Source organism: Lithohypha guttulata (assembly GCF_036872675.1).
Source record: "Lithohypha guttulata strain CCFEE 5908 chromosome Unknown scaffold_6, whole genome shotgun sequence".
Taxonomy (NCBI): Eukaryota; Fungi; Ascomycota; class Eurotiomycetes; order Chaetothyriales; family Trichomeriaceae; genus Lithohypha; species Lithohypha guttulata.
The window spans coordinates 511,112-754,904 of NW_027042755.1; the positions used below are offsets into that span (position 1 = coordinate 511,112).

General features: G+C 48.8%; 96 protein-coding genes across 96 annotated transcripts in view; 40 read left to right on the forward strand and 56 right to left on the reverse strand.

The window, feature by feature from the left end:
- LTR64_007614 (uncharacterized protein) overlaps positions 1 to 80 on the forward strand; it is a gene marked incomplete at both ends in the record, with an annotated part of 2,694 nt that extends 2,614 nt beyond the window's left edge. The window contains one exon of the mRNA XM_064901932.1: positions 1 to 80. This exon is cut by the window's left edge and continues 2,614 nt beyond it. Coding sequence (XP_064751611.1) covers positions 1 to 80 — 80 coding nt within the window.
- Positions 81 to 265: 185 nt separating this feature from the next.
- Positions 266 to 1,063, reverse strand: sec66 (Translocation protein S66; the record flags this gene model as incomplete). The annotated part of the gene is made up of 2 exons (XM_064901933.1): positions 266 to 928; positions 998 to 1,063. The coding sequence occupies 2 exons, from the start codon at positions 1,061 to 1,063 to the stop codon at positions 266 to 268; spliced, it is 729 nt and encodes a 242-aa protein (XP_064751612.1).
- A 309-nt stretch (positions 1,064 to 1,372) lies between these two features.
- NOP14 (nucleolar complex protein 14) lies at positions 1,373 to 4,105 on the forward strand (the record flags this gene model as incomplete). Its single annotated transcript, XM_064901934.1, has 1 exon — positions 1,373 to 4,105. One exon carries the CDS (start codon positions 1,373 to 1,375, stop codon positions 4,103 to 4,105), a length of 2,733 nt encoding a protein of 910 aa, XP_064751613.1.
- A 1,051-nt stretch (positions 4,106 to 5,156) lies between these two features.
- Positions 5,157 to 6,908, reverse strand: LTR64_007617 (uncharacterized protein; the record flags this gene model as incomplete). The annotated part of the gene is made up of 2 exons (XM_064901935.1): positions 5,157 to 6,460; positions 6,521 to 6,908. The coding sequence occupies 2 exons, from the start codon at positions 6,906 to 6,908 to the stop codon at positions 5,157 to 5,159; spliced, it is 1,692 nt and encodes a 563-aa protein (XP_064751614.1).
- A 2,413-nt stretch (positions 6,909 to 9,321) lies between these two features.
- Positions 9,322 to 10,275, forward strand: LTR64_007618 (uncharacterized protein; the record flags this gene model as incomplete). Its single annotated transcript, XM_064901936.1, has 1 exon — positions 9,322 to 10,275. One exon carries the CDS (start codon positions 9,322 to 9,324, stop codon positions 10,273 to 10,275), a length of 954 nt encoding a protein of 317 aa, XP_064751615.1.
- A 414-nt stretch (positions 10,276 to 10,689) lies between these two features.
- Positions 10,690 to 12,519, reverse strand: ARO8_2 (Aromatic/aminoadipate aminotransferase 1; the record flags this gene model as incomplete). The annotated part of the gene is made up of 2 exons (XM_064901937.1): positions 10,690 to 11,889; positions 11,935 to 12,519. The coding sequence occupies 2 exons, from the start codon at positions 12,517 to 12,519 to the stop codon at positions 10,690 to 10,692; spliced, it is 1,785 nt and encodes a 594-aa protein (XP_064751616.1).
- A 1,122-nt stretch (positions 12,520 to 13,641) lies between these two features.
- Positions 13,642 to 14,333, reverse strand: LTR64_007620 (uncharacterized protein; the record flags this gene model as incomplete). Its single annotated transcript, XM_064901938.1, has 3 exons — positions 13,642 to 13,875; positions 13,928 to 14,055; positions 14,108 to 14,333. The coding sequence occupies 3 exons, from the start codon at positions 14,331 to 14,333 to the stop codon at positions 13,642 to 13,644; spliced, it is 588 nt and encodes a 195-aa protein (XP_064751617.1).
- Positions 14,334 to 16,779: 2,446 nt separating this feature from the next.
- TUB1_2 (alpha-tubulin) lies at positions 16,780 to 18,378 on the reverse strand (the record flags this gene model as incomplete). The annotated part of the gene is made up of 3 exons (XM_064901939.1): positions 16,780 to 17,747; positions 17,794 to 18,160; positions 18,364 to 18,378. 3 exons carry the CDS (start codon positions 18,376 to 18,378, stop codon positions 16,780 to 16,782), a joined length of 1,350 nt encoding a protein of 449 aa, XP_064751618.1.
- Positions 18,379 to 20,016: 1,638 nt separating this feature from the next.
- LTR64_007622 (uncharacterized protein) lies at positions 20,017 to 22,935 on the forward strand (the record flags this gene model as incomplete). The annotated part of the gene is made up of 2 exons (XM_064901940.1): positions 20,017 to 20,505; positions 20,590 to 22,935. The coding sequence occupies 2 exons, from the start codon at positions 20,017 to 20,019 to the stop codon at positions 22,933 to 22,935; spliced, it is 2,835 nt and encodes a 944-aa protein (XP_064751619.1).
- A 712-nt stretch (positions 22,936 to 23,647) lies between these two features.
- On the reverse strand, positions 23,648 to 24,572 carry LTR64_007623 (uncharacterized protein; the record flags this gene model as incomplete). The annotated part of the gene is made up of 3 exons (XM_064901941.1): positions 23,648 to 24,145; positions 24,208 to 24,285; positions 24,339 to 24,572. The coding sequence occupies 3 exons, from the start codon at positions 24,570 to 24,572 to the stop codon at positions 23,648 to 23,650; spliced, it is 810 nt and encodes a 269-aa protein (XP_064751620.1).
- A 364-nt stretch (positions 24,573 to 24,936) lies between these two features.
- Positions 24,937 to 28,128, reverse strand: LTR64_007624 (uncharacterized protein; the record flags this gene model as incomplete). The annotated part of the gene is made up of 1 exon (XM_064901942.1): positions 24,937 to 28,128. The coding sequence occupies one exon, from the start codon at positions 28,126 to 28,128 to the stop codon at positions 24,937 to 24,939; it is 3,192 nt and encodes a 1,063-aa protein (XP_064751621.1).
- Positions 28,129 to 29,781: 1,653 nt separating this feature from the next.
- CWC22 (pre-mRNA-splicing factor cwc22) lies at positions 29,782 to 32,649 on the forward strand (the record flags this gene model as incomplete). Its single annotated transcript, XM_064901943.1, has 1 exon — positions 29,782 to 32,649. The coding sequence occupies one exon, from the start codon at positions 29,782 to 29,784 to the stop codon at positions 32,647 to 32,649; it is 2,868 nt and encodes a 955-aa protein (XP_064751622.1).
- Positions 32,650 to 34,614: 1,965 nt separating this feature from the next.
- AGC1 (mitochondrial aspartate-glutamate transporter agc1) lies at positions 34,615 to 36,789 on the reverse strand (the record flags this gene model as incomplete). The annotated part of the gene is made up of 2 exons (XM_064901944.1): positions 34,615 to 36,537; positions 36,589 to 36,789. The coding sequence occupies 2 exons, from the start codon at positions 36,787 to 36,789 to the stop codon at positions 34,615 to 34,617; spliced, it is 2,124 nt and encodes a 707-aa protein (XP_064751623.1).
- An 897-nt stretch (positions 36,790 to 37,686) lies between these two features.
- On the reverse strand, positions 37,687 to 38,515 carry LTR64_007627 (uncharacterized protein; the record flags this gene model as incomplete). Its single annotated transcript, XM_064901945.1, has 2 exons — positions 37,687 to 37,980; positions 38,033 to 38,515. The coding sequence occupies 2 exons, from the start codon at positions 38,513 to 38,515 to the stop codon at positions 37,687 to 37,689; spliced, it is 777 nt and encodes a 258-aa protein (XP_064751624.1).
- A 4,126-nt stretch (positions 38,516 to 42,641) lies between these two features.
- On the reverse strand, positions 42,642 to 43,700 carry LTR64_007628 (uncharacterized protein; the record flags this gene model as incomplete). The annotated part of the gene is made up of 3 exons (XM_064901946.1): positions 42,642 to 43,069; positions 43,119 to 43,471; positions 43,519 to 43,700. 3 exons carry the CDS (start codon positions 43,698 to 43,700, stop codon positions 42,642 to 42,644), a joined length of 963 nt encoding a protein of 320 aa, XP_064751625.1.
- A 1,334-nt stretch (positions 43,701 to 45,034) lies between these two features.
- On the reverse strand, positions 45,035 to 48,439 carry LTR64_007629 (uncharacterized protein; the record flags this gene model as incomplete). Its single annotated transcript, XM_064901947.1, has 1 exon — positions 45,035 to 48,439. One exon carries the CDS (start codon positions 48,437 to 48,439, stop codon positions 45,035 to 45,037), a length of 3,405 nt encoding a protein of 1,134 aa, XP_064751626.1.
- Positions 48,440 to 48,856: 417 nt separating this feature from the next.
- On the forward strand, positions 48,857 to 49,347 carry LTR64_007630 (uncharacterized protein; the record flags this gene model as incomplete). Its single annotated transcript, XM_064901948.1, has 2 exons — positions 48,857 to 48,867; positions 48,975 to 49,347. The coding sequence occupies 2 exons, from the start codon at positions 48,857 to 48,859 to the stop codon at positions 49,345 to 49,347; spliced, it is 384 nt and encodes a 127-aa protein (XP_064751627.1).
- Positions 49,348 to 49,702: 355 nt separating this feature from the next.
- Positions 49,703 to 51,310, reverse strand: INV1 (Invertase; the record flags this gene model as incomplete). Its single annotated transcript, XM_064901949.1, has 1 exon — positions 49,703 to 51,310. One exon carries the CDS (start codon positions 51,308 to 51,310, stop codon positions 49,703 to 49,705), a length of 1,608 nt encoding a protein of 535 aa, XP_064751628.1.
- A 948-nt stretch (positions 51,311 to 52,258) lies between these two features.
- On the reverse strand, positions 52,259 to 52,924 carry RPS13 (ribosomal 40S subunit protein S13; the record flags this gene model as incomplete). Its single annotated transcript, XM_064901950.1, has 3 exons — positions 52,259 to 52,432; positions 52,486 to 52,532; positions 52,690 to 52,924. 3 exons carry the CDS (start codon positions 52,922 to 52,924, stop codon positions 52,259 to 52,261), a joined length of 456 nt encoding a protein of 151 aa, XP_064751629.1.
- A 4,871-nt stretch (positions 52,925 to 57,795) lies between these two features.
- Positions 57,796 to 58,382, forward strand: LTR64_007633 (uncharacterized protein; the record flags this gene model as incomplete). Its single annotated transcript, XM_064901951.1, has 2 exons — positions 57,796 to 57,935; positions 57,992 to 58,382. The coding sequence occupies 2 exons, from the start codon at positions 57,796 to 57,798 to the stop codon at positions 58,380 to 58,382; spliced, it is 531 nt and encodes a 176-aa protein (XP_064751630.1).
- Positions 58,383 to 60,995: 2,613 nt separating this feature from the next.
- Positions 60,996 to 62,630, forward strand: LTR64_007634 (uncharacterized protein; the record flags this gene model as incomplete). The annotated part of the gene is made up of 2 exons (XM_064901952.1): positions 60,996 to 61,620; positions 61,702 to 62,630. 2 exons carry the CDS (start codon positions 60,996 to 60,998, stop codon positions 62,628 to 62,630), a joined length of 1,554 nt encoding a protein of 517 aa, XP_064751631.1.
- Positions 62,631 to 62,895: 265 nt separating this feature from the next.
- On the reverse strand, positions 62,896 to 65,814 carry LTR64_007635 (uncharacterized protein; the record flags this gene model as incomplete). Its single annotated transcript, XM_064901953.1, has 1 exon — positions 62,896 to 65,814. One exon carries the CDS (start codon positions 65,812 to 65,814, stop codon positions 62,896 to 62,898), a length of 2,919 nt encoding a protein of 972 aa, XP_064751632.1.
- A 298-nt stretch (positions 65,815 to 66,112) lies between these two features.
- Positions 66,113 to 68,050, reverse strand: LTR64_007636 (uncharacterized protein; the record flags this gene model as incomplete). Its single annotated transcript, XM_064901954.1, has 1 exon — positions 66,113 to 68,050. One exon carries the CDS (start codon positions 68,048 to 68,050, stop codon positions 66,113 to 66,115), a length of 1,938 nt encoding a protein of 645 aa, XP_064751633.1.
- Positions 68,051 to 69,348: 1,298 nt separating this feature from the next.
- Positions 69,349 to 69,877, forward strand: LTR64_007637 (uncharacterized protein; the record flags this gene model as incomplete). The annotated part of the gene is made up of 2 exons (XM_064901955.1): positions 69,349 to 69,558; positions 69,608 to 69,877. The coding sequence occupies 2 exons, from the start codon at positions 69,349 to 69,351 to the stop codon at positions 69,875 to 69,877; spliced, it is 480 nt and encodes a 159-aa protein (XP_064751634.1).
- Positions 69,878 to 70,209: 332 nt separating this feature from the next.
- LTR64_007638 (uncharacterized protein) lies at positions 70,210 to 71,007 on the reverse strand (the record flags this gene model as incomplete). The annotated part of the gene is made up of 2 exons (XM_064901956.1): positions 70,210 to 70,793; positions 70,842 to 71,007. The coding sequence occupies 2 exons, from the start codon at positions 71,005 to 71,007 to the stop codon at positions 70,210 to 70,212; spliced, it is 750 nt and encodes a 249-aa protein (XP_064751635.1).
- Positions 71,008 to 71,422: 415 nt separating this feature from the next.
- Positions 71,423 to 74,351, forward strand: ALA1 (Alanine--tRNA ligase; the record flags this gene model as incomplete). Its single annotated transcript, XM_064901957.1, has 2 exons — positions 71,423 to 74,131; positions 74,178 to 74,351. The coding sequence occupies 2 exons, from the start codon at positions 71,423 to 71,425 to the stop codon at positions 74,349 to 74,351; spliced, it is 2,883 nt and encodes a 960-aa protein (XP_064751636.1).
- Positions 74,352 to 75,814: 1,463 nt separating this feature from the next.
- On the forward strand, positions 75,815 to 76,240 carry LTR64_007640 (uncharacterized protein; the record flags this gene model as incomplete). Its single annotated transcript, XM_064901958.1, has 2 exons — positions 75,815 to 75,862; positions 75,920 to 76,240. The coding sequence occupies 2 exons, from the start codon at positions 75,815 to 75,817 to the stop codon at positions 76,238 to 76,240; spliced, it is 369 nt and encodes a 122-aa protein (XP_064751637.1).
- Positions 76,241 to 77,017: 777 nt separating this feature from the next.
- LTR64_007641 (uncharacterized protein) lies at positions 77,018 to 78,178 on the reverse strand (the record flags this gene model as incomplete). Its single annotated transcript, XM_064901959.1, has 1 exon — positions 77,018 to 78,178. The coding sequence occupies one exon, from the start codon at positions 78,176 to 78,178 to the stop codon at positions 77,018 to 77,020; it is 1,161 nt and encodes a 386-aa protein (XP_064751638.1).
- Positions 78,179 to 78,648: 470 nt separating this feature from the next.
- LTR64_007642 (uncharacterized protein) lies at positions 78,649 to 79,698 on the reverse strand (the record flags this gene model as incomplete). Its single annotated transcript, XM_064901960.1, has 2 exons — positions 78,649 to 79,404; positions 79,453 to 79,698. 2 exons carry the CDS (start codon positions 79,696 to 79,698, stop codon positions 78,649 to 78,651), a joined length of 1,002 nt encoding a protein of 333 aa, XP_064751639.1.
- A 1,070-nt stretch (positions 79,699 to 80,768) lies between these two features.
- On the reverse strand, positions 80,769 to 81,166 carry RPP2B (60S acidic ribosomal protein P2; the record flags this gene model as incomplete). Its single annotated transcript, XM_064901961.1, has 2 exons — positions 80,769 to 80,954; positions 81,008 to 81,166. The coding sequence occupies 2 exons, from the start codon at positions 81,164 to 81,166 to the stop codon at positions 80,769 to 80,771; spliced, it is 345 nt and encodes a 114-aa protein (XP_064751640.1).
- Positions 81,167 to 81,496: 330 nt separating this feature from the next.
- Positions 81,497 to 82,066, forward strand: RPS15 (ribosomal protein S15; the record flags this gene model as incomplete). The annotated part of the gene is made up of 3 exons (XM_064901962.1): positions 81,497 to 81,514; positions 81,567 to 81,643; positions 81,700 to 82,066. 3 exons carry the CDS (start codon positions 81,497 to 81,499, stop codon positions 82,064 to 82,066), a joined length of 462 nt encoding a protein of 153 aa, XP_064751641.1.
- A 589-nt stretch (positions 82,067 to 82,655) lies between these two features.
- Positions 82,656 to 83,777, reverse strand: LTR64_007645 (uncharacterized protein; the record flags this gene model as incomplete). The annotated part of the gene is made up of 1 exon (XM_064901963.1): positions 82,656 to 83,777. The coding sequence occupies one exon, from the start codon at positions 83,775 to 83,777 to the stop codon at positions 82,656 to 82,658; it is 1,122 nt and encodes a 373-aa protein (XP_064751642.1).
- Positions 83,778 to 89,208: 5,431 nt separating this feature from the next.
- Positions 89,209 to 90,573, forward strand: LTR64_007646 (uncharacterized protein; the record flags this gene model as incomplete). The annotated part of the gene is made up of 1 exon (XM_064901964.1): positions 89,209 to 90,573. The coding sequence occupies one exon, from the start codon at positions 89,209 to 89,211 to the stop codon at positions 90,571 to 90,573; it is 1,365 nt and encodes a 454-aa protein (XP_064751643.1).
- A 2,089-nt stretch (positions 90,574 to 92,662) lies between these two features.
- SCP1 (calponin) lies at positions 92,663 to 94,594 on the reverse strand (the record flags this gene model as incomplete). Its single annotated transcript, XM_064901965.1, has 1 exon — positions 92,663 to 94,594. One exon carries the CDS (start codon positions 94,592 to 94,594, stop codon positions 92,663 to 92,665), a length of 1,932 nt encoding a protein of 643 aa, XP_064751644.1.
- Positions 94,595 to 95,167: 573 nt separating this feature from the next.
- On the reverse strand, positions 95,168 to 96,042 carry LTR64_007648 (uncharacterized protein; the record flags this gene model as incomplete). Its single annotated transcript, XM_064901966.1, has 2 exons — positions 95,168 to 95,364; positions 95,526 to 96,042. The coding sequence occupies 2 exons, from the start codon at positions 96,040 to 96,042 to the stop codon at positions 95,168 to 95,170; spliced, it is 714 nt and encodes a 237-aa protein (XP_064751645.1).
- A 595-nt stretch (positions 96,043 to 96,637) lies between these two features.
- LTR64_007649 (uncharacterized protein) lies at positions 96,638 to 97,645 on the reverse strand (the record flags this gene model as incomplete). The annotated part of the gene is made up of 1 exon (XM_064901967.1): positions 96,638 to 97,645. The coding sequence occupies one exon, from the start codon at positions 97,643 to 97,645 to the stop codon at positions 96,638 to 96,640; it is 1,008 nt and encodes a 335-aa protein (XP_064751646.1).
- Positions 97,646 to 98,132: 487 nt separating this feature from the next.
- Positions 98,133 to 99,342, reverse strand: LTR64_007650 (uncharacterized protein; the record flags this gene model as incomplete). The annotated part of the gene is made up of 3 exons (XM_064901968.1): positions 98,133 to 98,674; positions 98,761 to 98,845; positions 98,890 to 99,342. 3 exons carry the CDS (start codon positions 99,340 to 99,342, stop codon positions 98,133 to 98,135), a joined length of 1,080 nt encoding a protein of 359 aa, XP_064751647.1.
- A 2,611-nt stretch (positions 99,343 to 101,953) lies between these two features.
- LTR64_007651 (uncharacterized protein) lies at positions 101,954 to 103,420 on the reverse strand (the record flags this gene model as incomplete). Its single annotated transcript, XM_064901969.1, has 3 exons — positions 101,954 to 102,678; positions 103,012 to 103,276; positions 103,322 to 103,420. 3 exons carry the CDS (start codon positions 103,418 to 103,420, stop codon positions 101,954 to 101,956), a joined length of 1,089 nt encoding a protein of 362 aa, XP_064751648.1.
- A 288-nt stretch (positions 103,421 to 103,708) lies between these two features.
- Positions 103,709 to 106,301, reverse strand: TAF5 (Transcription initiation factor TFIID subunit 5; the record flags this gene model as incomplete). The annotated part of the gene is made up of 2 exons (XM_064901970.1): positions 103,709 to 105,727; positions 106,110 to 106,301. 2 exons carry the CDS (start codon positions 106,299 to 106,301, stop codon positions 103,709 to 103,711), a joined length of 2,211 nt encoding a protein of 736 aa, XP_064751649.1.
- A 317-nt stretch (positions 106,302 to 106,618) lies between these two features.
- On the forward strand, positions 106,619 to 107,140 carry LTR64_007653 (uncharacterized protein; the record flags this gene model as incomplete). The annotated part of the gene is made up of 1 exon (XM_064901971.1): positions 106,619 to 107,140. One exon carries the CDS (start codon positions 106,619 to 106,621, stop codon positions 107,138 to 107,140), a length of 522 nt encoding a protein of 173 aa, XP_064751650.1.
- An 844-nt stretch (positions 107,141 to 107,984) lies between these two features.
- LTR64_007654 (uncharacterized protein) lies at positions 107,985 to 108,965 on the forward strand (the record flags this gene model as incomplete). Its single annotated transcript, XM_064901972.1, has 2 exons — positions 107,985 to 108,268; positions 108,320 to 108,965. The coding sequence occupies 2 exons, from the start codon at positions 107,985 to 107,987 to the stop codon at positions 108,963 to 108,965; spliced, it is 930 nt and encodes a 309-aa protein (XP_064751651.1).
- Positions 108,966 to 110,336: 1,371 nt separating this feature from the next.
- On the reverse strand, positions 110,337 to 112,331 carry SSA2 (Hsp70 chaperone; the record flags this gene model as incomplete). Its single annotated transcript, XM_064901973.1, has 2 exons — positions 110,337 to 111,536; positions 111,585 to 112,331. 2 exons carry the CDS (start codon positions 112,329 to 112,331, stop codon positions 110,337 to 110,339), a joined length of 1,947 nt encoding a protein of 648 aa, XP_064751652.1.
- A 778-nt stretch (positions 112,332 to 113,109) lies between these two features.
- LTR64_007656 (uncharacterized protein) lies at positions 113,110 to 114,439 on the reverse strand (the record flags this gene model as incomplete). Its single annotated transcript, XM_064901974.1, has 3 exons — positions 113,110 to 113,148; positions 113,202 to 114,015; positions 114,060 to 114,439. The coding sequence occupies 3 exons, from the start codon at positions 114,437 to 114,439 to the stop codon at positions 113,110 to 113,112; spliced, it is 1,233 nt and encodes a 410-aa protein (XP_064751653.1).
- Positions 114,440 to 114,906: 467 nt separating this feature from the next.
- Positions 114,907 to 117,357, forward strand: LTR64_007657 (uncharacterized protein; the record flags this gene model as incomplete). Its single annotated transcript, XM_064901975.1, is given in 2 exon segments — positions 114,907 to 115,507; positions 115,523 to 117,357. 2 exon segments carry the CDS (start codon positions 114,907 to 114,909, stop codon positions 117,355 to 117,357), a joined length of 2,436 nt encoding a protein of 811 aa, XP_064751654.1.
- A 331-nt stretch (positions 117,358 to 117,688) lies between these two features.
- Positions 117,689 to 118,402, reverse strand: LTR64_007658 (uncharacterized protein; the record flags this gene model as incomplete). The annotated part of the gene is made up of 2 exons (XM_064901976.1): positions 117,689 to 117,900; positions 117,964 to 118,402. The coding sequence occupies 2 exons, from the start codon at positions 118,400 to 118,402 to the stop codon at positions 117,689 to 117,691; spliced, it is 651 nt and encodes a 216-aa protein (XP_064751655.1).
- A 1,661-nt stretch (positions 118,403 to 120,063) lies between these two features.
- LTR64_007659 (uncharacterized protein) lies at positions 120,064 to 120,678 on the forward strand (the record flags this gene model as incomplete). Its single annotated transcript, XM_064901977.1, has 1 exon — positions 120,064 to 120,678. One exon carries the CDS (start codon positions 120,064 to 120,066, stop codon positions 120,676 to 120,678), a length of 615 nt encoding a protein of 204 aa, XP_064751656.1.
- A 206-nt stretch (positions 120,679 to 120,884) lies between these two features.
- On the reverse strand, positions 120,885 to 122,861 carry LTR64_007660 (uncharacterized protein; the record flags this gene model as incomplete). The annotated part of the gene is made up of 1 exon (XM_064901978.1): positions 120,885 to 122,861. One exon carries the CDS (start codon positions 122,859 to 122,861, stop codon positions 120,885 to 120,887), a length of 1,977 nt encoding a protein of 658 aa, XP_064751657.1.
- A 1,584-nt stretch (positions 122,862 to 124,445) lies between these two features.
- LTR64_007661 (uncharacterized protein) lies at positions 124,446 to 125,445 on the forward strand (the record flags this gene model as incomplete). Its single annotated transcript, XM_064901979.1, has 3 exons — positions 124,446 to 124,557; positions 124,602 to 125,111; positions 125,165 to 125,445. The coding sequence occupies 3 exons, from the start codon at positions 124,446 to 124,448 to the stop codon at positions 125,443 to 125,445; spliced, it is 903 nt and encodes a 300-aa protein (XP_064751658.1).
- Positions 125,446 to 125,775: 330 nt separating this feature from the next.
- Positions 125,776 to 126,333, reverse strand: ndk1 (nucleoside diphosphate kinase Ndk1; the record flags this gene model as incomplete). The annotated part of the gene is made up of 3 exons (XM_064901980.1): positions 125,776 to 126,041; positions 126,090 to 126,268; positions 126,317 to 126,333. The coding sequence occupies 3 exons, from the start codon at positions 126,331 to 126,333 to the stop codon at positions 125,776 to 125,778; spliced, it is 462 nt and encodes a 153-aa protein (XP_064751659.1).
- Positions 126,334 to 126,992: 659 nt separating this feature from the next.
- Positions 126,993 to 129,725, forward strand: ROT2 (glucosidase II; the record flags this gene model as incomplete). The annotated part of the gene is made up of 2 exons (XM_064901981.1): positions 126,993 to 127,536; positions 127,564 to 129,725. The coding sequence occupies 2 exons, from the start codon at positions 126,993 to 126,995 to the stop codon at positions 129,723 to 129,725; spliced, it is 2,706 nt and encodes a 901-aa protein (XP_064751660.1).
- Positions 129,726 to 130,109: 384 nt separating this feature from the next.
- Positions 130,110 to 131,140, forward strand: LTR64_007664 (uncharacterized protein; the record flags this gene model as incomplete). Its single annotated transcript, XM_064901982.1, has 2 exons — positions 130,110 to 130,417; positions 130,465 to 131,140. 2 exons carry the CDS (start codon positions 130,110 to 130,112, stop codon positions 131,138 to 131,140), a joined length of 984 nt encoding a protein of 327 aa, XP_064751661.1.
- Positions 131,141 to 132,196: 1,056 nt separating this feature from the next.
- Positions 132,197 to 134,348, forward strand: LTR64_007665 (uncharacterized protein; the record flags this gene model as incomplete). The annotated part of the gene is made up of 8 exons (XM_064901983.1): positions 132,197 to 132,443; positions 132,496 to 132,513; positions 132,563 to 132,615; positions 132,661 to 132,699; positions 132,746 to 132,848; positions 132,909 to 133,007; positions 133,054 to 133,414; positions 133,469 to 134,348. The coding sequence occupies 8 exons, from the start codon at positions 132,197 to 132,199 to the stop codon at positions 134,346 to 134,348; spliced, it is 1,800 nt and encodes a 599-aa protein (XP_064751662.1).
- A 274-nt stretch (positions 134,349 to 134,622) lies between these two features.
- On the reverse strand, positions 134,623 to 135,771 carry LTR64_007666 (uncharacterized protein; the record flags this gene model as incomplete). Its single annotated transcript, XM_064901984.1, has 1 exon — positions 134,623 to 135,771. One exon carries the CDS (start codon positions 135,769 to 135,771, stop codon positions 134,623 to 134,625), a length of 1,149 nt encoding a protein of 382 aa, XP_064751663.1.
- A 546-nt stretch (positions 135,772 to 136,317) lies between these two features.
- LTR64_007667 (uncharacterized protein) lies at positions 136,318 to 137,082 on the forward strand (the record flags this gene model as incomplete). Its single annotated transcript, XM_064901985.1, has 1 exon — positions 136,318 to 137,082. The coding sequence occupies one exon, from the start codon at positions 136,318 to 136,320 to the stop codon at positions 137,080 to 137,082; it is 765 nt and encodes a 254-aa protein (XP_064751664.1).
- A 280-nt stretch (positions 137,083 to 137,362) lies between these two features.
- LTR64_007668 (uncharacterized protein) lies at positions 137,363 to 139,882 on the reverse strand (the record flags this gene model as incomplete). Its single annotated transcript, XM_064901986.1, has 1 exon — positions 137,363 to 139,882. The coding sequence occupies one exon, from the start codon at positions 139,880 to 139,882 to the stop codon at positions 137,363 to 137,365; it is 2,520 nt and encodes an 839-aa protein (XP_064751665.1).
- A 349-nt stretch (positions 139,883 to 140,231) lies between these two features.
- On the reverse strand, positions 140,232 to 141,686 carry LTR64_007669 (uncharacterized protein; the record flags this gene model as incomplete). Its single annotated transcript, XM_064901987.1, has 1 exon — positions 140,232 to 141,686. The coding sequence occupies one exon, from the start codon at positions 141,684 to 141,686 to the stop codon at positions 140,232 to 140,234; it is 1,455 nt and encodes a 484-aa protein (XP_064751666.1).
- Positions 141,687 to 142,417: 731 nt separating this feature from the next.
- On the reverse strand, positions 142,418 to 144,004 carry SRP54 (Signal recognition particle; the record flags this gene model as incomplete). Its single annotated transcript, XM_064901988.1, has 1 exon — positions 142,418 to 144,004. The coding sequence occupies one exon, from the start codon at positions 144,002 to 144,004 to the stop codon at positions 142,418 to 142,420; it is 1,587 nt and encodes a 528-aa protein (XP_064751667.1).
- A 271-nt stretch (positions 144,005 to 144,275) lies between these two features.
- On the forward strand, positions 144,276 to 145,229 carry RRP15 (pre-60S ribosomal particles component; the record flags this gene model as incomplete). The annotated part of the gene is made up of 1 exon (XM_064901989.1): positions 144,276 to 145,229. One exon carries the CDS (start codon positions 144,276 to 144,278, stop codon positions 145,227 to 145,229), a length of 954 nt encoding a protein of 317 aa, XP_064751668.1.
- Positions 145,230 to 145,264: 35 nt separating this feature from the next.
- Positions 145,265 to 145,762, reverse strand: YAH1 (mitochondrial matrix iron-sulfur protein; the record flags this gene model as incomplete). Its single annotated transcript, XM_064901990.1, has 3 exons — positions 145,265 to 145,521; positions 145,569 to 145,655; positions 145,729 to 145,762. 3 exons carry the CDS (start codon positions 145,760 to 145,762, stop codon positions 145,265 to 145,267), a joined length of 378 nt encoding a protein of 125 aa, XP_064751669.1.
- A 500-nt stretch (positions 145,763 to 146,262) lies between these two features.
- On the forward strand, positions 146,263 to 146,906 carry TIM22 (Mitochondrial import inner membrane translocase subunit tim22; the record flags this gene model as incomplete). The annotated part of the gene is made up of 3 exons (XM_064901991.1): positions 146,263 to 146,349; positions 146,404 to 146,499; positions 146,571 to 146,906. 3 exons carry the CDS (start codon positions 146,263 to 146,265, stop codon positions 146,904 to 146,906), a joined length of 519 nt encoding a protein of 172 aa, XP_064751670.1.
- A 983-nt stretch (positions 146,907 to 147,889) lies between these two features.
- VPS1 (vacuolar protein sorting-associated protein 1) lies at positions 147,890 to 150,100 on the reverse strand (the record flags this gene model as incomplete). The annotated part of the gene is made up of 3 exons (XM_064901992.1): positions 147,890 to 149,905; positions 149,958 to 150,027; positions 150,075 to 150,100. 3 exons carry the CDS (start codon positions 150,098 to 150,100, stop codon positions 147,890 to 147,892), a joined length of 2,112 nt encoding a protein of 703 aa, XP_064751671.1.
- A 676-nt stretch (positions 150,101 to 150,776) lies between these two features.
- Positions 150,777 to 152,727, reverse strand: LTR64_007675 (uncharacterized protein; the record flags this gene model as incomplete). The annotated part of the gene is made up of 3 exons (XM_064901993.1): positions 150,777 to 151,045; positions 151,097 to 151,369; positions 151,419 to 152,727. 3 exons carry the CDS (start codon positions 152,725 to 152,727, stop codon positions 150,777 to 150,779), a joined length of 1,851 nt encoding a protein of 616 aa, XP_064751672.1.
- A 1,795-nt stretch (positions 152,728 to 154,522) lies between these two features.
- On the forward strand, positions 154,523 to 156,478 carry VMA1 (H(+)-transporting V1 sector ATPase subunit A; the record flags this gene model as incomplete). Its single annotated transcript, XM_064901994.1, has 4 exons — positions 154,523 to 154,555; positions 154,603 to 154,765; positions 154,815 to 155,428; positions 155,474 to 156,478. The coding sequence occupies 4 exons, from the start codon at positions 154,523 to 154,525 to the stop codon at positions 156,476 to 156,478; spliced, it is 1,815 nt and encodes a 604-aa protein (XP_064751673.1).
- A 546-nt stretch (positions 156,479 to 157,024) lies between these two features.
- LTR64_007677 (uncharacterized protein) lies at positions 157,025 to 158,258 on the forward strand (the record flags this gene model as incomplete). Its single annotated transcript, XM_064901995.1, has 3 exons — positions 157,025 to 157,361; positions 157,451 to 157,517; positions 157,571 to 158,258. The coding sequence occupies 3 exons, from the start codon at positions 157,025 to 157,027 to the stop codon at positions 158,256 to 158,258; spliced, it is 1,092 nt and encodes a 363-aa protein (XP_064751674.1).
- A 179-nt stretch (positions 158,259 to 158,437) lies between these two features.
- Positions 158,438 to 160,007, reverse strand: LTR64_007678 (uncharacterized protein; the record flags this gene model as incomplete). The annotated part of the gene is made up of 3 exons (XM_064901996.1): positions 158,438 to 159,751; positions 159,801 to 159,876; positions 160,003 to 160,007. 3 exons carry the CDS (start codon positions 160,005 to 160,007, stop codon positions 158,438 to 158,440), a joined length of 1,395 nt encoding a protein of 464 aa, XP_064751675.1.
- A 972-nt stretch (positions 160,008 to 160,979) lies between these two features.
- LTR64_007679 (uncharacterized protein) lies at positions 160,980 to 162,406 on the reverse strand (the record flags this gene model as incomplete). The annotated part of the gene is made up of 2 exons (XM_064901997.1): positions 160,980 to 162,266; positions 162,350 to 162,406. 2 exons carry the CDS (start codon positions 162,404 to 162,406, stop codon positions 160,980 to 160,982), a joined length of 1,344 nt encoding a protein of 447 aa, XP_064751676.1.
- Positions 162,407 to 163,075: 669 nt separating this feature from the next.
- On the forward strand, positions 163,076 to 165,289 carry MET12 (methylenetetrahydrofolate reductase 1; the record flags this gene model as incomplete). The annotated part of the gene is made up of 1 exon (XM_064901998.1): positions 163,076 to 165,289. One exon carries the CDS (start codon positions 163,076 to 163,078, stop codon positions 165,287 to 165,289), a length of 2,214 nt encoding a protein of 737 aa, XP_064751677.1.
- A 502-nt stretch (positions 165,290 to 165,791) lies between these two features.
- LTR64_007681 (uncharacterized protein) lies at positions 165,792 to 167,139 on the forward strand (the record flags this gene model as incomplete). The annotated part of the gene is made up of 5 exons (XM_064901999.1): positions 165,792 to 166,000; positions 166,048 to 166,238; positions 166,286 to 166,504; positions 166,565 to 166,764; positions 166,831 to 167,139. 5 exons carry the CDS (start codon positions 165,792 to 165,794, stop codon positions 167,137 to 167,139), a joined length of 1,128 nt encoding a protein of 375 aa, XP_064751678.1.
- Positions 167,140 to 167,541: 402 nt separating this feature from the next.
- On the reverse strand, positions 167,542 to 168,905 carry LTR64_007682 (uncharacterized protein; the record flags this gene model as incomplete). The annotated part of the gene is made up of 2 exons (XM_064902000.1): positions 167,542 to 168,566; positions 168,854 to 168,905. 2 exons carry the CDS (start codon positions 168,903 to 168,905, stop codon positions 167,542 to 167,544), a joined length of 1,077 nt encoding a protein of 358 aa, XP_064751679.1.
- Positions 168,906 to 170,887: 1,982 nt separating this feature from the next.
- On the reverse strand, positions 170,888 to 171,264 carry ypt1 (ras GTPase; the record flags this gene model as incomplete). The annotated part of the gene is made up of 2 exons (XM_064902001.1): positions 170,888 to 171,082; positions 171,130 to 171,264. 2 exons carry the CDS (start codon positions 171,262 to 171,264, stop codon positions 170,888 to 170,890), a joined length of 330 nt encoding a protein of 109 aa, XP_064751680.1.
- A 924-nt stretch (positions 171,265 to 172,188) lies between these two features.
- Positions 172,189 to 174,863, reverse strand: LTR64_007684 (uncharacterized protein; the record flags this gene model as incomplete). The annotated part of the gene is made up of 2 exons (XM_064902002.1): positions 172,189 to 173,715; positions 173,769 to 174,863. 2 exons carry the CDS (start codon positions 174,861 to 174,863, stop codon positions 172,189 to 172,191), a joined length of 2,622 nt encoding a protein of 873 aa, XP_064751681.1.
- Positions 174,864 to 175,357: 494 nt separating this feature from the next.
- On the forward strand, positions 175,358 to 176,425 carry LTR64_007685 (uncharacterized protein; the record flags this gene model as incomplete). The annotated part of the gene is made up of 4 exons (XM_064902003.1): positions 175,358 to 175,488; positions 175,541 to 175,588; positions 175,638 to 176,139; positions 176,303 to 176,425. The coding sequence occupies 4 exons, from the start codon at positions 175,358 to 175,360 to the stop codon at positions 176,423 to 176,425; spliced, it is 804 nt and encodes a 267-aa protein (XP_064751682.1).
- A 1,866-nt stretch (positions 176,426 to 178,291) lies between these two features.
- LTR64_007686 (uncharacterized protein) lies at positions 178,292 to 179,754 on the forward strand (the record flags this gene model as incomplete). Its single annotated transcript, XM_064902004.1, has 2 exons — positions 178,292 to 178,645; positions 178,690 to 179,754. 2 exons carry the CDS (start codon positions 178,292 to 178,294, stop codon positions 179,752 to 179,754), a joined length of 1,419 nt encoding a protein of 472 aa, XP_064751683.1.
- Positions 179,755 to 180,396: 642 nt separating this feature from the next.
- LTR64_007687 (uncharacterized protein) lies at positions 180,397 to 182,775 on the forward strand (the record flags this gene model as incomplete). The annotated part of the gene is made up of 2 exons (XM_064902005.1): positions 180,397 to 182,217; positions 182,278 to 182,775. The coding sequence occupies 2 exons, from the start codon at positions 180,397 to 180,399 to the stop codon at positions 182,773 to 182,775; spliced, it is 2,319 nt and encodes a 772-aa protein (XP_064751684.1).
- A 455-nt stretch (positions 182,776 to 183,230) lies between these two features.
- LTR64_007688 (uncharacterized protein) lies at positions 183,231 to 186,500 on the reverse strand (the record flags this gene model as incomplete). The annotated part of the gene is made up of 2 exons (XM_064902006.1): positions 183,231 to 184,183; positions 184,238 to 186,500. The coding sequence occupies 2 exons, from the start codon at positions 186,498 to 186,500 to the stop codon at positions 183,231 to 183,233; spliced, it is 3,216 nt and encodes a 1,071-aa protein (XP_064751685.1).
- Positions 186,501 to 187,154: 654 nt separating this feature from the next.
- LTR64_007689 (uncharacterized protein) lies at positions 187,155 to 188,612 on the reverse strand (the record flags this gene model as incomplete). Its single annotated transcript, XM_064902007.1, has 2 exons — positions 187,155 to 188,314; positions 188,378 to 188,612. The coding sequence occupies 2 exons, from the start codon at positions 188,610 to 188,612 to the stop codon at positions 187,155 to 187,157; spliced, it is 1,395 nt and encodes a 464-aa protein (XP_064751686.1).
- A 960-nt stretch (positions 188,613 to 189,572) lies between these two features.
- On the reverse strand, positions 189,573 to 190,339 carry SLX1 (Slx4p interacting protein; the record flags this gene model as incomplete). Its single annotated transcript, XM_064902008.1, has 2 exons — positions 189,573 to 190,274; positions 190,331 to 190,339. The coding sequence occupies 2 exons, from the start codon at positions 190,337 to 190,339 to the stop codon at positions 189,573 to 189,575; spliced, it is 711 nt and encodes a 236-aa protein (XP_064751687.1).
- A 1,475-nt stretch (positions 190,340 to 191,814) lies between these two features.
- On the forward strand, positions 191,815 to 197,025 carry LTR64_007691 (uncharacterized protein; the record flags this gene model as incomplete). Its single annotated transcript, XM_064902009.1, has 1 exon — positions 191,815 to 197,025. The coding sequence occupies one exon, from the start codon at positions 191,815 to 191,817 to the stop codon at positions 197,023 to 197,025; it is 5,211 nt and encodes a 1,736-aa protein (XP_064751688.1).
- Positions 197,026 to 198,180: 1,155 nt separating this feature from the next.
- Positions 198,181 to 199,746, reverse strand: LTR64_007692 (uncharacterized protein; the record flags this gene model as incomplete). Its single annotated transcript, XM_064902010.1, has 1 exon — positions 198,181 to 199,746. One exon carries the CDS (start codon positions 199,744 to 199,746, stop codon positions 198,181 to 198,183), a length of 1,566 nt encoding a protein of 521 aa, XP_064751689.1.
- A 1,446-nt stretch (positions 199,747 to 201,192) lies between these two features.
- LTR64_007693 (uncharacterized protein) lies at positions 201,193 to 201,442 on the reverse strand (the record flags this gene model as incomplete). The annotated part of the gene is made up of 2 exons (XM_064902011.1): positions 201,193 to 201,377; positions 201,427 to 201,442. The coding sequence occupies 2 exons, from the start codon at positions 201,440 to 201,442 to the stop codon at positions 201,193 to 201,195; spliced, it is 201 nt and encodes a 66-aa protein (XP_064751690.1).
- Positions 201,443 to 201,451: 9 nt separating this feature from the next.
- Positions 201,452 to 202,687, reverse strand: LTR64_007694 (uncharacterized protein; the record flags this gene model as incomplete). The annotated part of the gene is made up of 2 exons (XM_064902012.1): positions 201,452 to 202,170; positions 202,237 to 202,687. 2 exons carry the CDS (start codon positions 202,685 to 202,687, stop codon positions 201,452 to 201,454), a joined length of 1,170 nt encoding a protein of 389 aa, XP_064751691.1.
- A 1,743-nt stretch (positions 202,688 to 204,430) lies between these two features.
- On the forward strand, positions 204,431 to 205,711 carry LTR64_007695 (uncharacterized protein; the record flags this gene model as incomplete). The annotated part of the gene is made up of 1 exon (XM_064902013.1): positions 204,431 to 205,711. The coding sequence occupies one exon, from the start codon at positions 204,431 to 204,433 to the stop codon at positions 205,709 to 205,711; it is 1,281 nt and encodes a 426-aa protein (XP_064751692.1).
- An 856-nt stretch (positions 205,712 to 206,567) lies between these two features.
- On the forward strand, positions 206,568 to 208,934 carry LTR64_007696 (uncharacterized protein; the record flags this gene model as incomplete). Its single annotated transcript, XM_064902014.1, has 3 exons — positions 206,568 to 207,270; positions 207,314 to 207,829; positions 207,877 to 208,934. 3 exons carry the CDS (start codon positions 206,568 to 206,570, stop codon positions 208,932 to 208,934), a joined length of 2,277 nt encoding a protein of 758 aa, XP_064751693.1.
- A 441-nt stretch (positions 208,935 to 209,375) lies between these two features.
- On the reverse strand, positions 209,376 to 210,133 carry LTR64_007697 (uncharacterized protein; the record flags this gene model as incomplete). The annotated part of the gene is made up of 2 exons (XM_064902015.1): positions 209,376 to 209,995; positions 210,118 to 210,133. 2 exons carry the CDS (start codon positions 210,131 to 210,133, stop codon positions 209,376 to 209,378), a joined length of 636 nt encoding a protein of 211 aa, XP_064751694.1.
- A 3,227-nt stretch (positions 210,134 to 213,360) lies between these two features.
- Positions 213,361 to 215,667, reverse strand: SEC6 (SNARE-binding exocyst subunit S6; the record flags this gene model as incomplete). Its single annotated transcript, XM_064902016.1, has 1 exon — positions 213,361 to 215,667. The coding sequence occupies one exon, from the start codon at positions 215,665 to 215,667 to the stop codon at positions 213,361 to 213,363; it is 2,307 nt and encodes a 768-aa protein (XP_064751695.1).
- Positions 215,668 to 216,157: 490 nt separating this feature from the next.
- Positions 216,158 to 219,118, reverse strand: LTR64_007699 (uncharacterized protein; the record flags this gene model as incomplete). Its single annotated transcript, XM_064902017.1, has 1 exon — positions 216,158 to 219,118. The coding sequence occupies one exon, from the start codon at positions 219,116 to 219,118 to the stop codon at positions 216,158 to 216,160; it is 2,961 nt and encodes a 986-aa protein (XP_064751696.1).
- A 709-nt stretch (positions 219,119 to 219,827) lies between these two features.
- HEM13 (Coproporphyrinogen-III oxidase) lies at positions 219,828 to 221,226 on the reverse strand (the record flags this gene model as incomplete). The annotated part of the gene is made up of 2 exons (XM_064902018.1): positions 219,828 to 220,008; positions 220,061 to 221,226. The coding sequence occupies 2 exons, from the start codon at positions 221,224 to 221,226 to the stop codon at positions 219,828 to 219,830; spliced, it is 1,347 nt and encodes a 448-aa protein (XP_064751697.1).
- Positions 221,227 to 222,105: 879 nt separating this feature from the next.
- ATG8 (ubiquitin-like protein atg8) lies at positions 222,106 to 222,570 on the forward strand (the record flags this gene model as incomplete). Its single annotated transcript, XM_064902019.1, has 3 exons — positions 222,106 to 222,195; positions 222,241 to 222,473; positions 222,531 to 222,570. 3 exons carry the CDS (start codon positions 222,106 to 222,108, stop codon positions 222,568 to 222,570), a joined length of 363 nt encoding a protein of 120 aa, XP_064751698.1.
- Positions 222,571 to 224,595: 2,025 nt separating this feature from the next.
- Positions 224,596 to 228,371, reverse strand: SNT2 (putative PHD type zinc finger protein with BAH domain-containing protein; the record flags this gene model as incomplete). Its single annotated transcript, XM_064902020.1, has 3 exons — positions 224,596 to 224,623; positions 224,671 to 224,731; positions 224,948 to 228,371. The coding sequence occupies 3 exons, from the start codon at positions 228,369 to 228,371 to the stop codon at positions 224,596 to 224,598; spliced, it is 3,513 nt and encodes a 1,170-aa protein (XP_064751699.1).
- Positions 228,372 to 230,285: 1,914 nt separating this feature from the next.
- Positions 230,286 to 233,249, forward strand: LTR64_007703 (uncharacterized protein; the record flags this gene model as incomplete). The annotated part of the gene is made up of 1 exon (XM_064902021.1): positions 230,286 to 233,249. One exon carries the CDS (start codon positions 230,286 to 230,288, stop codon positions 233,247 to 233,249), a length of 2,964 nt encoding a protein of 987 aa, XP_064751700.1.
- Positions 233,250 to 233,502: 253 nt separating this feature from the next.
- LTR64_007704 (uncharacterized protein) lies at positions 233,503 to 234,945 on the reverse strand (the record flags this gene model as incomplete). The annotated part of the gene is made up of 1 exon (XM_064902022.1): positions 233,503 to 234,945. One exon carries the CDS (start codon positions 234,943 to 234,945, stop codon positions 233,503 to 233,505), a length of 1,443 nt encoding a protein of 480 aa, XP_064751701.1.
- A 426-nt stretch (positions 234,946 to 235,371) lies between these two features.
- On the forward strand, positions 235,372 to 235,818 carry LTR64_007705 (uncharacterized protein; the record flags this gene model as incomplete). The annotated part of the gene is made up of 2 exons (XM_064902023.1): positions 235,372 to 235,394; positions 235,521 to 235,818. The coding sequence occupies 2 exons, from the start codon at positions 235,372 to 235,374 to the stop codon at positions 235,816 to 235,818; spliced, it is 321 nt and encodes a 106-aa protein (XP_064751702.1).
- A 127-nt stretch (positions 235,819 to 235,945) lies between these two features.
- On the forward strand, positions 235,946 to 236,547 carry LTR64_007706 (uncharacterized protein; the record flags this gene model as incomplete). The annotated part of the gene is made up of 2 exons (XM_064902024.1): positions 235,946 to 235,959; positions 236,007 to 236,547. 2 exons carry the CDS (start codon positions 235,946 to 235,948, stop codon positions 236,545 to 236,547), a joined length of 555 nt encoding a protein of 184 aa, XP_064751703.1.
- A 347-nt stretch (positions 236,548 to 236,894) lies between these two features.
- Positions 236,895 to 237,941, reverse strand: LTR64_007707 (uncharacterized protein; the record flags this gene model as incomplete). Its single annotated transcript, XM_064902025.1, has 1 exon — positions 236,895 to 237,941. One exon carries the CDS (start codon positions 237,939 to 237,941, stop codon positions 236,895 to 236,897), a length of 1,047 nt encoding a protein of 348 aa, XP_064751704.1.
- A 321-nt stretch (positions 237,942 to 238,262) lies between these two features.
- On the forward strand, positions 238,263 to 239,487 carry RIM2 (Pyrimidine nucleotide transporter, mitochondrial; the record flags this gene model as incomplete). The annotated part of the gene is made up of 2 exons (XM_064902026.1): positions 238,263 to 238,447; positions 238,497 to 239,487. 2 exons carry the CDS (start codon positions 238,263 to 238,265, stop codon positions 239,485 to 239,487), a joined length of 1,176 nt encoding a protein of 391 aa, XP_064751705.1.
- A 750-nt stretch (positions 239,488 to 240,237) lies between these two features.
- Positions 240,238 to 241,101, forward strand: GRE2_2 (methylglyoxal reductase (NADPH-dependent) gre2; the record flags this gene model as incomplete). The annotated part of the gene is made up of 1 exon (XM_064902027.1): positions 240,238 to 241,101. The coding sequence occupies one exon, from the start codon at positions 240,238 to 240,240 to the stop codon at positions 241,099 to 241,101; it is 864 nt and encodes a 287-aa protein (XP_064751706.1).
- Positions 241,102 to 243,793: the final 2,692 nt, after the last annotated feature.

Below are 243,793 nucleotides of genomic sequence, written 5' to 3' on the forward strand. Positions count from 1 at the left end.
TGGGCGAGTCGATGCACGTAGACGTGGACCACGTGAACGACATTCATTCGCCAAACTTGAGCCATTCACCGAAAGAGTAATGGTCAGGCGATATGGCGGCGGTGTTGGCGTTTTGCCGCTTTCCACAGAAGATGTAGAAAGTTACGAGTTTGCAGATGAAAGAATCATATGCAAGCGCTAATTCATTTCTCAATTGAATGACACATAATCATATCAAACTTCCACTCCGAAGCCAGAGTCATTCTTTAGTCCATATCGAATAACTTCATTTCTTCCCTTTCTTCTTCTTGGCCTTCCCAGTTCCACCACTTGTGCCTGCGGTAACTCCTCCGTCTGGAGGTGGTGTAGGATATGGCAAGTCTGAAGAATTGTCTTTCTCTACCATGACTGCGTCCTCATCACTTCCCTCAGTAACGGCAGCAGTCTTGGGCTGAGTCTTCTCTGATGTCGTAGTGGTAGTGGCCTTGTCGCTTTGTGATGCAGCACCTTCCAGCTCCAACCGACTCTGTTCCTTGACTTTCTCCCAAGCCTCCTTCTCCTCTGCAAGTGTACTTCGCTTCTCCTCGATCTTCTGCTTCGTCATCCGATTCACGACAATCTCATTAGCAGACTGGAAGATCGTCTGTCCCCAACCCTGAGCAAGCGCATTCGCTTCAGCCTGCACATCTTTGAGTTCCGCCTCTAATTCCTGCTCTGCTCTTAGCAGGCGCTGCCATATGTCGTCTCCCACGACGCCTCTCTGAAGTAACGTGTTCAGTGGCCCTTTGCGGGTCTGAATTTCGCGTATTCTCAAGATATCTTCGCATGCGCGTTCTTGTAGAGCGGCCATCAGTACGGAGTTTGGCACGGTCTTGAGATCAGCTTGTGTGTCGGTTTGGTGTAGTAGGGTAAGATACACATTGCGGGCGGTGTGTATTGGAAAATATGGCTGTAGATTTAGTTTTGAGCTCTGTTGACGCCGACGGTAGAGAGTACTGAATGTTGCGAGACTGCCGACTAGGATTGTGAGGTAGATGATAGGTATGAGAAGGGAGTAGAACGTTTGAAGCGTAGGACGCTGCATGTTGAGGTAGGGTCGCAAATGTGGTGATTGTGATCATGCGTTTTGTACTAGGTTTGCGTGCGCTCGAAACCTGCTGGGCATACAGTGGTATGTGGTAATCCTGCAAGGAGGAAGTTGCACTACTGGTGTTCAACGTGAAACTTGTCCTCTGCCCTTTCCCTCTCTTTCCCTTATCGATAAGCTTTCGCCAAGATTTCGGATTTGGCGCCAAAAGTTTTTGAAAGAGCCGAAGATCTGCAGGTGCGACCAGTACCAGTAGTGTTTGCCTCGAAAGCACCTTCTTTCTGCTCACCCTGGCTTGAGCACACTATGGCGCCGTCGCAGCTGAAGCAGCTAAAGGCATCATTACGCGAGGGTGGTATTCTAGGTCCTCAGAAATCAAAGAAGCAGCTTAAGAGCAACAATAAAGATGCTGCCGTCCGCCTTCGACGAAATGCTGCTCTCGAGGGAATTAGAGAGCGCTTCAATCCGTTCGAAGTCAAAGCCCCTTCCCGAACACCAAAGTTCGATATTTCGAGCAACAAGCCAGTGAAGCGAACTATTGAGCGGCCAGGTGTTACACGTGGACTAGGAGAGGAAAGAAGACGAGAAACTCTGCTGAAGGAGATGCAGAGTCGGAATAAAGTGGGTGGCATGCGCGACCGACGTTTTGGAGAGGACGATCCTACAATGACTCCAGAGCAGAAGGCTGCTGAAAGATTTGCTAGGCAGGCTTTAAGAGGTAGCAGAAAGAATGACATGTTCAACCTGGAAGAGGACGAGGACACAGAGTTGTCTTTGACCCATGGTGGCCGTGCATTGGATTTTGGTGATGATGCACCAATGTTAAAGGATGACTACGACGAGGATGAAGATGAGTCAGATGTTGAGGACTTCAATGCCGTGGACGATCGACCAAGAAAGAGACTGCGACTAGATGGGGATGAGGACATGGCCGAAGATGGAAATGACAACGATGTGCCGCAAAGGAAAAAGTCCAAGAACGAGGTCATGCAGGAGGTTATAGCCAAATCAAAGGCTTATAAGGCTGCTAGACAAGCTCAAAAGGAGGACGACGATGATTTGCGTGCTGAGCTTGATCAAGGGCTCGGTGATCTGTTTGCCGCTTTACAGGGGAAGAACTCGAATACGAAGCATCAACTACCAAGTCCTCCTACAACTGATTCCGAGCCATCAATTGATCCTGGTCGTGCAGCCATGCTAGCCGGAAAATCGAGAGAGGAGGCAGAGAAAGAGTACGAAAAGAACATCAGACAGATGAAGCTTGACGCAAGGTCGAAACCAAGTACTAGAACGAAGACTGAAGAGGAGAAGGCTGCTGAAGAGAAGGCTCGTCTAGAGGAGCTCGAGAGAAATCGTTTACGGAGAATGAGAGGTGAAGCTGAATCGACCGACGATGAAGACGACGACGATGATGAAGCTGGTGCTGACCTCACGAACGACGACCAAGACGATGCTGAGATGTTCGGCCTAGCACAGCCTCAACCGAGATATATACCACAGCTCGAGGTTGAGGACGAGGATCAGTTTGTCATGGACGACATCATCGCAAGTGATTCAGAGGCTGATCTAGCGAGTGATTTCGAAGGCAGTGAGTCTTCTGCTTTACAGGAACCAGTCGACGATGGAGACGATGATTTCATCAACGGTCTTGTTCTGCCTCCAAAGCCGACCATACAATCCAATGTACCAGCTGCAAGAACTGGTAATGATACCAAAGAATTGCCCTTCACATTCAGTTGTCCGCAAGATGTCGAGCAAATAAGATCAGAGACAAAAGGCATCTCAGCCGAGAGCTTGCCCACAGCGGTTCAGCGCATACGAGCTTTATATCACAAAGGTTTAGCAAAGGAGAACACAGAAAAGCTGGGCAAGTTTGCTCAAGCATTAGTTTCGTGGGTTGTCGATCTGGTTGATGGAAAGTGCGAACAAAGTCCTTCAATGCAAGTCATCGAACAGCTTATCCGACACGTACACTCCATGGCCAAAGCCCAGCCACTCGAGGTGGCAGCTGGCTTTCGTCAGCACTTCCGACGCTTACTAGAGGACAATCGAACCTTCACACCTGGTGATCTAGTCCTGCTGACTGCCGTTGCTACTATCTTCCCAACTTCTGACCAGTGGCACTCCGTGGTCACACCGGCTGCCCTCCTCGTGGGCAGATTCCTCGCTCAATCACCTTTGGAGACTTTGACAGACTTGGCGACTGGGACATATGTATGCTCGATCGCACTCCGTTATCAGGCAAAATCAGAGCGGTATGTCCCCGAAGCCGTTGTCTTCATGTGCAAAGCCATTTCCTTGCTTGCACCTGTTGAGGGATCTGCTGCCGTACCAAAGGAGACGCCTACTATACAGCATAGTACTGCTTGCCGCATCGCACGTCGAGAGCCAACACCACCAGCTGAAAAGTTGGATTTCAACGATCTTCGTGCTCTATCCTCTGGTAAAAAGCCTCCTAGATCCACGATCACTCCAGAGTCCCTTCTTCTCATACTACTCAAGCTCAGCATACCAGTGGTCGACTACTACACCTCCAAATCCGCATTTCCGGAACTCATCTCACCACTCAACCATCTTGTTGCTGTCAGACTCAGCCATCCTAAGAACCTCGCTCTTCTCCACAAGTCAACCCAGAGCGCCGTCGCATCGCTGTCCGCCTCATTCAACACAGCCATCGAGCTCGCCATATCTACTCGCAAGCCTCTGTACTTGCATGCTCACCGTCCCCTGGCGATCAAGTCCGCGTATCCTCTATTCAGTGACAACTACAATCCGGAACGTAGACAACGTGATCCTGACGAAGAGCGTGCCGAACTCAACAAGCTTAAGAATGAGCATAAGAAGGAACGCAAGGGCGCCATGCGTGAGCTGCGAAAGGACGCGAACTTCATGGCCAGGGAGCAGCTTAGAGAGAAGAAGGCGAAGGATGAAGCCTATGACAAGAAATTTAAGAGATTGGTTGCTGAGATTCAGGGTGAAGAAGGCCGAGAGGCCAAGGAATATGAACGTGAGAAGGCCAAGAGGAAAGGTAGATTTTGAGCTGGTGCTGGGCAGATTGTGTAGTATTCCTGGAAGCTGTGGCCGTAAGACCCTTGAATCCACACCTTGTTCTTTTCGCTGCTATCCATTTTTGGTCCTGTTGTTTCGTGCCTGCTATGATGTCTGCTACACGAGGCAATGCTCACTCAATCGGAGCAGTACGAGTGCGTAGCACTCTCTCCACACCCGCTCCTGGTTCCCCTGTTTTCCGGGAGTCTTCAGAAGAACCTACCAGGTTGTGCGTCGTAACTTCCCCAGATGAGAGCTCTCCAAATCCAAATGAAGCTGTCCGTACGGGCCCTCCCACACATCTTCAAGCCAAGGTAATAGTGTACCATTATGACCAACAAACGAAACAGTATAGTTTCCAGCTCCCGAGCATCCTGAATTGTGTGTGCACAACACCATCGTCGTTCACCGTATAACCTATTTTCTCCGAACCGCCACCAATAACCAAGCTTTCTCCATACCGTGCCAAGGACAATAGTTTCCGACCCTTGCTTTGTGCTCTATATGTATCCTTTTTCTTCTTACTTCACCTCCTCTCTTGGTTCTTGATCTCGGAGGCCGATTTCAATGTTATACGAAGCATACGTATCATCGTGACCTCGATTTCTTGACGGATAAAGTGTTCCGCGGGGTGTGTTGAGTGGGATCAGGATTTCGGAGCGGCTGAGGAGTGAATTGGATACCGTGGCAGATTTGACTTGAGTTCTGCTGCAAGTAAGTAGGCTGGTTCGCTAAAGCAACCAAACTTTGTTCCGGATGCTTGGTCTGACAGGCTCGGAATGCTTCGCTTGCTTGTAGTTTCTGTGCGCAACGTTAGCGTGGTGAATTGCTTCCGATCAGACGTGGAATCAATGCTGCACTCGACTGCTCTGCGACAAGTCATTGACACACGCAGAATCCCATGGTCTTCTTTTGGTAGGTAATTAACGAATTTATATTCGTTCTCGTTGTTATAGCAATTTCTATTGTATTCGCCGAAACCTTGTCCTGTACATAGGTACGTACCTTCCCAACCGAACGACCCAAAATTCCAGTATGCTTATCAATGTCTCCCCACCTCTGCTTCCTCTTCAGCCGCACGTCTCCTGTCCCTTATGGCTTTTTGACGCATTACCCAACAGGCCGCAGGGAAAAGTAGTGTGCTCACAAATACCCAAGCAAAGAGTACGCCGAAATTCAAGTCCAGTTCGTCCTTTGTACCAAATACTAACGCCTTACTTCCTCGTACGATGTGTCGTAGTGGCCACGCGTAACCCCACCTGTAGAAGTCGCTGGCGAGTTCCAGAGCGTAGAAGCCTGTTGATACATTCGTGATGACCCAGAATATCAAGAACAACGCCGAATAGGGTAATGGTGAGAGATAACTTAGAAGCATAGCCATGTTTTCACAAGCCAGGCCCAAAGCCGCCATGCCGACAAAATTGAGCATCCAATAGACGATCCAGGTTGCACGACCAAAAGGATTTGCGTTGAGGATAGGTTCTGTATTGCTCCATCCATGGTTGACATCCAATGCAGATCCTACTGGTGGTGTATTCGAGAACGGTATCAGGAAAGCCAGCGAGACCAAGCTATATGCAAGTGAGAGAAAGAAGTAGGCCACCATTGTTGCACACCAACGATAGATGATGAGTTGGACAAATTTTAGTGGTGGATGAGGTGCGGCTGGGTTTGGAAGGACAAATTTCATGTGAGTCGGGATGAAGAATGTGAAGCTGAAGAAAGCGATGATGATGAGGTATATCAGCCCAATAGTTATTGTCGGTATAGCAGCTGGTGGATCGAAAGGACGAAGGTTGAGCATGGTGAAGCTGATTCCGGGACTGACTGCTTGTGGTGCTCTCGAGTATGTCGCTACGTCCAAGGAACTGTTGGCAAATACAGTTCGAGCCCAATATGAGCCGAAGTTGGTGGTGATTGCAAGAGCCAAACTATCTAGCACCGGTACGATGTGAAAGTTGTAGGACTCAACGTCACGGGCTTGAATGTACACGATCGATGCAGCCCCACGAGGGTCGTAGGATGTATTTCCTGTTGCAACTGCCTCCTGCAGCAAGGCGGTGGCGTTGGAGTTGATGATGATAGCAGCCCAAATGTCTTCGTTGTGAACAGCGAGGCGTACATTTGTCGGATCGTTGTTGTACTCGGCAGGATCGCGGAACTCGAAGCCCAGGTGATCAGGACGAGAGGCCATTTCTGCTTCGCAGGCTTGGCGTATAAAAGGCCCGACGATAGGAGTATAGTCTTGGTAAGGCGCTACACCTTCAAAGCTAACCACAGCGACGGTGACATTTGGCATGTTTTTCTTGACATTGAAGATAACACCCCAGTAGATCGATAATATGCCTATTACAGCGACACACAATATCAAAAGCGTTCTGGAATATTTCAAAAACACCTTCTTACGTGTATGTGACAAGTCATGGTGCCAGAAACCGACCGGCGCTGGTGGTGTAGGCTTTGCTTTCTCTTCATCTGTACTTTGTACTTTCGCGGTATGATGATACAAGAGAGGGGAGTGTGGCCGTTGGCTCTCTTCCGTAAAGCGTCGTGCTACTTGGCGGCCATCTACTGTGTTGAGAACTTGAAAAAGATCTTTGACAGCTTGGTCGTTAAATCCCTGGCTATAGGAAACTGCTTTTGGTCGTTCAACATAGTCATCGTAACCTGGAGGTGTGGGTGTCGTTATTGAAACAGTGCCGTCTTCGTCTTCGACAGCAGTAGAGCTTGTACTCGTACTTTGAGTCGTACTGTGAGTCGTACTCTGATTGTATGTGCTGTGCCGACGGAACATGCTGTGGTTGCAGAATAATGTAAGCGATCAGCAGCAGCTTTATGAAGTCACAAGCCAATTCGATAGCAGTTTCATTCTCAAAAACTGCAGTGAGGTTGTGTTGTGACGGACAATACTGGAGAACATTCCTTGCTCCGGAGAGCGGTATTCGAACACCGACACCGACAGGGTGTAAGTGGCTGTCTGGTATATCATCAGCACCAGAGTAGTCCTCTTTGCCGCTGACCAGGTTCCATGATACAGCTGCAGTAGAAATGGATGATCCTAACCGTGCTGGGTGATGAACTAGTTCATTTCCGCTCTTGGCGCGCAATGTCATTCGTTCAAACCTTCTATAGAGGATCGTGACGCAGGAAGGCTACAAGTTCCAACTCAAACCAGCCAGGCACATCATGCCTTTATTGCATGGTTCGGACCAGGTCTCAGGCAGTCTCCTTCACGTAGGACTCCCAACCAGTATGTGGCGCGCTCCATCTGTGTGAATCATGACCACATTGCCTGGACGCCTGGCAAGGCATAAGATCGGTCTGACAAAGGGGTCGTTGATGGACGTGCAAGCGTGTACGATCAACAAGGACGTGCCCCTACGAGCGAGCAAGATCGCCAGCACAACAATCCCTATGCCGAGTTCAGCAGTAGGTCTCAGCGTTGACCTCGCACAGCACCTGTGACTCGTGTCAGACACTGGAGTGGACAAACCTTTGAGTACGATCTAGACACCGGGATATGGTTGTTACTGGCCAACTCCAGGGTATCGTCGGACTATGTGATCATCACGCATAATGAAGTCGACGGAAAGTTTAACATAAGGTTTAGCGGATATGTATCGATCATGCTGGTTCAACTGGGTCGGCGTACCGGTGAAGCTTCACCGTCCAATGCATTGTTGCTTCGATAATCAAGGTACAGGATGTTGATAACACGCGCGCATCCAGATGGAAAGACCGGAGTGTTTGTTATCGCAACCCTGATGGTGAGACTGAATTGTATGCAGAAAACTTGTAGTTGCGAAAGCGGCCACATTGCTCGAGTAACACTAGTCCAGGTTGAAGTGATGATCCTTCCAGGATGGCGGGGGATTCTCGATTACCTCCGCTTTCAGCTGAACGATCGTCCAATGTCAGAGTCGAAGAATATTACGTTGACAATTAACCTTTTCACTGACACGCATCTCCTCAAGCAGGGTTCGCACTTGACTGGATGAAAAACACACTTCCTATCGTCCTTGTCCTTTCTTCAACTTATTTCTGGCCAAAACGTCGTTGTTAGGCGATCAGTCCACTCTTTTGCATCAACCACTCAGAGAATCGGACACAGCAGGGTCCGAGATAGGCTTGTGCTGATCGGCTTTACGAATCAAAACTTTAACATAGTGTGACCATGTACTGGTTGTTGGTTTGAAGCATATATGTCGCTAAACATTGATTCGCAAGGACCTTCTCCCAGGACGAGGTAATTTCTTTATGATAGCCTTGCTTCTCTGGTAGAGCGAGTGTTTTCTGGGGTAGGACGTCCTGCAGGAACAGAGATCGACAATATGTGGTGGATAAGGCCCCAGAATAGCTTAATAAGTCTTGTAGGCTTGGTGCTTTTGCGTGTCGTTAATCGAGATATAGTCAGCTGGATTCACCTCCCAGATTCAGCAATCCAGGATGTATAGCGTGTATGTTCGGTATCGTATAGGCAACGGCGAGGCAATGCGCGGACATCTGACTCCAAATGAGCCGCAAAAATGTCATGTCGTGCAATTCTGAGAGGCTCAAGATATTTCTAATCGCTAAAAAATGATGTTCAGGAGTTCTGTTCTGTAACCAGTTAGTTTCTGGTTATGCCATGGCTTCGTGGACTAAGCACGTACCCTGGCGAGAGTCGAACTCGCGACTTTCGCATATCTCAATGAGTATACGATACTGATTGAATATAAGAACGACACGCTAACCCTATTGGAAATAGTTAATTTCCATGATTGACTGCAGTGAGAAGCATAAACACTCACACTGCGTCACAGGAACCTTTCAGGCCTATCGAGGGTTGACCACTCGACTGTGAAATTTGACAAATTTTCACATGTTTTTGAGAAGCAAATAATAAGTAGGCATTTTCAAAGTCACGTGAGTAAGTATGTAGACAATGAAGATCGCTCCGATCGTGGGGATGTCCATTAAATTTCCAGGTCTGTGGTGAAGAGCAGTCGTTCGAAGCACGGAATCTGTACTACGTGCAGGCGCAGCGGAAGAGGTCAGAAATTCGAAAGTAGTAACGAAGGGTCTCGCTCGGACGCACCTGCGAAAGTCGAAATCGAGCTCTTGCTTGGCAGAAAACTAAACACGGCAGGTGCACAGCTTGCGCCTGGCTTAATCGTGGTCCTTGCCTACGAGATTGCCCCTATAGAGATGAGGAGGAAGTGGTCACGATGGCATCCACTGCAGGAGAAGACGAAGATGACTACCTCAACATGACATTCGACGAGCACGAGAAAGCCTCGAAGAAGGAAACACTAACCCAGAGGAAGAAGCGATTGGCCCGCGAAGCAGAAGAAAGAGGAAGACCTAAATCAAAGGCACAGATCGCTGAAGAAGAACGCGCAAAACGCGAAGCAGCTTTGAACAATGCGAATGTTGATCAAAGTAGCAAGGCTTTCAAGATGATGGCAGCACTAGGATACAAACCAGGTAGCGCGCTTGGAAAAGTGGCTCCTGGTGGCAACGTTACTTCAGACAAGAGACTACTTGAGCCGATTGCCGTTGATATGAAAGAGGACAGAAGTGGTATTGGCGCAGACTCGGAAAAGAAACGAAAGTTTCGTGAAGAGGTCGAAAGACAAGCAAACTCTGAGAAACGTCAAAAAGTAGACGCAGAAGAGTTCCGTATACGCCAGCAACAAGAACGAGAAGAAAAGCACCAGGAGGGACAATTCTATGGCGCTATGAAAGTTGCCGAACGACTTGAAGATGAAGAGCTGGCCGACGAGAGGTCACTCCAGCCACGGACGAGCCGTCTTCTGGGTAGCTATAATGTCCTCTGGCGTGGCCTTATCAAGCAGCGCATGCTCGGCGAAAGAGACCGGCGTATGCGACACGATATGACCCAGTCTCTATCCAGATTACCGACCTATGACGATCCGGACGAGGAAAGAGAGGATCAGATTGCACTTAGTCGCAAAGACCTTGTTGAGGAGGCTGATATTGAGCTCGACCAGGAAGATAAAGAGCTTGAGGAATTCGAGGCTTTGCCGATTGATGAGAAACTGCAGAAGCTTGTATTATACCTTCGAGAGCACTGGCACTACTGCTTTTGGTGCAAGTACAGGTATCCCGACGATGCCATGGAAGGCTGTCCGGGTGTATCTGAGGAAGAGCATGACTGAACAGGCACAGTCTCGATGCTTCGGAAAGATGCGATGGAAACATATACGCGAAAGAAAAGCTACAATGGTTCACTACCGCCGCGCGGCCAGCCTCAATCGCCTGCCACAGAGTCCTGCACGATGTTCTTCAGGTGAGTCCAGCCTGTGAAAAAGACAACGGTGAAACCCTGCAAGTGTATCAGCTTCAAAGGATTTTGTGGCTGCTTGACCAATACTGAACTGTTGTGACTGATAATGCTAAGCCCAAAGGTAGGTCTGTCTTTCAGCTTTCGTTCGCATTCACAAGTTGAGAGGATCGATGAAATTGAATGCATCTATCATGATCTAGATTGACTACCTATGCTATGCAGCCTCCTTGCGCCGAAAATCATGCATTCGTTCCACAACTCCTGCCCAAATTCGTGGGTATATGTCTCATGCCTCTCGAAACTCCTCGTTCAATGTCTCAGCAAATCGTCTTACTGCCTCAGCAATCTTGTCATGAGGAGCTGCTGCAAACGTCATGCGGAAGTAGATAGTTGTATCAATATCTACCTCCTTTGCATTCTCTCCATTGTGCTCCTCGCCATTTGTCTGTCCATTCGTGACAGTGTTCTCGACAGCAGAAGCATCTTTCTCTGCCAAGAACCAACTACCTCTAGCAACCACCACATTGTTTCTCTTAGCTGCGTGCTCGAAGATCTCACCCTCCAGCTCGATCAGCAAAGCTCGCTTATCAGCCTCGGTTTGCAGACCACTCGATCTCTCTTTCCAGACAGGATGCTTTGACCCATCGACACGTAGCCACTGGAACATACCAGCAATAGGCGCATCGAACTGAACAATATCCTTTGGCAGGTACTCCTCGCAGGCAGAAACAATGCCATCTCTTCGAGCGCTGTACTCATGACGGAGTGTCTGCAACCACTGTAGGAAACCTTTGTGGCCCCATTCTTCCTCCAGCAATTTATACAGTGCGACCATGGAGAAACCACTGGGGTTTTGTGCCGAGTACTCTGAAGCGCGCACGAATCGCTCGAGTAAATCTGCGGGACCTGTCACCCAGCCAGTTCGGGAGCCTGGTGCGATGATCTTGGAGAACGAGTCCAGTCGCAACACGTTGCCGCTTGTGGACAGAGCAAGGTAGGACGGGACAAGAGAGTCGATGAACGCGCTCAACTCTTCTGTTGTGGATTTCTTCGTGCTGCCATTCGTACCATCATTGTGCTGTCGTGCCTTGCTTGAGTACTCCTCCATCTGCAGGAAGTAGTATGGTTCATCCTCAATAACAAAAACATCATACTTGTCACAGACTGCCAGAATATCCTTTCTCCTCTGCTCATCCTGCGTAGCACCAGTCGGATTCTGACCCGTAGGAATAGTATACATAACCTTCGGCCTCTTCGCACCACCATACTTCGTCGTACCGAAGCAAGCGCCTGAATCCCAATTGCCAAGTACATGCTCCAGATCTTTAGCACATAGACCCTTCGAGTCCATCTTAATGCCAACGGGTACCAGACCAATCGGCAACGCAGTCTCAATAGCACTGCTGAACGAATATTCCTCGAAGATCACCGCGTCACCTCTCTCGCACAACATTCGCAGCGCTATATCCAGAGCACTAGTATTGCCCTGTGTCAAGCAAATTTCCCAATTCGAGTAAGGGGGATGATGTACGATCTCGGTGTGTTCCGTCAGATATCGCAGTAGTTGAGGTGGACCCATACTTTGTCCATAGTTTAGTGCGATGTTGAGGTCGATGGACGATTTGCCCTCCGTAACATCGTGCTTTCTACTCTTTATCGTGGTTGTTTGTCGAGAGTTGAATTCAGGCGCTGTAGGGATGTCGAATGACAGTTCTTCGAAGGGGAAATACTCTGAACTTGGTAGACCACCACATAAGCTGATAGTACCCGGTGTCAGGTACTTCATTGCTCCTTTCAATGAGCTGGATTTTCGAGCTTTAGCTTCTCGTGATAAGTGCGAGTTGTAGAAACTTTTGCTGGCTTTAGGTTTGGACTTGGCGCCGGGGGATTTGAACATGTCTGCTGAGGAGAATAGAGCTACTCCTGTCACGAGTGGAGTGGAGGACTCTCTGTGAGGCAAGACATCGTCGTGGCGAAATCGAGTCACTGTCGGTTGTAGTTGGGTGATTGGATCGGGTACCGCAGTGGCGGTTGTATCGGTCGTAGCCTCTATCTGTGCTTTTGTCTTGCTGGGCGATGTTCTGAAGACTGGAGCTTCTTCTGCATGAGGCGCCATGATGAGAGCTCCTCTACGGCTCAGGTGCCTTCTCAGATACTTCTGCCCTGACTAACTCAACGTTTTGGTCGAAAGTAAGTCTGGTCGATTCTTCTGGTCGTTGAGGACAGGTAGTGGTACTGAATGCTACCTCAGACGAATTGATGTTTGCTCTTCGTGTTTGTAATCCTCGTTTATGGTTGTGTCTCAGAACGAGCGGGTGTATTGGTATATGACTGAAGGTTCACTTGGCAAGCAGGTACTGTTGGGACAACCTCACTTCTTATTCAAACTGCCAACACGTTCCGTAAGAATAAATATGACATAGGCTTGGTGGCCAGGGAAAACTTCTTGGGCAGGGATACGAAAAAATAACGAAAGGCTTGATCGTGAGTGAAGAGAACACCTGATCAGGTACAAACCCACTCGATGAGGTCGCAATCGAGCTGTTATGTAAAGATCTTGACTATCAGTGCTGGAAAATTGATAGCGCTTGTTCGGTGCGGATAGATAAGGGTTGTGTCGGAAAACCGCGTTCAGTTTGTTGTTTTCACACGATTTGGAAAATTGACTTCGCGCTAATCAGGATTAGTGCTTGAGGGAAGGAATGAGCACGTGGTTTTTGATCTTGTCATGACAAGGCGTGCATTGGTCAATGTGCAGTGTGTGCGGAACTGGAGCGTGGCCCGTCCGAGCGCATCGAGGCCAAGAAAGATTAGTTCAGTGCTGCAAACAAGTCAGAGAGAGATAGTAAAGGAACGTACTGTTGACCATTGAAGATATACTCAATATTGGTGCGGGAAACGATGTTCAAACTGTTGTCTATTCGGAGTCGCTTCCGGCACTGGACATATAGTCCACTCATGACTGTACATTTGAATGACAAGTTGGCAACTGACCATGACCTCCCACAATACTCTCACATATTCCCACTGCTCTTACCAGCGTTCGCCATCCACTATACCGGTTGTGCTGTGGGCAGCTCTGAAGCCTTTAAGTCTTTTTGAAATCCATGAAGTTATCCATCCCTTTCATACAAGATCGAATCCAGAGGTAAAAGTATATCAAGTTGAGCATCACAGCCCAATTGACTTTGTTGCAAATCGAGCCGGTCATTCTTTCGTGGCCGTCGTGATCCCCGGCCTAATATCCATCTCCACCAATGCCATTATGCCCAGGTGCCAGACCAGTATAATATGCACCAGTCGCGTCTTGATCACCAGTATCCAACCCTTGTGTGGGACTAGTCGTGTTCTGTTGGTTGCCGACGAATGTTCCAGTAGTAGTATTGCTGGAAGCACCGCCTACAGGTCCACCACTAGGAAAGCCTCCAGAGCTCGTAGGTCTATTCTGGTTGTCGGTACGGGAGGATTGAGTCTATAAGTTGTCAAATTGATGGATGGTAGATACGAAGCGAATTCGAACAAACCTCGCGATACTTGGAGAGATAGATCTTCAAGGCCTCAGCATAATTCTCAAATCCAAGAGATGTCATGGCAAAGAGAATATCTTCGCCATTAACCGTCTTTCGCTTCTCCTGCTGACATTTCTCGGACGCTGTGTGACATCAGCAAACGCTTTGGTCTCTGGAGACTTTGAGAATACTCACCTTCGCTAGTGATAAAGCTGATAAATTCGCTGACGCATTCTTGCATGCACTCTTTGGCTTCTTTGGCTATTTTCGCATTGTCTGGTAGTGCAGTTTTCATGATTCTGGCAACTGGAGCAAAGTTACGGATGTTAGCATCTGAAGCTGCATGTTGACTTTGATGACTATGGAAGTGAGTGCCGTTCTTGGATGAGGAGGACTCCGTAGGCGAGAAGTCAGAGGACATGATTTGAGCATCAGGCTTCTTGAATTTGGTTCTTAGTGGTCGAGGTACCGCAAGGACGAATCACGCGCGTGTGTATGCAAGTCGTGGCTGGAAAGAGCAGAACGGTCGACGAATAAGCGCATTTGACCTGTCGGCGTAGCTGCGTGCGTGCAGAGTCGCACGTAGACCTGTACATCTGTACGCTTCTGCTGGTGGCCGTTGTGTTTCCCACATACCACAACACGCGCGACAGTGTCACGCAAGGTACAAAAAATCAGGATTTGAGGAGGATGGGGTAACACATAGGGGGGAGAGGAAACCAACCATTTGCTATCGGAAGCCATCTGTCCTGCTCTTTCACTTCAAAGTCTCCAAGGCCTCCTCCGTGTGCTTCGTCTTGTCTGGACATATCACCTTCGTCTTCACCAGATTGATTCTGTTCGACATCAGTGTCCTTGGGTGGAGAGGTCGCCATCATGTATATCTGGGTAGCTGCAGCAGTATCCGGGACTAGGCGAAGATTTCTATCTACCACGTCACAATGGAGCGATTCGGTAGGCTGACCTCCTGACAGTGGTCCTGCGGTCCGCGTCACGTAGTCTATTACTGGGTGTCTTTGGTTCTCGAGATGAGCCCACTCGATGCCTAAAGCGACTAGCTGAGGCGAAATGGTGAGGCAGGGCAAGGATAGGGCAGATCAGTCGAGTCAGTGACCGTGTTTTGCAGGCGGTGAAGGCGTGAGCTGGATCTGTGATCAAGTTAAGACCACGCTTGCTATGCACGATAGATCAAGCGAGTCCACTGGGATATATGCAGCAGGAATTTACTGGTATGCAAGCAGATTGGTGGTTTCTTCCTTGTAAGACTGTGCTATAGGGTGATCGCGACAAGTCCAGCTTGATTTGGTATCGTCTAGCCGTGTGGCGTACACTCTAATGGTGTCTTTTAGTCGCGTGAAGCAGGTGTGATCTGGGAGGAAGTAGCTCCAGCAGGCGCATGCGCGTAGACGGCTAGGAGCTGAGCCCACGCAGTGCTTGCTTCGTTGTGAAAAGGTGATCGGACGTCTGAACAGTGGCAGGAGACACAAAGGTGGGTGCCCAAGATGAAGCGCAAGAGAAGGAAGAACGAAGGCCGCCGTGGGAGGGGAGCAAGCATGGAGGCACAAGCTGCATGTTAGTGCCCATGCTTTACTAGTTATAGCCGAGCCGATGCGTGCTCCGGTTACTAGTGAATTAGTGCCCAGGACAGCCTGAAGGACTTTGGCAGCGGTATTGTGGTAGAAAGAGACAAAGCTCTCTGTTGAGCTCGTCGTCACCGTCACGAAAGTGACTGAATTGTTTGGTCTTGCTTTAAGTAATTTCCTTCTATTGGTCTGCTTCGTGCCACTCAACAAGCTCTCATTCGGTGATCGTTGATCTTTTTGCCTATTGGCTACACTTTCTGATAGTAATAAAGTTGAGGACCACGCACAGTCTACAGGTGTCGCGACGGCTCTTCTCTCCAGCCGAATCCTTCATCACGACTATTTCAAGGCCTTCGAACAATTACAGCCTACGTATCGATTTGATTTCATTCAGTGCCAGCGTTCGACCAGGTTGTCACACACTGAAACTAACAAACTGCTTGACCTGACTAACAATCTGCCTCTTGCTTTCCCCCTACGTCTGTCTCTGAGCAGTGCATCAAATACTGGCGATTGCATGGTAAGCATTGACAAGCAGAGAAAACTTCGGAATGGTTCATCGCTCGATCACATGAGATTGGTTTCATGCGATTGAGCCTGTCGAGAACAGCCAATAGAGTCGTCCAAGGGATGTGTGCTTCACCTATTGGGCAGTACTGCACATTCGGTAAGAGGTTGCATAACAAGCGTCTTGCCATGCATTTGACGCGAACGAGCCAGCAACAGATTGTAAGTGGAACAAACGCGACAGAAACATGAAATGCTGAAAATCAGCTATTCTATACTCCTGATTGATCTGAAAGTGCCGTTGCCTGGAGACAGCCGTAAGGCGAGCGAAGAAATGACAACATATATCAGGCCTCTGTTTGAAGAAAAAAAAAAAAGACGGCGTTGTACCAGGAATGCCTCATGTTTTGGGTATCCCTGCATCAGCAAAACAGCCGTTGGGCTAAAGAACAAGCATGTACCAGATCTATCGTGTTCGTGCAATTTACACGATACTGGACAAGTCCGACGTTGTTGACAAGGGAACGACAACCGAGATGTGGATGCAGCTTGATCTAGGGACGGGTTTGCGACTATCCAGGTTGTGCTCTTGCAGGACTGTTTGACGGACAGCTTCAGTCGTGCCCCAATATGCCACAGCGACCCAACACAGGCACGCACAACAGGTCTCAATAACATCTACTGTATCAATAGAGACCATGTTGGGTGTAACACATTCAACGCTTCGCTAATGATACATCTTTCTTCCTTTCGAGCCTTGTGTGCTCGTCAGAAGGCCTAATGCTCAGTTACATCTTCAGCGTCCACTGCGTCAGCTGCAACTTCTTCGTAATCCTTTTCCAATGCTGCAAGGTCTTCTCGTGCTTCGCTAAGCTCGCCTTCTTCCATACCTTCACCCACGTACCAGTGAACAAAGGCTCGCTTGGCATACATTAGGTCGAACTTGTGACCAAGTCGAGACCACGCCTCAGCGATGGCAGTAGTATTTGATAGTACACTGACCGACCGTGATTGCTGAGCGAGCTCCGAGTTGGGCATAGTGAGAGGTGGCTGAAGGTTGATGCCAACCTTGAAGCCTGTAGGGCACCACTCAACAAAACTAACTGTGCTTTTGGCTTTCATGGCAGCTATAGCAGCATTACAATCCCGAGGGATAACGTCGCCTCTGTAGAGTAGAGCAACAGCCATGTACTTAGCTTTTCGAGGATCGCAGACGACCATTTGACTGCCTGGTTCGAAGCACTGAGCAGTAAGCTCAGCTACTCTGAAGCTTTCGTGGGAGGCTTTTCGCCTGGAAACGACAGGAGCGAAGCTAATCAGAGGATAGTGAATACGCGGAAATGGGACAAGGTTGGTCTGAAACTCGGCCAAATCAATGTTCAAGGCTCCCTGGAATCGTAGACTGGCTGTGACTGACGACACCACCTGGGAGATAAGTCGGTTGAGGTGCTCAAAATCAGGTCGGGGAACGTCGAGTTTGCGTTTGCAAATATCGTAGACAGCCTCGTTGTCGACTAGGAACGTGCAATCGGCGTGCTCGATCGTCGAATGTGTCGCGAGGACGGCATTGTACGGCTCTACCACCGAGGAAGAGACTTGAGGTGCAGGATAAACTGCGAACTCAAGTTTCGACTTCTTGCCATACTCAATCGAGAGACGCTCCAACAGTAGAGACCCAAATCCTGAGCCTGTGCCACCGCCGAATGAATGAAAGACTAGGAAGCCTTGGAGTGAGTTCGAGTTGTCTGCAAGGTCTTAGTATGTAGCAGAACCAACGATGAGATGTTTTACCTGCAACTCTTCTGACCCTTTCCAGCACATCCTCTACCAGTTCTTTACCAACAGTATAGTGACCTCTTGCATAGTTATTCGCAGCGTCTTCTTTGCCCTTTACCATCAACTCTGGGTGGAAGAGTTGGCGGTATTTCCCAGAACGTATTTCGTCTAGTGGCGCTGGGTCCAGATCGACGAAGATAGAGCGTGGGACGAATTTGTCGCCTCGTGTTTCGGTAAAGAAGGTATCTCGCGAGCCAGTATCAGTCACCTGTGAGTCGGGATCGGGCTTTCCATCATATCCAAGCCCATGCTCCAGGCAGTATAATTCCCAAGCTGCATTTCCCAGTTGGACGCCCGCCTGTCCAACGTGTATGTGCACTACCTAGAATTGCGAATTAGCCTCGACGATGGTCCCAGGGTATAGTATAGATGCATTGTGAGTTGACAGTGGCGCAATCACGGAAACATCATGCAGAGACAGAGATGATGGCAGAGTCCACAGCGGCTGTCAAGGATGATAGAGCCAGGGCTACAGGGGACTTGAGGTCTGTATTGACATTTGGGCACGGATGTGGTGTAGCATACCTCACCTCGTGCCATGTTGCAGAAGTTGAGTGCAATACTCAATACACTGACTTATGGCGACAGCTAACGTTTGAACTGATCATTGCTCATCACATGCGAGCCTTTCCAAAGGTATCAGAGCGCTGGTTCTGCACATCAGGCAGGTATCAATATTATGCCGTCGAATATTCTTGCAGCCTGGAATCCTCCAAAGTCAGCAGCCTGAGGTCGGTCGGTCCGGTAGTTGACCGTTTCGCTGTGCGGAGAGCGACTTGAAAACACTTTTGAAACTTGACAACCAACTACCTTGCAACTACACCTGTGTTTTGGCACACAATCGCGATGCGAACCAGAAGTAAGCACCAATGAACACATGAGGCTAATAGTAATGTGCATACATGTTGGCCGAAGTTCGAACAGCACCGTGTTCTGCAAGATGATTGCATTAAAATGATGGCGGGTATTCTAACTCCAATAAGTACTAGGTCACTACCATGTTCCTGGATCAAATTCTTTGACGATCTTAATAAATGTCTTCGTTCCTCAATATCCGATGGATCAGGTACCTGACTTGAGTGTTTGATCAGTGCTCCCTATAGGAAATAGAACACGTCACGGTAACTCGGAAAAAGCTGTCCTCGCCTGCGCCGCCGACTGGAAACTCTTAATTCTCAACGAGAATCCTTATCACTGATGCAGACTCCTTCAGACTATCCGGAAAATGTATAGATTGACACCTCAAGACTTTTCCATCCTCAGAGCTGCCGTTAGCAAAATGTTGTTTCGGATACCAGCTTTGCATGTGACAAATTCAAGGGACGCTCTTGAAACCGTCTGCAGAAGAGCACTTTGTCAACCTCATTGGCCGACTATAATAAAATGCTACGAAGGTCTTGGTACCTGCATAGGAGGCGTGCGTGACGGAACGCCACAAGGCCTGCTCGGCGAACATTCGTTCTCCACTCAACTCCAACAAGGATCTGCCAAGCTGACATGATCTTTCAAGATCAGCATGCTGAAACGAATGCTTCTTGGCCAGGTGAGATTAGACAGAATCACTGGCCACACAGTCAAAGCAATACGATTGTACTCTGACATTTTTACAATCCAGAAGTTTTAGGGGTGCAGATAATGGGCCGTGAGCTGCCGAAGAGACTTCACGGCTCAGTGACGTAGCATTCAAGCACCTGCCGTTGTGGTAAGGTCCATGAGTGTTGCTGGTGTAGTAAATACTACAATGCACTCCTCGGACGGCATTTAGGGGAAGAGACCTCGACGGCTTCTCTGCTACGAATGACTTTGTGCTACAAAGAAGAGGAAGAGTAAAGATAATGTTGGTCCCAACAGTGGCTGTAACGTCCAGTAGCGTCACGTCTCCACTTGAACTTGAAGTGTGATCGCCATTTTTTACCCCATCGGCGACTGCCATACAAAGTGTACCACAGTACTCTTCCACTGCACGCTTTTCAATAGCACTCTTCAAACATTTCTCTCGTTACCTATTCATGTATTCTTACGCCACTGTGTTGTGATTTTGTATTGAAACAGACCCGGCATTCAGGGAGGCATTTCCCAGACGATCGTTAGCAACGCAAATTGAAATATATGCCGCAGGCTGGCAAAGATTTCTGACTTCGTCCGACACGTCCGTACACGAAAACGCCATAACCCAACATGGCTACGCCTAACAATGAGAAAGAGCGACCTGAAGTCGGGCCAAAAAGAAGATCGAGCGACGAGGAACAGACAGTATTTGGCTCTGGCGAAGCCCTTCGCCAGGAAGGCTCGCTCCCGGCTCAAGAGCTACATGAAAGGCTCAGATTTGAAAAGCAGAAGGATGAGGGAGCTAATTACCTCGAACGCTTCGACTCCCACGACCACGATCACAATCCGAGTGCCTCGCGTGTCAGGGAAGAAATAACAAAATTGGACGACGAGATTGCTTTAGAAAAAGCAGAGAAGATCGTTTCACAGCAGATGGGTCAAGGTGAAGAGATCGAGGCTCATTTACACCGCTCCAGGCCTAGGAAGCTTGAGCCCGTGGATGATTTCGATGCTGCAACAAATCCTGTACACGAGGGCACGAAAGTATACAAACCTCCGGAAAGACCGACCACCAAAATTGCTGAATTCTTCAAATATATCCATGGTTCAAGTTTTATTGTACGGTGGTTTGTCTACATCGTTCCTGTATTCCTACTGCTAATCATTCCTGTTTTGATGGGGGCTTTTCTACCTGCTGGTCAGGCTGCTGCTGTCGGAGATGTTGAGCTTCTCTGGTTTGGTGTTTGGTTGGAAACTATCTGGCTAACGTTATGGGCTGGTCGATTGCTGGCTAAATGCATTCCTTATCCATTAGGACTCATCTCAAGTCTGTTCACCAACAATGCAAAGAAGTGGCGAGACATGGGCAAGGCTTTGGAAGTACCAGCTACTCTCTTCTTCTGGTGGCTAGGTGTTCTTGTTTCTTTCCTACCAACCATGAAGAACCACCACACCAATGGCGACAAGAGTACGAGGCCATGGGAGACGTCACTCAACAAGGTGATCGTTGCAGTATTCGTTGGCATGACCTGTAATTTCCTCGAGAAGATCATCATCCAGCTCATTGCCATTTCGTTCCATCTTCGAACCTACGCCGATCGAATTGATATCAACAAGTTTCAAATTGGGAGTTTGACAAAGCTATATGTCTACTCAAAGGCTCAGATCGCTATGGAAGACGCGGAATTTGAGGAAAAAGCACCACCCTCTGGCACAATGACTCCTGGTGTCATGGCCGGTCAAGCCAGAGATGCTATCAATAAAGCCGTGGCTAAAGTGGGCGATGTTGCTGGTACAGTTGCTGGCGATTTCACTGGTAAGAAGGTTACCAAGAGTGGCCATCCTTCGCAGGTCGTCCTGACTTTATTGAACACGACAGCTGGCTCGCAGATATTGGCCCGACGTTTGTATCGCACATTTGTGCGGGACGATTTTGAGACTGTCTTTAGTGGAGATCTCAAACCTGCCTTCGACAACGATGACGAAGCTGATGCTGCATTCAGCATGTTTGATAAGGACATGAATGGTGACATATCGATGGAAGAGTTGGAAGCGGTCTGTGTGGAGATTGGAAGAGAACGCAAAGCCATTACTGCTTCGCTCAAAGACCTCGACAGCGTTGTCAGTAAACTCGACGATGTGTTCCTCTTCATCGTGGTCGTCATCTTCATCCTGGTCCTGATCTCGCTCCTGTCAACTTCCGCTGCTGGCGCGCTCACCTCCGCAGGATCAACTGTCTTGGCCCTTTCTTGGCTGTTCGCTGCCACTGCGCAGGAATTTTTGCAATCTATCATCTTCGTCTTTGTCAAGCATCCTTTCGATGTGGGCGACAGAATCTCTATCTATGGTAATACGGGGTCTCAACTGAAAGGAGATGACTATTTCGTAAAAGAGATCGCTCTTCTGTATACCGAATTCAAGAAGATGGAAGGACAGATCGTCCAGGCGCCTAATTCCTACCTCAACACGCTCTTTATCCTGAACATGCGCAGATCTGGAGGTCTTGCCGAAGCTGTTCCTATCGTTATCCGTTTCGGTACGACGATAGAGCAGATCGATGCATTGAGACAAGCTCTTACTGAGTTCGTTCTATCTGAAAAGAGGGAATATCAGGGAAAGATTTTGACTGAGCTTCGGGAAGTCACCGAGGCCTATTCCCTGACACTCAACGTTGTCTTCTTCTACAAGTCCAATTGGCAGAACGAGTTGTTGCGTCTTCAGCGCCGAAACAAGTTTATCTGTGCTTTGATGATGGCCATGCAGAGTATCGGCATCGAAGGTCCGCGTCGCAACAACGCCGGTTGGCGTAATGATATTCCGATGTTCCTGCAAGGTTACGGTGCACCTCCGCCAAACTACACCACGACGAATACTGATGGTGGTAACCCTGCTCAAGCGACTGAAGCTCCTGGCATCTCGCAGCCTCTCTCCCACAATTCTATTCTTAAGCACTCAGCAACCACTGGTCGACCTCGTGGTTCATCCATAACTCACATGGCAAAACATGTCGATTTCTCTTTGGGCATGAAGAACATGTCAACCGCAGAGTTCATGGGCGAAGATGATGACTATAGATCCCCGTCACGCTTTCGAGAGATCATCCGCGAGGCCAATGAAGGGAACGACGAAAGGAGACGGAAGGAGCATGAAAAGGACATAGCTGTAGCACGTACTTCGTCACGTGAGCTACCAAGAGTCTCGAACGATAGCAACCCACAAATGTCTGGTGGCATATTTCGACGCAGCACAACCCTTTCGACACGGCCTCGAGGAGATAGCATTAGCAGCCAAATCACACACCGCAACCGGTTCCTCAGCCGACTAGGACATGCCGGGCGAAGTATAGAGGTGCCAAGAGACTCACTTGCTGAGGAAGGTCATGCCGGACCAGCTACACTCGATCCACGAAGTGGCAAAGTCTCAAACCAGGCAGTACGACTCGATTCCAGGACGTCCGCAGAACTGAGCCAAGCCTTCCCTCCCGCGTCTGTCGAGCCGACCATCAGTCGAGATTTTGAACTGAGACGGTTGGAGAGCAAGAAACAGTGAAGTCGGATCAATATATAAAAACTGTTTCCATACATTCGAAATGGAGTGTTAACATAAGACCATTTGCTGTCATACTTTCAAATTTGAAACAAAAAGCAGCGGGGCAGGCTTGAACTGAATATTAGCGGGCGATTTGAGATTCGAAGATAGATCTTTATAGAGCTTACGAAACCCCTACGACGTTGTCGTCACTGAAATGACTATGCAGAGCATATACTGCAACTTTATACATCTGTTTCCACCGAGGGTTACAATGGTACAATCATATATCCTTGTCAGATCTTTCGAAACTGGTTTTTCTGTCCCTTATCAGGCTGTGTCTTTCTAAATTCACGAGACATTCTAATTTCTGTTGCCCGAAGCAAGTATGAGTGCTAAAATGCAGTTCTGTATTCTCTACATGTCACTAGATCATTGCTAATCGATGCAAGCTATTCAATCTGTATACCCAGTCTCTAATATCTCTTGGTATTTCTGAGAAGAGGTTCCAACTCTGCACAAAAATACCGCGGAGATCCGTAGATGGACAACATGCTACCAGCCGAAGTACACAGTCAACAGCCCGTTGGCTCCTATAGCCAAGAACTTGTAATGTTGCAACACCTCTTGTCGTCAACAGCGAGAAAAGATATAAAGCCAAGCTGTTTTAGTCATCAGTTACCTGATTGCGAGGGACTGATACCCAGATCATACTTGTTGGATACAAGTATTCCTAAGCCTCAACAAGCAGTCTCTCCTTCTCATCAGCCGCAGCCTCAGTATCAACAACTTTTCGCACAGCCATCTTCCTCGCAGCGCGCTGCTCAGCCTTGAACTGCACGGCACTACCCATAAGAAGCCCAAAGTTGACCTGAATGGGCAGGACAAGAACAAGATACTCCACAGGCTTAACTCGAGCGAGATCGTAGCCCTCAAGGACGGTGAACATCGCTTTTCCACACACGATGCTGGTGATGACGCCGAGGAGTAGGATCGCTCGAATGGCCCAGTTCTTCTTGCTGTTTAGGGAGGCGGATCGTGGTGTCTTTGTGGTGGAATCGACGGGGCGGGCATCGACGTAGATGAAGGTGCTGATGACGTGGTAGATGTGTTGGAGGAGGCTCATGCCGACGACGGCGGGGAGGAGGACGCCATTGAGCTTGTCGAGGATAGAGATGACTTTGCTCATGGTTTCGCTTTCTTCGTCAGATGTGCTGGTTGGGACCCACCACTGGGGGAGACGTTAGTAAAGTTTCTAGGTATAAGCCGTAATGATGGGTAGGGTAGACGTACAGAGAAGAATGGTTCCCAAACCATAGCGAACAGGCACATGTACAACCAAGCCAGGAAACACCCGACATTGTAGGAGATCTGTAAAACGTAAGCATCCGGTCTTTTCGAACAGATTCAACTCGTCAACATACACCATAATCTTCAGCTCCAGCAGCCTGTGTGCCGTGCTTCCCACCATAAACCATGTTCCCAACTCCAGCTCGTAGGATCTCAATCATAGCCATGAAGAACACAATGGTTCGTGTCTGCTTTCGGAGCATTCGAAGGTGTTGACGGCGAACAGCTCGCCATGTGTACATTTTGACGCCATCCTCAGTAGTGACTGTCTCTTGCAGAGCGGCTGCGAATCGGTTCGGGCAAGGCATGGTTGCGGTCGTGGTGGCGGTTTGATAGTGAACAGGCGTTTCTGAATGAGGTTGGAACCGTAGACGATGTGAGTCAAGTCTCATAGGAGCGTCTTCAAAGAAGTCAGAGAGTGAACACTTTTGGCTGGAAAGAGTAGAAGCTGATAGTGGTAAGATAGAAGAGGTGGTTCAAGGCGCACTGCACGCCCACGTCACGAGATTCAGATTAGGTCGTGCCGCAATTACGCCTTAGGCAGCCCTCCAATGCTTGTGGCACTAAAACAATAGGACGGCACGACAACGCAAGCACAGTCTTTGAACAGCTCACAGTATTGATGAGTGTTTGAACGATATTTGCTATCTACATCAGGCGCTGGCCTGGTCACTACACACGATCCGCAGCGAAATCCAACACGTCGCAATCGTCCTCGAAGAACCCTTCTTGTGTGGGCTCACCAGGATTTGTGCTATTATCATCCTGTGCTGTGACACCACGTTTGATTTTCTTTCTGCGTGTGGTACTGACAACATGATCTTCATCACTTACGCCGATTGATATAGTAGTCTCACGATGAATGACAGAGTCTGCTACCTCGTCGTTCTGGCTGTGTGGAGGGTTGATGTTGAGCCTCAACTGTGCAATTTCGTCCCCAAACACCCATGACTCTGTAGCACTTGACTTCGTCTTCTTTGAGTTCTTCGTTGACCTCGTATCGTGCTCGCTAGGTGCGAAAATGGATATAGTAACTCTTTGATCCGAATGGAATGGTTGGAAAGGCGCATTCGTGTCGATCTCGGCGAATGAAAGAGGATGTACCGTTCCCGCATCCGTTCCTTGAACGTTCGGAAGATGAAAGTAACTTGCAACAACGTTACGAACATCATCTCTTGAAGATCGTCCACCAAGGACTGGCAATTTGATGCTCACAGCTCTTCGAGCATCAAATACTGTTGCTTCCACCTGTCGTGCATCTCGAGGCTTGCTCTTACGAACCTGATAGTACCTCACTCCATTCTCCCCTAAGAGGGCAAGACCCCAGTTAGACACTCTGCGGGTCCAGATCAGACGATTCGCAACGACATCCTTCTCTGACTTGATGTGTAGCCTGCTCTCTCCTGCGTGATGAATTCTGCTCACTGTTTCCGTGGCTGCGCCAAGTGACTTACTAAGTCCCGTGGCAACGGCTTTCGAACCTCTAGCTCCGGTAGCTGCCGCGATGCCAAAACCTGCCTGCCCTATCCCTGAAAATCCACCACTTGTACTTGGAGTTCTACCTCGAAGGTTGGCTAAGATAGGCTGTGTTCGTCCTGCGAAACTCTTGGCTGAAGCAAAGAAACCGCCTGCAGGTGCTGGGTCATGAGAGGTTTCTGGCACTGCATTCGGTGGAGCTGAAGTTGGTCGACTCTTCCTCGGTCGGCGTGGCGGTGGCCATCGTAAGGCGGAAGCTGGAATATCGAACAGGTGAATCGTCTTGTTCTTCGTTACCACAGCCAAGCGTGACAGAGTAGGTAATTCCCACACCACCTCGACGATAACGGAGCCGCTTAGTCGATCAAAACGAGCGAGTTGCCTTACATGGGGAGTCACATTCACGTTGTCTCTTTCCAGATCTGGCGTTAGTACTCGACTATGTTTCATCTCCAAAAGGTCCCACACATATTGATAGTCTCCTTTACGGCTAGCAGTCAATAACATAAGTCCATGAGGTGCAAATGACAAGAAGCTACAGCCGTTCGGCGGTCGGAATGTAGCTGTTGGCGTTGCTGCATTGGACTTTCGAGCGGAGCTTTCGCTCATAGCTTTCAGGTCGATCACGGAGACTAGGTCGGGATCTCGTGTATGCGCTTGAGCGTCAGCATGGGTAGGCGGAAAATGGCCATATGAAGTTTGAGCAGTCTGCGGCACATTGCCATAAGTGTTGTAGAAGGGAGGAGTCGTGGGAACGTCCTCCTTTTTCCAGTAGTTTTGCCATGCCTGCGCACCCTGTTCACCCAACCATTTGCCTGCCTTCATCATCTCCTGAGCTACACCACGAGCGACCCGTCCGAGTAAAGTATCCGCATCGGGTGAATCAACATCGCAGTTGACAGTTGGTCGGTTTCCAGCGCCCAGAGTCTCCAGGCCAGCCTGCCGTCCAGTAAATATACACTCGCCGAGGATGAAGCCAGCACTCGGAGGGGTGGAGGCAGGAGGACATATTGCCAACCAACGACCAGAAAGAGCTAGGATCGGTACACTCTCGTCTGGCTTGACTTGCAGTAACTTTGAGTTGGTGGCTTCGGAAATGGTAGGTCGAGTGTGGGAAGAACCCCTTGGCTGCTCGCGTGGTTGTATAGTGGTCCAGAACTTTCTTAGACATTCGAATGTAGGTTCTTCCTCATGGCTAAGTGCACTAAAGACGAAAAGCTCGCCTGATCTGCCGGAAGAAACAGCCAGGTAATTGCCGTCGGCCTTGAGGCAGATGTGATTGACAGGATGATCGTTTGCATGAAATTGACCAGGTATGCTAGGATGTATGGTGTACGATGGAGTATGCAGCAGATCCAGCACATGACGTTGGTAGCGTAGAGAGTAAACAGAAACTGTATATCTGTACTGCGGATTGCCTCCTTCAGCAGGTTCAAGGTGCATAAAAGTAACGGCAAGTAGTGGCCTCAAGGCTGCGAAAGGATCTGGTCGGGACGTCCAGGAGAGGAGCTCTGCATCAGCAGGAGTGCCCGGCAGATCTGTGAGAGTGCCGACCTCGTCAACCGTCGTGCCATCATATGAGCATATCTGGAGGGTTCGATTGTAGCCTGTTATGATGCCTTGCTTAATCGAGTTACCGAGCTTTGGCAGACTTACGAAACGTGTAAAGAGGGGATCCTGCTTGGTGATGTTCTCGTCAGGCTTTGGTAGGCCAAGATCTATGTCATATGGTCCGTAGAAATGGGGTTGCGGAAGATGAGGAGCAGGAGGAGAGCCATATGCAGCTGAGGGTGGTCTAGCGTATCTCGGCAAAGGTGTTCCACCAAAGCTGACTGGTCTAGCACTATGCTGCGGAGGTGAGACTGGTGGAGTGCGAGTCTTGAATGATTTGCGATTCGAAAAGCCAGGCTCTACTGGAGGAGTATTTCCAGCGCTCGATATGGCAACCGAGTTGGGGCTTCGACCGTATAGGTCATCTGGAATTCCAACATCGCTTGGTGGTGTATATTGATCAGACACCTTCTCTGTAGCAGCAAGGTCTTCCCTGATGTTGACTGGTTTACTCTTGGAATGGGACGGCAGACTGATTTGGTGAAGGAGAGTGTGTTGCCTGCGAGGCGAAGGTGCCGGGTTTTCAAAGGCTAGCTCTTCGGTTGGTTCTGGGAGCAACTCTTCAGCTGGCGAAGGTTGGTAGCGTGCATTCTTGTGTTGTTTCCTGCCCTGCTTCCTTGGCTTCACTTCTCGTTCTGGTTCCGGTTCCGGCTCTTGCACTGGCTCTGGTTGTAAATCGTCTCGGTGGAAGTCGAAGTTAAGATCGGCAGGATCAGGGAAGTCGGGGAGATCGTCGAAAACAGGTTGCTGATGCTGATGATTCTTCCTTCGTGGCATTCAAATCTGCTTGTCTGGAATGTGGTATGGGAAGGTGATAGCTTGTTGTGCTAGGTGTAGCTTACGTAGTTGTATACTGTTTGCCTAGGCAGGTAGGAAGGAAACAATCACCCCGCGTTGCTACGACACGTCGATGCGGCTTGTTCTTGGTTCTGATCTTCGTAGCAATCAGTGCTTGTAATGTTTGTTAGTAAAGAGTGAAGGATTAGAGCATGAGTGTATCGATTGTCACATTCACAAAGGAGTCAGCCGCTCAGGAAACGAACATGACTGTTCTAGGTCAGGCAAGTCAATCAAGGTCACCTGGTAGCGGCCTCCCACGACCCGCTACGAACCTGAAGACGATCTCCAATTTCACTAGCGCGACGTGCCTGGAACGTGCACGATTTACAGGAACCGGTGACGGCGAACATCGTTCCTGCCGCCCGTGGAGTGATCGCACCTGCTTCTGCACGTCCACCAAACTGACGACTGCCGAGCCTCAGGTTTCCTGTTTGTATAAGGCATTGTGTTTACGGTCGATCTAGTGTTACAAGAGCTGTGATTCAAGAGCCATATATTCCCTATCTTCCTCGTGGTGCAATGATCGAAGGACGTGCATACCATCTGCATTATCGGACCAAGGTTGAGCTTTTAAGAGGAACAGGGCTCATTCAATCCAGCATCTTACGTCGCGAATACCTGTCCACATGTGTTTCGAGCTAAAATTATGCTGCAACTCGTGGTTATGAAGCACCAGAGGCTACCAGGAGACATTCGAGCTTCTGACCTGCAACTCAAATAGACTGGTATGGCTGAGCAAACACCTTCTCTTTTGCTTTTCCCAACCTCTTTGCATAGGCTCCACCGCCATATTGATCTTCTTTTCGAGCGAGAACAAACGCAATAACACCAATTTTGTACAGAATTACAAGCCACTCATTTGGACTTCTTTGCAGCGGCAGCCCTTGCCTTGGCTGCCTTTTTCCTGTTGCTCTTGATCATAACCATACCCAAGAACGACCCTACCACAGCTGAACCAAGCAGGGTCAGGATAACTGGCACTCGAACGGCCCAGACTCGAGGAGGAAAGAGGCTCTGTAATGGATGGTCATCGTCCACAAACGGCTGCACGTCTAGTCAGCATCCTGCACGGTCTCTCATTCCTCTGTTATCATACCATAAATAACGTCCATAGAGTGTAGTAAGAAAAGACTGTGGTCGCTACTATGAGCATAGCCATGCCTATGATCTTGTCTAACTGAAAAGGGGCATAGATTAGCATTACCCTCTCCTTCCAATACATCTTATTCTTACCATCTTTGCTGTCGCCCGACCAGAGTGATAATATTCGTGTTCCTGCTTTTCGGCGTATTTGTGACCCTACTGTCGACGTTGGCGCAAAAACATATCCCTGGCGTGCAACTGTGTTTAGGACAGAAAAGCGCATGCGAGCGTGTTCGTGTCCATGCCAGAAATTGCCGAATTTTAGGCGGCGGGCAACCACGTTGGAACGGCAAACTTTTAGCCTACCGATGAGGCAGCCTGCTGCGCTACTGTACAATCAACTTTTCGAATCCTGACCATCACATTGACCTTAATATCTCTGGCTTGTAGGGTTTGCAGAGTTCGAAGAAGCATGCACTAGTCTTTTAATCAGGACTACCATCCAGTATGTCCACGGCTATGCTGTCTTCGGCAGTACGTCTGCCAACACCACCACCTGGCGGATCCTACTCACCTCGCCCGTCAAACCCGAGGAAAAGATCACCTCCTTCGCGTTCGCCCTCCCCTAAGCGCAGAAGATCACCACCTGCCACAGATGGCCGTAACGGAGCAAGGAATCTGGACGCGAACAGAGAGCCAGATGAGAGGGAGCGTATGCTACAAGAACGATTTCGCGCAAGAGAGAAGGAAGACGCAAGGCGGAAACCCATGACCGAAGAGGAGAAGCAAGCTGCTGCAAAGGCCGAGTACGAAAAGTTGTTAAATATGCGCTCTGGTGGTACCTATATTCCTCCTGCTCGGTTGCGCGCGCTGCAATCCCAAATCACCGACAAGACTAGTAAAGAGTACCAGCGTATGGCCTGGGAGGCTTTGAAAAAGTCTATCAATGGTCTGATCAACAAAGTCAACGTGTCGAATATCAAGCATATTGTGCCCGAACTATTTGGTGAGAATTTGGTCCGGGGTCGTGGCTTGTTTTGCAGAAGTATCATGAAAGCACAGGCAGCATCTCTGCCTTTTACGTCCATCTATGCTGCCATGGTTGCTATCGTCAATACCAAGCTACCACAAGTCGGTGAACTGCTACTCAACAGGCTAGTCATGCAGTTCCGAAAAGCGTTCCGCCGGAACGACAAGGCTGTTTGTCTATCTTCTACCACATTCTTGGCCCACCTCTGCAACCAACAGGTCGCCCATGCAAGTATCATCGCTCAAATACTCCTCCTCCTATTACACAAGCCTACTGATGACTCAGTTGAGATTTCTGTTGGTCTGACCAGAGAGGTTGGCCAATTTTTGGAGGAGATGGAGCAGCCGATCGCTTTGGCTGTTTTTGACCAATTTCGCAGCATTCTACACGAAGCCGACATTGACAAGCGAACGCAGTACATGATCGAGGTTTTGTTTCAGGTACGGAAAGACAAATACAAGGACAATCCCTCCATTCGAGAAGAACTAGATTTGGTCGAGGAAGAGGATCAGATCACACACAGACTCGACATCGATGCTGAGATCAGTGTCGAGGATGGTCTCAACATCTTCAAATTCGATCCAGAGTATGAGCAGCACGAAGACGCCTACAAGAAACTAAAAGCTGAAATACTTGGTGAGGGAAGTGACGAGGAGTATGAGAGCGGCTCTGAGGATGACAGCTCTGATGATGAGGAGGCAGAGAAGGATCGTGCTGTGGAGATCAAGGATCAGACCAATACTGACCTCGTCAATCTACGCCGAACCATCTATCTCACAATCATGTCCAGCTTAGACTTTGAAGAAGCATCTCACAAGTTAATGAAGGTTCAGCTGCCACAAGGTCTGGAGCACGAGCTGCCATCCATGATCATCGAGTGCTGCTCTCAGGAGAAGACGTACTCGAAGTTCTTTGGTCTTGTTGGTGAACGATTTGCCAAGCTCAATCGTATGTGGACCGATCTCTTCGAACAAGCTTTCGCCAAGTACTACGACACTATTCATCGGTATGAGACAAACAAATTGCGAAATATAGCACGCTTCTTTGGCCACCTTCTGGCCTCAGATGCTATCGGCTGGCACGTCTTCTCTGTTGTCCACTTGAACGAGGACGAAACAACCTCAAGCAGTCGTATCTTTATCAAGATCTTATTCCAGGATCTAGCAGAAGCTATGGGCATACCTTCACTTCACAAGCGCATGAAGGACGACATTCTGCGACCAAGCTATGCTGACCTCTTCCCTATGGATCCAACCAATCCTCGGAACACAAGATTCTCCATCAACTATTTCACCAGTATTGGTATGGGTGCATTGACAGAAGAAATGCGAGAACATCTCAAGAACTTGCCAAAACCTGCCCCACCACCTGTGTTGCCAGAGGCAAATAGATCTCGTTCGGAAAGTGTTTCCAGCTACTCTAGCTACTCCAGTTATTCGAGCTACTCGAGCAGATCTGGTTCCCGTTCGCGAAGCCCACCAAGACGGAGCATCGAAAATGGACAAGGCCGTGGCAGGAACTCGGCACGTAGTGCTTCGCGATCTCGTTCACCACCACGACGTGCAGCACGAGACAGAGGCTTCAGCACATCACTTTCGAGATCACCCTCACGAAGGAGGTCACCACCTAAACGAAGTGCTAGGCACCGATCACCAACACGTTCTGTGTCACCGCCACCAAAGCGTGGTCGTCAGCCTTTGTCTAAGCGAAGAAATCGCAGTCCGACAAGGTCAATCTCACAGTCTTCGATTTCACGTTCTCGTTCTCCACCAAAGCGCTCAGCTCCTCTACGTCGTAAAGCAGATACAGGGGCACGCGAACGATCCAGATCCCCTCCACCTAAATCTCGCTCGACCAAAGACTCTTATAGACCAACAGATGTTCAGCGGAGATCTTTATCACGATCACCCTCTCGCTCAATATCTCCTCCTGGTCGTAAGACCACAAAACGCTCACTATCTCGCTCAATTACGCCGGCTAATGGTCAAGGCCGTGTTCGACCTCGCGTAAGAGGTAGAAGTTACTCAAGCTCTCGCTCGCCTTCACGAAGCGTGACTCCTCCACGTTCTCTCCCGAAGCGAACTGCTCGTCCTGCCCGCCGTAACTCGAGCTCTGTTTCGGATCGAGCCAGAAGCCGGAGCCTTTCACCTTCACCGTCGAGATCACGCCCAGCTGAAGCGACGAAGTCGCAAAGACAGAAGACAGGGAGATATGAGCGTTCACTAAGCCACGACAGGAAGAGAACAAGAAGGAGTTCCAGCTACGAGGCTCGTGGTCTGAAGGAGCAGGGTGCAAAGTTGGAGGCCGCGAGCGGAAGGCGTGCCAAGGCTAGTGATTTTTTGTGAAGGCAAGAACAAACTCTACGTGCTGACGCAGCTAAACTGGACTCGAAACATATGTAGTCAGGAATTTGCGATTGTGCACATCAATGATGTCAGTGCTTGCTTCTCGGCAAGTGCAGGTTATGCCAGACTTCATGAATCTCCAGTCACTGCATGTCAATAGATCATTTTCCTGCAAAGTTTGACCTTGGGCGAGCACTTTTCTTCATTGACATGGTTCAGCTTCACTCTTTACTGGAGCCTACAGCTCTTCTTTCACGTGTCAAGAGTCAGCATCTTCTAGATACCTGAACACAATACAGCCACAAGCCCTTCCGTTCGATATCCAATATCCGTTCACTACCTCGACCGTCCTCACAGCTAAACAACCACTTGTTGAGCCGACCACTCCAATAGGTGGTAAACCCATCGCCAACTCATATAGTTAATCAGCTGCAGTACCAGCTTACCATGTCGCCTTCTTCGTACTTTCCGTTTCTTCAGCTCCCGAAGGAGCTTTAAGTCGAAGTCTTCAAACGATTTTTCCCTCCCAACTTCGACTGTCATGTCCTGACCCGCCACTATGAGGCTGAACCATACCGCGAGCAAGAGATTTTACAATCTGCAGGCTACAATGATGAGATATGTCTTCTCTGACATCTCCAGATCTTCGTAAACAAGCTCAATGTGCCCTGCTCGCTTGTTTTGGTGGGGAAGCTGTCTTCTTCATAGACATTGACACTTTCGTTTGCGTGCCGCTGCGGGATTGTTTCGAGAGTGAGGGCAATTCTACAATTCTAAAGTCCCTACCACCAGGGCGTGTCAGGGTTATCAATCTCGAGAATTGTGCTTGGATGGATCACGATCTCAGGGATGAGGACCTTCAGCTGTACGAATTGTTCGACGAGCACTGGTCGAGACTTGCCAAAATACTACCCACTAGCAAAAAGCTGTCAAGTTTGGAGGAGGTCAGGATTGGTATAGAGAGAAATCGAAGATATCATCGAGAGAGGAGAAGGAAGAGCTATCAGGACTTTATTGATGGCAGGAGGGAATGTTATACTGAGAGCATGGCTTGCTGATACGTTGTTAAAGAAGCAGCCTAGCGATCTTGATCGGATGAAAAGACTTGGTGGCAAAAGTATTGCTTTCGAGATTGGCGTGTTATGGATTGTGGGTTCCAGCGTGGACAATCAACAATATCTGCGTGTGGTTTTCAGGATCGAAAATTCTAGCAAGGTACATGTGGCGCGCAGGACGGTCACGCTACGTGAATATGGTAGAACGGTTGGAGAGATGACGAGCAGCGATGACTCGGTAGCTGCTTGAGACCACTACTCTCACTATGCAAGAGTCGATCGCACGGGACAAGTTGCGCAGTTTGCTGGTAATCTGTATGGGACTTCCACAAGTATGAGTGATAAGGATCATACTACTCTCGGGTGGGGTTGGTGGCACTGGACTAGAGGCAGAGGAGAGGATCCGACTCCCTCTCAGCAATCACGACGTACCTTTTAAAGTGAGGGACAATACAAGAAGGGCTTTTTGACGCTATGGCGATGCAAGTAGAGAGTGCCCACACAACGATATATACACGTACTCCAAGGACGAACCAACAGTCATTTCTTCAGCAGCACTGAATAGAAGCAGAATATACAGATCATACATACATTCACAAAAAGTTCTCATTACATGCCCACTGAATCAGTACTACCAGGTGATGCTAAAGTAGTATCAACGCCAGCGAATGCATGAATTGCAACGCTATCAACCCATCAGTACTGTACTGCACTGCATCACAACACTAACATGCTCACTCACACGAAAAGAACACACATCTAATCACCGCCTCCATTCACAGCCTGAGTTTACTAAACTCGGTATAGCCTCCCTGCAAATCTACTGTATTCGAAAAATGTCTATCTGCATCACTGCGTTCTTTCTTCTCGCTCTTCTTTTTTACAAAGCTTAGCTACACACCCACTCATCTCAAGAACTCGCTTTCGGCCGACCAAACGGCAAGCCCATAAAACTCTTCCCCTCCGGCACCCTTATCTTGCCAAAGTTGTTATCAATATCCAGAATGACCTTCAATGCATTCCGACTCCTCAAGTACGACAGTGGCGCCGTATCTTCCCTCAGTCCCACAGAAGGCTCCATTCGTCCCGCGGCTGCTTTCTGCGCCTCGCTCTTCTCGCTGCCGGGCAGAGGTAACAGACCAGAAAGGACTTCGTACGCTGCAAGAGTGAAGCCGAATTGTGGAGATGATCGGAGGATACGAGCGGGCCCACCTTTCCAGAACGCTTTGAAGCCTTCTTGAGCGTAGATTTTGCGGGCAGCGTCGACGAGACCGTTGTATGTGGCTTCGCCTTTGCGGGCTTCGACTTGGAGACGGGTCTTGATGACGTCGCAGGGGGTGGTGAGGTAGGCGGCTGGCATGCCGGCTATGGCGCCTGCTGTGAGGAGTTGGACGACACCGAGCTTTTTCTGGGGTGATTCGCCGAAGAAGTCTTTTTTGAGATGGGCGTAGGTGGGGAAGTAGATTGCTGAGAAGGGACCGTCTCGTAGGAGGCAGGCGGAGGCGCCTTTGTATAGGCCGACGACACCTAGGTTGCGGACGATCCACATGGCTGATCTTCTGGGTACGGCGTCGCTGCGCTTGGCTAGTTCGCCTTGGATTTGTAGTCTGATCTTTACGATCTCGAGAGGGTTTGTGAAGACGACTTGACAGAAACCTGCGGTACCACCGGCTATGATTTCGGATGATAGTTGTATCGAGTTGCTCTTTTTGTCTGTGAGTGCGCCTCTTACGAGATCGTTGACAGTCAGTTTGATGGCCTTTTCTGGCGCAACGCCGACAAGTTGAGGTAGGACACCCGCATAGAGACCCTTGAAACCTTCATTGCGAACAATCTTGCGGAAACAATCGATAGAGTTGTCGTACATTCGCTGGCCAGGAGCAGAACTTCTTTGATTCTGCATACGTGTTTTGACTAGATCGATAGGGTAGACCATGAAAGCTCCGAATGCGCCTGCAACAGCACCCAGTGCAAAGTGATGCGCTGATTCTAGTACACTATGCAGGAAGCCACCAGTCTTCTGGACAGCTTTTGCCGCAGCTCCTCGGGCTGATTCAAGTCTCTCACCTACGTCTTGCCAGCTCGCGTCCAAGACTTTTTCGAACGAACCGAGTTCCAGTCGGGTGGATTCATTGTCCAGACCGGCAAAGTGAAAGAGGATATCGGCTTCCATAGGTGTGTATTGAACGAATCTTGTTATCCGGGCAGCTTCAGCCAGGAAGTCTGTTCTGCTGATCTTGCCATCGGATGATTTCGAGGTCGCATTTCGTACGATGAGGTCGATCAAATCCATCTCACGCATTATATTTGTAAAAGCTCTCACATTGGCATATGAGATCTTGGAGGCTGCTCCGATATTGCAGAGGGTTGGCAAGTTGTCCAAGATGTGATCAGAGAGCTTGTGACCTGAGCTAGAACGGATGATCTTTTCGAAGGCAGCAGCATCGATATAGCCGTCGTTATCTGTGTCGTATGCCTTGAAAGCTTGCCGTATTCTCTCACCGACCAAGCCTCGCATCATCTGTGCAAATTGTGGGTAGGTCAAAACATGTCTGTTCTTCGCACTACCAATGTACAGTGTTGCCCATTCGGACTCCCAGTCGAAGGGTAGAGACTCGGAACCCTTGTGTGCTTCTACTATCTTTTTAAGCTCATCAATATCGACCATACCATTGCCATCAACGTCGAATAATCGGAAGGGGGCTTCGTAGTCAGCGTCTGGTTTCGTGATGAGGTTTTCGTAGGCGTGGAAGTCCTGCATTGAAAGCTTCCCTCGTTTGTGAACATCGGCGACACTGAAGAGGAGACCATATTGGACTCGTGCTATCTTGTGCTGCAAAGTGTTAGCAGGCTAGTGATGGCAAGGTGAATGGTTGTAACTCACGTAATCTTCCTCTGGAGGTGCTATCGCATTAACGAAATCTTCCTGGGACATCAACAGCTCTCCGTTCTCTTCTAGTGATGCATGCTGCAGGAACCTCGCTCTCGATTCCTGTGAGACTCCTTCTGGTGCTTCTGTCCCTATCAATGTCTCTTTCAACGACTCTTTGATTTGCTCTGCTTTCGCCGGCACCGCCGTCGCCATTGTGGAGGAGTTTTATCGATGTATAGTATAGACAGCAGGTAGGAGTGTCGCAGAAAACGATAGATCGATGGATCGACGGACAAAAACGCGGAAGACGCGTGGGTGAAGATCGATCAAAAAATTATTAGGCTTGAGAATGGTTGATGATTCCACCGAAATTACGTCCACCTGGGCTAGATGCAAAGCAGGGAGGAACAAGAAGACTCGAGCAGAAGTGAAAACGTGCTAACACAATTGATCGTGGTGATGACAAGGTGAATGCTGAAGCTGTCAGATCCGGGGTAAGTTTGGGGAGATTTGATTCCGGATCAAGGGACTTTCGAGCAACGTCGCCAGGCCGGCCGATGGATCTCGCTGTCGCCGCGCCTCGTGATTTTTGGTAGCCTTCTAGTAGCCAACTTTTTCGAGAAAAGCTTCGACGCTAATGTTGGCCAAGTTGAGTTTAGTCAGGTACCGCGAACTGATAGCTGGATTGGGACGCGCTTCCGACAGATCCCGCTTATCGCGAGCATATTCCCATTGGTCCGCCCACTACGAGAATAGGCCAGGGAATACAGCTCCTTTCACTTAGGCGGTCAGTGCCAGTGGTAAGGACGTGCGGAGCTGTCTCGATCTTGTGTACAGAATGGAGACTTAAGCCGAACCTGACTGTGTTTGAACTCAAAGTGAATTATATTTCGAGTGATTGTGCTTGTCTGAAAATGGTACACCACAATCATACTGAATGGCAAAACGAATTGAAAGGTACAGTAAGTGCACCAAATACTCAATAACTCCTACTCTCATCTTGCCGGTACCGCAAAAAGCATTAGATGTATGCCAAATATACACGCTGGTGTGTTGATTCGTAACGGTCGTGAAAGTGCAGCTTCAACCCCCTGATTTATCCCCAGACTCTCAGTTGTGGTAGTTTCGATAGTATGCCTCAGGACCTGGCCCATAATCTGCCATGGTAGTGTGGTAGCTCTCTCGTGTTGCATAGCTGTGTGTAGGGATATGTAGTAGGCTATGGTCTGCTTGTAGATCACCACCGAGGCCACTATCGTTGGTCGGTTCGCCTTCGTCATACGAGTTATCTTGACCATCATCGCTTATGCTTCGATTCGACCTATGAGACGCTGCCAGAGATACACGCTTCTTATGGCCATACGGTGTCTTTCCAAGCATTTGTTTGAGACCTAGTCCAAAGCACTGTTCTCCTGGTCAGCTTGATACAATGTGTTCTTGGAGCCTAGTCGCCTACCAGCTTCTCCAAGTCTTCCCATTTGCATCCAGTCCTTTCCGCCAGTAACATCCACATCTCCTTGCGAAGATTGTCCTTCTGGTATGCACTCCGGATTTGCTGGACTTGCTCTGGTGGCCAGCGTGATGGATCTTGTCTTTCCTGGATCACCCTTGAGAATCGTTTCCTGCAAGCGTTGCCAGACTTTTTCCCCTGGAAGAATTGCTCCGAGATCTGTTCCCATTTCATCCGTTTGTGGTTCTCCACCAGAATCTCATCCATCAGAGGTGTCCATGGATTGTTCCCAACTGGTGTGTCCGGACGTGAAGCCTCTATCGGCGCAATTGATATCCTTGTAGATTGAACAGGCAGTGCTCCTGATATTGGTGTCGGCATTGGATTGTACTGTGCTTGGTATACTTGTTGCTGATAATGGTTGTATTGCTGATGTTGCTGAGCATCCAAGTGATAGTAATGTGCTTGCTGGGTAGTATCCCAGCCCATGGTTGGTGCGGGCGCTGTTGATACTGCTATTGCCATATTGTGCACCTGACTAATAGAACTGACCCTCCGGTTCGGGTAAGGTACAGCGTGTTGCACAGCAGACGCAGACCTTGTTGTCGACCGTCTCGCCCTGGGCATACCAAATGTTCGTAACTTCGAAAACGAGGCCGTATAGAGGCCTCTATCGATTCAAGTTTCGTGCGATGTTGTATATATTAGAGCTCATTAGCTCCCGAGGATGTTGTTGAGAGAGTAGAGGCAGTGGATGTTAGGGCTGTTGTCCTGTGTATTGGTTCACACCTCCTACTTTTCTCAAACTCCCTTCGGAACTGGATGGAATGCGTAGAATATAACGTATCTTGATCCCGTCGTGCTAACATTGCGCTTGAACCTCAAACACGCTTGTATAGTCAACGGCGTCAACTTCATAACAGAAACAGGTCTGGGACACGCGAGAAGCACTATGAAGCACGAACTTAGTGCCAAACATCCTGCAAGGGTGTTTTCTGAAGCCGCTGTGAGGGCGTTTACACTATTACCATGTGGGTAGTGCCAGAGAAAGGTGGCTCTTCCACTCGAGCCAGTCTAGCGATTGGTTGATTGTGCCATCGGCGTTAATTTGGAACATACTTCAACAGCCGCGGTGGATTTGGCGAGCATGAGGCTCTAAACTGTAATGGAAACCCTAGAACAGGAAATAGTCGTGAGCAGTGGTGCTGTGCGGATTGATGTGACTGCCGGCGGCACATGCGTGCTAGTGGACACGGTCCGCTCCATCTGCTAAGCGTTTCGTTTCGAGAGATCATCCGAATGCTTTCTCAGGCACACACGATTCAAATTCATGATCACGAGTATTTGATCGGTCTGTTAATCAGATACCCAGGCTGTCCTTGCTTCCCACTTCAGGGAAGCACACATATCGACGCGTTCTACAGTATTGAACTTCCACTCTTACAACAGGTTGTTTTGCTCACCGAGTTAAAACCGCACATCGTATGTTGAGATTTAGCGAAACGACGTCATGCTGCTCATCGCTGGAGTGGACAGTAGCAGGGGCTTGTCGAGGTTGTCAAATCTGAAACACAGGTAGACGCCCAATAGGCGCTTTTCTGCACAAGGGGCCAAATTTAGATTGACGGCGTCAAGATGCATTTGCACGTTCCAAATACTATCTTGTAGAGAAGGGTCTACTGGACGTGGATTCTCTCACTGCTAGCTCACGGAGTCATTGAGCATCGATGGTGCATGAGAAGGTAAGTACTTGTAGGATGAAGAACATATGTTCGTAGTTGAGATCCTGATCTGGAGCAGCAGCGACCGGCACATTCCGGTTCGTCGAACTCCAAAAAATGGAGTCTATCCGCCTCGCTCCTGCCGGTAGTAGAGCTCTTGGTCACTCCTCGATGTAGAATAGTTGTACCTGTTGCCGTTCGACGGAAAGAGACTATTCACGTCGACGCAGAGCACTAATCTGTCTTTTCCCTTGGTCCGAAGTAAAGATCGCTACAAAGGTCGGCATTTCAGTCAGCAATATCCTGTGCCGGTAGTCCATGCAGACTATCACTTGTAGTGATTCCGACGCTACGACAATACATGGCAACAACTTCTTGCTGGCAGCGTAGTGGCACGATCAAAGACAACTTTTTAGTAGCATCGATATTCATTAGGATATCTACACATCTCAACTTCTCACTGGAGAAGGAGCTAGTCATCAAGTCGTCACAAGTCATCAGCATTCGTAGAGCAGTCCTTCCTAGGCACAAGAGCAACGAGCCCGTTCAGTCTCTTCGCTGCCATCTTCTTTCTTCCCTCGTCATCTTCGTGTAACCACCATAGTAATCTGGCTCCTCTATTGGAGAAACGTGGTGCACAACAGGTGTTTCCGAGAATGACAATTGTCGCTGTTGCTGTTGTCGCGCAGCTGCTGATTGAGTCTTCTTCAAAATGCTGCGCTTGGTGCCATTGTTCGAGTACATGTATGTTGGCTGTTGTGACATGCTCGCAAACCCTCTTTGGTTGAGCTTGGTGTTGCGAGATGTGGGACTTAGTGGAAGAGGTGATAGTGGTGACCTCAATGGCGATCTAAGAGGTGCTAGAGGTGTGATTGGAGACTTCAGTGATAGGACTGGTCTGGATTGTTGTGTAGCAACAGGAGCGATGCTGATGGAGAGCTTTGGCTTAACGGCTCTTGAGGCAAGCATTTTGACTGATTTGTGTGATATGTAGATGTTCAACTAAGAGATCCTGAATATGAAAATTGATGCTTTGGTGAAATGACCTTGATCAACAAGGACGTGTAGCTTTCCACGGGAAGAGACTTGCTCTTGTTGTATATGCTGGAAGAGAGCTGTTGGATACTGGTAAGTCGAATTTGATATACTGATTGGCCTGCCAAAAAGTATGCTTAATTGACCGTAAATAGAAACGAGCAAATTCGAAACAGAGGGATGCCAGATGAGAAGCAAGAGAATGGGTCAGAGAAGCGTCTATATAATTTTGGTACAGTAACGAGCAGCGAAACAATGAGGAGGGTGGATGGCATTCAGGTACAAGTGGAGCATTGTGCTTCATGGTCGCCAGAAATGGTCACCACATCAGACCCCACTATGTCGACAAGAGCCAGTCAGTAGAGCTTTGCAACCGCGACACAGAACGAATCACCTTGTATTGACCAATCAATCCACGAGACTCTTCGGAGGGAACATGCATTGCATCAAGCAGTCTGCAAGCTTTCTGTGTGATATTGACGTTCAAAACCCTATCACGGAATATGGTTCGGCAAAGTCTCGTGCCCATACTAGTATATCGCAGAAGCTTTCAATACCTACGTTTGCACGATCAGTTCAGAACGTCTGGTACATAAGTAGATATCTTGTGTCTCTCAGCTGCAGCTCAATTGATTCTTGCAATAGCGAGAGACCAAGCATCTGAAGGAGAGTAGAGTTGAGTGTAGAGCCCCGGTAGCAATCGCCAAGTATGGCCGTCGATCAACGTGACAAGCTTCATAGCGTGCAGTGGGTAGATCACATCGGGTTGCTTTCTGGTATCACAACAGCTGACATCAAGGAATTGGTTCGCTTCATTCAGTCACCTTGTGATATCAGTTCTGTATAAACTCTGCATGTGCAGAGTGACAGCTGTGCTTTTGCAGTACGGGATATTGACTTGGTAACCTGCTCGCGTATGTAATGGCAATGGTATTGCACGTTAATGCCGGAAAGTGGTGCTAAGACCGTGTTGGTCAAAAAGTAGCCACGTCGAGTGACCAACAGTATGGTGTGCTCAGCGACAAACTTGACGATCCTCAAGACCTGATGGTAAAGGTCGCTAGTACAAACCTCGGTCAAGCCCTTTCCGTGTTGTGGTGATACGTCACACAGTATCGCATTTTAACATGTCAAAGCAGTTGTATTGTAAGTAGAAGCAAGCTTAGCATTTCGTCGACGAAAGCTCTCGACCCTGTGAAGGCGAAGGATTAGCAATTCAACAGAGAAAATTCACATACCTTGACCTGTTTGCTTAGCTCCGCAACAGCAATAGATGCTCTGGTGACATAGACTGACAAATGAACTCCTGCGTTATGCGAAATGGTGTGTACTGAAACAGAGTCATGGCGAAATCGTCAATTCAAGCTGATAATCAGGTCGAGCTACTGGCGACAAGTTATTGACAAGCAGGCGATGCGTTGTGTTTATGGTATCTCTGAAGACTGAGAGCAAGTCGATATAGTGCATACGAGATCAGTCGAAGTCGGAAGCTGATAATGTGACTTTTGATGCCGGAAGGGCGTGCTACTGATTTGAAACATGGAAATGCTGAGAACAACCATGCCAGTGGTGGGCATGCTGGCCCAACCATCTTCTGAAAGCTGCACCTGAGCCGCGTGACTGGGTCGAATACACGAAGAAAGTACTGCATGTCCTGAAATACGAACCGTGCTTGCCGACCTTTCCTGCGGTCATCGTATGCGCCGAATATTATTGTTCTTTCCAGGATGTGAAAAAGCCGATACCACCGAGAACGAGATTGGGAATACAGAACCGAAGAAGACCCTTCCAACTTTGAGACCTGTGAGAGTCGACGACCATCACAGTGAGACCGAGACGGGAGAAAGTGCAATGGATGCCTACCTCCCGGCATATCGATCTTCGCGAGGAGCAGCATAGTCGCGGCCACCCCCGTAAGACTCTCGCGGAGCCTCGTCTCGTGCAGGTGGTGCGCCACCACCGTAGCTTCGATCGCGGTCCTCTCGTCGTTCGTAGTAACCGCCTCCTCGTCGATCACGTCCTGCGCCATAGTCGTCGCGTCTGCTGCTGCTTTCGTATCGGTCAATTCGGCCGCCACCACCACTGTAGTTGTCGTCTCCTCTTTCGCGTCGGCCGCCATAGCCACCACCACCGTAGCCTCGTCGATCGTAGCCGTCGTAGTCACCACCTCGAGGAGGACCGCGACCTTCATCACGTCGACCACCGTAGCCACCTCGTCGATCATCGTAACGATCTCGGTAGCCACCGCCAGGTGGGCCTCGTCTACCACCGCTGCCACCAAAGTCTCCTGCGTATGGGTTAGTAACCAGTTACCGAGGAATAAGGACTTCACTCACCTCGCTTTGGAGGACCGAAGTATTTGCCTGGAGTAGGCGATCTAGGTTTGCCACGACGCGCCTTCTCGATGCTCAGAGTTCGACCTTCGATTTGAGCGCCTTGAAGACCTTCTTTCGCGGCATCGGCTTGGTCAGGAAGAACCATCTTGACGAATCCAAAGCCACGAGACTCCTTGGTGTGTGGATCCAACATGATCGAGCAGCTCTCAACCTCACCATACTTGTCGAACAGAGCAGTTACATCCTGCTCACTGAGTCTAGGATGAATGCCAGTCACGAAAAGATTTGTGCCTGTGTTGACTGCAGCCTTTTCTTCCTCTTCTTCCATTCTAGTGTCGCTTGGGGGAGGTGGACTGCGTTTTGTTAGGTTTGACTTGAGACAGCTTGCTTGGTAACCTACGGAGCACGACCATTGGGTGATCGATCTCGGGGTCGATCATCACGCTCACCTCGAGGAGATGCCGAACGATCGCGTCGCTCGTAGCCTCGTCCCTCTGATGTGAAGTCAGCCAGGTTGAACAGCGAAACACGTGAAGTCATCGTACCATCATAACCACCGCTTGTATCCTCGAAGTCAGCCATTACGTTTGACGTGGAATTGATGTGCTAAGGGGTGAATTTTCTTTGTTGCGACCTGTCAAGTCAAAGTCTGTGACTGGAGGTATGTGTCGCAGTGAGCCGTAACTTTAGTTACCTATCGAGTAGGGAAACAAAGAAGGTGATGAAATTCGAAGTAATCGGGATGCAGCAAGTTCGAGAGTGCTGTAAAGTTAGAAGAAGGAAGTTTGTCTATCAATCAGGCTGAAGTTGCTGCATTCCGGGACACGAAACTAAGTGAACCACAAACAACCTAGCGCCCCTTCCGGCTTCCGCGTCCTCGCTAAACAGTAGGCAAGATTCAGGCAAGTTAGCCGTGCAGCAGGCAGGCATTCTCTTATCGAGCACTGCACGATTGATCTTAGTTTTGAAAACCATAGGCTCTTCGGAGAATTGTTTGCTATGCAGTGCCTGGTCACTATGGTGCAATCGAGGAGAGGGCATGTAACGAAAGGACGCTCTTGATAGGTCAAGGAAGAACCAAAACTTGAATGGACAGTCTGTTGATCGTCCATGGATAAAAACGTCTATGTGACCCGGACATGCGACTTTCACATCACTCCTCCTCCAAGAACAATATTTTGGACTAGCTGAACTGATCGCATTCTGGAAGCACGCTGGTCAGTGGTCGAATCATCTATTGTAGACTCGAAGCCATAGTTGGTCGAGCAGAATCCATTGACTCAGCATCTACATCCCACACCAAATTTTGACGACCAACGAGCTCAATATGCTTCGTGAACTGAACAACCTAGACAATCATTGTTCTGCCTAGATCCTTTACAAGCGCAGAGTGCTTCAGGCGTACCAAACACATGTGCAAGAAGACTGCGTCACTTTCGCTGGTGGGCTGTTTGATCGCAAAGCCAATGCAAAGACCGACTCTTATGCCTGCTGACCTCGACTAGGGAGACTTCTGTCACGGATAGTAAGTCATCTTTGTCAGATTCACAAGCTTGAAACTCCGCAGAATCGTGACACTAGTACCAGGAACGAAAGTGAGAACGCAAAAGACGAAGAAAGGTAGGATTGATGGTGATATTATCCCACAGTTAACGAGCTAGGCCCGCCACATGGGAAGGATGCTCGGCGGGTGCCGAGGAACGACCAATCCATAAAATCGAGCACAGAATGATACAGATCGACTTGAATAATGTGCCGATGAACGGGCCTCTATATGTATGCTTGGTCGAAGCCAGCACAGCGGTTCACAAGCATGTCAATAATACAATCCTTCACTATCGGGTTAGCCCAACAAATAATGACGTCTGGTGATATCCAGCTCGAGGAGGATCGCCAGGTATTCCTTCTGCTCGCGTCTATCGCCGCGCCCTAGTCGTTCTAGTGGTTGTGCTTTTGCGCTTCTTTCCACTTCCAGTTCTACCCTTCCTCCAGCCCTTCCCAAGTCCTGCGCTATTGCTGATTCCGTTCATGCTGTCAGCCGCGACCCCACCAGTTTTGGTAATCACCTCGTCCGTGTTCTCACGTACGAGGTCCTGCAAATCTCCTTCATCCATGTCGCTAAGCTCTTCACTGAGGTCACGAAGGACGTCCTTGCCAATCCATCGCTCTTCGTTGACTGTGGTACCCCATGGGTCAAAAGCTTCGACATACCAAGGAATACCCCCATGAACAAGGGGATTGTTTGCGCTGTTGCCTTTAGTGCTGATTGGAGGAGTGGGTGGCTGTACTGTTTCACCATCTGCTTGAATCGTGCCTGTAACAAGCGCAGTATCTTGCTTGATGTGACCATTAGTCGAAGCTGGTGGTGTGTGCACGACAATGCCGTTGGGCTTCAGTAGGCCACTATGGCCAGTAGGTTCTGCCGCTGTGGCTGCCGTATGCTCTACATGCTGTTCCACTTCCATACCCGAGTCATCGTAGTTCTCGATAGAATCCATAGGGATGTCCTGAAGCTCATTCTTACCCATTGCTGTGGCATCTGCCATGTCAATGTCCTGGTCAGGCGTGGCATCGCCAGTATCAACACGCACAGTACTGTCAAGGCCGTCCATGAGCGCTACCCTCCGCGAGAAAAGAAGATCATCCATCTCTTTCATTTGTTGCTCGAAAGGTCTTCCAAGCAGTTCTGACTCCTTTCTAAGAGCAGCTGAAAGAAGAGGATAGGCAGCCTTGATTATACGACGAGCCAAAGTTCGTCGCTCACGCTGCTCAGGATCGTCGAGTTGTGTGGTCGGCCTTTGTCGCAGTGCTTGCTCATTAGACATATCAGAAGCATCAAAACCGACATCATCCTCGAAGATCTTGGCGAAGTCCGTAAAGAAAGTACTGACAGCACTGTAGTGGCGGTTCTTGATACGCAGCCGTAATTGGGACAGCGCCTCACCATAGACACCTCTATCCAGAAATGAAGCTTTGTCGACCACAGGTACCAGAAGTGCACCGATAGGAAAGTAGATGGTATCAACAACTTGTTGTAATAGTCGAGCTTCTTCCAGCTTTTGTTCCTCTCGCTTCATGACTTGGTCACAGATAGCTCTGATACGCTCAAGATCTTTGGCAAGTAGCTCAGCAAATTCGATACGGCGTTCAAGCCTGGCACGGCCAGCAGCACCCATAGCCCTATAGTCTCGTCGTGTGACTTCGAAAGAGCTGAAAGTTTCCATCTGCAATTGCAGTCGTTTGAGCAAGGCAGCACCCCTACGTGCTTCTCGCTTCAATGTCCAATACTTGCAGATTTCGGTGACATACTGGTTCCGCTTATGGACTCCAAGTTTCTGCAAAGACTCCTCGATTGTTTTTAGTATGACCTCCGGAATCACAGGTGCACCGGAAGGTAGACGCCATATACTCTTGGCCTTCGTACCTTTCTTATTAGTCAAGGTCAATCGTGGTCCTTGTTCAGCGTTAAAGCTACTAGTGGTATCGGTCATAGCAAGAGCAGATGATTTGCTGTCGGCCCAGATCTGGCCAGCGAAATGATGCCTGAAATATCTTACCGCCTTCTCGAACGCCCTGTCGGTCCGGTGTTCGGCTTTCCAGTCGGCAGGTGAATGCTTGTGACAATATGCCCGAAGCTGTGTTGAATCCATCAAGGTGTTTTGACCACCACCAAGCTTCATCTTCAGATAGAGTCCCGCTTGTCGAGCACAAGTCAAGTGAAATGGCTCGTAGCAACGTGCGTCACTACATTGCACACTGGCACCCATATTCTGCTTGCAAATGTAACAGCTGAGCTTCCATCTACTGTTTGGCACTTTCTCCACGTCTGTGATTGGCTCCATCAATGACGGGTTGCCAATGGTGACCTCTGGAATCCATGTAGCACAAAGCAAGTGTGCCCACTTTGAGTTGTTCGTCTGCTTAAAGGCACCGCCCTCGTTCGGACAAAAGATGCAACTTGGCCGAGCATTCCCAACCAATTGGCACTTTCTACAGAGCCATTGACCTTCGGGAATGTATGGCACGCCATAACACTCTTGATGTACCGCAAGATCACAACCATCGCAAAATACTATTGCGTTAGCATTTTCACAATCGCCATCGTCGCAAATAGCACATTTACTATCTGGCTCAGCGTCAGGTCCAGGTTCGCCGTTGACTGCAGCGGCTGAGCTTGAACGTGGTCTTTGTGTCTGGGGTGCCTTTGGGTTTGGCTTCGGGATTCGCTTTTCGAGTGCGTGCCACTCTTTCTCGACCTTGGTCATAGTAATCTCAAAGACAGCGGGCTTGATAGGATGTACACCTTCCTCTACCCTCAGCTTGTTCAAGGCGTCCAGCCATCTTACATCTTGTTCATCCATATCATATTCGACTCTTCCGACACCATTTCCGCCAATAGCAGAATTGCCTTCGCTGTGAACCAGGTCTGGCATGAGGTCCAAGTCTTCATCTGCGGAACCTTCCATTTGTCTGATCATGTGTTCAGGTCTGATGAACACTTCACTCTCCTGATATCCGACATTGGCCATATGAGGCGTCACAAAGTTATCAGCTTGAAACTCCTTGCCATCGTACTGGGCAAATGGGTCAAGTATTCGATAGGAGGGTCTGGGTAAAGTCAATCTCTCTCTAGGGTTCGGTCCTGGTGGAGGTACGAATTTGGGAGCCTCTGGTGTAAGCAGGGATTGCAACATAGACGACTGAGTGCGTAAAGGACGTCCAGGTCTTTTCTTCGAAGGAGTGCTTTCTCCAGCCTGGCCATATTCACCAATACCATCATCCACCTGGCTTTTTGTGTCAGGCACTACAAAGCCATCCACTTCCTTAGAGGGGACGATCGCGAAGGTTGACTCCAGATCCAGATCAGGATGATATTCCTCCCAACCTCTTTCCTCCCTCGGCTTGTAGCCATCGCTGTGTGTTGCGGCGGCAGCAGCGGCAGCGGTTGTATAGCGGGGCCTGCCAGTCGATCTATGTGATCTTGTCGTGCGTGGAGCAGGTCGCGCACTGGCAGTCTTTCTACTGGTTGTCTCACCGCGCCTTCTTGCCGTTCTTGGTTTTCGAGACTCATTCCTCTCACGAGGAGTTACGAAGATATCCTCACCCTCAAGATCTATGCGTCTGCCTCCTCCTCCTCGTCCACCTGGTATCCATCTTGTTCTTTGAGTGTTACTCCTGGAGGTGCGCAATCGTTTAGTGGGGGGCTCATCGTCCGAATCAAGGTCTGGCTTTAAGGTCATAGGCGTTGCCGGACTGTCGAGTTTCTTGATAGGCGATCGCTGTGGTCGACTTCGTGCCTGGGCGGCTCTAAGCAATACCATGATATGCTGTAGCGCGGATTGTGTTCAGAAACGCGCGTAGTGTGTCCGTGGATTAGCGCGGCTGAGGGAGAAATGATTGTGGTTTCTGCCGTAGTCGCGCAGCATGAGTACGCATTGGTTCAGTCAATGATCGTTCGCGAGAAAGATGGTGCGTTTGCGCCTGACAAAGGATGGCGCATACAGTGATAATGTTCAAGTTGTAGTGAAGGCTCCTTGTCTGAGCCCGTTTAATTAAGGTTGATCCACCAGCCTGCGAAGGAGCCGCTTACATAAGAAGAGGATCGTGCCTGCCTACTCCACACAGGTTCGGTCGAACTGCTCCTGCGGTCGAGCCAATCTGGCTGCCCTAGATCAAACAGCGATCTGCACCAGCGGCGAAAGTAGCATCTTTAAATATTTGTTTGCATTTTTACTAGAATGAGCGTAGAGTAAGTCCTTTTCTGCACAAAGCTACCACGACACAGAGGATCTACCAGCTCCTTAAATTGCAACACCTTCTCTTTCAACCCGACACTATGATAGGTACTAACACCAGTGCCACCAGCAGTCAACATAAACGCAACTCAAACCAGTCACGCCCAAATGTAGCGCAGCCAAACCCTAGCAATAAGAAGAATAGTAGCAACAAACAAAACCAGATTCAGAATCAATCTCCACAGAATTCCAAGCAGAACCAGAACCAGAACCAGCAGCTGAGCAAGTCAGCAGCACCTGCCGCGGCGCCACCCCCCAAGACCAAGTCACCTCCACCTCCTGCAGAATTAGAACCGCATGTGTCCCTAGAAGGGTTTAATGGCGATCAGATCGATGTGCTCTTAAATGGCGGTGAAGAAAATGTAGCAGAACACTACAAGATGGAAAAGCCACCAACCAACAAACAGGCAGCATGGGCACAGAAACGTGAGTAGTTCAGCAGCGACAACACTAGCTCGGAATATACTAACACACTGCAGCTGGAAACATGGCTACAGGCAAGGACTTTTGGAATGAGCTTCGCAAGCAGGTAGCGACCTTGCAAAAAGGTGAGAGTACCAATAAGGGTGGCTGAAGGACATTTTTGTGTTTCTCACCTGTTTTACTACTGTACATTCTGGCAGCACAAAGCAAAGCATTCCAGGCGTTTTATGAGCATCAGATACCCCTTGTATTAGGCTGGTCGTTTCGTGGCTGGCAACTGGGCATGCATTTCCAGCAAGTATAGACACGATTTAAGAAATGGACATGGCCTCTTCACATTGTGATATCAGGTCGTCAAATCTGGATTCAGAACTTCCACGACTCCTCTGCTACAAGCTCTCTTCTGACCATACCTGTGCTATTCTGACCAACAGAAGTTCCATTGGCCTGTATCGCACCACTACCCCAAGTACCGTTCAGCATACGAACCTGTGCATTGATACTCACGCCAGAGTTCAGGTTGCCACTTCTCAGAACGACAGTATCAAGCAATGCTTCAGAATAATACACCGCCGTCGCACTCCTTTCTCCCTCCAGCGCAAACACTTCAATTATGCTGCGATCCACAACCACTTGGAAGTCAAGGGTATTGTTCAAAACCAACGCTGTCGAGAACCGGTTTGTGTTGTATACGTTGTCCCAGCCACTGATACCTCCGCGGTCAAGCCACATCGTCGAATCTCCAGCAACAAAGATACCGCCAGTGATAGACTCCCGCGACCCGCTTGAGGATATGGTAAAGTTTATGCTGGCCGTGTTGCTGAGACCTGTAAGGTTGAGGCCTGTGACGTTCACGTCAAGCATGAATGCGCCACTTCCACCGCTCACGTCGGCGAATAATGTGCCGTTAGCGCCAAGGTTGGTTGTTGAAGCAGTGCTTTCGCTACTCCTTAGTCGAGCAAGATCATACGGCAGACTGACAAGAGTATATCCTTGGTTTCTCGCACCCTGTCTGAGGTAATTGGTCCTCGGCAACGACATCGTACTCTGCCATCCCTCCGCCGGACCAGTAGGCACAAGATTGCAGTACTGCCAGTTACTCGCCCAAGCTATACTGATAGCTTCCGTACCAGTGCCATAAAAGAACTGACTAGCATAGTTGTCCTTGCCCCAATCCGCGATTCGTGCCGCAGCATCCACCGCCGTGAAATGAGTACCATTGAAGCTTCCAGGGAAGTACTCTCCTATCGACCCACCAAGGGGAGCTCCAGGGTTGATCGAGAGATACATAAGCCACATCGTTTCATTACTGCCATAGACCTGCATCTCGACAAGATTAGGACATTCGTATTGTGTACCTAGTAATCCGTGATAGGAGAAATTGCTTGCATGAGACCAGGAAGTGAGGTTTGGAGACGTGTAGATGGCTAGAACGAATTCTTGGGAGAAAGCAACGACCATGACCCAGTGGTCTTCGTACCAGAAGACCTTGGGGTCTCGGAATTGAGCGCTGCCGGCTGAGAGGACGGGATTGCCGGCGTATTTGGTGAAGGTGTATCCGTTATCGTATGAATAGGCAATGTCTTGGACTTGCTGTTGTGGTCCAGCCAGAGTATAGATTGCTACAACACCATTTGTCTGATTTGGGAAGAAGCCGGAGGTATTGTTTGGGTCTGTCACCGCACTTCCACTGAAGATATAGGCGGTTGAGTTGTCGGGAGCTAGGGCAATAGGTTGATTCTCCCAGGTATATAGATCGGTGGATGTGGCATGACCCCAGTGTTGGTTACCTGCTATGGTAGCTGAAGGGTTGTATTGGTAGTATAGGTGATATGTGCCTTCCGCATCCAAAAACATGCCATTCGGATCATTCATAAATCCTTGGGGTGGTGAAAAGTGAAGCTGTGGTCGATAGTGCCCGCTATAGTCGCCCGATATAGCTGTTCCTGCTGGCAGGAGACTGCTGCTAGTCATTGATGTCGATTGCGCATAGGCTCGAGCAGCGATGCTGCTGAGCAGCAGCACAAGGTTCAAGTACATACTGAGAGTGCTGACTAGAACAGTATCCTACCTGTCCACGAAGCTTTCTCTTGCCCAGCAGTTCACGAGATTATATATCCAGGATTTCGTGAGCTGGACGATGCAAAGCTGCTCGTGATGACCACTTTCATCGATCAGGATGGGACGATGTTACATTGACTGTGAGAATTACCTTTACATGCTCTCGTGGAGCTCGGATGTGCTGATGTCAAGGCACATCTGCTCAGAACTTTGCATACAGCAATCATATTGCCAAGTACACATGCTATTTCATGTAGTACTCAGCCGCTTCTTGGGGAGTCTATGCCTTGGCATGGCCGCTGATCTTCACACGAAGGTATCTTACGAAGCACTAAACATCGAGAAGGGCCGAATACTGACGAGAAGCTTGGCATTTTGCCTACGGAATCTTGCGGGGAAGCTCAACTAATCCTTGTATTGGAAGATCATTACGCGTATAGGGTGGTGGATGTGGTTGGAAGGATAATTGGATTAACGGTACCGTAAGTCCTACTCCCCGAAGTTGTCACAGCAGTCTATGTTCTACTTCGTGAAACATACCGCTCGAATGTGCTACAGAAGGAGAGTGAGTTAGGAAAGGACACGTACACAAGATCTCCTTGGAATAATGCCGAGTTTGGGAGATCGTTCTATTGTCACTGACTGCCTGTCCGACACCACGAATATTCTGAACGTATCCCTCGACCGCAAAACTACTTCCTGTCTTGCAAAGACTTCCTGATCACCGCTTCCTGAAGATGCACTATCTTGCCTATCTTGTTTGGACTGTCCCCTCGCGTCTGTATTTGTGGCGCTCGACTTCTGTCCGGAGATGTCTCATGCTTCGTGTTGATATTTCTGTATACCTGGCAATTGACTTGCTTATGCGACCATGGTGCTGGCTGTGGCGCTCTCGTACTTCCATGTTGGCTGGAGGACACCGACCGTCTTGTAATATCTGCTCAATCGGTGGATTCTTGACTCGATCAGAATAAGTCTGAACTTGGAATCCTTGTCCTTTCGGTTTCGCTCAAGGTGCTTGCGGACAGCAACAGCCTAATAGAACGATTAACAACATGCTATGTTATGTGCTCAAAACCCAATCTTACCTTCTTGATCAACATGTAGAGGTCCTCTGGAATTTCTGGTGCGAGGCCTAAATAGTCACTCTGTCAGTCACTGTGGACCAGAACAGAGGCATAGTTGTATCTCTTCTTCGCGAAGATGTAAAAGAATGCTTGGGAGCAGAAACTTAGTCTGCACTCCATCTCTTGTTTTTCATCCTGCTAGAAGTGGTTCGTGGCTGCGCATACCATTTGACTTGAGGATTCGTAGAATCTTGTTACCAGTGACGACCTTGACCTGGGCGACACCATGGCTATCACGGAGGACTACACCAATCTGAGATGGAGTAGCACCCTTTCGTGCAAGCTTGCAGATGTTGTCAACGACGGTATCGGGGGTGGATTTGAACCATGTTGGGACTTGTCGAGAGTATGGAACGGCGGAGGCGCTGATACCCTTTCCCTTGGAATGAAGACGACCCATGGCGACGGTTGTATGATAATGCTAAGTCGTCTCAAAATTCGTCCGCGATTTGCTCTTTGGAGGTTCAAAATCTTAGCGCCTTCCTCGAACTGTGTGCCAAGCTTAATTCCACGAGGCAACTACGCCGAGAAAACTTCGCGCTAAAGAAAACAAAAATCTTGTCGAATTTCATCCCTCAAGTTCATCTCTCCTGCATATCATCCACCTGATTGCATCCTCGCCAAAGCTGCGCGCTGCAGGAGAAGCTATGCGCTAAAAGCAACGACGTGGTTTCGTTTCTATTAAGAGTCCACATCAATCTTGACAATGCATGGTCAATTCCATCTTCCCAGCTACCTCTTCTGGAGCATGAGGATGTCCTGACCATCTCCTCCTGCGGTCTTCAGGTGTTCCGCAAACTTCTGGAGTGTTGCTAATGTACTGTCTCGAGTTACAGTATACCCGTTGGTAAGTCATACGGCCTGTGGTATTCCTGCAACTCTCCCATACCTTACCTTCAATGATGAACACCTACGAATTAATTTCAATACTTCTGGTACCTCTTGTTTTAGCAGGCGCTGCGGCGTCTGGATGAACTCAATGGACTTCTGATCTTCGTTACCTATCTCATATCCACAACAGCTTTTGACATTGCAGGACGCTAACGTCATGACTAGACAAACGAGTACGCTTCCGGGAATTTAAACGTTGAACGGGCTCATCCGTAGGAGCTTCCCCTGCTTGCGGCAACGGTCGTGGAGGTCCCCCTGTGGCATGTAGCTTTTCCAGTCCTAGCTGTGTGACACCGGAACATTGATGCATGTCCCGGGATCAGCTTCCATGCAACACATGGTGTTGCCTCAAATTCGACATTTAGGTAAGTCACTACGTCTTCAAGCGCAATGCAAAATGGGCGAGGGTGTCGAAGATGACATGCGCCGGCATCTTATGTGTCAATCAATACGATAGTCACGGGAGACACAACTCTAATGTCCCTGCCGTACCAATAGTCGTGCTTTTGACGGGCGTACTCAGGCCCCGACAAAGCCAGGAATTAAAACCGTGGCGTGAACATTATGGATTTGCCTCGTGCTAGTCGTAGTATCGTGATATCGCTTGCGAAAATGCAAACTTATGGCCTCCTGAAAATGTCTGTGTTCAAGATTGCCCAGACGCTCCTCTCGAGCTCAATTCTTCTGCCTCCTGTTACCCCGTGAAGCATCTCTCCATCTTCAACTTCTTTACAAGAATTAATCGCCTTGACCTGCAAGGCTGTAAGATATGCTGACATAGGAAATCTCGAAGAGTAAAGCCTTCCCCGTATATCTCAGGCGAGTCGAATGTGTATGCGTCTTCGCTTTGAACGCTAGAAATTTGTTTCAACACCTCCTACTGAGTTTAACCCTCCCAACTTTCGTGCGGTTCTATACTCGTGAATCGTGAAACGTAGATCCTCCTTACGCTGCTGCTTCATCTCATAGTCTCGTGATCGTGTAGAACATCTCTGCGTATCTCCCTCCTCTCCTCATGTTGTGAGTCCTGGCTCCGAATGGCCTGGTTCGAGTGTTTCGCTTCCAGGTTGTGTAGGCCTACTTACAGATGATCCAGCGCTTCCTCTGTCGCGATGACTCAACAGCAGTCGGTCCGAAGGGCTTTCTGCTAGATTAGATTCTGGTTCCTGTTCCACCTCCTGTTGATACGGTTCAACGCCAGCACTGAACACTGCAGATGGTGATTCTTCACGGGTCTGCCTCCTTCTGCGCCTCCCACTACTTGTCTCCTCTACTGGTTCTAGTAGCGTTGTGGTAGGTGTCTGTAGAAGCGGTGTCGTCCTTTCATCTTCCTTTGACGCCGTTGATTCTGGCGCAAGTGACGTTCTCATTCTTTTCACCGGTCTTTTCTTTGGCACGTAGACTTTGCCTTCCGCAGCAAACTTGCGATCGCGCTCCTCCACATCTTGCTTAGTTGGTCGTCCTCTCTTCCTTGGTGGATCTGATATTGGTCCTTCGCCAACTGCCACGCGGTAGAATGCAGGAGATTCCCCATTTGTTACAGGCGGGTTAGGCGATTCTGTACTTCGTAGGAGAGGCCGTGGCGCTATTGAACGAGGCTGGGCGTAATTGTGGTCGTGAGAAAATGATCTTCCTAGTGAAGTTGCTGGCGCGGGTGCTAAGGTTGGATAGGTCGTGGTATTGTATGATCGTGATGGTCCTGCTCGCTCTAGATATTGCTTCTTCATATCCTCAAAAGCGTTCTGACAAGCGCGTACGCTTCGACCTAATGCTTGAGAATTAATACTCTGCTTATGCCATCTTGCGCCGTGCTTGAGAGCTAACACGTGGGCAAGGCTTACCCTTGGGAAGAGCAATATCTAGCCATGGTGGTTCCCGTGGCAGTTCTACGAATATACATTGTAGTAAAGACATTGGCACGTCCTGAACCATTGGGTGTATGATATTTACTAGAAGCTCAATCTGCGCAATTGTCAGTGAGGTAAGAGCAAAGACGACAAGGACAAGGATTGTACCTTCTCAGCGACCGTGAACGGATCATTTGCGCCATAGGCAGACATGGACAACAGGCGCAAAGACCTGAACTGGCTTGACGGGTCGCTGTACTGAGGACTTCCAACCTCCGATGCGCTCGAGAGGGGTACACCAAAGGATTCATTAGCTGATTAAGATGATCAGTATTCAGAAAACATAGATAAAGAGTGACCGGAAACAAAACAAAAAAGTCATGCAAGGAATATAGGTAAGGCAAGTTCAGAAAAAGTCAGATGAGCTCTCTCAGCCAGCGCAGGACTTGAGGCCTGTTCTTGAGCAATGAGGCACTCAGTATTGAGCTAGTGGCATAAATTCAAGCAGCCGATAGGGGCGGAGGATATTGAAAAGAATTCAGAATTCAGTTTATCGGCTAGTGGATCAGAACTCGAAATGTTGAAGCAGAAGAACATGCCTCAAGTTCAATTTCTCGTAAACAGGATGGTTTCGTGGAAGTGACCACTTTCTGCTGGCTGAAATTGCGACTGCATCATCATACAGAGCAAGAGCGACTCAAGCCTGCAAGAGGTGCATACGCCGTCGTCGAAGGTGTATTGGAACAGCGAAACAAGCCGAGCAACGGAACATACCTTGGTCCATGCTTATCGCTTTTTGGCTTAGATCGTTATGCAAGCCATGCTGCAGCTTGAAAGACTCAGGCATGGCTTCTCCACACTCATCTTCGCATCCGGTGCACCTTGATTTGGGGCGTCTGACTTTCTGTTTGCTGTCGAAAACATTCTCGATTGACCCTGAGACGACTATACTTGGATGTATAGACAATTGATCCAATCATCGTTACGAACGACAAGGGTCTGCTCATACGCATTCGAAAATGCTGAATGGTTCGGGTTGGCGCGCCATTGGCGGGTCGGATCCATCTATGCCTCTGCCGTGGGTCGAATCAGCGATCAAGATCGACTCAAGCATATTGTGACCATGCGTGGTGCCGTCTTTGTCACTTCTGTCGGCATCCAGAAAGACCGTTGAGACTGTAGAAGATCGTCTATACGCAACATGAATCCGTCAGCCTTGTGTGTTGTGAATATCAGGTATGGGTTTTATGCAAAAGAACGTTGATATCGCACGTCGCACAGGCTGGAGGTAGCCTTCGGCGCTGAGACATGTGCTGAGACATGGCCGACTGGTGAAACTTCCCAGAGAATGATAACGACATCGAGGATCGTACGGCACATACAGAAGGACTGACTTGACCTTGCTTTTATATCCAGACTGTATACTATGCTCTTCTACTGACCGCTTCTTCAAATGATGGGTACCCAACTACTTTTTCCGCGTCATCGGGCAGTTTTGCGTCTTGCATGAAGCGAAAATAGGTGCCACGTCGCAAGCTAAGTATCTACCCGTCGCTATTATAAACTTCACCAATCTTCTGCTGCTATGGGTATAAAGAAGCCTTTACTACCACTCGAGCATGATCCATTCTTGTCATCATCCTGCAGCTCTGTACTGGAAGTGAGGCGGAGATTCAATGGCTACGACCACAATGAGACCATTTCTGCTATCAAGCATACATGGCGAATAGCAACGTTAGTGAAGTAGAACGTGGAAGGTTAAACATACTGCAACGTCTCCGACGATAAAGCCGGATAGTACCATAGTCCAGAGTATTCATCTCTAGCAATATAATCCCTGGCCAGTCAGCATCGTCTGCCACTCTCAGATCGTAAGAACAATCTTAGCTATTGATCACCCTTGCATTGAACCTCAGACAGCAACCGAACAAAGTAGCAGAAAAGTTCTCTCGGCAGGTCATCTCAACAAAGAGCAATCTTTCTACACACCTTACAGGTGGCCTGCTGTCGGATCACGACTGTACAGCAGCAGGAGCAACAGGTTCCAACTCTCTACACATGCCCAAGCAGCCCTGACCGAGAACAAGTCATTAAAACAAGATAAGTAAGTACCACGTCTTGAGAACAGCGGACCCGTTACGTGTAGCGAAAGTATCAGATATTGTCTTTTTGGCAAGTCAAGGATCAGTCTGTACTTAGAAACAGGTCACCCTTCGGGCGGATCTGGGGTTGATTCGTTCGACTGATATAGATTTCAGTCTCTGTATCGAGACAACCGTCTCAGAGCTAGACGAAAAGCTGGTATTGAGATGGTGGAAAGAGTGTTTACAGAACTTGAAATCCGACCTTATGATCAAACACTTCTTTAACAATAGGCTAACGTGAGTAGGGGTGGATGTGCTATTGCGTCGGGACCTTATTAGGTTTGATGGTGCCGGAAACACGCCCGCGTTTCTAGAAAACGTGTCGCAAATTGTCGCGATTGCAGTTCGAGTATTCGTCGCGCCTTTGTAATTGATCTCGGGTATTGAATATGGCACAAGCAGCACAAGCAACTCCAACGGTCAGAGCCAATCTAGGCGGCTCGACTAATACTGTCAACCTACGAGACTGGCTGAATACCAGACTTAGCCCGTTCCTGAAGCAGGCGATCATTAAATCATTAGAGTCCGAGTAAGCAGTTCCTTGTGTGCTGTATTTGTGCAACATTCTAACGACCTTGCTACCAGAGCTGAATATCCTCTACAATGGCTCGGCGAACAGCTGATTTTGCAGTCTATCACCTTCGAAGGTAACCCGGACTCGACAAATATCAGAGAACGATTCTTGTATAAGCACGAGCCGGACGCAAGACAATCACAAACTGCAGCATCCTCGACTTCTGACGACACCGCAAATGCAAATACTGTCACACAGCCTCCAGAGGCCTCGTCAGTCGATGTTCAACCCTCTGTCACGGAACAACCACCACCACAAGACACTCGTACAGACGCTCTAGCTGCAAGCACAGTTGCAAGTAACGTAGACCAGATTGAGCCAGAGAGTACCACAGTCAATGGTGCTGCTCAAGCAGAAGGCACAGATTACAGCAAAGACGCAGAGATGTCAAATGCGCCCTGAAAATATCGAAGTGACTATATACGCGTAAATACACTACACAACGCAAGAGTTAAACGCAAATGCAAGTCAGAGATGGGCTCTGTACAGCGTATACGCGCTACGGAGTTGCATTAACTTGTTCCCAACCTGGAACAGTTGTGATGTTGTTCTCAGCAGCTGAATCCATACTCCACTTCCTTAGAGAGCCGATGTCTAGCTTACTGCGAAAGCCTGCCTCATACATTTCCATACCACACCAGGCAATCATCGCAGCATTATCTGTACAAAGCCAGGGAGGTGGAAATAAGAGCTCAACACGACTGTATCCTCGGATGTCAAGCATACTTCTGAGGAAGTATCTCAAGAACGAATTAGCTGCAACGCCACCACTTACAACCAAGGTTGTCACATCTTGACCCGAACGTTGCAATGTCTCAAGACCCACGATGGTACGACTAGCAAGATGCTCAAAGGCAGTTCCAAGAGCAGTCCGCGCGAACTGCAGTCTCTCCTCTTCTGAAATCAAACCACCAGTTTCTTGCTGGCGCAATCTAAAGAGCTTCTCAATACCAGTAGCGATGCTAGTAAAGCTGAAAGCCAGTTCTTTTGTGTCAGCCAGAGGTGCTTGTACCTGCCAGCCGTGGACGTTGCTCGGCTTATCGATCTCTTGCGCTCTACGTCGTGGTACTGGCCAACTCGAATAGCTTCTAGGATCCGAGAACGCATAGTTCGACAGATCTCTGGCAAATGCTGTATCCGTTGCATGCATTTTCACACTATCCGGCAGAAGTATCCTCCCACATTTGTCAAGTGCATCTCCAATCGCAATATCCCTGGTAGTGGCCATGACTTCGTGGTCCGTTAGTCCTTTCGAGTGTAGAAGCATGGTGTGTCCACCACTAACCAACAGAGTTAGAAAGGGGAACTTGGGTCTGGCTTCGTTACCAGCCTTCTCACCATTCATCGCGTGGACTAAACGAGGAGTGAGCGCATGTGCTTGCATGTGATGGACACCCATCAACGGTACTCGCCAGGCAATCGCTAACCCTTTTGCTGTATCCAGCCCACAATTCAGATTCGACCTCATTCCTGGACCACGTGTAACACTGACAAAATCAGGCACTTTCTGCCCACCAGCTCCTTCCATTGCCTTGCTGCATGTTGTAGATTGCCTAGATGCAGGCAATGCTTCGACAGCTCTCGCAATGAGCTTCGCGAGATTTGTCTGATGACTTTCCAATGCCTCAAGCGGGTGAATGCCTCCTAGACCTGTGTTCGGCGCTGTGATTTTCTCGTTGAATAGAAGTCTCGCCGATGCACGGCCATAGACACCTTCTTTTGTGTCTTCACTGCCAGGGGATATGCCATTTTCAAAACGATCGAGAGGCGAATCTTTCTCTAGGATCGCTACTGCTGTATCATCACATGATGTTTCGATGGCGAGAGTCACTAGGTTGCAACATGATTGGAAACCTCGAAGCGACCAGGTATGTCTCGGATTCTGGAAAGCGCGTGTTAGGCCAAATCGAGCATGAAGCATATGTAACGAGCGTGATGACTTCTAGCCAAAAATCTAACCCTTCGATATCACAAGATTCAAGTTTGTCGTCCTCGGGACAAGAGTCTCATGGTAGCTTTTCAAATGGGGAAACTTCGGTAGAAACTTGACTTGGTGTGTCCTGCTGTATGCAATATGTAATAGCTCGATATATTTTATAGAGACAGCTACCAAATACCTTGCTAGATACAGTCAAAGCTGTGCAATATTGTTTCCTACCAGTAGATCTGATATGGCAGGCTGGAAGTGTCCGGCACCTGCTCCAGCACACTCACTACTGATGGCAGAGACTGGGTGACGGGCTGACAAGCAAAACTGCCTTCACCTTCACCTTGACCAGATCATCCAATAGCCCAACCTCGCCCTTTGTCTCTTCGATTGTGCATGAAGAAGGTGACATCGAAGTGTCTCCACTCTACCTTCGGCGTCCATGATTTTCCAGAGCAAACCTTTCACAATGCTCTCAAGAAACGACCACGTTACGACTGTCTCTCATCTCGAATGTGGATCCCCCTGCTTGGTCTTCCTCTACGAGAAAAAGGTCTCAGACCGCAATAGTAAATTCCTGTAATTTTCGCCAGATATATCGATCTGAGTCATCGCCGATCATGGCCGAGCGGTGCCCGGGATTCAATGACAAGAATTCCGCTGAACAATGTCCAACACTTTACGAGCAACCATTCATTCACCACCCTTACCCAGCCTCCTCGGCTCCACACTTCTTGAGGACCATGGAGTCCTGCTTCCCAGCCACCTATCACGATGTGTGAGAAGGGACACTCTCCAGTGCCAGTAGATGGTCAAATAGGCCCGCCTTCGCTCTTTCGAGACGGTGTTGTTCTCATATTGCTTCCTTCGTCGTTTTCGCACTTCCTAATATCACTGTTCTTTTCCGTTCTGCTGGCCAGAACCTGTCAGTTGGTCATTTTGATATTCGATTATCGAAAGCGCTTGTGTACTTCTGTAAGTTGGAAGCTGGCACGATGAAGAACACCTGCAGAGGAAGACAGCTAACTCTGAACCCAGATTCTAAGCATCTTAAAATGCAAATACAAGTTCCCGACAACTCCTTCGCCATGGCTGCTGGTCAGCCTATCTCTAACGACACAGTGACTCTCAAAGAGCTCGACCTACGATGCACAACCTTTGATTGTCCTCCTCTGAGCTTCGACCTTGAAGAGCTCATATCTGAGAACACTCCATCGACACCACCACTCACTGCTACTCAACAATTCTTCGACTTTGACAACTTCCTCAACCTTGAAGCGAAAGATCGACCTACAGTAGGTGGCAAGTCGTACTGGCCTGGTCAAAATGATCTGCCGAGTCCTATTGACCTCGAGGCATCTTCAATAGAGGAGGGTCAATTTGTGTCGCTGGAAGAAGATGATAGCATCATCGAGAGTGAATACACGCCTGAGGACGAAGTAGATGAGTCTGGATCAGACACTGGCTCGATAGACCTGCTCCAGAACACATCCACAGATCATCACATATCCAAGGGTGGAAAACGTCTATCGTCATTCACGTCAGAGGAGGAGGAAGAGGAAGAAGTCAACGAGTCAGAGGCTGAACCTGATATGATGATTGAGGAGGAAGCTGAAGATAAGAATTCTTATCACGTCCCAATCGGCGGCAAGCATCCGTCTGACAACCAGGATCAGTACAGCACGGAATACTCTAAGGATTATGTCACAGCATGTGCTCAATACGGCGATGCTATCCTTCGGATTGAGCGGCCAGCTTAGAAAGTTGGTTACAAGCGACTATCCAATAATCCAGTCAAGGCTACCAAGACCATTTCGAAAGCAGGCAAACCTCTGGGTATTCACAAGAAACCCATCCCTGCAAACATCAGCAAGTGGATTCGCAATAACGTCTCACTGGTTTTGAGCTACTTGCAAGCCCTTGACGATGGCAAAGAAGCAGACTTCGACGGGGAGAAGTACAAAGTCGATGTCAAGATTACCAAGACTCAATTCTCACCTCTAACCGAGTTCGATCCAGAGACCCTGCAACCAACTCAGAGCAACACCCTCAACGTTATCAAGGACTCCTCTTTATCACGCACAACCTGGTCCGGCCGCACCGCCACAAAAGGTCTCCTCTCCTCCTCCTCCCCCTCCAACAAAGAAAACCACCCCAACCCCCACCTCCCTACCAACCCCGACGAACTCCAAGACTTCGTCGAACCAGACTTCGACCTAGCCTACAGCATCGACCACACAACCACAAACCCTGACACCAAACATCGTCTCGCGGTCCCCTACCCAGCCCCACAATCCCTCCTCAACGCCTCCAAACGAAAATACGCCGACAACGTCCGCGAATCACACCGTCTCGCTGCCCAGGGCGTCCCAGAGAAACAGCGGCGTATCCCATGGACGATCTTCGAGGACGACCAGGTGATCAAGCATATGCTTGAGATTAAAGACGATCCGACGGTCCCCAAGACAGAAGCACGATTTGAGGAGGTTGCGAGGCGAATGGAGAATGATGGGTTGGAGCCACGGTCTAAGACTGCGGTCAAGAATATGTGGTGTCGGGTTGGGAGGGGTCGGTCCGGATACGATGAGAGGAAGGGGGTGAGACGGGATGCGCGGTTTGCGGTCAATCACTGGAAGGCTGCGGCTGATAGTCCTCGGAAGCGGACGGGTAAGGTTAAGGGTGGGAAGAAGGTTGTCAAGGTTGTTGACTCTGATGAGGAGTAAGGGGGTACGTGGTTGGGAAGTTTTTCGTGGATTGAAGGTTTGTGGTTGATGTTGTTGGCTTTGTGTTACTTTGATCTTTTGAGTTTGGTTGTTGTATGTTAGCGACCGTTGCCGCCGAGCGAAGGCGGCACGATGCTTGTGGTGAGGCATGCTCTTAATCTCTTTGCCCCTTGCCTACTTAGGCTGTCGGAGAGGGAGTTGGGCAGAAATCATCAAAGTATGAGCCATACAGAAGTCAATGAATATTACTGCTCTGTAATCTATCTCATTCAGGTCTCGTCTCCCTCGCAGCAGCATGGCACAATTCTACTTCAATACCAGCATTGAGCAATACGCTAATCCACAGCCTTTGAGTATCACTCAACCGATCATTCTCGCTCTTCACCTCCGAAAACATCACCTTTCCGCTGCCATTCTCCTCTTTCTTCCACAAGAATAGGTCTGGCACGCCTCCGCCCCTCGCTCCATATTCCTGAGCCAGCACACGCATTACAACGCCTAGCTTACCCTGCCCGTCAGCAGTGAAGCAATACACAATTTCAAGTAGATCGTCGAGCTCATACTCCTCCCAACGCACGCCAATGACACAGATTTTCTGCTCTCGATACTCGTCCCACACCCGCTGTAGGATTCGTGCTGCTCGACCAGGTTCGGCAAGCTCGTTAATGCGACTGTTGATCTCGCTAATTCGTGCAGAGTAAAATGCGTCGGTATGGAGGTCCAAAGGACATGTTTGGTAAGCTGTTTGGAAGACGTTGGGCACATAGACGTCGAACATGATGTCGTAGAATAGGAGGCCAAATAGACAGCGGAGGATACCACCTTCGCTGTGGTAGCCTTTGTAGCCTAAGACATGACGATAGTGGCTGAGGCAGAGAGCTTCAACGGAGACGTACTCGTTAGTGTCGAGCTCGTCGAGCCATGTTGTCTTGCCACCACCTCTTCTCGTGTTTGTTGGTGTAGCGGCACGCTGTTCTTGTTCCTGCCCTTTGGTTCTTTCGCGCGATTGTGAGCGACCATTACTATCTTTTCGCTGCAGGGAAGCCCTGCGAGCAGGCGTCTCTTCACGTTCTAAAGGAACTATTTGGAAGCCTTCGACAGTTCGTTCACGAGCCTTGCTGAGCCCTACATGACTGAACTCATGCTGTTCACGCTTGGGTATTTTGAGTTGTTTTTCGAGTTTCGTGATTCGTTTCTGTAGGTCGTAGTGGTAGATGATATGACATTCGTTGTCCTCCAGTCCTTGCTCACACGTCCTCAACGAAACTCGCTTCCAGAACTTCTTGTTGGCTTCTTCGCTGCGACCTTCAGCGTCACTTAAAGCGTACATATAGTGCTCTTCGAGAAGAGCTTTCCGTTGATACCATGCTCCTCTTCGTGATGCATGGAACAAATATTGTCCGAGGAGCTCAGTCAGCAGTTCGTGCTCTCTTTTGTGCTCTCTCAGGCGTGCCAACGGCCATAAGCCCTTGTGCACGATGCGTGTGTATACCCATGCTGGGCTGAATCTACGCAAGTAGGCTCCTTCTCCTGTTTCGTACACTCGGTCCTCCTTTTCCTGCTCTTTTGCTAGCAGAACTCTCCAGCGTGGATACACTGCCTCGAATATGCTACGTACAGCATCTACCTGTTTGTGCACAGGCAGATGGCTAAATTCTATCACGTTATCGACACGAAACTGTGTCCGGAGACTTGCCTCAAATTCGAGAAGAAGACTTCGGGACTCAAAGATATTGGCAGACCTGCTGACGATATAGTTCGGAAAGTTACGACGCGAAATCTTAGCAAGAAGGAGCGTGGTCAACGACTTTTCGGTCCATTCTGTGCTTCGATAGAAGACCAAGTGAACACGTTCGAACAGCTTGAGTGGTAGAAGTGATAAGCGTATACATTTGCCAGTCTGATCAAGAATCTTCTTGGTGTAATGTGCATCTCTGTTGTACTTGGATATAGGTGTATGAGTACCACTTGTTGACGTCTCGTCTTCATCTTCTGCTTGTGAATCCTTATTGAACTCGTTGCTGTTGATAGACTCTTCCGTCTCAGAACGTTTGAGAAAGCCCAGGCCTGCTTGCTTTCCACTCGTCTTGCGCAGGTTCTGCAACAATTCACGTTTGTTCTTTCCTTGGACCTTGGCTTCCTTCGCCAGGACTTTCAGCTCATCGAGCAGAAGCAAGCTACTAGCCTCGTCGAGGGTGTTGATATGTTCCTCACTACATTCAGCGAACTGGAAACTTGTCCCTAGAGGCATAGCGTCCTCTGGTAGGACAGCCTCTCCAGGAAATGGCTTGACTTCTTCCTCAACTTTGGGTAATTTGCGATTTAGCTGCAATTCTGCCACCACACTGTCCATATCGGTAATATCGTCATAGTAACCTAGTCGCCCTATACGATGCCAAGCAGCAGTCTTGCGTAAGAACAATCGTACGTACAGATATTGTGCCTCATAGCCTAGGTCTCTCCAGATAGAGAAGACCGTGTTCTCAGCTTCGTCAAATAAATGACTCTCTTCTTTGAGGACTGTTTCCAGAGCGAGATTGAAGGCATCCACATAGATAGAACTCCTGCCTCTGATCCACGATCTATTTTCGAGTCGAGTGTGTAAGTTCTCCGAGTCATCTTGAGCTTCGCCAGCCTTGTACGCTTCATAAGCTTCAATGGCCTCCTTGTCAGTCTGAACAGGAGGAAGAGCCGTCTCTAATTGAGTTTGTACGGGCAATCTTTCGTCAGATACATCTTGTTCCAGCTCATTCTCATTCTCGTGGTCTTCATAAACTCGTTTATCTCTACGAGGCGATCGTAATGGTGAGTTGCCGTAGAGACTTTTTGCGTCTTTGGAAGGAGTTTGTAATAGCGTTTCGATCTTCCTACGTTTTGCTATGGGACTAGGAAAGTCATCGTCATCGTCTCGATTGTCATTGTATCTCGTCGAAGCAGGATGCGGAATCTTCTTGGTAGTGCTTTGCATCACAACATTGTTGCTGTTAACTATCACATTGTGGGTGGATAGAGACTTCTCTTCCAACACCATGCCTGGTCGTCCACGATCCTGTCTACATCGACTTCGCGTTATGGATAGAGGAGAGCGTAGACAAAGGACTACTGGCTGCACGACTCGTGTTCGCAACGGATGGTACGCGCCGTCACGGGATGTGATATCATCTCTGAAGCCGCCAAAATTCATAGTCGACCTTCGCGAGGGACACGTATTGCCTCGACCAAACTATACGAGATCGACCGCGGTCATCCAAGCATCAACTACGACGACTTATACTCGAGTAGCTCAGGAGGACACCGATTGTCCTATCTACATCAGCGATCGAATTACATGGACAGAGCAAGTGTGGAACCTTCATCATCGTCATCTAGGCGGAGCACAATACGACTGAATGCGCGAGTTGAGCAAGGAATCTACACAGGCTGATAAAATACAGTCTACTCGTACCAGAGCAATCCACAGCTTTCCCCCTTTCATTGCAGGGTTATAACAAGTACCCTAGCCACGTACCTTCTGCTGGTTGCACCATACTGGCCTCGAAGTTATTCCAGTCAGCCAGCGAGAAGTTCCAATCCTGATTTTCGAACATTGAAGCGTCGATAGGTAAATTCGAATTTGTGAGCCACGAGCCTCCCTGTGTATCAAAGCCAGTTTGCGCATTCGAAATTGGCATGTAAGCATTGTTAACTCCCTGTTGTCGGTGTCGGAATTGGTTTGACGCGGCTCCAAGTCCTGTTGTGCCCACCCCTAATCCACGTGAAGGTATTTCAGTCTTATCTAAAGCCTGAGGATTATTTGGAAATCCTTGTTCTTCGGCGAACTTGTCCACACTATTTTTGACGGTGTACATCCCGTGTTCCACATCCATAGATCTTTCGTAGTCGGCAGGTAAGGTGCCCGATATTCGGTATTGGTGCCAAAGCTTCAGTTTCTGAAAGGCCTGATGGAACAACGTCGGTGGTGCGGAAGCAGGACTCTGACTGGCGACGATACTCAACTTGCTCACAATAGAATCAAGGTATACATCGACATTTAAGTCTGGCAGGAAGATATCAGCGTATTTCGACTCCGTTGCTCGTAACACGCCATCAAGACGTATCATGGCCACCGCACAATACGCGGTCCAGACCATAGACAAGCAAGGGAGTTGGCGGAATGCGGATGGAGAGAACATGTTTGTGAAAGTGTCAAAGATCTGCTTCATAGCAACCACACATTTCGAAATGCTTTCACAGTGGAGTGGTGTAACAAAATCATTGGTTGCTCGCTGGTCTTCAGCTTCACCAGGACGGTTTGTAGGTGGTCTGAAATCATCAATATTGTGGTCGGTGTGTAGTGCTATCTCATGGGCATAAAGTGAGATGGTGGCTCCGGTCAGGCTATGCAACCCTGGGGTCATATATGCTTTTGAAGCCTTTTCCCAGTCATCAATACGTTGTTCGAACACTTTCAAGGCGTATTGCGTTGAAGAATCCTCAACTCTTATCACAGAAGCAGGATCAGTCATGTGAAAGGAGCGAGCCACATCTTCCATGATCGCAGCTGCTTTGACGAGGCAGCAAAGCGTCTTGTCCAGTGGCTGTGCTGCTGGCGATTCCTCCAAGAATGCGAGACATTCTTGTAGGTACGGTGTACTATGAATCATGGCAGGATGTCGAAGTATGGTTGAGACGCACATTCCACACCAGTAACATGCTACCCATGTCCTTCGTAACTCTGCTTGCTCGACTGGATCCTTAGTGAGAGGTGTTTTCAATCGCTTGCTGAGACCCAGATCGTGTGCCATGACAATTGCGCTGTGAATGTACTGATTGAAGCCAATATCCTTAGCAAGTTTGTGCTTGCCTGCCCACGTTGTGGTGACGAGAAGTGCTTGAACGAGATCAACTGAGCGTGCGAACAGGAAGAAAACACGATGTGAAAACTGTCTGGCTGACTCCTCCATCAGCTCGGCATGAATTTCGGGCACAACGGTAATACACCCAGCAGTCAGAATGGCAAGGAAGAGCATAGGTCGTGATCGTCGCACAGATGCTGCTGTTGTGCCGGGCGGAAATGCTATCAGTGGGAATTGCGGATTGAGTTCGTTGTTGAATTTGTCAAAGATTCGGTCGGCAACAGCGAAGCTAACTATGCCACGGTCGATCACATCTTCATAATCTGCATCATCAGTTTTGACCTGAGGTAGCAAAGGTGCCGGAGTTGCAGATTTTGGGAAGAGCGCAAAGTTGGCTCTCTCTTCAGGACTATCCTTAAATGACTCTTTGGCGCTTTGATTTCCATCAGCCACTATAGGCGAAGGTTGAGGTGTTGGACCAGGTTGGGATTTGGCAAGTAGTGATTGGGTCAGGGCGTTGATTTTCTTCTCGAGTTCAGCGACTTTGTGAGCAGTTTTTTGTCGCTTTCGAGCTGGTCCAGGCATAATACATTCTCTATTCACCTTGGAGCAGGCTAAACAGGCGTCTTGACCTTCCACTGGGTTACAACGAATTTTCATGTTCCGACATGCCTGACATGCGCGCGAACGCTTTTTACGCCTTTCTGGTCTCTGGACGCCATCAGGAGAAGTCCCGTCGATATCGTCAGCGCTGTCTCCAGAAAAGTCCTGTTCCCCAGAAGCTTGAGCTGCAGCTTGTAATAATTCAGCCGAAATATCACGATGTTGACTCTCCAACATCGAACTCTGGTGCAAACTTGGCATCTTTTACGCAACGGAGGATTGTGATCACGAGGAAGTCGCGTCAAGTACAACGAAGATCGCGAAAATCCTCGGTTCAGCTTGACGTGAAATCGTATATCAGGTTGTGACGATAGAAACTCAACACGCTTCATGTTGGAATTGAGTGGAACGGCATTTACCGTACTACCGTGGCGAGGCATGTAGGTATGAATCATCAACCGCTTAGATAAGTATTTAAGTGGCGAAAGATCGACTCAGCCACTGGGCACTAGCCACTGGTTGTATAGAATACGAAGGGCAGGAGCTGTTCGTAGTTATCAGGCCATCTTTTAACAAACATGATGAAGGCTTTCAGGTTGTAGATTCGTCGTCAGTTAATCAGATTGCCTTACAGTTCAGTTCGAATAATCGCCAGGTACCAGCGACCATTTATGTAATACGAAGCTGAACCAACGTTGTCGGCCATCTTCATCGTACGAATATCTTATGGTGCAGTGTAACACGGCACGTTGCTGAAGCGGCCATGCACAGAACACGATCAGTGAAAGACTGCCACGTTCTGCACAATTCTGTCACGTTCTGGGTATATAAGTTCACAACTAGCAGAGACTGGTCGATTGCAGGCATGAAGTGAACCAGGTCGCAGCTGCTCGACTTGAAGCTCATTTCAAACAAGCGTTCGGTTATGAGACGTCATTTGGAAGGAGCTAGGCGTTCAACAGCCAATGATGCAGGTTCAATCGTGATAATAAGAAGCACTAACCTGCCACGCTTTCCCAGCTTGGACCAGGCCACAGATCTGGGACTCGGACAAGACTCGAGGGTTCTGCAGTTTGCGCCACCTTGATTGTCGATTGCATAGCCGCTTCATATTCAACCACACTTCTTGCCTTGTCTTTGCTACCTGATCCTACATCTCTCACTTTCGACCACACTCACCAAGTGGCTCTGACATCCTCCATCAAGCCTAATCTATCCAACCTTTTCTGGTCGGCGACGTCTACTCTCTGAACCTCCCAGGACATCAGATCAATTCTACCATGCCCCCCAGCTATTCGTTATCAAAGAGACAAACTGTCAGTCCCTATTATGGCGATGACGGCTGGTGGTACTACAGTGAGACGGCCTTCATCATCAAATGGGTCATTACTGCCCTGATTGTCGTTGGCCTTCTCGCATTCTTCGCTGGAGGATACTGGCATGTTCAGAGAAGGTTGAAGAAGAACCTGGCTCCAAAGCGATATCACAAGGTATGTATTGCAGAACCATGTTTCAATTCAGTCAACTAACATCAAACAGTGGATGGTTGGACGTCGACAACGAGCCCTCTACCCACACCTCTTTCCCACAAATCGACGAGTTTACTACCACCAAGCACCATATGGTCATTCCCCAGCCATGCCAATGCATAGCTATGGTCCAGCACCACCTGCATACGGCGAGCATGACTACGTCCCTCCATATGCCCCTCCACAGGGAGCCTCAAAGGTCAATCCGGACCAGAACTTCGAGCAGGTACCACTGTCAGGCCCTTCACAGCCGACTGCTAGTGCCGCCACGTATCGGTAGAATACGAAACTTTAATGAATTCTACGAGCGGGAGTTATCGTACAAGAGCGAAGCAAGGCGTTTTGGCAACTTTACGAATGGATGCAAGCGTATGTGGTCTTTGTGGCCTGGACATGGGAAGTGGATTACCTGCATATTTGACGATTACGCACACCGTCTGGTGGTATGGTCATGTCTGACGAAATGAACCAGCAAATGTTGAAAATCTGGTGCACGGCCACGAACCATTGTGACATCGTATGATATATGTTTGTATGGTTTGCGAGGTTCTGCAAATATCTTTCATTGCATGGTGCTTTAGAGGCACAACTTGAGCCAAGGCCTTGCTGAATCTAATCCAAGTCCATTTCATCGTCGTTGCCGTGGTTCTCTGATTCGTCGTAGTGTTCCACGTTCGGACGAGGCACAGGAGCCAAATGCTGTGCAGTAATTGTAGCAAGTTCTCTTTCTTCCGCCAGCTTCTCCCGTACTCTACGGCGTGCATCCAGGATCGTCTTTCGTACAGCATCGTCCTCTTCCGGCACACTGATACTGATTGGATCTCGGTATAGTATCATCTGCATATTCGCAGCAGGATCGTTGGCTGCTGTATTGGGCCGTAAGAGATGGTCTGGAAGTTTGATGTAGTCCTTGGTTTGCCCAGCGAAACGAATACCATTGTCGTACTTCTGCCTAGCCTCTTCAGCTTCAATCTCGGCCACTTCAGCATCAAGGTCATGCACCCAGACTCTGTCCGGAGTCTCATCGACCGGCATGAAGTCGTCCTCATTTGATCTATCGTTATGGACATAAGAGTTGTGCCGACTCTGCTGGGCGCTACGGGCACTCAACGACGCTTCGGACGGACTGGCATCACGGTAGGACAGTCCTACAGGAACGAAATCCTGAGTAAGCTGTACAGTTGCGCGCTTGGAGTCTGGACTTGTCTTCAGCACATGATCCGTCAGACTTCTAGACGACTTACTCAAGCGCAACTTCTTCAGCGAGTGCGAGATTGCACTGTTGGTCTCTAGCTCGTCATCTTCTTGAGTTGACGCCTTGCGTTTGTAGCCGTGGGGAATCGACTTGGGCGACACAGGAGGAGAGTATTGATTGTAGTAGTAGTGGTCTCCCGCAGGTACAGTGGTCATTTGCTGGTGCTAGATCTGATTCTGTACGGTAAATCACAACTTGTCTTCTTCTACTATCTTCGCTTCATCATTCTTGACCAGTTCGCGCACTTTGCGACAGGATCTTGTAAATGTGCTGCGTTGTACTCGCTAGCCGAATCACACGGAAGCAGACAGAACGACTGAGACTCGATTGATGCGTTGCGGAGGTTGGAGTTCCAGTCGTTCCTCGAGCGCGTCCAGCTTGTCCCTCGCCGCGATTGTCCCGCAGCACACGACCTGTTATTGGCGGCCCTTGAGTCACCTCAAGCACAATACAAAAAAGTTGACCACCACCTCTGCGACAATTGCCACACGCTCTTTACGATTTCAGCACCGCCTGTCTCGTCCTGACCGCGCGTATAGAGTCCCACATATTGGCCAAATCCTTACGAGGATGGCCTCTACCACCACCGAGCCTCCTCAATGGAGTGCTCAGAAGGTCAGAGATGCTTTCCTGAATTACTTTAAAGCACGAGAGCATACGTTTGTCAAGTCCTCCCCAGTCGTGCCACTGTCAGATCCAACTCTTCTCTTCACCAATGCTGGCATGAACCAGTTCAAACCTATCTTCCTAGGTACCGTCGACCCCTCTTCCAAAGAAGGTCAATACAAACGAGCCGTCAATACTCAGAAATGTATACGAGCTGGAGGCAAGCACAACGATCTGGACGATGTCGGTAAAGACAGCTATCACCATACTTTCTTTGAGATGTTGGGTAATTGGTCGTTCGGAGACTACTTCAAGAAAGAGGCTATACAATGGTCCTGGGAGCTGCTTACGAAAGAGTTCGGTCTCGATCCTGATCGCCTCTACGTAACCTACTTCGAGGGCAGCGAGGCAGGCGGGCTCGAGCCAGACCTTGAGGCGAAAGAGATATGGAAGTCTGTAGGTGTGCCGGAAGATCACATCCTACCAGGTAACATGAAGGATAACTTCTGGGAGATGGGTGATCAAGGTCCATGCGGTCCATGTTCAGAAATTCACTACGACAGAATAGGTGGTAGAAATGCTGCTCATCTAGTCAACCAGGATGATCCTATGGTCATCGAGGTATGGAACAACGTGTTTATCCAGTATAATAGAGAACCAGATAAGAGCCTGAGATCACTCCCTGCTAAGCACGTCGATACCGGTATGGGCTTCGAAAGACTCGTTTCGATATTGCAAGACAAATATTCAAACTACGACACGGACGTATTTACGCCGCTCTTCGCACGCATACAGGAAATTACTGGTACTCGACCTTACACTGGCAAATTCGGAGCTGAGGACGAAGACGGTGTTGATACTGCCTATCGTGTCATCGCCGATCATGTCAGAACCCTCACCTTTGCCATCAGCGATGGTGGTATTCCAAACAATGAGGGAAGAGGTTACGTTGTGCGCCGAGTGTTAAGAAGAGGTGCCCGATATGCCAGGAAATACATGAAGGTCGAAATAGGCGATTTCTTCTCCAAGATTGTGCCTACTTTGGTCGACCAGATGGGTGGCATGTTCCCCGAGATCGTTCGCAAGCAGGAAGAAGTCAAGGAGATTCTGAATGAGGAGGAACTTTCGTTTGCCAAGACGTTAGATCGAGGCGAGAAGCAATTCGAAGATTATGCTGGAAAAGTCAACTCCTCAGACAAGAAACTGCATGGGGCGGATGTCTGGCGGTTATACGACACCTTCGGTTTCCCTGTTGATTTGACGAGATTAATGGCTGAGGAAAGAGGTCTGACTATCGATGACAACGAATTCGAAGAAGCACGACTAAAAGCCAAAGAAGCAAGCAAAGGCGAGAAGAAGGCTGCTGCTGATCTGGTAAAGCTTGATGTACACAACCTGAGCGAGCTCGAGGTGATGCCAGGAGTGACAAAGACGGACGATCACTACAAATATGGCCGAGAGAATGTGTCGGACGCGAAGATACAAGCTATTTTTCATGCGAAGAAATTTTACGAAGACACAAAAGACATTCCAGATGGCGATCAGATAGGTATCATCGTGGACAAGACATGCTTATATGCTGAACAAGGTGGTCAAGAAAACGACACTGGTCGAATCGTTATCGACGGCGTTGCCGAGATGGCAGTTGAAAACGTTCAACTATACGCAGGATATGTCTTACATACAGGTTATATGAAGTACGGTCGCTTCACACGAGGCGACGTTGTAACGACAGAATACGAAGAGGATCGAAGAGGCCCAATACGAAGCAATCACACTGGCACTCACGTTCTCAACTTCGCGCTCAGAGAAGTATTAGGAGATGGTGTCGATCAGAAAGGATCATTAGTTGCACAAGAAAAGCTGCGATTCGATTTCAGCCACAAACAAGCAGTGACTGACACCGAACTTGCTACTATTGAAGAGCTGTCGACTGAGTACATACGGCAGAATAGCACCGTATACGCCCAAGACGTACCGCTATCTATCGCACGAGAAATTGAAGGACTACGTGCGGTGTTTGGCGAAACATACCCTGATCCTGTCCGCGTCGTATCTGTTGGTGTCGAGGTAGACGATATCTTGAAGAACGTTAAGGACCCGGCCTGGCGAAAGGTCAGCATTGAGTTCTGTGGTGGTACTCATGTCAAGACAACTGCAGACATCAAAGATCTAGTCATATTAGAAGAGAGTGGCATTGCCAAAGGTATTCGCAGAATGATCGCAGTGACTGGCAATGATGCACATGAAGTGCAAAGAGTTGCTGACGAATTCAGCGAGCGATTGGACCGTCTCGAGAAGATGCCATACAGCCCAGATAAAGAGCAGCAGTCAAAGACCATCAATGTCGAACTCAATAACCTTGTAATCTCCGCCATTCGAAAGACAAAATTACGCAAGCAGATGGAGAAGATCATAAGAGAAAATCTCGACCATCAGAAAAAGAAGCAGAACGAGGAAAAGAAGAAGGGCCTCGATGTATTGGATTCGTACTTGGCCGAACAGAAAAACGCCACGGGTGGTGTCGTCCGACTGCCTCTAGGAGGTGGTTCTAAAGCATTCAACGAAGTGTTGAAGGAGATTAGCAAAAAGCAGAAAGATAAGACTCTGTACATCTTTGCTTCTGAGGACGATGGAAGTGGTAGGGTGCAGCACGCGTGTGTCGTTGGTCCTGTAAGTCAGAAGCTATTATCAAATCAGCAGAGCTAACACTGTTTAGGATGGAGCGAAGGCCGGTATTAATGCGAAGGACTGGTCAGACTCGGTGATTGGCATCGTCGGTGGTAAGGCTGGTGTCAAAGGTACGACTGCACAAGGTAATGGGACTGAGATCACCAAGGTCGACGAGGCACTGAAAGCTGCTACCGAATATCTAGAGAAGTTCAAAATATGACACAATCGAATTACTACCTAGCCCCATTACCTGGTCGTTGCTGTTTCGAGCAACAGAGGACGGAGGAGGTAAGCAATACAAGCCCAAATTTTCTGTCGAGCCCCCAAATGCGTGAACGAAGGCGACTTTCTCTTGATACACTCGAATTGTCGACAAAGTATATACGCATGGCTGCTGTCGATCGCGGAAATGAGTTTCAACAGGCACACCAAGAGGACGGTGGGTGACAGAGTGGCGCATTTTGCGCATAGTTTCCGGTCCCAGACATCTGACTTGCAAGCACGTCAATGCAGGAGAGGCTGGAGGATATCAGTGCTTCCAGAGGCGATCTCTGGTTTTGCTCAAACGTGAGCTAGCCCTGACACGCGCAGCACAGCTTGTATAGATACAGGTATGTCGATCTAGCACTGATCGTCTTGATCATCAAGAATCCGCTGAAAGGACCTACATTACTCATCGTGGAAGGGCGGGCACCAGAAATGCATACCTGGGCATCTACTCACGATCTCTGTTTCTATACTTGTGAGATTAATACCGTAATTCTTAACCTTCAGCAGTTTCAATGTCAGCCTCCAAAGTCTGATCAATGTCAATGATCACATGAAGCTCTCAAAAAGAGGTACTAATAACGGAAGCTGAACTCGAGACAAATTCACTTCCACGTGGCTGCCACACAGGCCCCTAGCGCCACATTCCTTCTACATGTGATTCGTAGTCTGACACAAATAAGGCCACCTAGCATGGTTCGGTGCATGTTCCATCGAGCTTCGCGGAGGTCTATTTTGCTGCAGGAGAGTTATGGCTTGCTTAAATTGAGTTGTAGCTTCCCACCAGTGCTTACCAAACGGCTTGTTTGGGCTATTTTCTTAGCTAATATCCACGTTAGCAGTGCGTCGCGTGTTTTCCTCTCCATGTGCGATTGTGTTTCATCGTCACCCATTGTGCCGGGAGGCGCACTTCAACTCACGATCGAGACCTTTAGATCCCTTGTGACGAAAGACGAACGACCCACTGTCAAATTCCAGAAGCTATCTCTACTTGAAAGAAGTCCGACTTGTATTGTCTGTGCTTGATTATTCAGGACGTTATTCCAGTTCAATAAACTTCTGTAGAACACTGATTTCTCCTCCGTCGATCTGCTCTTTAGTCTCTTTTAGCTTCGACACTTCTCCTCCTTCAAACGCAGATCCTACCTCCGCTGTGTCATCAGGCGTCACTAGATTTCTCCTGTGCCACACCTGAACGTACCTAGGTCACCCGAATCATCTCATTTATCACCATCACAAACAAATACAGTTGGTTGACGTCCCTGTTTGTCGGTCAAGAAAACTGCGGAGTACATCTGGAATCAACTGCAATATCGAAATTGTAAGGTGCCTCATACACAGTGTTGACGTCGAAGCAACTTGATCGTCGCATCCTTCAATTCCAATAGATTTCGAACTCAAGCACCACCCTTCACGATGCCTCGCATCTCTCTCGACTCCGAGCGACCTATCATGGCCCCGAGTGTATGCTTTTTACCACCCTCCATTCGCCAATCCATTTGCATACTGACTCATCCATAGACAATATCCTCAAAACGCGCTTCCACACGTTTCAGCACATACAGCGCCTCCCCATCATTCAACAGCATCTCAACCGCGACGATAGAAACCGGCATGGCCGAAATCAAACAACTATCACAGGGCCTCGAAAGGCTAGCGAACAAACCTCTCAGTGAACAGAGATTCGTCCCGAGCGAACAAAAGCAAGATAACATGAGCAAAGTCAGCTTGGGTGCGAAGGTCGAACGAGCGTTGAGCAGGCGCATGACGAACCAGGACTACGTCAGGAAGGAGAAGTTGTCGGAGAAGAGTGGTTTGGTTGCTATTAGCGAGAAGGCGTGACTGGAGCAGCAGTCGCTTGCAGAACGACCTCTTCAGGATCGAGGACGAAGACGGACGATTATCATTGCGAATCATTCGAACGATTTCTCGCACTAAGTGTGTCGGCCCACGACGTATCTCTCAATTCCTCATCGACTTCCACTTTTTGAACGACGTACACTACGACAGGATACCCAAGGTGAACGAACACCAGCGTCGTGGTGGCTGTTGGAAGCAGAAGAGCTTGGTGGTGGGAAATGAACAGTACCAGAACAGCGGCAGCTGGTCTATGCATTTGATTGGAGTTCTAATTTGTGGTTTGTGGTTGATTGGTATTATTACTATGTCGAAAGAGACGACACGATACACCTTTGCAGAGGGTTTGTACTATATGATTCCCCAGTATCCTAGCTATACCTTCCACCCAATCTGTTTTCCTTTACAGCTAATCTGACATTGCATAGAGTTCTGTGCTGAACTTGTTTTGGTTGCTGTGAGGAGGCTGACCATGATATAGCGGAAGCCGATATCGACACAGTCACTTTTTGCCTTAAGAGGCTCACGTCGTACTGATGGTTCGACTTAGATGTCATTGGCCCAAGCAGCAAAATTCAGGCCAGAATCCATCCTGCGTATCTGTTTGACGCTGTGAACATAACCACCTTAAGATATTAGTGTTGCTGATTATCGACATGAAGGACCAGGTTCCGCTGTCCTTCTTGCTAGCAATACCTGCTTGGGCCTGTTCGAGCTGGTGTACAGCTGAGTTGACTGAATACTTCTCTCAGGAGTGGATATTCAACTTGTAAAGACCTCTAGAATGACCCTCCCCACTCCTGCTCCTTTGACATCGAGTACAGTCTCCAGTCTGCCATTGTGACTTCTTATAGTATCTTCGAACTCGGCGACTCCTCCACCAACGCCAAAGTATACCTTCTTTGCAGCTATCAGGGCTCGTATTCTCTGGCTGTCTCCGTCATCATGAGGGGTCAGGAGCTCGAGCACCATCTGAGAGAAGATGTCAAGCGAGGCTGGAGAATAGATTGTCTCACTCGCAAGGAGTAAGGTGTGATTGGTGGTGGTGTGCAGCTCGCCGTTCGTGTGATTCGAGTGTAGCAGGTTTGTGAACCCGTCTCCCCAGCCTCCGGAAATGAAGTCGACCTGGATGTTTGCATCGACCAATGTCTGTAAGGTCTTTCTCACGAGGTCAGGTTTAATCTCTAAATCCTCTTCCTCTGCTAATGTGCCTTGTTCTGTCTCACCTTCAGACGATAGCACAGTAGTCAAAAAGACATTGACAGCCGTACATAACCTCAGCACATCTTCATTGTAGTCACATAACGTGAACCTCACTTTGCTCCATTGACACCTGTCATCGCACCTTGACTGCCTGTATCTCAGGGCTTTCTGTAGTAACGCAAGACTTGGAATGGCACTCCCAGCCCCAAGTTCGATGATATGTCTATGCACATCGCCAACAATACCAACATCTCCGAAAGTACAGCTCACATAGCCGGCGAGATCAACAGCACACTCCCAGGTCTTGAAACCACCTTCGTAGACGCCTGTGCTCAGATCACCCGTCTGTAAACCTTCCAGGAGACTTTCTGCCGTGATCTGGTCACCCTTCCTATCATGTGCGGTAGGATCAGACTCGAACATCAATTGTTGTCGTATGTCGAATAATGCTCGTCTTGGTATCCTTGCACCATGACCTGCTGCTTGGGTTCCGCCATCGCCTGGTTGTATTTGAGAGGCAGGAACATCATGCCAGTTGTATGATATCTGATCTGGCAACGATTCTAGCAGTTCTGTAAGTGTATGGCGTTTTGGAGAGATCGAGGTCTGAGATGAATCTATGTTTGTGTTTTCAAGCTTTGCAGCAATATCTGTGGTTGTAGATTCACAACCATCCTGATCGTCTATGTCTTCGCCGGAGAAGGAAAAGGAGAACGACATCGTTACGATCTAGTCTGTGCTGGGGTCATGAGTGAAGAAGTACTCGGCACTGATTGAATGGGACAAGGAGGCGAATTTTCTGCTAGATCAAGGCTGTTGTTGGCTGGACATGTCAAAACCATGACACAGGCTGGATGAATATTTCTGTAACCTGAATTTGACGGGCCACATGTCTGTCATTCGACACGAGCTGTATCGATGGTGCAGCCCAGAGGAGATTGATACTCACCGTGATCGTTTATGTGAGAATGAAGAAAAATCACGAGGTGAGAGTCAGTAAGACACTCTCAGCAACAGCAAGTTCTGGTGTGCTATCTTATTGCCCTAAGAATAGTATATAACCGGATTCGGCCCAGACTCAAGAACTGCTAAAGTCTTGAGGATCGCAAGTGACCACCAGCGCCTTTCGCTAAAGTACAACACTTTGAAAAGGAATATATAACAATGGTGTGAGTTGTCTCGAAGCAGGCTTATTTGTGCTTCTTAGCCAAAGCCGCCAATTTCTGCTTCCTCTCCAGCTTCTCCTTCTTCAATCTCTGCTCTAGTGCCAACTCTCGAGCATCTTCATCTCTTGCAATCTTCTCTGCCATACGTTCCTCTTCCTCAAGTTCGTCAAACCCACCACCTTCCATGGCGTCTGATGCATCGGAACCATAATCGTCTTCATCCTCATCGTCATAGCCATAATCTCCTTCGTCTTCCTCATCTGTACCGAGGTAGTCATCGTTTCGACTTGGCTTCTTACGACGAATCTCGTCTACTGGCCGCTTGGCTGCCTGGCCCATCGTACCTTTGTACACCGCTGGTCCATGCAGTGGTGGCTGCGGCTTCTTCGGCTGTTTTGGAATGTCTTTCTCAACCTTCTTCACGGGACTACCAATTCGATATCGAGATTCAGACTTTCCAGTTGTACCGGCTTTTGACAGTGGTAAACCTGGCTTGCTTTTGTCCTGGTCCTCTTTCTTCCTCTCAGCCAACTTTTCGTTTAGCTTAGATGGCTTGACTTTGTCCGTTGCCTTGTGATGGATCATTCCGATCTGACTTGGCGTCTTTGTCTGTTGTGCCTCTTTCGCTCTCGCTAACAGATCAGCGTACGAACCTCTCGGGGCCGGTTTTGCTAAAGGCTTTGCGGTGGTTTGTGGTGCAATAGAGGACGGCAAGCCATTTGAAGGAGGTTTTGATGTGATGGGAGACCTAGTTTCGGATCCGTTCGGTTTAGTGGTTTTCTGGCCATTGTCAGAATTTGTCTGCAACAAAGGCTTCTGCAATTTTACAGGTCGTTCAGTAGAAATATCTTCAGCTTTCCTCTTTAAACCACCGCCCTGTTGAGACGATGTAATGCCAGCTGTTCCTTTGTAGACCGGCTTGGCATTCGGTGCTCCGGATGGTGTAGAAGGCGCACTCTTCGAAAGTAAGGACAATGGAGCATTCGTGCTCGCTGGTCTCGAAGAAGGTCTGATAGGCGGCGCAGGAGCTTTGTCGCCACCAATCGTGTTGACGAGATCGCCGAGGAAACTCATATTGGAGGCAAATGTTGGGAAGAGAAGAACGGTGAGTCCGGGTGGCTGAGATTGGAATCGATCGACCTATTTGAATCTCGTCGTTTGTTGATGCATAGTTATTAGTAAATTCAGAAGGCACAAACGCCCCCCGTGAACACTACGAGATACAGAAGAGAAGAAACATTCGCGCACGAACAGATTGCAAGCACCTACTTATAGCAGTAAGAGCCGATAGGAAAGAAAGAAAGCACTGACATGAGGTCGCTGGAAACAGCCAAAGCGGGCGCGAGCAGTTTGCTCCGATGAGTTGTTGCCGGCTTCTGTCAACGAAATATGGCGCAAGCCGGCCTGTGTGACGTGGTGGGATGGATGATTTTCAAGATTTGGCAGCGTCGAGCGGCAACTTTATTAGAGAACCGTCACCCACAGATCTTTTTCAAAAGTGCCAGACACCATCCAACAACACGGCACTGTATTTGCCATGGCGATCGTGGGGATCGTTTGTGTCGAACAAGGCTTTGCTCAGTGACAGGTTACAGCAGACAGATTCGATGTTGTTGGGAGGTTTAGGAGCATTACTCACATAGGCTGACTGATGCTTTCATATAAACATGCAGGAATAACAGGGCGTTCTCAGTACGAGAAGACACAAACATAAAGACACGAAGAGTAAGGGACATGCACATGTGCTCGAATGGCCCCGTTTTCAGGAGTACCTGTACGAGCAAGAAAACCACTTGATGATCTCCTAGATACCTTTCTCTGCTCCAGCCCACAGTCATCCCACAAGCATTTAAGGACCTGTTTGACGCGTCCTGCATGGACTGGTAGAAGGACTGCTGATAGATTGAGAAAATTGTTCGCATTGAAGTCATGAGTACCTTCGTAAAAAATCATCCTGCTCGGACTGCCATTCTGACCACTTTCGCTTCATGCAGCCAGGCCCTCTCCTTGAAGTAGACCGAAGAATGAAGCCGAGGACGCAATCTAAATGCGGATGGGAAGATAGGACCACAGTAATCTGTCGCAGATTGCACAAGACCATGATCTCAAAACCGTGCCATATTTCAGAACGTGGAGCGAACAGCTTAGTCGAAGAGACCGAAACCCATATCTTCGTCGGATTCCTCCTTCTCTTCTTCCTTTGCTTCCTCCTTAGCCTCCTCAGCTGGAGCAGCACCACCAGCGGCAGCGGCGGCGCCACCAGCAGCAGCACCACCACCCGAACCACCAGTTGGGACGGATGCGAGCTTAGTAGAGCCTTCGGCGATCAGCTATGACCGGTGTCAGTATATCTTTTTGCACATTCAAAATCCTCATTTCATACCTCGTTGATGTCCTTGCCTTCGAGCTCAGACAAAAGCTTCTCTAGTCTCTCATCATCTGCGTCAATACCGACAGAGGAGAGGACACCCTTGACATCGTCGGCGGACGGGCTGGTGTTACCAGCGAGGCCGAGAAGAAGATATGCTGCGAGGTGCTTCATTTTGAGTTTATCTGTACTTATTAGTATTCAGTGCCTGCCTCGATTTGCGCAACAACTGACAGTAATTTCGAGGTGGTCGAACAAGAGAACAATCAATTTAAGCGACGGGCGCAGACTGGTCTTCAATGTTCAGATATGCGTGTGTGTCAAAATCTTGTGGAAGTCGCAGCCCGAGCACTTCCCACGAGTGATTCGATGTGGGCAGAAATCTTGGCGCTCCGAGTCAAAAGCGGCTTAGCACGAAATTGCTTGGCGAAGCAGTTGCCGTCCACATTGCTCGATTGACGTTCTGTCCGACTTGACCAACTTCGACCACACATAGCAATCAAGATGGCCGACGAAAACTACGTGAGCACTATCGCAGTGGTTAGGAATGCGCGAATACTGATAGAATTGATAGAACGCCGAGGAGGCTGCCGAGATCAAGAAGAGAAGAGCATTCAGAAAATTCTCATACAGAGGAATCGACCTTGACCAGTACGTCGCATTACATTTCAGCACTGTCGGCAAGACGTCCAACTAAACACTCACAGGCTCCTGGATATCCCATCGAATGAACTCCTTACCATTCTCCATGCTCGTGCACGAAGGCGATTCAACCGTGGTCTCAAGCGACGTCCTATGGGTCTGATCAAGAAACTCCGAAAGGCCAAACAAGAGGCCAAGCCCAACGAGAAGCCAGACCTTGTCAAGACACATCTTCGAGACATGATCATTGTTCCAGAGATGATCGGCTCAGTTGTTGGCGTCTACTCCGGCAAAGAGTTCAACCAGGTCGAAATTAAGCCTGAAATGGTTGGGTTCTACCTTGGTGAATTCTCGATCTCATACAAGCCTGTCAAGCACGGTCGACCTGGTATTGGTGCCACTCACTCCTCTCGGTTCATTCCTCTCAAGTAAATTATGTGTTTGGAATGCGGAATCATGAAGACGACGTTACTGGCGAACACACACTCTTGACACGACGCATCAAGTTGATGTTAGGTTGAGGACTACAAGTATACCTGACTGCAAAGGATCCCGTTAGTGGGAAGTAGAAGAGATGCTACAGATAGCACGCCCCAGTATTTACACTGGTCGATGAGAGAATGACAAGAACGAGTTCAAACCTGATCAATACCCGGTGCTCATTAGAGCCAAACGGGGTGCCCAAGATCATCATACCAGCCTCTACTAGGCTGCGCAGAGATTTTTGCTGTGCACGTTTCGTCGTTGTCGTCGCTTGACCGGAGCATGTAGTTCGTCGTAGGTCTTGATATCTTCCGTGCTTATCTTGTACAGCTAGGTTGGTGGTTCAACGAGTATGCCGTAAGTTAGTCGAAGCATATCCGGTAATTCTCACCTTGGGTGTTCGCCTTGATACTCAAGTGTGCTCGAATTACATGGCAAGGGCAATGTCATGATACGAGAAAACGACTGAGAGAGACAATAGTGGCAGCAGGACGCTGATACACGTAATGTGATTGTACAACCTGGAACTTCTCGAATTCTAGCTACCAAAGCGAAACTCAGCACCAGCATAATTCCACAATGCCCTCAGGAAACCCTGATACTCAACCCTTGTCCTCGATCTTCCACTCACGTCTCCACCACTATCACCAACGCAAAAGATCTCTGTCAATCTTATCTGCCACGGAGGATATCCGTCGAGCTTGATGACTGGTGCAAAGACAATGAGTAAATCTGGCTCCGAGGGGAGGTATGTGTCGTCGTGCTTGACACCATTGGTCTTCTTGTGTCCGTGTGTGCGTTGTGGGTTGCTAGATGGAGCAGGAGCGCTGGTACTTGCACTGATTTCGGTATCGATGAGATCGACTGTGATGTCCTTCGGTCGCAACTTATGTGCTTGAGCCATCTCGGTGAGTGTGCGGGTTAAGTCAACGAGAGTTTCTCTACCGTCGGATTCTGAGAGGAGTAGAAGACTCAAATTGAGATTGGTGTTTGTGGTACCATTGATTTGTGGAGATGGTAAAGGAGACAGAGACGGGTAGTTGGGTGCGAAGACTTGTAGAACAGGTGTTGATGGGGGTGCGCCGAAGTATAGGACGAGTTTCTGCTGCACTATTTCCTGAACAGCAGACATGTATTGCTTGAGGACTCCTGTCTTTTCGTAGACGCTGAGCAGTGGTATGCCAGCAGCGGTCGACCAGGCTGCAAGCTCTGCGACATCATCCAGCAGTGTTTCTAGTCCATCATCAGATCTAGCGTCGTACCTGAGTATTACTGAGAGATGTTCTGGCAGCCGACTGAGCCCTTTGAGATCTTTTTGAATGTATGCCGGCGTCCGATGGTGGTAGTGCCGGATCGCAATAAATTTCTGGAAGAGTGCGGAAACGATCTGCCGCACACGTATGAAAATACCGAAGAGGAGCTGTATGATTAGGTATATGGCGAGGTGTAATCTTTGCTTGAGGTATGGTCGAAGTCGTCTACTGCGTCGTTGTTTGCGCTTCTGGTCACGAACCTGCTCACGGGCCGAGCTTGAACGCAGTTCTGAAGGTCTTGGAAGATATCTTTCTAGCAGCTCCCTTCGCTCGTCGACCGACATAGTCTGCCCTCTAGAGTCAACATCTTGACGGTAGAACCTTGTATCGTCCTGATTGAATGGCATGTCTTGTAGAGCTTGCTGGTGAGCAGAACGATTGGAGATTCGATCGAACTACGTGTTAGCAGGTTTCGAGACTGGCAATATCAGAGAGCTCATTATATGAATAACTTCAATACTAGTCGATCAGCTTGTGTAATGTATACGTGTAGGTCCGTAATTGCGTGGCATGTGGCACGGTCGACGAGGATCGACTTCAAAGCCACGCGACAGGACGACGTACGCCAAGAATTGACGTGTATCTATGTCCCGTGGTGACAGACCTTCTACTCGAGCTTTCACTGGGATCCTCTGACAGAGAAGTGTATTCGCACTCGGAGCAAGTCATTGACGCGTCTAAAAAGGACATGTCAAACCTACAGGCTGTACTTGAACACGCACAGATGAATGACTTACTTGCGCACCTTCAGCTGAAATTCTTGTACGAAAGGGCCGCCTCGGAGTCCTCAGCATCGGTGAATCAAGGGGAAGAGTGAAAATAGTAGCACAAGCTGATACTTTGACGGAAGTGAAGGAAAGAGCATCAGGTTTACTGGCTAGTGCTTGAAAGGTTGTATGGGTGGCTAGGCCACCATCTCCGTCACTTCGATGGACTCACGCACAAGCTCAACTATCCATCACTTTCAGCAGACAGGTAGGAACTGGTATTGCCGATGGTTGCAGCCGTCTCTTTCTTCTTGCACCAGCTCGATGCCTCCGTAAACAGGATGTACCATGAAGTGACAGATCGGAAGTGTTTGCCTTGGAAACAACTTACTATTTCCTTTCCACAGAGCAGCCGGTGCAAGTGAAGGTACAACCAGTACTTGACAAATCCTGCGTCTAAGCTTGCTTTTCAAACTACTTTACTGCCACAGACATGTACACTCGGTATCCATTCTATTATCCTGTAGGTACATCCTATTACGATTATCCTCAATCGGTCTATTATCAAGGCAGGATATTCTCGAGGTAAGTCGCTCGTCTTTCCCTGTGCATTCCTCGTGTACCAGCCACTGAAAGAATCTTTCCTGATGTCTTCGTACATGTGGATCGAGCGTGGTTCTGATGGTCGTCCTTACTACGTAATGAGGAAGCCTGCTGTACCGTCGCTTCGTCAGAAAATCGCTGAAGCTTTTCGTGAACTCAGACAACGACCTCAAGTACCGACCACCAAACCCGCAAGCGCTCCTTCTTCACCTCAACTGCCACCTGCGCCTGCCAATACTCCTGCTTTGCACTCTAGTGCAAATAATAAGGAGCCCAAATCAAGCCTCAAGCAGAAACCGCAAGCACACCCTGAGATGGCACGTAGCAAGACACCCATTCCGACCACCAATGCACCAAATCATGCCAATTTTCAGGGTCAATTCAGTCCACATCATCACCTCCCATTCGTCCCTCCGTTCTCTCCTCCACCAATTCACCACGAGAACATTCCAGGTGCAGCACAGAACCCGCTCTCTTCAGCAGTTGTGCCGCACTACAACACACCTCATCCGAGGATGTATCCATACGTCCCAGCGGGTACTCAGGCTCTAAGTGCACATGGACCGGCGCAGCACATGAATATGCCTGCTATGCATCACGGAGGACCCAACACAATTTCCCAAGCCTCTCAGCCTCCCAACATGTTCGCCCCAGTCCCTCACGGACAGAATTTGGTCAATCCTCTTCATCTCAACGCAGACAATCCGAGACACAAGTGCAGCAATTGCGGTCGCTCCCGGTCCGCTCGATATTATTGGAAGCATCAACTCACACCGGGCGGGCTTCCTGGTCCGAGCATATGCCGAAGATGTCGAAAGGAGGTAACAGACAGCGAAGGTGAGAGCACAGATAGCTACAGAGAAAGGGATACCAGAAGTCGTTCTCGAGCGCGAAGCCAATTTAGATCATCATCACGTGCGAGAAGCCAGCGGCCGAGATCGAGAGCACGCTCTTCTAGTCGACCGAACTACCGCAACGTTGACTTTGACTACTATGCTACACAAAGATCTGAGGATACCAGTTCGGAGAGCGACATCTCTGAGCCACGAATTCCACGAAGACGAAAGAGTCGGACATATAGAAGTCGACAGCCGAGTGTGGAAGTTGTAAGATATGTTGATCAGCCTTCTCAGTCACAAGCAAGAAGACGAAAGAGAATTGTCTATGTTGAAGATCATCGACTCCACGATGACACATCGGGTGAGGAAGATGAACTTGAAGTTCGCTATGTCGATACAGCACCCAGGTATGCAAACCTGACGAAATTTGTGATCCTCTACTGACCTGTATAGGCTGAGAATGGTGACTAGCAGACCAGCAACAATGCCCCGAGGCTCGCTCACTCGTCAAAGCTCAAATCCAGATTTACCATCAGTAGAGATGATCGAGCATCGCATGCACAGGAATGATATCCCACGATCTGGTTCGAAGAGACGTGTCTTGTCCTCTTCAAGGTTCAGCTCTCGTAATCCATATCGCCACATCCGTTCTGATTCCAAGCATCGGGGCAATGACTACCACGAGTCAAGAGAAGCAGAACACTACTATGAACCAAGGACGGAGGAGGCGGCACGACGTCGTATGTACCACGAACGTCGTAGCAGAAGTCAAAGTCGGGGTCGTCGCCGCTTCAGTATAGATGAGGGTATGTTTGAATTGTTCTCGCGCGTACATTGCTGACGGAGTTGCATAGGTGCTGAATCAGGTCGGAACAGCCAACACATGCCAGCTGCTCCAAGTCCGCCAGTGAACCATACGCGTCGACCTTCTGCTCCAGCATACGTCACGAGCAGTTCGGACGGAAGCGCTCCAGAGCTGCATAATCGACGAGCCGAGCCATCATCGAAACGATCAAAGAACAAGCTTTTGTCCCGTGAAGTACCATCTAGTACTGAAGAAGTGCCTGCAGATGACTACGATTGGTATGATGCAAATGGGATGAGAGTTCGAGTCCGCGAGATATAACTTGCGGGGCGCGAACACCATAGACAACGTACTAGCTGTGTTAGCTGCATGAACAAGGATGCAGATGGGGCCGCTCTGTCACTTTGTGAGACTCAGACAGGAGAGGAGCGTCTGAAAGAGACAAAGGGACTGCCGTTTTAGAATACCTGGAAAGGCAACGAGCAACAATGTTCAGGATCCAGGTCGGTCAGGACCGACTCGTGCAAAGTACTCCACGAGCGCGCTATTGATTATGTTTAAGCGTTGGCATGGGACTGGGTCAGACAGCACACGGGCGGGCAGCTGACTGCCACATGGTCTATGTATCTATACATCCGATACTGCTTTTCACAGAGTGCTGCTTGTGCCGTTCAGGTTAACAAGTACGGAGAAGCTCGTTGTTTCTTTCAGCATACGTTGTCCATTCAGAAATCGACTGACTGAGACACAGACTTTCCTTCTACATGCACCACAAATTTCTGAGTTTAATTCGACGAGCCCAAGCCACGAATGTGCACCAGAAAGTATATCGGCAAGGGGCCAAAGGCACAAAACCCTGCCCAAAACGTGCCCCCAGATTTGGGGCCTTTGTGGAAAGGCGTAGTTCCTAGCCACGTCTCGATCAGGCAAAGACCATGAAGATCGTTGCCTGTACTGAATTTGAGATGAGAGAGTTCTCGAGTCTGCCTTCTGGATGTCCTGGCTTTCATGCCTCCACAGTCGCTTATCCTGTTGGACATCACTTCAGCCCCTCTCTTCGTTAAAGCACGACTCTAGCCAATCCTCAAAGACGAACCACACTGATACCAGACCCTGAAAGTCCTTTGCAAAAGTACATGATTGAGCCGAACACTTTCGTTAATTTTGCGACTAGCAGATCGACGGCGCCTGGAAGGATCACTGATTGGATCAGCCGTCGCTTGGTTGTGATGGAAATCGACTATTGATGCCTGACGAACTTAAACTTTCTTGCCGGCTTCTACGCAGCCTATCACAGTGAATATCGAACGCCAGTACACATTGGCTTCGCTTGCACCTGCTAGTCTTGCCTGATCATCAACCCCATGTTCTGGAAACGATCTTTTGACCGCTAAACTACACCAGGTGCACAACAGGACCGTCATTTGTACTGTGTGCTTTTGTCGCGGTACATCAAAGCGCCTCCAACTTTTATCCAAGATTTATTGTACATTCATACTAACTCTTTTCTGTCACAAGAAATCAGCCCCGGGCAGGGTCACTTGGGAACTTGACGCTCAACGAAATCACCACTATCTTCCTTCAACCAACCTGAAGTTCGTGTACTAATGCATGCAAGCAAGGGCTCCGTCGTAAGCTTGTCGCGGCCACGAAAGTATATTTGATCGAGACCATACGGACGGGAGTTTCCCTCTTCGCTAGTTCGTGCCGTGCGTCCCAAGCCATGCCGCTTACCAACGTCCTTGAGATCCACATGCCTTGCTCGAGGCATGTGGACGACACCGGTTAAGACTGGACCTGGTCTAGTTCACATGTACCTAATCGGAAGGCGAGTTGACCGACTAGTCTCACCAAATCAGCAATTGATATCTTGCGATCCTCCTCAGACTTTCTCAATCGAGCAGCTTCCTCCCTACAATGGTCTAGGGCCAGTGTATGGCCTTCAATCGAAATATAACTAACGCTGCAATTAGACAATGTATTCGAGATAAGCATGTCCGAGACTAAACGTTTTTATATCCCCATGATGGGGTCTGGCCCCTGCAGTGTGCAGATTTGGCTCTCGAGTTTGCCTAAACTCAAGGATATGCGGGACAAGTCTCCACCGATCTAGTGTAGGCCGTTGGTCCTTGAAAACCATTCACTAGTCTTGAGGTACGTACTAGAGGAGGAGATCATGCCATATTTGTGCCTTGAGCACCACAAGCTTCAGATATACCAACCTCGCCCACCTCCATCTGTGATTGAACTTTACTTCTTCATACGCTCTCGTCAACAATCTGCTATATGTGAACAACTCTCAACCTTCATCAGGACGTCCCACTGAATGAGCCACCAACACTATCCAAATATGGATCATAGCTACACAGTCGCTGCAGCTCAATATTGGACATACGATCCGCGTTCCGAAATTAACGGCTATTACCAGGGAGCAAACCATCATGACACCTGGATGCCACTGACTTCTTTATCTGCGGAGCCTGAACATGGACTATATCGCTCTATGCCATACATTCCATTGACCAAGCCGGTATTCTGTGCCGATATGGAAACATCAGGAGAATATTCAAGGCTTTTCCAACCCAACCAGGTTGACCACTATAGCTCTTCGATTGATTCTCGTAGCAGCAGTCCCTCGGATATATCCAGTTCGAACCAGAATATGTTCTGTACTAACTATGTAAACAACTCAATACGTTACCTAGCAGGTCCTGTCAATCTTATAGATGGCCATATCCCCAACAGCCACGTGGAAACTAGCACGCACCATGCGCCATGGCCTACTCTCCCGGAACGATTGACCAGTTTCTCCGCTCATGCCACGATGCCGTCTTTGCTGTCAACTCACAACTTGACATTAAAGCAAGTCGAGTTTGACCAGCATAACGATCGTGCAAGCAAGGATGAGTTTGATCAGGATATCGTCACCATGCATACGCCCTCACTGCTTCAGAACCCCCTACCTCAGGAACTGGAAACATTCGAAGCATCAACATCATCCACTCCAGGTTCTGTTAGTGATGAGACTACATTCTCAGAGCAAGAGTTGTCAAGAGACTCTGCATTGAACTCTGACGAGGAAGAAGATCTGATCATCGTTGATCGGCAGAGCGACTCTGACTATACAAGCAAAGCTACGCGACGAAGAAGAACCAGCAGCACAGGAACACGAACCACGAAGCCTGCTAGTTGCAGAAGACGCGGGTCCAGCATCTTGGACAGCAATTCCCGAGTCCGTAAACGCAAAATCTCGACAACTACAACTGCTTCCAACCACACTCGTCGGCCATCCAGACCAAAGGCCAAGCCCAAAGGGCCAGCACTCCTTCAGAAACCTGGGTCAAGCGTTCCTGCCATCAGCAAATCTGAACGTAGCTTCCCCTGCGCTTTCCACAATTTCGGATGTCCTGCAGAATTTCCAAATAAAAACGAATGGAAACGTCATGTTGCCTGTCAGCATCTACAGCTTGGCTTCTATCGATGTGACTTGGATGACTGCGATCCTAATAACAACAACAGCAAGTTCCGAGCACGCAACAACCACAGACCCAAGCACGACGAAGAAATAATCAAGATCTACAACGACTTCAATAGGAAGGATTTGTTCACTCAACACTGCAGACGCATGCACGGACCTACTCGAAACCCAGCACTCTGCTCCAATGCACCAACCAAGAAAGGCGGCGAACTGAAGCCAACCAAAGAAGACGAAGCCGATTTCGAGAAAGAGATGATAAATATCAGAAGTCGTTGCTGGCAAGTCAGACGCAAAGCTCCTGCTCGCAGTAATTGCGGCTTCTGTTCTAAGGTGTTCGACGCCATTTACTACACTTCCAACACCGGTGGTACACATGATCAAGGGCCTGAAGAGAAAGCATGGGAGGAGAGGCTAGAGCATCTCGGAAGACACTACGAGAAAGAGCCCTTGAGGAAAGAACAAGAAGAAATTGACGATGACCTCGTTGCTTGGGGTCTCAGGAATGGTGTATTGAGAAGGCTCGACGACGGGCGAGCTTGGTTAACGACTGCAGACGTGCCTGACTTGTACACAAGTTCTGTACAAGGGGCAGAAGAAGATCACAAGAGGAAGGCACGTCGACAGTCAAGTCGCACGGTTGTTGTGCAGAGGGCACTAGCCGTGAAGAAGGAAGAAGCTAGTGACGACGATGCAGACGGTGAGGACGAGTGATGGATAGCTTGTCGATCTTGTGTTTTGTGGTTGGCCAAACTTACGCTTATGGGCTTTCCCGGGGAATATTTGCAAGGCAAACTGGTAATTACGAGGCAGTGAAGGAAAGGCGTTGACACAATATTTTGCATTTTCAGTACCCAAAGATACCCCCTAGCTCTAATGATGATGATGATACGTGCCGATCATCCTACTTTCCAAGAGATATTAATCGTTCCCAACAAATACAAATTCCCTCGTAGGTTCGTGCACACTTCGCTACGTATTTCGCGTGAGCTTGTCTACCAATCATTGGCTTGGGGCCACGTTTTGCCTTGCAAATACTACCCAAGGCAAGACGCCCTCGCCTGTCTGTCCAGTGGATATAACAACGTGTCAGTACACCACTGGCACCACTGGCCAAAGATTTGGGGGTTCGATAACACCACCATTCCGGATACGCTAGACGTAAACTACCAGGACCAAGCAGAATGCAGTTTTTGAACAACTGAGTATCGTGCGCCTTCCCCTCGGGGCGGATGTGGGCTAAAGGGGCCATATCCATGTCAATCGCAACGAGCTGGGGCCAAACTCAAAAGTGTGTATTATGCCTGACGACGATACACGAACGAGAGACATCCTCATAATTTACGAGGTTTGCTATAGTTGGTTCGTACAGGTTCATCAGAAGCTCAGAACCCCAAGTTCTGCCTGATGAGATTGTCAGTGGTTCTGGACGAAGATACGGTGGTCTATCATGGTAAGTAGTGGCTCGACTAGATCGTGTGGATAAGTAGCACTTTCCGTGCCTTTGGTTGCTATGGAGATAGGAGATTCTACTGCATGGCCAGCAGAGTTGTGGACATCTGAATCGACAGATGAGCCTTGATCATATTGTGGGAATTTCACTTGCTTTTTTTTTTTAGACAACTCTCACTAGCAGCTCACTGGTCAAGCGCCTGTGCATGGCCTGGATTGGTGGAGGAGATATGTCGTAGCTAGTCCCTCAGCGAACCCGCCAGAGCTGAGTCTGCCATGTGTTCACAGTATCAAGAAACAGAGCCGCCGAGGAAAGTGAACGCGGTTTACCATGCTCTAACAATAGCATACCATCGAATTCGCAGGAGATCGCGTAAAGGCGAGTCGCGAGCTGCATGGCTGGGATGGATCAAAGGATTGTTCGTCACTAGTATCGGCGAAACCGAGTTTTTCCTCACACAAGTACAGCTTACACTCTACTGAGTAGGGTCAACACTAGCTGTCTCTGTGAGAGATTCTTGGCGGGAAACCAGCCATCGGTATTGCTGTTTGGTTTTCCGCGAAGGACCCTCTCGTGTATATCCTGGGCATATACTCACCGGTCATGGAGTGTGAATGCGTGGCCTGGTTCTGTCGATTGCTATCACGAGCAATCTGCTGTAGGAATACCTCATTTTCATGTGCGAAGAGATAATGAAGGTTGCACAAGAATTGGAGGTGCATGGGTGCTGGCAAATATGCCGGTCCAGCTCTTCTGTCACAAAGCCTGGAGACAGTTTAGTGCTTGGACATGCTTAAATAGTGTTTGTGACAGACAGTTCGGTAGCTGTTGGGATGGCCAATCTAGGCTGTCCACGCCTCTTCAGGTATAGATCGCCGGTTTTCTCGTGATGCTATCGCTTTCTGGAACAACCGAGACCTGGTCGCGACCTGAGTCTTAATACATTAGCATGCTGATCGTCGAAGTCAACAATAGGGAGCACATGTGCTGGGAGGGTAGAAGCGGATAGAGCTTTGACCAGGAGTACAGCTTTCGCAGATAGGGACGCTGAACAGATGGCCAGATAGGCCCTCTGCTATGCCTGGCCTGTGATGGAAGCTCGACGATTGTTGTGCGAGAACAAGCCCCAGCTTTCAGCTATCAACAGATTAAGCCACAGGGAAATGTACTAATCCGTAATTGGTCGAGTGCCCTGACGCATCCCTGCTGCCGTCTTCTGTATTCGGTATCCTTGCATAATGTGGCTTCGGCTAAACCTGCTAGGCACGCGCACAAGCTTGAAGCAATAGAACGAAAGTATAGATCCATGTGCTGTAAAATGTTCATTGGATGTAATCGTATCCAGACCCTCTATCGTGGAGGTCTCGGACCGATGATCTGCCTCCTGGCACCACTCGCACCTAGACCAGGCCCACCACGATTCTGACTATCACCCCCAATATAGCCATACTGGTGAACATCCCAAGTCTGACCAGGCGCACTACCTTCTTGGATGTCTCTTGCCGCTGTCTGAGTCTGCTTCTGACTCTCCTCCCATTCCCTCTGCCTTTCACGTTCGCGCTCCATCTCCCGTTCCAGTAAGCTCTTGCTTGCCCAGCCACCTGCACGAGTACTATGTTGTGATGCTAGTCTCCTTGCGTTCTCAGCATCGATCTCGGCAGTGGTGCCATGTGACGCCTCGTTGGGAGTGTGCTGGCTAGCTTGCGTAGGCGCTGGTGCAGGGTTGGTGGTGAGAAAACGTGACGTACGGGTAGTGTTCGGTGCGTAGGTAGATGGATCTGGTAATGGTCGAGCTGGCTCGGCGGGCTGAGGTCGTGGTGGTTTGGGAGGTAGACTGTGCTCTGCAGCTATTGAAGAGTATTCCTTGTGCGCATTACGAAGGTAGTCTCGTTCAGATGCGTCCCAGTCGTCTTCATGGGCTGTCTGCACGTTGTTGGAAGGTCTTGTTGGCAGTGCTGGACGTTGCTGTGGATCCGGCTCATCATCGACCTTCACGGTTGAGGGATCTAGTGAAATATGCTCTTGCGGTCGTCTCTCATGCGTGGTCGTAGCCTGTTGCTGTCTGAGTCCTTCGAGCTCCCGTTCCAGATCAGCAATTCTGCGCTGTTCAGCTGATAGTTGAGGTTCCAATCTTTTAGGTAGAGCGGGTTGAGGTTTCTGCGTGGCATGGTACTGGCTAAGAAATTGACCATTAAGGCGCGCGTCACTTGTCGTTCTTTGACGATTCCTCGAGGCAGAGAGACGCTCCTCAGCCTCCTGGTCTTTCCTCGCCTGTTCTTCTCGTAGCCCTCGTGATTCTTCCTGCTGTTGAGCAAGTTCTTCCTCCCTACGCAGCCGATTTGTTTCCTCTTGCCATTTCCTCTCCTCTTCTTCCTTGGCTTGCGCCTCTTCAGCTTCTTGCTGCGCTCTTAGACGTGCCTCGTTATCTCTCAACTGTTGCTTCTCTTGCTCAAGTTTTTCGCGAAGGCGCTTCTCCTTCTCGACTAAGGAAGGTACTTCTGGCGCTGTACTCGTAATCTGGCGTCTACCTCCATACACAACACCCAGCTTGCCTTGGTCAGGTCCGGCGAAGCTACCATATTGAACCGTATTCCAAGCTGGAGCGGTATTGTTTCTGTCACTTTCCGTACTCCAGCTACTGATTGACCCTCCCGTAGCTAACCCGCCTCTTGATAGACTGGCGCTTTTGGTAGGGCTCGTTCGGCCCGAACTTGCATAGGCGGCCTTGTTCAATGGATTGAATGTGGTTGCAGGCGAAGTTTTTGTCTTCGGAGCATTGGTCGTGTATCCCACTACCTTGGGAGAATATGGGCTTGAGCCAGGTCCAGTCGATTCTGGGCTCAATGCGCCTCCTTTGCTCTTTGCACCTATCGTGGTCGGAAAGTTGGTAGGATTGACTTGATTGGCTCTCCGGCTAAAAGCAGCGATACACTGTAACACTTGAGCGGGATCCTTCTTGTCGTAAAGATCAACTGTCAAGAAACGATCATGCGCGGGCAAATTGAGAGGTGGCATCTCGCAGGCTTTGAGAAAATGGCTGATATTTTCCATTTGCACGAAGGGCATGTTCGAGGCCTTGTACTTGATATTAGGCGAGACTGCCAGGTTGATCAACTTGCATAAAGCGACACCATCCCGCAGTGCTTCCATAAGATCACCTGGCGCAAGTCTTTCGCCGAGAGTATTCTCAATCCATCCTCGTATCTCATTTGCAGCGCCAGGGGTGTAGCGATCCAGACGCAATTTGCGCATGTCCTGGTCCAGGCTCGACACGGATGCCATGTCTATGTCTGGAACTGCGGTTCCAATATGTACAGACCACCACAGGGTAGCGAGTAGGAGGCCTATGGTTTTGATGCGAAGAAAGTCATCAGATTTGAACAGTAAAGACGGTGACGTATCTGGGTTGTTGGTACAAGACAATCCTCTGCTCGCAGGGTTAGGCACAGCGTTTCTGAGGTCTGAATGTGCAGTATGAGGGCGCGGTCGCATCGCTCGAAATATACGGCTGCAACGTCATTTTCTGGGGCTCATCAAGCTAATCTAACATAGTTACCGCTGTGCACGTGCGAGACATCGAGTGGAGCAGCCTTATGGCCTGAACACCTTCTACTTACTACGTCTCAAAGGTCAGCATTAAGCAAATCTAGGAAATGCAAGTCTTTTGGGTATATTTACAGATTGTATTAGCGAGCTAGGGTGCTAGTGTGATCTCACGCCCTATTCGGACAGGTTGAACTTACAACACGTCATATTCTAATGCAAGAGACGGGAAATCAACCATGAAAGACCTGTCGCTCTCGTCGTTTGAGAAGGGTCCCGAAAGCATTCCCGGTAGCAGAGCCCCATGTAGGGCTACCATACCCGAAGTTGTTCTCTCCCGTCTTCTTCTGCCTCCAGGGCACGCCTCTTCGTGGTTCTTCTGTCGCTACACATGCTCTCCTTGCTGGCGATGATATCTGGCTTGACCGAAAGCAAGAATTTGAATTTTCGGCACCGTTCACCTGCTGTTGTCTGCGGAACAGAGGACGCCAGGGCTGGGATGTTGTATTCTGCGAGACTGGGCTTTCAGAAGTACACGGCGGAATTTGTGACTCGAAGGACCTCCCTTGGTTTGACTCAACCACTAGATCCTGATCGGCGGTTAGCTCGACCATCGTGTTAGCCTGGATACTTTGGTCAGGAGAACGATCCTTACATTGGGATGGCACACTGTCTGTGTAAGTCCGTGGCTCGTTCGAGGCGTCCTCTTCGAGCCTTGCTGTCCTTCTCGCAGCATACCGGTCAATCTGTGCTCGGAGCGCTCGCATACTCTTCTCGTATGCCTCTTCCTGAGTGATACGATATTCATACCATTGCCGAACCACACGGATCATTCTCTTCACAGCTTCTTTGTCAGCGATGACCTCCCGACCTACCATCTCGGACTGATAGATTTGGTTCAGAAAGAGGCGCATTGACTCATCAATTTTGCTTCTGTCGAGCAAGCCGAGTCCTTGCAGGAACCGGTCTGTCAGTTCTTGGTCACATAGATTATTGTATGCCACAAGATCTTGCTCCGTCCATGCATCGATATTTGAGTGAGGTAGTAGGGAGGAGGCCAGAGAGTCGAGAGAGTTCAAAGGTTGTCCACCTGCTATGAACAGGTGTTCTTTTGAAAGATGTGCGACCAGATAGCCTTGTTGTCTGGTATACACGGCGTAGAGACGGTATGCAAGTGATCCTTGCATATAGGAGTAACATACTCCATGTCGGTGGCTCGGCGTGCTTGGCGGTTTCTTGCGGCTAGATACGGTATCAGAAGAGATTGAACTAGCGTGGGTGGGTGTTGAGTATGTTGTGGATGTAGTGAAGCATGGGGACGAGCGAAGATAGCCTGGTAATATATCTGATGCGGTCCAGTTTTTCTGCATGTCTCTAGAATGTCTCTGGAGCCTTGAAGTCGCAGACACACGACACAATGCAGTATGTTGTCTTGTCTCACACAACGTCACTCAGCTAGCTTTCTTTCGTCTTGCTTTGTGTGCCATTGTTCAAGTGACGGCAGGATGTACGCGATGGCTAGTGAAGCTCAGCCTTTGAATGCTATCGTCGTCCATGTTCAGTATAGGTGGAGTTCTTCTAGCAGTATCATACATACTGCTAGCCGTTGCCTAGAGGAACGGAACGGAAAGCCATATCAGAAATCGATGATTATTGATAGCTCAATTTGTGTCACGATACCTATACGTTAGTCAATCATGTGCCAAGTGATCAATTCAAAATGATACTTACGATGGAAATATCAGTCGCAAACATTAAGGTCACCTCGGTTCATTGCTGTATTTAGTTCAGGCGAGTCGTCGCCTTTTTCCAATGTCCATCAAGTGAGTAGACGAGCCAGCTATCGTCTTCAAGGCGTTTCATCTCACCTACAAAGGGTGCTGTGACTGAGCTCTTCTCAACAGGGTCTTGTAGAGCGCTGTTGAGCTTTTTGAGCAAGGCTCGACCGCGTACAGTTGTCCGGTATCGACATGTCGAACAATGTCGATCTCGCTCGGCAGAATGCCAGGTCGATAGCAAAGGTTGCGTCGTGGTAAGATCTGGATCAGTAGGCACAATCATCGGTGAATCTAAATGTCCGCCATTGGAGCCAACATCAGAGTCTTCGATTACCATTGTGTGCCGCGCAGTCGAGTCCGGTGTGCCACGGCCGATCTCATACCATTGCATAGCTAGTGGAACAAATGGTACAGCCGCAGCGCGTGGTCCGACACCAGAAACATTATATTTGGTTTCTGTCGTGCGGACAATCCGGTCTTGTCGTTGTGTGGTCCTCAGAACCCGCGGTACACGCAGTGCCTTCGAGGCATGGGCTACAGTCTTGGTTGACGCTGGTTCGAAATCTTCTGGCATTTTATCAGTCCGTGGTAAGCAGCCATCCGTATAAGATTTAGTATAGAGGTTTGGATACCTGTTCCAGCCTGACTTGTACTGATAGCCATGTACAGCGTCCTGCCTCATCAGCTGCTCCCATCTACATCGATTTTCGAACTCGATCAACTCTATCGAAGTCCAATGCTTAGCTTCCATAGGGTCAAAAGCAACGCAAAAGTAGTTCTTAGTGGACTCCAAAGGTTCAGACTTCTCCCAGGCATTCTTCTCGATGCACTCGAGTGTATATTTGTGATACTCTTGTACATTCCTAACACGCTCTTCCATAGACAGTATTGTTGCTGATTTCTGTGAGCTAGCGAACCCAGCGGACGTCATTTGCGTGCTGCCACTCTTTTGAGACGGACTCCTCAACGATTCTGTATCTGTGAATCGTAGACTTTGCGAGAAGGCAGACATGGTAGCTCGATGCATATTTTTTCCCCGTTGTATGACCTGAAGTTTCTCGACTATCACGATGTCAAGCTTGGTCATAAATTAACAGTTCCGCTTCATATAGGTAGACTATCTGATGTCCGGGCCACCACACGACGGAAGTGCTCAATGACAATGTCCATGTTTGAGGAGAGCAGACAAAACATATCGATAACATTGTTCTGGAGAGCACCCGTTGTTGAAGTCACAATGCAAACAAAGAAGCATCGTATGCCTTGTACTCGTTTGCCAACCCATGCTGAGACGTCAGAGCATCATTTCGCAGAAAGCGGCAGAAGCAATCGAGGGCAATGGACGTTTACCACAGTAGTCATTGCAAGCCCATCCAGTGGTAGACAGACGGTGATCATTCAAGAAGACGTGGTCTTTCCATAAATGAACCATGGGTTAGCCATCTAAGCACTAGCTATGCCAAGAATCGCCGCCTCTGACTGAGAGGGGAAGATCAAAGCTAAGAGTCTTTGCCATTTCTTGTCCTGAAATACCAGTCGAAGTTTCTCATGTTCTTTGCGTCGAGACCAAATTCTGTCTCATGTCTCTCGCCAATCGGCCATCGAAATTTTCCAGCTCCTTGCATACCTTTGACCAAAAACCAGAAATCGACTGGAAATGCGCTCTGACCTTCGCCATCCTCTCTTGACTTGTCTCGGAGCTCTTTAGGGGCAGATTTTGGATCACTCAGGATCTTTCTTTGGTCATCGTAGTTATATTTCTCTATCTTGACTTGTTTACCAGTATACTTCTCTAACAGCTTCGCAATTTGGGAGTGAGAGATGCTATCGCTGACGACATTGATAGATCTATTTCTTGAGGCTTCTGGCTTGCATAGGGTGACAACCAGGAACTCTGCAAAGTCAGCCAAATGAGTGAAGTCGGCCGTTGCATCCTGGTCGCCTGCGACATGGAGAATGTAGTTGTCCTTGACATCGCTTGGTGATTGTGTCCATGGACACCATATAGGTTCACGGTCTTGGTTATAGTAGTCGCCACAACCTTTCAAATATCAGCTTAGAGCAGTCTTGGCCCAGCTTGTCAATGGTTCATGGTGGACGCCGGTACGTTTCGGGGTAGGTACTCACCGATCAAGGTGTACGATATCTTACCGTCAAAAACTGCCGGATGCTTGATCATGTCTTCGTTGGCATTCGCTTTCATGTTCCATAACTACTCGGTTAGTGGTCCGTGAAGGTAGCAAGTGTTTGACTTACTGGATGCACCCATCCTGATCCATCATTCTGTGTGTAGACATGATGCATGCCATATTCACTCGGATAGATTCTTTTGACTCCAGCATCAACAGCAGCTTCCAATATTAGCTTTTGTGATTCCAATGCTTTGCCATTGAGTGCGCTGACGATAACATCAACGCCTTTTAGTTGATCAGCTAGTTCGGACTGGGATATTTGCATCAGATCGACTGGCTTGACTTCTATTGTGGTGTCTTTGTTGGACTTTGAAAGATTGAGTGCTTCTCTGGGTGAAGGCGTGTCGGGTTGAGTGAAGGCTAGGACTTTGAACGACTGTTGCCGACAATCTACCAGACTTTGTAAGATGAACGACCCGATCTGTCCATTAGAACCAAACAGAGCCACTGTGTCAAATTTATGGCCAGACTCCGGAGACTCAGTAAGTGGGATGATGTTACTGGATGCGTCTGCCATTGTGGTGGTTATGTCAGTCATAAGGGAGACGTGTTATTGTGACAAGATGCTGCTGTCAGACTTAATTATATCATATATATATATATATATATGTACTACCTTTCGGTGCTTTGGTACCCAGTCACTACATGCCAGTTCATGACCACATGATCTGCTGATAGGCCGCCTGGCATGCTAGACTGAACGAAATTTCGTCATATCGAGAACCGTTCGCATATCCGTGCACTCGGCACCGGGAGTCGGATTTGTGCATAGATTGACCAAGAGAAGCAGACCCACGTGCTATGAGGAAGCTTGAGATTGACCTGACGGTACAATTTGCGCCAAATTCTTGCTGGTGAACGCTCGTGGTGAATGGAATATGGAATGGCTGGTCTTGGGACGTCACTTGTCACGTGAAAGATGTGCTAGCTTCAACCTCAGGCTCTCCCTTTGAACAGCAATCCTCTCCCAACAAATCTTGCATAACGACTGCACCTCATTCTTGAGCTCAATCGTCTACTTGGAGTTAGCTCACCTTCTTTACTCACCTGAATTGTGCCCGATTGTTAGCTGGTTAGCTTGGACAGGACACCTTGGAAGTGAACAAAGGTATTGCAAATGATGGGCTAATGCGTCAGCTGAAGGCAGAAGTTAACGAAGAGAGAACGAAAATTCAACCTGAAGCTTACACTAAAGTGTTTCTCAGCAAGAGAATTCGTCAACGCACGAGAGCTCGACACAGCAAACATGTCTACCATTTTGCATGAGCCTGTACAGTGCTCTGGTGAGCCAGTCTACTGATACCGTGATCGTGCTTCAAGTTCAGAACAATCGCTTAGCGCCGAGATACAACGGGTATGCTCTAGCCAGGCAGAATCGTTTCTGGCATAGCATCCGAGTACGCATCGATAACACGAAAATGTACTGCAGCCTGAACGCCCTAGGTTGACTTGAGACATCGAGACCGGTACAACACTTACTATGTCACTTAAGAAGTGTTTGTTCGGCACGTTCGGACCGAGAGCCGGCACACAAATGCACATACCGCAATTAATCTACATATTATTATCCAAAGAATTCACTTTCAAGAATCAGACTAATGGTCGAACGGTCTCATGGCTCAACAGGAAACTCGGAAGACTCGGGTTGGTCAAGTCATCAGGGTATGCCTTAGGGCTCGGATATCACAACTTATGGGGAAACCTTTGAGTTGCTGGGTATTCGCCACCCCTTCGGATAACCCCTGGTGCACTACCCAAACTGTTGGCAATGAGTTTGTATCATCGTGAGTCTGATTCTCCTCTCCTCTCCTCAGCGGATCCGCCGTCACACCAGCTTTTTCCTCCTTTTGCCTTCTCCTGCCTTTTTTTGTGGGATTCTACGTGCTTGCTTGTTGAAGTCGACCTTTGTCTAGATAGTTCCTTCGCTTCATCACAAAGGGGTGTAAGAATGCTACAATGCCGTTGACGCGTTGTTCTTCGTGTTCGAAGGATTGACACTCGATGTATTTACCAACACATCAGGGGTTCCAATGGATTGCTTCATCTAACAGCGGCACTCGGATAGCGAGGGTACTCTGCTGTGACTCCTGGTTAGTCAGTATATTGAAAAGGAACTATGACATCTATCAGAGGGAGTTGACGGCAATCATCAGATTTACCACAAATACAAGGAGAAAAGACATCAACAGAACGTATGGACCACAAACTGCTAATCTCCTTCTTGAATAGCGATGCCTGCAAGGACGTATCCTACATCAGGCGCTTTGACGTGCGCGCTATCAAGACGACAAAGATGCATCGAGGAAACACATAACCACGTCTAGTGTGGAGATCAACGCACATTGATCAGGAAGACTGATTACAACATGGCAGCATCCGGATGCCCTGGACAGGGTCACTCAATCCATCTGTCTACCTATCCTTAGCATCCACTACTGTATAGCAGAAGGTTTGCCACCACGGCTGCAACAAAAACACAATTTCGCACCCTGTGCTCAGGAAATCCTGCACGATCAATTCTTCTCAGCAACTAATCGTGTCTGTAGTGTATGCCGCAGACCAAACCCATAATTTCCGTCATTCCTGAAGTTGATACGCTCTGGCCATGCTTAAACAGCAGGGAAGAGTTCAGCGTCAAACAAGGTTCTTCTGACACTGCTACCACTCTGCACACTTTCGTCCAACTTTCGTTTCTTCTTTTCCGAGGTCTCACCGTGATTGAATCTTAGCACAAAGCTGAACGCAACTTCGTGCTCTCGTCGGTTGCCGTGATCAAGATTCCCCCCTACCCAATCAAACCAGATCCGGCGACTGGTGATGGGCTTCGGTGCGTGACCATGTATAGCTATTTCGAACAACTGAAACCCGTCGCTGTCAGGGTAAGTATTCAGCAGGGCTCTCGCCTTTCGATGAAACATGCCGATCATATCCAGGACTTTGTCGACATAACGTGCCGAGTATCCTGTCAAAGCCAAGGTGGTAGCTGGCCGCCAGAGTGCCTGCTCGCCAGCAAGGTTTTCGAAGATTGCGACATGAACATCGACAACTTTCTCAGACAGGGCCAGGTGAGGCCAATTAGGATTTAACCTCCGCTGACGTTGTATTTCTGCAACAATTCTGTCCTCGCTTTATTTGATCTGTTTTGCAATCTTTTCCGTGATATTAGCCTGAGCTTGAGCAAGTGTTTTGATATCCTCCAAACATCTATTGACATCGCTCTTCATGCTTGAAACGGCTTTGATGTTTTCCACAGCCTCAGAGATGTCAGATGTCACGTTGCTCTGGCGCTCGTCTTCGGCTCTGATTGCAATCAGCTCTTCCTCGCAAGTCGTTAGCTCGTCTTTCAAACCTGCAAGCTCTGGTGCAAGTTCCTTCGCAAATCCTTGTATATATTGTGCAAGTCCTTGACCCATAGTAGATAGCCAATTTGCCATATCGCTCATTTTGTTGTTCGTCGCCGCATTCTGTTGAGTGAAGAGATGATCTGTGGCCCCAAGGATGCAAGAGAGTAATGTCTGCGCATCTGTTGGGAGACTTCCAGCCCCTCTCAAGAAAGGCAATGCGTCGTACGCAATATTGGTTTGTGATATCGCATGATCTTCGGTCGGGGTCATGCGCTGGGTCGGCATTTCGAGTTGCTGACCTGATGCTTGCACAGAGGCAGGATTGGGTCGGCATACTTCTTCGACACTTTCAGCTGCTGGGAGCATTTCGACCTCCACAGGTATTGCCGTAGCCTTATTTTCCATCTCGACATCGTCAATCTCCATATCGGCTGTAGTGAAGGATCCCAGGTCATTGTTGCTAAGGGACGGCCTCGAAGTGATTTGTCTGAGGTTGTTCCAGGGCAGGACTAGGCTTAGAGTCGGGATTGTTTTGAGCAAATGGTATCAGGACTTCTTTAGTGTCAGCCTCTCTTTCTTTCTTGATAAATCTAGGTCGCGCAGGTCGAGACTTCTTAGTATTTCTTGCAGTGTTTTTGGATGACTGTTCTTGTTAGCATGTTTCTCGATTAGCAAAAAGCTCGAACGATAACGTACGAAGTGGGAAGGCACAGCGAAGCTTGCCGCCGAGATGTTAGAAAAGGTGTTAGCCATGGTGTTCATGTTATTGGACTGCATAAAGGCCTGCACAGGAGGACATTGTAAGGAGGTCTCATAGAGCGTGCTAGGACTAGAGAAATTACTGTTCCCGAAAACATCGTCTTCATGATATCGTGTTTTTGGCTTTTCGGTCTCTTGTTGCGCTGTCCAATGGTCTTGGCAAGCTTCATGTTCCATAGTGACTGGCGACGCAGCAGGGCCGCTCGGAGCCTGGGTTCCTGAGGGCTCTGCGGTTATGTCGATATCATCCTCATCATCTGTATTGTCTTGACCGTCATCAGTATTGTTGACGGCTGCGCTCGCGGCTATGTCGTAGGATCGCTTTCGACTAGGTTGGTTCGCGGCAGTCTGTTATCATTAGCAGCAAGTAGTTGGTTAATTTTACAAATGTACTGCAGAGTTGGGAACTCTATCGATCGAGGAAACGTTCGGGCCTGAGCCATCGTTATCGCCAAATCCTGACGGAAGGAAATCAGTCTCGTTGTCAGCCATCTCTTCTTGGTAACCATGTAAGTAGAAGGGTTGAAGGTTAACAACGATCGAGTTAGCAGTAGCGAAGAGATAAGTTGAAGGAATGAGCTGGGGCTTGAAAATTGTGGCCGGTTGTAAGTGACTGCCTGAGTGACAATGAAAGTGAAGGTGCAGAACTTTTGATCAGACTTTTTCACCAGTGATACCATGTTCTTCCTCTTACAGTCCCGACCAAGAATTTCTCACGATAACCATCCAACCCACTACCGGGAGGACAACGCCGACTGCTACATATTCATACACCAAAGCTCATGAGACATAGTTCTCTGGCAAGAAGGACCCTCCAGCTATTATCAAATTCATGTTAGTCATGCCCACATACTTTACAGGTGTCTTCTTCGTAAGAAAGGCTGAGATCTGATCGGCCGATACAGAAGGACCTTTTCCTTTCTTCTTCGTGTTCGCTGTCGATACTGTCACAGCGTTACTAGTAGTGGTGCCGTCTGGCTTCGCTCCATCACCTGGTTTAGCCACGGAACCCTCCTTGGCAGGTAGATTGACATCCCATACTCTAACCGTTTGATCAGCTCCTCCGGATACAAGGACAGTAGACTCAACGCTCCAGGATAGAGACCAGATACCACCTTTGCTGTGTCCTCTTAGTTGTTTGAGTAGTTTTCCAGGCCCCAGATCCCACAGTAAGATATTGCCCCCTTCATCAGCACTGGCCAGTAATTTACCATTTCTACTGCAAGCTAGAGCAGTGATTGGTGAAGTATGACCTGTGAACATTCGTACAGCTTGGCCACTTGCGACTGACCACATGCGCACAGTTTTGTCGCAGCTAGCAGTGAAGACGTAGGCTGTATTAGGATGCCATGCGACAACATCAACATCCTCATCGTGACCAACGAAGAATCTTCGAGGCGAGACTTTGCTTGTGATCCAAAGTCGAGCGGTCTTGTCCATACCTGAAGACACAAAATAAGTACCCAAGGGAGAGAATTTGACATCCCAGACTGGTCCGACATGACCTCTGTAAACGACCATGCATTGCCACATAGTCAAGTTCCATAGGCGAATAGTGCCATCTGCGGATGAAGACAGTAACCATTGTGGTCTTGTCTCAGCTTGCTGATGTGGTGGTTGTACGGTTGAAGGTGCGAAAGATAGGCCATAGACAGGTCCTGCATGGCCAATTAAGCGTTTTGAGTTCACAGGCTTACCTGTACCATCAACACCAATTTGAGTTCCTTCCATTGACCATATTCTGATATATGACATGTCGGTACCTGCTGCAACAAGACTATTGTCGCCAGAAAATTCGAGGCATGTGATATGGTCTTTGGTGTTGTGAAAGGTGTACATGACACAACTTAGACCAGGTCCAACTCCACCAGTTCTACCTTCAAGTTTGAGACGATCTCGATTTTCCCGGATTTTCTGCACTTCCATGGCTACATCTCGAGCCGTGGAGATTGGGTAAGGGATTTCGGTTCGGTTTGGTCCTTCGTCTTCATCCTCCTGCTTGATGTTGACTTTCCCGTGGATGTCAAGAAGTGAAGGTTCAGCTGCTGGATCTTGAAGATCGAGTTCTTTCAGGTCCCCTCTTAGATCTTCTTCCAGTTCTGGTTCCATAGGTAATTTACCAAGCTTCAGATTAGCCAGACTATTACCCTCCTTAGGGTCCGTCGAGATGATAGCACTTCCAGCTTTGTGACCGGGTATACCTTCATCCTCGACTACTTGGTCTTCTTGATCACGACGTAGGATGGCTTCAAACGAGAATTTATCATCCGCTGCTCGAGCCATCTGTCGAATATCCATGTGTTTCTCGATGACTTGGATGAATAGTTTGTACCATGATGTCTGCAGACTTTCCAGGAATTGCATGAGATATTGAAAACTGGCATGCGTGATCGGTAACCGATATCGATTCTGTTTGTATATCCTTGCAATACTGCTGTCTTCCTGATGCTCAGGAAGTAATGTGTGCTCAAGTCTGCGTAGATCATGTTCGTGAACTGACTTGAATTGTTCTTGATACTTGTTCCAGAATGCACGAGCCTCTTTGGTATAGAATTGGTCGACTAGATTAAGGAAAAAGTAGACGAAGAATGGCCATAATAATTTTTGCACTTCTGGTTTGTAAAGCTCCAATGCATCTCTAGTCCACTGATCTAGGCGAGCATATGCTTCCAGATATTTTGGAGGACCAGTATCTTTTGGTCGCGGTTCCGCATCGGCAGGTATTGCCTGATTCGAGGACTCTGCTCGAAGAACGGCTTCTGCTCTGGTATAACCTTTTTTGTTGAGATAGTCTATCACCTATTGAAAGTCAAGTTAGCGATGATCGGTATTGACGCGAGCTTCCACGAACAAGTTGATTAGTACATTCAGGAGCAGGTGGCGCACGTCGTGTAGGTTGAGTAGTCATCCCATGGCGGTCTCGCGTAGGACGAGCAGATAGAGTTGGAGGACTAGGCTGGGAGCCTGACATGTTTGCTGATTTAGGACAACAGGATGTGATTATGATGGGAAGACTTGTGGAGTGGCTGGAGAGGATGGTGGTATTATCGCAATAAGCAGCATGTATGCACCTGATACTTCCGCCTTCGAGGTCTTACTCTGACCTCACCCGAACCATCGACCTCGACCACAAAGCAAACGGCAAGTGACATGACACAACGTGGCTGAAATGGGTACTCACAATTTGGTTGAGATTTTGCTGCGTCAATGGAGGGTTTGTACTTGTTGTACTGGCCGTCGTGTTAGATGTGCCAGCGACGGGTCCAACACCATTGACCACTGCTGCTGTCGTTGGTGTTGGCAGTGGGCCATTTGGTCCTGTGCTCGCACTCCTTGTCCCTGCAGGGCTGGCAGGAGGTATGTTCGTCGACATGGTTTATACCACTACATTCTTCCACGAGAATTCGGTAACACGATGCCCCTTATGTCTAGGTGTGTCTGAATGTGTTGGCTTGTAGGTAGAATCGCGTCTAATATGGATTGATGGAGGAGCAAGAACAACTTCAAACGATGAAGTCGCGACCAGACCGTCAAGTACTACCGAAGAAGCCCCGACGCGACTTAATCTTTGCCGCTCCTGCCGATCTGCATCTTGCCCACAACGGTATCTTCCACACAAGTCAACCGCGACCACTGCTCCTCTTGCAACTCGCGAAAGGATCACGTCCCGTCCATATCTTCATCTGAACCATGTCAAATATAGCAAATAGTCAACACGCGGAGTTTGTAGAGGTCAAACCTGAAGAGCGAATCAAAGAACTCAATGACATTGACCACGATATTGCGAAGATCCTTCGAAGCGCTTCAAAAGCTATAGGCCTGCTCTCTAATGAGGATCACGGCACTATCAACCCGAAGCTGGAGGATGTCAAGACTGAATTTGAGGCCAACGTTCGCGAGTATTACGCTACACTAGCCAGCACATCTGTACGGCTGCGACGACAAGTACATGCATTGGAAGAGGCTGGCTTGATTGCTGAAGGTACCAAGTTTGATGCAAATCGTGCTAAGCTGATGGACGAGAATATGTCCAGTCGACGTGGTGGTGGAGGACCACTAGACAACAGTTGGCTCAATGCTCGAGCTAAGGACTCTACAGGTCAAGCACTCAAAGAAGAATCGTTGAGGGACATGAAGCAGTTCTTGAAGCACAGCAATATTGACGTGGAAGGCAGATCTCCTGGAACAATGCAGGTTGACACAGAGACGTGAGGATTTGGTTTTCAGGATTGATTCGAACCATATCTGACAACGACAACCAAGGTCTGCTACCACAGGTGGGTATAGGATGACCAATCGCAGATTCTGTGTTCAGGAGCGACTCTCAAAAAGCACGCCTGCTTATGCCGACGAGTCTTCTACAAGGTTCCTGTACTTTTCCCTCCTCTTTCGAGAAAGACTTCGTTACAAGACGTTACGCAAGGTCTCAGAAAACACAATCTTGGGACGAAACGAACTTGAAGGTGGAATGCAAGAATACTCAAGCAAATTGGCCGACCTCTCAACCACAATCTTGTCAAGCATACGAAATAGACAACGTGGCTTGACGTTCAGAATGTTCCATCGAGTCCGCATTAGCAGTAGAAGCAACCAGTCCCTACTTATGGCTCAGAGTCTTTGCCTCGTCCTTGATGCCCAGTACAAGGACGAATTTTGATGCATTGAGGACTATCGAACGCGGTTGCCCGACTCATGTCATTGCGAGACAGAGAAGGTCTGGAACGAGATTTTATTGGAAATATGCGGACAACGATGTGATCGGAATTTGTGAATGAACTCGACGAGAAGGCAATCCTGAGAAGAGATGTGAATGCTACCGGGACGCCTGACGAGGTAGAAGTCGCAAGACACAAGATACTGAAAGATGTAGGCTATAACAGAGTCAGCTTCACAGGCCATTCATCATGATAGGAACAGAATCTCAAAGCGTATGCCTCATCCAGTGTGGTCGACCTGCCGAGGATCTGCCGGCGCATTTTCATAGATCCAGGTAAATTCAGGTAAATCGTAAAACTCGCAGAACCCCATTTGCATAGCTCGCACGCAGCACAACACCATGGAAGTCATACGAGAAGCCCCACGGATGGGCGGGTTCGTCCCGTTGGCTGAATTCCAATCTGTCACACCCGAGACGTTCTCCCAGCCAGTCCTCCACTACTACAGCGATAGATGCAAAGTGATAGTCCTTGAGGACGAATTACAGCATGCGCCAGCTATTGCTGAACTGATCACGAAGGCTTCACAACCAGTACATAGTAACGAGGCAGAGAGCGAGAATACGAATGGTACACAGGCAGCGCAAAAGACGGTAGAAGATATTGACGTCTGGGTTACTTCTGAGTATCTCTCCCAAACGCTCCTCCTCGTCCTTATACTGATATAGTGGTCCAGAAAGCTCTTCCTATACTCAAAATCTCACGAAATAGGACTTACCATACCCTACCCAACAATCTCCATCCACGCGACACAAAGCTACCCAGCCCCGAGTCCTGAGGAACCAGCCTCTCAAGCTCTCTACATGCAACTCATCCCATCTCTTCCAGACAATTCAGCCGAAGACGACGACCCTCCAGATACCGTTTCCCTAACCATCATACCTACGGCCGCAGCTCCTCCGCCCTCAACCGCACCCACAGCCAACGAAGACGACGCTATAACTTCTGAAAACGAACCACAACTCACACCAGTCCAGGCACTGTACAAGGCGCTCAGCGACTGCTCAGATTTACATCCAGACCCAGCTCAAGATGAGGATATGGACGAATCGGGCATGAGTAGGCTGATTCCTGCTGGGCTGGCTATACCCGGGACAACAGATGGGAGTATGCCACCAGCTATGCCGGGAAGTGGTGGCTGGATCACTGCTGAGAATATGCATGAGTTTGTGGATGAGGAGGGGAACTGGATTGGTGGCGATGATGAGGAGCAGGAAGATGCTCAAGACCTGGGCCCTGGCGCAGGTACTGTAAGATCTCGACCCGACGGTGATGCTCAAGACGGTCAAGATGAGGAGACGAAATGGCAGCGAACATCATGAGGTAATGCAACTGTACAGATATGCGAAATGAAGTTACGAAGAGTATAGACAAAATGTCATCAAAAGTAGGTATTCAACACAACACGCGCAAGACACGGTAAGTGACCCGGTCGACTTCAGCTGTTGTCGCACTACTCTTTGCCTCAGCAACGTTATGTCTCCCTCGATGATCTATCTCTACTTCCAAACAGGCATGATCTGATCCAGACTAGCGCCAGCCTCTGCATCTGCCAGAAACACAATCCCGCTTGACATTGGCCTTGCAGTCACTGCTACAGCTGCTCCGGGTGAAGAGCTCGTGGATGAGCTCGAAATGACCTCACTCAATGGTGTACCAATTTCCGCATCCGCAGCAGATGTAACCACGCTCTTTGTGGGTGATGGTGTGACGGGTGCTGCAGGCTGAAGTTCTGTTGTGGCGTTGTAAGCTTGGACTGGTAGTGTACGGATGGGTTGGACATCGACCTCTGCGTTGTAAGCTTGAATTGGGAGTGAGGTTGGAACGGTACGTTCTGGTAGGGTAGACGCGAGAGGTGCGTCTTTCTGCTGTGACCAGAAGGATCTGATTGACTGAAGAGCACGATCCATGGCTATGTCTGACCAGGAAGAGGAGATGATCTTGCTATAGGTCAATATCGCTCGTTAGACTCGAGTAGAGGTAAACACATAGATGGAAGTACAAGATCATTTTCAAAGACCTTCGGGAGGACACCAGTTCTATACCAATCTCTTCCGTATCATCATGTTCTTCTATTCACGAACTCCTGGGTAAAAGGAATTACCTTTTCAGGTCCTGTCGTACTCGTCCGTTCGTCCTTGGTCGCGTCAAGTCTTGCAGATCAGACGTTTTCATGTATCCTCGTGTCACGCTTACACTGAGGAGGGTACCAGGAGCCCGCTTGTCCGTCGGCCTGAAAGGTTATGCTCTTGAATTGGACAGGCCTGTTGACAGGCAACAGAACGTCGTTGGTGTCATGTGTTTTTATTTTTGATGTTTCGATTAGCCAGTCGAATTATGCCGTTGTCGTCCAGGAGGACGCCCGTGATCACGGCAACTATTGTTGTATCAGCCTCCGGTCATCGATCGAAATTGGACAATTCACTTGTTGCCTTGCTGAAGACGGGAGAGAAAAGCACGAAGAAAAGAAACAATGATCTTGGAATATTATCTTGTGTTGAGGACAATGATCAAAACTATCTAGCTTTTCCATGCCCATCATTGACAAAGCGTGTCACATCATGTTTCACGCATGAAATTCATATTCTCATAACACATGCTATGCTCGAAATTCTATCATGTTTGCCGTCCATGAACGCCAGCGCCTGATATCTTGAAATGCAAAAAGGCAAATGTCTGTAAGATCGACCAATTTAGTCAACCTCCTCGACAGTTGGACCATCATCATTTCGAGAACCAGCTCCTTGTGGGAAACCACCAGGCGCAGCGCCGCCCATGTTTGGCATGCCGCTTGGATCGCCGCCAGCACCGTACATCTTCATCATGATTGGGTTAGCTACACCTTCAAGCTCCTTCTGCTGAGACTCGTACTCCTCCTTGGTGGCTTGCTGATTTTCATCGACCCAGTTGATTGTCTCAGTGATCTTGGCGTTGAGCTTCTCCTTGTCATCAGCACCAATCTTCTCATCGACCTTGGAGTCGGAGAGAGTGTTCTTGAGTGAGTAGGCATATGACTCAAGACCGTTCTTGGCAGAGATACGACCAGATTCTGCCTCATCTTCAGCCTTGTACTTCTCGGCCTCAGCCAACATGCGTTCGATGTCCTCCTTGGACAGACGACCCTTGTCATTGGTGATGACAATCTTGTTGGTCTTACCAGTTCCCTTCTCAAGAGCAGAGACGTTCATGATACCATTGGCATCAAGATCGAAAGTGACCTCAATTTGTGGGACACCACGAGGTGCTGGTGGAATACCGGAAAGTTCAAACTTGCCGAGCAGGTTGTTATCCTTAGTTCGGGCACGCTCACCCTCGAAGACCTGGATAAGCACACCTGGCTGGTTGTCAGAGAAAGTCGAGAAGGTCTCTGACTTCTTGGTTGGGATAGTGGTGTTTCGCTTGATCAATGGGGTCATGACACCACCGGCAGTCTCGATACCGAGGGACAATGGGGCCACGTCAAGAAGCAAGATCTCGTTCGTGGACTTGGATGAGGTATCACCGGACAGGATGGCAGCCTGGACGGCAGCACCGTAGGCAACAGCCTCATCTGGGTTAATGGACTTGTTTGGCTCCTTGCCATTGAAGAAGTCGGAAACAAGCTTCTGGACTCGTGGGATACGGGTGGAACCACCGACCAAGACGATCTCGTGGACTGAGGACTTGTCAATCTTAGCATCTCGAAGGACACGCTCGACTGGCTCCATGGTTGATCGGAAAAGGTCCTGGCACAACTCCTCGAATCTGGCTCGGGTGATGGATGTGTAGAAGTCAACACCCTCATACAAAGAGTCGATTTCGATGGATGTCTGGGCGGATGAGGAAAGGGTTCGCTTGGCACGCTCGCAAGCGGTTCGAAGTCGTCGCAAAGCCCGGGCATTTGAGCTCAAATCCTGATTAAGGTTAGCAGGTGTCGACGATGATTCTGGAAGTGTACTTACTTTCTTATGCTTTCTCTTGAACTCTGAGACGAAGTGGTTGACAAGACGATTATCGAAGTCTTCACCACCTAAATGAGTGTCGCCAGCAGTGGACTTAACTTCGAAGATGCCCTCCTCGATCGTCAACAATGACACATCAAACGTGCCACCACCTAGATCGAATATTAGGACGTTGCGCTCGCCTTCGGTCTTCTTGTCGAGACCATAAGCGATAGCAGCAGCGGTGGGCTCGTTGATGATTCGCAGAACGTTGAGACCGGCGATGAGGCCAGCATCCTTGGTGGCTTGTCTCTGTGAGTCGTTGAAGTATGCTGGGACCGTGACGACAGCGTTATTGACGGTGCCACCGAGGTATGATTCTGCTGTTTCTCTCATCTTGGTGAGGACCATCGATGAAATTTCTTCTGGTGTGAATGTCTTCTCTTCACCCTTGAACTCAACAGAGATGATCGGCTTGCCACCCTTATCGATGACCTTGAAGGGGAAGTGCTTCATGTCGGCCTGAACCTCAGCGTCGGCGAACTTACGACCTATTAGTCGCTTGGCGTCGAAGACTGTGTTGTGTGGGTTCATGGCGACTTGGTTCTTTGCAGAGTCACCAATGAGTCGCTCTGTGTCTGTGAAGGCAACGAATGATGGTGTGGTTCGGTTGCCCTGGTCATTGGCAATGATTTCAATTCGATCATCTCTATAGATACCAACGCAGGAATACGTTGTACCCAAATCGATACCGATAGCTGGTGCCATTTTGTCTGTGTAGAAGGGAGTAAAGGTGTATGTCTGTTATTTAGTCGAAGAGCTGTTTGAGAATTGCTCAATCGAAGTATGTGTGTTAGGATGAGAGGTTGCAAAGAATCGTTGGTGTTGTAGTAAAATTAATACGTTCTGCTGCGGCGGAGCGTTTGAAAGTTCTGATGCGATGGAAGGTTCTAGCAGCGTCTAAACAACCAGGGTCGAGGCGACTCGCAACGGCTGCAAACAACCAGAATTGCCCAGACCTTTCACGAAAATCTACAGTGTTCTATCTAGCCATGCAGTTTGCTCTCTCCCGATTTCCACACGCAACTGCCCTACGTACCTGTTGTTGACCACGTTGAATGTTCCTTCCATTGTTGACTGTGTATAGAAAAAAAGAACGATATGATGTCACAGCGATAGGCGGGAACTTTAGTGCCCGCAGAAAATCAGGCAACACTCTCATATTGACTGGTTTTCGAGTGCTTTCTCTGATTACAAACGGCAATATTCACGAGCCTCTGTGAAAGTGCCCGCTATTGCCTCCTCAAAAGACCCGTTGTTGCCTGAAGTTGGAATTATTGCCTGGCAAAAGAGCGCACGAGTTTTTGGCCATCGAGCAGGGTACTTTTGTACGTCGGTATATTCAGCCTACTCGACAACCTTGGCTATCTGGCAACGGGCACAGACCATCAACTACTTCAGATCGTTCCCTACTTGGCTGAGCGGCACTTTGCGGCGCAAGGTATGATTAAGCCAACTCTACAAACTTCAAGCTGTGTTCTGAAGCCTATTTTGGATGCATCATGGTATTATAGGCCATTTCGTACTGAAGAGATATTAGCATCTGGATGTTTCTGAACAAGATGAGCATATACTCACATCCTCGTCTGTCTGACAGACCAGCGTCTTTTTTGTGTTGTGCTCTCCGATCGTGACAATGGTGCCCTCCTCGAGGTGCTCATTCTTCTGATCGTTAACAGTGAATCCCAGACAAGACACTTTCTCGATCACCATTTTTCTGAGCATTGCGCTCTTTTCACCTATCCCACCAGCAAAGACGATAGCATCTACATCTCCTCCCAGCTTGACATAGTAATTGCCAACGAAACCAATAATTCGGTCAATGAAGATATCGAGAGCAAGCTGGCTCTCCTGCGATGCATCCGACTTCGCTATTTCTGCAAAATTGCTGGTGCCCGCCACAGCTTTCCAGCCCGACTTTTTGTTGAGAATCTCTTCAGCGGTACTGATATGTAAGTCTTTGGTCGAACTCGGACTCAATTTACTAGCCTCTGAGGTATAGTGAAAGATAAGGGCAGGATCGACATCACCACTTCTTGTTCCTCCTGGCAAACCTGATACAGGCGTGAGACCCATTGTAGTATCTATGCTCTTGCCTTTTCTTATCGCGCATGCTGATGCACCACTTCCTAGATGTAGCGCGATTATACTGGTGTCCTCCTTGGGCTTGCCGAGATGTCCTGCGACCGTTCTTAGGATGTAGGAATACGAGAGGCCATGGAAACCATATTTTCGAAGTCCCTTCTCTTTGGCAACCTTCTGATCGATCATATATGATTTCACATGCTCTGGCATCGTATGATGGAAGGCTGAATCGAAGCATGCGACGTTCGTTACATTAGGTAGATGTTCGTGGCATGCTAGCATTAGGTCGACTGCAGATTTGTTGTGCCTGGTACTGCTTAGCACAATCTTGCGCCTTGAAGGTCAACATACAAGGGAGCCAGGTCTTCCAGAGCTTCAATCTTGTCGAACGTCTCCTTCGTAATTAGCTGATCTTCATGAAAGTCACCACCTTGCACCACACGATGGCAGGCATATCTGATATCATCCTTGCTCTGTACTTCTTTCAGACTACCGTCATTAAGAAAAGCATTCAGCACACGCTCGAAAGCGGTTTTGTGATCTTTGATGTTGTCCACATCCTGTTTGTCTTGTGTTGCTGAAGATGTATACTTGAGCTGCGCTGGTTGCGAATTGATACTGGAGACCTCGGCTTTGGCTAAGCTTTTGAGCTGTTTCTCCTTTCCGTAAGCGTACAAGGTCGTCTTCAATGAAGAACTACCCGCATTAATCGATAATATAACTGTTGACATTTTGAACGCGCTTACAAGACCGTCCTTTCCAACTTCTTGACCTCTATTTCTTCCTCATTATCTTGGATGTGATATCACACCATGCGGTACGCGTTTACCAGGAACAGGAATAGCATGCCGACTTCCGCCAACAGGTGACGTCGGTTGCTGAAACTGACAATCTCTATTCAACGAAATTGCCATGTGCTGAGGTAAGAAACTGCTCAGGTCCAATGACAGGAATATCCGGATGCACTTTTGCCTTTGGGGCAGGAGTCCCTGCTTTGAGGTTCCTAGCCTGCCGAAAAAGTTATGTGGACTGATGTCGAGCTACGCGTGGTGAAACGTCATGCCATAATATTTCCGTTACAGGCCGTACCACTTGTCTCGTGTTCAAGTAGGTTCATATCAATAAAACTCATACAGAAACTTCCCTCTTTACTCTGTACACCTAATTACAGACATTCGCTCTTCAAGCAACCTCAATCATGCCTGGCGAAGTTATTGACAGACCTAATCCACAGCCTCTCCCATCTCATATCCCTGAAGATGTGGCCGAGAAACTTCTTGTCAAACTCGACAAGCCCAAGCTCGACGAGAAGACGAATCAAGCTCTACAGAAGTTTCGACGCGCTGCTAACTACATCGCTGCAGCCATGATCTTCCTGAAAGACAATACACTAGTCCAAAGAGATCTATCGTTCGAAGACATCAAGCCTCGTCTGCTCGGACATTGGGGAACATGCCCGGGCCTTACTCTGGTATACTCACATCTAAACTTTCTGATCAAGAAACACGATCTGGATATGCTCTATGTTGTTGGCCCAGGGCATGGTGCACCTTCAATTCTAGCAAACTTGTGGCTTGAAGATTCACTCTCGAAATTCTACCCAGAATGCTCCAGAGATGCAAAAGGTCTGGCAACCCTCATCAAAGGATTCAGTGTAACAGGCGGATTCCCCAGCCATATCAATGCAGAAACTCCGGGTGCCATTCATGAGGGTGGAGAACTTGGTTACGCCTTGTCTGTATCCTTCGGCGCAGTAATGGACAATCCAGATCTCATTGTGGCCTGCGTTGTTGGTGATGGTGAGTCTGAGACAGGACCTACAGCCACCGCATGGCACAGCTACAAATACATTGATCCAGCCGAATCTGGTGCAGTACTTCCCATCGTCCACGTGAATGGTTTCAAGATTAGCGAGCGTACCATCTACGGATGCATGGACGACAAGGAGATGGCAACCCTGTTCACTGGATACGGATACCAGCCTAGAATTGTCGACGACCTCGAAGACATCGACGCTGATCTGAACAACTCCATGGAGTGGGCGATTAGCGAGATCAAGCGCATTCAGCAGGCTGCTCGTAGTGGAAAGCCTATCCTCAAACCACGCTGGCCAGTACTGATAATGCGAACCCCCAAGGGCTGGTCAGGTCCAAAGAAGGTCAAAGGAGAGTTCGTTGAGGGCTCTTTCAGAGCTCATCAAGTACCTCTTGCAGCTGCAAAGTCAGACCCTGACGAACTAAAACAACTCCAAGAATGGCTGACCTCCTACAAGCCTGAAGAGCTTTTCGATTCAGAGGGACGTCCATTGCCAGAAATCCTCGACATCATTCCAGTCAAGGAGGAACGCCGACTTGGTCAAAAAGCAGAATCATACAAGGGCTACCAACCACTCAAGAAAATTGACTGGCGACAACATACTGTCAAGAAGGGGTCATCGGAATCTAGTATGGCACGAGTAGGCCATCTTCTTGAATCTGTCGTCAAGGATAACCCAAAGACTTTCCGAGTCTTCTCACCCGATGAATTCGAATCGAACAAGCTCAGCAAAGTGTTCGACAGCACGAATCGAAATTTCCAATGGGACGAGTTCAGTAATGCCAGAGGTGGTCGTGTCATCGAGACACTATCAGAGCACCAATGTCAAGGCTTTATGCAAGGATACACTCTTACAGGTCGATCAGCTCTCTTCCCCTCCTACGAGTCCTTCCTAGGTATCGTCCACACAATGATGGTCCAATACGGCAAATTCATCAAAATGGCCAGAGAGACAAAATGGCACGGCGACATTGGCTCAATCAACTACCTCGAAACATCCACCTGGACACGACAAGAACACAATGGTTTCTCCCACCAAAACCCCTCCTTCATCGGCGCCGTCCTAAACTTGAAACCAACCGCAGCCCGAGTCTACCTGCCACCCGACGCAAACTGCTTTGTATCAACCATGGCTCACTGCCTCCAATCAAAGAACTACGTCAATCTCATGGTCGGCTCCAAACAACCCTCAGCTGTCTTCCTCTCCGCAGACGAAGCCGAAAACCACTGTCGCGCCGGCGCCAGTACCTGGCCCACCTACTCCACCGAAGGCGGCCTCGACCCGGACGTCGTTCTAGTCGGCATCGGCGCCGAACTCACCTTCGAAGTCATTGCGGCCGCCGCTCTGCTCCGAAGTAAAGCTCCATCCCTCCGCGTCCGAGTGGTCAACGTAACAGACCTCATGATCCTCGAAGAACAATCCGCACACCCGCACGGCCTAACCAAAGAAGCATTTGAGTCACTCTTCACCGAAGACCGTCCCGTCCACTTCAACTACCACGGCTACGTATCAGAGATTCGCGGTCTCCTCTTCGGCCGACCGAATCTCGGTCGTGTAACGATCGAATGCTACAGGGAAGAAGGCAGCACGACTACACCGTTCGATATGCTGCTGCGCAACCACGTCAGTCGGTATCACGTGGCGGTGGCGGCGATCAAGGGCGCGGCGAAGAGGAATTCGCAGGTTCAGATGAGGCTGCATGAGTTGGTGAGTGAGTTTGAGGGGGAGATTAAGAAGACACAGGAGTACATTGCGAGGGAAAAGACGGACCCGGAATATTTGAATGATGTGGGGAAGTTGAAGGTTGATACTTCTTCTATGTCGGAGGGTTGAGCTTAATGTGGATGGATTTGTAATCTAGAATTTGTTACTCATTTACCTTTGTTCGGTTGGGATGGCACTGGAGAGGTTATCGTCGTCACAGACAAATTGCAATCGACTTAAGCTAGACGAGGAATTATGGCACGAGGCGTTGGTAGCAAACAGTAATCGAGGACGAATGCAATTCTCCTTCAAGATGATATATTTGGCGAGCAGCTTATTTCGTATATTTAACTCCTAGGCACTTGTGATCTGTATCTATCTGTTCTGAGGTGAGCACTTGTGCTGCTTTCCTCAAATAGTATAGATGGCGTCTGGTATTCTTGCTCGCTAGTACATCTTCCTAGCTGCTGGTCGTTGCAGCGAACCAAGCATCTTTATACCCCTTCTGGCACCCAGCCGCAAAGCCTTTGGCAAAGTCCTTGCTCCAAACCTTCTTCTTCTCAAATTCATAACCATAAAAGCTATATCCACGATCGACGGCCGCCTGAAAGCCGTAATCGTATCCTTTGGCATAGCCTTCACCATAGCAGACATCGCAGCCTTTGCAGGTAGCTGGATGAGCAGTCTCAAAATGAGCATTCACGAGTCTATTGGTGGAGGATGGAGCAGTATGACCGAGTGCGGTGGGGATGGTAGCTGTTTCTGCTCCTCTGGCTGTCCGTTCGTAGAGAGGGCCTTTGTTTACCACCTCTTGCTTGTTGGTGGTTCTATCTGATTGCGTCGGCTTTCGCTCTTTGGAAGCGCTATCCTCCTTGCGGGTTTCTTCTTGTGCAGCAGTGCTTCTGATTTCACCAATCCCAGCCTCTGACGTCTCTGCTGGAATTGGGCGAGCATAGCTTGGGAAGATTCCGTCAACCAATAGGACGGTTCCACAAGCGACGATGAGGGGAGCAGCCATGAGGAGATTGTCTCGGAGAGGCTGGATTTTCAAGAAGAAATCATGGCCGTGGAAGGCTCGCATTCGGATAATGGGCAATGTGGTGTGAGGGATCGCATTGATTTGTGGCCGAAGGAGTCTTCGCGTAGCAGTCGAGATGAATGTCGAGGCCGCCATATTGTTAGTGGCTAGCTGATAAGTGCTCGTGGTATGGTCACAGATCGGAGAAGTGGTTGTTGAGTGTAGAAATACGTCGATATATTTGAGTTGATCAGGGACGAAGTTGATGTGTAGCAACAAGTGGAAGGCGCAAGACAAGAAAGTCTAGATAGTCGATGCGGCGCAAGCGTTCGTGCAGACGGTAAACACTGGTTCGTTCGACCTATTTAGTGTGATCTTGTTCACGATCACTTCGCCACGAATTTTAGATATTCAACCTTCACTTCTCTGATGTGTTCAGACAATGCCCTATAAATTCCACCAGATACCAACTACCCACCGCAGCAAAATCGCTAATGCTTCGTGTGAATCTTTGTATGGTTATCCAGCCTCAATCGAACGCTGACCTGCTTGCTCACACGTGAGCAAACGAACCTCAGATAGTGGTCATTGTCACTTCGTTCGCACTGTTCCGGGACCTCCGCTTCTATCCTGACAACGACGTCTCTGCCATACGCTGCGTGTCAGATTATGTGAGCCTGTCAGGAGCTGCAAGAGACAATCTGAAGGCATAACTCGTGGAGGTTAGATCTATGCCTCGTATCGTAAGTTCTGCTCGCCGCAAGGACTCTCCCTCGCACGCCTGGTGACACCGTATGACTCAGTCAAAACTCAGCTCAGCTTGGTTTGCGGCCAGATATAGAACTCGCCGTGCCCTTCTTGCTCCAAGCTCTCTTAATCCAGTTCTGCATCGGTATGACACTCCATCTAGCAAACCACGGCGCACCCCAAACACTAATCATGAGTCTAAACGGCAAGAAAGCCTTCACCACTGCATAAGCCGTAGCAAACTCAACCACAAGTCTCGTTCCACCCTCCCCTCTATCAAACCACTTCCCAACCATATCTTTTCGTGTACTTCTCTTCTCAACCTCTTCCGCACGACCTTCTTCAGCAACATCCCTCGCCTGCTGTGCATCCGAAGAACTAATCCATCCTTTCCGTCTAAAGTAGTTTCCGAACAGCGTGACGCCCTTCAGTACCCATTCTCCTTCCGCAAAGAAAGGTGGCAGCCATTGGTAGTAGTGAAACGCGCCGGCTAGTCCAAAGAGCGGAATGACAGCGGTGAGCTCATGAAGAAGGAGGAACGCCGTGATGTGAGTCAATGGAGCATTTTTGAGGACTTGTAGACGCGTTCGAAGGAACTTCGTGGGTGTTCGTGCGATCACTCTATCGAATCGCGATTGAGATGATGCCGTGCTTGATGCAGAAGGTGGCTGTGTCGATTGTGGTCTTACACCACGTACATGAGCGACGCGTCGCCATGCGGTTGATAGTCGATTCATATCATGTTCTAAACTCCAGCAGCGCCTCGGAGATTCGCTCTTTTGAAAGCTAGCTACGTATTCGGGTACAGAACATCATGAAGTGAACCAATCCAACGTCGCTGTGAGACCATACGGTAGCATGCGGGAACCCATGTGGCAGTTTGTGCCTCGGCTCCACAGGAGGAAGAAGTGAATGTCTGCTATCTACTGGACGATCACGATCTACATGTTAGACATGGAGAGGACGATTAGAAATGCGACGGGGTGGTATATTCAGCCCTAGGAGACTGCAATTTTTGGCTTACTCTTGGGTTGAGTCTCGATGAAACACTATCTCTGGGAATTTTGACCATGGCTCCCTCAATTCCAACTCTTTCGAAAGTCGAGAAGTCAGCGACAGCTTCAGAGATAGCTCACTTCAAGACAGTACCTCTTGCAAAAGCCACGCTTGATGACCATGCCTTCAAACCTATCTATATCTCTCGATCTTTAACGCCTGACGGGCTAGGACACACACTAATGGCTGATACCTGGAACACACCGGCAACAATAGCTCATCTACTCTCCTTGTACCGGCCGAGCTCTAGTTGCAATAGCGACGTTCGAGCTGAAGTCCGTCGCTTCTATGACTTCGGGTCCGGATTGAACGCTCATTCCGGCCTCCTCCATGGTGGTGTACTTTCATGCATTCTTGACAGTACCATGTCAAACATGGCGGGCTTGGCGGCGCGAGAACTACCGACGGAGGCGAAATCAATGATGATCTTCACTGTACAGCTCAATGTGAAGTACGAGAAGCCCGTCAAGACGCCAGCAGCAGTAATGGTGAAAGCTTGGATCAAGAGTATTGATGAGAAAGGGAAGAAATTCTGGGTCGAAGCATGTGTTGTCAGTGGTGAGTCAGGTAAAGTCTCGCACGCCAAAGCGGAAGGATTATGGTTGAGGTCTTCGACCGAGAAGTTGTGAGCTGTGAGGTGATTCAGTTACGTCGCTGTCGATTTCGCATTGTCCAGGTAAACACGACGTTTGCGAACCTGATATCAATCGAAATACAGTCAGGGTCGTCCACCTCGCATTGGAGCTGCTCTCAAAGGAACACAATCACTTGCCGCAGAGAGCATTTCGGGCTTATTGACAACCCTGCCTAGTATTTATCAGCCAGTCTGTCACGATTAGGTCATCGTTGGCCACATTTCTAGTCCTTGCCACGTCACACCTTCTGCTTGTGGAATATAGGCCTCTTCGCAATGCTCGAAGACTACTCTCGGTAGTTGAGATGTGTACAGCTCGTCGTGCTTGTCACTCAGTGCCTCGAGAAGGTTTCCGACAGCTCCATCACTGTGCAAGACGTTCCACGGATGAGTACATTGCGCTTCTTTGCATGTCTTCAGTACTAGCAGAAGAGCATCGAGCCTGGCTACGACATTGTCCAGGGTGAAGTGTCTCTCTTGCTGAGATGTACTAAAGTTCAGCAATGAGTCTGGAATGATCTCAGAGCTGAGCAGGTTTTTCAATGCATATGGGTCAGCACGCAGATCGTACAACTCATGTTCATTCGTACACCACACAACATACAACAGGTTATACATGTCGTCTGTTGAGATGACCCGCAACGCTTTGTAGGTGTGATTCGGGTAAAGCACTGTACCATATCTGCCCTCTGGCATGATGATACCCCACATCTCCACGTTGACATGTTCTGCACTTTGGTTGAGGTCCCTTGCTTGATATGTCGGAGGAAGAACAAGTGGACCATGCTCGTGGTTGAGACTAGTCTTCTTGTCGCTACCAGTCTCAAGGCCTCGAAAGTAGTGAAAGACCATAGACTGTCCATCTAGCCCATACCTGGGCACAGAGATGCTTGGGTCAATTCCTGCTAGGCTCAGAAAAGTTGCAGCTAGATCGACGTGCGAGCTGACTTTGTTCTCAATCCTGCCCCTAAGCACTTCTGGCCCTCGCACAACCATAGGAACATTGATATCGGTTTCGTAGGCACATTGCTTGCCTGGTTGCAATCTGTGTTGACCGATGTGATATCCGTTGTCTGTCGAGTAGACAATATACGTTTCTTGTAAGATGCCCGCAAACTCAAGCTTGAGTATTATTCGTGGTATGATCTCGTCGACAGCTTGTAGTGCTCGCAATCGTTGCCTATAGAAGTGGTCATTAAAGTCAATGTTGGTCTGATTCTGTTGTGGAAGGTCTTTGAGCCAAGATGCTGTATTAGGCTCGTCTGGGTTGAAATCGGGTGTCCTAGGTACGGTCACATCAGCGAAGAGGTGCTTGTGCCGCTCAGCAGGAATGGGCGGTGTCTGGACAGCTGTCGTCTCTGTGTACTTTCCGCCATGTCCGCCACTGAGATCATGGTTAATATGAACGTTACTGTGTGGGGCTGTCGGAGCAATAGTAAGAAAGAACGGACGACCACTACCATCCTTATGATAGCGCTCTACTATAGCACCGTCCAGGAAGTCGAGAGCCTTGTCGGCAATCACGTCCGTAACGTATCTGCCCTCATAGCTGGAAGGTTCTTCGTGAACCAAAGGCCTATTCCATTTTTCAATATTACGCTGCATGGTAGCATTCAAATACTCGTAAGTGTAAGGATCGAGTAGAAAATCCGAGCCGTTCCAGCCCTTCGGGTAGGGCTTGTTGTAACTGGTCGTACTGTGAGCATTAAAAAGCTTACCTACATAGTATGTGTCGTAGCCAGCATTTTGAAGCCACAAAGGTAGATAGGCTTCGTTGAAACCTTGTGAGACAAACTTTGGGTACCCTCCATGAGGTGGGTTGACATCAGTAACGTTTGTGTTATGAGCATGTTTCCCTGTCCAGAGAGAAACTCTGCTGGGACAGCACAAGGCTACTGTACAGTAGTGATGGCTGAAAGTAGTGCCTTCCTTCACCAAATACTGTTGCAGATGTGGCATATAGTCCAGTGATGACATATGAAGGTCTTGATCATCAGTCAAGATGAATATGATGTTGGGTTGTCGTGGTCCGCGATGCTCCTTTGAGCTCGGCAAGTCATCTTGGCTGTCGAGGATCTGCTGAACAGGTTCCGCCAGGGTTGCAGTTGCAAAGAAGAATAGCAGGCTCACGAAGCAAGAGGTCGCCCACCAAGCTGAGGCATTTGATGTCCTCATCATATTGTTCTCGTGCTACTCGTTGTGTGAAGAAGGTCAGAGGGTCAACAAGGTGAAAGCGGAGCAGAAGTGTTGGGGCATGTTTATGTCAGCAGGACGCCAAGATATGCCGGAGCATACTAGCATCTAGGCATATCGATGCACGACGGGCAGATCCAGTTGTGTGCGATACTAGGAGAACACCTACCTGACCGGAGTGTCTCGATTCTGTCAATAGTAAGTGGCAAGCTGTGATACGAGGCTCTCGGTTAATCAGTTCATGCACCAAAGCACTCCGGCTCACTTCTCGCAGCAACTAGTCCCTTGACAGACTGTCCAGGTCGGCCCACTCGAGAGCATTGAGGCACCTGCTCTGGCTTAGAGTGATTCACAGCCGCAGAACGAGACAGAAACCTGGGGACAATTGATGGACTTGAGACCGAAGAACGCTGACAAGGAGGGACAGTATTTGCTACCACTTCACCTCGTCCGTCTATTCTCATGGTATCTTTTGCAATGCGAACTTGCTAGGCAAGGACTCTCTGTGGAAGAGTGAACCGAGGCATTTTGAGTATGAAGACCGTGGTATAGCTGGTTGATCAAATTCAGGGGAGCTCTTTGTCGTTCTTCACTGGATCAGCTAGGCGTGTTCCTTTGAAAGTGCTGTAATATGTCTGCTACGATAACGCGGATCGCGTCTTCAGCACTGTTGGTGCTGTTTTACTGCAGGTTCGGAGTTTCTGTGCATATGCAAAGCTCCTCAGGATATATACATCTCTTCTGGCGAATGTTCTGATCTTGCAGAGGAACGCTGTTTGCTATGTTTGCCCTCAGGCAGTTTCCCCACGTGTTTTCTTAGATGGGGTGATCTCCTACTCTTACCTGACAGGCTCGTGTCAGAATCAAGGACCTATCAAGCAGCAGACGCAATACACACGACGATATGCATGTGCTCCACGTACTTGCACAGCCGACGAGAATGAGGGTGCTCTGCTTGATGTTCAGCTTCGCAGCTAGCTGCATTGTTGGGCTTCGGGACGCCGTCCTCGAGTGACCTTGCACCCAGGTTAACGAACGGTCCAGGTATTCTGCTGTGTACGCCTGCTAGCATATCAGCGATGCTTTTATCGAATCAGCTTCGTATAGATGTTGGGCTGGTGTGATACTCCACTACCACGCCTCCGCAAGTGTTGTCGTGAATGGTTAGCTGGCACTCCAAGATAACTTACAAGCTACGCTTAAGCATCGGTTCATGCATGCTGCAAAGATTCCATGGAATAGCTTGTTCGACTGACACTGCTATCAAAAAGATTGGCGAGGCACAGATTACGCGTCTTTGGCTTGGCGACCTCGGTCTCAGCTGTGAAGGGATATGAGTTGTAAACAAGTCAACTAGGACTGCGATGGTCGGTCGTACCTGCTCTCGTATAAGGAAGTGAAACGCGCTAGGTTGTTCCACGTCATATCTCTGTGTTTGCTACTGTTTACAACCATTTATAAACTGATGAACCCAGTCTGGTTGACCTGACAAATTTCAGATCCAAATTTATTACGTTTCGTCCCTGAATTGACTTCAACCTCCAACTTTATCACTGAAGCACTGTAAAGATGTCGTTCATGAAGAGCCTGAAAGGACTGGCCGATGATTTCAAGGGAATGATGAGCGACAAGGACAAAGACAAGGAGAAACAGCATGCTGGCGAGACGCACAATACTACTTGTACATCTTCATGACCCGATCATATACTAAACTAACCGAACCAGATAAGGACGGTAGCTATGGTGCCTCAGATTCATACCACCAAGGACAGTATGCCGGACAGCACTCATCGAATCCATCCCAACCACAATATGGCGGTCCACCACCTTCTCAAGGCTACGGTCCGCCTGCAGCTGAACCTGGCCTTCCTCCAGGCTGGATCAAGCAGTGGGATCAGAACAGTCAGAGATACTATTACCTTCAGCAAGCCACTGGTCGATCTCAATGGGAGCCTCCATCCATGTCTTACATGTCGATGGACCAGAGTCGAGGTTATGGAGCTCCAGCTGGACAGACCTATCCTCCCCATGGTTATGGTCAAGGATTTTCACAGCACGGACAGGGTTACCCGGCCCCAGGTGGTCTTGCTCACTCTGGTGGTCACGGCTATCCTCCTGGAGCTACTGGAAGTGGTGAGAAGAGCAACAAAGGTGCTTTACTTGCTGCTGGAGCTGGTGGCTTGGCCGTTGGTGGTCTCGCGGGAGCAGCGCTCGCTGGTGACGACAGCGACGATGGTATGTTTAATTACTTCTTACGTAGCCCGGGAGGCATTCTAACAGCTCTCTAGAACATCGTCAGTCAGCTCCAGCAGGATATGGAGCTGCGCCATCAGGTTATGGCTATGGTGCTCCACCGCCAATGACGGATGCACAAGCTCTTGAACACAATTCCGATGTTTCTTCGTCGCGCCGTGAATCACTAGAGGAAGCTCGAAAGGAGTACGAACAGGCACAACAAGAGGCAGCTGATTCAGACGCTTCAAGCAGTGACCACGAAGAGGCCCGAGAAGCTAGAGAGGAGTACCAAGAGGAAATTGAGGAGGCCCAGGAGGAAGCATACGACGACTGAGAATGCAACAAGGAAGAGCAGAAGTCGTCTGTCACGAATGGAAACCTCAACAGCTTCTGAAGAACAGCTGACAGGTGAGACTTTACGCATGAAGTGCTGCCTGCTATCTTGAGCTTCCATTTCCTGTCTTAAATAGCCGACACTGACATAGTAATGCTCAAACGGCAAGAAGCTAGCTGCAGCATTAGTTCAGGACAGTTTCCAAATATTGCAACAATGATATTCAAAACAGTAGTCGAGAGGAGGAAATCGTGAATTCTTCGTTATAACTGCATTGCAGAGCTTTTCATGACCGTGTTTTGTGCCATATACTGAATTGTTGACCAATATCTACGCCTTCTCGTAGATCCAGTCGAACTGGGCACTCTTGTATTTCGCAATCTCGTCCTCCTTGAACCACAGAGCGATCTCCTTCTTGGCAGACTCAACACCATCCGAACCGTGGCAGACATTTCGGCCGACATCGATAGCATAGTCACCTCGGATGGTACCCGGAGCCGAGGCCAGAGGGTTGGTGGCACCAAGGATAGCTCGGCCAGTCTTGCAGGCATCTCGACCTTCCCAGACCATGGCGAAGATTGGGCCGGAAAGCATGTCTAGGAATGTCGTTAGTAGACAGGATTACACAACCATGGACGACTCACAGGATACAAGACCTGTGAAGAATGGTTTCTCCTTCAAGTCTTCGTAGTGCGTCTCGAGATGCTCCTTGCTTGGGCTGACCATCTTGGCAGCAACCATCTTGTAGCCTCGCTTCTCGAATCGTGAGATGATATCTCCAATAAGTCCTCGCTGGACGCCATCTGGCTTGACAGCAATGAAACTGAGGAGATCAGTAAAAGGGTCGAGATCGAGACTCTTGTAGGCTCACGTTTGTTCTGTAGACATCTTGCTGGCTTGTGATTTCGGAAGTTCTTCTCTGTAACGAATTGGATATATCTTGGAGATCCAGAAAAATCGCAGTCTCAAAAAATGTTTCGAGGCGGTATGAAAAGCAGTGGGGAAGCACAAGCCTGGAGGGGCACTTTCAGGGACCACGCGCCTATCGTCCCTTCCTGCAGGTCCCTGGTCTAGCGTACCTTCCCGATCGAGACGTACTTTCCACTACAGATGAGGATTGCCGTCCACAACGGGTTGTGGTAACGACGGCATCGGCAAATCATCTGGCACCCGCGTATCGGCATGTGGTTAGCCAAAAGGACAACTTTCGTGAACAAATATACTGGAAATATACTACAGGCAGGAGCTGAAGAGCCTGCCTCAGAGTAGATTCAACAAAAACATGGCACGAGGATCGAGGCGGCAGCACTCATGGCTGTTCCTGTGCTTGTGCTTCCTCCTTCTGGCCATCGTTGTGCCCACAGGTATACGCGATTCGAGACTATAGGAAACAGAGCTGACACTGAGCAGTCACGGGCGTGAAACACCATGATTTCAAGAGGTGTGATCAGTCTGGCTTTTGCAAAAGAAATCGTGCTCTTGCGGACGAAACAAGTACACAGGGTAGACAAGGCTCACCTTACCGACTCGACCCTAACACGATACGAATGAAGAATGGCCAGATCGAAGGTACCATTCTGAAGACCACCTCCGAGAAGGAGAAGATTAAACTCCCACTTGTTGTGACTTTTCTGGATTCTGGTAGTACGAGAATACAGGTTGATGAGGAGAAGAGGCAGAAGGGTGACATTGAGCTTCGACATGGCAGCAAAGTTCGTAAAGAGAGATACAATGAGGCTGCAGGTTGGAGTTTGACAGGAGCTGGTCTCCAGCCTCAAAAGCTGAGCAAGTTTGACAAAGGAGACAAGTCTACGACGGTGACCTGGGGCTCCTCCAACCAATTCTCAGTTATCATCACATATGCTCCTTTCGGCATCGAGCTCTTCGCCAACGACAAGAAGCAGGTAGTACTGAATGAGAGAGGATTCTTTAACTTCGAGCACTGGAGGCCGAAGGTTGAGAAGCCTGTGACTGAGGAGGGCAAGGATGAGGACAAGAAAGTCGAGCCTTTAGTACCACAGGAAGACGAGAGCACCTGGTGGGAAGAAACCTTTGGCGGAAACACCGACACAAAACCAAGAGGGCCTGAAAGTATTTCTATGGACATCTCTTTTCCAGGTTTCTCGCACGTTTACGGCCTTCCTGAACATGCTGGACCACTATCCCTCAAGCAGACCAGGGGCAGAGAGAGTAACTACGACCAGCCATATCGATTTTTCAATGCTGATGTGTTTGAGTACGAATTGGATAATCCAATGACATTGTACGGAGCAATACCTTTTATGCAGGCTCACAACAAGGACTTTACAGTGGGCGTGTTTTGGCTTAATGCTGCCGAGACATGGGTCGATATTGTGAAGACTCAGCAAGGTACGACGATGGGTCTAGGAGGTCATACTGATACTCAAACACATTGGTTCTCTGAATCTGGCGTAATGGACATCTTCGTCATGCTCACACAATCACCCAAAGAACTGTCTAAGAAGTACGCTGAACTCACAGGCTATACTGCCATGCCACAGATGTTCGCAATAGCATATCACCAGTGCCGCTGGAACTACGTCAGCGATGAGGATGTCAAGGACGTCGATCGTAAGTTCGACAAACATAATATTCCTTACGACGTTATCTGGCTCGACCTCGAATACACAGACGACAAGCAGTACTTTGTGTGGGATCAAGACAATTTTCCGGACCCTATTGGTATGGAGAAGCAGCTCGATGAACATGAACGCAAGCTAGTGATCATTATTGACCCTCACATCAAGAACAAAGCTGGATACCAAATAGTTGAAGAGCTCAAGTCTAAGGACTTGGCGGTGAAGAACAAGGACGGCAACTTCTTCGAGGGATGGTGCTGGCCAGGATCTTCTCACTGGATAGACTGCTTCAATCCTGCTGCTAGAGAATGGTGGAAGAGTTTGTTCCCATACAACAAAATGAAAGGAGTTCAGTCGAATGTATGGATCTGGAACGATATGAATGAGCCGTCGGTCTTCAATGGCCCAGAAGTCTCAATGCCACGCGATAATGTTCATTACGGTAACTGGGAACACCGCGATGTTCACAACCTCAATGGAATGACCTTTCACAACGCGACACATCACGCACTCGTTTCCAGAGCAAAGGGCGAGAGTGTGCGACCATTCGTGCTCACACGATCTTTCTTCGCTGGTTCGCAGCGACTTGGAGCTATGTGGACAGGCGACAACCAAGCAAGCTGGCCTCATTTGGCTGCTAGTATACCGATGGTGTTGAACCAAGGTGTTGCAGGGTTTCCATTCGCAGGTGCTGACGTTGGTGGCTTCTTCGGTAATCCTTCAAAAGAACTTCAAACAAGATGGTATCAGGCTGGAGCTTTTTATCCCTTTTTCCGCGCTCATGCACACATTGACACGCGCCGCCGTGAGCCATATCTGCTTGGTGAGCCATATACCGAGATCATGGCTCAGGCTGTGAGACTACGTTACTCTCTACTACCATCTTGGTATACAGCATTTCGCGAAGCTGCAACCGAGGGCGTCCCGATTGTTCGAGCTCAGTACTACGTTCATCCTCATGACGAGGCTGGTTTCGATATTGACGATCAATTCTACATTGGATCAACAGGACTGCTCGTCAAGCCTGTTGTGACTGAGGGCGGTGAATCTGTCGACATCTACTTGGCTGACGACGAGACATATTTCGACTATAGCACATACAAAACTTATTCTGGAGCTGGGAAACGTCACTCTGTGACTGCTCCACTTGACAAGATCCCACTGCTCATGCAAGGTGGGAATATTTTTGCAAGAAAAGATCGGGCAAGACGCTCGAGCGGATTGATGAAATTCGACCCGTACACGTTGGTCGTTGTGCTTGGCCGTGATGGTCGAGCAGACGGTGAGCTCTACATTGATGATGGTGAGACATATGATTTTGAGCATGGTGGCTATATCCATCGGAATTTCACGTTTGGTGATGGCAGCTTGAAGTCGCAGGATGTCTCTTCAAGCGTCAGCACAAAAGACACCAAGAAGAAGGCGGCATATTTGAAGACGATGGATAATGTGCTGGTCGAGCGTATAATCATTGTTAATGCCCCAAAGAGCCTGGAAGGCAAGTCGGAGGTAAAAGTAACAGGTCAAAGTTCGAAATCTGGCGGAACTGCTAGCATGTCGTATCATGTCGCCAAGGACGGTAACGCTGCATGGGCTGTAATCAGGAATCCGGCAGTGAAAATTGGTGCTGACTGGAGTATTGACCTCGGGGTGAACACAGATGCCAAGGGCGAGTTGTGAAACAATTGACGAATGGCAGGATAGGACATAGACATGTAGAGAATCCGACCTTACCAGCACGTCAGATACACCTTCACAAGCTTGTATACATCGACCTTGTGCAAGCTCTGCAGCCATGAGCTCGCTACGCCAACACGTGTATTGCCTTGCTACGCTAATTGGCTTACCTAATCCAGGAACGTGAGAGATCGACAGGGCTCCAGCCAGCTCCAGTATTTGTCCATCTTGCTTTCCGGTGAGACCGCAGGCATTCAACAAGTACGTTCCAAATCACATAAAGTCGCTACGACATCCAGCTGCAGTTATGTCGACTCTTTTCACGCCGAGCATCATACCTCGGCCACGGGTATACTTCATACACGTTCCAGAAGATTACCGTCCACCATGAAAGTCACATCTTCAGCAGCTGCTTTGGCTCTATTCAGCTCGTTGACCTCAGCATCGCCAGCTAGGTCGCAAAAACGGCAGTCTCAGGGCGATCCAAATCTTGATATCTCTGCAAGTCTGCAGAATATTCTTGCCAATACGCATGGTAGTGAATTGTATACATATCCTACAGATTTGACACGAGGCATTATACCTGTAGGTCTCGAGCTCTTCGTATGGATCACTATAGCTGACATGTGCTATGGAAACCAATACATTCGCACAACGATTACTGGCGAGATGTTCCCTTCTACTCCGCTCTATCGGTCGGTTGTGTGTCAGTGGAGGCAGATGTTTTCCTCGTCAATGGCAGTCTCTACGTCGGCCACGAGCAGTCCGCCCTGACTCGAACGCGTACCTTCGACGCTCTCTATATTCAGCCCATTCTCTCAGTGTTGCAACGTGAGAATCCTGCTAGCCCATTTGTGTCGGGTCCGACCGACAACGGCGTCTTCGATACTGCTTCAAGCCAGACACTATACCTCTTTGTCGACCTCAAGACTGATGGACCTACGACATGGCCCGTCGTTGTACGTGCTCTTGAGCCGCTTCGTCGAGCAGGGTATTTGACAAGATTCAATGGAACAGCTGTCATTCCTGGTGCAGTCACTGTCATTGGAACAGGCAATACTCCTCTCAACCAGGTTCAGGGCGTCAATAATCGAGATTATTTCTTCGATGCCAATCTCGCTCTGCTATCGACCACTCAAGCTAATATCACGCGTGAGGTATCCCCAATCGCTTCAACGCAGTTCAGCCGCTATATTGGTGCCATCAACGGAACGGCGTTCAACAGCACACAACTTCAGACACTGCAAACACAATTGCAAGTCGCAAGGCAGAAGGGTATTGGTGGGCGATACTGGGACACTCCTGCTTTTCCCATTAGCAAGAGAAATGCAGTTTGGACAGAATTGGAACGTGCTGGTGCCGCGCTTCTGAACGCGGATGATTTGTTGGCTGCTGCTGGTTTCACAAGTGAATGGTAAATCTTGTTCAAGCTGGAAGCGGACAGTACATTTTCGGCAGTCCAAAGCTTTGTACTAACATCACGAGCACTTTGCAAATAAGTGTTCAGTTGTGTCAGGCTCTCTTCTCAACAAGATGCGCTTGGCTAAAAAAACACTGCAATGGTTGTGAATAGACCAGAAAGGGTTAACGCCAGCACCTGCGTCCTGGACATAGAACAACACGATCGTACCTGCATACCACGTTGTCATTTTTGCCAGAAACTGCAGTTGCTTTGCCTGGTGCGCCTTCTTCACGACACATTCTTGAAACTGCAGAACTAATGCTGCAATCATTCATGCGTATATTCAGGACGTCGATGCCAGCCTGTTAGCAATACAGCTACCAGCACAGAACTTGAATACAGGCAGGCTATTTGCAATATTACCATTCGACTTTCACGATTTTCTCCATGCGTCAACACTCATTCTGCACAAGTCTCTCATGAGACCACCTCCACTACTTGAAGAATTGCTAATTGCGCCGGACGATAGCCGCAACCAAATATCCATCGATAACGATGACGCTCAATTCTTCCTTTTTTGCTTCCTACTCATATCCGATTGGCCGATAGCGACAAAAGCTAAGGGAGCTTATTTCTCAAATTTTACCTCACAAGCCTTGACACCCCTCATCAAGCTCACTCATCGCAAGCTTAATCTTTCTTGGGACCTATCACTACAGTTCGTTTACTTTTCTCAGCCAGGGAACCTGCTACTTCAGACATAGCTGCCGATAAAAATTGCCAAATATGGCCCTGCGATTACGACCAGGGACTTACGAGAGTTTATCTCGCAGATGCTGGAGCTTCAAATGTGCGGAACACTAGCAAGCTCTGACGCAAACTGGTAGCATCATACTCTGGTTAATGACACCAATCTGAACGATGATGTTACATGCTGTGGAGGCCTCACACGACCTCCGAGGTCGCCAATAAAGCTACAGGTCGCTCTCGGATTTCATCGAGACGCCTTACTCTACTTTGAGACATTGCTGTCCTTGCAAAATCATCAGATACACGTTCAGGTTCATCCAATATGTCGAAGAAGGATCCTAATGTGAGTGTGCATGAGCTTCAGCCAGGAGTCGGCCCTTCGGGCGCCAGAACTACCTCGGTCTCACTCGAAGCTGGTCATACAATGGATATGCATAAGCGTGGGAGTGTGGTCAAAGATCAGGTTCATATGGCCGATGTTCAAACTTCGGAGAACTATGGTGTCGATATCTCAAAGGGTAATTTAAAGCGAAACTTGAAGGGAAGACACATGCAAATGATAGCTATTGGTATGTTCCTATATTACCTCTGTAGGCGCGACGTGCTAACTTACATACTCAGGTGGTGCTATCGGAGCAGGTCAGTACACTTCTTACTATTGCAAGATCAGATCCTGATGCAACCCCAGGTCTTTTCGTTGGTTCAGGTGGTGCTCTACGATCAGGTGGTCCTGCCTCACTGGTACGGCAAGCGACGGTTTGCAGGGATCTTGACTGACAGAACCAGGTCATCTGTTTCATCATTATCGGAATCATGATGATGATGGTAAGGAGTCTATCTTGAACCAGCTCAATATGCTGACGGTTACTAGATGATGCAAGCACTCTGCGAACTTGCTGTAATGTATCCAGTTAATGGTGCATTCTATGGCTACATTGTACGGTTCATGGACCCCTCTTGGGGTTTCGCTATCGGTAAGCAACCACGTTCCTTGACCTCATGACGATAGATCTGAAGCTGACTTGTCGGACTAGGCTGGGACTATGCCATTCAATGGCTCACGATCTTGCCTTTCGAGCTCACTGCAGCTAGTCTCACAATCAGGTTCTGGAATGACACCATAAACCTCGGTGGTAAGCAGATATATCCTTTTTCTCGTTCGCGGACTAACCTGGCCAGTCTGGGTTGCTGTCTTCCTGGTTGCACTTACAGCAATTCAATTCTTCGGAGTTCGAGGATATGGCGAGGTTGAGTTCGTGCTCAGTATGGTCAAAGTTCTTGCTTGTATCGGGTTTATCATCCTCGGCATTATCATCAATACTGGAGGTGTGCCAACAGACGATCGTGGTTATATCGGATTCAGATACTGGGGCAACCCAGGAGCCTTTCGCAACGGCTTCAAAGGGTTTTGTTCAGTTTTCGTGACGGCTTCCTTCGCTTTCGGTGGTACAGAACTTACTGGTCTCGCGGCGGCCGAAGCCAACGACCCGAGAAAGCAAATACCGAAGGCGACGAGACAAGTATTCTGGCGTATCTCATTGTGAGCTTTACCTCTTAACTTCTGGCCAGCCAGATTTTGCTAACAGTGACCCAGATTCTACGTTCTTAACCTATTCATCCTAGGTCTGGTCGTACCAAGTAACAGTGAGGTTCTATTGGGCTCAAGTGGCGCAAACACGAAGGCTTCTCCTTTCGTCCTTGCTATGCAGATGGCGGGTATCAAGGCTTTACCCTCAGTCTTCAACGCAGTGATTACCATTGCAGTCCTCTCAGTTGCAAATTCTGCAACATACGCCTCAACACGAACGCTCCAAGCCATGGCACTTGAAAAGATGGCACCGAAAGTTCTTGGTCTTGTTGACAAAAAGGGTCGACCTATTCCTACGATCATTTTGCAGCTCGGTTTTGGACTTCTAGCTTTCGTTAACGAGAACAAAAAGGCTGGTGGTCAACTATTCACCTGGCTGTTGGCTCTTTCAGGTCTAGCTAATTTCTTCGTCTATGGCAGTATTTGTGTCTCACACATTCGCTTCAGACAAGCCTGGGCACACAACGGTCATTCGGTCGACGAGCTACCTTATAAGGCAGCTTTTGGCGTCTACGGCAGCTATCTTGGTGTACTGCTAAATGTCATGTGCTTGATGGCATCCTTCTATGCTGCTCTATTCCCTATTGGTGGGGTACCGGACGCAGAGTCATTTTTCGAGTCATACCTTGCTGCACCTATGATTATCGGGTTGTACCTCATCTGGAAGGCATATTCATGGTTCAAATACCCGACACACCGAGCACTATATGTTCCTATCAACAAGATCGACATTTATACTGGTATGCGTGAGGGTCAGTTCGAGGTCAGTGGCAAGGACGTTCCAGCAGATCAGAGAAGAGCCAGTATTCAACTACGCAATCAACAGACTGCGGAGGAGAGGGAACAGAAGCCATTGTGGAAGAGGATCTTGCAGGCTGTATTCTAGTTCCGCGACATTCAATTGAATGATCGCGCCTGTTCGTTATGGTATTCTGGACAAGAAGCTTGTCACGATATGGCTATCTGTTTCGAGAAGCGTGAGGGGCGATGTTACTGGTCTTCGACACAATGAAACATGATGATTAATGGCTTCTACTAAGAGAGACAAGATTATTCGGTGCGTGGTTGGAAGTCATTAATCGTCAATTTTGTATGGAAGCTCCAAACATCATACAATCGAGCTGTACTTCTGGCGAACATAGCCAAGCACAATAAAAATCCTACAGCTTACTTTTCCCTCTCAATTCAGCTGCTCCTTTCCCACTCACATCCCATTCCTGACCCTTTTGCCAACCCATCCATTCCCTCAGGGCATTCTCCGCTCCATCTCCTGGTTTGATCGCTCTCCCATGATACTTCATATCAACTTCCTTCGCCGGGCTCTCTGTCAACCCTACTAAAGGCCTAAAGTCATAATCTCTCACCTCCAAATCATCAAAAGTCAACACAGGCACACAACACGCATCCGTCCCATCAAATATCTTTTCCCACTCTTCTCTCGTCCTAGTCTTGAACCGTGCTGTAAATATTAAACGCATATGCTCCCAACTCCTCTTGTCTTCCCTCCGCATATCCTTCTCGGGCACGATATCCGCCTCCGTCAAACCAAGCCCCTTCAACAACACCTCGAAGAACTGCGGCTCCAATGAACCAACAGACATGTAACGTCCTGCATCCTTACATTCGTAACAGCCGTAATACGGCGCTCCTCCGTCCAAGGTATTCGTTCCTCGTTCGCCATTCCACATAGGGTGTTTGAGGAGTAAGCGCGGGTACGTCCCCAGATAATTCACACCGTCCGCCATGTTCGCTTCAACTATCTGACCCTTTCCGCTAACACCGCGATGGATAAGCGCGAGCAACACACCCGTGAACGCGACGTGTCCACCGCCCGCGAAATCAGCAAGGACGTTTCCAGGCGGTAAGGGCGGACGACCTTTTTCGCCCAGCATGCTTAGCACACCACTCACAGCGAGGTAATTGATATCATGCCCCGCCATGTCTTTATATTTCCCATCACGCCTGAATCCCGTCAGCCGCACCACGATTAAACGTGGGTTAATCTTCTGCAGGACAGTCACAGGATCTAACCCCAGCCTTTCCAACACACCGGGTCGAAACGGATCGATGAGAACATCGGCTTTTGAGACGAGTGACAAAAGCAGGGAATGTGATGCTTTGGATTTCAGGTCTAGTGCGATGGAGGACTTGTAGGATGTTAAGAGGTCGTTTGAGGCGATGCTGCCTGGACGATCGATGCGGAGGACTGAGGCGCCGTAGCTGGAGAGGAGGAAGCCGCAGAAGGGGCCTGGTGCTAGGCCGGCGAGTTCGAGGACATGGAGGTTGGAGAGGGGGGGTGGGGAGGTCATTGTTGGTGGATGAGTCTATGAGATACTGAACAGTAACGGGTAAATGTGGGTTTATTCTGGATTGTGACGAGAGCACGCAGAGGTGCTGGAGCTTGTTCGACTACATGTTGTGATGGTCAGGATGGTGGCAGCTCGGTGAGGATGTTAGCCGGCCCAGCAAACGTACCGAGGTTTTGGAGAATCCGGGGAAGGTCTCTATATGGACTGGAGACGGTAGGTAGCGCGACATTTGCTGTAGTTGGCTTCACATCTGCTGACGATCCTTGTTACTAGAGCATCTAGCTGTCTTCGCAGATAGACTATTCATGCCTCAGCGAAGACAGCAAATTCGGACATTGAGCAGGTACGAAAGCAAGTCTAGAAGAGATGCGATAAGCTATCGATTACTACGTCATGTTAACCCCTTATTCACTGCAGTGAGATGTGATGAAGCTCGGAGGATAATTTGTAGCAATCTTATGCAGCCTGTGAATTGTATATATGAGTCTCCGAATCACTTCATCAACACTTCTTCGATCTATATTCCAGAGACGTCTATTACCAATCATGCCTCGTGCTACTCGTGCCTCAGCAAAGGCGACCACAGCAAGCGAAGCAGCCAAACCATACTCAAAGACCACCAGTACGAATACTACGCTAACTGGATCCAAGTCAAAGACACAAACCAAAGCATCTGAGAAGAGCAGACGAGGAAAAGACAGCCACTTGTACACAGATGATAATCCTTCCACAACTCTGAAAGGAACCGGTTTCAAAGACGCCGCCACAGCCAAGCACACCATTGAGCTCGTTGCTCGTCGCTCACTTCTCTACCAATTTCAGACAATCAACACCATGTATCATCGAGCTGCCCATCATCCATCCAGCGCGAAAAATACGAATATTCAAGCTGCAATGGAGATCTTTCGACATTGGCTTGACAGCACGTACGTCGAAGCTAAGAAGGCGCAGAGAGATTTTCCATTACTGAAGAAGGACGTAGTGGAGCAGTATCTTCCGTTATTGCAAGATCGAGTAGATGAACTTGGAATCGAAGTCGAATGGACGGAGAAATACGTTGATCTCCCAAAAGGAAAGCGGCTTGCGAATGTGCTGATGGACGATACGAAACCCGACAAGCGCGACCTTGCCGTCGTGAGACAAAACTTTCTGGACAAGCTCGTGGGAGACAAATTCGATGGAGCGATTCCGGACAAGAAAGATTCCAAGCTCTGGATTGAAGATGGCAAAAGAGAACCAAGTGACTTACACCTCAAGCTCATTGGTTATGGATTTAGTCCTGCAAGTGCAGACCAGCTCTCTAGGTCTTGATTCCGCTGAGAGCAGCATTCAGCTTGGTCTAAGATGTCCAGCTCGACCATTGAGTCATTCCATGTTGCAATTTGGTCACCTTTGAGACACTTCTCATCTCTTCCGACATGTCAGTCGAGCGATCTGGCAAGGAGTTGATAATACGTAAAACCAAAACTCATGGCAAAGAGTCGTTGGGAAGAAGGCATTGTGAAGTGGCTCCACGACCCAAACGCCACGCAAGGTGAACGCGGAATTCAGACTTGGATACCTGGTGATAGCATAAAACAACAAATCCGTGTCATGTCACCATGTACGTATCCTTCGACCTCGCAGCAACCTGCAAAGCTCTCAAATTGGTGAGCTGGGTTCGAAGTTCCTCGTCATAAGCAGACAACGCTGGTTTGAGTCTATGCACACCCACTTTCAGCCAACCTTGACCACCATCGCCATCGAAATCGAGTCCCCACGTCAGACCGAGCGTCGCTTTGCAATCGTCCTTTACAACTGCCTTCTCGTGTAGGAATGCAAAACCAGGCTTGAGTGTAATCTCTGCAAAGAGATCAAAGAATCCCCATGCAAATCGTCGAAGCTCGAACGGTGGACTGGACAGTGTAATGATATTGTTTTTGTAGGTGTGGTGCAAGAAGACTTTCACGTCAGCCACACATTCCGGGTTCGACGGCCGGACAAAGAAGGTCCAGTCATGTCTGTGAGGTGTGACCTCCCTGAGCTTGTGTGTATTGCCGACAAGAAGGGTCAATGTTTGATACTCCGGAAAGTTTTCGGGGCTGATCTCATGTGCTCTCCACTTCACCTGGCGATAGCTGGTAGGATAACGAAGTTGTAGGTCCCATTGCCGATCAGCATCAAAGCGGACAATTGTCGGAATGCAACAGATAGGACACATGATTTGCTTGATATCTAATGCATATTCATCGTCGGGAGCTTCATTCAGTGAGATTAGAGCAAGCTGTGTCGAGGAGATGGAAACATCCACCCATCGGATGCAGCATTGGCAGAAAGTGTGTTTACACTGCGTCGTTATAGGAGAGTCCAAGAAAGCCGTGCAGATTGGACAGAGATCGTCCTGTGCAATATCTTCACGATCTGTAGAGACCAAAAGTTTCGTCTGTTTGTTTTCCTGGTCGATCCACGACAGGAAATGTGAAAATCCAGGCTCTGCCCTCTGTATGTCGACTGTCCAACACCTCATGAGCATTAAGGCTTTCTTCTCTACATTAATAACAGCATTTAGGTTGCTTAACCAAATGAGCATACCATTACCTCTATGACCTTGGAATGTATACTCATATCCATCGCTCTCGACTTTTCGCACGATGAAGATGTGTCGTCCTGTGGACGCATCGTAAGTGACCTGATTGCAAGGTACAGGATGTCCTTTCGATACATGGGTCTTCCTGGATTTGATGCGGAGACAGAGGGATGGATTGAAAAGGAAGTCAAATCCAAAATCAAGTGACACGATGTCGGACCTCTGGTGACCCCCTTTAGTTCGTAATAGGGCAACAGAGCCGTAAGATCGTGTGAGAATATCCACTATTCCACTCAAGGAGTCATAGTGCCCAGCTGATTGTATGTGAGTTTGGGGCAATGAGTCGGACTTGACGTCGAAAACGGGACTTCTGTAAAACAAAAGTACTGGCTGGCACACGGCAGGTGGGGTGACTTGCCGACCTTGGATAATATTGACACGTTCTTTTCGCTTTTCGTCCAGGTTATCTGTCCATATCCGTGCCGATGTTCCTCTGAATATATGCCTCATATACTGGCCGTCTTGGTCCGTTTGTCTCAGAAAGATCGAAATGAAACACTTCGAACCCTGTTGAACATAGCAATCAAGCTTAGCCTCGTACACCTCTATGGAGCATGGCCGAAGAAGTACTTCCATGGATAACCCAAGGTTAGTGACCGAGAACGGTTGCTGCATGTTTGTGGTTTGATGCCAATTGATGTCGCCACAAAACTCGAAAGCGGCAGGACTTGTGGCAAGTAGACCTTCGAGACGTCGGTAGGCAACGTCGTAAATCTCAGCTCTGTCGTAGCTCGTAATGATGCCCGGCCATGCAAAGATCGAATGATCTGCAGAATATTTCATAATCTCCTCCTGCAACCGCACGAAGGCCTTCTCTCCTTCACCATAAAGCATGGGCATGTTGACGTCGAACAGGCCCATTAGAGCGTACGCCTGATCCTCGACTCTTGTGGTTTTCCTTTTAGCCGCCCAAGACATCCTCTGAGCAATACAGTAATGCCTAGGGTCCTCGCCGTAGAGAACATCGCGGGGGATCCCTGTGGTCATAGAGATATCGGTGGACAACTTGTGTTTCGTTCCCAACCTCTGCCAGTCGCGATCATAAAAGCGAACCTCACCGGGTGCGATGAGCTCTTGCAATGTCCAACCTCGTGCAAACCATTCACTGGTTGAGAAATTTGAGAGGTCGCCGTCGTCACTGGTTAGATCATTCTTTGCCGCCTCCACGTCACTCAGGTATGCATAGCATATAGTGGCATTCTGGTACCATCTATACATGGAATTGATGGCCTCTGAGAGCTCAGCACTGCTGCTCTTGTCGATACAACACGTATCGATCCAAGCAAGCGACAGTCCATCTTCTGTACAACGTTTGCAAAATTCTAGAAGTTTAGGAAAGCCCTTCTTTAGCTTGGCACACCCATTGATCACGTCTGGGTATGATACTTCTTGGTCCTGCCATCGATGTGACAGTATACCATATCTGGGTGAGAGGTGTTCGGCATATTCAACAAATTCCAAAGAATGCACTATGAGGAGGCGCATGTCTGCGAGTGGTCGTGGTTCAGTAACATTTTCTCCAAATGCGCCAGCAAAGTCAGCGCGTACCGTCTGCTCGTGGATATGTTTGATATGCACACCACCGCTGTCAGTAAATGTCGTCGCTGGCAGGTGGGGCGCCAAGCTCGATACCTCGTATTTCCCCACTATCGCATTTGGAAGATGGTCGACCTGTAGAGACGAACATTAATGGGAGTAGAAATTGAGCCTTGCAGAGTTGAGCTGTTTCATCTGTCGCATGTAAAGCGTCCGTTCATGCGCCTCGCTAACCGAAGATGAAGCATGTACCATGTTTCCGTCGTACTGTCACAAAAACGTATAGCAGCTTATTGAATTAGAATTTGCCGCCATGCAATCCAGTTCCAGCAGAGGCAGCTTCAGTGCCTGACTGTAGACCACCGACAAAGCTGGTTCCCCATATACCAACCAACCCCCACAAGCCGACTCGCCAGCCACGATATAGACCTTCGATACCTTGTCCTTTTCTCTTTCGTCTTGGGGCCTTGCCCATGAGGGCGGCTGTGCGATCAGCTTGTGATTCGGAATAACCTTCATCACGCATAATACCCCACATAGTGGGAAGGATGCCACGATAAGTTTGTGGCACAGGTACGATTGTTTTGATGGCTTTCCTTTTACTTTGACTTGTTGGTGGTGCTAGAGCTGGGCTTGTCCAAGTAGCAATCTGGGCTCTTCTTAGAACAGTTTCTAGAGGAAACTTGATCGACAGGTCAATTGCTGAACCAACAAACGTGCATATAGACCAAGGAGTGGGGTTCATGGCAGGGTCGATCCCTAGGTAGGTTTTGAGGACAAGAGGTGTCGAGGCAGCGATAAAGGCCGGGACTGTGCTGGTTAGGAAAGTGATGGGTATCAGGTGCGTAGGACATAGCCAAGAGGGCCTCAGAGTTCGAATTGTGGCTATTAGAGATCGTGGCTCTTGCGAGGAGGGAGTAAGGATCAGTCGTGTTCGTGCGGCGTCGATAGGCGCGAGTAGGAGGGCAGAGATAGCAGTGGCCGTGGTTGCAATCATGACAGTCACGAGTGGGGAGGTGGAACTGAGAATATTATTGTCAGAAATGGTAGTTGAAGTGTTCAAGACCGATTCAATATCGGCAACACCAAAAGCTGCAGCTAGAAAACTGCGAAAGAAGGTTTCGAACGTTCGAAGGAGGACGGAGTAGAGGAAGGTCGAGTTTGTACCGCGCCATATAGCTAACGCGCCACTGTTGGAGGATAGCGCCGAGAGGGCGTCCAGCAATGAATGTGGGGTTTTCAGTGATAATCTCTCAGGCGATTGTTGTGGTCTCTGGTGTTCTACTTTTTGCGGTCTGCCTCTTCTCCCACGAGTCGGTGGATAGTCGTCAGTCTCCTCAAATGGTGCGGAAGAGCTGAAGTAGTTTGGCTCATCGTCCTCCTCTTCGTCATCCAGGTAATCTTGTGGATGTGTAGCTGGATCTCTGCGATCGTGAAAGGCATCATCTGCATCAGTATCCTGAGCGACTCTTGTTTGCAGAATGAGTTTGGCAACTTCGAAAGGCTGTGCCATCACCACGCTCGTGTACTTCCATACTGCTTTGTCAAGGAGCTTCTTGGCTTGTCTTGTCACTGATGGAGATGCCTCTGGGATATATTCTGAATAGTCGAGATCAGGAAAGGAGAAGGTAGGTGATGTGCCTGCACCTGGTGGTGTAGTGGTTGCATTTGGTATGACTGTTGTCTCTCTGCCGATGGTAGGCGGCACATAGTAAGGCCGCAGTGGATTGGGCTGATATCTCGAGTCTGTCATTGTGTCATGAGCACCGATGAAGTGAAGCTGTTTGAAAGCTGCCTATACCAGATGCATGAGCTGAGTTGGTCGATTGCATCGCAACTGCCGATAACAGGTTTATGATGTCGCAGAGGCAGGTACTATTCGTGGTACGTCATTACAATTTTCCGGGGCAAGCACGTTCTATAGAATAAACATGCAATATGGAAGTGTCCACTGTATTATGGCATTATTGTTAGGGAAATTTTGATTCTGGGTCTTCAGTCTGAAGTACCCCGTCACTGCGCTCTATCAAATATCTTTGGGACTTCCTCCTTGTAATGTGCTATCCGTGGATCGTTCCAGGTCTGTATGTCTCGGTCATCAACCTGGTATTGTTCCATTCAACCTCGACGCTGGAAAGGCCACCTCTCTGTAACCTCGACTCGGCTCCTGGTATATGCGTACATCTATGAGCCTTAATCCGAGCCATGTCAGTCTGGACTGGGTAGCCGAGTGTATGTCCTTCATCGACTCGTCTCAGTGCATCTCATATGTTTACGATATCGTATGCCCTTCCGACATTGATCCGAGGACATCGCAAGCCCTTTCAGATTGGTACAATTGATCGTCTCGAGTTGTTGCAATGGATCGTCGTCGTGGATTGTTCCTGTGGACCAGTACGTTCGTTGTCTGGTGCAATGTTCCAACGACCATACAGTCATTGATTAGCGTCAGTTTTAGTTCCTCATTCATCGACACTCTTGATCTCATCTTCCTCTTCCTCTTCCACCACCAAACATATTAGCCAGTCCACCCATACCACCCATCTGGCTCATCAACTGGCTCATATCAGGCATGCCACCGCCTCCACCACCCATTTGCTGCATAGCTCTCATCATATCGGCCATATTTCCACCACCCGGCATGCCTCCTCTTCCTGCTCCACCCATAGCCTGCATCCTTTTCTGCATAGCCGCAGCTTGCTGTTTGGCATTTGGCCCTTGCATCATCTTCTGTGCTCGTTGCATGTTTGCTTTGTTCTGACCGAAGTTCTTTGCGATACCGGCCATGACACGATGTTGGGTAAGCAATTCTTCCACTTCTCGAACAGAGGTACCGGATCCGCAAGCTATTCTAGTCATTCTTGTGGGCTCGTTGATGAGAATTTTACCGTCCGATTCGAGTTCTTTGGCTGTCATACTGTCGTAAATGTAGACCATCCGTTTCAGTTTCTCGGTTCCATCTTGATCGGATAGACCGGACATCATACCGCCCAGACCTGGAATCATACCCGCCACTTTGGATAGAGGACCCATTTTCATAATATTCGAGATCTGCTCCTTCATATCCCCTAGAGTGAAGATTCCTTCTGCTAAATGTTTTTGCGTCTCTTTCATGGACGCCGAGTCGCGAGTAATAGACTGAATGTGATCTATCAGGCCAGTCATATCGCCGTAGCCTAATAGTTTCGAAATAAATGCCTTCGGCTCGAAGCGCTCGAGATCCATCATGTGTTCACCCGTACCGAGGAAGATGATTGGAGTATGTGTAGCAGCAACGGCAGAGATGGCACCACCTCCAGCAGCACCACCATCAGTCTTTGTGATGATGATGGCTCCAAAATCGGCAGTGTCCTTGAATGCCTTGGATTGTGACTCGACAGCTTGACCTATTGTGCCGTCGAGTACCATGATAGTTTGGTCCGGTTTAATGGCAGATTGTACCTGAACCATCTCTTTAAACAGATCGGCTTCTTGTTGATGACGACCTGACGTATCGACAATGATTATCTCGAATTTTTCTTTCTTGAACAGGGCCACACCTTCTGCTGCAACCACAGCAGGATCGGTCTGTGTTAAAGAGCCGTAATAAGGAATTTTAGCCTTTGTTGCATTTTGTTTGAGTTGATCGTAAGCACCTGCTCGAAAGGTGTCCGCACAGACTAAACATGCTTTGAAACCTCTTGTGTGATAGTATCGAGCCAATTTTGTACAGGTGGTGGTTTTGCCTGCACCTTGCAGACCGACGAACATGATAACATTGCTCTTGTTCTTCTTGGGTGTGTATGGATTAGAATGAGGGTCGACTAGGTGCACTAAATGATCGTAGACAGCCTGTTGTATTAATCGTCGTTTCTGGTTGTTGTTGATATTTGGTGGGAGGTCCTTGAACTTGACCTGTTCACGAATTGACTTTCTCAGATTTGCAACAAGCTTGACGTTGACATCGGCAGATAGTAGAGCAGCAGCTATTTCCTTGATCATGCCATCGAATGCCTTTTCGTCGAGGTTCGGCGCACGAGACAGATCCTGCACGGCCGCATTGATGCGTCGACCCAAGTCAGAGAGCACCATGTTGTCAGGATGTCACGGATTCGCAAGATGAGGATGTGTTACCGCATTGCAGGCATGGGACAGACTCGAGGAGAGAATAAATATATCAGTCGCCAGAAAGTGACGCCGCCAGGTCGTTTGGTAGAGTGTGGGGTTAATGTACTCGCAGCGGGCAGTGGAGGCGGCTAAGCACAAACGGAGCCTTTGCAGATCCAGTCAACTTTTTTTACATGCTCATTCGGTCTCGCAACTTGCCTTTCAGGTCAAGGCAAAGTCTCGTCCATTACCAAGAATGTCGCGCACAACGCAAGTATCAGCGAAGAAGCGCAAGCTCGAAGAAGGTGTACGTGGCAAGACTAGCAAACCACAGAAGCGATTCAAGAAGCAGAAAAGATACCACAGTTCTTCGGAGGACGAAGATGAGGTTGATACTGGATTCAAGCCAGTGAACCTGGTGGACTCGGACGGAGAGCAACCGGCGAAGAAGAGAGTAGCGAAGCCTAGAAAAAAACCATCAGCACAGAAGAAGCCCTTGGAAAACGTAAGGCAGAACCAGCAATCAACACCAGAGCCAGAAGAGAAGTCAGAATCTAGCTCTAGCGAAGATGAAAATCACGATGAGCCGGAGGACGAAGAGCAACCGCTGGAACAGCTAGTGGAAGAAGAGGAAGCATCAGTGTCAGAGAGCAGAGACAGCAGCGACGACGAGGACGATTCTGAGTCGGAAGCAGACTCTAATGCACTATCCACAACCCGCAAGTCTAAACCAAGGTCCAAAAGGAACGACCCTGACGCCTTTGCGACGTCCATCTCCAAGATCTTGTCCACCAAGCTTTCCGCCTCATCTCGGGCCGACCCTGTATTGTCTCGATCTATGGAAGCTGCAAAAGCCCGAGCTGCAGCTTCTAGTGGGAAACTTGATGCTAAGGCTCAGGCTCGTCTCCGGGCAGAGAAGCTGACGGCACTTCAAAGGGGAAGGACGACGGACGTGCTTGGTATTGAACGAGGAATCGCTGGTGAAGTCGCAGAGAAGGAGAAGCAATTAAGAAAGATTGGTACGAAGGGTGTAATTCAGCTGTTCAATGCCTTCAGAGCTGCTCATGATAGGGCTGAGGAGGCACGGAAGGAAGAGAGGCGGAAGGGGACAGTTGGTATGGGCGAGAGGCAAAGGAAGGTCAATGAAGTATCAAAGGAGAGTTTTCTTGAGTTGATAGGTGGGAAGAAGAAGGCAACCGAAGCGACTTGATGGACGTATATATACAACTTGACCCGACTTTTATACTAATGATGCTTTGGATTCACACCACCAAAATCGCTGGCTTGCATGTTCCTTGTCATTGCAGGTAGCTTAACCTCTAGTCCGTCCAGTGCTGGGGTCATCTTGACTTGACAGCCCAGCCGACTCGTCTCTGTCAACCCGAAAGCGAGGTCCAACATGTCGTTTTCATCGTCGTCCGGCTCAGGTATAGCATCGTATTTGTCTGGGTCGCTAATGATTATATGACATGTCGAGCAAGCACACGAGCCACCGCATGCGCCTATAGTACATTAGCATGCCATCAACCTTTCGCGAGGTAATGCTCACCTTCCATCTCCAGGTCATTAGCCTGCGCTATGTCGAGCAAATTGTCCCCCTCGGATACCTCAAAGTTGTACTTTTCGCCATCTTTGTCTATAAATGTAACGTGTATCCTACAGACACATCAGCCTCTGACTAGCAAAGAAGTCTACTTGGTTGAGCATACTCTTCTCCCGGTTTGGGTGGATCGAGGTGACCATGCCGCTGTATCGAGTTACTCGAGAACTTCCTCCTCGAAAGCTCTAGAGCTAGTATCTGCTGTCGTATAGCAGCCTTGCGTTGCCGTATTTGAGCTTCATGCTGCCGACAAGCAAGTAACGAGAAACATCGAGGCGACTTTGATATCAGAGGTATTGATGGCTGTGTCGTTCTGTACAATGCTGTCTTTAGCACGGCTGTATTTCGTGACATGTTCGACTTGCGGTGTATTGAGCTTTCGTAGATGATGCTGGTGGTCTTCTGCAAGGATGGTAGTCACTGTCCAAAAAGTTTCTCGTGACGAAATCGGAAAGTACGACCTGCACCTGCAGCTTGGAGAAGCCATTCAGACTCCTTCCATTGTAATGACACGAAATACTTCCCTCATTGGCCGAATTGGAGGCTTCTCACTCTCAATCTTTTCCAGAGCATCTTTGTCTGTCGCATCACTCAACTCTACTTCTCCTCATTCTTTTACAGAGGTTTCGTCGCATCCATCGTCATGGCGTACCCAGGTGGTTTCGCTGGCATGCCTGGCCAACAGCAGGATACCGGCATGTCTGAACAAGATCAGAGAATGGTGAAGATGGTATACCTCTCGCGTCGTCCAGCACCAATTGGACACTGTGACTAACACACCCAGGTCACATCAGGAATGGAATCATGTCTGGTCAAGTCCATCATGGCAGGAGGCGCAGGTTTTGCCCTAGGTGGTGTGTTTGGCCTCTTCATGGCATCTGTATGTCTATCCTCCGATTTGACTTCCTACAAGTCTTCAGAACAAGTATATCTAACATTCGGCTCTTCTAGATGAACTACGATACCCCCCTTACTCCTCAAGGCGCCGAACTCACCAAACTCCCTATGCGCGAACAATTACGTCGAGGTTTCAAAGACATGGGCACCAGGTCATGGTCATCTGCAAAGAATTTTGGCAAGATCGGTTTCCTGTACAGTATTTGCGAATGCACGGTTGAAGGCTTCAGGGCCAAGAATGACCTATACAACAGTGCTGCGGGCGGTCTAGCTGCAGGTGCTATCCTAGCAAGAAACGCCGGGCCTCAGGCTATGCTGCTTGGTGGCGCTGGATTTGCTGCTTTCTCAACCGGAATCGACTACTATATGCGACTTCCAGAATCAGATTAAGAGTAATTTTGGAAGATCGAGCAACAAAAGAGATATGGCTAATTAAATGCTGGTTGGCACAGCGCACTTGATACGGTGGACTTGATGCACAGCTGGAGCAAAGCTACATACTAAACTTGGCGGCAATTTGACGGATGATACTCCTCTCGGTCTCACGAATCATGTCCTTCTGAGAAGAGAGAATCGAGGCAAACGGGCTTGGAAAGAAACATTCACAATACCGCGCCACCTGTCGACATCACTGGCCACAGCTCACTATGATTGCCAGTATCAGACATCCCCCCTCCGAGTTCCGAGCAGAATGACGGATGACATACTGTCCACTAGGTATGGTACGACGGAAGTTATATGGACATACTGCTAGCCGCTGGGCTGATTGACAGAAACACTTCGGGAAAAGAAGAATCTCCCATCTCAACTCAATTGGTATAAGCCAGAGCTAGCCGCAAGAATAGGATCAGAGTCCTGCCTACGAGAGGAGCGCTGCGTGAAGAGATCAGAAGGACAGGCACGGTATCAATCAGGCGACGCGTTACGGACCACACGTGAATAAAACATAAGGAAGGACGAGTTGATTATGCTTGGCATATATCATAGAAGGCCAACATTAGAGGTGCGAGGATGCCACTTAGCTGTCGTCGACCAGGATCGGTAAGCGGCTGCGTTTCGAGAATATCTCTTCGCAGCTAAGGCAGAGAGACTGGAAAGAAGTAGAGTACTAGAAGCAGGAAGGACACGCCACAAAACGAGGGGCACTCGATATACCGATTCCTTCATCATCCGTTCGTTCACTCATTCTATCTATCGCAGAGCGCGGACTCTGCTGTCCATCGCGCGACCCAGCTATATCGATCTGTAGCCTCTTTCACCTAGACTCCAGACAGGAGAAAACAACCCTGCAAACAATGAAACCGAACCAATGGCATGCCAAATCACAGAGGTATCATGCTTGCTCAACTCACAAAGAACTTTCCACACCACACTTACTGCACTTGACTGACAATATCGTTCGCTTTGCTGAGACTTTCAATCATGCTGGTCACCTCTTTCCTCCTTCGGACAGTATAGTCACTCTCCTTCAGCAAGTCATCCAATTCTGCTGCACGATATAGTTGCTCAAGCAAATGCCGCTGCATCTCATCCTTTGTAGATTGTACCAGCTTGAGCATGATCGCTTTCGGTACCATGTCGATCATTGTGCGTCGGACGATGTTGAAGTAGCTGTTGATCAAGAGCTTAATCACTTCAACTTCCTGGTTCTCGCGTTCCGAAAGTGTACCTGATGCTTTTAGTGTAGCTGGTGGTGGTTCCATAGCTGCCATCTTCTTCTTGTTCTTGGACGCAAAGAAGCTGCCAAAAAACCCAGAGTTGCCGGCATCGGTGCCGTCAGTAGGTAGAGATGGTGAGCCTGCTCGTGGTGGAATAGATGGTGGGAGAGGTTTGCCTGTCTTTGGGTCGACCTGAGTTGGCTTGGCTGCGTTGTGGCGATCATTGACCATAGCCATCGCTCGATGTCCATTCAGGAAATCCGGATGACCAGTGTTAATATAATTCGCCTCCATGGCAACGAGGTCTCTCACCAGGAAATTGGTAGGATCCATCGACCGTCTGAAGAAGGCGATTACCACGGTATGGAACTTCTCCTTCAGCTGAGGATATCTCCTGAAGAAAGGCTTGGCCAGCAACTGTGTGAGGATTCGGACCAGTTCGTCGAAGACCAGAGCGACGCATTTCAACGAAGGATCTTCCAATCGCTTGATCTGCTGCTTCACGATAAGTTCGAAAGCTGCTGTCCCAACAAATAGTGCTGGTGACGATCCAGAAGAGTTGTAGAGAATGGTTCGGATGTCAATGTCTTTGACCTGCTCAAATGGATCTATAGCCTTGACACCATTTGAGTAGAGTTCGTGGAAAACAAAGGATATTCGGGCACCACCAGACAATTCCATACTCGAAAGTTCCGGACTTTGTCCATCCAATATTGTCCTGTACTCATTTGAGAATTCTGTGATAATGTTGAGAACGATATTGGCACTATTTCCGAGTATATCACCAGCTCCCAGCTGTTCCAGTTCTTGATGATATTTTTGAAGTGAGGTGCTAATTCTCGTTTTGATATCGGGCAGTGTTTGCTTGATGTGCATCATCAGGATTAAATTCAGCTTGCGAGCCAGGTATGGAGTACCGCAGTATGAAGCCTTGTTTCGGTATGCTGAATGGTTCTCGAAGAACTCCCTTTCGGCCTTCAAAGCCAGATCTATCCTCTTCTTGTTCTCGATATCTCTTTGACCTCTGTTGACCACAGGGACGTAGCCCAGTCGTAAAGGAATGATTCGACCAGCAAGAATGTCCACAACGTCAGTGCCTTGGTCCATCAAATCAATCTTGGTAAGCACACCGATCGTTCTCTGTCCCTCAGGATCGACCTCTCTTGCCAATTTCAAGCCATCTGAGTTAGCCAAATCCACGTTCGCAGCAGTAACAGCCAAAATAATCGCATTTGGTTTCTGTATCTGCTTAAGAACCATATCTCGAATCTGTCGTTCGATGTCTCGTGGTTGATCTCCGACTGGGACTTTTGTCAAACCTGGCAAATCGACGAGAGTAAGAGTAAGGACATTGGGCGAGTATATTCGTAGGTTTATTGGAGCAGGAGAGATACCAACGTTTCGTCCAGCTTTAGCCTCTGTTTCTTTGACAATCTCATCCCTAATCTTGCCAAAGTCGTAGAACTTTTGACCAGGAATGTGTAGAAACTCTCCCCACTCGTTCACGTTTGCCTGACTGTCCCCTGCGAGTTCCTTCTCGTCGACTCCATTGGTTTGTAGTTTTTCCGGAGAGGGTCTATTGATGAGCTGAAGGACGAGAGGACGTCGAGTGACAATACCAGAGCCACGAGGTAGGAAATCCCGCCCAACGATGTTTTCCAACACTGAACTCTTACCGCTGGATTGAGAACCAACGACAACAATCTGAGGAAGATCTATAGGGTTTTGTACCTATCGAGCCAGTTAGTGTTGAACCATTTCGTACAGCCCAATGCAGACATACCCCAACAGTCGCAAACACATCTTGCAGCCTGTTGACGAGCGAAATAAGTTGAGGGTCGTTCACATTGATCCTAGTTTGGTCAGTATCACTTTCTGGAGAGAATTGCAGTAGACTCACGCGTGGCCCGCCGGCAGTGCCGCCATGGTTGGGCAGCGATGAGTATATCACTGGCGATATGCAAGCCTAGAGAGGAAGTTTTGGTGAGGTCGTCGTCGTCTGTAAGGATTTGAGTAGTCTCAAGTGTGAATAGTTCGTTGCAGTGGTGGCAGGAATGGTCAGTGTAGGTGCTGTCGATGCACAGAATGTAGAGTGGACCTGGCTTTCTGCTGCGGCAGGAGCGTCACAGGTTGGTCTTCCTACTTCGGAAATTCTTGGCAAGAGGTGATCGAAGCCGTGATGCGACGACAACTGTCTGGGAACAAGGGGAAAGAAGTAGAACCTCAATATTTGAGTACCGCTATATGTAACAACGAGCAGTATCTCATGTCTTCCGCGTATTCATGTTATGCTCCACCAGGTGGTTGTCAATTGTGAGAAACGCTGTCGCCTGTTTGGACTTGCGCGTCACACACCATAGCCTCTCACGTGGCAAATCAATGATCGAGCCTGAGCAAATACGAGGTAATTGTGTCGATTTGAACAATGATAACGTGCTTTCTAAGTAAGTGATGATGTCTCTGCGCTTCGCCATAGCCATGGCTAATCAGATATCTACATGATCTTAAATGCTGCCTTTCAGAAGGACTCCGTACGCGACATATCCAATTCTATGCCAAATGCTACCTTCCCTGTATGCCGTATGCGCCAGTCTCGAATGCTTCAAAGATTGCTTGTTGAACGCAGAGCACTTGTCCTCCCAAGATCTGGATGCCGTATGCGTGGATCGAATATCATGCTTGAATCATCTGATACAGCGTTCGACCATATCCTCACCTTTCGATCATCACCACCTGAAGCAAACATACCTGCGTCTCGGGGATTCCATGAAATGCTTGTAACACAAAGCTCACTCTTCGAGCCCTTGCCGTGACCTCGTAGTGTCTCGATTAGTGCCAGGTTCTCTTTGTGCCAGATGTAGATGGCTCCATCTAACCATAGTCAGCTTCTGTCCTAATACGAATGGTTCGTGCTTGACATACCTTTGCTACCACTCACCACGAAGTTCTCCGCGGCACCACCAAAGGCATTTCGTATTATATTCTTGCCCTGACTCAGTCCCTTGAACTTGCGGACTGGATATCTATTCTCGATATCGATCAATTGAACTTCGCCTTCCGCGATATTCACAAGTATTGTTCGATTATCTCGACTTGGTGTGATACAGGTTATTTTGGACGAGAGTTTCATTCGGAACTCTTCTCGATAGGTATTCATGTCGTAGACAACAAGAAGTGAATCCATGTCGTTGCATACTGTTGTTGGTTAGTGCTATACCAAGGAAAGTGGAATGTCTACACTCACATAATCTTCGGCCGTCAGGCGTGATAGCCACGTCTGCAACACGGAACTCACCACTCCAGGTATGGATTGGCTTTGTGAGGTCTGATGCAGACAGAGACCACAAGCACATTTTCGTATCTCTATCATGGCAGCATGTTACCAATGACAAGGAATCTGGCAACCATGCACCAGATGTGATAGGTCTTCGTTCGCTGTTGTTGTGCTCAACTGTCATGATCAGCTTCCCTGATAGAGCATCCCATACACGTGCTCGAGGTTCCTCTGCAGCGGTCAGGAGTTTTTTACTGTCTGGACTCCAGGCTAGGTGAGTTATTGGCGCGTCGTGCTGTTGGAGTTTCTGGACAACCCTGAAATTGACAGCATCGTAAATGATACACATACGATCCTCTCCTGCTGTAGCCAGCCATTTGCCGTCTGGTGAGAAGGACACGCAATAGACCTCGCCCACATGTTCTTCCAAGATCATCCAGGTTTTGGTTGGGAAGTCTTCCTGACTGCACATGTGGTCTGAGTATAATGATGGTGCTACTGCAGTATTGTGATACAGACATTGGTTGATCTGAGCAGATTTAACTTGATCTAGCAGTTCAGCCAGTCTGTGATCTCGAATCATCACGGATGGTGCTATCGATCGGGTTAGTTCTTCGAGCAGACTTTGCCTTGCCTCCTCTGGATCTTCCGGCCAATGTAGTTGTGTTTCGAGTTCTTGCTGGGTACACATGAGTAACCCTGATAGTGTATGTAATTGGTATGTGTCGAAGTGTAAGGGGGTCAGCTCTTCGCGAAGGACTTTCAAGGCAGAAAGTAGATCCCTAGACACGAGGAGCTCGAGAAACTTCTGCTGTCGGATAGCGAAAAGCATCTGCCTCTTGTTGGCGTTTCCTGCTAGAATCAAACTCTGACCAGTATTTCCTGACATGCCACCACCTTCGCTATGCGGAGAGCTGGTCAATATCCGTTCTGCATCTGGCCAGTGCCCGGATAGAATGGCGGACCTGAAAGCTGCAACTTCATTGCTCTCCAGTTCATAACCACTTTCCGCAGATAGTGTACTTGCAGAAGTTTCGTACCCCATATCTTTCAGTCCTTGAATTAATATCCGTGTCAGCTCTTCTCTGTTATGACCACGGTATGTTGGGTTGCGAGGAATTCTCCTCTTTGATGTGCCATTCTTCAAATTCTGGCCCGAACCATTAATTGCCGTTGAGTGACCATTTACTGGGAAGCTAGTCTTTCGGGGAGGAAGAAAAGATGGATTATTTGAGTATCCATTAGAAACGATGTTCCTATTGGCCTCGTCTGGTCGCATAATGGGGGACTTGATACGCCTGCGCTTTGAATGGTGACGGGCCTGAGCAGGATTGCTCGACTCGTCTTGATGGGATGAGCTCTCAGACGAAGGAGTGGAAGATCTTCTTCTCCTTCGTGATATTCTTCCAAGCTCTTGATCCAGCGGATGGGCCGCAGAGGTCACTTGATCGTAATATCTTGTTTCGTTGGGTAGGGAAGAGGTTTCAGTGTTCAGAGAAGGTGTGGACGTCGATATGAGTGGGTCGGCGGAATTGACGGGATCTGGGTGATTTGGCTGTTGAGATGCCAGTTCTAGAAGGCGGCGAAGCCGCCAGCACTGATGGAGGACAACTTGAAGACGAACGGCACAACGCAACGCAAAGCGAAGCTTTTGCTTGTTCGTTCAGCGGCTCCGATTGCTGGGAACTAATGATGGTGGTCGCCGATCGTATTGCAGCCGAATATTAATGTCTGATAAGACGTTAGACTACTGCTCGTTGAAGCAGTTGGTATCTTGTTGGATACTATGAGGTTGAGGGCCTAGCTGTGGCTGAATATCGATCTTTGCGTTTACAGAAATGTCTTGAACCGGACAAGAGCTTATTATGAGACTGTTGTATAGAGGTGATGCAGGAAGCAGCTGGAATACAGTCGAGCAATAGATAATGAAGCACATAAGTCGAGGTAAGACGTCCACCGGTACACCTCTTGGGCCGGCCGAAGGCGTGACTTGTTCAATGATGTCCTCTGCTGCAACTCCGAATTCGTGCATCATTTGGACCAGGATGGCTAGTGCTTTTTAAACATCCCACCACTGCCAACCCTTCTGGCTCAAGCCTTCCTTTCTGGTACTTGGACTGTTGGTCGCTCTTTCTCCCTGACCAGAGATTGTGATGATTTCCTTCGCATTCAAGTCGTGTATCTTGCGACTGGAGTATCAATACAGAGCATAGACTGAGGTACAACGTTTGACATGCAATCAACGGAATTTCGGAGTGATTATCAGTTTGTCTTGTGATACACCCGGTTTGAAACGTGGCACGAGTTTTTGTTGATGCCTAATCACAAGATAAAAGCAACATCTTCCAGTGGATCTACAAGTTGGCGCTTCGACCTATCCATCTCGAGGACATGTGAGCGCACGCACTTGAAGTCTTGACTACAAAGGAGGGTGTTCACCCGCACTGGCTCTTTCACATCTGGATACTGCAGTATTTTAGAACTGAATTTCCAAGAGTGTATTAATATGCCTCTCTGTCAGTCTTATAGCTTGAACCAAGTTGTGGAAAATGGTTGCAAAAGAGCTACCACTGTACCTACAGGAGTAAATCGAGTTGGTCACTTACTCGGCTCGTGTGTAGAAATACTCCTTGTCGTATTGTAGTGGATATATGCAACGAGCATTACCTGGTAGTTGATCAGCAATAACCCGTATAGCACGTGTTTTGGAAGGTCAAAGTTCGATAGGCAAGTGAAGCAGCCACCCGGGCGGAGCTTGTATTTGCACCTGCCTATCTGCATAGCTCCTGCCGTCATACTACGATACGGATCTAGCTTCTTGAATGAGCCGCATAGGAATTACCACCCATACACATCCTCGTCGTCCTCGCCTTGAAAAAAGATCCAGCTCGAGTCTACTTGAGGTTATCACCAAAAAGTCCATTGACCAGATATCAGATCTAAATTACGTAGCGGCCCACCTTGCTGCCCTTGACGAAGGCGTTGACGACTCTCGTTATCCCGAGCATTCTTCCTTTGCTTTTCCGCAGCCACTCAATACACCACATTCGAGAAGACGCACTATCAGACTCACGATGCCTTCAAAGGAGAGTGGTGTAGGCGAGAAGGTGCGTTCCTAGCTCTTCAGATTCTTTCATAGCTGACTGGTCAATAGCAAAATGGCGCAGTCTTCTCTGTGTCCGGCCCTGTGATCGTCGCCGAGAACATGATCGGTGTGGCCATGTACGAACTCTGCAAAGTCGGTAGTGATGAGCTTGTTGGTGAAGTCATTCGGATAGAAGCAGACAGAGCCACTATTCAGGTCTACGAAGAGACAGGTAGGAAATGAGTCTGCCACGGGCCTGAATAAAGCTAACTTGTTCGTAGCTGGTGTCACCGTCGGTGATCCCGTCACTCGAACTGGCAAACCTCTATCCGTCGAATTGGGCCCTGGTCTGATGGAAACAATCTACGACGGTATTCAGCGACCACTAGCTAAGATTGCTGGAAAGACAGACAGTATCTACATTCCCAGAGGTATCGCTGTACCTGCTCTAGACAGGGAAAAGAAGTGGAAGTTCAATCCAACTGTCAAGGAAGGTGATCATGTCTCTGGTGGTGATATCTGGGGCAAAGTTGAAGAGAACAGCCTGCTCAATGAACACAGAATCATGATGCCTCCACGAGCACGAGGAACAGTCAAGAAGATCGCAAGCAAAGGCGAGTATACTGTTGCAGAGCCATTGCTGACCGTTGAGTTCAACGGTGAAGAGAAGGAATATCCAATGATGCAAACGTGGCCTGTCCGTGTCCCAAGGCCCGTCAGTGAGCGCCTGCGAGCAGATGCTCCATTTATTGTTGGTCAACGTGTGCTGGACGCTCTTTTCCCATCAGTCCAAGGAGGCACTGTCTGTATCCCAGGCGCTTTCGGTTGTGGAAAGACTGTCATTTCTCAGTCTGTCTCGAAATTCTCAAACAGTGATATCATTGTCTACGTTGGAGTAAGTTGCTCAGCTCCTGGTCTCAACTAGCTAACCTCTTGACAGTGCGGTGAACGTGGAAACGAAATGGCTGAAGTCTTGATGGACTTCCCAGAGCTTTCTATCACTATCGACGGTCGGAAAGAGCCTATCATGAAGAGAACCTGCCTCATTGCCAATACATCCAACATGCCTGTCGCAGCTCGAGAAGCCTCCATCTACACTGGTATCACTGTCGCCGAATATTTTCGAGACCAAGGGAAGGCCGTTGCTATGATGGCTGATTCTTCTTCTCGATGGGCAGAAGCTCTACGAGAGATTTCTGGTCGTCTTGGTGAAATGCCTGCTGATCAAGGTTTCCCTGCATACCTTGGTGCCAAGCTTGCTTCCTTCTACGAACGTGCTGGGTCCTCCACCGCGCTAGGTTCGCCTGAACGTGCGGGAAGTGTCTCAATTGTCGGCGCTGTATCCCCTCCTGGTGGTGATTTCTCCGATCCCGTCACTTCCTCTACACTCAACATTGTTCAGGTCTTCTGGGGTCTCGACAAGAAACTTGCTCAAAGAAAACATTTCCCATCCATCAACACGTCTTTGTCGTACAGCAAGTACGCAACAGTGCTTGACGAATTTTACCAAAAGGATCATCCAGAGTTCCCCAAGTTGCGAGACAGCATCAAAGCATTGCTCACAAACTCCGAAGAACTCGATCAGGTTGTCCAGTTGGTTGGCAAGTCTGCCCTTGGTGACAGCGACAAGATTGTTCTGGATGTCGCGGCTATGTTGAAGGACGATTTCTTGCAGCAAAACGGTTACAGCGACTATGACCAATTCTGCCCGTTATGGAAGACCGAGTACATGATGAAGGCATTCATGCAGTATCATGATGAATCACAAAAAGCAGTTCAGGGTGGTCTTGGCTGGGCAAAGATTCGAGAATCCACGTCGGAGATCCAACATGGTCTTCGAAGCATGAAGTTCGAGCTTCCTGACAACGAGGAGGAGGTTTCGAAGAAGTACGATCAACTGTTGCAGCGTATGAGCGAAAAGTTTGCAAGCGTTGCCGATGATTAGATGTACAAAATTGGCATTGTACTTTGCTGAAGGTTATGCTTTCGGATTGGCTGTAGACGTGTAGCAGGCGTAGGAATGTCATAGGTAGCAAATGATATACAGTTTCCGAACTCGGGGGCAGGTCTTAGACTCGTCCCTCTCGGACTCGTTCCATTGGGACAATCTCGATAAATGGCTGCTTCGAGCAACTCAGCACGAATTACACAATGCGGAGAGCTTCGGAACTATCTACCATGTCGATGTTTCCAACCCATGTCAAATACGTGACTCCGAGTTCGAGACACAAGATCGAGAAAGTCTCTTTCATCACCCCTCACATATGATTGCGGAGTTGGATATTTGATAGCCTTCTGTCACGCAACAGAGTTTGATTATGACATCGTGAAGCCTGGATCGGACTATTAGGATAGCCCTCGCTCACTCATGAAACATAAAGCGTTTATAATCGTGTAAATCTCAAAGCTGAATACCAAATACCACACAAGAGCAACTACTCCTACATCCACTACATACACCAAACCACCCACCCACCACAATCTCGCCAAAATGTCCACCACAAAAGTAACCACCTCCCTCCCCTCCTCCATGACAGCCGTCCAAGTCGTCGAATTCCACAAACCCTGGAAAATCAACACTGTCCCCACCCCCAACGAACTCGGCGATTACGATATCCTCGTCAAGACCGCCGTGGCGTCTCTCTGCCACACAGACAGCATGGTGTTGGACGGGGTGTTCCCAAATGCCAAGTTGCCACAGACGGGGTCTCATGAGGGGACTGGAACGGTGGTGGAGGTTGGTAAGAAGGTTGAGAATTTTAAGAAGGGGGATAGAGTTATGAGCGGGATTCCGAGGGAGCAGTGTGGGAGTTGTAGGGATTGTAAAGGTATGTTATGTATGATGGGAAATGATTGGATTGTACTATAGTGTTTGGGAGGAGGGATTTGTGGCTGATGTTTCTTTGTGGGAGTATAGGACCGAACGATTGGCATCAGTATTGCGCGAATGCCAAGGGTATGATCGGTGTTTTTGGAGCGGACGGGTAAGCACGACGATCTATATCTCGCGAGAGGTATTCTTGCTGATAGATCCCAGCGCCTTCGCAGACTACCACGTCTCAGACTCCCGCACGAGCTGTCTAGTACCGGACTCCGTATCATTAACCGACGCAGCGCCTCTAGCCTGTGCAGGTGTAACCATCTACCGCGCCATCATCGTCTCCGAAGCCAAGAAAGGAGACTGGCTCGCCATGGTCGGTGCTGGTGGTGGTCTCGGCCACCTCGGAATCCAAATGGCAAAAGCTCAAGGAATCAAGGTAATAGCAATTGATGCCAGAGACGAAGCTCTTGAATTATGCAAGAAGGCGGGAGCGGAACACGTCTTCGATGCAAGAAAAGGCAAGGATGAGGTCGTCAAGCAGATTCAGGAATTGACGGGTGGTGATGGCGCTGATGCGACTATCAATTTATCTGAGCATGAGACGGCGGCACCGTTGGCTTGTGCGGTGACGAAAATGCATGGGAATATGATTCAGATATCTCAGCCGGCGATTGTGAGTATTCCGTTTGCAGAGTTGGTCTTTAGAGACGTGAGAGTCAAGGGATCTTTGGTTGCTGGTCAGGATCAGAGTCAGGCTATGTTGGATTTGGTAGGGAAGGCAGGCATCAAGGTTGAGACGAACATTTTCAATGGGCTGAATGAAGTTCCAAAAATGATTGACTTGGCACATTCGGGCAAGATGAAGGGCAAGGCTGTCTGTGCGGTTGATAAGAGTCAGGTCTAACCATCACGTTTCTGAGGACAGAACTTTCAGCCACGTGCTGGCATTTAGAAACTGATCCGGATCTTTTCTGGCATCATTATTTTTGTATCATAAGCATGCTTTCTTCTTTACCTAGCCATTCCGCTGCCTCAAAAGATCGACGAGCTGCCTAGAGACGCATTCAGTTGCTCAGATCGACACTACCGACCATAGACAGTCTTCCACAGGGTATTCAAATATGCAATACCCTCAGCCCGCCAAGAATCCTTCTCAGGACGACTAGTAGTGTTTGCATCGAAAAAGTAGTCATATCCTACACCACCTCCAGACACCACATCATAAGCTGGCCATTGCTGATAGCCCTGAAGTCCATGACCATTTGGATTCCCGTCGTGTACGAAGCTCGCCCACATCCTGCTCATCAAGCTGCTAAGGTCAACATAACTCTGCGGTTGTCCTTGAAAGGGATTAAAAGCATATCCCAAGCCCTGGAGGTTGTTGAACACAAATGCCACTTCCTGAAAATGTACTGAGCCAGTCAGATTCGGCAATGGATATGGAATGGCGTTGAAGCGATAACAATATGCGGAAACGTTCTGCATGGCCCACGACTGACATTGAAGTCTTCGTGCGGCGTGGAATGCCAGGTCCCCACCAAAAGCGACAGCGCGACGGAACTGAAAGCCGTATGTGCTGTTGTATTGATAGTCTAGTGGCACACTGTAGAGGACGTCACTGGCAGCTGGAAGATTGGGATATACAGCCTGGAGAATAGCCACTGTGCTCGCATTCAATGGTCTTGTCCTGCCTGTGTTTGTAAGATAGGTTGCGAAAGCACTATCGTTGTTGATGCCACGAGGACCGAAGCTGGCTCCCTCATCTGTGTTTGCGCCACTGAGCAAGGGGACTTTGATGAAGTTGCCGTTGTTGAGCTGATCGTATTGTGAGCCTTGGATCAGAGTACCGTCCTGGTATGGGTAGAAACCATAGCTACGGGTGATATTGATAGCTGCGTTCAGTCTATCGAAAGGAGCGGCTCGGAGACAGGACAATGTATCTGCACTACCACTGCATCCTGCCGCTGTGGTGATGTTGTTGTAGATTGCTTGGCCGTCACTGACATTGTAATTTTGCGATCCAAGAAGAATTGAATTGCCTGATTCGCAGATGGCTCCGCTGAAGAGCTTGTCATCACGACCACCATAGGCGATGAGATGAATGCCAACACTTCCGGCACCAGCTGATTCTCCCCATATTGTCACCTTGGTAGGGTCTCCACCAAATGCTGCTATATTCTCCTGGATCCAGTACAAAGCTTGACGTTGATCTTGCATTCCAATATTTGTTATGCCGGCAGATCGTACTTCTTGCGAGTCGATGAAGCCCCATGCACTCAGTCTATATGGTATAGAGACTGCAATGATGGGTTTGCCGATATCGACTGAGTTCTGAACGATGAAGCTGAGATTATATCGGCGATCAGTAGCTCCTCCCATAATATATCCACCGCCGTGCTTTGTGAATGTTAGTGCTCGTTCCAGCCTGGTGATTGGCACTTCTTACAATCCATACAGCTACTGGTAGCTTCTGGCCAGCGGATCCTGCTGGTCTGACCACGTTCAGTGCTAAGCAGTCCTCGCTAACTTCGTAGCCAATTTGATCTCCCTAAGAAGACGTTAGCTATTTCTCTCCTTGATCTGGTGGTGTATCGTTACTCCATATCCAACACATTCAGGATAATATGCCGTGGCCTGCCTAGGCTCACTCCATGTCGTGTTGAGTGGTTGGGGAAATCGGAACCTCAAATCGCCTACTGGAGGCTGTACGAAGGGAATCCCAAGAAATAGATCCTGGTTATAGGTTGGCTGATACAAGCCAGTGTAGGTACCATTTCTGACAGCAACACTTGGAGCTCCAGAAGATTGTCGGGCAGACAGTCCCAGGCAAGACGGCAGAAACAGAGTAAGAAGGGCTAGCATCGTGACGCTTGTAGCGAATGAAAGCAGAATAGGATCTGCTGAAGAGCAGTATTCATCTTATGTACCTGTGCTAGGATCCTACAGGTCCCAATCGATCCCGTACCATGACCAGTAGAATCGGCACAAAGCCTCGGAATCTGGCAAAGCAATAGCCTTTGGAGGTATTATCTCGCTGTCCGCTTCAATGTTCCTCCAGAGGAAACCCCAGCCATGAGCTTGAGCTGCAGATTACCTTGCGGGGAGAGGCCGCTATCGTTCAGAAAGGAAAGGTACGCGGGAAGCGAAGTCGATCACTCCGACAAGCTTCGAGCTTATTTCCCCGAAGTTTACACGACCATGGATGTTGAACATGAATCGATATCCTTGGATTCTCGAGTTGTGCATGAGCTCGGCAGTTGACAACGAGGCGGGGATGGAACCAAGACCGGAAGGTCGTCATCTGATGAGAAATGTCCACATTTGCGCATGGCCGAAGTATACCCTCGGAGCATGATTATGGCAGTCTTAGCCAGCTGGTATTACACAAGTACAAACACGTGGACTTATTAGAACTGGCTTTGTTGTAGCTTGAGATTGTGAGCGAACGAATCCCATGAACTCAGGATGTCCTCCAATCAGAATTGCTGCATCGTTCGGGTCATGGTGCATCGAAGCGTGTCAACCATACAGCCTAGTACAAGGTGACAGTAGAGGGCTGGCTACGAAGTGTGATGGACCGCAACATCGATTCGTTCTCTTGTAGGTCTAGGAGACTGTGTACCTTTCATCTCACCAGTATATCATAGTCTCCAGCCTTGGACGATATTCGAATGTCGTCGGATGCCTGACCAGCTCTGCGACGTATCAGCTCAAATATGATCAGTCCTGCACTCGTGCTCGGAAGCTGACGAAACGTGTTGAAAACAAAGCCACGGTAGACCCATCTGATGATATTTCCTCGAGTTTCTTTCTTCGCCGCATCCATGCATTGTTGCCAGGTTTCCTGATAGGCTCGATAGTAAACACGCATCATACGCCACCTCGGTTGACCTTGGAGTCGCGACGATTGACGAAACTGTTTTGCTTGAGTATCCAATTCTTCGAGATGGTTCCAGTGTTCCACTTGAACATGATGCAATGGATAGATGACTGTTGATTGAGCTACAGAAGCACTTAGGCCTGCCAGAAAGAGAAACGTAGGCTCGATAGCGTAATGGGGCTTGATAGTCTGTACAAAGCGGTCACGATCACTGTATGCGGAGTTAGATCGAGGTCTCAGTCCGCTCTCGTGTGGCCGTTTTCTGGCAAGTGTAGTAACCATTTCTGGATGTAAGGAACCATAATACCAGTGGACAAAGTTATGGTATCCTTGTGATTTGATCCACTCGAAAGTGCTGAAGAAGGTAGCTGAACCAAAGCTGTCTTTTAGAAAGGACAACCCATAGCCAGCAAAAATTCCTCTTGTCCCGACCTCTCGTATTTTCTCCCTGCCAAATGTCCACATACTTTGAGGTGAGTTCCCGAGTTTGCCATTGGTAGCAGGGTCATGTCGTTCGTAACGTACTTGAATGGCGTCCAGTGGAGCAGCTATGATAGACTGTATGCTTCCAGCAAGAAATCCAGCTGTAGCAGTTTCTGCAAAAGAAGGAGGGGGATAAACTCGCTTGTGGTGTTTACTGCTCTCTTCATGCAGACGACCTAAGATTTGTAGGTAGCTTGTGTATAGGACAGCACCCACGCTGACATTGGCTATCAGAGGAGGTAGGATTTGCTCAGGTATAACCCTCCAGCCATAGTAGCGGATTGCTGAAGCAATAACGCCTGGAGTGGTGGAACGTAACCAGCTGAGTCTACGTGACAGAGCGTCGTTGGCTACGGCTGCATTCTGCTGCTGGAGGTTTCTAGCATAAGCCAGGTAGTCAACTCGTGTTCGGAAGAAGGCCTTTACAGGAGCTCGAAAGTAGAAGGCTATTGCCTGGGCGGTAAACGCTCTTACACCAGCTGCCTGGATTCCATGTGCCGCATCATCTCGAGGAGCTTTTCGTGGTCTGGACGTGTTCACTGGCAGAACCTGTAAGAGTTAGCAAGTTTGTAGGAGGGGCTATCTGTTTGACGGGCAGCAGGAGAGCCTCGAGATTAGCTTCAACAACTTACTCCGGAATAGATTCCCTCAAAGTCTGTTGGGTCATCGTCAACACGGTCAAGGGACATTTCCTTTCGTTCTAGAGTCCATCCCGAGCATGCTTGTTTGAACGCTTCGAGGTGCTGTGCTGCGCTTGCAAGATGGACCACTTCCAAGCCGCAGATGAGCGCCGGCACTGGTAGTCGCGATGGGTCAGCACGCTAGACCAAATAGAGCGACGCGCCTGAACAGAGCGCGACCCTCACAGCCAGGAAGGAGCGAGTTGCAAGTAGACAGGAACGATATTGTCGTAAGATGGTTTCCTACCACAGAATAGAAGGTCGAACAGCAATTCCTAGCTGCACGACGTTGCCCATACTCTTCTGAGACCCTTCGCTTTTGATTCTCGTGCCCCACATTATCAGATCCTTTAAGCTTTGCAGATTGTGGACTAGAAGTGCTCCAGCATGATGCTGCATCCTTTGTGCGAATTCGGCAATTCTATACACAAACTTGCGTGCTCGACGAAGGCGTTAATGATTGAAGGATTTCAGGGAGTTTGGAATACGATCTTGATATAAACTGACCAAGACATATTGATATACATCGTCGATCACTGACATTCGCTTTTCCCAGTCTCCAATCCTCTATTCTGTGTCACCAAGTTCTTCTTCGCCTCTCGCACTCATCCTGAGCCAAATATCTGTGCCAGACAGCTTAACTGTGGTAGGACTTCAACTTGCTGACAGCCAGACGATATGATTTCACAACAGCTGCCTCGTCCACCGGACGACAAGCTCACCACTCTTCTGGCACATTTGCCCCCGTCCTCGACCTATTTCTCACTCGAGTTCTTCCCTCCTAAAACTCAAGCTGGCTTCACGAATTTGCAGGCCAGATTGGCTCGTATGACCACGGCCTTCAGACCTCTCTTCGTTACCGTGACATGGGGTGCAGGAGGAAGTACTGCGACTAAATCATTGGAGCTAGCAGAAATATGTCAGAGGCAACTTGGTGTACCGACCGTTCTCCACCTCACTTGTACAAACATGAATCAGAAGCTGATAGACGAGGCTTTGGATGAGTGCCGGAGCGCAGGAATCCGAAACATACTGGCGCTGCGGGGTGACCCTCCACGAGAAGAATACAAAGATCCAGTCACAGAATCGAGTCCGAAGCAAATACAGGCTAAAGAGGAGGAATTTGTATGGGCTATAGATCTTATCCAGTATATTCGAAAAAAGCACGGCAACTATTTCTGTATAGGAGTGGCTGGGTACCCCGAGGGACATGCAGATGAATCACATCCTGAAGCTGAGAAGCAGAGCGTCGAGCATGATCTACCCTACCTGGCGCAGAAGACAAAAGCAGGAGCCGACTTTATCATGACCCAGCTGACATACGACGCCGATGCATACCGAGCCTACGAACACCGTTTGCGCAATTACGTTGACACCGAGAAGAACGAGAAGATTTTCAGAGATATTCCAATCATACCTGGTCTCATGCCTATACAGAGTTATCAGATTATCAAGCGGATAACGAAGCTCAGTCATGCAAAACTGCCTCAGGATATTGCGGCCCGAATAGAGGCTGTCAAGAATGACGATGATGCCGTGAAAAAGGTGGGTGTGGATATTTTGAGTGAGATTGTCGAGAAGATACGAGCCATGCCACAACCCGACGATCTTCCTCGAGGTCTCCATTTTTACACCTTGAATCTAGAAAAGAGCGTTGCATTCATACTCGAGAAATGCCATCTTCTTCCTTCCGCAAACGAACCAGACACGAGCTCATCCGAAGATAGCGATACACCTTCAGAGGAAAGTGACGTAGCAGTCGAGGGCACTGATAAGGTTAATGGCCACAACCCTGAGCAAAGGACAATGAAGCAGTTCAAGAGAAGAGCGTCAAGTGTGAATGCTCAGCCACACAACCGCGTAATAGTTGGGATGTCGAGGACGAAATCATCAGGTAACACATTAGAAGAAAGAGATGCTGATGCTCCATCTATCACAGTGAGGCATGCAACAGATGACGCTGGTGCTGGCATTCCAGCTTCCAAGCAGACTCGTGCTCAGAAGTTGATGATCAGCGAAGGACAAGGATCCTTAGGTCGTGAAGCTACGTGGGATGACTTTCCGAACGGTCGTTGGGGTCCTTCTCATTCTCCTGCTTTTGGTGAGATTGATGGATATGGTCCCAGTTTGAAGGTCGGCCCAATTACTGCTCGCAGATTGTGGGGTCATCCCAATTCAAAGGAAGATATTACAACGTTGTTCCGGAAGCACGTCACAGGCGAGCTACATGCAGTCCCTTGGTCAGACGATATCGATTCTGATGGTCCGTCAGTCACAGGCGAGGGTGCACTAAGAGCAGAAACAGACTGTATCAGACAGGAGCTCCTCGCAATGATTGAGAAGAAGGGCTATTGGACTCTTGCATCGCAGCCTGCAGTCGATGGTGTCAGAAGTGATGATCCGGTCTTCGGCTGGGGACCTAAAGGTGAAGGATTTGTGTTTCAAAAAGCATTTGTTGAGTTCTTTTGTCCAAGTGATAGATGGGAAAGCCTACGTCAAAGACTGATTGACGCATCCGAGTTTGATGTTAGCTGGATGAAGGTTGATGCCGAAGGTAACTTCGAGAGCACAGATACTGTGTCAGATGTCCAGAAGGATGGCCCTAGCTCTAAGCAGACACCTGGAACTTCTGGAGTCAACACAGTGACATGGGGAGTGTTCCGTGGAAAAGAGATCGTGACACCTACAATTATCGAGGCCGAGAGTTTCCGAGCTTGGGGTGAAGAAGCTTTCAGTATCTGGAGGGAATGGAGGGTGTGTTTTCCAAGAGGAAGTGAGCACGAAAAATGCTTAGAAAAATGCAGAAAAGATGTAGTGCTTGTCAACGTGGTTGGTCAGAAGTATATTGGGGAGGACGGTCGGTCGCTGTGGAAGCTATTACTCGAGGATTGATTTGATGTTCAATCACTTCGATACACAATCAGACCCGAGTAAATCTGCCGCGACCCGCTACCAACCAGCACCTTTCCTGAGCAACCTCGATTCTTGGTGATAGTTGCCTGTATCTATTGAATGAGTGTCTCGATGCAGTTGAGGACGTAGTAGAGCTATAGCGTGCTCGATGTACTCCCTTGAGCTCTCAAACTGAGCAGTATGTCCGCGCTGGGATGTGCTATCCTGGTATCCCACCGGCGTCCGGGGTAACCACCTTCCCCACAAATTCCATGCAGTGTGTCATCAATGACAGGCGTTAGAAAGGCAGGTGCAATGAACAAAATCGAAATGTAACCTTGCACAACGAATGTGTCGATCTACAGTGCCAACAGAGTTTAAGTGATATGAGCATATGATCACTGTTGGCCTTGCACGTAGTGCTACAAGATGGACTATTCTCATTCTTGTTGCATACTTCTGCATTCCAAGTATTCTGAAATTCGCTAACCTAGCAGCCACTATGTTGTCCTCGCTGTTCTTTACCACAGTGGCAAGCATATTTGGTTTGGTATTGAGCCAGTCAATCTATGGCTCAGACAATGCAACGTTCACGAACCCGATTCTACAGAAGTATGGCGCTGACCCATGGGTCGTGCGAAATGGCGACGACTACTTGATGACTTATACGACCAACGACAATATCACAATTCTCAGAAGCAGAACCCTCACGTCTGTTGCTTCTTACACAATTCGTTCATCTGGCTGATTCGTGATAGTGATTGGAACTCAGCCGATGTAAAGCTCGCCTTTAAGGCACCAGAAAATACATCTTACACATTCAGTAACTGGGCACCCGAACTTCACTATTACGAGGCGTTTCAAAAATGGTACATTATTTATACTGCCGACGTCGACCCAGACAGTCCATCGCCGCAGCAAGACATGCTCTGTGATTTCAATTGTCCAGGTAAGTGCTTAGCAACCGTGCTGCCTATGGAAACTGACTGTGCCTAGCTGTCAATCATCGAATGTTCGTGCTGGAGAGTTCTGGACCGGATCCCTGGACAAGCGAGTTCACAATGAAAGCAGAACTGAACACTTATGATCAATTTGCCATTGACGGTACCTATTTCCAGTACGACAACAAGCTCTACCACATCTACAGCTGTTGGTACGACTACGATAGTCAACCATTCATCCGAAGCTGGCCTGCCATGCTATGCATTACGCAGAGTAAGTTGACTGCTGGCTAGATCATATTCGCTGTCAAAATTCATCTCTAACCTCGTTCAGTGTCTGATCCTTGGACCGTTTCTTCTCCTCAATCCGAACGCCTCATCATCTCCAAACCTGAACAACCCTGGGAAAAGACACCATATGGTCGCACAGTCAATGACAGACTCTCGTCGAATGAGGGCCCACAGCAACTGATCAATCCCAATACCAAACAGAATTTTGTCATCTACAGTGCTGCTCGCAGTGATAACCGCAATGTAAGTGTTTGCGCTCGAAGAGGGCGTCTTTTCCTAATCGAGACACATCTCACTAACATTCCACAGTACTGCCTCGGCCTCATCGAACTCACCGGCACAAACCCAATGGACATCAACTCCTGGACCAAGAACAACGCCAGCTGCGTCTTCTACGAAAATGATGCAGAACAAGTATACGGCGTCGGTCACGCCAGCTTCGTGCAGAGCCCGGACGATAGTCAATGGTGGATTGTCTACCACGGTATGCGAGACTATCTTGTAGGATGGTCAGCTAGACAAATTCGAGCACAGCAATTTACGTGGGACGAGAAGACTGGATGGCCGGTGTTCCCGAGACCTGGCATTGGACCGTATCCTGTTCCGAGCGGGCAGTAGGTATGCTCGTTTTGGAGGTGGAGTAGGCGATGTCATTAAGGTATTGAAGTCGAGGGTGTTACAAGCATTAGCAGGTTTACATGCTCTATGAGAGGATCCTGATGAGCCGCGCGCAGTATGCTAGCATAGCTGATCACTCAAGATATAGATGTGGAGTACCAAGAATATGCGCTACAACTGGACCTGGTTGGAACTGCTTGGGCTGGATGAATGGATCAAGGTTCAGCAGCAGAACGCCGTCATACATAGCCATTATCGAATGGTATAGTCCTAACGTCATGCCAGACGTCCATCGTTAGGTCGTGCTTGTCCAATATCGTCGTAGCTACCAAGCATCCGTACTCTATATCCCGCGAAATTGTGCCATCTTACACACTCCCCACTATTACTACCATCCTGCCATCAACGAAACCGATCAGGCGACTTCGGCGGAACAGGCGGCACATGCGCATACCTCTCCATCCCATCATCCCAACCACCTCCTCTCCTACTCGGTCCAGCTTCACCACTCGCATCCCCTAGGTGGACATCCGTCCATACCTCATTGCCGTTGTCATTACCACTACCGTTTTGGATATGAGCTTCGGAAACCTTGGTATTCTGATTTGAATAACTGCCAAAGCTGCTCTCGCTCCTCGCAGCAGCTTCTTCTCTGAGCAGTTTCTCGCGTTGCGCGCGGATCATGTCGCGTAGTGTCGGTTTCTGCGTGTGGTCGGGGTTGGTTGGCGATATTGGGATATTGGCAGGTCCGCGGATATGGCCGCCTGTAAGGATGCCTGGTGTAGATTGCTGTGCACCTGGGGACGTCGGGCCTGCAGCTAGAGAATTTGATGGAGCTGGTACATGTTCTAATGCATTGAGCGACGGCTTGCTATGCATAGGCCTGAGCGGCGTGGAAGGACCTGCTGTTTCCACGGAAGAGCGATATGCGGGAGGAGCACTGCCCGTAGGGCTCAGCAATGGCACATTTGGAACTTGCTTGCTTTCTATGTCCTTAAGAGGAACATCTCCTATGTTTCCGCTCCTTGATGTGCCTCTGTAGTGCTCGATCATATCTTGTCGCAGCCACTCGTCTCTTTCAGCTGCGGTTTGTTCTTCGCTTTTCTTGGAGGTTGTCTTGTCATTGCCGTCCCAAGTATTCTTCCGTCTATACATATACTCTCTTTGTCGATCTCTGATGCCCTTGTTCCGCTCTCGTCTGGCGCGCCATGCCGCAACAAAAGGCAAGTTTGCGATCCAACGCGCAGTCGCTCGGAACGGACAGTACTTATCGGTCTTAGCGTAATGCCCAGGACAGTAGCGACGATATAGGAGGAAAGTGCCCATGAAGGACAGCGGAACCAAGACGATGATGATGATCAGGAGGAGGAGTAGTGGCGGGCCGTGACCTGCATGGTGTTGTGACGGAGTCGCTGGTGAAGGAGTACCTGTTGTTAGAGTAGCTGTTGATGACGTGCTTGTATGCGAGGTCACTATAGATATTAGAAATGATGAAGTCGGTAGCGTGGCGGCTGTGGTTAGGGGAGATGAAACGAGGAGGGAAGTCTGAGAAGGGTGTTCTGTGGTGAATGTTGTCCTTGTGCCTGGTAGCGTCACGGTGATCGTGGGTGGACGCGTAGCTGTGGATTGGGTAAATATACTCGCATACCCGGAACTTGTCGTTAATACTGGGATTCGTGTTGGGGTCTAAGAATCATGAAAGTCAGTATCGTACCTGAAGATGTTGTATTTCTCGATGAGCTAGGAGTGAGAAAGCTGGCGACCATTGGTGGGATCAAAGTCTTTGTGATTTAACTAGTCCATATCGTGACTGTGCTGGTTGTAGTCATCGAAACCACTTCATTACTAGACGAGCAATGGCAACCACCAGGACCATCTATTATGTAAGAGGATGTACCGCAATACGTGCTGCAAATCATCGTCATATCAGGTGGATGTAGGCTTGTACTTGTAGCCATGATATGGTTGGTCGATATTTCAGCAAGATGTCGTGAATGAAGGCGCGCCTAACAGTGATGTGGAGGAACAAGAAGTAGCCATCGCAGCGTTTGACCTGATTCATGTCGCAGGTAGTGGCGATAGCGTTTGCAACAGGCGCAAGACGACACTTTGACTCAACAATCAACTACTTGTGTGGCTGAAAGTGAGGTCAAATCTGACTGACAAGAGCATGTAAACGCGTCTGAGAAAATTCGGCATGTCTCTATACTGCAAGATCCGTTGGAGTAGGCAGGAAAAGTGCGCGCTGGTTGATCGATGGTGGGCTCGACCCCGTATGCAGGAGTGCATCGTCGATGCAGGTACCTTCGACAATGATGTAGCCAGAGAAGACGTCGTCATCGCAATATTCTCCAGAAGTCCGTGCAAAAGGCAGCAGGAGGTTGGAGATGGGGAGCAGAACGTTTCAGACTTACCAGTGAACTAGTTGAACCTGAGGATGAAGTTGACATGGTCACAAATATGGTAACAGTAGAGCGAGCGTCTAAGTAAATCGCCGGCTCCGGTATCGAGCTGGTAGCACCCTTGTCGAATGGTGGGATGAGCATAGTAGAAGACACAGTTATTATGCTGGTCACGAAAAAGCTGGTCGTAGTTTCGATGATATCAGGCCTAAGCTGGAGGGTGCTTTGTTGGGATGCCGATGCTGTCTTTTCGCTTGAGGTTGGAGATGTATCGCTTGATGGTGAGTAACCTGTACCAGTCGTTGTGCGTATGGTAGTGGTCTTTGTCTCTTTGGAAATCGATGCTGGATTGTTGAGAGAACTTACAGACTGAATTCCTGAAAGCATTGTCTATAATTCCAAAGGTCAGTAGCCAACAGCTGGCGTCAGTGATGTGGAGATCTCAAGGTGACGACTTGCCTCGGTATGCAACGTCGTGACAGGGGCAGTGTCCTGCGCCATCGTGGCAGAATGGATATTCGTGGTGACAGAGGCGCTTGTAGGCGGACCATCTTCTTTGCTTATGGTATCCGATGGCTGTGACCCAGGTTCGGAGGGAGATGAGGGAATCGATAGCGAATCGTGCAAGGCAGGTGTTGGAGACTCCGTAGTGGTCGTACACCAGGGCATGTTTGATATATCTGATTTAAGGTAGGTGAGTTGACTGCCATCATTGTAAGAAGGACAGGGTCGTGGTAAGCGGAAATGTGTAGAGTTGACCTGGCTAGCAGACAACGTAGGTCCCGCCGTCAGGCCTCTCGACGTGTTGTTGAACGTCAGCATGCTGGTGAAGCTGTCAGCTGTATTGCCTATATAGTCCTAATGCTTTCGAGCCTCGTCATGGGTAACAGCACTGTGTAGAGGGAGTCACTTGTGGATTGTTTGAGCTCATCTGAGAGCGTTTGCACTGCGCGGCCCCAAAGATAGAGGATTGTTTCAGCTAATCACAATATTTCTTTGCACTAGATCGTTCTCCAGGACCCTACAGTGCAGGTCAGCTCTTGAAGGACAGGATTCACTCATTTGTAAGGTGCAGCTCAGGATGCAGTGAAGACCAGACAGGACGATCGTGAGATATAGATCACTTCATTACGTAGCGTTATGGTTGCCCAATATACCAAACCATGCGCCGGCAAAAAATGATTCAGTCTAGAATGCACCTCTGCTTGCGCCTGAACGCCAGAAAGTCAGGACTTGGTATGGGTGCTTTAGCTGAATCTGTGTGGCCCACCAATAGGTGTTCTGGTGTACGAAGATCCTGTTTCTTTGAAGTTGTGAAAATGCATAGCGAGATCGAAAGCTGTAATCTAGCAGCAGCCACCAGCAGACCCGCTCTGCACACCTTGTCCTTGACCGACCTGAACTGTTGGCTTGTTGTTGACGGTTGTTGTTCCCATGCGCTCCTTGATTTGACGGGCCATTGTTAAGAAGGCTTGCTCGACGTTGGAGGCGTTCTTGGCCGAAGTCTCTAAGAATGGGATTCCAAGACTATCCGCGAATTCCTGGATTCAGTTAGCATCAGCAGCTAAGTCTTTCTATCCGTACACACCTTCGCCACAGTATATTCGACCACCTTCTTGTCTGACATATCGCTCTTATTTCCTACTAGTAGCTTGTTGACGCCCTCAGTCGCATAGCGGTCAATCTCTTGGAGCCATTGCTTGACGTTGTTGAAGGAATCCATATCTGTAACATCGTATACAACACAGATGCCGTGGGCGCCTCGGTAGTACGAAGAAGTGATAGTTCGGAATCGTTCTTGACCGGCAGTATCCCACTATAGAACGTTAGCCATCCATCGAGAGTTTACCAGGATTTGAGCAACACATACGATCTGCAACTTCACTGTCTTGCCATCAAGTTCGATTGTTCTGATTTTCTATTCAAGAGATGAGTATGACTGTCTGAGTAGTAGGACAATGACGTACGAAATCAACACCAATGGTCGAGATGTAGGACTCGGTGTAGGTGTCGTCGGCAAACCGCAACAACAAGCAGGACTTTCCGACACCAGAATCACCGATAAGCAGAAGCTTGAAGAGGTAATCATATCTGGGTGCCCGTGTCAGCCAAATCCAGGTAATGAGTGTCTATCAGTCGCGGGTGGATTTGCACGCCGCAGTTGATCTTTGGAAGGCAAGACTCTATAACCTCGACGTTAGTCAACGTTCCTTTGAGTGGCATATTCCAGACAACTAACCACTCTGGCTGCATTTTGATAAGTGAATTCGCGTAGACGAGAGATTACGTAGGGAGCGGTCGGCTTATGTATGATCAACGTGTAGAACGGGAATGTTTGAGAATTGCGATTGTTTCGAACAGGCGAGAAGAGGGATGAAGCAATATAGACGAGTGACGCTGACGACGACGTTCATCAACGGGCACCGTTTATTCGCAGGCTGAGGCACAACAGGGCAGGAGCCGACTTTCACGTGCCAGGGGTGGATACCTAATTGCCAAACAGCCAATGAAGTGGTTGACTCGTGCAGGGTACGAACAGCTGATAAGGTCAAAAGTATCCTCCTTATAAGTACTGACCATATCATTTGATCTACATAGAAGTACCTACTACGACAACAGACATGCTACAGAGATTTATTCCTCGACCTCACGCATAGCCGTTTGCTTCCAACCACTCCAGCAAAGCAGCGTGATCTCTTTCCTTGTATCGTGCGTTTGCCTCAATGTTGTCTGAAGCTTGCGCCAGACTCCGATCGAATCCAGAAACGTCCTTGTCCTTGAAGAAAGCTTGAATTTGTTGGTCAATTTCACGATCTGAGAACTGGTTCAAGCCTGTCTTGATCCATCTATCCAGAACGACTGTGGCACTGCTTCGAACTTTTTGCATCTTGCCATCCCACTCCTGCTGCAGGAACTTCCAAATCTCTCCTCTAGTGTCGTTGTTTGCAGCTACCGCCATTGGTCCATTGTGACAGTCCTGGACGGGTACTTCGTCTGAGAGTACAAAGTTGAGTAAATCTTGTGCCAAGGAAGAGTCTTTGGTTCTGCCCATGGCAACCAGGCAGACTTCTTTACCATCCACAGATTGAGTGACCCGGTACTCATTCTTGATCGCCTCGTACTCATCTTTGCCTCCATTAGCAACGACCATGTTGAAGACGGTAGAACGAAGGTTCTGGTTGATTGCCTTGGAATCACCTGCCTTCCACGACTCAAATTTCTGCTTTCCAGTTTTGATAGTTCCTTCATGGCCAGCTCCTGAAGCCATTGCCAACAATAGCTTACGTAATTGTCCTGTCAAGAAGTCTTCATCTGCTGGAAACTCCCAACCAATCTTCTCAACAGCAGGCGTGCTGAGTTTCAATGTGAACTTCTTGAGACCATCGGCTATTTTCTTGCTCTCGGAGAAAACTGCCCTTACTTTTGCCAGAGACATTTGGATCTGTGACCAGACAACGTAATCCTGCTCTTGCTGGAAGCCTTCGACAAACGATAAGAGCGCCGTAGTGGTTGCATCACCAGAAATTGCAAGGGCAGCAGCATCGCCAATTACACCGACCTTGTCCTCAACCGATAGTTTGTCTCGCGCGGCTGCAAGCTTTGTAAGTCTTTGCGGTGGATAGTTCGTGCGATAGAAGCCAGTCTGATCAGCGTTGATCTTGTAAAATGCATCATCCACATCTCGTATAGTATCCTGCTTTTGCTGAAGTTCACTGTGAACCACTTTTGCCGGCTCACCCGTCTTCAGGCCGACAGGAACCCACCATAAAGTCTCATCCTCTTCAGCCTTGGCATTACCCGACTTGATGAAGCGTGATTGTCTGATCGAGATCTGACCTGGCTCCTCTGCTATGGTGACGACTGGGAAGCCAATCTTTCTGATCCAAGGGTCCATGAATGTCTTGACATCTTGTCCAGATGCACCACTCAAAGCTAGCCAAAGGTCGTCCGTTGTTGCGTTGCCATATGAATGTGCCTTCAGATAGTTGCTTACGCCCTTGAGGAAGATTTCGACCGTCAAGTGGTTGCTCAGCATACGAATGACAGAACTTCCCTTCAGGTATGAGATCGTGTCGAAGATCTGATCGATGTCGAGAGCACTCTTGACAGGAACTTCGATAGGATGGGAGGATCGTAGAGAGTCTAGACTCAATGCTGTTTGATATCCTTCAGCCTAAAATCTCGTTAACCAAAGAACATTGATATACCTTTTGTCATTTTACGTACCACAAAAGTACTCCAGACTTTCCATTCAGGATGAATGTGATCAACCGCAAGCCATCCCACCCAGGTGGCGAAGCCTTCATTCAGCCAGAGCTCACTCCACCAGTCCATTGTGACGAGGTTTCCAAACCATTGGTGAGCCAGTTCGTGTGCTACTACATATGCCACTCGTTGCTTGTAACGAGCATCTGACTTCTCTTCGTCGAATAGCACAGCGGTCGTGCGGTAAGTCACGAGACCCCAATTCTCCATGGCTCCCATAGCGAATTCGTGTACAGCCAGGAGATCGGACTTGGGTAGAGGATATTCAATATCGAAGATGTCCGAGAAGTAGTCAACTGTCTTGTGAGCATGCTCCAATGCAAACTTGCCCTGATTCTCCAGTCCTCGGGTTGTATAGACTCTGACTGGCATGTTCTTCCCGTTGTACTTTCTCTCCGTGAATGCTTCCACATAGGTAAAGTCACCTACAGCCCAGGCGTATAGATATGTGCTCATCACAGGGGATTTGTCAAAGGAGACCCTTTTCAATCCTGGTTTGCTTCCCTTGGATGTTGACTTTTCTGGCATGTTACTCAGGGCTACCAGATCTTCGGGAATCTCAACCTCGAACTCAAAGGACGCCTTTAGATTGGGCTCGTCGAAGCAAGGGAAAGCTCTTCGTGCATCACAGGCTTCAAATTGTGTACTGAACATGTAATGGTGCTTATCGTCCTTAGGAGTACCTTTAGCAGCCTCTACTGTTGGCTGATATCTAGCTCGATAGAATCCTGCCATTTTGTCGTTCATGGTGCCTTGGAATCTGATCGAGATTGTGGTGTTCCCCTTGTTAAGCTTGCTTGGTAGCTTGATGGTAGCTCGTTGGTTCTTCTCATCGTAGGTAACATCTTGTACATCTTCACCATTGTCAACGGAAGCACTCGATATCTGTATATCTTTCACGTTGAGGGTGATCTCATCGGTCTCCTTTTGAACTTTGGACGTAATCTGAACAATTCCATCATATCTCCAATCACCAGAAAACTGTAAATTCGAAAGCGAAAGGTTGTAGTTTAGTGGTTTGATGTCGGCAGGCAAGATGTCCCGGTTGTTAGCCATATTTGCTTGTCGTTCAAAGGAACAGTTTCTCACTTGAATACTGATTCTCAGAAATGATGCTGAAAGTGGAGGGGATTGTCGAGGGGTTACAAAAGTCGAATGTCTCGGGAAACTTGAAGTGATAGGACCAGCCCTTAAGGAATGCAGAAATGTGAGTCTAAGCTTGACCATCGAACAGAGCGAGGCAGAATAGCAGTGTATCTATCTCTATCGCTGTTGATCCGTTTGATGCGTTGAATGTATGAATTACTAATAAGCTGCTTATCGGATGCCTCTTCACTGAGTTTTCGGGCAGGCGCGATGGTTGAATTATAGGCTGCTTTAGGCGTCAGGATTTTGTTCTAAGCTCCTTCCAGGCCTCGTGTGGGAAGGAACGAGGCAAGTCGCGCCTGACTCCACGCTCAACCAATCCCCACACGCCTTCTTGGTCTCCAAATCGATAGGCTGCCTCATTCCTCGTCAATTTCCAAGTATACTTCCTTCTTTTTTTTGGGATGTCAAGTAGGAGGAACAACCTCAGTAATGGGGCTGACAGAGATGGTGTCGCAGACAGGGAGGACGATGCTCAGGCCGGTGAGCAGGACTTCGGCATTCAAAGGACATGGGAAGATATAGAAGAGATCGAGTAAGAGTCGTGGTCATCATAGTCTACAAGGATGTCGATCTAATTGTGATAGTGGAAACCTCATCGTTACGGGAATCTCGGAAGCAGAGAAGAGGAAGAGGTACGAAATAACAGGTCATTAGAGAAACCGTGAGTTGACAATGGTTCAGACTGCTGAAGGATACTACACCATTACAACGAGGTATCATTCGTCACCTTATCCTCATCCTCGACTTGTCGCTCTCTACGAACGAGAAGGATCTACGGCCGACTCGATACCATTTGACCCTGCTGAACACAAAAGCCTTTATTCGGGAATACTTTGAGCAGAATCCTATATCACAACTGGGCATAATAGCCATGCGAAATGGTGTGGCCGAACCTATCAGTGATATGTCAGGCAATCCTACCGAGCACATCAAAGCAGTCGATAAACAGAGAGAACCAGCGAATGCAAGTGGTCAGCCGTCTCTCGAGAATGCTTTGGAGATGGCAAGGGCTGCGCTGTTTCATGCACCGAGCCATGGCACCCGAGAAATCCTTCTGATAATGAGCGCCCTGCACAGCGTTGACCCAGGAGATGTACACAAGACAATTGACAGTCTAGTCGCGGACAAGATCAATGCTAAAGTAATCGGTCTCGCGGCTCAGGTGGCTATCTGTCGAGAACTGGTCAGTAAAACAAATGGCGGGGATATCAGTGGTTACAACATCGTCCTTCATGAAGCACACTTCAAAGAATTGATGATGACTGTTACAACTCCTCCTGCAACATATGACCAAGCACAAAGCGCTTCAAGCCTACTGATGATGGGCTTTCCTTCACGAACGGTAGACCAACACGCCTCACTATGCGCTTGTCACTCACGGCCCTGCAGGGAGGGATATCTTTGCTCAAGATGCAACACCAAAGTTTGTGGTCTTCCATCTGAATGTCCGGCTTGTGGACTCACTTTGATCTTGTCAACACATCTTGCGCGCTCTTACCACCATCTCTTCCCACTCAGGAACTGGACTGAGGTCCCGTGGTCAGAAGCGTACAGAAGTACAGAGTGTTTCGCCTGTCAGCGACAATTTCCATCAGCACCCTCCTCAGAGATGTGGCTTGACAAAACTGGCAAAGAAGCTGTAAATAGTAGCAGATACCAGTGCATCGAATGCCATCATCACTTCTGCATCGAGTGTGACCTGTTCGCACATGAGATTGTCCACAACTGTCCTGGTTGTCAGAGTGGTGGTTCCGAGGCTGGGCTAATGGGCGAGACTCAGATGGAGCATCATGTCAATGGAGCAGGAGACAACAGCACAATGGACATTGACAGATGATGCTACACATCTATTGGCATTCCCAGCCTTGTTAACCCGACCAAGTCGAGGTCTCCAAGATACCATCATGCAGCGCGAGTATGACATCAATCCAAGCATTACACTACGAAGCAGTCGTTCCGCAGCGATACACCCGCCGCAACAAGTGGTTACCAATTAGGCATTGTCTGTACTCATCAGAGGGTGGCTCTAGCGCGTCGCAACATTGATTGAAGCCGGCATCCTACTCATCATCCTCTCTCTCTGCTGGCCAAAGCGCCCACAATGCAACAACGACTAATTTCAACACAACCGCGGTCCAGAGCGCACCAGTAATGCCAATTCCTGTCCTAGACCACGTACCACCTATGATGGCTCCTACGAGAAGGAGAAGCGGTGCACCTATTCTCCGATTTCTTTCAGCATTCTCTGTCAAACCAGCAAAGAGCTTCGCATCCATGAACAAATCGCAATATATGCTGGTAAGCACTACACTTGTGAGGCTGTTGAAGTTGAGGGCCCTGCTCACAACGGCCTGTCCAGCACTTTGAAATGCCACCAATCCGATCGGCAATACAACATGCCAATGCACTTTCTTAGAGCTGGTTGGGTTCGTCTCCCTCGGTGTCAAGCTGACTATGAGCGCTGCAGCTACCACGAAAAGTGTCTGAATCAACACCGAAGCAATCAGAACCCATCTTTTTCGAACTGAAAATGCTCGATGAAACCGCGCGAAGCAAAATGATCCTGCACAGAATGCCAATATCGACGTTCCTGACTTGATCCATCTTGTCGACTGGGTCGGGTTTGCCAGGCCAAGACCAACATATACCGTGTTACCGGTTTGCATTGATACGAAACTTCCCCACACTGCCGTTGCTGTACTGTCAAGTAATCCAGTCGTGATATAGCTGAAGAGCAGGACGAGATCAGCCCGCCTTCTGCTTACGTTGACGTGAGCATATTCTCGTAATCCACGGCCTTGATTGTCGTTTCTCTTGGGCAGCAGAGCATCTTGTTCTGTTGCACGTGCTGGTGGCACGTTCGAATTGATGATGTTACTACCTGTTCCGTAGCTCCTGTTGTTACTCATTCTCGCGATCACTTACACGGAAAGAAAGGAGAAAGTCAACAATACAGCATCTACAGCTGAGATAGCAAGCTTGGCAAGATTGCCTAGCACGAGATCTCAAGCTCGGCAACGAATTGCATGGTGGAGAGTTCTCAGCTGCATAACGTTCAAGCGGATATCCCGGATTGCTGGCAAAACGTTGTGCCGAGCAGCATATTCTGACGTATTTTGCTACGGGGTACTCCAAAAACAAACCTTCCTCCTCCACCTTGCGACTCAGGCCAATGACACTGTCGCAAATGGCTAAGCTATTCGCCAGAAGATCTACTCGCTAGCGGCTTGATTACTCAGGTACCTCATAAAAGACTTCGAGGTACTCCGGATGACATTGAGGACTCGTCCTTCGTGCTGCTTCATCGATACGCCAGCTGATCATCGTCCATCGCTATGAAGTTCTTCCAAGCATCGGCGATATGCCTCCTCACACTGTCAGGGCTCGTTGACGCTCGTGTAACACCATACTGGAGCAAGCAGCATTTGCTTGGCAAGCCCGAGGCAGCTGTCAAAGCTCACGATCCATATAGCCCAAAGTATCGAGATAAGTATGATCGCAAGGTCGACTCTGAGGGTGAAGGTCTAGATCCTCTACCATACAGAAATGGTGATGGTACTTCTGTTCTCGGACCATGGAACAGAGCTCGAAGCAGGCAGAATCCAGATCTTGTTAGACCTCCATCTACAGATCATGGCGCCCTCCAGAACATGAGATGGAGTTTTGCGGACAGCCACATCAGGATCGAAGTCAGTCAAGTCGCTGCATTCTGATTGCTGCTAACACTATTCAGGAAGGAGGATGGACTCGTCAAACCACAATCCGAGAATTGCCTACCAGCATTGAGCTCGCAGGCGTGAACATGCGTCTCGACGAAGGTGTTATTCGAGAACTTCACTGGCACATGCAAGCCGAATGGGCATACGTACTCGAGGGCAAAGTACGCATTACCGCGCTTGATCTTGAGGGAGGGAACGCCATCGAGGAGCTGGAGAAGGGCGACCTGTGGTACTTCCCACCTGGCCATCCGCACTCCCTCCAAGGACTGGCACCAAACGGCACAGAGTTTCTCCTGATCTTCGACGATGGACACTTTTCTGAGGATTCCACTTTCCTCCTCACAGACTGGCTTGCTCATACCCCAAAGTCAGTTCTGGCTGAGAACTTTCGAATAGCTCCGGAAGTGTTCGAGACAATCCCCAAGTCAGAGAAGTACATTTTCCAAGGCTCAATGCCAGGTCCAATCGAAAAGGAGCGTCCACAAGGTTCAGCCAAAAATGGCATCAAGAAGTCCAAATTGCAATTTACACACAAGCTGCTGGCTCAGGAGCCTAAAAACACGACTGGCGGTACCGTTCGCATCGCTGATTCCAAGACAACTTTCCCGATTTCCAAGACTGTTGCTGCAGCCCACTTGACCCTGAATCCTGGTGCTATGAGAGAAATGCACTGGCATCCAACAGCAGACGAGTGGTCCTTCTTCATCAAAGGTCGAGCTCGAGTGACCATCTTCGCTTCTGAGGGCAATGCACGGACTTTCGACTATGGTCCGGGTGATGTCGGTATTGTGCCGAAGAACATGGGTCACTTCATCGAGAATCTAAGCGATGATGAAGAGGTTGAAGTGCTTGAGATCTTCAGGGCTGATGAGTTCCTGGACTTCAGTCTCTTTGACTGGATGGCATCAACGCCAAGACGTATGGTCGCCGAGCATCTGTTCCAAGGTGACAAGGAGAGGCAGGAGAAGTTCTTGAATGCTCTGGAGAAGGGTGTAGAGGAGGTCGGCGCTAAGGATCCGATCAGATACGTACCGAAGGACGGATATACGGGAGATGACGAGCTACAGGAGGAGTTATAGACAAGAAGTGTATACGGTCATACAATAGGTCTACACAATGATAATAAGTGTAAGGATACATATTTGATTTCTGTAGAGAACCAATGGCCTGCTTTTTCAGAATGCCAACACCACTTACTTGCACTCGTCTGAGAATGTCAACCTTTGACCTCGTGTTCCCCTCTCGGTATGCTGATGGGCACTAACTCGAGCTTTTTGCTTGGCATAATTTGCCTGGATCCCAGATGAGGAATGGTTGATACTCCACAACTATGAGTCTTGCAGAAACGAAAACACGCGACTTCCCACCTTTCACGCGTTCAGTATAGACACGGATTGCGGAGCACTTGCTCTACAGTATTTGCTTCAAGTTTGGTATGACTCATACACACCATCTGATTCGTAAATTGACTGATCGTTGCTCAATTGACCTGCCAGGCACCATCGGGAGACCCACTTCAGAAAGTTCTTTTGGATGCTATATTCAATCCAGTTTCGTAGATTTCCTACCATTCTCTATATCATAGTTTTTCTTTCCAAAGTCTTCGCCTGTCCATCGTTCTTGCGACACAGTTCCCTCGACCTCTATTTGCCCGAGCATACGACGTCAACCGCTTTTTATGCCAGGAAAGCTTCTCATAACACTATATCACTAATCTGTCAATGGCTGCTTCAACACAAGTTCAACCTGGCTTCTTGAAGTCCAGCTTTCCAGTCTTTATCCCAGAGCACCCTGCGTTGACTATGGGCAATACTGACTTCGAGGCATTCGTCCGAGATGTCAAAAAGTTGCACTCTAACACGGATACCACATCAGAAGCTTACCAATCAGGACAACAGTCCACCAATCTTGAAGATCAAAACACTACCCCGTCGACTGGTCCCATGACACCTGAAGAAGTGCAGCGTGCTTTGGATAACATGGATCTCGAGCCGCGAAGAGATGTCCCCAATAGTCAGGAAGGACCCGAAACTCACCCTTTCATACAAGGACTTCAGGGTGTGCATCGAGAAAGATCTCGCAGCATGAATAAGATGATGCTGACAGCGAACAATGACCTTGCCTATCGCTTAACAAAGAACCCACTCGTGGATCTGTTCTATGAGCTCGAAGAGTTTGCCTGTGGTAAGCATTTGAGTCAGTTGCTTGGAGCCGCCTGGAGACAAGACCCTTTATCTACGCTCAAGATCATCTTCAATGCAAGATCGATTCACATCGGCAAGCGCTCACGAAACACGGCCTACAGATGTTTCGGCTGGCTTGCCCAGAATCACCCAGTCACCCTATTGATGAATCTCCGATGGCTTACACGACCGATCATTGAGAAGAAAACAGGAGATAAGAAAGAAGAGGAGGATGATCTGGTGATAATTGAGAAACATGACGACCCTACCGCTTTCGATATCGACAATGGAGTTGCCCATGGATACTGGAAAGATCTGCTCAATCTCGTCGTCTTCTCTGTCAACGATTCATTGAATGTCGACATTGACCCCGAACACTTGTTGAATATAAAGAACGGACAGAGGTCCACTAAGATTTGGGATGCAGCCAAAGCCAAGGAAGCAAGACAGCAGCAAAGGACCGATCGCCACACTGCTGCACTTCAGGCTTTCGACACCCAGTCTCTCCATAGAGCTTTACATCTGACAGTTGCACGTCTATTCGCCGAGCAATTGCAAGCTGATCTTGTCTTGCTGCATACTGGAGACAAGCAGTTAATGAGACGGATCTCACTTTGCTCAAAGTGGACACCGTCATCCAATCTTTCTCATGACAAGCACACATTCATGGTTTCCTCAATTGCAGAAATACTTCATCCTCAGACTGAGTTCAAAGACGTCACTGATAGAGAGATCTACCTCCGACATGCCCGAGAAGCATATCGAAAGGAAGTGTCAGCTTTACGTAAAGTCTTGGAAGTGGTGGAGAGAGACATCTCGGCTGAGAAGTTCGAGAACATCAAGTACGAACATGTCCCCTCAGTTGCTATGAATCAATACGCATCGTTATTTGCACGCAAAGATACAGATCGCTTCAATTCATACATTACCAATGTGGCAGAAGGCAAGCAGAACATATCAGGTGCTACACTCCTCCCTTCCAAGCTCATTAGTGCAGTACGCACAGGTCAGTTCGGACATCCTCCTAGGAGAACAAGGAAAGGCGCAAAGCGTGGTGCAAAGCTCATGGTTAATGACAAGCTAAGTGAGATGGGTGCGAAGGTTCTTGACGGACAATGGAACTCCCTCGTCAAGCGTGTCAAGGAGTCGGGCAAACTTGAAAACAGCATGGCAGTTTGCGATGTGAGTGGAAGCATGTCTTCTCCTCGTTTCCCTGACGGCACCACACCCATGGACTCGAGTATTGGTTTGTCACTCTTGCTTGCCGAAATTACTGCGCCGCCATTTGGAGGTACATTCATCACGTTCGCCTCCGATCCGACTGTAGAGAAAGTGGAAGGCAAAACATTACAGGAGAAGGTACGTAATCTCGAAAGTGCACATTGGGGATACAGTACCGATTTCGTGGCTGTGTTTCAGAGATTGATACTGCCTATGGCCCGAGAGCACAAGGTCAAACAAGAGGACATGGTCAAACAGGTCTTCGTGTTCAGTGATATGCATTTCAACTCAGCAGCAGGTCGAACAGATGAATGGACGACCAGTTACGAACGTATCAAGACGGAATTTGAGTTGTATGGGTATCAGATGCCACAACTGATTTTCTGGAACCTGGCAGGCGGTCGAGCAAGTCTAACTGGACATGGTGACCCAACAGCTCCAAAACCTGTGGCTGCCGATCAGGAGGGCACTTCTTTGGTTAGTGGTTATAGTCAAGGTATGCTCAAGGTCTTCCTTGACAATGGTGCATTTGAAGATCCAGAGGCTGAAGAGGAGATTGTGCAGGAGGAGGTAGAAGAGGACGGAAACGATGAGGCTACTGTACAGGTCAAGAAGAAGCAGAAGGTCGATCCTATGAGTACTGTTCGAAAAGCAATTTCGCACAAGGCGTACTCCATGTTGAAGGTAGTGGATTGATTTGGCAGAATGGAGTTTGCAGTATTGTTGCGTTTAGCGTTTCTTGACGACTTACGATGATACCCATAGTATGTATTTGGTTTGAAGGTGAAAAGCATCATAGAGACACACCTTATACAACAAGAATGTTGCCTTTACAATGGCCTTTTGACGTACTACAGTGAACTGTACTAGATTCGGCAAACTCGTCATTGGAACAGCAAGAATTACAAGCACATGGAGACTAACAAGATGTATTTCGTAACGACTCCCAATCCGCACAGATTGTGCATATATACCAACCCCAACGCCGCATGTCTCGTAAGTACTTTTGTTACATGTAGTCGTGACCTGAAAACTCCCTTCCCTCTCCTACTCCATCCCGTTGACGATCCATTACTAAAAGCAGAAAACACGTCCCAAAATCCACATCAATCTCAACACCCTGACTTCGTATAAAGAACGACACCCCCAGCTCACGAACACTCCCACTCCCCCCAAACACACCACCTCGCACTCCGATCCGCCAGCACCAACCCCCTCCACACTCCCCTCTCCGTGACCTTCAAATGACACTCCCACACACTCCCCACCACAACCCCATCAACCTCTTGCGCAGCTTTATTCTGCGGACACCCTTCGCTCCGTGTAAAGCGTATGATGCGTCCTGAAGGGGCCTGGAGACTTAGTTTTGCGTATTTTTCTTTGATTTTGACGCCGTTGGGGAGGAGGGAGGGGTTGCTGTAGTCTGAGCCTTGGGTGGAACCACTGCCTGCGGCACTGCTTGTCATGCTCATTGCGCTGGAGGGGCGGATGAGGGGGTTGGGGGATGTTGGGCGAGGGAAGTCGAAGCCGTCACGTTCACTGGTGGGTGTACCGTTTACGGTGGCGGGGTGCTGGCGGACGTAGAAGACATATTTCTCACCGCGGTCGAGACGATAGCATTGCGGTTGGATGACGTAAATGTCTTGTCGGGTAGCGTGTGGTGTAGGGTGTCGTCGGACGAATTCGTAGGCTGGGTTTTCGCCTTGGTGGTGTAGTGGTAGGGCAAAGGCGAGGGGGTGCACGATTTCTTTGGCGCTGTGCATTAGGCCTTTTTTGCCGGCGTAGATTTTGAGGGTGCCGGATTGTTCGTCGCCTGGAAGGAGGGCTTTGATGATGTATCGTTTTTGGAAGACGTCTGGGTTGGAGGAGGTGCGGTACCACGTTGGTTGGGAGAGGGCACGAACACGAGTGATGGTGTCGGGGTCTTCGTAGAGATCACCTTCATTGTCGCGTGCGTATGCTTGGGCTTCAACTTCGGCGAAGACCTCGGTGTCGACGGGAGTATTGACTGTGATTGTTGACATTTCTAGACCTTCCATGTGGGTAAGTGAGGTGTCGTAGGCATGTACCATGATACCGAGACGGAAGAATGGGGGACATGCAGCTGGTAATGCAAGCAACGTGTCTGGGCTGATTGCAGGAACAAGATATTGCTGACTTGGCTCAAGAGGTACGTGGGTCCAGCAAAGTTCTGATGGTTTGGCAAGGAAATAGAACGGCTCGGCGATAGTTTGACTGATGTTCGAGTAAAGAGAACGTTGAGGATTAGTGGGACTTGCTAGGCTTGAATCTAGGAGCCGCCATTCACCATCAATGAGGACTGAATTCCAGTAGTGGTTGCATTTGCTCGGAGTTGCAGCGTCAATATCCAGCGATTCGCCAGGTCGCTTCAGATAGCCGTGAATCGTTTCTGAAGGTAGACCTACAGCACGACACATTTCCATGACCACTGCAGCAACTTCTCGACTGCTACCTGACTTCTGTAATATTACTCGTCGAGTGTCGACCATCTGTTCTCGAGCACCGAAAGGACCTTCGATGTCTGCGGACCAGGTTAATCTTTCGGCGCACCATATGAAGATAGCTCGAACACGTTGAGCGTCAGTCCTGTATGGCCGACATACATATCCCGTAGCCAAAGACGCAGCAGTGATACTGCTCGGTAGAGAAGTGACGAACCTTGCTGCTTTGTCGACCTGCGTGAAACTTGGATTACTTAGTGCAAATGGATGGTAGACTGGTCCACCATCGACGTCCTCGTCTCCCTGAACGGTCTCGTAAAGCTCATCGACAGGACATATGACAGGCTCATTAAGCATCTGACATCTCTCTGCTCGCTCTTGCCGTTCAGAAGGTCCAGGCGTGTTTGATCTATTCACGTCTCTTCTCGTCCTTAACCAATCTGCACCAGCACCCATATCCATGCCCATCTCTCGAGCTGCATCACTTCCATAATATCCAGACGAGGTCGCGCTCTTGTGCCTGTCACCTTTGGTTGGTGAATGCATGCCACCAGCTATACTGGTCACACCATTGTTGTAGGAATGTTTGGTTGGCGAGCTAGCTGTGCTATCGCCGCCATTCGGAGCAATGGTGCTTCTTGCACTGGCAAAGCTGGTTTTCACTGTCTCGTTCAGCTTTTTGAACAGACCTGTCTTCTTGGCCTTTGGTGTGCTAAACGCGATGCTACCTGCAGACGATACAGGCCGATCCTCGAAGCCTACAGCAGATCTTGCACCTGCCCTGGGATCGTGACTCTGGTGGTACGAATATCCTGTATTTGGTGTCTTCGGTCTTTCTGATCGTATCCCATTGCTTGTTGTCGGCCTAGCAGTGATAGCTGCTGGTTCGTAATCATTGAAGCCATTTCTTTTCCGCGCAAGACTGCCAGCGCTTGTTGCACTGAAGCCACCAGCAGAATACCCACTGAATATGCTTTGACTAGTCTTACTGCTCGCGTTCGATGGATATGAGGCAAGACTACCCACACCACTGCTCGAGTTTGTAGAATTAGTCTTTGTGGTATATGTCCGATCGAGGCCGCTTGTCAGATCGTAGGTAGATTTAGGTCTTCGCAAAGATAATCTTCGACCCACTGTAGCTGCGTTCCAAGGGTTTTGCTTTGGTGGTGGTGGCGGAGGTCGATCGTCGGGGTCCAAGGAGGCTTCTCTGTGTCTCGCTCTTTCTTCTAATTGCCGCTCCATTCGCTGTACATATGTTTCTAGATGTGGTGGACCATCGACATACCTATCAGGACTGTTGTGCCTACTGCTGTATTTTTCCCTCGCCTCTTCAGAATATGTACTGCTCCCTGCGGCGAGACCCAAAGAGGTCAAAGGACGCAGACCTGGTCGGGGTTGGGCTTGTCTGAAATCATCAAATGCTTCGGGCGACCAAGGATTTGAGATTTGTCGTTCCATAGCCTCGTGCTGAACACTCATTCCCTCCAAAGAAGACATAACATCCTCCATTGCATCTCTGATCATGGGAGGAGTATGACCTTGGAAGGATGCGATATTGGGTGAAGGAGTTCTCGACATTGTAGGATAGCTCTGATTCATCTCGTATGGAGACGGAGCTGGGGAGACAGCTCTAGAGATATGCCCATTCATTACACCAGAACGATGCGGTGGAGGGGCAGGTGGTGGTGGTGAACCAAGTTCTTCTGGTGGGAGAGGTGAATGCGATCTGGTGTTCGTTCTTGGTGTCTGCTGCCATAGGACCGTAGAAGGAGGATTCACAGGCTCGTATGCTTGAGGCTGTACTACATTCTTTAAAGGAGACGCCTTTGCTCTTGCTGCCTCTCCAGGTCCGACAGCAGTTTTGTAGCCCTGAAATGGCTTCCTCTTCTTTATCTGCTCTTTCTTGCGCTCCAGATTCTCGATGGAATTCTTACAACCGCTATCTGTTCGTGCTGGCATTGGACTGACAGATCGACTGACCGGTACAAAGTCTTCACCTAGTACAGTCACAAAGTTTGAGGGAAACACTCCTATGTGTCTCGGATCCCGTCGCAACCTGCCCATCCACCATGATCCATCTCCTGCGTTGAGACATTCTATCAGGTCACCTTCCACGAACCCCAAATCTTTGCTAGTTTCTCCTCCCCAGGAATATACTGCGCGACACCAGCAGGGGAATCTCGTAGGTAGTGCTGCCATTTGTGGGTGATCGCAAGACCCAGTAAACGAATGGTTGGGCGCTTTGGCGCAGTTGTTATTTGAAGTAGCACGAAGGCAGCATTACTTCAGGTGGCAGTGTGGACTTGTTCCGAGTCTATTAACATAGCATCGACGTGAGTTTGAAGTTACTGAGAGCTATTTGCTATCTGGTTCGGTTCGCGATCAGTCTCACAATGGCCTTGTTGACTTTCGAGATTGTTGGCGTGGCAACGACTTGCCAAGCCTCGAATATTGGGACATCATTGCAGGACTTCAGGTTATGATCCTGGACACTTAGGCTTGGGCTACTACTCTATGTGTGCAGATATGGACTATGGTGAAGAGCAAAGCTACAAACATAAATATATCGGCACCAGAGATGAGACATTGACACGAGACGGCTTCTTCGGTTCCTCAATTCTGAACCTCTCCCAATCCCAACTTCTCAATATCCTTTGCATTCACGTCCTCTTCTGGTGTCGCGATACCAGATTCGGCTTCCTCTAGCTTCCTAGCTTGCTCATCTAAACGACCATAGACTTTTCTGTTCTTCTTGGGTTCACCTCCACCAACACTCTTCATCTGGTACCCTCTAATTCTAGGTCCCTCCCCAGTAGGTCGTGGCATCTCCGGGTCATAGGCGCGAGCAAAGGCTTTTGATTGCTCCTCAAATGTCCCTTTTCGTACACTCTCTCGTATTGCTTCGAAGAAGTCCTCCATGATCGAGAAATTGTGAATTTGTAGTAGCGTCCAGGCGAGCATCTCTTTCGCACTGAGTAAATGATGTAGGTAAGCTCGGTGATGCTTAGTGCAAGTGTAGCACCCGCAGCCCTTGACCAATGGTGACACATCTGTTGCATGAGCATTATCCCAGAGATCGATGCCCAACTTCTGATCCCGAGCTTCGTATGATACGGCAAATCGGAAGTCCATCGCAATCCCATTCTCAGAGGTTTCTGTCACGAAAGGAGTAGTAACCAGATCATTTCCGAGCGCAATCACACGTAGCAATTCATGAGGATTGATTGGGTTGTTCAGACATAATCTTGGTAGATCTTCCAATGTATTTTGCAGACTTGCGGCAGTTTCAGCTGAATACGTGCTAAGTCCAGCGACTTGGCCTTTGTACTCCTCAGTTAAGTCGGACAAATAGAACGACTGTTGCTGCGGCTCCAGAGGCGGTAGCGACGCAAACAACGCTGACTCTTTATTCTCTGGCTCTACTGCCAATGTATCTCGTGTCCATGCATGTGTACGATCTGCACTCTTCTCCATGCGCTTCTGACTGACTTGCTTAGTGGTCACAATATCGGCAGGGCCAATCGTGATGTCAGGCCCCAGATCTTGTGCGCTTTGCACGTAATCATCAACATTCAGGAGCTGAAAGCCTACAGAAGTGCATATTGCGATCGAGGAGTTCGAGTTCTGATTTGGAGTCTCAATGGCAGGTATTCGCCGTGGACCAAGGATGGACAAACACTGATCGGGTAGAGCGATAAAGTCACGGAGTTTCGAGTTGGGAGGACTAGGATTCTGACGGAAAATGGGAGACTTGGAAGGGCTTCTTTCAATAACTAACCATGGTAAGCTGTGAACGAATGTCAGCTTGTGCCAGCACGGCAGAATTTGGGACTTACAGTCTTCAAGCGCGACGTAGACTGCTGACAGACGCGTCAATTTTGAGACAGTGTCTTGTGTGATATGAGGGATTACTCCTCGAGATGTAGGAATGACCAGTGACGGTGTAGAAATGGCAGATCGGCCTTGAACTGTCAGTTGACCAAGTCTCAGTCCTGCTTTTGAGTAGTCTCCATGCCGCAGCACGAAACTAAACATTTCCGGCGGCAAGCTCGGTGCACGTTCTGTGGCCATTACATGGATAAAGATATCGTCGTCGTCGAACGCGGAAGATGAGGTGGTAGATAGTAAGCGGATCGTGTCGCATGGAGAGATCAGGGAAAGGAGCGGATGGAGAATCACCACCCCGAGGGCTTGGCAGGGTAAGAGTGTGGGCTACGGCAGGAGCGACAGTGAGCTCAGTACGGGTTCCTCTCAAGCTTACGAGAACAGCTATGCCAATTTGCTGTGTATAGGTGAAATCTTCATGTGTGCCATCGATGTCAGCTACACAGAATAGCTCAGCAAAAAAGAGGGGTTTGCTGATTGTTGTCGAAGGTCTTGACCGATCCGGCAAGACGACTCAATGCGAGACATTGTGTAAAGACCTTCGAGATGAAGGCATGGATGTGAAGTACATCAAGTTCCCTGGTACACGGCCTCATATGTATTACTGAACGATTACGAGCTAATCATCTACAGATCGGACTACAGACACAGGTCAAATGATCAATGCATATCTCAAGGGGAAAGCTGAACAAAATGACGAGGCTATACATCTGTTGTTCTCTGCGAACAGATGGGAGGCTGTCAAGGCGATCCTCAACGATCTACAATCAGGGTGTACGATCATTGTTGACCGGTACTCCTTCTCCGGTGCCGTCTACTCAGCAGCAAAGGAGAACCCACACCTGTCACTAGAATGGTGCTGGAACCCTGAGGTAGGTCTTCCCAAGCCGGATCTTGTGCTGTTTCTGGATATTGCTTCTGAAGATGCAGCCAAGCGAGGAGGTTATGGTGAGGAGCGATATGAGCAGCAGGATATGCAGGTCAGAGTGCGCGCCCTCTTCAAGTCACTGTTCACGCGTTTGCCAGATCTCAATGTGAGGATAATCAACGCAGGTTCATCTCAAGACGAGGTTGCTACTCAAATACGGACGGCTTACCAGGATTTGCGGAGAGCTGATTCAGCAGCCCAAGGAGTGCCAGTACTGTCTAACCTTTCGAAGTCGTGAGAAGAACAGGAGCTTCATCCTCGCTGTCCTCGATTACCACTTCGAGCATATCTGAAATCCATTGAACTGCAGCTGATCGAGGTGAGGGCAGTTTGGCGGAACCTGGATCTTCCATGGTGACAGAGGCTGCGTCATCAACATCGCTGTCAAGGTCTGCCTCATTCATGCCCTCATCAACGTCGTCTTCTGACTCTGTCATGTCCTCGTCGTCCAGAAGCTCGGCAGCTATTGCGGCAGCACTCTTTCGTTTCTGCTTGAGCAACCTGTTAAGTTCCTTTTCGCCTCTCATACGCAGTGATAGGACACGCATAAGATCAGACCAGTCTTGGGTGGATTTGCAAGCCGGACACGTTCCAGACTTGGGCACAACAACCTCTTTGCCTTGCTTCAGCATATGAGCTGACAGACACGTTACATGGGTCAAACATGAGCATTCCTGCGTCATACAAATATTGAACAAGTCCTTGCTCGAATCGATATTCTTCTTGCAGATATTGCACCTCATTGGTGCTTTGTCATCCATCCAAGTCTTGAGCTTCAATACGACGTTCTGAAACTGAGCATAGGTCGGGTCAATTCCTTCTACTCCACCTTTGCCTATCAAATCTGCCTTTCGAGTCCTGGTAGACTGCTGCGTGGAAACGACTTTTGTATCCTCGATTTGTGGCAGGTCTAGGATAACCTTGATTGAGGAATCGAGTTGCTCATCAACGCGGTCAGTCCACAGAGTCCACTTACGATATACATCTTGGCTAAAAAATCGTACTTGAAGTGGCCATTGAGAGAAGTAGGGAGCTCGGAGCAGGAGATGCAGGTTGGACAACTTGTCTGCCAGTGATGTTCTGGGCCTTCCAGGTCGTTTACGCTTAGCACCGGTCTTTGTATTGGTCTTTTCGCGAGCTATGGGCTGTGACAGTCTGTTCTCCACTGAGATATGCTTGGTCAGATGAGCATTGTGCCAAGCCCACTCGAACTGCAGAGCTGCAATATTCGATGGGAAGCCTGCAACAATGCATACCATCTCCCATGGTCGAAGAGTGAGACGCGAGGTTCTGACAGCTCCACCTTTGGCTTTACCATTATGCTGAGAAAGACGTCGCGTGGGATGCGGGGTTGAGCCGATATAGAGACTCGAATGTCTGATGCTGGAGCGCAAGAGGTAGCAACAATAGAAGGCTGGTACTGGCTTCAGACGAACTTCCATGATGTGTCGTATGGATGTGCAACAGTCAAGGGGTCAGCGCTATCGTAGGAAGATTTGCGCAACTCGACCATATTCCGGCCACAGGTCACACAAGCTCAAACGCTTTGACGCGTATTCTTGTCTCAGCACCTCGAGGCAATCGCGAGATCACGATTTAGCGCGTCGCTGTATTTGATTGGCTGTCCAATATCGGAGAATCCACCTGAAGCTCGAATGACGGTCACAAACGATATACGAAGCTTGACTCATCTCTTGTGTGCACAATACAAGAACTATATCAGGCGAGAGTGACACGATTGTTGAGCTAGTGTAATATGCAACGGAAGACAACGGACAGTTGAAGGATGTGGTTCACGTGCCTGTTGATGCAGGTTCTTACCGAGCATACCAATTCAGAATGCGCCTAACTTGAAGATGTGGTCGTGTGAAGCGAAAACAAAACAAGAGGGATGATACAATTGATGACTCGACCATGGAATTTGTGCTGTATCTATGTACTTGTAGAGAGAAAGCTGCAGTAAGTGGCTTGGCTTGGCAACGATCGGCTGCAAGGCGAAAATGAGCTAGACCGTTCTTGCCGAAACTGCTGTTCCTTCAACTCGGAAGTCGCAACCTGCGCAGTTCAAGTTGCGGGCGGCTCTTGCTTTACTTTGAGCATTTTGATTTCCTTTGTTCTTACATCCACCATCTCCGAAGATCAAAGCTATCTACGCACATAATCTACTTTCCGCCTTGTCCGACTTCGAGCGAATGCTTTCAGTACAGTTCAGAGTCAAGGATCTGCATGTGCACGACGATTCCTGGGGTGCTCTATTCGCACTTCCCGACCATCAGCCCTGCAGCCCTTCGCTAGGCATCAAACCATAGTGAGGGTCGACACTGTCGCTATTGTCAAACGTCGCGTCTTCCTTTTTTATTTAGCGCCACACAACGTCTCATCCTCTATCTTCCGATCCTTTCGATTATTCATGAGTTGACGTTTTGTCTAATGTATTGAGGGGAAGAGTTGTCAGCCGTCATGGTGAACCCGCCTGCGATAGGAGCTGGTCAGGCTCTTAATGGTGCCAACAAGCCCCTCACCACCACAAGAGTCAATGGCAATACTCCCAATGTCGGTCCTCCCTCCATCCCATACAGCGCTCGTCGCGAACACAGAAGGCTTGACCTGCATACTGTCGAACGAAAAGGCGATCCTCTAGCTCGCGATCCTCCTCCAAGACCACGTCCGTATGGCTTAACAGAAGCACCTACCTTTCGTCCTACTGAAGCCGAATTTCGCGACCCTATGGAATATATCAGGAGTATATACGACAAGGCAAGCAAATATGGAATCTGTAAGATTGTTCCTCCGGATACCTGGGATCCTGACTTCGCTATCGATTCGGAGAAGTTTCATTTCCGTACTCGGAAGCAAGAGATAAACCTTGTGGAGGGTTCCAATAGAACAAACTTGAATTACTTGGATCAACTTGCAAAGTTCCACAAGCAGTATGGAACTCACCTCAATCGGTTCCCGAGTGTCGATAAGAGACCGCTTGATCTCTACAAGCTCAAGAAGGCCGTTGAGGTTCGTGGCGGTTTCCAGAATGTATGCAAGGACAAGAAGTGGGCTGAGATTGGACGAGACTTGGGTTATAGTGGCAAGATCATGTCGTCCTTGTCAACCTCGCTCAAGAATTCGTATCAGCGATGGCTACATCCATATGAAGAGTGGCTCAAGTATGCGAAGCCTGGTGTACATCAGCAGATGGAGTTCGAGTACAATGCTACTGCTGGTGGTTCGTCTTATTCTCCAGGTCTATCTCAAACACAATCACCCATGAATATTCCTGCGCCTTCTCAGTCAGCACCGCCAGCCTTTACTGGTGGCTCACCAACGGTTCAGGCTTCGATAGCTCTGAATGCGTCGATGGACACTCCTCGACCGCAAGCTAGCATACATTCACCTGCTTCAGCTGCCATACATCGCCCGGCATCCTCGAGTGGACCCATCGCTATGAATGGAAGTGGTTTCGCGGCTGTTAACGGTTCTGGTTTTACAGCAATAAACCACCCTTTACAGAGCTCTGTAAAGCCTGAACCACATGCGCCAGTCCCTTCAGCACCAATAGTGACCACAATCGACAATTCCAACGGATATTCGACGCATCCACCAGATTCTAGCCCCGGTCTGAGTGTCAGGAATCCATTGAAGCGTGCTCTGAGTCACGAGAGTCTCAACGGTGACGACAGCTCTGAAGGCGTCAACGGCGACGCTCATGGCAATGATAGACGACCGAAGCGATCCAAGAAAGACGTGCTAGTGCCAAATCCACCTATCCTCAGTGTACGGCCATCAACACCACAAGCCAAGGGCAAATCAACTGTACGCAGACATGGTGATAGGTGCGAGCACTGTTCGCAGTCACACGACAAGCCAAATATCCTTATCTGCGACAGCTGCGACCTTGGCTATCATCGTTACTGCGTCGATCCTCCATTAACGGTCGTTCCCGATTACGAATGGCATTGCTCTAAATGTCTTGTTGGCAGCAATGACTATGGATTCGAGGAGGGCAATATCTACTCGTTGCGATCTTTTCAAGAAAAGGCAAACAGCTTCAAGGAGAACTACTTTGCTGCACGTTTACCACCAGACCATAATGGTCAGTTACACCCTCCCACAGAAGATGAGGTTGAGCGTGAATTTTGGCGCTTGGTCGAGGACGTTACAGAGTCCGTCGAGGTCGAATATGGTGCTGACATTCACTCCACTACACACGGTAGTGGCTTTCCAACGATCGAGAAGAATCCTCTCGATCCTTACTCGCGAGATCCCTGGAACCTGAACGTAATGCCCTTCCATCCTGAGTCCCTATTTCGGCACATCAAGGGCGACATATCTGGCATGACAGTACCCTGGCTATATGTTGGAATGTGTTTCTCAACATTCTGCTGGCACAATGAAGATCATTACGCATACTCAGCAAATTACCAGCACTTTGGCGCTACTAAGACCTGGTATGGTATACCGGGATCCGACGCCCTAGCTTTCGAGGCTGCAATGCGAGAAGCTGTGCCCGAATTGTTTGAATCACAACCTGACCTGCTCTTCCAGCTTGTGACCATCTTGCCTCCGAACCAGCTTAGGAAGGCAGGAGTCAATGTCTACGCATTAGACCAACGAGCTGGCCAATTCGTCATCACATTCCCGCAAGCCTACCACGCAGGGTTCAATCACGGCTTCAATCTCAACGAAGCCGTCAACTTTGCACCAGCAGATTGGGAGCCCTTTGGTGATGAAGGTGTATTGAGGTTGCAACAGTTCAAAAAGAACCCCTGCTTCTCGCATGAAGAACTCCTCTTTACCGCTGCTGCATCAGATACTTCTATCCACACCGCGAAATGGTTGGCCCCTGCTCTTGAACGTGTTCGAGACCGTGAGCTGGCTTGTCGAGAAAAATTCACGGCTCGTCACAAGGAGATCCTACCGCACAAAGACTGCACCTTTGACACACTGGCAGAAGATGTACCTGATGATTGCGGTTTGCATATTCTGGTCCAAGATGAAAACCTTGAGGAAGAAGACTATCAGTGCAGCCATTGTAAAGCCTTCTGCTACCAGTCACAATTCCGATGTGAGAAGACCAGAAGAATAAGCTGCCTGCTACATCCAGAACTTCTCGACTGCTGCGAGGTACCACCGGAACAACGTCTTCACGATTCTCGTCACATTGTTATCATAAGACACACCAACCTTGAATTGTCGCAACTTGTCCAGAAAGTGGTGACAAAGTCAAATGTGCCAAAAGTCTGGGATACGAAGTTAGAGAGTCTACTTGATGGTGAAGCTCGACCAGCTCTAAAGGCTCTACAAAATCTGCTAGCTGAAGGCGAAAAGATAGACTACCCGCTGGAAGGATTACGAGACCTCGCTGAGTTTGTTCGAAAGTGTAACCAATGGGTCGATGAAGCGAATGTCTATGTTGCACGTAAGCAGCAGAACAGACGCAAGAATGAGAAAGCTTGGCGCCGATCTTCTACCCGGACCGGCAAGGCAGAAGAGAGAGATGCTGAGCCTCAATTGAGCCTTGATAGGATGAAGCAACTCATTGAAGATGGTGAACAGCTCGGCTTTTCAGCGCCACAGATGGAAGCACTTCAGGATAAGCTCGTTGCCATCGACGACTGGCGTGAAGGTGTCAAGCAAGTCTTCGAAGGTCGTATCAGGAAGTCTGCCGAAGAGTTGGAGAACATGCTCGATGAAGGACGAAGCTTCATGATGGGCATGGCCGAGCTGACCAATCTTGAGAAGTTGCATCAACGAGCCGAGTGGAGTGATCTCGTCGAGAAGTCAAGGGAAGACATGCACAATCAAACTCTCGATGGTTGTAGAGATCTTCTACAACGTTCGATTGACCTTGGTATCATTCAGACACATCCTCAGGTCGAATTCTTGCAAGGAATGGTCCGAAAGGGCGATCTTTGGGAGATCAAAGCCAAAGAGATCATGGCGACGGAAGACGTGCATTACCCCCAGCTCGAGGCACTTCACTCACAGGTTCAGGTACAATCCTTCCCGGTCAACAAGGAGACTTTGGCACAAATGGATGGGATCTTAGCCAAGAATCGCGAGGCCAAGCGTCAAATCATTACTCTTGTAGAGAAGAGCAGCGATCCGGACCCTAGAAAACGCCCTACCTATATCCATGTTCGTGACGTGATGAAGACCTTGGATGAACTGAACGGAAAGCCACATGGTGCTGCGGATCTCGAGAAACAGGTGAAGAAGCACGAAGACTGGATGCGAAAAGGCAAGAAACTGTTCGGCAAAGCAAATGCGCCCTTGCACATTCTGGAACAGCATATGAAGTCCGTGGAGCAGAGAAACAGCTTCTGTTTTGATCTCAATGATACTCATCGTGCACCAGTAGAGCCTGCATCACGAGAAGCAAGCCCTGGAGAAGGTCATGAAGAACGACCCGGCCTGAACGACGATGAGAAGCCGGTCTTCTGCTTATGTCGTCAACCTGAAGCTGGTCTCATGATCGAATGTGAAATCTGTCATGATTGGTATCATGCAAAATGTCTAAAGTTGGCACGTGGCAAGGTCAAGGAGACAGAGATGTTCACCTGTCCGATCTGTGATTGGCGTGTCAAGATACCTCGAGATGCGGCACGACCAAAGCTCGAGGATCTCCAAGCCTGGGCAGATGAGATACCCGGTCTTCCCTTCCAGCCAGAAGAAGAAGATCTGCTCAATCGAATCATCGACAAGGCACAATCTTTTCGGGACTTCCTATCGCAGTACACAAATGGCAACCAGCTCTGTAGGACAGCTGAGGAAATGCCTGAAATGCTGTTTTACTTGAGGAAGATAGAAGGTGCTGAGGTCTTGCTGGCATATGAGACGAACGTCTTCAGGCAAGAGCTACATAAATTCAGACCTATCGCACCAGAGCCACCACCTATCCTGGACCAGAGTTTGTCAACCAGGAAGCCTCGCCCTACTAAACAGCAGAAGCTGATGAAGGAGCATGGCGTGGTAAAGCCAGAAGATCTACCTCCGCATCTGCTAACCAAGGGCACTATGCGACGAAAGCCTACAGAGTCATATCCTACTGGCCCTCTGATGCCACGGCCACTCAATGGCTCTCCTGCAGCTGGCGGTTCTGTGGATAGTCCTGCGCAAACACTGACTCAAGATGCGGACCCGAACGTTACTCACTCTGGCCCCATCACAGCTAATCGTCTGCCAAATGGTACTGGACCTATTTTCACGAACAACTTTTCAGCTACTGGAGATGACTATGTTGAGACTACTCCTTCGCCAATGTTCAGTCCAACCAGTGATCAGCCTCATAAGTTGAGAGATGCCATGGTATCAGCTGCTATTGCCAGGAGGGTTTCAAGTGGTAGAGACGCCGACCCTTCTTTCCCACTTTTCCACAACAATGTCGATGGAGAAGATGATCTTCGAGCAGGTCTGGCTGGCACATCTACAGATGATGATATGGGTCACGAGGCACGATCCCCGGCTGAAGGAGAGTATGGTGAGTTCTTCCGAGAGATGACCAACCAGGAAGAGGACGCCGCTAGTGACGGTCCACCAGCCCTCGAGCACGAGACAAGTCAGGCTGAAGAGGCGCTTGACCTAATGAAAGCAACTGAGGATGTAAAGGACAGTGATCCTAAGGACAATGTCGGCTTAGGTCTGGTCGACCTCGACGGCAACATTGAAGAGAGCTAGAAGCCTTCAGATGAACCCTCGGTGTCCAGATTCGCAGGACGACACGAAATTTCCGATAGCGAGGATGAAGGCAAGGAGTAACTATGTAGATTAGCATGATCATTGAGGCGCAAAGATTCTGACGACAAGAGATACCCAACTATGAGTAGGAATTACTTGCATGGAAGCATTCGAGGTATTGTTAGACATGTCTGAGGTGGCCACGTGTTACAATAGGGCTAGAGGGATACTGTGAAAAAAGCAACTTCTGAACGCAACTCAACTCGTCTGTAACAATTGCAAATACATCAAAATGATCCAGCTCATATGTACTGCTCAATGTCTGAACAATATCAGAGTTCAGTCCCACGTGGATGATGCGGGTCTTATTTGCAGCAATGTAGCTTTTCGTGAATAAACTTGCAAAACCGCCACTCCGCGATCTTATCACCTTCAAAGACTGGGCGACGCTTCTTATCATCAACAACGTCGCATGCAGGACGGGGAACGTCATGAAACATCGTCGACCAAATTGGCTTATGGTCCTTTCTTACACAGTGATTTAGAAACGTGGCACGGTGAATTACCTGCATGCATGCATATGCATACATAACGTTTTTGCTGAGACGGGATGCGAGCGAAAACGGAAGCCGGAAGACGACTGCGAGGACGGAAAGACCAGACCAGGGATATAACAGTACAGTAGTTGATGTGCCATACGAGACGAACGTAGTGTTGTTTCCTGAGTCGTGTTGACCATGGAAGAAACGTGGAGTTGGAATTCTACAGAGTTCGAAGACCAACAGGAATCAATGATTTTCTTTCTCACTTTTGTCTCAGGATGAGATTTGGACGATAAACCATCGATCCTCCTATAAATGTTCTCTCTGATACGAGCCATATGTGCAAAGCCTATGCTCTTATAGCAGACGATGGACCCCTACCTACTTCCAAACCCAACAGCCTTGGTGTAACAGAATCACTTGCTTTTCCAACTAGGCAGCTTGAACGCTCAGCAATGCTTGTAAAAATCCCAATAACAAAATGATGTCGTAATCTCGTAACAGAACGGCTTTCAATAAGTCGCCCGATCTAGTCCCGTTCCCTTACGTGTCCTGCCCACCCAGAGAACCTAGATTTTCCTATCCTATCTCTTTATCTCATACAAGATCGTGTTTACATCCTCAAACCAAGACCGATAGGTGCACCTTTCTGCGGTGCCTGCGGAAATGGCGAGTATAAACCCATACCACTCCTTCTCACAGTTCTCGAAGCTCTCGATGGGATTGGAGCATGGTCCATTGGTTCGATGTAATCTTCTGCGGGCACATTGATGGTCGGTACCGGAGGAAGTGGCGCTTCCGAAGCAGAGATCTTGTTCTTGCTGCTGCCAAACTTCAACGCCTGACCTAAACTCCCGCTCCTCCGTCTGAGATTCGCGAACGACTTTTTGCGGTCCATGAGTGGCTCCGTCTCTTCGCTCAAGGAATGCATTGAAGCTGTAGCTGTTGCCGTAGGCATCGACACGGACGTGGGAGGAAGGGTTGGAACACTTATGGCACTAGCTTGACTTACAGTACGAGCAGTTTGAGGCCTCTGATGCTGCGGGATCACCTTCAGAAGAGAAGGCTCGGTCAAGGACCTTCGAGGCGAAGCCGGACGAACTTTAGGAGCGTTTGGTCTGAATTCATAGCCAGGTGATGACAAGCTCATGTTTTCGGAAGGTCGATTTTGATGAGCAGAGGGTATTGTAGGTATTGCAGGTGGAGGAGCTGAGATTGATTGTGTCTTGATGAAGTTCTTTATGCTGTTCATGCGAGAATGAGTAAACTTGCCAAGCATTGGCATGCTTGATTTCTTTTTGAGATATCCGTCCGCAGGAGACTGCTCAGAAGCGGGAAGACTTCGAAGACTTTGTGTAGATGATGGTTCGATACTGACAACACTCGCTGAGGAAGGTGTCGGAACTTCTAGTGGGTTTGCCTCTGATGTCAGGAATTCGCTGTCGCGGTGAGACTTTGGCTGAGACGGTTCTGTCTTTGTGGTTACCAATCTTGGTCTTGGAGGATTTATCATGATTGTGTTGATATTCTTGATGGAGAATTTCTGGGGACCACTTTCAGAAGCAGCAGGACTGATTACAGATATCACAGAAGGCCGACTAATTGGCATGCGGATTGCCACAGGTGTTGCGACTTCAATTGGAGAATAGTCTTCGTCCGAGTCGTCTTCGTCAGTAGATGCTGATTCACTCTCGCTTGCCTCATGTATTTTGACTGGCTCGATGAAGGTCGAGAAACGGTCATACCGGAAATCAGAAACTGTAGTCAGAGATGCCGCGAGCATGGTCGGTGCTGCGGGTTTTGATTTCGAACGCCTTCTATCCAGAACCGGTCTCTTCGATGTGGTTTCATCCTCGTCCTCTTTCTTGAGTAGTACATCCTTTGTAAAGTTTATATTCTGGAGTCTGATCTCGACGTTGGGTGAGAATGAGTTTGACGGTGTGGTTATGCTGCATTCTGAAGGTGATTCGGAGGGTGTATCAGCTGTAGAATCATTCTCTGGTGAATTCGAACGCGAGCTTTCCGAACTGGAAGCGTATATTTCGCTATATCTTATCATCCTCCTCTTACGTTCTTCCCTTTCCTCGCGCATCAGCTCTTTCTGTTTCTGGCGTTCATGCATGCGCTGCTTCCTGACCGTCGCCGAGGCCAGGCCTCTTATCTTCATTTCTTTGTCCATGATTCAGGCCGTTGATGGTTCGTGTTGAACTAGAAGGAAAGCAAGCCAAGTAGTTCAGAATAAGTCAACCTCAATCGTGGAGAAAAGAATCCGACCTGCACGAGCGGTAGCGCCGTGCATGATAGATCTGTGCTATCCTTGTCGCAGTAAGCCAGGTCAAGGGCTAGCTAGTGGCTCACTACCAGATTTCGAACAGCTGGACCCTCAACTAGCATACAGTTCACAGCTAAAATGAAACAAGAGGTCGAAGTGAGGGCGATCTCAAGCTGGGGATCTGGTGCGATCGGTGGAGGATTGGATCAGAGTTCGGAGAAATATCGAGCAAGGATAGATCGGGACGAACAATTAGTGAAATTGCAGGCTCGTTCAAGGGATGATATGAGGAGAGAGGGATACTGGAACTTAGCATAAAGTCCTCTGAGGTTCGTTAGGAGAACTTTTGCAAAGCGTGTTTCATCTTCATTAGACTCATCAACCTTTTGAGCGGTCTAGCAACTTGAAAATGCTACCATACAGCAAACCGCATATGCAGGAACCACTCACACCATTCATAGCGCCTTCCCATGCAGCTCGAGCACGTTCGTTAGCTCGTATGAATGGCGCGCTGCTGGTTTTGGCTCATGCCTTGCAATCACTTGTTAGAGAAATCAAACAGGCTAGAGAAACGCTACGTTCGTATTTCAAGGGGAGAAGGTTCAACTAAGACGGAGCTACCGAGGCCGGTAGGGATGTCACAATCTTGGTAGGGGACTTTACTAGCTTTTAACGGTAAGGAGATTCATGCCAGCTATCCATTCTCGGACAGCACGTGCTGGAGGCAGGGATGACGATCAGCATCGAGCTTCTCAGCACCACAATGGCACATTTCGTGGTGTTACCATGATCTTGTCTTGGTATATTGTTAGCATTGTTTGTTACACAGTAAATTTTCGCATTGAGAAGTGATGTTGTCGCAATCATATAACAAATTTCTCGGGCCTTGCCATTGCCGGCACGACCGAACTGAATGAGTCAGTCAAGCGCTTTTGCGAGATGCGAGCCTAGGGGATACATTTGACATAAAATACCTGCGAACAGCTAGCTCGTCTCGCTTCGCGGATCCATGAGTTGGGAAGGTATGACAAGTTACGTGTAGCAAGAAGTTGTACACGCTCAAGAAAGGGAAGAGTGAGCACAGCACATCAATTGAGACTATCTCGACCTTCTGGAAATATATATCTTTTTCCATGCTGCCACTGCACCTGGGCTCGAAGATAGTCCTGACACACCACCAATCTCGCATTCTAGCCATTACCAACACAATTCGCAGCCAATATCGATACACGCTCTTCCTTGACCTTGCTTCGACTTTCTCCACGAACTCTTTGCAGTTCTCCGTGCATTGATCTTTTTGTCTTTGACTTGAGTTAGCGAGACATTCTAGATTGACGATTGGCGCTGTTGTACTTAATATTCCACAAAAAGGCTTGTTTCGTCCCTCGCGATGTGCGTGCCTCCATTGTTCGAGCTCTGAAGTGGCTGGCCATCGTCTGGTGAGCATTTTGCTGCTTTCATCGAAGCCGATGTTTGTGCTATTGCTTCCACGAGATCCTTCATTGGGGATAGACTCATCGATGATATAGAGAGAGGGCCTGATAAATTAGTTAGTAAAAGTCACTGCCAGGCGTAGAAATGACTTACCTTTGTGCAGGAGCATCTCGTACCTCTAGTCACGTTCTGGTAGCGACGCTGGCGGAGCATCTAAGGTCGCTGGGTCTTCGTGATCGCTTCTGTGCTGTCTGGACTTGGCAGACGATCGAGATGCCTTTTTCTTTCCTTTCTTTGGAGCAGGCTTCGACTTTTTCGGGTGAATAACAAATCCACCCTGCGTCTCCATCACTGGCGCAGGCACCGTAGAAGTGTGGGTAGCTATGTCCAGTCGCGGTTCCTGCTCCTCAGGCTCAATACAGATACCGCCGACACCGTCGTTTGTCCAGGGAGGATTTTCGCTGTCGTTGTCGTCGTCTGGGTATTCGGATGTTGAAAATCGATCCAGTATGACTCCTGTTGTGAACTGCGCAATAGCAGCTTTACATTTCGGCAATCGATCTTCAGGAACAAATGTGGCCATGGTGTTTAGGCTCAGATCTAGGTCTCTGATCTTGTGGTCCTTTTCCACAATCTCTCGATACAGTAGCTCAATCAGTTGACGCTGTTCCTTGAGCTGTTCGTCCTTCTCTTCAATCTCTTGGTCCTTCTCATCAAGCTCTTGATCCTGGTCCTTAAGCTCGGAAAGTTGCTGCTCGCAAATTTCCTCCAGTTCTTCGATTTCCTTCTGTCTTCTCTTTGCAAATCCCTCTAGGTAACTTATTCTCTTTGCTGGGTCCTTGGATTGAGAACCATCCGACCCATTGTTGCTGGTGGGAGGGACTTCATCCTTTACACCTTCACTTGAGCTTGAGTTAGACAGTATTGTTTGAGGCAGGTTCGAGGATGGTGTCAGTGACTTACCCTTGGCCCGCTCCAGTTCCTTTTCGACCGATGCTCTCATTGCCGCCACAGAAAGCCCATCGACGTTGATTGGACCGAATCTCTTAGCCAGCTTGTTCAATTGGCTCCCGATACTTGAGGGAGCACCTCGCTTCGAAGATGGACCTTGAGAAGAGGCGGCAGCGATTCGTAAGGGGATCGAGGAGGAAGGATCTTGCCGTAAACCGGCACGTGCGACATCTGAAGAAGTCGAAATTGAAGGATCTTGCTGTAAACCAGCACTTGGACCTGCCGAAGCAGAAAAAGCAAAAGAAGAAGGATCATGCTGAGCAGCAGCACCAGTAACTCCCGAAGGGTTAACTCCCGAAGGAGTATAAAAAGAAGGATTTTGCTGAGCAGCAGCACAAGCTCCCGAAGGAGAAGAATCGCCTATTGGGTCATCCCCAGAGGGACGGCCCGGCCGATTGCTCATGTTGGATCTAAAAGACCCAACAGAGACTTGAAAAAACACTATTAAAATCTGTGCACATGGTCAGTACTGCTACCAGAAGCATGCACAGCGGATGAGTAGAGGAATGAATACTTACTAGCAGCGAACAAAATGTTGCTCGAGACAACAAGAGGAGGGCGAAACGTGTGTATACAACTAATGTTGTATACGATGGTGAAGATGAGAAGAGGGAGGAAGAAAAAAAGTTGAGGTGTTATTGTGTGCAGGCGCTAGCGCAAACATCGCAAAATTTTCAAGTGAAGACACAAGCCTTGTGTTAGTGAAGATTTGCGCCAACACCGCCCGCCAGACTGAGCCCGCTATGGTAGGCGGTCGGGTGCCGTGCTGTTGTCAAAGTTTGTATACAGTAAAGTGATATTGATCGGATAGTCGTCGAAGAGTCCTTGAATGCTAAATTGAGATCAGTTAGAACTAGAGAAGCACAAGAATCTCCCAATTAATACTATGAAAACAAGTTTTTCGTGCTTGTTCGGTTCGCGTTCCAGTCAGACCAATTTCTGAATCCAAACACACTTCCTTTACCTGTATTTGAGTGCGGAAGTCCGTCTGTGATATTGATTGGAAACCCCGTCCGCCATGGACGTCCCGCGGTGAAGCTGAGACGATCTAGCCGTGACTCACAATCATGAATACCTGCTTGCACATCTCTGAGCATGCCTGGGAAATTTGACCTTGTAGCACCTGGCTTGGACGTGGTCGAAGAGAGTCAACGTCGAATTGTGATGGGTTGAGTGGCGTCTAAATACCTTTACCGAAGAACTCTTCTCTAAGGCATTACATTCCACGTGAGTACAATCATGCTGCGAATTATCTCGATTCTCAGGACGTGCCACCCAAGCTTCATATGAACATCTTTGGTCTTCAGAAAGCTACCCTTCTGAATGTCGATTGGGTCAGTCGGGTCAGGTATTGCGAACGTTTCGTCCCGGATCCACCTTGATATGGTCCGTAGGGTGGAGGGTAAGGCTGCCAGCTCTTATCCGACAATGTTGGTGCCAGTCTTAAACATGTGCCACGCTCGTAAACTTAGCACGCCGGATCAATTGATAGCTGCGGCTGTGGACTTGGAAGTGTGTAAGAATGGAAGTGTTTTTGATCGTGCTGCTCGATTTTGATCATTGAACATAATATATATGTGCTTATTTCGTAGTCATACATGCACTATAGCGTTTTGGAAATATGACGATTTCTGTGCTCGTGTACGCCGTCGCTTGCAGGAGAGTTATCGAAGAAGGCGTCCAGATGTAAGAGTGTGATAGTCCAACAGAGCAGTCGCTTCTACCAACTGGGCCATAATCGTTCGGTGTCGAACCGCTTCAAATCGTCAGATGAACGCCAGTAAACGCTGATGAACAGCGGTCTGAGTGCGGTCAATTCCGCGCTACTGACTGTTCCACGTTCATTCAGTCTTGGAGACGCGATTGTACCTTGGCGGAGTGAAGGTTATGCAATTTGATGACCTAGGCCACTCAAGGTGTTACGAACCTGCCGTGCATACTGAAAAGGTCAAGATAGTCTCCAATGGATGTGTTGCGACGACAAGAGTTACTCCCTTCCTTTCCTAGTAATCTGGAAGTACACAGCTTCGTGCGAAACGTGAAATGCCAATTTCAGCCCATACTTATTATTCCACGGTCGAGCAAGGCTACCAGCTATGTACATGCCCACATCAAGTGTTAGCTGGTCATTGTCGACCTTGATGCCATGGCAGACCACAATGGACATTCACGAGATGTCCCAGACCGAGACCGGAACTCCCAGAATGTTGCGAGATCGTCGGCCACCTCGAGACCCTTTCTTAATAGCCCTTCTGCACCTCTAGCCGTCCCACCAAAAGACCAAAGTCAACTTTCCGAAAATGTGGTAGAGGAACCTACACCTACAAGGACCTCATTCGCGCTTGGGCATAGTGATCGCGACGACGAAGAGCCAGACGATGACGAAGAGTTTGAATCACATTACTCCAGACACAGTTCTCCTGCCTCATCCTCTGCAAGCACAGAGGATGACGAACCAGAAGAAGGCGACGAGCTTGGTCTCGATCCGGTACAGCGAGTGAGCTCCATGCCAGCAACTGTCAATCATCATGGTCTACATAGAAGTATACACTCCACGACATCACTTTCGAGCATGCCACCACCAATACCTCGACCACTATACCCACCCTTCTACAACAAGCCTCCTACTCCGCTCCCACCTTCGCCGAGTTTGACCTCCCTCCTGCGCCCTCCTTCTCTGCTTAATCGCAGCACAGCCTCGACTAGACCGACCTCACCTGACTCTTCAGACGTCGACGAGACACCCAACGATACAGAAGCACAAGTAGCACAGCAAGCACGCAGAGCATCTCCGGTACCGCCGACTGCGCCAAAGGTCCCGACCTACGAATATTATGGATTTGTGCTCTATCTTGCTTCTTCACTAGCATTTGTCATGTACATATTATGGGCGTACCTCCCTAGTCCGTTTCTGCACGCGCTGGGCATAACATACTATCCGGATCGATGGTGGGCGTTGGCAATACCAGCCTGGATTGTGATGTTGCTAATCTACATATACGTGGCGTTAGCTTGCTACAACGTGGAATACCTCACACTCGGTCTCGAGAGAGTGGAAACCATGGTCGATGAGGCGGGTAGTGTTGCGATTCTGGACATCAACGGGCGCATACGCAAAGGAGGAAGTAAGAGATATGTGGCAGAATTAGAGGAAAGGAAGCGCAGAGAGATGATGATGCAGACGTGGGAAAGAAGGAAGAAGGGAGGTACTGGGAGTGGTAGGAGCTCGAAGAGGAAAGCGAAGAAGGAACGTGAAAAGAACGAGGTGGATGAGTGGTATGGGTATACTGGTCAGATTACAGAGACTGGAGTTGCGTCTGGCTTGAGCTGGAGGCAAATCTGGAACGAAGGCACGGATGCTGTTTTGGATGTGCCTCTCGGCGGTGTATGTGAAGTTCTTTATGGAGATGGTAGAGACGTCTTGTAAGCCTACGAGGTTGAGAGAAAGAACTGACAATAGTTGTTCATGCTGGGCTCTGTTAGCCTCAACAGTACTTGCTGTGACCAGTTTACTGTGTTTCGCCTTGAGATACATGCGACAAGGATGCTCTAGAAATGGCCTCTACCCAGATCAAGGTAGGGCTGACATGCTGCACAGTAGCCTACCCTGATCGGAAGTCTGCTTAAAAATCACAGTATTGTCAAGCTTGATGCAGCATAGCCGGTGCTCACTAACCAGTGCTTACATCTGGGCATGCAAGGGTGAGCAGCAATCTTGCCAACTAGTTGTGTCTAATGAAGAAGAACTATCTTCGCCGAACAAGAACCACCTTTCGTATCTAGACGCGTACTTCGTGGTTAAGAGAAGATATATGGGAAACATACACAGACTCAAACGGCGACGTCATTGCTCTTCAGAACGACGCAATTCTTGTCCAGTGAACAAGCATGCGAAATTGAATGCTCAGACATGCTTATGTAGGCAAGACCCGGACAGGAAAAGCGACCTGTAAGAATTCGTTCGAGCGTTCGAATTTCCACTGTCAGCAAGAACAGCTGCAGTACCAAGCCCTGGGCATTACAGTCAAGCTGCCGCTACTGGCCTGCGGTGGACACGGCTCAAGCGTTGCCGTTCAAGTTGCTCACTAAGGTTTTAGTTCTTATCAAAGCCTGTCGGGTCAATCGCTTTGCAGAACTGAACATGTGGCTCTGAACCTCAACACTCGCGCCGACAACTATAACGACTTTACCATGTCCTGCTACTGAGCTGAACGTTAGCCGGACCTGCCGAGCTGTACTATCACACGTATACCACCGAATAGGAGCAAGTTGAACCTGAAAGAATGGCAGGCCGTAACCCACCTGCCATCACACTCAACGACTCGTCTCCCATCACGCATACGACGACGAGCACGTACACCATTGGCAGACAACGTAATCGAAGTCCAGCGACTGCAACAACTGCCAGCAACAATTTACGACCAGTGACTCCAAACAATGACAATTCCACTGAACCATTTCCCGCCCTCACGCCTGGTCCTACCACGCCTGGACTATCGCAACAGAGAAGCAATGACTACTTTACGCAGACCCCGATGCAATACCAAGTGAGAACTAGACCTATCAGTATCCGACGACTTCCTTCCGCTACCGACGTTCAACAAACTTCTCGATCACGGGCAGGTTCCGGCACGACGCGGAGGAGAAACAATACCGCGCCTTCTCGGCCAGAACTGAATGAAAATGCCACTGCCGGTCTTGCTGGTCTTCCGGGGCATTATGAGGTCGGTCCAACTGGTGGTATGGACACCATTCGTGAAGGCGAGGAGGTTCACCACGGTCGGAATCGCACCTCTGTGGATAGTGCGGATAGTCAAGTGGGGAGATCGGGAAGCAAAAGAATGCGTAGAGCGAGTAACGCTGCTCGTTCGATCCTTAGTAAATTGAGTGACGACCCAGAAGAGGACAAATTGCGTCAGGGACGGCCTCATTCTAGAAACAAACACGAGTACGAAAGTGATGTTGTTGATTATCTGGATGTGCTAGGTAAGGTCCTTCCAGCTGCCCTGGTCTCTGCTAACATGTACAGACCCTGAAGTTTCCACTCTGACCACTTTGACCAATGTCCAAAATGCCATGTTTGTACCCGACATTCCATACTTGAACAGATTCTACAACCGTCGACCAACCTATGAGCTCTCGAGAGGTCAAAGTCGTATAACAGAAGCTTCCGAGCCAGCTAGTCTACGACCACAAATCACTCGCCAAATCTCTCGCCAAATCAGTCGAAAATCAATGCCCCCCACACCTGCACCACCAGCCGTCCCCCCAAAATCGACCGAACAAGAGCGACGCATTATGGACAGAGGTAATTCCAGAACCCCAGATCCAGGCATGGACTCAACCGAATATCTTAATCGACGATTTAGCATAACGTCACAAGTCGAAGAAGACCACTTTGCTGTACTTCCTCATGGTGTAACCCTCGAGGGCTGGTCCCAAGAAGATGTTGACGCTCTAGACGACTATGTCCGGCATATGTTACATTCACGCAGAAGCAGGTTCAAACGTGGTATGAGAGGTTTTGGTAAATACGTTCGCAAACGTGAGTTCAGTTCTACTTTCCTGTAGACGGTCACTAACATTCTAAAGCGCTCGGCTTCTTCGTGACATTATACGCCTTTCTGATTACTGCCTTTGGTCTCATTTGGGTTCTGTTCCTTATCGGTTGGATATCCTTGGGGTCAAGAAAAGACTACATCGTTCACATTGTTGACAGCGTCCTTGTGGGTCTATTTGCTATCATGGGTGACGGTCTGGCTCCCTTCCGCGCTGTTGATACCTACCACATGATATATATCGCTCACTACCACCGTCTATCCTGGAAGCTCAGAAAACAAAAAGGATTACCCAAACTATCAGATCACAACGACCTACCCGAAAGACTACAAAAAGAAGTATGCGCTGATGCCGAGGCCGGACTCGATAAAGAGACAGATGCTGATTGGGAGTTTTCGGTTCTAACCGCCGAACAGCAAAAGAAGCTCGTCCACCACCAGAACAAATTCTCAAAATCACACTCGTACTACCGACCGCACGAGACCACAACCCACTTTGCCTTCCCACTAAAACTCCTCATCACCATCGTCTGTCTCCTCGACGCTCATTCCCTCCTACAAATCAGCCTCGGTGCTTTCACCTGGGGTTGGTCATACCACACACGTCCCGAATGGATTACGGCCGTCATCCTCTCCCTCTCAATCACGGTCAACATCACTGGCGGTGTCCTGATCTCAGTCGGCGACAAACGAACTCGAAAGAAGGACGTTCTCCTACGTATGGCACGACAAGGCCTCACAGAAGAAGCCATGCGAAAAGTCGAAAAACACAAACAAGCAAATGAAGAAGACACATCGCATCTACGACCGAGCATTGCTCAAGTCCACGCCATCAACGTCCAGCAAGGCGTAGTTGAGCCCGAAGGCTCAGAACCTTTTGTGACTGGAACAAACGAAGTTAAAGAGAAGTTGAAGGGATACAAGACCGACCGAGAAGATGAAAACAGTGGTGATGAGGAAGACAGTAGGAGTAGGAGTAGACACAGCAAGGATAAAAGAGATCGAGAGAAGGAGTTGACGAGTTTCTTGAGTGGTGGTGAGACGACTGAGGACTTCCGGACGCCTCTGGAGACACCAGGGAGGTTGAATTGAGATTGAGATATATAATCCTGATTCTTTTGTATAGATCACTGTGTTATTTGAGCGATTTGGACTATTGGAGATGTAGCGGTCTCCTGTGGATATCTTATGGATTCATCCAGCAGTATTTAGTGGAATCAGTATTACGAGCTCGAGATCTGAATAAATTTATCCGCCGTCTTGTGCGTCCTGCCAGTTTTTGAGATCTATCGCTATATCATCAGTTTCTACATGGATATAGCACGGTCGGCACGCCCACAAAGACTATCTATGCTCCACAAAAACCTCTTAGATGCGCAGACAAGTGTTCGCTACAATCAATGGACGTTTCCTTTATTAAGCATGCCCATCCGACGCCAAACCAGGATGCGTCTATCAAACGTATGCAGAGAGGGCAAGGGCTTCCAAGAACACACAGTTTTCCTTTAGAACCAGGGCATCCAGTTCATCTCGTCAAAGTTGCAGCTTAGACTTCTTGCGAACGAGATTAGTTGACAATAAGTTAGCAGCATCTGAACTGGTCGCCTGAGGAGCTGCTTGTGCTCCTGGCTGGTCGTTGATCTTGACCAACCCATGAGCTAGATCGTTCGTGGTTGGGTTTTCCTCACCACGTCCGTCCGATACACGTTTTCTCTTCTTCACGGCACGCAGGATATTGACCGGCGGTATGTTGACCATGTCAGATATTGTGCCGGACCCTTGTGCTGCAGCCTGATCCTCACTCGGACGATGGTCAGGTTGCAAAGGCAACTGTCCCTCAACCGAAACACCAACCTTTGAAGCTCCAGATAATTCCTTGACCTTGTCGATCCATTCTCTAGTGCTCTTTACAGCCAGTTCTATCCCAGCAAAATCTGTCTTATTGATCAAAAGATCAGAGAGCTCCAGGTATTGTTCACTAGTCAATGTGATCACATCAGCAGGTCTTCCCCTGTCAGCTAGTGAAAGACGGACGTCAGTCGACCCAATATAGCCATTGGCCACCTCGACTGGCGTTGATCTTTCTTTCTGGGAGATTACCTCGGCTGGTGGGCCATCAAGCTTACTCCGATCAAAGATGACCCAGATAAAGCCTACCAGTCGTCCAGCAGCACATTCTTGCCTATATTCCATAGTCTCCCAGAATTGCTGTAAAGTTTTTATGTCTCTCCATTGACCCTTGTCATTAACGCAAGTGTCAAGATCATCACAGTACCGAGATTTGGGATCATCTGGTAAACGTGGAATCATGCATCGTGCAGGCAATGTTTCTGAGCCAACAAGGAGATGACCAGGATACTGATTGTGCCACCTTGCTGTTCCATAGGATGTTGAACTTGGAAAGAATGAACGTGTCACCTCGGAGCGATCACAACCTGGTACAATGACGAATGCCTCCGGCCTTATTGTGCCATGCTTATACGGACCATGTTGTGTACCATTAGATGAAGTCCCACGCGTTTCGGGTTGAGCTTGACTACCTAGATCCCAGTCTTTTTGGACCAAGCCATGTAGAAGCTTACACCACCACCTGATCAGCTGCCTATCATCCAAGACATGTTTGGTTGCATTTTCCACACTTCCAGGAAACAGGTATTGGTTTTGTGACCGAGCAAATAGCGACAGAACTATTCGCTTCCTGTTCTGTCTAGAGAATTTGACCGAGTGGTCCGCACCGAGGAATCGGCCTTCACTAGTTCCATGGTTTTTGATATATAGTGGGTCTAATCCTTGCTCTGTGGTTTCCGGAGTTGTGGTTGATATATGACAAGCCACAAGCCACTCCACAAAAGTGGAAATAACGGTTTGACTGATCGGCGTCCAGCTCTGCGTAAGTGGTCTTGGTCTGGCTAAGAATCCAGTAGAATCTGCCTTGGAAACGAAAATCGTGGTGAGGCTTCTAGTCGAGAAGATGAGAACTTCAATGCCAAGAATGAACACATCATCTTGTGAATTATTGACAGACGTATCACTGTCTCCTTGGCTCACATGCTTCTGTGATACTGCCAGGAAATGTGACTCGCATGTTGTCGGTTCGTCTTGTTGTCCGGGCGGTGTTGCGTATATAGGAGGAACAGACGATGGAGGAGTGGAGATATGATAGACACGTAATTTTGTACCAACGCGTAAAGTGCTCGCTAAGAATTCGGGAAAGTTAGCGAATTGTTGCGCTGAAGATGATAGTGGTCTGGATGACATGATTTGTGCTTAGAAATAAGAAGGTCGCGTAACAGTAGCGTGGTGAATGATCATCATCCACGAGATCTGTATCCCGTGACTGGTGGTCAAGCCACGAGCTGTTCGTATAACGTTCAGCAGAAAAGCACAAGTCGAATTGAATCGAGCCAAGGATCAGACGGTCAATCTAGACCCGAACTATCCGAGATATTCGGCAAACTCGCTCGAAGCATATTTGAGCTTTCTGTGACGCGAGTCATATTCAATCCGGATAGTTTTGGTCAGGATCATTGAAACAGGGACGTGAGACTGGTCAGAAACGCCAGAAGCTCTGATACTCCATGCAATATCTCCTCGCTTCGAGACGATTGCCCGATCGGCACCACGGGAGAACATCCGTCTACCCTTTCTGGTCGACAAATATTGACTTTTTAGTGCCGGTTTACATTAAAGGCCTTGCAGTATATCCGCATGGCGGTTCTGGATCTCGCATCGAATTCCCATGTTAGTAACAATCGCCAAGCATACGCCAGCCGAGCTTCGGTTAGAAACATCAGTATTTGCAGTGGTTGCATTTAGATATTGACCCCCAGAAAGCAGGCAGCTGGTTAGATGCTGCTTAGCCTCCGACAAGACTTAGTTTGATGACGACGCTTTCTTCCCATCCATTCGTTCATGTTGTAACAGCCACAAGCGAGGTATGCTTTGAATAAATTGTAAATCTTTACAGTTCAATAGGTATATGCATGGCTGGCACACGATGAGAAAGCTTCTAGCGATGTTCCGAAAAGAAATAATTCAGCTGCCCTGGCAGTCAGACAAGACCCGAAGCAAGCTCGGCAAGAGCATCGTATATCAGTCTCGTGCTTGCCTTCATGTTGATCACTAAACCCCATATCGCACCTTCCTTGCCGTCCTTGCCGTACTGTTCTATTATACATGTCCTATACACTCAACTTACAGGGGCTCTACACCGAGCCAACACAGAGCGCAAAATAGAACTTGCTCTTCACTGATGGCAAAGACCGCACACAAGCTTGACATAACAAAGGAGGATAAACTGAGCATCTGGCTCAGAGTTGAAGAGCAGAAGCAGATGAAGGGGAACTCCTCAGCCTATATCGATCCTGTTTCCAGCGCTAGACAATCTTCAGAGCAGCAAACCAGAATGTCGTCTTCCCCATCATCATACCACGCAGGTTCAGACAGTCCTGTCAACGAGTGTGCCTTAGTCAGAAAAGGTGGGCCAGACTTAGGAGGGCTGCCATTGCCTCTGCTAACCAAGATCGTAGCCTCACAAAAAGCACAACCGCAACGGAAAGACAACTATCTTCTCGAATATCAAAACCAGCTATTAGTCCTTGAAGACCTGAATCGAAGGACGTCTCAGAAGTTCAGAAAACCACGATGACACACGTGGCGGCCTCGTGAAGCTCTTATTTCTTCCTTGAGAAAGAGTCGCGCCAGAGCACAACGTGCTTTCGGATTATCGACAGACAAGCTGTGCTGTAAGACCAGATAGACGCATCTGACGATGAACGCGGAGATGCCCGAGGGCTCATCAGGGCGGCCAGCATACTGTAATTGAACCAGCAAAGGTGATGAGATCGTTGTCCGAATTGGGAGGAATATCATATCTGGTGGAGTCTGTCACTTAAGCGAGCAAGAAATGAACAGGGGTCAATAGCTCGGTTATGCAATCCCTGTCAAATGTCGATCACTGCAGGGCTTCATGACAACAACGATTGGCTATTGTTGAATCTAGACGACCACCGGATGCTTGGTAGAACGCAGAAGGGTTGTACTTGTATGGAATAGCTGTCAGATATATTCGTAATAAAGCATTGACTGAAGATTCACATATCCTCAACCATTGTAGCATTGGCTAATTAACGTTTGAAAGTCTTTAAGCGAGGCTCCACGTCAAAGTCCCGCGAGTCGGACCTTGTTATTATGCTTCGAAGCCTGAAGCTTCAGCCACTGGTTCTCTCGTGAGACTGGACATCTGATGCTTGTGGAATATCTAAGCTGGCTTTTCCGCATAGCGAAACTCGTATGCGAACTGACCCCGTGATCATCGCAGCCAGCCTCGCTTTGACGACAGTGGTGACCACCTAGCCGAACCATGAACCTGGAAGTACCTAAAAATATGCTGCGCTCATGCCATATCAGATGAGGCTTACCATCTCGTTACGAGTTATTTCCTCAGATGTCGCTCGTTGGAAATGTAGGTAAGCGATACTACCGTGTCAACGTATCGTCCTGGCAATAATGCTTTGCATCACTTGACTGTAACTTTACCCATGACTGTTTCCTGACCACGTTCGCCATAAGTGGCTGCCGCTGTTCGTTTGACGGCATTGATCATATTTCGATCCCACTCATCTCGGGTTTTGAGGACTGTTTCGACCCAACCGAGCTGTAGGTCCCAGAAATCTCGCTTGAATGCCTCGTACACACCTGGTACGGCAGTCTTGTCACTCTCGAGCAGTTGCACAGTATAGTTGACAGCTTTCCAATTCGGCTTGATCACCTCATTGAAGACTTCAGGATTCTGTTTCTGGAAAAAGTCAAAGGCCGCCAGGACATCGTCTCGAAAACGAGCTGAGAAAGGATCCTGTCTCCTGAATTTGATGCCTTTGTTACGAGTAATCGAAGTCAAATATGTGATGAGTAAGTTGTCGGCGATTTCAGTTATGAGTATATCTCTGAGCGACGGATGCAACACTCCATGATAATCACTGATATAATCATCAAAGGTGCTGACCATCTGTTCCATGGCTCTTTCTTGATACCACTTATTGGGTACGAAAAGATCACTGGTAATGGTCCTAAAATCAACCATGAAGATCAGCTTCACGAAAGCTGCCATTGCGTGAGTTGCTAGATCGACGTAAGCATCTCGTAATGCCTCGACTTCTGTAGCAGCATTTGTGGATAGGAATCTTGACGACGGTGGAGTTTCTAGCTGTGAGAAATGATCTCTGAATCGTGTCAGATATCCAGCTTGTGCCGTAATATCATTGACCATATCCGGCGAGTCATCCACACATGCAATCTGGTCGTTTGCAATAGCGAGTAGATGTTCTTGTAAAGGTTGCATGGTCTCCATGAGTTCCGGAGTTGGGTTCTTGTACTTATCGACCTCTTCTGTAATGAGTTTCTCCCACTGTTGCTGTCTCAGCTTCAAGGCGGAACACATAGATGACATGACACCTTCAACTACATCCTCACGTCTGGAACTACCAGCCAAGTCTGTTTGCTCATGCAGCATACGCCACATATCACCAAGCGTCTTTGTTCTGAAGTGTCCTCCAATATCTTGTTCGATGGCATCAGACGTTCTTGCTATGAAGTTCTTCCGATCATTCACTTGCATCCGATCAATCCATTGTCCAAGCTTGCTTGTGATTAGGTTCCTGTATTCTCGAACCAGGTCACCTTCGCGATTGTCGAGAACGTGAGGCGTGATCTCGTCCTGTGTAATACCAAGTTTGGCCATCCTCTCGTAGTAGGGATCGATATAGTGAACCACACCGAGCATCTGAGGAGGCGTGATATCCTGAGAGTCGGCATATGATAGCAGAAATTCTCGCATCGTCTTGTGGTAGATATTGACATACATCTTCAGGATCTTCCACTTCTTAGGGAACAGTTTTTGCATACCCAACTTGACAGTATTTAAATCATTGAAGAAGAACTTGGTAAGCTTTACGAGTCTCTCAGGATCAGCTGCAAAATCTTCTTGAATGTCTTTGAACTTCTCTTGCAGTACCAGCTCGACCGCCTTCAGAAATTTCTCCTTGTAACCACGAATACTTTTTGGACCAATTATGAAGGAAGTGAACTTGCTGACAAGATCTTGGTGGTCTTTCTGCGCGTCGAGGAGGGCTCGTACTCGTTCGTCATTCTTTTCCTCGGCATTGAGGATGATAGCAAGACGGACAACCAAGCCATCATTTCCTTGCTGAACCAGAGTAAGAACATTCATGCAAATTGCTCCTATGTGAGCATCAAACAGATCAATAGCTCGCTCAAGCGGTGCGAACCAATCCTCAAGGGTATGCCTCAAGCTTTCGTCTTTGGCTCTTGTGATCTGATCTAAAGCTTCGTCGCGGAAGTCTCGCAGTTTTGTAATCTTCATGTGTGCCTCGAGCAGATTTGGCTGTACCTCTTCTTCACGCTCATCAGCCTCCAGCAGCCCCATAACCTCATTGCAATCTCTTTCGAAGCTGTCCAAGCCTGCTTGCATAGCCCTGGTAGCCTCAAAATTTCTATGCACCCGGGCTAGGTAATCGATTTGAGGGAAGTCCTTCCGTATAGCTTGTGCCTGCTCGCAGAGATCATGTATGCTCTTCATCTCTTCTTTGATCTGTTCCACCAATTTCTGACCTTCTGCCAATGTTGACATGCCATTCTGTGTTGTCTCGAGGTGTTGACTTAGACCTTCTCTCAGTCGAGCATCCACGTCTGCCTTTCTTCTTACGAGGTCTGCTTTGAGGTTGGCAAGCTTCTCAAGGTCGTCTGGTGTGCGTAGTAAGTCAGGTATGCGCGGAACGGCAATGCCGCCGTCAGCAGCGACAGCCATGGTATGAGGCGGGAGAGCTGAGGCAGTGAAGATTACTTGATATCACAGTGCATAGGCAGCATCACCTCTCCGGAGGCTGAGAGGTGCAGGACCTATGCTTCGTGATATGTGTGTTCAGGTTGGGTCAACGACTTCACGGGTCCGATACCATTTCTTGGGCTATACCGCTGGAGGTCGACGCGTCGTCGTTGCCGATCGTTGTTTGCTCAATTTGTCAACGCGTCCGTTTTCATGAGGAAGGCACGCGAGATCTGGCTTCCAATTGCGCCTTCTTCAAAATACTACAGGAAATCGTTGAGCGAGCGCAACTTGGACCAACGCAATTGGGATGTTACAGACATATTCCATGAGAACAAACTATCTTATCGATGAGTAGACTTCAAACCAGAATAAAAACACACTATTGACACATACCACTCTCACAACCAGTTCTAACACCAGATCCTGCCCTGAAAGTGCCGACAAACGACCAGCTGCGATACGAGACTGCTCAGAAATCAATCAGATGACTCCTACGACTCTGCTCATCGAGAAAGACCTTCAACTCTGCGTCACCTCCTCTTACCTCGTCAGCATACCAATATATTGTGTTTCCCTTCTTATCCCGAATATGCAGCTCAGTTGCCACATGGTCAGGACTGGCCTTTCTGGGATGGTCGACAACTACCTCACCATTTTCAGTATCCTCGGTCCTCAATTCGGTTTCTTCCTCAAGAATTATTTTCAAGCAAGTTACACGAGTCTTTAGTTTGTGATCTTTGAACCTCTGACCTGTGTTATCACGCATATCCACCGCATACATTAGTGGTGTTACCCCAAAGACATCCTGCTGTCCTGGTCGACCGACGAAACTGTATCCACTCTTCTCAAGCTGCTCCTTCTGACGAGCGTGGTTCATCAGAGTTTCAACCATCTTCAGGTCGCACCTGAAACAAGCCTCATGCAGCAAGCTATTTCCATGCCACGAAAGTCTAGCGAATTCGTCCTCCCTGAGCTCCATGCCGTGATCAAGGAGTATTTCCACAATGTCGGAATATCCTCTGGAACATGCTGAAAGGAGTGGATGCAAGCTGTCTTTGCCTGGATTGTATATACGAGCACCTTTGATCAACGCAGGCCTCCACGAAGAACCATAATGGAGTAACATCCGAACAACGTTGCTATGACCCCTTTCGATAGCCAACGATAATGGTATGAACGGATCAGTCTCGCCATACCCAGCTTTGTATGCTACCGCGTCCACATCTGCTCCCTGCTGAAGGAGAATATCTATCTCTGTCAAGGTCTCGAATTTTAGGGAGCAGAAAAAGTGCAAAGGTGAGAACCCAGCACCTGTACCCGAAAGACCCTTAGATTTGCTCTTCTCTATACTCTTCTTCAGCTCCGATTTTCGATGAACGAAGATTGCCGAATCTGGATCGTACTTTCGCATGAACTGAATGCCTTTGTCCACAGCTTTGGACGTCTTTCCATCTTTACATAGCGCAGCCACCTCATTGAATATCTGCTCCATTTCAGTTCGCGAAAGACCAGCATATATAGTTGGAATCCTCGTGAGGCTACTCCTTGTCCTCTCAGGTCCTTCGGGTCGACCCATATACTGATCGACAATATCACTGGTTGTCATCCAACGTTGCATCTGTGGTACTGGGCCATCGGAATTTGAGCTCTCCTTCCTCAAAGTCTTTTCAATAGGCCTTGCATTTGGACTCATTCGAAGCGAAGGAATATCGCGTGGCGATGTCGAGAGTTGACTCAGCTCCTCTGCTGTGGATAAAGGTGAGCTGCCTAATGAGTTGCGATTCAGTGGGACTGGTGTGGATGAGGAATTACTCTTCTCAGCTCGTTTGAACGGTGATGAGAAGAACCGTGTACGAGTTGGAAGTGTCTCGGTTGTTTGCGTCGGTTCCGCTAGGGCCAGGGATGAGCCATGAGAAGAGGTGGAGCTTAGAGTCACTGGATGGGACTCTTGCACAGGTTGAGCAGGTTGCAAGAAGCGTTCATGAGCTTTGGCTAGTGCGCCTCGACCCTTGGCTTTATACATCTCAATGACAAGCTTTACTGACTCAATCGTCTTAGGGTGTCCTGGACCTAAAAGTTCGCTGCGACCTTTCCAGGCCTGTACAGCATGAACTTCAGCATTCACAAGATCTGGCTTTTTAAGGTATACCTCTCCTAGGACATGGTTCGCAGCAAGTATTTGACCCCTGTCAGCACTGCGTTGTCCTTGCGAATAAGTTGAGGCTGCACTTGACTCAGGTACGTCCGGGCGCGACGCTGCCTGTTGTGCTAATGGCTGCAGCAGACTGATAGCTTCATCGAACTTTTGTTGCCGCGCAAGACATTCACCCAGCATCAACGCTATATCAGCTGTCGAACAAGCTAGACGAGATCCGAAGTTATTTCGCTGAGCCATGGACATTGCTTCTCGATAGTTATCCTCTGCATTTGCATAATCGCCTTGATCGACCTCAGCATGACCGTTGAACAGCAAAGTCTGCAGGAGCTGAAAGTCCAGGTCGTCACTATCGTCAATGTCATCCGCAATTCCATGACCATGTTCAGCCACGGATAGCGATTCGGATGCTAATGGCGTCGCTGTCGCAGTGTCTCCAGGAAGGTCATCTACGTACATACTAATGCTGTTGAACTTCTGTGCGGTCAATGGTGCAAAAGCAGAACCTCGACGGCCTTCGTCTATGACGGGATTATCATCGTTCGGTCTCACGCTTGCTGCTGACCTGGTACTGGCTGCGACTGATGCACTGTCTAGGAACTTCTTCGCTGTACCGATATAGGTCTCCATGTTGTCAAACCATACTCTGTCAGTTGGCGAATCTCCTGCAAGAGTTGAACCACCTAAACTACCTTTCTTCTGTGGGATTCTCAATCCTGTTGAGATACGCTCAATTCGCATAATGCCGATGCGCAAAGAATTCAATTGGTCATTGAGTTGCATCTGGTGAGCTGTCGTCATTTCCTGTTGTCGAAGTTGCATGGTCAAGGTCATCATCTGCATAGGCAATTGCAGACTTTGATTGAACATGACAATCTGCTCTCGCAGCCTGACGAGTTCGCCAGAATGCAAATTCTCCCTCAACTGCTTGAGGAAAGGACGTAAGAAATTACCAGAAGCTTGTATCTTCCTCAAGACATTGGTGATCGCATTCATGGTTCTCTCACAGTCTTGCAATGTCTTCGACATCTGCAGCCAAAGGTGTCCGCCAACATCTCGGTTCGTGATCTTTGCTGCCTCAAGCATAGAAGGTTCCCTCAAGCTGCGACTGAGACTCTCATAGGTCATTCGCAGTGTATTGACTTCGTGCACGAATGCATCTATCCTTTCGTCCACAGTACGGACCGACTCGACCCATTTGACAATCGTTACCGTGACCTGCCCGCATAGTGCGACAATCTGCAGTGAGCTCGCGAGAGCTCCAACAGCCTCCATTCTGAGCACTGTCGATCTGTTTCAATGATCAGGCTGAACGAGGTACTAGCTAGCACAATCTATGCTCGTGCAGTGCAGTGCATTGTAACAATGCGTACTGCGACAAACACAAAGACAGGACGTACCAGTTAGAAGCTCGCAACAGCAGCTGAGTGTAAACGAAAGGATTCACATCAACTATAGCCAGGCAGAACCGGCGAAGCATGTCGAGCACTACTGACCTGCATATTGGCGGGGGATGCAATGCACTGCCGAGCTCTAGGATGAAGCTGGTAAAGTGTCTCTGAGTGAGTACTTGAGCATGGTAATCGACCGAGCACAAGGCAGACACGTCCCCGCTTGTCTTTGTGAGAGACCAACGATATGTGAGCGTTTAGGCGATAGCGTGGTCAGTGGATCTTGCCATGCTCGGTTAGGTGTTTCGCAAGGCGAGTTTGGCCCGAGAACCTTGACTGTTGGATGCGGCCTGGACTTCGGGCCTACACGTGGTTTATATCATCGTGACATGCATGTGTATGAACATTGAAACGCCATGAGTCGCAATGAGTCAGCCTTGTGACAAAAAACGGGACTAAGAAGCCGACAATGCTAGGCTAGGTGATGTTCGGACATCTGAATAAAATTGGAGACGGAGACGGGCAAGAATATATTTACAAAGATTGTCACAGGACCAAGGGTCAGGAATTGACGAAGCACATTACGAAAGTGCTTATACCCATTCCCGTGGTGTCTTAAGAACCTTCATGATTTCCTGCTCCTTGCGCTCGGTTGGGTCAAGGTCTTCCTCATCGATGGGTGGCTCGACGCCCGTGCCTGAGATAGGGTGCAGGTACTCCCATCTCGCCGTCAGTGGTAAGCTCATCAGAATGCTTTCTATCCTCGCTCCGGGCCTGCTTGCAATTAATACGATATCTGGGACAAGAAAGATCAGAGACGACTTACGTGCGCAAACCAAAGCTTGTCCCTCGATCATGAACTAGGTTAAACTCAACATAGCGACCACGTCGAATCTGCTGCCAAAGTTTCTGCTCCGGCGTAAACGGCATGTCCATTCGTCTTTTGACAATGGGCAGATAGGACGGTAAGAAAGATTCAAGCCCGCTTACGCAGAACTGGAAAAGCTCTTCCTGAGGATTCTTTGCAGACGGAGCACTGCTGGCGTCGAGATCATCGAAGAATATACCACCAATACCTCTTGCTTCGTCTCGATGTGGTATCCTGAAGTAAACATCGCACCATTTCTTGAACTTTGGGTAAAAGTCCTTGTCGTGCTTGTCGCAAGCCGCCTTGAGGGTTTTGTGGAAATGTTGTCCATCCTCTTCGAAGAGGTAGCTTGGTGTGAGGTCAGTGCCTCCTCCGAACCACCAATTATGCTTGGCCGTGCCGGTCGCATTGACTGGATCGCGAGGATCGGAGGTCTCGAAATAGCGATAGTTCAGGTGGACTGTGGGAGCCATGGGGTTGTGAGGGTGTAGAACCAGAGATATGCCAGCAGCAAAGAAATTGAGCTTGTCTACGTCCGAGCCGACAAAAGACTTGTGATCGGCCCTCATCTTTTCAATGGCAGGTCGATTTAATGTACCGTAGACTACACTTGTGTTGACTCCAGCTTTTTCGAAAACATTCCCTTCCTGTAAGACACACGAGATACCACCTCCACCCTCTTTCCTGTTCCAAGCATCCCTCTTGAACTTCTTCCCGTCTATTTGTTCCAAAGCAAAGACAATTCGGTTCTGGTGTTCTTGAATCAAAGCCTCCATGCGCAAACGCATAGGAGAGTTTCTGCTGATCTTTGTTCTCCGTCTGGTCACCTCATCCACCTCAGCTAGCGTAGCAGCTGTTTGTACAGGAATCTCAGCCTCGACAGGATTGCGAATGAAACGGTCGTAGAGTAGAGCACCGGTAACTGCTAGTCCGATGATGACCTGTGCTCGTTCGTACTTCCGTTTCATCGGCTCTCGTGGTATTTCCGGCTGGGCAGCGCGAATAGGTGTTGAGGAAAGACATCGTTGCTGCGGTTGTTGGTAGGAGATCTTGGAACCGCATCTGCATCTCTTGAGCGATCGAATGGCTGGCGCAATATTTGCTGCACTCTGCCTGAGCGGCATGGCCAATGAGTGAGGACGGTAGATCGTAGCTGGGAGAGGCAGGACGCAAGGAGTATACTGAAATAGAAGCAGATTTAGTCGATCATGTTCAAAAAGCACACCACCTATTCTTGCAGGTACACATCTCGTGAGCTTCCGACCTCGAAAATCGTGGTTCACTGTGTCAAAAGCTCAACGCCCATTGGCTATGAGCTGAGAGTCGTAGCTGACTCCGAACCATGTTTGCATTGTTTGTCATTCTCTTTATACGACCACTCCCAGAAAGCACGAGCTCCTGCTTGGTCGAAGGAACTTACTCCTAAGATGCAGTCTCGTACATGTGACAAGAATGACGTGCTTAAGCCATGACAATCAAAGCACTTGCCGTTGTAGAGCACAAACGATGAGTGTGAAGTAGACAAAGGGTAGGCACGGTTCACGTGCCCAATGATGCTTATCGGTCGGCGCTTGCAGCTGCCCTAAATTCCGTTCTCGTCGCTCCTGCATCAATAATGGACTTGCAGCAATTCAAACAGTAGCCCTTACAACGCAGCGTATCACAAAACATAAACTAACAGTGGCTGTTTTGACCAGGAAATCTAGATATATCCTAAGCCGTGACGCGGCATGTGAAGCCTTGCCTGTGACTCTTAAAATTAACGATTGGTCACCTGTCGCTTGCCTGCCTTGGGACCAGCATCGCCGCACCGTCTGCGGGGTCCATTGAGTGGTTCACTTCTGACCAGTGTTGCCTTGAAACACCGCTCTTAGTGTCGACCTCACCTTCTTGCCTTCTTACTCATACATCACTTATTCCACCCTCATCGTCTACCACATAGAACGCCGATCGAGTTAGCAGTTACACCCTCAATAATCTAAACCTTCCCAATCACCGTCATCATGCGATCCAAGTTCAAGGACGAGCACAAACTAGAGAAGCGCAAGGCAGAGGCCGACCGCATTCGACAGAAATACGCTGACCGCATTCCGGTATGTCGTCGCCACTGTCCTACAATCATTGCTAACATATTTCAGGTCATTTGCGAGAAAGTCGAGAAATCTGACATCGCTACCATCGACAAGAAGAAGTATCTCGTGCCCGCAGATCTGACCGTCGGTCAATTCGTCTATGTCATCCGCAAGCGAATCAAGCTCAGCCCAGAAAAGGCCATCTTCATCTTCGTCGATGAGGTACTGCCTCCTACTGCTGCTTTAATGAGCAGTATCTACGACGAGCACAAGGATGAGGATGGATTCCTGTACATCACGTACGTATTTCCCAGTTTCCGCTTCCATCTATAACTCAGCACTAACCGTGTCTACAGATATTCCGGCGAGAATACCTTCGGCTGGGAAGAGCTGTAAACGATCGATCCTGAGCTATCCGAAACCTTGAATGAACGAATAATGGCCGAGCGTATGAAATGGTGTGACGGGAGTGGCGGAGATTCAGGCGTTCATCTTTTGGAGTATCGCTAAGCAAAGAAAGAGAGAAACCATACAATGCCCACCATCGCAAGAGCTTGAATACTTGGTTATGATTAGCTGAGAAGAAGAAGGGACAAGAGTCCTGCTTCTGAATACATTTTGAAATTGCTTCGGCTGTTCAAAGCTTGCTTTTCTCGTGTATATGTATGTTTCTGTATTTCAACGAGACCAAGAGCTTAAACCATACTGGCAATTTTGGCTGTGCAGCTGCACTATACCGAAAGAGCGCCATAGCCCAGTGCTTACTTCGCCAGCAAATGAACTACTGCAACGACAACGGTCCTAAGAATTGGACAGTTCTGCATCAGCGTGGAAACAACGAGCTTCGGACGGGTATGGTCAGGTAGTCGAAGAACTTCATCTTATCCTTATACAACTCTAAAGCTAATGCTTCCTATCTCTCTCTGTGCTAATAATGGTCGTACAATCAGATTAACTAATTATGAAGCGCTGCCCTTTCACTGACTAAGGGTCGTTCAATGCCTCACTGATACTAATTAGATCGTGCCGAATACCAAATACAATTGTCGACGACGCTGAAATCGTCCTCACGGTTCCCTCTTCTGCCGTTTCGGTCTGTGCTTCGCGATCGATTTCGGCGGCACCGTCTCATCTGCTGGCTCCTAGCTCAGCAAATTCCTTAAGCTGGGACTGGCACTAGCACCTGGCCCAGCGTTCGTTGCTCGTCCATCCTGTCCTTCTGTCTCTCGCGTTGGTTCTTCCCGGACTTGGTGTGCTGCTCTTGGTGGCTCAACGATACCTCCGGAAAGCCTGTGTCCACTTGCCCCAGGTACGGCCTTGCTATCTGATCTAGGCTGTTCCGTCATTGGTGCTCTTGGTGTAGTTTGAAGCGAGCTAGGTGGTTGCTGATATGCTCGAAGCCCGCCATATTGAACCCCGGGCGAATCACCAGGTCGAGTCTGGTAAGCAGTTGGTCCATTGGCAGGAACAAGATGTGGTGATACAGGCTGCCCGGGTGGTAAACTAGTTGGAGGCGGTCCTGCATGCGCATGGATGTATGAACCTGGTGGTGGCGGTGAATGCTGAGGCAGACCAATGGATCGTGCACGGGACGGGAAAACACTTCCAGCGTAGTGAAGAGGAGGAGGGGGAAAGGGGTACCCATAATCAGTCGATCGGTTGTATAATGAGTGGCCGTACATGGCGCTAGAAGGAGGTCCAGGAGCACCATTTCTAGGGGTTCCATTAGGCCAAGGACCAGCAGCAGGAAAGGTGTGTGGTGGTCCATGTAAGATAGGGTGTGAATGTGGAGGCTTTTCGGTAGGATGTGGCAGAGTCTGAGAAGGGTGTATGGCCGGTTGAGTTGATAGATCGTTCGCAGCAGGTGGCGGAGGCGCTTCCCGTCTTCGAAGCAGAGACGGAGATGGTGGAGGCGTCCTTTTGCTGACATGACACTTATGGCACTGTAGTAGACACTCTTCAGGCACTGTCATAGTCTCCACGTCCATTGGCTCTGGCTTTACTTGATGATTCACGTGCTGAGGCATTGTCGTGCTAGGTGCCGGCTGATACTGGTGTGGTGACGACAGACGTGCTGCATTGGTGCCGCCTACTGATGAGCCTTCTGATGATCGGCGTTGCCGCTCTCGTATCGCTTCTCTTTCACCTGCTGCTGGCAAAGTGCTCAAATTCACTTTCCACCATTTTGGACTGAATTCTGTGAGACAGCTACAGCACCTCTTCTCCGACTTGATCACTGCATCCTGTTTTGCGACACTTGGCCTTTGCTCATGTCCCTCGCCATTGGTTTGCGGCGATGCTGGTGATGGCGAGCCGACAGTTCTCCCTGTGATTGAATCGACCTGTACGTGGTGATGTGCATGACCGTTGATGTGCGATACTCGTCGAGAGATTTGATTATTGACATTGATCGTCGGCAGGTTAGATTGGAATTGAGCTGCTCGCCTCACTGTACCTGTGACCGAATTGTCAACCTGTTTGTACGTACGGACATACTCTTGAAGTGCTGTCAAGCCTGAAGGTGTTTGCTCAAGCATATTGTGCACAATGGTAGGTACTGCATGATGTGGACACCAAATCCCTGGTGCTGCAAGACCAATCTCCTGATCCAATTTCATTACCGGTACTGAATCTCTTCGACTCATTTTGACTGGAGATATATCGAAACCAAAGGTCAGGCCTTTCTGATGAGCGCAGCCAACGTGGAAGTTGTTGTTGCAGGCTGGAAACTGACATGTGACTACTGGAAAGCCAACTTCGTTGCAATACTTACACGCTGTCTCGAAGCGTTCTCGAGCAATAAAGCCAATCCCTTCAGCTGCATCAAGATTTTCTGCATCACCAAATCGAATTTCCTTGCACCAGACAGCACAATTGACGTGTATCCAGTTGTTCCAAGCAGTACGCTTGAGTGGCTCACGAGGATCGACAGGTCTACCGGCTGCGAGCTGATCTTCACGCCAACGTCGGCCAGCCTCGTTAACCATCTCACGTTCTGCTCGCTCTTTCTCTCTTTCACGGTCGGTCTTCTTCTTGTGTGAGATCTTCGGCGGTTCCATGAGTTCTTGTGGTGTTCGACGTACAGGACAAAGTACGCACTCGTAATTTGTCGATACTTGCGTGTTATGATCATTCTTGCACATATCACAATACCAAGGGCCTGATCCTACAGGAGCGTTGACTCCATAGCATGGAGCATGCACGTGTAATCTGCAGTCTCTGCACTTGAGCATCTTATGCTCAGGATGGCTCATGATATGACATACAGCACAAGGATGTTCTTTGACTCGAGGCATTTCCGGCTTGAGTGGTTCAAGCTCGGCAGGCTTCTCTGGCACAACTCTTTTCTTCTCAACGACAAGTTCGGGCGCCACGGGTACAGTCTCTGGCCTTTTCTTCTTGTTTGCTGGCTCGTCAGATTCGATCATGGAAACCGGTACTTCAATACCAGATGATATCGCGATTTGGGCAGTATTTTTGTTGATAAGATCTCCAGCAAAGTTTTGTGCTTCGATCACGATCCGCATCGTCTCCTCGTCAACTTTCCGTTTCGAGGCGCGACCACCTGAGATGACAATTTTCTTGCCTAATTCCTCGATTGACTCATATTGAGCCGCGTATCGACGCCAGAGATAAGCGCATTTACCACACAGAGCCTGAATCAGCCAACTGCTCTTGTCCTTGGTATTCTTGGAAGATGGATCTCGAGGTACCAGTGTGCCTGGCGCAGTAGCAGGAGCGCGACGCCACGTCCGGGAGGATGTTGAACTGCAATGTTTACATTTGAATCCTCGTCTGACCTTGGCAGCCTTCTCCTCGTCGAAAGCAGAGTCATCGCCATCATCGGCAACGTCTTCCAGTAGTCTAGCCCCACTGGCGTCCTTCTCGACTCGTTTGGAGTCCTTCTTGGATTTTCGGCCTTCAAAGTTACCCCAGATCTCCTTGCCTCTATCAGTCTTCTTCCACATGTAGTAGAAGCGTACAATGCGACTGTCCTTGATTGTCGAGCTTACGTGACGTGCCACCGCGTGAAGTTCGCTACCGAATTTGCTAACGCCTTCTTCGAACCGCTTGATTTCGTCTTTGGTAAGTTCTGGTAATTTCAAGTCCGTACGAGCAGTAACTTTTCGCATAGCTTCCATGGCCTTTTCGACATCATAATTGTTTTCTTGAAGCTTTTCCAAGCCCTTTGTCCTTATGTCGACATTTCCTGGCTTAAGGTTGAACCTGGGCGCTATCTCATTGTCACATCGCTGAAGGTACACATCCACAATTTCGTTGTAATCGTCTGGTCGTTCGGTAGAGTCAAGTCCTCTCTCAGTGAATTTACTAGGATCGGGCATCTTGAAGGTCAATTGTGCAGTGTATTCTTTCTTGCCCTTCAACTCTATCGGCTCATCTTGACCTCTGGCAACGTATCCAGGAGGCTCATCGAATACCCACTTAGGCCTCTTCTCACGTTTGTCGTTCTCCGATAGAGTCACAGCCTTTGAGTCTTTCTTGGTTCCACCTATTGGCTTGTACTTCTTCTTGCCCTCGGCCGCTTTGATGTACTCGATCGGTCTTCCATGCCATACTGTGATATTTGCCTGATGTCTCGGACCAAGTCTAGAGCTAGCTCGAGGATATATCCGATCATCATAATCAAGAGCATCTTCTGGTCTTGCATGAATACCAAGATATCGCCATGGCCATAGATTAGCCTGAGCAAGTTGTGCTGCTGTTGGTTGAGAATGTTCTTCAGGCCCAACACTGTTCTCTCGTGTCGTTAGGTCTGGAGGCTGACTTTCTTCCTCCTCGTCGAAACTCTCAGCTTCAGCTAAACGTGACAACTCTGTTTCACTAATAGGGGTATTTCTAGCTTCCATCTTCAGTTCCTGTGCCCTGCTACATGGTCCGCATGCCCAAGCAAAACCGCGAGCTGGTTTCTTCAACAGTGGCGGACGTACACATGACATGTGATAGGTGTTCTTGCAGACAGCGCAATCCACTGACTCGTGGTTGGCAGCAAAGTCACCACAACGCTTGCATACTTTGCTGGCGCTAGTCAAATCACGGCCACGACCGACCTCAACAAGCACAAACTTCCATCGTTCATCAAGGACTTTCTTCACACGACGTGGGACGTTGACCACTCTCGAGGTCGGAATAACTTCGTAGTATCGGTGCATGTAGCGATCATACAATTTATCGAACCAGAAGGAGTTTGGTTGCTTTCGATAGTCGTCTAGGTCGGGAATGTCTGCCAAATGTCGGATACTGCACTTGCCACGCATAGACGACAACGGGCAGGTATCTGAGTGCATTGAGGCAAAGACGACTCTTGTATCCTGAACACGACGTTGAATATCCTTAGGACGATAGAACCAGTTGACACGAACAGCTTCGACTGGGCTGTTGGAGGTGTTGTCCACGTGTAAGAATTCCATGATTCTGCCCAAGTAGTATGGATCTCCAGGCGGCTCACAGATGAAGTACATATGATCGTTGACTCCAATCGCCGTACCATCATCAGCCACAAGCTGCTGCCTATTGTTTAACCTTGCCTTGCTATTGCTAAAGCTCAACACATTCGTTTCGAGAAACTGCGGTCGGTGCGTGGCGAAGGACTTTGGGGTGGACACTGGAGGAGGAGGCGTCGATTGTGCAGCCGGCACAGTAATATTGCTGCCAGGCTGTTTCCGTTTCTTCGAAGTTGGGACAGGAGGTTGCACCGAGGTATGCGTGCCGTTAGCCAGTGCTGTCGAGGAAGATGCGGGTGCCATGGCAGCACCATTTGCGACAGCGAAACCATTGCGCGCAGGGACGACCTCCTGCGCAGGAGGAGGACCAGATGCAGCGTTCAATTTCTTAGATCCCTTCGAGTATCTGCCAGCAGCCTCTATCTCGGCATCGATTTCTTTATCGTCGGCATAGTTTGGGCGTGCACGACCGGATTTACGCGATCTGGTACCGTATGTGGCAGACAGACTCCCGATATTATCATGACCATTGATAATGTAGTGGTCAGCAGTGAGAGCCGAAGCATCAATAGGCTGCGGTTCGTGGGCAGATTGTGATGTAGCGGCTTCAGGTGCGGGAGTCAGATCACTGCTAGCTGCAGTTGGACTTGGCGCGTTTGAGGACGAAGCGCGATCGAAATCACCCAGATGGGTGGCCGACTCCGAAGCCGCACCAGCGACTGAAGTCGAAGACATGAAGCCTCAACTCACTCGATAATTTCGAATTTACGTGATGATTCTTCATTGCATGTCTAACATGAGACTTGCACACTCCCAATGATCATGGTCCCGAGGCTGGAAGTAGTCGTTGGCGCCGAATATTAGGGAAACCCGAGTCGATAGTATCTAAGAAGTGTTCAGATGTGAGGATGACCAAACTTGAGCGGCTGAGGAACGAAAAGGAAGTAATAGTAGAAGAGATGTGGTCGTGAATATCGTGAAGGGCAAGCAGGAAGAATGGAGGAAGCGAAGAATGTGGCAGTCGGACAAGATAGATGAACTAGACTGAGAAGTGGATCCCTGTTTGGTGACTGAAGGAGGGAACCACAGTTGTAGAGGCTTCTTCTCACGTGCCAGGTAGTTATAGAGATGTTGACGCGAGCTTGGCGGCACAGCAAACTAGGACATGCTGAATACTGTGCAAACAGAATCAGTTCGCGATGTTGCAAGAAGAGGAATCTGGATGGCCAGGATCGAGAAGACGAGAAAGACAATTGCGCAAAGTTGCGAGAGGACGGAACAGATCAGAGGGAAGAAGCTAAAAAGCTAAATACGTAGCGAGACCAAGCGCAAGGCCAGGAAAGCATCTGAGAGCAGAAGAGAGAGACTCGCCGTGACGGCGGTTTCCACTTCTAACGAGTTTCCATGTATGCATAGCCTGTCAGGTGCGGATGAGCTAACTCAAATGGTCCAAAGGTCAGAAGGAACGAGTTGCGCTTCAGGCTCCTGTTCTGTCAGACAAAACACGGATTATTGTTGTTGCAGGAATCGCACCACAGTTAGGGTACGACGTGTCATTCCATTATGCCCAGAAAGTGACGAGCATGAGCAGTATCGACAATAGGACGAAGTTTCAGCGGCAATGGAAGCCAAGAGAGATCAGCCGAAAGCCGTGTTCCGTTCTGTGTCTGGCTGTTCTACAAGATGGAATCAGTGAGCACCAGCGTATCGTTCTGAAGCCCATACTCTATCGAACAGAGTGAGAAAAGAAGACAGGCGGCAACAGAATGCTTGCCCCGACTTTCTTTGTTCCTAATCTTCCAGCACCGTGGTTCGCTGCGGGAGGAGATGCGGTTGCGAAGTGGATCTGAGCTTGGAAGCAAGACCTGCTTGGCGCCACGAAATCCCTGCAGCTTCTTCTTCTCACTTCCCACCTCAAATTCAACCTCACAACCGATGAACTTCCCGGCGCGATCAAGCATACAACACCAAACATAAGGCTACCATCATGTCAATTGCTCAATCGAAGTGCTTGCATTGTGGTCGTATTTGGTCTTCGATTGCCTGTTCATTGAGTCTTGAGACCTCGGAGAACAGTGCCGACAAGATTATTGACACATTCTTTCTTCTCTGCTCATCTGAACTCGTTTCCAACATTCCACGCTCTGACCAGCTTCTAGCTGACTGATGTGATTCATGCACACAATTCGCATGCCATATCGAAACTTCGATGTTCCACCCAAGTGCGCTTGTATCGCGACGAGTCTCCAAACAAAAGGCAATCGATCACTACCCACTTTCTTGTCCAGTTGACTTTATGCTGATGACAAGCTCACTATAAAGCTGTGGCTCGAGGTCACGAGCGAAAGCAGGGTAATCTTTGACGTTGTGCTTGTGGCTTGTTTTAGACTTTGCGCTTTCCCATGTAGGAAGTAGCGTCCGGTTGTTCCTGCTTCGAGTTGTCGCGTAGAGCGTTGCCACAACTTTGTGCAACTCATCACGATGAACCTTCGACTTGAGTGCTGCCTTCAATTTGAGCGACAGAAGCCTTGCCATTCGGTTGGTAAGAACTTCCAGCAACCATGATAAATCTTGGTCACTTTTGCTGTTCTGGTACTCTTGTCGCTGGGACAAACTTGTACACTTGACGCGCCTGATCTGCGAGAATTGATGGCAACACTCGGTCAACCACGAAACTTTAGATCTGCTGAACCTATTAGTCTGCATAACAATCTCGTCACTTCGGTGGACCTCACCAAACAACAGAGGTTCAAAACCAGCTCCTTGGCTGGAGGCAAACGTTCCTTCGAAGCTGTCAATAATGGTGCTGCTCATGTCCTCAATGCTCATCCTCAAGGACAGTTTAGAGCAAGCAAAATCATCAAATGTTCTCCTGACGACGTGGAAAATGTTCAGATCTATAGACCAGGTTCAACACCGAGTGTGACGCAACATCCTTTGTTATCGTTAGCACATGCGAATTACAACCTACCGTCACAATTGGTGAGAAACTTTGAGATCCTTGGTGTTCGAGCAATTTATCCATGGCAATCATCATGCTTGATGCGAAGTGGCGTTTTGACTCAATCAAAAAACCTTGTATATACGGCTCCTACAGGCGGCGGTAAATCGCTGGTGGCAGACATTGTGCTACTAAAGAAAGTCATATGTAACCCTCCAAAGAAAGGTCTCCTGATTCTTCCTTATGTCGCTCTAGTCCAAGAGAAAACAAAATGGCTGCGAAAGTTGGCAGAGGGACTTCACAAAGAGGAGCCTGACGTCCCCGGTCCCAAGCTCAGGACCAGATTGCGAGATGTGGTTGTCGCGTCGTTCTATGGCGGTAGCAGGAGCAAAGTCACCTGGTCTGACTGCGACATAGCTGTATGCACCATCGAGAAGGCCAATATGCTCATAAACACTGCTATCGAGGAAGGTATCATTGGCGATCTAGGTATCGCAGTCTGTGACGAGCTACATATGCTTGATGATGAACACCGTGGTTACATACTTGAGCTAATGCTAACCAAGCTGTTGACTTTACAATTAGATATTCAGCTCATTGGCATGAGTGCAACTCTAGCTAACCCAGAAGTTCTTGCTGGCTGGCTTGAGGCCAAATTCTTCGTCGCAAAATATAGACCAATACCAATACACGAGCACGTTGTCTACGATAATGCCATCTATCCGAATGGAATTTTGGGTGAGCCTTTGAGGACAGCAAGTCAGCTCGATACCTCCACACAAAGACTCCGACAACCAACACGCCGGATTGAGGCCTCACTTCACCAGGAGATGTCTAACCCAGTCACGAACGCAGTGGTCGCCCTGGCAGTAGAGATCGCGGAACAAGGATATGGCGCGCTAGTATTCTGTGGTAGCAGGTCATCCACTCAATCAATAGCGGTGTTGATAGCGAGATGCCTGCACCACGTGTTCGTCCCTTCTAGCATTAGCGAGTCAAGACTCGACGCGCTAACTTCGTTACAAACACTTCCAGGTGGCTTCGAAACTGCTCTGTCTGAAACAGTACCGTACGGTGTAGGTTTTCATCATGCAGGTCTGACGGCTGAGGAAAGAGACATCCTTGCGGAAGCCTACGATAATGGTACATTGAAGGTCATTGTGGCAACGTGCAGCCTCGCAGCTGGAATCAATCTGCCAGCCAGAAGGGTCATCCTCAATAGTGCCAGGATGGGTCGAGATATGGTTGGGCCTGCTATGCTACGACAAATGCGAGGTCGAGCAGGAAGAAAGGGCAAGGATGAAGTCGGAGAGACTTATCTTTGTTGTCAGAAGCTTGAGCTCGAACCTGTTGCCGAATTGTTAGAGGCTGAGCTCCCAGCAGTCGTAAGTTGCCTAACGCCAGAGAAGAGAGGTGTGACGCGGGCCATTCTAGAAGTTCTCGCAACCAGAATGATCTCGACATACGAAGGTCTCCAAGAGTATGTCCGACATTCACTTCTATGGCACACTGTTCCAAACCATAAGATGGTTCTGGACATGCTCGATGCAGCCATACTTTCTTTGCTAAAGGACAAGCTTATCGAGGTTTCTGATCTCGACACGTATCTACCTACACCGCTAGGCAGTGCTATTGTTGCCTCTGGCTTGACACCTGAAGCTGGTCTTTTCGTCCACGCTGATCTACGTCAAGCTCTAACCTCCTTCGTGATGGACAGCGAGATACACCTCTTCTACCTGTTCACGCCCATACCTCAACCTACTACAGGCATGGCCATGACACAAGACGTCAGTTGGCCAACATTTCGAAATCTTCTCGAGCAGCTTGATGACTCCTCCATTCGTGCCCTGCGTCTCATCGGCATAAACCCAGCTCTTGTCAATCGTCTTGCTAACGACGGTCTCGACAACCTACCAGAACGTAACGAGGAAGAACTCCGTACCGCAAGAGTTTACCGGCGTGTATATTCAACCTTTGCACTACGAGACATATGCAATGAGGTCCCCATAAACACAGTCTCATTAACATACAATCTCCCCCGAGGCACCATCCAAAACCTCGCACAATCATGTCATGGCTTCGCAGCTGGCATGATCAAATTCTGCCAACGCATGGCCCAACCCATTCTCCGAACACCACCACAACCCAACGACACCATCATCAGTCCAGATGCACAATTCATCGCACAAGCAGGCACACCCTTCCACGGCGCCGGCAGATCCGAACTAAGCACAAGCGAAGCAAGCGGGTTCTCCATGCTCGCCGCCGTCCTCGAACACATGCAATCACGCCTCTACGCCGGCGCAAGAGCCGACCTCCTCGAAATGGCACAGGTGACCTTCGTCAAGGGTCGCATGGCACGACTCCTGTATGAAGCAGGCTTCAAGAGCGTCAGGGCACTTAGTGAGGCTGACGCGAAGAAGGATATTCTGCCGATCATGATGCAGATCTCTGGCTGGAAGTTGAGGCAGATTGAGCGGGAGTCGAATAATATGCAGAGTGAAGAGGGCGACCCTGCTGCCGAGGGGAATGTGAACAGTAAAGAGCAGATATATGAGATGCGAAGAAAGAAACTGGAGGAGAAGATGTTGAGGAAAGCGGAGATCATGGTGCGAAGCGCTGGGTTCATCTATGAGAGGGAGGTTTTGGGGAGTGTGGATCTTGAGGGGTGAATTCTTGGTTCGGGTTTTTGGTACTGGGATTGGTCAGGTCACGTTGTGTATATGGAAAGGATAATTGCATTGGTGTCGCTGGTATTAGATTCTTGAGAAATATTCTGGTTGGTTAGATTGTATGTATCGAAGATACACCACCGTAGAAGAGTTTCAAGTCCCATGTTGCTTTTCTAATGCCTGTCCATAAGCAACCAGCGCCATTTGATGCCATGTCTTGCTGAACTCTTCACATATGCAAAGTCCTCTTAATCTATTCAGCCTCGTCTTCCTCATCGTCAATGACCCTCCTCTTCTTCCTGGCCTGTCGAGGACTTTGCCTAAGTAACTCATCATCCGGCTCACCCTCGGCATCATCATCGTCAATCTCATCCATGGTCCGCCGTTTCGGTGTACCAGCTCTCTCTTTCCTGGGCCTTTCACGAATCTGCTTGTCAGCCCTGTCCAGTTCATCGTCTTCTTCCTCTTCATCGTCGAGCAGGGAATCACCGTCTCCGTACTGTTCTGGTTCTTCATCGCTGTCGGCGACAAAGTCGTCGGCCCTGTCATATTCATCTTCTCGAGTGCGGCCACGAGGCATGGTTTCGTCTTCGTCGTCGCTGTAGATCTCACCGTGGCGGTTGACTTTGCGGCCTTTTTGCTTCTTTTTGCCTCTGGAGACGGGCATGCCCATGTCGTCTTCGAGGCCGGCTACGGATAGACCGCCGCCTGCACGACTACCGCCAAGTCCACGACCAAGCACGTTATTGCGTTTCATGGTCAGACGTTCTTCTGCGTTCTCTCTTTTTCGCTGAGCTCGGATTCGCTCTTTTTCGAATTGTTCTGCGGCTTTTCGGGCGAGTTCGGGGTCCTCCTTAAGCTCTTTCATTCTTGATAGGGGATCTTCGACCTGTGAAGCACGAAGCATGTTTCGCAGTCTGAGCTCGGATTCGTCTGCTGTACCGCCTGAAGGAGCAATCTTCATGGTCGCGTCGAGGCGGTGGACAAGTTGTAGGTCGATTACAGGTGTGCTATGGGCTGCTGCTAGGTAGGTAAGGGAGTCTTTTGAGGGATCGTAGTGTACACCAGGAGGTAACTGCTTGTTGAAGTCTTGTCGCATTGGAAGAGCGTTCACTGAGTACTGCTCAGTGGGTTTCGTAGCGAGCTGTAAAGTGAGTGAGCCATCTGACCAGCGAACAAACCGAGCTGAAGACTGTAGTTGTGACTGGTCTGCTGGGTCGTACCGCCAGAATATCGAAGACATTGCGGTTGAGAACGCAGAGGTTTGACGTTCCTTGTCACCGTCGTGTGGTCCTTCTGGCAATTTGTAGGTCTCAGGATCGAAGCATTTCTGCTCAATACCCAAGAAAGCAGGCATGTTCAACAGGTAGAACTCATCTCCTTCTGGGTAATTGATTCGAGGTACATCGCAGGCTAATATTCTGAGAGGTCTGCCCTTGTCCTTTTCATCCTCGTCTTCTTCGACTGTCGTTGCGACACGATCGTCTCGGTTCAGGTCGTCGCCAGAGTCTAATTCTTCATCGTCAAGGGCCCTTTCTGGTCTCTGTTTTTGGACCACATCTTCGTCATCATCGTCCCCGAACAGATCCGCGTCGTCATCTTCCTGAGATCCAGCGTCCTGCACTAGATCTGGTGTGTCCTCTGCCAGCAAGGAGTCCGCCTGCATGTCTGGACGAGGCTCCTCGATATCGGACATGTTTCTAATCGTGTATTGTGACGAAGAGAGATTACCACGTCCAAGTCATAGATCCACTATTGCTGAAGATGGATCTAGCTAGACACAGGCTGGAGGGGAGTGGTCAGAATGCGAATTGCAGTAATCACTTGTCCTTGGATCGCGCTGCGCGTAGGACAATCCTGCAGAATGTTGTGCAACTCCGCCAAACTTGACCGATGTTTAGGCGCAGGGGATTTGGAAAATGGATAGTCTCGATCGCGGGCCGCACCTGCATGATTTGGGCCCGAGCGACCTAAATGGGGGGTTCTGGTTTCCTTATAAGGAGGTTTCAATATGGCTATCACATGTGGCTGCTACTTGCAAACAAATTGAGGTGAAGTCAGTGAAGGTGAAGTTCAGGTGAAAGAGTGACAGCAACATCAGTGTCTGATCACATCCGCTACCATGACTTCGTTCTTTTCTACTGTGTAAGTTCCTGTCTACTCCTCGATATTGGTCTTCCTCCAGACCGACACTGCCATGACCAAGTGGACAGTCCCAGTACCTTCTCTTCTAAGACCTTTACAGCCTGCTAATACTTCTGATGGCTACAGGCGTCAAGGCTTCGGCCGTGGTAACACAAAAAGCCAGCAGAATCTACGTGAGAAAGCAGGCTACTCACCCACTTCGAATAATGCACCTCCCATGCCCGCTCTAGTCAACTCTCCCTCAATCTCGTCAACGCATAGTGCTGCGTCAGATGATGTCTACCAAGAGCAACCTAAGAAGTTTCTGAACCCGGTCTATGCAAAATGTTCAGTAAAGGGCAACTTCTTGACACTGGCTGCTCAGCCAAAGAATGTCGAATTGGGTGAATGGCTGGCACATCAGGGTAGAGAACACAATCTTTGAGAAATAGATGGTACTGACAGGGACAGTTGTGGAAATGAATAGACTGTTGACTGGCTTGATACAAGTAATTCAAGAAGTTGACACAAATACTGGTATTGCACTATGCAATGAGCATACCTGCCCAACTATGTCGGCGGGAAGGTACGTACCTACCACAAGTGAACTCTGTCTGTGCTGACCTAGAACAGACTGACTTACACCTGGCTTGAGAATGGCAGGCCTGCGAAGATTCCAGCACCGTCGTACATCGTCCGAGTTCAGAGATGGATAGTTGGCAAGATTCATGACCCAAACGTCTTCCCTACCGAGCCTCCTCCTTCGATAGCTGCCACAGCCTTTATATCCGGCGATACAAATAGCAATTCTCCTGTTCCAGGAACACCAATAGCAGCTGGTCCAACCAATTTGAGTCAGTCACAACTGTCGGGTAGGGACGACTGGGTTGGCAAAGCATCTGGTTTTCACCAAAACTTTCACAACGACACAAGGGGTATCATTAAGCAGATGTTCAGATGCTACGCTCACCTTTACCACAACCACTACGAGAACCCATACTGGCATCTGGGTAGACACCTGGAGCTGAACAGCTGTTTTGTTCACTTCATGACCGTCGCCATGTATTACGATCTTCTGCCCAAGAAGGATATGGAGCCACTGCAAGGTCTCGTCGACATCTTTATTAGTCAGGGTGTTATTCCGAAAGAAGCGGTTCAGCAGCATCAGAGTTGATCACAATGCTTTTGAGGAGTCTAGCAGCCATGGTCTGGTTCGAGGCAATTCCCAGATGGAGAGAGTATTACAGTAATGGCGCTACGTTGAACATGGTATGAGGGTATGAGGGTATGATCTGATTGAAGCATCATCTGATATTTCAGCATTTGCTCGGCGTTCTGAAGCATACGGTTGGGGACGGTCTTTCTCGTCCCGTGTTATGGAATACGGATTACAGCCAGTTCGTTGACATATATTTTCAGACGCATTGTCTCAGATTCGTCAGATGAGTCTGCTAGCCAGGAACAATGCTGAGTCTGAAAACGTGTTGCTCACAAAACCTAGTATTCAAAAAGCAGTCAAAACTATTCTCTGGGCTTTCCGACATCCCACTCTCTGACCTCACCTCGTCTAGACCACTTCACGTCGCCTGGATTACGCTCGGCACTGTCATCCGCGTTACTGAGCAACCCCTTTTCCCATTTGGATATGTCTGCTTCGCTAAACCCAGCCTCACGCATCCTGGAGCTTTGATTCTTTTGGTATCTTGCACGATCACGCAACGCTTCGAGCGCCATGTCCCAATCTTCGGCATCATTGTCATGAGCTGAGTCCAAAGAAACGTCTTGAGAAGGATCATAATTTTCTGCTAAGCGATCGTTCATGCCTGCCTTTCGACCATAGGCACCTCGTCCTCGCACTCGAACCTCGTCTTCTGGCATTGTCCTGGAAGTTAACGGGCCTTTCGCAGCATCTTCCTGACCTAGATTACGAACAGGTGGACTGAGACCTTTTGAGCGTACCTTGACATGATCTCGACCTTTGCTTCGGCTCTTGTGGACAGGCGCATCAAGTTCGGAGGCTGAAGATAGGCTCTCGTCGCTTTCATGCCGGCGTAACCTCTTCCTATATTCTTTCACTTTGGGCGACCTCGACCTTGATCTTCCCTCAGAGCTGTAGTGTGTGCGCAAGCCATTTCTATGAACGTCTTTCTCCACACGACGGTTTCCTAAGCTTTGTCTATCTTTGTCACTCCTCACACTGCTCCTCTTCTCAGATTGTACAGCCGAGATTATGTCCCTGAACATACGCTTGCCCTTTGACTTGTCACTCTCGTCTGCGCGTCTCCGCTTGCGTGGTCTGTTTCCATCATTCCCAGTAGCGTGTAAACTCTCCAGCCTCCGAGCAGCCTCAGCCTCTTCTTTTCTCTTCAGTACGGCATTGTGGTGATCTACCTCACGCACTATATGACTCAGAAAGCGAGTATTAGGCTTCGGCGCGTCGGCCGCTCTGCGTCTAGGAAGAAACGCTGAAAGTCCTTCGGAGGCATATTTGCGGGATGTCTTCTTTGCGTCTTCGGCTAGTAATTTTGCGACGTAGTCATCGTTCAGGTCGTCATCTCGTAAGGACATCTAAGGGACTTCCAGCAAACACTCTGGCAGACGAGTTGCTAGAGAGGTGTGGACATACTTGAAGAAGCACAAACGCTGGTTGTGAGGAAGGCACAGCCCACGTAGTTGTAATCAGTCGGTAAACTTCCCCACGCGAACGGATCACGCCTGCGCGTCGTGCACCGAAACCCTGATTAATTTCAGGTTCCTGGCTTGCAGGTCAGAATTTCACAAAGTTTATACATCATCTATTCAATCTACTCGAACTACCTCAACTTTATCCACAACCACCTTTCTTAGCAGTTGAGCTCGGTCGCATACACTTGGCCATCAACACAGTTCATGTCATTTTCCTCTCAACCATCGCATCGGCCTCTGGCAGGTTCGCAAAGTGCAGCGGAGGAGAATCTGATCAATCAGTCACGCGAGACTGGTGAAGTCGTTCCAAGTTCAGAGTCACAGAATGCTCGACAGATAACAAAGGGCGAGCCCACTGCTAAGCCATGGGCTCATTTTGTGGCGGGAGGGTAGGCTTACTCTCTAGGTTTTGCAAACCAGGTGGCTAACAAGTAATAGGCTCGGTGGCATGACGGCAGCGACCTTGACTTCACCTTTAGACGTCCTGAAGACCAGATTACAAGGCGACTTCTACCAAACTCAACTTAAGCAGCTACACGCTCAGCATGCTGCACCTCCTCGATCTGCCCTGATACGTGTGCCTCGAGCAGCGTTTGTCCACCTCCAAGAAACTGGTCAGATGCTAGGATCAATCTATCAGCATGAGGGCTTTCGCGCACTCTTCAAAGGTCTGGGTGCGAACTTGATTGGTGTGGTGCCGGCTCGATCTATAAACTTCTTTGTCTATGGGAATAGCAAAAGGATATTGAATCAGCAGTTCAATCCAGATAATAAGGAAGGTATATGGAGTATACATATCGCGGCAGCAGCAACAGCTGGTATCGCAACTGGAACAGCCACAAATCCAATATGGCTGGTAAAGACTCGATTACAATTAGATAAGAACAGAGCAAGCGATGACCCTACTCGAAGCAGACAATACAAGAATAGCTGGGATTGTGTGAGACAGACCGTTCGTCATGAAGGTATCCGCGGTTTATATCGCGGCCTGACAGCATCTTACCTAGGCGTCACGGAGTCGACCATGCAATGGGTTATGTACGAGCGCATGAAGCTAGGGCTAGCACGACGTGAGGCTCGAAGATTAGCAACGCCAGGTTACCAACGAACTCTCTTTGACGACGTAGAGGAATGGGCGGGAAAGTTTTCCGCTGCCGCAGGAGCCAAACTGATCGCTGCTGTTGTTACATATCCTCACGAGGTTGTGCGTACACGGTTACGGCAGGCTCCGACTGTGATCACCGACACCGGAAAGGCGACAGTAAAATACACTGGCTTAGTTCAGTGTTTCAAGCTTGTCGCCAAAGAAGAAGGAATGGCTGGTCTATACGGCGGTATGACTCCTCATCTACTACGAGCTGTACCATCTGCTGCGATTATGTTTGGCGTTTACGAGGTCTTCTTGAGGGTTTTCGGCACAACTGCATGAGTCAAGTGCTTCGGTATTACATTTCACAACAGATGTGTTATTGCATCAAATGGGCTCGTTCTGTACAATATGCTTATAGACTGGATATGGAGCGGATACCAAGGTACATTACGTATAATGATATTCATCCCTGCTCGAGGTGCTATTTGAGCTCGCTGGCAGGTACAACGGCGCTTCTACTTTGGCTCCGGAAGAGAAGTTTCATTCGAACGAGTTGAGATTTCATCTACACAGATCATCCCATGCCTCGTATTGATTCGACGAGAAGCCGGTGTTAACGATAAGTCGAGATATTGGATCGACATTGCGTCTGATCACGAATTTGAAGCGCATACAGCCGTGGTCATATCAACTTAAGTCCGAATACGTGGAGTTTGAATTCTCTCTCTTGCTGATCTCTCTAAAGTTTGTTTGTCATCAATCATCAAGTGACCCGAGTGCCGCTCTCATGTTGCCCTACGAGTGAACTATGTAGTCAGGAAATAACTTCTGAGCCCGATTGGATGCGCGACGATCACTTTTGTCGTTCTACCTTGCATGGTGCTGTGGCTGCGATGGTGAGCTGGACTACAGCGTAAGCCAGAAACTGTATTCCGCGAGAACTATGAGTAATCACCGAGCATAAAGTTGTTTGTCTTCCGCTGGATTCAGTTCATCTGGCTCAAGTTACATGCTACTTGACGACTAGCAACAAGCAATAGCCTGAACATTGGTGAGCTCAGCAACCTTTCAATCCAAGGAACAAGCACAATGACAAAAGTACTGGTTACAGGCGGCACAGGCTTTATCGCAGCACATATCATTGTCCAACTGCTGGAACGAGGCTACCATGTTGTCACGACTGTACGAAGCGACGACAAGGGGAGATCTGTCTTGAACGTTCACAATAGCACGGACGTCAAGGACAGATTGAGCTACAAGATTGTGAAGGACGTGGCTCAACCTGGTGCTTACGACGAGGCTGTGAGGTCAATTGCGAACCTCGACTTCGTGATACATGCCACATCACCAGTTGTCTTTAGTGTTGAAGATCCTGTCAGGGACATGCTTGAACCTGCAGTGAACGGCACCACAAACATACTCAAAGCTGTGAAAGCTTATGCTCCTTCCGTGAAGCGTGTGGTGTTGCTGTCGTCTTATGCAGCGATGAGGGACGATGACAGGAAGCCTCCGCCAGTTTACGATGAGTCATGGTGGAATCCAATTACCTGGGAGGAAGCTGTGCAGAACCCGAAGAAGACATACCAAGGAAGCAAAGCGCTCTCCGAAAGAGCGGCTTGGGATTTCATGAGAGACGAAAATCCATCTTTCGAACTGGTCGCAATCCATCCTTCGCGTGTTTTCGGTCCTGCAGCACCACATCTGATTAGAGGAGAGCTTGACAAAGTGAACACTACCAATATGGTCATATTAGACATGGTACAAGGCAAGATGAAGGACAAGCTCGAGCCGACGGGATTTTACAGCTGGGTTGGCGTTCGCGACGTGGCCCTTGCACATGTTCGAGCCCTAGAGGTACCAGAAGCAGCTGGTAGGAGGTTCTTCTTGATCGCTGGATACCACTCGAACAAGGAAATTGTCGAGATCATAAAGTCAATGAGCCATGAGCCATGAGCTTGCGGTAAGATTACCGGCCGACCTGGATAAATTCGAGGTTGATATACCTGGCCCAGGTGAACGATATGGATTCGATAACAAGCAGTCGAGAGAGGTGCTTGGTATCGAGTACGCGTCTCTGCAGACCACCATCAAGGAGACAGTTGAATCGTTTGTAAAGCTAGGAGCTTGATGTCACGGGGTGTCTCTGGCAGAAGCGTCAAGATGTCGTCCAGACACGTGTTGATCGAGGAAAGGTTGAGGTACATTCAGGTAAAAGCGTCTACCACAATGATCGAGGTCTTTGCCGGAGAGTGACGCGCGATATTGTCCAGTCACCACGTGATATTGGCTTGACATATTGGGCTTCGAAACAAGTACTGCCTCAAGCAGGAGGGTGGTCGCTGCTCGTGACCATATGTATGCATCGCCCGCGCTTCATTGCATAACCAAAGACTAGCTGCGGACTGTAGCCGCCATGGAGTTGTCTTCTCTGCGAGGCAAACTCACCTTGAGACTTGTGAACAGCCAAATCACCCAAGGCAGTTTGCGTGATGGCCATGTTAGAGGCCGGGCTGAGCCTGTGAATACTCGCAGAGGTCTGAGCTCAAAGTGTTAGGTGTATCGAACTGCTCTCATAGTCTCTATACAGCTCAAGAAGAACCGTATTAATTGAGAACATATTCGTCTCTGCTGCTGTCAACCCTTGTGCCAGCAATGACAGTAACTTCAGTCCTAAAAATTCAGTTCTATAAATAATGGGTCATGAGAATTGACTTCGAGTAAGCCCAGCACCAGTTTAGTAACCAAATAAGCTGCAGGTGTAAATTCATGCGTGTCTATGTTGGAAGACTTGCAGAAGTAGTGCCGTAGTTTGATGGATAGGATATCCAATGTCAGGAATGAACGTGGCAGTTTAAGGTTGAAGAAACGCCAACAATATCTGCTGGGAAGTGCTCTTTCCTTCACGTCCAATCACGACGCGTATTGCCGTGATATCATAAAATGCCGCCTTCTATGGTTGAAGAGCATTTCAAACCAGCAACTGAATTTCTGGCAGTCGCGATTCGGGCGCTTAATCACACTCGAAGCTGCCTTGTGTCGGCAAACGTTTCTCACACCTTCCGCGATCTAGTGAATTGTCTCAATATGAGGTACATCGTACAAACAAGCTCGACGAAACGAGAGAGATCAACAACATCTACCTCATATATGCCAAGGCAGTGTCGTGACCTGAAAGATGGTAGACAAGGATCATGGAAGCGCACGAAATTCCAGATCGACAATGGCACTTCTTTCCATGTGAAGGCTCAGGACTTGCTCATACGAAGTCTCCTCATATCTCAAGCCTTTCTCGTCAAGTCCACAGTGTAGCTCCGTGGAGCTTTCCCGTTCGCTCGGCTGATTTCAATAGGATCCTCTTGTGGATTGCTCCTCTACTCCGATAATGTGCCGTTTCATCCAAGGCCAAGGCCTTCTTGACAACCACCTCGAAACGCGCCTACGATAAACCCTGTTGATTGCGGAAGACAGCCCTCTGCAGCTTGAACTCCACCACTCGAACTAAGACGGCCAGTACAGGCAAGTTCCTTCTGCCTAGTACGATCTACCATGATGGATCTCAAATGGACAGCGCTTGTGGATGACCTTGTAGTCTTCACCTCTGGAAAGCCTGATGTTTCGAACTGTATACTAACGACTGACGGGTATCCCAGCGGCGTATAATTCTAATGTGTTTCGACCTCCTACGACCTCAATGGGTGGATTAAGCACAATTTCTTGTCTCTGCTGTAGCTAGGCAGTGCTTGTTAAAAGACAGGTTCTCGGTCTGGCAAGAATCGAGGACATCTTATACAATCCAACCTCGTTCTCAGTGAAGAGTGCAGATCAATATTCCTCGGTGCCAATTAGCATTAAACCTCGCAAAGAGCGTCGATCATATTTGGAAATGCTTGCTTGTCATCCTGTACTAAACTTTCCTTTAGCCGACGAGAAGGACTACCTTGATTACTACGGTCAAAACTGCCTGCCTATCCCTCAACTTACTCGCTACAAAATTGGCGCAACACCGTCCAGGCTCGCCAAACATCGTACACCTCTAGTGAATTTGCAGAATTTGTTTTCCCAGCAGCGAGACAACTCGTGGACGCACGACCATACCGAGTCACAGATGCAGCATTATACAACTACGCCTCTAGCACGGAACTGTTCTACACATACTAGCAATGAGCGAGATGAACATGAACCTGCTTCAGGTCTTGGGATCACTACCGACGAGAACGGCTTCAATGTCCCATACCACAAGCCGAGTATAGGTCAGGAATCAGAAATGGCCTTTCCACCCTCTATTCGATCAGCCACACCCCTAGTTCCACGGAATTTGTCCTCACCCTTCGATGAACAGTATTATACACCGCTCTCAGGTTTCAGTAGTTGTCATCCTGATAATACATGGAGTGGCAACGTCCCGAGCGTGTACGCAGTCACTCCTAACCATAATTTTCTACATCCTCAGGACGCCATTACACCTTCATACTACTCTGCATCTCCGATAGACTTCGACGATAGCTCACTCCATAACACTATGCAGGACGGAGACTTCAAACGACCTGTTCTCAAGTATCGCTCGAACACATCCATCGCATCTCCTCACGCAAGAAACTATTATGCAACGCCAGTATTCGATCCTTCGTCCACTCAATGGATGTCA